Genomic DNA, 232099 nt, shown 5'->3' on the forward strand with positions numbered 1-232099 from the left:
TTTGACGATTAAATTAAAAAAAGAATTGGTCTGGTCACCGTACTAATAATGACAGGACCGAATGAAAAATGCTAATAACTTTTTTGTTTCTCAAAGGATTAATCTCAAATTCGAAATATCCGTAAAATATAGATAAGATTTCATCATTTGATATATAGATTTAAGAAAAAAAATGTTTAAGAAGCTTTAGAAAACGTGAGATGACCAACTCAGATAATGACAGGACCAATATTGACAATGACAGGACCAAATGAAAATGCTAATAACGCTTTTATTTGTCAAAGGAATTTTCTCAGATTTGAAATATGAAATAAGATGTCATCTTTAAATATATATTTTTTTTACAAAATACAGATTTTTTTCAAAAACTTTCGAAAACTTGACATGACCATCACTGACTGACAGGACCAACCTCGACAATGACAGGACAAGATGAAATTGCTAATTACTCTTTATTTTTTCAGAATATTTCTCTGAAATTTGAAATATAATAAGATTAGACCATTTTATTCATACATATAGGTATAATATAGAAAAAAAATATTAAAAGCTTGCGATAATATGACCTGAACAACACTGAAGAACCCTCAGGCTGGATCAGCAAATTCAGAAAACTTTTGTTCTATCTAAAATTTGATTATTCATTTTATATGCCTAGTTCATCTAATCAGTTTAGTTTAAATAAACAAATTTATTTAAAGTGGATTAGGAAAAATCCCTCAGAATAAATTAATTTATAGCAATAGTTAAAAGTTCTCTAAAAACTGTATTTATGAAATGGCTCTTTTGATGATAATACAAAGCATTCAAAAATTTGGAACACGTTATTAAAGAACATACGTAAATTTAAATACATTTTAAATTAGAAAAATATATAAGTTGTGGTAATAAAAATGAAAGAAGGTTCTTAACTAAATTTAGAGTAAGTTCACATACCATAAACATTGAAAAGGGAAGATATTTCAACTTGGATATTGGTGAAAGAAAGTAAAACTTATGTCAAAATTCTGTTGACGATTAAAAAAACTAATTTAACTGTCAAGCAACGAAGATGCATATTATTCATCGTTTATAAAAATTAATACACTTAAATTTACTGAAAACAACTATCAAAACAAAGAAATCGGTACTACAATTGAACAATTCATATACGAGCTGACCATCTTACTTTATTATATATCTAGTATATATTGACGTGTGAAATTTTTATGTTATAGGTGGAATCTATATTGCTGGTTTTTATTTATCAGTTTAAAGTGTTTAATGCATTTCCTTAATAAATGTATATATGTTAAATGTTTTAATCAACTTAATCAGTCTATTTAAATCATGTTAAGTATAAAATTGAGAAAGGAAATGGGGAATATGTCAAAGAGACAACAACCCGACCAAAGAGCACACAACAGCCGAAGTCCACCAATGGGTCTTCTATGCAGTGAGAAACTCCCGTATCCGGAGGTGTGCTTCAGCTTGTCCCTTAACAAAAATGTATACTAGTTCAGTGATAATGGACGCCATATTTAACTCCGTACGTACACAAGAAACTAAAATTAGAAATAATACAAGACTTACAAAGACCAGAGGCTCCCGACTATAGGGACAGGTGGACAAAATGTGTCGGGATTAAACCTGTTTTTTGATATCTCTGTTTTGTCTTGTAATCATAATTAGAATGTAATTATTCTGCCATGGCTTCTAGTACGGGCACTGTGAATAAAATTATTTGCATAATTTGTATTTGTAGTTGTAGTTGATTTACTGACTGTGCAAGACGCTCATGGTAGTTGATGTCTTTAACTAAAATCTTCGTCGTGAAGGGCAAATCGACCATGCATGATAGGCAATCGGTAATTTAGAAATTCTTTTCTCTTTCTTTCTAGATTTGCAAATTGAAACAATTCATAAGTTTTTATTTACGGAACACAGCTAGCTGAGAACGCCCCATTTTTTTTGGTGGGGTTCGTGTTGCTTTGTCTTTTAATTAGTTTTCTGTGTTGTGTTGTACAATTGTTTGTTTATTTAACTTTTCCTTTTTTTAGCCATGGCGTTGTCAGTTTGTTTTCGATCTATGAGTTTGAAAGTCCCTCTTGTATCTTTCGCCCCTGTTAAGATGTTTGGCGGGAAAATCAATGGTTGGGACCAAGGGTATGGGGGTGTTTGAGAGGGCTTCTTGTGTTCGGTATCGGGAACATTTAGAGAACACTCCTTTCCAGTATAAGTGTATTTGCCCTGGAGTATATACGTGGGGGAGGAATACAATCCGGGTTCTGTCAATATTCCTATAAAAAAAGACCATATCTTACAAGAGTGAGTACGTTAATACATAAATGGGGAAGTATGAACGAGTAGACTGTCTCACTCGGAGGAAAGATTGCACCAATCCGCACTGTTTGTTGGTGACAGTCTGTCCCACTGTATCCATCCCACACTGTCTTGTAGTAACAGACTGTACCAACCAACACTGTCTGGAAGTAACAGAATGTACCAGCCCACACTGTCTGGAAGTAAAAGACAATCAGCCCACACAGTTACGTAGTAACATACTGTACCAGTTCACATTTTCTGGTAGTAACATACTGTACCAGCACACACTGTCTGGAAGTAACAAACTGTTCCAGCTCACATTGTCTGGTAGTAACAGACTACCATCTCACATTATCTGGAAGTAACAGACTGCAATGTACCAACCCACACTGTCTGGTAGTAACATACTGTACCAGCTCGCATTGTCTGGTAGTAACAGACTGTACCAGCCCACAGAGACTGTCTGGAAGTAACCGACTGTATCAGCCCACACTGTCTGGTAGTAACAGACTGTACCAACCAACACTGTCTGGAAGTAACAGAATGTAACAGCTCACATTTTCTGGTAGTAACATACTGCACCAGCACACACTGTCTGGAAGTAACAAACTGTATCAGTTCACCCTGTCTGGTAGTAAGATACTGTTCCAGCTCACATTGTCTGGTAGTAACAGACTGTACCAGCTGATATTGTCTGGTAGTAACAGACTGTACCAGCTGATATTGTCTGGTAGTAACAGACTGTACCAGCTGACATTGTCTGGTAGTAACATACTGTACCAGCTCACATTGTCTGGTAGTAACAGACTGTACCAGCTCACATTGTCTGGTAGTAACATACTGTACCAGCTCACATTGTCTGGTAGTAACAGACTGTACCAGCTGACATTGTCTGGTAGTAACATACTGTACCAGCTCACATTGTCTGGTAGTAACATACTGTACCAGCTCACATTGTCTGGTAGTAACATACTGTACCAGCTCACATTGTCTGGTAGTAACATACTGTACCAGCTCACATTGTCTGGTAGTAACAAACTGTACCAGCTCACATTGTCTGGTAGTAACATACTGTACCAGCTCACATTGTCTTGTAGTAACAAACTGTACCAGCTCACATTGTCTGGTAGTAACATACTGTACCAGCTCACATTGTCTGGTAGTAACAAACTGTACCAGCTTACACTGTCTGGTAGTAACATACTGTACCAGCTCACATTGTCTGGTAGTAACAGACTACCAGCACATAATGTCTAGTAGTAACAGACTGTACCAGCACACACTGTCTGGAAGTAACATACTGTACCAGCACACACTGTTTGGTAGTAACACACTGTACCCGCATGCACTGTCTTAAAGTGACAGATGGTTCCATTAGGGGGAATAATTATATATTGTGTACATAGAATTGTTTAATTGTTCATTATTTCTTTGTATCGGCAATGAGCTAATGGATATATTTTGGTTCATTGTGTATATCATAGATAGTGATTGTTTTTAGTATTGACGTATGGTATGTGGACAACTTGGATCCAAGTATTTACAGGAATGTTCGTTTTAGATATAAACGCCGGGTTACTCGTTACAATTGCAGGACAGCAGCACATGATAAAATGAAATTGTAATCTAAACTCCGTCCAAATGGATTAAATACCTAGAACTTGTTTTTCTTTTTTCTTTTTTTGTTGTTTTTTTTTTAGGGGGAGGGGAGGCCTTAGGCTCGATGTCCGAGCTGTCAAAATGGTTAAACTAACTCGCCTGTCAACACTGGGGTTTTGAGTTGGAATCCCGCACTATGCTGAAGGTGTATTCGACTCAAATCTTAATTGACTAGAATTGTCAGTTTGTTAAGCTTTCCCTAAATCAAATTGTGTTTGTCTTTTTTCCCAAATTTGTCAGATTTGAAATATTAGTGTCGGTCTATTTGATTCTTATATGGTATATGTATATATAAAATTGAGAATGGAAATGGGGAATAAGTCAAAGAGACAACAACTCGACCAAAGAGCAGACAACAGCCGAATGCCACCAATGGATCTTCAACGCAGCGGAGGTGGGCCTCAGCTGGCTCTTAAATAAAAAAATGTGTACTAGTTCAGTGAAAATGGACGCCATACTGAACTTCAAAACATTTAAATGAAATATATTTTTTTTAAAACCGCACAAGACTAACAAAGGTCAGAGGGTCCTAACATGAGACATGCGCCAAAATGTGGTGGGGTTAAACACGCTTTGGAAAATCTCAGCCCTCCCCCTATACCTCTGCTCAATATAGAATAAAGAAACACACATCAATATGCACAGTAAAACTCAATTTAAAAGAAGTCCGAGTCCGATGTATTTCGTCGGGTTGTTGTCTCTTAAGACATATTCCCCATTTCCATGAACTGAACGCAAAAAACAAATTGATAAATCATTTACCAAAATAAATGGAAATTGGGAATGTGTCAAAGAGACAACAACCCAACCATAGAGCAGACAACAGCAGAAGGCCACCAATGGGTTTTCAATGCAGCGAGAAACTACCGCACCCGGAGGCGTTCTTCAGCTGGCCCCTAAAAAAATTGTATACTAGTTCATGAATAATGGGCGTCATACTAAACTCCGAAATATACACGAGAAACTAAAATTAAAAATGATACAAAAAGTTTGGATGTAATTGATTCAGTAGTTTCGTAGAAAGTTTTCTTTTTTTAAAGTTTAACGACCACGACGGACGCCAGGTCATTACAATAGCTCAAATGATCAGTTGGCACGATGAGCTTAAAGGGGACCGAGGTCGTTTGAATACTTTATGATACTTTCATTCACCTAGCTCTTGTACTTGAAGTATGCTTCGGTTTAGTCATTTTGCGATTTGTAGGAGTTAAAATCTCAGTGTTGTTATGAGGGTTTTTGCATACCCCATTATTCATTATTGTGGCCACGTGAAAAACAAAATCAAAACGCCATACACATTTTATTACAAAAATAGATAAAATATAGTAATCAGTTTCAGTCCTAAAGACCAAATCTACAGTGCAACCGTATGTCTAGACCAAATCTACAGTGCAACCGTATGTCTAGATCTTTATCTACAGTGCAACCGTATGTCTAGATCTTTATCTACAGTGCAACCGTATGTCTAGATCTTTATCTAAAGTAATACAAACATCAATCAGTATCAATTAAATGTAAACACAAATTTAAATATGCGAAACCTATTTTAAAATAAATCCTTCAAAAACTGCATCTCTAATCTAAATTTATGTATCATGATACTTGAATCAAGCATAACTATAACAAAAGTAAAATGACATTTGAAACCAGAGGCGGATTTAGGGGGGGGGGGGGCAGGGGGCCCGGCCCCCCCCCTTTTTGGGAAAAAAAATGGTTGCTTATATAGGGAATCATTGAAGCGTGACTGGAGCGGGCCCCCTCTTAGGTCAGTCAGTGGGCCCCCATTTATGAAAATTTCTGGATCCGCCACTGGAAACGCGTACATGTCTGCTTCTATCAGGAAGTACGACTTATAGAGGTTTCATTGTAAAAATACAACCAGGTAAAGGTCTAGTGAAACTTAAAATGTTGCGTGGCAGATGAGCGGCAAGTTGTAGCAATAGCGAAGAATTCATTTTTTTTTAAACATCCCGTTTTGTTTCTTAGTATATAATTAAATCTGCATCAGTTCTATCAGTCTTGCATTATGGAACGACCATTTAACTTTATTAAAGGTGGAGGGATGCTATGGTTTTTGCTAAAACAATATTCTGATCCTCAATTCGACGAACAAATTATTGTGGTCAAGCTGATGACAAAAAAAAAAAAAAGATTCCAGATTTTTTCCTTACCTGACACATGTTATAGTATTATTTTTTTTTTATTGATATAAAAAAGAAGATGTGGTATGATTTCCAATGAGACAACTATCCACACTATGATAGCTAAGTAAAACTTAAAAAAAAATATTCATATACTCAGACAAAATTCAATAACCCTCCCTGAAGTTAAATGGTTGCGCCCTTACTGTAGCATACGATGAAGTGAAATTTTATTATACTAAAACTCAAATGTTCAAATGAATTAAATACATACTACTCGTTTTTAATTGGGGGGGGGGGGGGGGGGGGGAGGAGGCTCATTGACCTAGTGATCTAAGTAGTCGACACTGGGATTGTGAGTTGAAATCCCACTAGTGGCAGGTGACTCTAATTGACTAGCATTGCTAGTTTTACTACCGAAGGTCAGTGATTTTCTCCTAGCACTCCAGCCTCCTCTATTAATGATAATTACCGCCACAAAAGAGGTTTAAAAATAGAGTAAATTTAAAACACAAATCAATTAATTAATAGTGAAACTATTTAAGTTGATGTATGAAATATACTAGGTTCTGGTAGAAATCTATCATGGTCTACAATATGTATTAATGAGAAAAAATCAGAATAAGGTGACGCGCTTGAAGCCAATTAAAGGAAATATTAATAAATTATGAAAATAATTTAAGAATAATCAACTATTTTTTTGAAATTTTACCAAGAATGCACGATTAGATTATGATACGGCGAGTTCTAGACGCTTTATGTCATTTCTTCGTGTTTCTGTTTGAACCTATGATGTTGCCATTTTGTTTTAAGTTGTTCTGAACCTTCATCCGCTATGTCCGTCGTGTGATTTCACCACTGGAGAATATACACCTGATTTCCCGTAATGTTTATAATCATCACAACAGAAAATAAACTACGATACCGAAATTAAGGTTTTGCAAACGTATTTGAGTAGAATAGTCAAAGTTTGAGTAAAACATGTAAGTTCTGTAACGGCACGTTCACGCAGTATATTGGAAAAGAAATGCATTTATAACAATCTCTGATGCATATTAAACTTAATTATATAGAGTATTATATAGCGAACAAATATAAATCTATCCATGTTTTATAAAAATAAAAACTTTGGAACATACAAGGAATAGAATTTAGTCCACTAATTAAAAATGAAAATACTTTATGAAGACGTCATGGTTAAACAAGAAAAAATTATCAAAAATGGATATGTCTTGAAGACGTCATGGTTAAACAAGAACAAAATTATCAAAAATGGATATGTCTTACATGATTTATTTTGAAAGATCAGTTTGCAATTATTAGTCCAACATCATTTATATATAATTACGAGGCATAGCTCTGACAACCCTCAAATTGATTACTAAAAATACATGAATGAAAAAATGATAAACAAATATAATTTCAGGAATAAACAATATTAATGTAGTACAAATATTTTTTTCCAACTCTATATAGACCTACAATTAGATATACTAGTATTCATGTTCAGTCGAACACTTGTTTAGCATGTTTATATTTAGATAAAAGAGACTCTTTACAGAACAACAATAATAATTAGGACCCTTAAATACCAATAAAATAGATGTTATTGTTGTATTTGCCTTTAAAAAAAGAAATTCAACACAATTTGTGATTCTTAATTTAAATACATTGTATGTTCAATACTAGTACGCCATACTACTGTGAATAAATAATTTAAAAAAAATGAACTATCTACACTGTTTCTGCTTTAAACACGTCTATAAGTATAAATAACGGTATTGTAACAATGGAGATTTTAAAACAAAACGTCTGCATCAGCTAAACTGTTTCTCGAACTACCATCTGAATTTACTCGGAAACTTCCCCTAACCGGACGTCCACTCGGATCATCGCTGTCATTTGAGGAATCATCTTTATCGTCATCGTTGTTATCTGAATCACTGTCCGATGCACTTTCTCTTTCATCTTTTTCATTGACAGAAGGAAGCTGCTTACGTCGGTTTTCTGTTCTTGAAGTTTCCGTATTTGGTACCGTTTCCTCATCGAGATCCGGTTTCATATTTTCGATTTCACTATCGAGTTTATCTAGTCTTTCTTTGTGCTTTGCTTGGGAGACAATATTAGCAAAGTTCAGTTTCGATACGCCACCTAGCTTAGGTAATACTGATCTGAGTTTTTCTCTCGCTCTTTCCTTACGTAAATGTTTAAGTTTATTCAAATGCTCTGTTTTTCTTCTTACTTGTTCTTTGATGTCGTCATTTTTCATCATGGTGACGACCGTGCGAATGGAACTATGGGTAAGTCGTTTCGGACCAAACTGTTGCAGAACAAAGTTCGTCCTATTTATCTCGGGTTTTCTCTCCATTTCTTCCATATTGATGGGCGAAGTACTCATTGTTTCCTCCGCGTCTACAGCCTTCTGAAGTTTTGAATAGTTCCTCATGAAGTTACGACTTAAAGTGCTACGCGCCATTTCCGTCTTCCGTTTTGCAAGTTTCTTCCACAAGGTTTTCCCTTTACGTTGCCCAATCGAATCGTCCCCATATTCAGATTCGTTGTCTGTTATGTCTGTTGCAAATGACTTCACAGAAGAGGTGTCAGAATCTGTTTCTTGCTTATTACTTTGAAATTCTCTCACTAATTTCAAGCCCTCAATTACTTTTATTTCTTTATCGGTTCCTTCCTCAGCAGACTCAAAGATACTACCTAAGATTTTCTTTTTGAAATTAATTTCAGCTGAAGGCGAGGCAACGACGTGTAGAAGGGTAGAATAACGATGAAAGAGCATGCAAATGAATTGTACTAATAACATTATTCCGAAAACAGCAGTGAAAGCGAACGAAATAGGCTCAATATAACCCTGACCATACCCTTTTTCATTCTTTTCCTTCCCATTGTCACAGTTCAATGAAATAGATAATGACCCCAACTCTTGTTTGTTTACTTCTGTCAACGTGTAAACTATGGTCACGAATAGTGCATTCATCAGCAGAAATGCCAAACAAACTTTGTTCCTAAGTTCACGCAGATCTTGTTTGATTTTATTTTTAACTTCGTTGGACATATCCAGTGGTTTCAAATACTTTTCAATGAATTTTTCCCAAAAATGTATTTCATTTGGAAGCATATACTCAATTTCACCATATCGAACGTCAGGATCTTCAATCCAGAATGGACAAACCAGTTCATTTCTAGGCTTGTTTCGAAGGTCTTTGAGAATTTCTCTAGAGTTTTCACGTTGCTCCTGCTTTGCAAACAAAGGGTTATCTGCAATGAAAAGGCTAACGTAAAAAAAGATACAACAATGTGGATTTTTAAGATGATGATTGTTTTGAGAACACTATTATGTCAATAATGGGTTTCGTTAAATCGAACACAACTGAGAATATAATGTAGAAAATGGTGAATATAGTCAAATGTATAGCTAGCTAAAACAAATCTGGTTTTATAACTAGCTAAACCCCTCACTTATATGACAGTCGCGTAAAATAACATTAACTTGACAACGACGTGTGGACAAAACATAGAGACATTATCAGTAAAAATGTCAAAAATAGTGGTACAGCACTCAACAATGTGTTATTATTTTAATCACTATAAAGAAAAACAAATAGTAAGCCAAGATACACAAATAGACAAAGCACATTTAATTTAGTAAAAATTGAAGATTAGAATATAAAAATTTACCATAGCACAATAACACACAGACGGGATTTATAAGTACAGAGCCACTTCAAATGGATATCCCAAAAAACTAAACAGTAAAAGTAATACTCATGAAGACAAATAAAAGAATACTTTACCACGTTATTGAGATGATAAACAAAGTTTCTTTGATATTCTTGTTTTTGACAAGTGTCGTCTGAAGGAACCCTGGCGTGTATGAAAGTTAGAAGAGGTTGACAATGAGAGACGCACAGATATTTTCATCAGAATGCCGACAATTTGTCGAAAAGGTCTGTCTCAAATTTCAACAAATATGTTGTCGAAAATAAACTCCAGCATGCTGATCACTTGTTTTCTATGTTAAATGATTTACCTTTTGTTCACTATTAACAACATATGCATTATGGTACATGTATATCCCAAAGTAATAAATTAATAAGGTATGGTACTATTGCAGTCCTGTCAAGATTGGTTTATACATGTCGAGTGGTTTTTACTATTTTCTACCTAATGAAATGCCTGTACCAAGTATAACAGTTGTTATCCAATCGTTTGAAGTGTTTGAGTTTTTGATTTTGTCATTTTATAAAGGATTTTCCCTTTATAATTTCAATTTGAGTTCAGTATTTTTGTAATTTTACAATTTTCATAGAAGTGTTAGAACATGTGCCAAAAATAAAATCACAAATATATTAAACTCCGAGGAAAATTGAAAACGGAAAGTCCCTAATCAAACGAAAAAGCAAATCAAATGAAAGGACAACAACTGTCATATTCCTGACTTGGTACAGGCATTTTCAAATTAAGAAAATTGTGGATTGAAAGATTATTGTTGACTCATAACATTCTAACTTACTGATCATTTCCCCTGCTCTTTCAAAGGCTTCTGGTTGGCGAGCAAAGGGAGTTATATCTTCTTTCGTGTCATTTTGTTTGTATGATGCCACGCTGCGTTGACTGAATGATGTTATTCTGGTATCCATGTCATCAAGTTTTTCGATAATTGCTCGAAGTCTTGTATCTTCTGTTTCTGTTCCAGACTGAGGACAGCACATGCATCTGTTTAATAAAAATGAGAATTAAACTCATTACTAGGTTTGTAATAACTTGACCAACATGAGGATATCACATGTGGAGCAGATTCTGCTTATCTTGTCTGAGTCCTTAGATTATACCCAGTCTTAGATGGGGTTCGTGTTACTCAGTTTTCAGTTTTTCATGTTGCCTTTTGTGTACTATTGTTTGCCTATTTTTTTAAGCTATGGCGTTGTTAGTGTATTGTCGAACTATGAGTTTGAAATTCCCTTTGGTACCGTTCACTTCTCTTTTTCAACAATAAAATTACCTGAATAAGTTTCCAAACGAGAACTGGTAATCGGATGTCTTTTTATCAGTAGTTCCAGGGCCCATAACCCAGCTGCGAATGTCATCCAATCTTGTCCGATTTTGCGGTAAGCTCGCAGGCGTTCCAGCTGCCGTCCCAGTATCTCTTGTTCCCCATGAAATATCATCTAGGTTTCCCAAGGCATATATCATCATTAGCATTGACATGGACGGGATTGCCAAGAAATACAGAAGACCATGTGATAAACACCATACTTCCTGAAAAACATCGATAAATATTTAATTAAATTGGAAAACATCTACCCTTCTGTCCGAGGCACCTGTCATCAGCCCCAGTATTTGCGAGGTTCGTGTTGCTCAGTCCTTGGTTGTCTATGTTGTGTTTTGTGTTCTGTGTGTATGCTTGTTTTTTTTCTTTTTTTAGCCATGATGTTGTCTTTTATTTTCAACATGTGAGTTTTAATGATACAGTCGTATTCTTTGCCTCTTTCTTTTTTCAATAACACCAATTGTTTTCATAGGCCTCTATTGTTTAAATTGCAATGAGCTCGCTAATAGTGCAAATCTAATGGTTCAATTTCCAATCTGATCACACCATTACAAAAAGATTTATTTCTATTTTCCCGCTTTCTATTCTTTCAGCATATGCCATTTAGTAGTGGACGACTCAAAGTCAAAGTGATAGTTTCATTTTGATATGATCTGTCTGATTGCGGACTGTACATGTAACTTTGTCAGCAAGGTTGGAATTGTAATACATAACCCTATTTCATATTCATAATATTCAATTAAACAAATTCATTTGACAGTTTATAAATTAATAAATTATTATGAAACTAAGGTTCAACTCCCTTAGGCAAAAGTGATCTTGATTTGGCTATAATGGTTTGTATGCCGTTTGGTCTGATTTTTAATAAACGTGTTTGCTACTAATAAAAATATTTGGGTTTGATCTTTCATGACAATTAAAATTGAAATCAAACTCACCTTGCCATGAGATGAGGGGGAGGACAGGGGTAAGGGAGACAGGGAGAAAGTGGGTAGGAGAAAGGAGAAAGGGGGTAGGAGAAAGGAGAGGAAGGCTGGGAGAAAGGAGAAAAAGTTGGAGAAAGGAGAAAAAATAAAATATCTCTCCTTTTAAAAAAAATTCTAATATTTCAAGAAAAAATATCTCAAAAGGAGATGTTTTATTCTAATGGGAGAAAGAAGAACGGGGGTAGGAGAAAGGAGAAGAGGGGTGGGAAAAGGGAGAAGGGTACCCCCCTGTCCTCCCCCTCATGAGATGGACCTAACATATCAGGATAGTGATCACGGCACATGAATTATCTACACCATCAGATCACTGAAGCATCTTTTTATCTAATACGAAGAACACTCTACATGCTATTAAGTATTTTAAACCTTCTACACGTGTACATACATTTAGAAATCAAATTGACACAAACCTGTGGATGCAATAACGCTGAAATCACAAACGCCGAGGCAACAAACACCAAGAAAAACGTTGTAACAGAACACCATTTAGCTTCTACCGTTTCTTTAAGTAGACCAACTATCACAATCATCATCAATAGAGCATAAACTGTAGACAATATGGCGGCATAACTAAGCTGAAATATGAAATTATCATCATGTGAACTATTACAATGTATTACAGTACACAATATGGCGGCATAACTAAGCTGAAATATGAAATTATCATCATGTGAACTATTACAATGTATTAGAGTAGACAATACGCATCATACCTCAACTAACATATGATATTTTCATCTTGAGAACTGTTACTGTAGACAATAATAGGCATTATCTTACCTCCTATACATTTCTATGGATGTGACTGGTTAAACAGAGGGACGAAAGATACCAAAGGGACAGTCAAACTCAGAAATCTAAAATAAACTGACAACGCCATGGCTAAAAATGAAAAAGACAAACAGACAAACAATACTTCACATGACACAACATAGAAAACTAAAGAATAAACAACATGACCCCCCACAAAAAAAAAAAAAAAAAAAAACTAGGGGTGATCTCATGTGATCTCTCTTGAATTTTAATTGTCAATACGAACACTGTTTACAATAATTGAGAAAAAAGGGTGTATATAAAGAAAAAGTCCCTATTTTATATTATTTCTGAATAACACCTAACACAAATATCATCTGTAAATCAACTAATGGTTTATATATGAAAAGTTCAAGGAAAGTTAAAGAAGCATGAATTGCGAAATTGAAATTTTACAAAGTATTGATAGTTCACGAATTTTAACCGTAAGTTGTCAAATAAATCTTTAATATTGAATAATATTTACAGCTAGGTTATGGGTCATATAAAGGGTTTAGCTATGGATCAAAACAGGTTCAATCCACCTAATTTTCTACATAAGAAAATGCTTGTACTAAGTCAGCAGTATAACAGTTGTTATCCATTCGTTTGATGTGTTTGAGCTTTTGATTTTACCATTTGATAAGGGACTTTCTGTTTTGATTTTTCCTGGGAGTTTAGTATTTTTGTGATTTTACTTTTTTGGGTCATATAACATGTACCATCACTAAGTAAAATTTTCAAAATATCTTTTTCAGCATGTTTAATACATACAAACTATTTATTGGAGTATTATTACTATGTTACGGAGTTAGAATAGCTTGAATTTTTGAAATTCAAGGTCTATAGTAGGGGGTTCAATATACCGCAGGGGGGTCAAAATACCATGGCTAAGTAAAATTTCCAAAATATAACTAATAATTACCTGAACTTCTTTCTTGGAAACAAAACAAAGAGCTACCATGATAACAACGGGAATAAGATTGATGAGAAATGCTGTCCACGGTTGAACAGAAGGAAAAGCTGTATACAACGCACCTGCAAACAAACAGAACAAATGGAATCTTACATAAAAAAACATGCTTATTGACGCTTCGGACCAGACGAATGTAATTTATTAGATGCGTTTTTTTCCCATTTACAAGCACTGGGCGATTCCAGTGCTTATACACTGTAAATACGTTGGGTATTCGTCAGTGCTTCAATACGGACATGATAATTGATGTATTTGTTATTATTTAAAAAGACAAAGGTTCAATATCCCTCAGGGAAATAACGGAATTATGGAGAAAAAAAGTACGAACTCTATTGTTTCGTTGTTTTCCTCTTATAGTTGATGTATATTCATCGGGATTTGTTTTCTCTCCATCGATTTTTTAACTTTTGAACAGTTGCATTTATTTAGACAATGGTATCAGGTGAATTATGATATTATTAAGAAACAAAGGTACAATCTCCATAGGCAATATCTACTTTAGATTATTATTATTATTATGTATTTGTCCTTTTTGGGCACATAGCTGCTATCGTGTTTACGTATTTGTACATTTCTAGCCTTTAAATGTCGACCTTAGATGGAGTTGGCTGTTTTAGTAATACAACTTTTCCGTGTTTCGGTATATAAATTCTTAGCTTTCAAATATTCGGCTTTGAGCCTTCCTTATAAAAGTAAATTCAGGAAAGTGCGTTTGACTCATACAGTTAATAAAGAATGTAGTTCCTTTATTTTATTATTAAGTAATAATAATGATTACCTAAAACCATAAGCAATATAGTTCCAGGTGTGAGAAGAGATGAGGCAAGCAAAAGCATTTGATATCCCACACACAGAAGTGAGATGTCGTCATTCTTTTCTGTGACATTCTTCCAATCCATCAGTAGATCTATAATATTCGCCATTGTTGACGGAGACCAACGTCGACGTTGATTGTAAAACTCGTAAAACCCTTCCGGTGCAAAGGTCAAAGCGTCAGACGCAGCTACATATTCAACTTTATATCCCTGCTGGAGCAAAAGTGTACACAGCCATCTGTCTTCACCTGAAATTTTAAATTTACAATGTATTCTATGTCATAGGTAATGGAATAATAAAGTCTTTACAATTTTTCAGGTTGCACATGTAATGACCATAAAATGTCCTTTTTCCTTTTCCTTTGATCTCGATATAAGATTTCCAGGATTTGGCAGTTGTTGTCCATTCGTTTGATGTGATTGAGCTTTTAATTTTGCCATTTGATCATGTTGATTAGGGACTTTGACAAGTTTGCCTATTCCGAAGACATATCGAATATTTTACAGAAGAAACCATTGATTAAGTTAGATACAAATAGTCGTAGCATTGTATCGAACAACAATTCTAACATAAAACGACAACCAATACTGTGATTACATATACTAGCATAAAAATAGTAACACAAATTTCTTTTCAGTTTTGAAAGATTAATGATTTGATAATGTGTGAGCATAACTGTCATAATGTTTTTAAAAAGAAATGTACTTGACCAAATTTAATTGCATCACATACTAAAAAGACACAGAAATCCTATATAGCTATCAAAGTGACTATTCTAGTGAGCTGCCATTCGCCGAGGAAAACATACTATGTCGAAACTTATATAACTATGTACGAGAATGGCAATTGATACCAAAAGATAAATAAACTGACAACGTCGTGGCTAAAAAAAAAGAGAGACATGTTTTAAATAATTTCATACCCCAAAATTCCATGCATTACGATCACAATGGCTGTTTGCTATGTATTTACCTTGATCATACTGAACATGCTGATATGCTTCGGTTGGTACTGTTGTATACTTGGCCATGACATTGTCATCCATCAATGAAAAGCCTCTAAACAAACTGAAACATCCGGGACTGCACAACACACATCCAATCATATTCTCCGCTGCTTTCTGTAGCCAATGACTTACAGCGTACTCAAACTTTTGATACCAAATCATCGGACCTTTTAAATGAAATACAATATGAGGGGACATGTGTGAGGTAATCAGTATGAGTGCTACACCTTAATGTAATTGAATCGTGAATTTATGATAAAATTCTATTCATATTTTTTAAACAGCGAACGTCATACGCCACAATAGAACGCTCGAAAGAAGAGTATACAGTTGTACTCTTTCCTTTAATCAAATCTAATAAAAAATCTACTAATTTTAAGCTTTGATAATGGTACAGATATACATATCTTAATTCCAATTTTCCTTCCCAAAGAGAAGATGTAAGCAATGCTCGGTTATAGAAAACCTTTAAACTTTATATAAAAAAGTAAATAGACTGTGTGATCGAAAGAACTATTTGATTAACCTTGTCTTGCACATATCAGTAAAATGTCTTTACAAATTACCTCACACATGTCCCCTGTGAAGATCTCTGTTAATTTGTTTTTCATTTGATGATTGAAAGACTTTCAGTTTTGATTTTTTTCTTGGAGTTTGGTATATGTGCTATTTTGCATTTTACCTGCAGATATTTATACGAAAAGGCTGCTGAATAATAAAGACAACAGTATTCTACCGCTGTTAAATAGTCATAAATCGATCTAACTGAAACAAATCCCGGTCAAAAACTAGAACCGAGGGAAACTCTCCAAAGCTACCCATTTGTTAAGTTATCTAATTTGAAACTTTAAAAGCTTCAAAAGCTTCGTTAAAGATTTTTGTAAAGTTTTCAATTACCTGCCCCTATCGGATGAATCCTTCCACATGCTGCTCCTACGTTGAGATTTTTCTTCATTCGATCAACAAGAAGCTGTACTGCAGACGGTTGAAAGTCTACGTCGCCATCCAGAGCTAGGATAAATGTGTTTTGTGCAATTGTTTCTTTGGCTTTTTTGCTTTTCTTTAAGTTCATTAGTTTGTGTCCAAGGAAATAGTACATGTACATGACCTATACAATAAAGAAACAACTATGTCTAATTCATTTATATTATGTACCAAGCTCGAGTACATCAGCTGAAATATAAATATTATATTAAAGAGCACATGTAGCACTATGTCTTGCTTTCGTGTCGATTTATTTCATTTATTTACAATTAAGTATCAAAAACATGTTTGTCACCGAGGATGTTATTTCTGTTGTTCTTATTGCTAGACTTGTGTTCTACTAGTTTATTAAAGGGTATAGACACACTTATTTTACACATTGTTTTACACATACTAGTAATCAATAAATTTATAATTTTTAGGTACATAATACGCTTGATTCCGATCGTAATCTTTTCATCTGATTTTAGGTGACGTTATTTGACGTCGTGTGTGCGTTAATTGTGCTAAATATGCACGTTAACTATTACTAGCTGCATTGTGGAGCTTATGTATTAATATTCTAATGTGGATAACTTCTTTATGACTGCTTCGATAACAATTTTAAAATGTTAACATTTATATATTTCTTGATGCAGGGTTGGATTTTGTAAATTAAAATAGATACGGGTGTTTGAAGAATGTCAAGCAGTCACAATTACTTTATCAGTAAAAATGCAGGGATCATGTTAAACGTTTAAATGACGTGAAAAATCGAAATATAGTAAAATAAAATTTAGAATGGAAATGGGGAATGTGTCAAAGAGACAACAACCCAACCATAGAAAAAAACAACAGCAGAAGGTCACCAACAGGTCTTCAATGTAGCGAAAAATTCCCGCACCCGGAGGCGTCCTTCAGCTGGCCCCTAAACAAATATATACTAGTTCAGTGATAATGAACGCCATACTAATTTCCAAATTGTACACAAGAAACTAAAATTAAAATAATACAAGACTAACAAAGGCCAGAGGCTCCTGACTTGGGACAGGCGCAAAAATGCGGCGGGGTTAAACATGTTTGTGAGATCTCAACCCTCCCCCTATACCTCTAGCCAATTTAGAAAAGTGAACGCATAACAATACGCAAATTAAAAATTCAGTTCAAGAGAAGTCCGAGTCTGATGTCAGAAGATGTAACCATAAAAGTATTTTTATGGTAATGGAAATGATATTGATCAAGCTTTGTGTTTTATTTTGAATTTTTTTTTTTTTTTTAATTTTATTGGTATGTTACCTGGCTCCACCTTTTCTTGTGTCGAATTTTCTGTTTGTCCTTCAAATGTGCGATGATTTTGTTTCCACCGGGCAATTTCCACTCCAGCTTACCACCATACGGTGTTGGTATCTTTGTTGGTGCTTTGATTTTGGTAATAACATTGTGAACAGCTCTAAATCAATAACATTGTAAACAGTTCTGAATTGATTAAGTTATTTTTTCAGATAATATCATATAAAAAACAAGAATGTGTCCATAGTACACGGATGCCCCACTCGCACTATCACTTTCTATGTTCAGTGGACCGTGAAAATTGGGATTAAACCTTTAATTTGGAATTAAAATTAGAAAAATCATATCATAGGGAACATGTGTACTAAGTTTCAAGTTGATGTTACTTTAACTTCATCAAAAACTACCTTGACCAAAAACTTTAACCTGAACTTCGCACTATCATTTTCTATGTTCAGTGGACCACGAAATTGGGGTCAAAACTATAATTTGGCATTAAAATTAGAAAGATCATATCATGGGGAACATGTGTACTAAGTTTCAAGTTGATTGGACTTCAACTTCTTCAAAAACTACCTTGACCAAAACTTTAACCTGAAGCGAACGGACGCACAGACGGACGGACGAACGAACGAACGGAGGCACAGACCAGAAAACATAATGCCCCTCCTCTATCGTAGGTGGGGCATAACAAACAGAACAGTTGTATTTTTTCTCCCAAATATACCATCTTACTACGAAATTATCTTGAAAACAATTTCATTGTTTACACTGTATAAAAATCTTAGCACAATATTACAAGAAGTTTACAAAATACCAAAAATGATTAAGCATTTTGATTTGCAAATCCAGGAGACTTTCGAAGGCTCAATGATACGGCACACTGTTAAAATGTAGTAACTATGTCACTTTATATATGTAAAAACTCAGTATCGCATGAATCGACTTTGTCAATCCCTTTTTTACATTGCTTATTGAAAAATTCCGAGAAGGTTTATAACATTCCTAATATAGACGAAGCAAGATCTTGATTCACAAAACAAATATGTATGTTCAAAGAAAAGAAAAAAATATGCAAATCAGAACCTAATTTGAACATTTAGTTCATGGGGTATGTACTGTTGTTTTTCTGTTTGTCTTTGTCTCTTTTAGCCATGGCGTTGTCATTTAATGTTCGACTTATGTGTTTGAATGTCCCTCTGTATATTTCGCCTTTTTTAATGTACAATGCAAGCTAACGTTTCATTACTTGACCACATGATTCCTATTTATTTCGCCTCTTTTAATGTACAATGCAAGCTAACGTTTCATTACTTGACCACATGATTTCTATTTATTTCGCCTCTTTTAATGTACAATGCAAGCTAACGTTTCATTACTTGACCACATGATTCCTATTTATTTCGCCTCTTTTAATGTACAATGCAAGCTAACGTTTCATTACTTGACCACATGATTCCTATTTATTTCGCCTCTTTTAATGTACAATGCAAGCTAACGTTTCATTACTTGACCACATGATTCCTATTTATTTCGCCTCTTTTAATGTACAATGCAAGGTAACGTTTCATTACTTGACCACATGATTCCTATTTAGGCCAAACGTTAAGTGAAGAGTTAAATGCACGAATCCGATTAACATCGTATTTCCTTAGCAAACTTCGGAAAAGCATAAATTAACGAATATCAAATTTCTGTAGACTTAAAAGAGGGACGAAAGATACCAAAGGGACAGTCAAACTCATAAATCTAAATCAAACTGACAACGGCATGGCTAAAAATGAAAAAGACAAACAGAAAAACAATAGTACACATGACACAACATAGAACACTAAAGAATAAACAAAACTTACGTTGCAGCGACGTCGATACATTCAACCAACATCTTCACATAACTGTTGACTGTATAATCATATTGCCCTTCACCATGCGGCTCAAAAGCATCATCAAAGAAGATATGTGCTGAAGGAAAAGTTTAAAAAAATATTGTAAAACTGTAAAAACAAGAATGTGTCCTCAGTACACGAATGCCCCACTCGCACTATCATTTTCTATGTTCAGTGGACCTTGAAATTGGGGTAAAATCTCTAATTTGGCATTAAAATTAGAAAGATCATATCATAGGGAATATGTGTACCAAGTTTGAAGTCGATTGGACTTCAACTTCATCAAAAACTACCTCGACCAAAAACTTTAACCTGAAGCGGGACAGACGGACGAACGAACGGACGGACGAACGGACGGACGGACGAACGGACGCACAGACCAGAAAACATAATGCCCCTCTACTATCGTAGGTGGGGCATAAAAATGTAAACATAAAAAGTTGTGAAGGGAAATACATTCAAATCTGGTTTCACACTTAGACACACCATTTTCTTTAGAAAACGCCTGTATAAAGTCGTCTATCATTTGATTCGTTGGTTGATAAAGTCCTCCGTTTGTTTATATCAGTGTTTGTAGACCTCTCTTTAATGAATTTGGTATTTTGTAAATGCATATTTGTATTGGGAAAGATACCATTGAAGATAATGAACTGATATTTTTTTTCGAAAAAACAGTAAATGCCACTCATGTTCCAAATCATCGATCTTTAGAAAATAAAAGGGTACCTATACCTTTTTAAAAAGATAAACAGCCTATGTTAAACTTTGTTAGCTGGTGTTATTAAATCAATTCCAGTGCCATGTTCAACACAGAGACCGAACATACTCGGGTTATTCTAGCGATAAAACGACTTCTCTAGTATCTTAAAACATAAGAACATTAATTGTTATCAAAGGTACCAGGATTATAATTTAGTACGCCAGACTCGCGTTTCGTCTACATCAGACTCATCAGTGACGCTCATATCAAAATATTTATAAAGCCAAACAAGAACAAAGTTGAAGAGCATTGAGGATCCAAAATTCCAAAAAGTGGTGCCTAATACGGCTAAGGTAATCTATGCATTAAAAATGTTGTTCTTTAATTGATACAGCCACATTCTTTGGTTTATTAGTTTACATTGTAGTGTTGTGTCGTTGTTCTCCTCTTATATTTATGCGTTTCCCTCAGTTTTAGTTTGTTACCCCGATTTTGTTTTTTGTCCATGGATTTATGAGTTTGAACAGCGGTATACTACTGTTGCCTTTATTTATTCCCTGTGTCTGATATCTTATTTTCATGTTGTCACAACATTTATCTAAAATTGTGAATGGAAATGGCAAATGTGTCAATAGAAAAACAACCTGACTAAAAAGCAAATAATCAGTTATCTGTATATTATTGCCTACCTTCAAATTCGTAATAATCTGGGTCTCGTATTCCAAAGTAAAGCTGAAGATTCCGTCTAGCACATTGATCCTCGTCCATTCTGTATAATAGTTGAATATGAAATACTGTAAATCAACTTATTTTCGCGAGCGATTTATTTTCGCGACTTTCGCGAGTAAAAAAATAACGCGAATTTAAATCGTCGTGAATATGTAAAGCTTGGATATTTCCTTTTTTAACTTCATCAAGTCAATCAGAAAATCGCGAAATTAAATAGCCGCGAAGTATCATGAAAGGGTAAAACGCGAAATAAAGTATCTGCGAAAATAAGTTGGTTTACAGTATGCATGATACATAGTGATCAAAATTATAACACAACGTTGACTGATGTACACCTATTTTTGAAATTTTTGCCTATTATGTCTGTTTCTTTTGTTCAAGTATCGTTGTCAATATAATGGAACTTTGTACATCTGTCATACAAGTGAGAGGTTTAGCTATCTATAAAACCAGGTTTATTCCTCTATTTCCTCCATACGAAATGCCTGTACATATTTTTTTGTTTTTATAGTGATTAAGATTATTACACAATGTTGAACCCCTCTTTTTGACACGTTTACCTAATATGTCTGTTTGTTTTGTTCATACATCATTGTCAATATAATGAAATTTTGCGAATGTCGTACAAAAGAGGGAGCTAGTTTTAAAACCAAGTTTAATTCATAATTTTCTACACAAGAAAATGCCGGTACTAAGTCAGGAATATGACAGTTGTTATTCTTTTGTTTGATGTGTTTGAGCTTCTGATTTTGCCATTTAGGGACTTTCCATTTATAATTTACCTCGTAGTTCGAAGTTTTTGTTATTTTCTTTAAGGTATTTATGATGAGTTTTTGTACTATCTACTACACCTCTTTTGTTGTGTGTTTTAAAAATTTATATGAATGATTGAAGTTTTTAGTCCTTGTGTGTTATAAATTGATGATACTGTCATTAAAGTGAGAGGGTTAGCGCTATAGAACCAGGTTTAATCCACCATTTTCTACATTTGAAAATGCCTGTACCAAGTCAGAAATATGACAGTTTTTGTCCATTCGTTTTTGATGCGTTTTGTTATTTAATTTTGCCATGTGATTATGGACTTTCTCAATTGATCTTTCTCTAAGTTCAGTATTTTTGTGATTTTACTTTTTAAATCTGAGATTGATGTTTACACAGTTGGTGCTGCTGAATCCAAATGATTGCCATACTGAACTGTAATGTTTTTTTGTTTTGGATGCGCACCCAATTTAATCAACTCACAGGAACTATAAACAATTGTCGTACATAACGTTTATATATAGATTTCATGCGTTTATTTTTCATACCTGCAAATAGACTTGAGAACCTGTGTCATTTCGTTTAGTGTTTCATGCCACATAGTGGCACACATGTATATCATAGGAGTGCTATCCTTACGTAGAACTGACCAATCATCATTAGGATTGTACTCGGGGTTCTCCGTCCAGTCAGGTATTGGAACCTTCGAAGGCTTATTCTATTTAATACAAAATATAATTTAATAAAATGGAATTTAATAAAACATAATATAATGTAATAAAATATAATATAATTTAATAAAATATAATATAATATAATATAATATAATTTAATTTAATCTAATATAATTTAATTTAATAAAATATAATATAATTTAGTAAAATAAAATATAATTAAATAAGATATAATTTAATAAAAAATGTCTTCGTGTAAACATCAATTAAACCATAACTCGTATTAATGGTCTTTTCTATTATGTTGTTACAATTTCTAGTTCATGCTTATTTTATTTTACTTTCATTGTGGTTAAGGTGTGTGATGCAAATCTCTCTGTGTATTTATATTTTTGATTGACAGTGTCTTAATTCCTCTGTGTCAAATTAAGGCACGTGTCTCTGAATCTCCCCTATATACCGTAATATTGCACAAGGTACTTAACTCACATGTTTGACAAAAGTGCGAGACCGGGTGACACTTCATTTAAGTAACTTGTGTTGTATAAAGAACATTTTTTCAGAGACATAGAAATGTATCGTTTTAGAAAAAAAGCTAAAATACTTATAACAAGAACTTGACTTAAATAATTCAACTCAACTTAATCTTTGACAACCGAATTTAAATTACCACCGGGTTCATACTAACAATATCAGCACGATGGGTGCCAAATGTAGAGCAGGATCTACTAATCTTCCGGAGCACATTAGATCACACTGGGTTTTTGGTGTTGTTTAGTTTTAAGTTGTATTTTGAGTAATTTTGGTTGTCTTTTGACTTGGCATGCGTTGTCAGTTCAGTTTCAAGTTTAAATGTCCCGTTGCCATAGTTCGTTTCTTTCTTTAATTGACTAAGTATAGCTATATTACCGATTCTATCGTGGTCTTAAATTCCTCGTCAGTTCGTCTTCTATTCAACATGAAAGATTGGTCCAATAAGACTCCGCAATACAATGGCTTAACAAATAGTCTGAAATTCATTCACATAGACAAGGTATTAACGATATGTTTAATGGAACACATGTTTTGTATCTGCGATCTTTTTATAAAAGTTATTTCAAGTAGTGCTGAGTTAGATATTATGTTAGTTTTGAAATATTTTATTCATCCAAAGTAATTCAGTATTATTTACCCTTATCTGTTTCCCTAGATTTTGTCTAGATTGACAATTCTAAGATTTACTATTAACATAACTTTTCTAAATGTTTGGTTAGTCGTGCTCAGTCGTAAGTGGTTTTTTTCTTGTATTTTGTGTACTGTTGTTTTGTTTTTTTGTTTTTTCATTTTTTACCATAGTTTTGTCAAATTATTTTCGAATTATGGGTTTAACTTCCCCATTAGTATCGTTCGATTTCTTTTTGGACTTGCAATTTAGGAATTTTCTAATTTTTTTTTCATCTAAAGGCTATCGTCGTGCAAATTGGGTCGCCGCTGAATCGCAAGCTTATTATCATTCAAAATGTATAATTCAGTTTAAGATTAACAAATAAAGGGAACAGTAGTATGCCGCTGTTTGAAATTCATAAATCGATAGAGAAAAAACAAATCCGGGTTACAAACTAAAACTGAGGGAAACACTCAATTCAACACATATTAAATAACTTCCGTAAACAAGTTTCCAATAATATAAAAAATATAAAAAAGTATTTATTTGACTTACTTGTCTGTTGACTGGAGTCGTTCTTTCTTTGGATTCCAAATATAATTTGTGATCAGTAAAAGAGATAAATAACTGATTATTCCCCCGGTAACTAGTGGCCAAATATCAGTAAATCTGTCCACTAAATTTAGTATTGGATTATGTTCATTATCTGTCCAGTGCGGAAATTGAATTTCACACTTCCCAAACCAGAATTTCCCGATATTGTCGTTGTAATCTCCGGTACCATTCGAAGACATAAGCACAAATAAAACGACCAGTGCTATTGGTGTTGCCATGGCTAGAGGTAACCCGAATGCCATTCTCTGCGCAACTACTTTGCAAGCTGCCTTCGCTATCTTATAACACACACCGTTCATTATAATATACACAAGAGCTATCATGAAGGGAAACAACTTTTTAAAAGTCGGACATTCATTTAAAATCGTACCATCCGTCAAGATGGTGTTCATGATTGACTTATGGCTGTCAGCTCGGAGATCATCTTCTGAATATTTAAAGTACAGCATATCTATACAGTCTTTTCCACATATAAGGCTACCATGTATAACTGGAAGAATACACGTAGACAAGATTATCTTCCAACAGATTGATACAAATAGAATTTTACTCTTACTTTGCATTAAATATCGTTTAATTTTTGGTAAACCATCTGAGTAGGATCTTCCTTTTGGCACAAAATTCTCCCACCAATACACAGATATAAAAATAGATGATAAGACTAATAAAATGGCAATAATTTGTCTCTGGTCTTGCGAGACGTTATTTCGAAATGACGCTGGAGGATTTAAAATGTAAAAACACGTAAGTCCAAGCCCTCCTATATGTATTAAAGCAATAACGATATTCATAATAACTGATGCAAATATTTTCCCAAATTTCATTTGATCCTCTGGCTCCCTTTCATGGCTAGGTAATCGGTTTCTGGATGGATAAATAATTTTCAAGAGTCCCGGAATCGTACCGACATTTAGAATAACAATGGCGGATATAACCGGATCTAGATTTGGCAAGACTACGAACATTAAGATATACAATCCAATGGTATGCATGGTTTCAACTAGGAGAGCCTAAAATAATATGAATACATTAAAACAAGTAATATTAAAATAATCAGGATAATAGGATAGAAAATAAGGATAATAATAATATTAAGGAACAATAATTTAAAAGCAAATTACAACCTGAGTGTCTTTTTAAAAGTTTTTTTTAATGTGTTTCGTGTCGATCAGTCAATCCGTTTCTTACTAAGTTTTAGCAATTCTTTATCAAATCTTCATCAACACCACCAGTCTATACTTATCAAAACAAAGGATAGCATTCCAGTCATTATAAGACACACACAGGCCAGGTATATTGTGCGTTAACGAGACCAATGTGGACAAAAGCTTTCAAAATCAATGAATTTTACCAACCGACCATTACGAAATAATCAAAGACTGTAAAGAGGGAGATAGAGGAGTGTTAATAGCAAGCAAAACAACACTTATATCCACAGAACAAACCAAATTAAGAACTGAATGCTAGATTACTTGGACTAAAATACAAATAGAAGGAATTAAAAACCTCTATATTGGATCCTTCTACAGAAATTCAAAAAGCACAATAGAATAGTTATCAAAAGTACCAGGATTATAATTTTATACGCCAGACGCGCGTTTCGTTTTCATAATACTCACCAATGACGCTCTGATCAAAATAGTTAAAAAGCCAAACAAATACAAAGTTGAAGAGAATTGGGGACTCAAATTCCAAAATGTTGTGACAAATACGGATAATCTACTCCTGGGGTAAGAAAATTCTTAGTCTTTCGAAAAATTCAGAGTTTTGTAAACAGAAAATGTATAAAAATGACCATATAATTGATATTCATGTCAACACCGAAGTGCTGACTACTGGGCTGGTGATACCCTAGAAGACCTTGAAAACCTTGATAGATCACTGAGTATGATTGATACAACATGAGCGACTTTAATCTTCCAAGCATAAACTGAAAAAAATGGAACAATCAAACCAGTAGCTAAGTATGGTACAAAAATCAACCAAAAGATGCTAGATATCATAAACGACCACAATATTGAACAGGTTGTATCAGAACCCAACAAGAGAAAACAACATTCTAGATTTATGTTTCACCAACAACCCTAATCTTATAAAGAAAGTAAAAGTAGGACTAGGAATAAGCGACCATAACCTTGTAAGGATCACTATAAATACGAAGGCAAAAATTCACAAAAAACCGCCTAGGAAAATATACATGTATAAAAAGGGGAACATGGAAGATATAAGCTAGATCAGACCTAAGATCAAAACTTGATAAGTTTAAAGAAGACAGAAATAAAGAAGGTGTAGAAACATCATGGACAAACTCCAAACACCTATTGTTACAGAATCAATTGAAAATAACATACCATCAAAGCATACTACCACGAGATGGAATCTTCCCTGGATAAGAACAGAACTAAACAAATGATGAGAAAGAAACAGAGACTTTACAACAAAGCCAAAAAATCAAACGATAAGAAACAATGAAAATATTTTAAACTTTATAGAAAAAAGTAAAAGAGCAACTTCAAAACAACCACGACCAATATGTCAAAGACATTCTGACACCAGCAGAACAAACAAAAGTACATACAAGCAGTTGCAGAGAAGAATAATGCTACAACCAAGAAAGTTTTGTCGTATATAAAAGGTATGAAGAAGGATAGTAGTAATATCAGCATGCTTAATAAGAATGGTAAGGACATCATAAATGCAGAAGAAAAAGCGAACATCCTTTATCAGCAGTACGAATCAGCATTTTCTAATATTGATTTTAAACAGTACTTAGACATACGATTCTATACAGATGTTGAATTTAGGCTACCAAAATTACCAATAACTATTGTACACATGAAACCAATAAATATGTCGTTACATGGAATTATCAAACAGCTGAAAAATATAAATCCTAATAAAGCAACATGACCCGATCTAATACCTTGCAAAGTCCTGAAAGAGACAACAGAACAAATAGCACCATACCTGAAGATAATATTTAACGAATCCAGCAAATTAGGAACAGTACCAACAGACTGGCTCATCGGTAATGTCATCCCGATTTTTAAAAAGGACGATAAAACAGATTCAGCAAATTATCGTCCTGTCTCTCTGCAAAATTATGGAGCACATCATCTTTAGTAGCATCATGAACTACCTGGATAACAACAAACTCCTGTCCTGGATTCAGGAAAACCCACTCATGCGAACAACAGCTTATAAACACCACAGAAGATCTAGCTAGAATAAGAAATAATAATGGCCATGCAGATATACTGATACTGGACTTCAGTAAAGCCTTCGATACCGTGCCACATCGCCATCATGTACACAAACTCAGGAACAAGGGTATTGACAAGTACACAGTAATTGGATAGATAACTGGCTCCAAAAAAGAAAACAGACAGTACTCCTAACCTGCAACCGTATGATCCGGAGTTCCACAAGGTACCGTCCTTGGTCCTCTTCTATTTCTTCTATACATCAATGACATTGGGGATAATTTAACAACTGGTACCAGCATTAGACGCTTTGCAGATGATTTATTTTTATATAGAGACATCAAAACCAATAATGATACAGAAATATTATTGAAATACTTAACTGAATTAGAAAAGTGGTTAAATGATTTGAAAATGTCATTTAAACCAAAGAAATGCTACGTTCTACAGACAACACATAACATCCGCAATAGAATTATGAGACCATACTTTCATTCTAGTATTCTACAAAGCTGGAACTAAAAGAACATAACCCATACCTAGGGTTGGAGCCGGACAGCAAGCTCAATTGGAACCATCACATTACCTCAACAATTAACAAAGCTTCACAACAACTGAACAACAGAAGAAATTTATAAAGATGCCCTCGAGATATTTAACAACATGCTTACATTGCTCTGGTAAAACCACATCTGGAATACAGTAGCTCAGTATGGGACCCCCATTGGAGGAAGAATATCAAACGGATAGAAATGGTACAGGGTGGCAAGATTTGTAACCAAGAACTACAACTACCAACCCGGCTCTATGACCGCAATTATACAATCTTTGAATTGGTCGACTCTTGAAACGAGAAGAACAACACATCGCTTGATATTATTTCAGAAAAAACTGTACTACCAAGTAGCATTAGAAATTCCGATTTACTACCTCGTCAACAATAGGAAAACACGTCATAGCCACACAGTCATCATCATGCAGCCACATTGCAACACCTCCGAGTACGAATTCAGTTTCTACCCGAGAACAATCCTAGACTGGAACCATCTACCAGGAAACATCGCGACTGACACAGACTCGAACACTTTCAAGGAAAACTGTGGTCACACTTCCATCCTGAGACCAGAGACCAGAGACACAGTGATGCTGTAAAGATCATCCTTATTTTTATCCTGCACCAACCACAATTTTAAACTTGTATATAGTTATATATTTTTTTCAGTTTTGTTGATAACAACTTGTACAGCACCTGCACTTGATGACACAGCATCAGCGTGATGGTATATTTTCCGTTGCTGATTAACGAAAGAAGAAGAGTTAAAAAAAAACCACAAGAACACTCAGCATAGACAAACACATAACGGTATGAGTTCTTTTGTAGGTTTTCTTTATTCTATTTTTTTTCTTTATCAAAATATCATACTTACTACAACCAAAGCAACTGGTTTGATCGAATTTGTCTTCTTGAAAAGTAACCTGTTCATACTTTTGATCAATGTAAACACGTAAGGCGCTAGCATGCAAACAAGCACAGCCCATATCCACGTCACTTCCGTTTTACTGGCACTTCCGGTAGGATAGATCACACTTCCGTTGAAAGTTTTTAGAGATGTTTCGTCCTGTTTTATTGGCACATTTATCTTAGATAACATGTATATAAGCGTTAATTTGGACATCACAGCTGTCAAACATACAATAAGAGCAAATACCGTCACAACGATAGTTCGCGTGATTTTGAAAACGACATTCCAGAAGTCTATGTTTGATTGGCTGTTCACATCTTTGGAACGTGACTCGAACACATCCCATCCTTCTTTTCTATTAGAAAAAAAGATACATTAAAGAAAGATAATTAGTATAGAAGAAAATTCCAAATATTATCAATTAGCTTTAGTGTAAGAAAAACTAATAACGAAAATATACAAATGTGACTAGAGCTCTTATTTTCACCAATTTCCTACCGACTGAAACTGCCAAAAAAAGTCAAGTTCCTTCTAATGTGTTTTTATAGTATTGATAATTTTCTCACTGTTGAAGGTTGTACTGTGGCCTTTAATTACTTACAACCACTCCATTTGAATTCTGATGGATAGTTTATTCATAGTCAATCATATCACTTCTGCCTAATTTTATATTTCTATATTTAAGGAATGACTGTAATATTTTTTCTGTCTATGAAGAAATAACATAAACAATTTGGTGCACTGAATAATGCGCGTAGCGGGTTATTTAACAGTGTGCACCACATTTTTTATGTTATTTCGAATAGACAGAAAAAATATTACAGTCATTTCTTACAATTTAATTCTAAATTCCATTTTAAACCGTAGAAAACCATGAAAAACCGTTGATGACGTCACGATCATATGACTAAATTATGTCTATGGGCTGATAAAAAAATAACATCAGCCAATCAGAAGACGCTTTACATCCAAAATTAAATTATGACAGATGTATGGTGAAAAACTGAAAAACTGCCTATACATTTGTGTGGTGTCATAACGTCAACAAAATGCCTTATAATGCTATCTAAGTTAGGACAACACATGTTGTGTGGAGATGTTAGATTGATGAGGCCCCTCATGGGGGTCCTAGTAATCACATAATCACCATTTTTTTGCCAATATAATCACATAATCATTAAATATTTGCTTATCTTTAGTAATCAAATAATCATAAACTAAAAATACAGTCCTAGGTAATCAAATAATCATGAAATATTTGGCTTAATAATCAAATAATCATTAAAAAACCGGCCAAGTAATCACATAATCAAGAACCCCATGAGGGCCCTCATTGATCTGCATCATGTTGAAGCGGAGCTGGAAGCTTAGAACAACAAAAAATGTTAAAAGTTAAAGAACAACCAATAGAGAGAACAGACAAACGCGTGAACGTTTACAACGTATGTTTTGGTACAGTATAAAAATAGTTTTATTAATTGAATAGTTTTAGTGGACAAAATGAAACATTGGTTATTTAGTTGATTGCCATATCGGCAAGATAAAGCTTCCATCAGAAACTGACCTTTTATATATTTTAAGTGCAATTTTATAAATGCAGCATTTTAGCAAAACTGATATTTACAAACTTATCAGTTTTTTAGTAGGCTGATATAAATATTAATGCCAAACTGTCAAAATCAGCTTTGTTTCTTCCAATGCAAGAATTGTGTTGACATTTTGCAACTGTTAAGGAATGTGTCTTGTTATTGTGCTTCAATGACACCAGACCAAAAAAAAAACAGGAAACAAAAGAAAAGACAGTTTGAAAAATAAACAAAATCAATTTTAATATTTCCAATTAAAAACCCTGATATTTACATTTTTGTACCAGTTTAATATATTGGTTGTTGAAATATAAAGAATCGAAAATATTGGACATAAGGTAAAAAGAACAGAGAAAAATAATCTAAAATTAAAGAAAACAGAAAAAAGGACCTAATATCATAAAACTTACTGTTTTACAGTTTTTTTTCCTTCATGTTCCCTGCCTCTAGACGCAAAGCAAACATCAATCAATTAATCTTATTATAGGTAAAAGAGGGTGTGGGTAGTGTTTTCCGAAAGTGCAGAATATAGCAAAGAATTAAAAAAGAAAAATAGTCAAAAATATATAAAAGAAAAAATATTGGGATACTGAAATAAAAAGAAAAGAACATAATGAGGTTTTAAAATATTAAGAATAAAGAATAATGAACATAATAAATAAAGAACAGAAGAAAAAAAAATCTAAAGTTAAAGAAAACAGAAAAAAGGACCAAATATCATAAAACTTACTGTTTGACGGATTTTTTTCTTGATGTTTCTTGCCTTTGTCTCATTTGTTCAGTTTCTGTCTGGAATGTCTGATTTGTATCTTCCATCTCACCATCACTCTGATCCGAGATACTGTGAGCTAATACGTCACTTCCTTCATCCTGGTCTTCGTCGTAACCATGATTCAGATACGAGTTATGTTGTGGTCTGGTTCTTCCGTATTCCATTTTTATATTTGCTTATCAGTGAATTTCAGAATTGAATTTTTCGTTTGCGTCAAATCGTGTTCACCTATAAAGATATATAACACGGCATTTAAACATGCTTTTCAATTCAAGATAAGATTTTATTTTATGTTTTACAAGTGTCAAAGTGTCATGATATGAAGATAAAAAAAAACGTACTGCAATACTGATCCATATATTTCCCTTTGGCTCAAAATCTGTAAAAATTATTGCAAGATGCTCTAAAATTACAGACATCTTCGAGACATCATTTAGCAGTAAATACGATAATATAAAAATAAGAAGATGTTGTATGATTGCCCATCCAATGAGACTATTCTCCATACAGACCAAATGACACAGTAATTATAAACTATAGCCTATATGAGGGGGAGAACAGGAGGGGTACCCTTCTCCCTTCTCCCACCCCTCTTCTCCTTTCTCCTACCCCCGTTCTCCTTTCTCCCACCCCCTTTCTCCTTTCTCCTATCCCCTTTCTCCCTGTCTCCCTTACCCCTGTCCTCCCCCTTCTATATGTCACCTTACACCCCAGCTCCTTTGTTCTAACAGTGGTGATCTGAGCCGGATCACCCCTACCAGATCACCACAGTTTGAGTTTCTATGTTATGCATGCTCTCTTTTGTTCTGTAACATTTTGGCCGGAATGTCAAATCCACTATACAACTTATAATTATTTATACGGAAAAGACTACCTATCAAAATTCACGTAGAAATAATCCCGTGTATTTACAATACCACTACACCAGGACGACTGGATACGAAATAATAGTTATTTGACATACTTAAAGGAAGCAAGATCTTTTTATAAGTGGGGCGAGTTGTCAGACCTTTATTCAGTGGGGTTTAAACCTTTTTCGATAATAAGTGAGTTTTCAGACTGATTGTTCAATTTGATTTTACACTTTTTCAAAAATGGGTCGAATCGGTAAACAAGAATGGGGCGATTTTTTTATAAGGTGGCGATATAGTGTGGGCCGATTGGCAAGTGGGGCGAGTTGATATTCTTTGATATCTACTCATCGTGTTTGGGGCCATAAAGGGTATACATTATATAGTAATATTTTAAGTATATAATAATGGTTGTGTGGCGTTCTAAACTAGATTTTATTTATTGTAAATGATTTTCGTCCAATCTTAAATAGCTGGGATGTAAAATAGTTATCCCACTCGGACTTGGTGTGTCAGTGTTAGATCATTCCCTGGCACGGCCATCGGGGTGATCTTACACTGACACACCGAGTCTTTGTGGGATAACTATTAAATAAGGACTTCAACAAAGAATAAAGTCCAAGCTGTATGCATAGTCAGTTTTAATTCTTGGGAGTCCAAGAAGTAATATCTGCATGCAGTTTTTCCACAGAAATACTCATAAGTCAATATAAAAATGATTTCTCTACGTTACAGAACTGACTGTTCTCCCCTTTTTGAAAAAGATGAGTATAAATTAAGGGTCTAGGCAATAAAAACCCTTGCCACTTTTATATTTGGATCCAAGCGATTTGAGTTCAAGATTCCACACATTTCAAACATACCAAAAGAATGTAATATAGAAAGACAGAGGTATGGTACGAAATGAGTAACAATGGCGGATCCAGCCATTTTAAAAAGGGGGGTTCCCAACCCAGAGTAAAGGGGGGGTTCCAACTATATGCTCCCATTCTAATGCATTGATCGGCCAAAACAAGGGGGTTCGAACCCCCGGAACCCCCCCCCCCCCCCTGGATCCGCCACTGAGTAAACCTTTGTATCAAAGGGGGAGACATGAAAGGTAAATTCAGTATTGTTGAGACAAATCTTTAGATGCTTGTTAGTAATTAAGATCTTGTGAATCTATTTTTGAAAAGTTCAGATAATGAGATGTATAAGCAATTCTTTTAACAGGCTGGGACGGTTTGATTTTTATTTTCAAATGACAGGATATAATGATAAATGTCATCTTTTTCCCATTTGATTTTGTTTTTTATTCTAACACATAATTACCCAGAAGTTATAGTGTGTGAATTATGTGTCATGAACTATTTGGGCCTTATATATTACCGCAATCGGTTTAGAAATACATATTTATAACTTCTTGTCAAAAAGTCTGTCTGCCGTCCCAGCAATGTGTGGGAAAATCCAAAAAGAAGGATAATCCCGGTTATATTGATAACAGCATGATTTAAGTTCACTTTCAAACAAAAACGTTTCAACAGAATACCACCTAGTACAATGGATATAGATATTCAAGTGGTCCTTATTAATTTACTTTGTTTTCATTTAAAAATACTCGGAAAAGCAATGAATAAGATTTCCAAAAATGTTATCAAGATTACTGTATGTGTATCGCCAGATTTAATGTTTGTATTTGGATAGATTAGCAACCCTTTTATGTATGTAAATAATCAATATTGATACGATTTGTACATTTCACGTTATATTATCAGTACCTTTATAATGACATTAACAATTAATAATATTGATAGGCAAGCCACTTCCTGATTCGATTTCGAGAAATTTATTTTGCATGCTTTAAAGATAAAAAGAAGAGTAAACTTATATTTGATTATTGATAATACGAATAAATGTATTTATTTTAACATAAAAATTAAAAAATAGTATGTCACCTCCTGTCCTCAAGTAATATTGGAAAAAATGGCGAATTCCAAAGTTTGGGGGTTGGGAATCCCCCAAATTCGCTCGGATCAAAACAACAAGTGCACAAAATGATATTTTGTAGAGTAATCTTTGCAAGATTTTGGAATTTCAAACAGCACGAATCCCACTGAAAAACGGGAGTGCTCCGGATATAATCAGATCCTTCTCCACATGAAACATATTTGTAGTGTTACTACTATAAGTTAAATTAAGGAGTTATGGTTACACAAAGTGTTGCGGTCAATGAAGGGAAAACGGTTATGTGTGATGTTAGTACTTTATTATTCTATTTTAAAAAATGAAACCAAATAGTATCATGACCAATTTCCAACGGAGCTTGTTTATGTTATTCATGCCCACCGTCATTTTACACCAAATTTATGAAACTTTGGAAGCCTTTTCGAATAATTCTCTAGAAAATATTTCAATAGATTTTGAAATTTATATTGTAAATATACACACTGCAGTTAACGTTATTTATAGATAATATTGTATCCTTACATCCAATCACAGCGCTCCTAATTTGACTTCCTCCACCTGCCTTGGGTACACAAAAGGCCGGCCAACCTACTGCTAGGAAAATGTAATAGTACCGTTTTCCCTGAAGGCACCCACGAAACAAGACGGTTGTTATTAACAAGTGGTCATTAGTGACAAGTTGTAAAGCTACATAGTATGTTTATATCCTTGCCTGATTCAAAAATGGATACAAAACTGCCTCGTTTTGGAAGTTGAGAATCTGAGATGGAGTTGATCTGCAGAAATTGACAGATAAATGTTTCAGACTTGCCACAGAGGCAGGCAAACAAGGCTCAGACATTGGGCCATTCCAGTTAATATCTGCTAAAGGGGGATGGATGGTCCTTTCTGAGGGGTGTAAAATTTATACATCTTAGGGGTGAAATTTTGGGTTTTTTCATCTGCCACGTAAACTTATACGCAGAAATTTCTGAGGGTCTTGCAGCAGTAAATATGAAAAAATAATTACATCTTACAAAAAATACCTATTTCAGATCTTAGGGGTGCTTTGGAATGAAGACAGTTGCGTATCATGCATTATCTGGTATTGTGTTTAAAATTCTGATGGGTACAATCCTTTCAGTAAAAAATTCTGATAGGTCAAATTTTCCCATGAAAGCCAATCCACCCAATATGAACAGAAACTCTACATCTGATAGGTCTTAATTTATAGATCTGATGGGTAGATTTTCATGATGTTTTTTCTGATAGGTATGAAAAAAAATCTCCCCATCCATCCCCACCTGTCAGAAATTAACTGGAATGGCCCATTGCACTTTTGTTTGCAGAAATATGATAGACTCTCGACTACAATTCTTTGTTGTTTAAAGATACTTGTTTACTGAATCACTGACATATATGTTGATACATGTACATACACTGACTATGCGGTATGGGCTTTGCTCATTGTTGAAGGCCGTACGGTGACCTATAGTTGTTAATGTATGTGTCATTTTGGTCTCTTGTGGACAGTTGTCTCATTGGCAATCATACCACATCTTCTTTTTTATATACACTGATTTATTCTGATGAAATTAGATTACTACTATGTGAATGCCAATGATACAACAATTCACCACAGTCCAAATGAAAATGATGTAAGCAACATATGGTCATCTTTAAGAATTACCACGAGCCATATAACCACCCATACATTTCTGGGTTTGTCAATAAAATAAAGGCAGAATAAACCAAAGAGAAATACAATAGTTATCAAAGGTATAATTGAGAATGGAAATGGGGAATATGCCAAAGAGACAACAACCCGACCATAGAAAAAAAACAACAGCAGAAGGTCACCAACAGGTCTTCAATGTAGCGAGAAATTCCAGCACCCGGAGGCGTCCTTCAGCTGGCTCCTAAACAAATATATGCTAGTTCAGTGATAATGAACGCCATACTAATTTCCAAATTGTACACAAGAAACTAAAATTAAAAATAATACAAGACTAACAAAGGCCAGAGGCTCCTGACTTGGGACAGGCGCAAAAATGCGGCGGGGTTAAACATGTTTGTGAGATCTCAACCCTCTCCCTATACCTCTAGCCAATGGAGAAAAGTAAACGCATAACAATACGCACATTAAAATTCAGTTCAAGAGAGCTCAAAGGTACCAGGATTATAATTTAGCACGCCAGACGCGCGTTTCGTCTATATAAGACTCATCAGTGACGCTCAAATCAAAAGATTGTAAAGCCAAACAAATACAAAGTTGAAGAGCATTGAGGACCCAAAATTCAAATCCGTTGTGCCAAATAAGGCTAAAGTAATCTATTCCATGGATAAGAAAATCTTTAGTTTTTCGAAAAATTCAAACTCATAAGTCGAAGACTATACCATGATCAGAAACGAGTACCGATATAAAGACAAATAGATATAGGAAGATGTGGTGTGAGTGCCAATGAGACAACTCTCCATACAAATAACAATTTAAAAAGTAAACCATTATAGGTTAAAGTACGGCCTTCAACACGGAGCCTTGGCTCACACCGAACAACAAGCTATAAAGGGCCCCAAAATTACTAGTGTAAAACCATTCAAACGGGAAAACCAACGGTCTAATAATTGTTTAAAATCACAACATATAAAACTAAAGACTTAGCAACACGAACCCAACAAAACCGGGAGTAATCTCGTTTTATCCTGAAGCAAATCCCGCTACAAATAATGGTCGATGTCAAAGTCTTAAGAAACTTAGTCAATTAATATAATCAACTTTTAATTATTCTTTTTAACAAGTGGAACACATACAAATTCTCTTTACATGTATTGTTTTACGATCACTTTCAGAATCTAATCTGTAATACATATTTAATATCCAGTTATAATTTTAAACTTGGTCTACTTTTGTATTTACACGCACCTTGCTAACATCAAAGTCACCATGCTTTAAAACTAAACAAATGCATATGTTGGTACTCCGAATCCATAATCAATATTATAACTAATGCATTATTTAAGTTCAGTCAATAACATTCTTTCATTTATTAATAATGTATGGTGCAAAGTTGTGCAGGTTATAACTTTTTATTCAAATATTACACGAGCTTGTCATAATTTGTAGAGTTAAAATTCCTACATTTAATTTGATACTATTTATATGATTTCGTGGAATTCACATTTTATCTGTAATTTCAATTATATTAACCTAAATAAATATGCAATTGGGGCGACTGCACGGCATGGGCTTTTCTCATTGTTGAAGGCCGTGTGGTTGTCTATAATGTATGCACTTCATTTGAACTCACTGTAGATTCTTGTGTACAATTTGGAAATTAGCATGACGTTCATTATCACTGGACTAGTATATATTTGTTTAGGGGCCAGCTGAAGGACGCCTCCGGATGCGGGAATTTCTCGCTACATTGAAGACCTGTCGGTGACCTTCTGCTGTTATCTTCTCTATGGTCGGATTGTTGTCTCTTTGGCACATTCCCCATTTCCATTCTCAATTTAATCTTATAGTGTACACCACATATTTTTTTTTTACTTAGAGTGCTTTTTGAAAGTTTGTTTGGCTTTTTCAAAAATTTTATATCTATATTTTTTTTTTAAACAAGTCATGATGAAAGTTTTTGAATTTAACAGTAACTTTAAACTTTGTTTAAGAGTTAAAATGCCCTTCTTCAAATTTAGAGAAAAGCTTGCTTTTTATAAATGACTATAGATATAGGAAGATGTGGTGTGAGTGCCAACGAGACAACTCTCCGTTCAAATAATATTTAAAAAAAAAAGTAAACCATTATAGGTCAATGCACGGTCTTCAACACGGAGCCTTTCACAATCTCACAAACTATAAAGGGCCCCAAAATTACTAGTGTAAAACCATTCAAACGGGAAAACCAACGGTCTTATCTATATAAAAAACGATGTCATTTTGAAGGCCTTGAGATGACCTATAGTTGTTAATTTCTGTGTCATCTGGTCTCTTGTGGAGAGTTGTTTCATTGGAAATCATATCACATCTTCTTATTTTCAAATTAATTTTCCGTTTCTCTTTCACAATCTCACAGCCCCAAGAGTAGTAAGTTTCACAGTAACCCTTAACCCATAACAATTAATTACATACATAGATCATGTGTATATCATTGGCGATGCTACTTACATTCGATTTTGTCTAACAAGTGCATAACTTTCACTGTGTAATACTGGGAAATAATGTAATACCGGGAAATACTGGCAGCAACATTTCAAAAACGTTCCTACATGTAACTGTACAATAAAATATACCAGTTGAAAACTTTTATGCGCAGTAAATAGTTACTCATTAACATTTATCACTGGACGTTAAGCAAGACACAATTGTCAACCATCGGAGAGCCTGCGATTTGGAAGATGTCTTCTTCTTTTTTTTTTTTTATATAGCTCACGTTGAGCATTGTCATGACTTTCATTACATGACACATCGAGCTATATTTCTTTAAATATTACAATAACAGCAGGGGCGGATGCAGGAATTTTCGAAAGGGGGGGGTGCTAACCCAGGGCAAAGGGGGGGTGCAGGGGGGTGCAAAACATATTTCCCGATACAAATGCATTGATCGGCAAAAATAAAGGGGGGGTGCGCACCCCCGGAACCCCCCCCCCCCCCGGATCCGCCACTGAACAGATAAGCTTAATATAAACTATTGGTTTTGAATTAAAAAAAAAAAACCCAACAACCTTTGTTTATTGCGTAACTTGAAAACCACTTAAAGGTATGAGCCAATGAAAAAAAAACCATGACACTGTAGGTCTGTCAATAACCTACAGAGTGCTAATAAACATGATTAATATTCGAATTTTAGCTTTCGCAAGACAATTTCGTTAGATTTTATTTTATAGATTAATCTCTAAAAGCGATTCGTTTCAATCCATATCTTGTGTTTCAACTATTTAATATATAACAGCGGGAAATAAAATGTAGGCGTGATGTGTGCTCCAAAATTTATTGTCTTATACTGATATAATGATAAAAGTTGTATGTTATAACACTTAATCTTTTGTAAAATTTACATACATGTACATATCTTTTCAAAAACAGTATACACTATAAACTTTAATATTATGAGACAGAGGTGTTACATGTACAATGCAACGTAAGGACAAACTGTACAAATCGGTTGAGAAAGGCTTACATGTTACTCATCAGATGGATGCAAATAAAAATACATCAAAACACAAACATAGAGTGGGTGTAGACAAGTACTTATACATCTCACACACTATGTGTGTGCAGAAAATAGTTAAACTGAATTATCATTGTCACTGAACGTTTTGTGTGCAAAAAATAGTTAAACTGAAATATTTGTCACTGAACGTTGTGTGTGCAAAAAATAGTTAAACTGAAATATTTGTCACTGAACGTTTTGTGTGCAAAAAAATAGTTAAACTGAAATATTTGTCACTGAACATTTTGCGTGCAAAAAATAGTTAAACTGAAATATTTGTTACTGAACGTTTAACAAGTTACACTTGTCAATCATATTAGCACGAATTTAGAAGGTGTCTGGGTTTTTTTTTTATATCGCACATCGAGCTTTCCTTCATGTTGATCTTTTTACCAATTTCGCAAACAACGGTAAATAAGGAACCTTTTTCACGGCTGCACGTGAAATAAAAATGGCAAAACCCGTTGCACGAAAATAACCCTTTACCACCCTCTTTATTGCATAACTTAAAAACCAATAAAAGGTATGAGACAATGATAAAAAAAATCCCCAAAAAACTTGACATTGTAGGTCTGTCAATATCCCACAGAGCGCTAATAATCATGACAAATATTCGATTTTAAGCTTACGCAAGACAATTATATTAGATATTTTTTTTATAATATAATCTCTAAGAAGTTTTTCATTTCAATCTATATCTTGCGTTTCAACTATATTTATACCAGCGGGACAAAAAGTGTAGGCGTGATTGAGTAATGATGAATCTCCAAAAATCAGTGTCTTATACTGATATTATGACATAGCAATTATTCTTTTGCAAAATTAGCAAATTGTATTTTTATCTTTGCTTTTTATACATTGTGACTTGGATAGAGAGTGTCTGATTGGCACTCGTACAACATCTTCTTATTTCTATATATATATACTGGGAATTTGTTTTTAAACTGTTTACAATACATTGAAGCATGAAACTGGGAATGTTTCAGAAATAAAAAAATATGAAATATAACAATAGAACAGGAATGTAAGAAAAACAACAGCCTGACCAAAGAGTATATAACACAGCTTTAGGCCTCCAATCAGAGTTCAGTGCAGCTATATAATCTATCAACCCCAGGCGAGCTTTGGATTCCCTCAAACAAGAATGTTTACTAGTCCAGCTATAATCCCCAATATGGACGCTACACTAAACTTCGAAACCGTCAATCCTTTTTGTTTTAATAAATATCTCATTTGTATCAATGTGTATTGGCTTAATGGTCACCCAAGTCAACTAAAGATAAATATGAATCTCCCTATTATAAAAAGTAGTAAACTAAAAAATAAATTGAAAAATAAATATTTTATGGTGTAAAAAAATGTTTTTAATTTCACGATTTTTTCAAATTATCACAAAAAGAACACAATATGCTGAATGTTATGTCTCAAGCTAACACGAATCATAACCTTGAATCAAATTAGATAGACCTTCAGTTTAACGACAGATTTGTATTATGTGATTTCAAATAGACAAACAGATTCGATGGCGTTGTGGTAGGCGCGTGCTCGCCTCGAGTTCACATCTGGCCTTGAAGGACGAGTGCAACAATTCAATTTAAAATTTACAATTTTGAGTTAAAAATGTTACTTCGTGTTTCAAGTACGCTATTTACACTGAGTCTTAATTTTCAAATTTCTATACAGGTTTTGATTGAGATCCAAAGAACAACAGTGAAATAGATCTATTAACCTACTCATTTTATTGAAGAAAAAACAGTATAGTCCTAGTACCCGTTAATGTAAAAAGATATCGTACAGTGACCAATAGTTGATAACTTCTATGGCATTTGGTCTATGGTGGATGGTTGTCTCATTGACACTTATACCACATATCATTTTATATACACAAAATCCATAGTCTGAAAGCTATATTACGTAAACGTTAAATGTATTGAAATAAAGCACATTAAAACAACATACAGATATGAAAAGACCATTTATCGATTACACAATCATTATCAATCAGCCTTTATCTCACGTGATGTGATTATTTTTTATTTTTTTTCTAATTTTGATAAATAGGGACATGAGGGTATGAAGGGGTTATACATACAGAAAAAGAGTTTGCCGTGGATTCACTATTATTCGTTGGATGGCAATTTCGCAGATTTCTAGGTTACAAGGCAACCACGAATCCAAATGTTCAATAAATTACAAATTTTTTATTCAAATGTATGCAGACTTTGACAAGAACACGAAATCGAGTATCCATGAAAATGCAAGTTTGCTGTAATCCACGAAAATTGGTTTCCATGAAAATAAATGAATCCACAGTATTGGACAAATCTACAGAAATATTTTTCCCAAAACATTGAGAGAACAGAGAAAAATAGGACAACAAAAAGAATAAATTGGTTCTTCACATAAAAAAAAGAGAATAATGGGTAAATTTATAAAGAATGGCAAATAATAACGCTACTAAAGGTGATACGTGGCTGAAAACGTAAAGTTCTATTATATTCATAACTACTCTAATTATCAGAACAACAACGTTAAATCTGCATATTTACGGTAGCAATTTTATGTTTTTCAATCCCTGGGATTGAAACTCATGCTATTAGGATATCGAGACAACCCCGCTTCAAATTTGCGGAAGCACAATCTTGTTTATCAATCCCTGGGATTGAAACTCACGCTATTGGGATATTAGGACAACACCGCTACAAATTTGAGGAAGCACAATCTTGTTTTTCAATTACTGGGATTGAAACTTATGCTATTAGAATATCGTGACAACCCCGCTTCAAATTTGCGGAAGCACAATTTATTTTTTTCAATCGCTGGGATTGAAACTCATGCTATTGGGATATTAAGACAACCCCGCTGTAAATTTGCGGAAGCACAATCTTGTTTTTCAATTACTGGGATTGAAACTTATGCTATTCGGATATCGTGACAACCCGGAAGCACAATTTTGTTTTTCAATCGCTGGAACTGAAACTCATGCTATTAGGATATCGAGACGATCCCGCTTTCAGTGCGTGCGACCACAAGGCCACCTACTTTGGAGTTTATTTTATTTTTGTTTCCCAATCCACTATAAATAAATATGTATAAACTAAGGCCACCTACATTGAACTAAACGAATAACCTCTATCCAGACCCCCGGACACCTGGCTGTCACTGCATATACATTGTATATTCATGTTCGTATCTTTTTCCCCCGAGGTTTTAGATCTGCGAAATATTTAAATTGATTGGTAACTAGTGAATGCTTTTGAATCTACGATCAATACCGATCTAATAATGGTTTAAAGATGTCAATAAAAATTATGAATTTTCTTGACACGTTTTTTAAAATTGATTTGACAGGCTTCTTCCTTGTTTATGATTGACCTTGGAGTGAACCTGGTTAATTTTAAGGTCAACTAGATTGGTCCGCTGTCCTGTGTCTGTTTAACCTGGTCTTATTTTAGCTATTAAAAAACCCCAGCAGTGGCGGATCCAGCCATTTTAAAAAGGGGGGGGGGGGGTTCCAACTATATGCTCCCATTCAAATGCATTGATCGGCCAAAACAAAGGGGGGTTCCAACCCCTGTAACAACCCCCCCCCCCCCCCCTGGATCTGCCACTGCTCAGTTGCTTTTCCTTTGTTTCTCCTTGCTGTGTCTGCCTTATTATGTCACTTACAACATAAAGAAATTGAAATATGATTTTGTAAATCTTCTGGAAAGATGCTTTTTGAGGGAACATTTGGACTTAACTGATACAATGTTTATCAAATGCTCTTAATCATAATGTGATTCAAAATATAAACATTACGTACTACGAACTGTGTATATATATAAAAAAAGAAGATGCGCATAATCGAATATAGTGCGCATGTAATTTATAAAAAAAAAGAAGATGCGCATGATCGAATATAGTGCGCATGTAATTTATCAAAAAAGTTACTTGGTTGGCTGAAAACTCCCGAAATATTCTAATATATGAGTATTTGAGTATAACGTATTTAATTGATGAATATATCCTGACAGTCGCGGCGTGTAAAAACTTTGTAAAGAAAACATTAACTAAAAAAGGGGGGAGTCTATATATTACCCCTAGATGAATGTTTGCTTTGCTCTGTCCTTTTAAATTGAAGCTAAGTAATCAAAAATTATCAAAAAAAATATTAATAATATAAAAAGTAATATATTTGAATCTGGGCAAAAAACAAATTTTCCACATTGTAAAAGAGGGACGAAAGATACCAAAGGGACAGTCAAACTCATAAATCTAAAACAAACTGACAACGCCATGGCTAAAAATGAAAAAGACAAACAGAGAAACAATAGTACACATGACACAACATAGAAAACTTAAGAATAAACAACACGAACCCCACCAAAAACTAGGGGTGATCTCAGGTGCTCCGGAAGGGTAAGCAGATCCTGCTCCACATGTGGCACCCGTCGTGTTGCTTATGTGATTACAAATCCGGTAAATAGTCTAATTCGGTAGGTCACATTCATGAAAGGGAAGGGGATTGTAGTTACGACGTAAAGAACATATCCGATATCATTTGTGAAACGGTTATTCCATAACGGTCAACCAACTCGTGATGGCGTCCGTAAAATTTACGAAAGGGATGATTTCAACTTCATCATTTGGAACTCTTGGTTTAATAGCTTCCTTGTAAGCAGTAACTCTCTATCAAGAAAATCATGATAGGAAATGCAAGCACGGGAATATCGTATCAATTGGGAGATATATACCCTATATATGTAAAACTTTTTTCTGTCCTAAACATAACATTGCAAACTAATCAGTAATATAAAAGTTAACATATTTGGATTTGGGCAAATAACAAATTTTCCACATTGTAAAACTTTTTCTATACTAAACGTATCATTTGTAAAGGTTATCGGTAGGTATCTAAGGTTAACGTTTAACAAAGTGTAGTATGTGCAGAGTTTTATCATGGGTTATATTTACAAATGATTACACGTACGAATTCGCGTCGTTTTGATAAAAGTCCAAAACATGTACCCCGGTGTGAATTTTATCTAAAGATGGTTCTTAAAACATATTTTATATTGCATTTTAAGTTCACTACACTTGTAGACTGATAAACGTATAAAGATATTATGGCTTAAGCAATGTATGAGACTTTAGTGTAATAAAGTTTATTTAAACGAATCTTTTCTTATTTGATAATTTATAAAAATGTTCAATCTTATTTAATACTCTGTTTTAAATTAGCTTCACAAATATTATTTTTGAAAAAAAAATAAAACAAAAGCAAAGAATACAAAAAAAAGTCATGTAAAATACTTGATTTAAACGAGTCTGTTTTTATTTGATATTTTATAAACTTAATGTTCAATTTTATATACAACTCTGTGTTTTTAAAAAGCAATGTATAAGTCTGTAGTGTAATAAAGTGGATTTAAACGAATCTATTCTTAATTTTAATTCTTTATAGAAGTACAATCTTACTTAATACTCTATATAGCTTTACAAATACAAATATCATTATTGAAAAAAACTTATAGCAAAGTAGGATGACAGGATTGAACATATATACATGTACATACATGTACATGTACTTGACAAGACTGATTGCGGTATTTCGGACATTTTTTAATGTGCACACTATTGTTATGAGAAACATGTAACTACAAATGTATATATACCAATGTAGATACTAGAACGCAAATAAATAAATGAATAGATAAATAGACAGATAGATAGATTATTAGATAAATGTATCATATCTCAATAAAATTTATACTACAGAGAATATGTTGAATAATCAAGTTACCATTTCAAATTTGTAAATTTAATGTATTCCATATTTCCATTTTTCATTAAAAACCTTATGTGAACCCTCAATCTTATATTGGGGAAATTGTAAAACAATTAGAATTCTGTAATCGTAGCCTTCCAGCAGTAAACTAATTATTTCAAGGCAGACTCCCTCCCCCTTTTCTATAGTTTAGAATGTTTTTGATCGATTTAAATAAGCGGTTAACAAAAATAGTTACATTGGAGGCTCCTATTTCCCTCGTTCACAACAACCCTTTTAAATTGGAGGAAAATGTGATTTAAACGGTGATTCTGTTAACTTTCTTCATCTCGATCTGTAATTTAAATGGACACAGTGAATAACTGAATTATAGTACAACCGTTTTTAAACGCCCGTCAATTGACGGGACGTATTATGGTATACAAATGTCCGTCTGCCCGTCCGTCCGTCCGTCCGTCTGTCTGTCCGTCTGTCCGTTTGTCTGTCCGGCGTAAACATGTCGCACCGTAACTTGAGAACGACTTATCCAACTTTCATGAAACTTTAAATAGTTGTTTCTTATGATGGTCAAATGATCTGTATACTTTTTGGTGAAAATAAGATCAAAACTTTTTGAGTTACGGCACTTTGTAACTAAAACAGGGTGTGTGTTTTTTTCACATGTCGCACCTTATCTCAAAACTGATTTTTGATTATTGCTTAAAACTTTACACACTTCTTAGTTATATTAATCTTAATATCTGTATATTTATTGGTGATTATTCAAAATTTCATTTTTGAGTTATTGAGTATTTGTAAAAAAAGGGGATGTTTTTTTACATGTCGCGCTGTATCTCAAAAACGATTAATGATTATTGCTTAAAACTTAACACACTCCTTTATTATATCAACCTTAAGATCTGTATACTTTTTGGTGATGCTTCAACATTTTATTTTTGAGTCATTGAGTATTTTGTAAAAAAAGGGGGAGGTTTTTTTTCTCGATCTATGAGTTTGAATACTTTTTGGTTTTGATTCAAAATTTTATTTTAGTAATATTTAGTTTTTTGTAAAAAAAAACCAGGAGGGGTTTCACATGTCCTGCCGTATCTAAAAAACAATATATGGTTATTGCTTAAAACTTTCTCAGAAACCATTTCTGATTTTGCATAAAACTTCTACACAAGATGACGGGCGTATCATGCGCTCATGGTGCAGCTGTTTATTTTTCAAACTGAAACACAAACTGGCAATAGGAATAAGAATGAAGGTAATAATTTCACGACTTTTTTAAAAAGCGTCCGACCTTCAATCATAGTAATTTACACCACATGTGGAGCAGGCTCTGTGTACCCTCCCGGAGCACCTGCATTCACCATTAGTTTATTTTTTTTTTGGGGGGGGGTTCGTGTTGCTAAGTCTTAATTTTTTTCATGTTGTGTTGTGATGACTAATACAAGTTTTTTGTCTGCTTATATAAAAAAGAAGATGTGGTATGATTGCCAATGAGACAACTGTCCACAAAAGACCAAAATGACACAGACATTAGCAACTATAGGTCACCGTACGGCTTTCAACAATGAGCAAAGCCCATACAGTATAGTCAGCTATAAAAGGCCCTGATAAGACAATGTAAAACAATTCAAACGAGAAAACTAACGGCCTTATTTATGTAAAAAAAAAAGATCGAAAAACAAATATGTAACACATTAACAAACGACAACCACTGAATTACAGGCTCCTGACTTGGGACAGGCACATACATAAATAATGTGGCGGGGTTAAACATGTATTTTTTTAACAGTGATGTTGTCAGTTTATTTTCGAATATGTGTTTGAAAGTACCTCTGGTATCTTTCGCCCCTCTTTTAAATTTTCTAAATTGTGCGGATGTCACATATCTTTATTTTTTTTTGTAAGCAAGTTGTATTTATTGCTAAGTTCGCGTATAGCGATATGAAGTTGATATTATAATATCATTTAGAATTTGACAAGTAAAAATAAATTTAACTGTTTTTTCGTTGCTACACCATAAGTTAAAATTGAGAATGGAAATGTGTAATGTGCCAAAGAGACAACAACCCGACCATAGAGCAGACAACAGCAGAAGGTCACCAACAGGTCTTCAATGCAACGAGAAATCCTCGCACCCGGAGGCGTCCTTCAACTGGCCTCTAAACAAATATATACTGGTTCAGTGATAATGAACACCATACTAAACTCCAAATTGTACACAAGAAACTAAAGTTAAAAAAATACAAGACTAACAAAGGCCAGAGGCTCCTGACTTGGGACAGGCGCAAAAATGCGGCGGGGTTAAACATGTTTGTGAGATCTCAACCCCCCCCCCCCTATACCTTTAGCCAATGCAGAAAAGTAAACGCATAACAATACGCACATTAAAATTCAGTTCAAGAGAAGTCCGAGTCTGATGTCAGAAGATGTAAGCAAAGAAAATAAACAAAATGACAATAATACAAAAATAACATCAGACTACAAGCAGTTAACTGAAATGCCAGCTCCGGACTTGAATTAAACTGATTGAAAAATTATGTCTTCATCATATGAATATCAGGCACAATCCTCCCCGTGAGGGGTTTAGTATCATACCATCATAACATACATGTATATGAGAAGAACATAACTCGTGTCATGCCAACAACTGGTTCATTATAATGAATGTGTTTAGTTCCGATGCAAAGACCCTATAAGTGAATCAGTATTAACGCCAAAATATGCAATCTTTAATGACCTGACAAGTTGAACAGTATCGTAACTATATCCCTTCTTAATAAGTCTATTAAAAGGTTTTGTTAGCTTCTGAGGTGAATACTGACATTTTTGTGCTTTATAAAGAATATTTCCATAAAATATTGGATGTGAAATACCTGAACGTATGAGAAGTCTGCATGCTATCTTTTATCATTTTAAGTTTATTTACCATAGTCTCAAGAAGAACAATTCAATACGGGGTTATCTTCTCTTTGTATACTTTTGAAGTGGAACGATTTAATACGGGGTTATTTGCGGACACTTTGAAAGCACCAGGCAAATTGATAAACAATATTTTTAAAAAATTGATAAAAGATTAAGGGGATTGTGTTTTTTGAAGAAAAAAAAATGCATGCAGGAAATTGTTATCTTTGTTCTTCAATCCATTTCCTGTTAATATTGTAAAAATGTAAAAATGACTCAATCTTTGATCTTAACAACATTAGATTATTAGTTAAGGATAAAGATTGTCGAACAACCTTGTCCGGCCTATAGTCTACAGGTGCATTGTTCATATAACAGAGAGAATATAAATTGTTTTTCATATAGTCAATGTCGCATTTCTATCTTCGACGACCTTAGGGACGACATCAAAAGTTCAGTGTAGGATACAAAACTTAATTCACATAGTTTTTTCACTGCCCCCCCCCCCCCACCCCTCTTAACTTAATTTGGGAAAAATTGATTTACCAATAGGGATATATGTAAAAATCGATTTTAGATAAACAAAACTTGCAGAATTTTAACCCCCACCCCAAACTATTTGATTTAAGTTTTTTTTTATCCTACATCGATCTTTTGATGTCGTCCCTTAATCTATTGTGTTAAAAAAAAACGTGTCGGGAAACTGTTGGTATCTAGAGGGATATTATAATACACTTGCAAATTGTCTTTTTACGGGAAAAAAATAATTGAAACTATTTTGATCAGCAAATTATTTGTTTCAGTACTAAATAGTTCATAACAAGTAAATAGTTTTGTATATAACTATTTAATAGTAGATATTTCTTTTCGGACAGTTTCGTAAAAGTAGCAAATGTATTCTTTTATGAGTCAATAAGGAAATACGTATATATAAATGCATGTATATATTGAGGTATAATAATAAAATAAAAGACTTACTGCACAGAGACTCATCCTACCAATAAGTACTGTAAAATTATGCATACAGATAAAGTCCCGTGTCCCTGCCGCTATGACTTAAGTTTCCTAACAACACTTTAAAACGAACCGATATCTCCCAAAAGATCACTGCATGTGCCGTTTGTCGAATTCACTAAAAATCAATGAAAAATCTATAAAAGTTTGAACGATTGTTATAAATGATCCAATGTCGTTGAATTCAAGATACGGGCTCTGTGTCATATCAGATTAGATAAAACCCTATCCTTTATAGTCATTGTAGTACTTCCTTGTTTTATCTATCATTGGTATCTTAACTGGCTATTAGTGAAATCGACTTCCCCTTAAAAACAAAGGTTCGTGTCACTCGCAGCATGACTCGGTTGTTTTAAACTAGAAGCAAGCGGAGTAGAGCTACTGTGGTTTTTCTTTAATGTTGTCAAAAATACATGGCCATTATGGCCAACGATAAATGGCGGACCCGTGTTCAGAAAGAGCAATATATCCTACACTTTAAAGACATCCTTGTAGACATCGAAAAAAGAGCAGGCTAATGCCGCTACAAGGCAACAAGCACTCGCACCCGCAAAGTGGAAAGGGATTAATATAAGTTGCAAAACTTGTTTCACAATCCACTATAAATAAATATGTTTAAACTAGACTAAGTATTTGCACTGAATTTAGGAATTCTTTTGAATATAAGGTGTATAGGAAAAATTTAAAAAAAGAGAAAGCAGGAAACGAGGTAAATGATTGTTAAAAATATAAGGAAAATAGACAAATATTAAAAAATAAATGAAAATACTTGCTTTCAAATACACTTTTTTTAAATTTAATTTTCAAAAATCAAGTTTTTATTTCTTGACATAATATTGTTAAGCCGAGAAAATTAATATTAAATAAGAGAATTCCAATATCTGTTGTACTACTTTTTCAGGAGACGATAATTTGATATTCTTTAACAAGGGATTATTGGGAGACGTAACATTTATTTTTGATATTGTACACAAATTACGCATGCATTTTGTGGGACAGAATTAAATTCTTCTTCGTGCCTCAAGCGGTATTTATTTTTTCAACTAGTATCAGTCCACAATATCAATATCGACCCTCCCCTTTTTCCTACCAAGAGAGAGGAAAAAGAATTGTCTTCCCTGATAGAAAGAATATAATTATGTATTTTCTTCAAATAAAACTAGTAGCAGTTAAGGACTTTTATCAATTTAGAATAGTTTAAAACTGTAAATTATAACTTTTAAAAATCCGGCAACGGTAAACTATAATAGTTATTAAAGTCTATATGATTTTGTCCCTGGTTGATAGTTAGCTCATTAGCAAAAAAATATAAAAAATAGAGAAAAATGGAGAGAAAAGGTATTAGGAATAGAGAGAAAAATGGAGAGAAAAAGTATTAGGAATAGAGAGAAAAATGGAGAGAAAAAGTATTAGGAATAGAGAGAAAAATGGAGAGAAAAAGTTTTAGGAATAGAGAGAAAAATGGAGAGAAAAAGTATTAGGAATAGAGAGAAAAATGGAGAGAAAAAGTATTAGGAATAGAGAGAAAAATGGAGAGAAAAAGTATTAGGAATAGAGAGAAATGGTAAAAGAAATTAATATAATACAAAAATGAGGAACCTTAAGCAAAACCCTAATGTATGACAAGATTAATCGTGTGTATATTTAAACGCAGAGAAACTGAGAGTAAATTTTTACATGATAAAAAATATTCGATATCTTTCAAATTTTATAAATTTTTGTGATATAGTTATATAATAATAATCTGTACAACTTATCGCATTGATAAAAACATTAAAAATAGTCTCATTTTTTCGGTCACCGGAAAGCCTACTTGTATTGAAAATCTATACTTTAAAAAACAATTTCAATAGCCTTGAAATGTGACATTTTTTGGTTTCTAATTTTTATCCAAATGCATGTGCATTAATGTGATTCAAATTGTAAAAGCATGCTACTTATATAAGAAACAAGACATAATCTATACATTACGTCAGGCGGTAATATTTAAGTACATAGATTTCGATTGAAAATGAAAGCACAGACTATTTATCTTAATATTAGTTCAAGTTATTTAGAAAATTCATAAGGGGAATTTTAAAAAGAATCATGTGTCAATATCAACGTTTTTAACTTTACGCGAGAGGGACAATGAAAACTGTTAACTTAGCATAACATATTAAACTGAATGTAAATATTTAGATGTACTGATTTATTTGATGTGCATATACATGCATTGCAATAGACATAATTGAGGGGCAAATTATACTCGAGGGATATTCAAACTCATAGATCGAAAATATACCAACAACGCCATGGCTAAGAAAGAAAAATACAAACAGACAATCAGAGTACAAAAGACACAACTTAGAAAACTAAAGAATATGCAGCACGAACACCACCAAAAACTTGTAATACATGTCAAAAAGACATTTCTGAAAGAAAAGAAAAAAACGAAAACAAAAAACGAAAACAAAATAAATTTGTGAGTCATGTTAAACTACAGATTGAACAACACACGGTCACAAAGCAGTGCAAGGGAGTGAACTCAGATATTTCGCAAATGAACAAGAAAGAAGTTCATGTTTCACAGATATCATTAGAATGTAGTAATCCGATGTCTTGCCTATTTTATCTTTCCATTTTCGGAGTATTCACTTTATGCAAAGCGGCTTAGCTGTTGCCATAACGAATTCATCACCTGATTGTATATATTTGTTCAAATGAGACTATTATACACACATCTATTAAGGGAGCTACCATTAGATTTTTATGGGGGGCTAGGATGAAATTTTTAAAAAATAGGCAGGACAGGAGTTTTGAGTAAAAAAAAAAGGCAGGATGAGACACTTGCAAAAAAAAAAAAGTCAGGACCACAATTTAGGTAATAAAAAGTCAGGATAAACTAAAAAAAAAGCAGGACCGAACAGAGTGAAAAATAAAAAGGCAGGACAGAGATTACAGCTAAAAATAAAATGCAGGACAAAATTTTTCATCCTAGCCCCCCCCCCCCCATAAAAATCAAATGGTAGCTCCCTAAACAATTATAAAACATCGGTATACTTTGAACAGATCAATATTATTCGAATTTCGGGTTGTCTTTACTTTTGACATGTAATCATGTACCAAACATATTAACATAAAGCACAAAAGAAAGTGAAACAATATTTACTTATAAAATTTACAATGGTAACGGAACAGTTACAAATGTATGTATACTTGTTCAGCAAAAATGGACGTCACACTGAACTCCGAAACATACAAATGAAAAAAAAGAAAAAAAAAAAAAAAAAGACTAACAAAGGCAAGAGGTTCCACACATGGGACAGCGGCGGGGTTTAACATGTTTTATGAGATCTCAACCTCCCTATACATGTACCTCAATTAAACAATATACTTCTAGCCAAGATGAAATCTACTACATACCTCTAGCCTCTATGGAATGAACAAACACGCAGCAATACGTACAGTAAAATAGCAATACGTACAGTAAAATAGCAACACATTATTTAGGCCTTTACTCAGCACTTTTTGTCTATTATTCTCTGGACCGTCTTATCATGTTGTAATGGTAAATTTAATACATAGTTTTACACAGTCATGTTAAACACAAGCGAAGTAATTTTTATCTCAAATAAGGCGTAAATGTACTGTGGAGAAACAGGTAAGTTGCGACAAAAGAGTAGTACTTGAGGTCTGGAGTTGGCATGTCAGTAACTGCTATAAGTCCTTTGTTAATTAATGGATCATTATCATTTTGCCTAGTTTCATTTGTTACCTATCCTGACATCGGTCTCGGACTTCTTTAAAACTGAGTTTTACTGTGGGCATTGCTATGTGCTTCTTTATCAAATATTGGCTACAGGTAAAGGGGAGGGTTGATCTTGCAATACATTTTTAACAACGCCGCAGTTTTGTGTCTGTCCCCAGTCAGGAGCATCTGGCCTTTGCTAGTCTCGTGTGTTTTTAATTTGAGTTCACTAATATATTTCGGAGTTTAGTATGACGCCCATTATCACTGAACTAGAATTAACAATTCAATTCAATTCAAAGTTTTATTGCCATATAAACTATACAGTTTGTGACATATTAAACAACAACAAAAACAAATAAAGACAATAACTAAGTAACTCAATATATATACACAAATTCAGGTAAATATTAAAGGGTCCCCTGTCTTCAGTTCCATTGACTTTTTTTTATAAAGGATCCTAGTTTATTCACTTGTGTTGGTGTTGATGGGTTAAGTATATATATAACTGTGTCATTGTCAGTGAGATTAGCAAATGAATTACTTTCTCTGTTAATGCAATTAAAATATGTTAATCTAATATTTGAATTATGAGAACAATTTATTAAGAAATGTTTCTCATCATCTAGTACTTTGCATTTTTTGCAAAGTCTCTCTTCGCGAGGAATTTTAAAATGCCTTCCTTTTTCAATTAATAATGAATGGTTACTGATTCTAAGTTTTTAAATTAATTTTCTAAATTCAAAGTTTGGGTTAGAGAGGTAAGGTTTGATCAATAGATTTGGCTCAAGTCCTTTATAAAAATTTAATTTACTTTTATCATCAATAGATTTCAACTTATCCATCAACAGGTTGTTGTAATATGAGTTTATTTGGGGTTTAATATAGCTTTTAATTATTTTTTAATTGTTTTAAATTATTACAGGTTTTTAGTCTATCTATATCAATGTTAGATTCAGAAAGAATATCTTTTGCAAAAGTGAACCATGAATAGGAGCCACTAGAATCCAAAGTTTTAGTTAATTGAAAAGATTCATGTAATAAGGGATTCAAATTTGAGGTGAAAAGCCTTGCTAAATATGTATACATAATAGTTTGGGTTTTTATATGACATTCAATAGGCAGTCTTCCTAATTCGTTCCTTGTACCAAAATTTGAGGCACTCTTGTTAGTGCCAAGGGTAAACTTGCAATAACTAAGATGCAATAAAATATAAAATTGAGAATGGAAATGGGGAATGTGTCAAAGAGACAACAACCCGACCAAATAAAAAACAACAGCAGAGGGTCACCAACAGGTCTTCAATGTAGCGAGAAATTCCCGCACCCGGAGGCGTCCTTCAGCTGGCCCCTAAACAAATATATACTAGTCCAGTGATAATGAACGCCATACTAATTTCCAAATTGTACACAAGAAACTAAAATTAAAATAATACAAGACTAACAAAGGCCAGAGGCTCCTGACTTGGGACAGGCGCAAAAATGCGGCGGAGTTAAACATGTTTGTGAGATCTCAACCCTCCCCCTATACCTCTAACCAATGTAGTAAAGTAAACGCATAACAATACGCACATTAAAATTCAGTTAAAGAGAAATCCGAGTCTGATGTCAGAAGATGTAACCAAAGAAAATAAACAAAATGACAATAATACATAAATAACAACAGACTACTAGCAGTTAACTGACATGCCAGCTCCAGACTTCAATTAAACTGACTGAAAGATTATGATTTCATCATATGAACATCAGGCACAATCCTTCCCGTTAGGGGTTTAGTATCATACCATCATAACATATATGAGAAGAACATAACCCGTGTCATGCCAACAACTGTTTTTAGAATAAATGTGTTTAGTTGCGATGCAAAGACCTTATCAGTGACTCAATATTAACGCCAAAATATGCAATCTTTAATGACTTGACAACAGTATCGTAATTATATCCCTTCTTAATAAGTCTATTCAAAGGTTTTGTAAGTTTCTGAGGTGAATACTGACACCTTTGTGCTTTATAAAGAATATTTCCATAAAAAATTGGATGTGAAATACCTGAACGTATTAGAAGTCTGCATGTTGAGCTATATTTACGAATGATGTCTTTATACCAATGATAAAATTTGAAGTTTTCTATTGGAGTCTTGTCAATAAAATTAAATGGGTCCACAATTTTTCCAGAAACCAAAGCTCTTTTTTTAGCTTTGAAATATGTTATATATGAGTCCAAATATGTTATCTCAGAATTATAAGTTAATATAGGTCTCACTAAGGTGTCTCTGATAGGAAGGCTGCCAAGAGAATTAGTATATGTTTTAATAGAAAACAAAACCTTTTTTGCCTTTTTTGTTAATTCAGCTGTACTATGACTGAGATTACCATTTAATTTAATTAGCAGAATCAAGTAAGGATATTCCATAACATTCTCTATTTTTTTGTTTTTATATACAAGTATAGATGTTTCAGGCTTTTGCTTTGTTGTTGAAAAGACCATACTTTTTGTTTTATTTATGTTTAGAGAAAGCTGCCAGTTTTAACAAAACATGGAAACTTTATTTAGACTATTTTGGAGACCCTCCTTAGATTCTGATAGTAAAAGCAAATCATCAGCAAACAGGAGGGAGCCTAGTTTACTATTTATGAGCTGCAATGGACTTGAGTTGTCATCTTCCAAACCTTTAGTGATATCATTTATAAAAATATTGAACAAAGTAGGACTTAATGAGTCCCCTTGTTTCACACCTCTAGTAATGTCAAAATAGTCAGAAATGTGATCTTTATATTTTAAAGAGGATTTTGTATTTAAATATTGTTGTTTTATTACCCTGTAAAAAGACTTTCCTACTCCCATTTTGCATAATTTATATAGAAGGGCTGTCCTCCATACAGAGTCAAATGCCTTTCTTAAGTCAATGAAGCATGCATATATTTTTTTGTTATTTTTGTGTATATATTTATTAATTAAAGATTTTAATATGAAAATACTGTCAGCAGTTCTGTGGTTTTCTCTGAAGCCAAACTGACAGTTATTCAGCTGTTTATCCACAACTGTGATTAGTCTATTATTGAGTACAGCATTGAATATTTTAGGAAGATTACTGATTAAAGATATACCTCAGTCTGTAATTATTGGGATCAGATTTGTCTCCCTTCTTATGAAGTGCTATTATATAAATTAACAGATATTTGTTTAGCGGCCAGCTGAAGAACTCCTCCAGATGTGGGATTTTCTAGCTGTGTTGAAGATCTATTGGTGGCTTTCGGCTGTTTTCATGCTTTTTGATCGTGTTTTTGTCTGTTTGACACATTCCCCATTTCCATTGTCAATTTACAGTGAAATTTGAGAATGTGATATTAACTGATAAAGGCGGCAGAATTTCAGCTCAGAGAATCACGCCTTAAAAGATGATTCAGAACCTGCTGAAAATATCCTATTTATCACGTTAAGTATGACCTTTAGAATATAAGCATGAGTTATACAACTCCTGTTTGTAATAGTTATTGGCCGACAAGATTTAACAGTACAACGAGTTTGGTACAGATATAGATTCTCTAATTCAGTGGCTGTGGTACATATATGTTTTTCGTTTATTTTCCCGTACATTAATTAGGCCGTTAGTTTTTCTCGTTGGAATTGTTTTACATTTGTCATTTCGATGCCGTTTACAGCTGACTATGCGATATTGACTTTGCTTATTGATAAAGGCTATACGGTGACCTAAGGTTGTTAATTACTGTGTCATTTGGTCTGTTGTGATAAGTTGAATCATTTGAATTCATACCACATCCTCTTTATTTGTATATAGAAAAATAGGTAAATTGCGTAGTACAGAGTAATTATATAGTGAAATTCAAGAATCTGATACTATTAATAAAGAATATTCAATTTCAGTTCAGAGTATCGCACCTTAAAAGTAGTCGGGAATTTAGAATCTGCCGAGAATATCCTATTTCTCACGTAAAGTATGACCTTTAGTCTAATCGTGTGGGTAAGTTATACAACCACTGGTTGAAACGGTTATTGCTTGACAAGATTTAACAATGCCATGAGTCGGATATCAAACAATACATCTCTCATATTATATATTAGAGGATGTGGTATGAGAGTACCAACGAGATAACTCTCTATACAAGTCACAATTCGTAAAAAGTAAACTATTATAGGTCAAAATAAGGACAACACGGAGCTTTGAGTCACACATAACAGCAAGCTATAAAGGGCTCTAAAAGGACCAATGTAAAACAATTCAAAAAGGAAAAGCAACGGCATGTTATTACTGCTGATGACATCGCCTGTCTGATATTTTGGCATCAAAGAGCAATATAGATATTATCTGTATTGGGCTTGTATAAATGGTCTCTTTAAAGTTATATTTAACAAGTTTGCAGAGTTTAACGAATTTATTGAACCAATACATGCGTACATGTACTAAACTAAGTCTCGTAAGTTCTTTTCGAATCTAAATCGTTTTATATACATGTATGTGTTTCCCTCGATTTTAGTTTTAATTTTGTGCTCAATGTGAAAGGCTGTATTGTGGTTAATTCATAGTCAAGTCGTCGTCATCACGTCACTGTTTGATTGTTGTTAATTTAAAATTGAATATTATACCAAGTTTCCTTATTATAATATTTAATGTATGCCTTCTCCGTAGGATCGAGGGTTATTTTGTTTTGGTTTTTTTTATTAATACGTTAATACAGTTCGCTATAACAATACAACATTTCATAAACAAAACATTACAGGGGCGGATCTAGCCATTTAAAAAAAGGGGGGGTTCCTAACCCAGGACAAAAAGGGGGGGGGGTTCCAATTACATGTCCCCATTCAAATGCATTGATCGTCCAAAAAAAAGGGGGGTTCCAACCCCCGGAACCCCCCCTCTGGATCCGCGCCTGCATTAGGAGTCATAACAGTCTTACTAAAACAGTTTGAATAATTTATTATGTAAACTTTAACTCATTCAGTAAAATATGTTGTAATGTACAATAGGTAGTCATGGTTTCAAGTATGAACGTTATTTAATATTTACAGACAAATTACATAAAACAATTTTATAAAACGTGGTTGGATCGTTTTGGTGTCATTGTTATTATATGATAGAACAAGAAAAGATTATGTAAGCGGTATTTTGCAAATCCTTTTAAAATATTGGGTTCCTTATGCTATTCAACTTTCTAACGTTACTGAGAGACGAAACAATTGTCTGGCATATATATTTCTATCCCGATTTCTATGATGTGTTTGTTTGTTCAGTCTTGAGTCGTGTACGTAGTGTTATTTTTTATTGCGTTGTTTGTTTTTGAAAATCTATTGTAATATGCGTTATGAATAGATATGACTTCTTTATGTTTTTTAAGTTTAAAACAATGGATGTCACATGCGGATGAGAAATAACTGACTTGTACGGGGAACATAAGTTCCTTCATTGTTTTCAGCATTGATCGTTAGATTTACCACTTCAGTGTTCCTGTTGTTCCTTTGTTTTCTTTTTATAGTTGATGTGTGACCCTCGGTTTTATTTCGTTACCCAGATTTGTTTTCTTTCAATTCAATCTGTTTATGAAAGAGGGACGAAAGATACCAAAGGGACAGTTAAACTCATAAATCTAAAACAAACTGACAACGCCATGGCTAAAAATGAAAAAGACAAACAAACAACAGCACAAACGACACAACATAGAAAACTAAAGAATAAACAACACGAACCCCACCAAAAAAACTAGGGGTGATCTCAGGTGCTCCGGAAGGGTAAGCAGATCCTGCTCCACATGCGGCACCCGTCGTGTTGCTCATGTGATAACAAATCCGGTAAATAGTCTAATTCGGTAGGTCACATTCATGAAAGGGAAGGGGATTGTAGTTATGACGTAAGGAACATAGTATAGGTATATAACTCTTGCCTTTATTTAACTTTAAATGTGTAGGTGCTGTTTAAGCTTGGTTCAATTCGTTGTTTATTTGTGTACACTGTCTGGAATGCTTTGCTACCCCTCTGTGCTTTTAATTGTTCTGTTACAGATTATCTGACAAGTTTTTTGAAGTTGTTATCATTCCTTTGCTATCATGAGTTGATTGCTCGGTACGGAATATCCATTTTCGAAGACAACGGATATATTTTTACAACTATCATTGTTTAGGTCATAATTATAAATTGATGATACTGTTGTAGAAGTGAGAGGTTTAGCGCTATAAAACCAGGTTTAATCCACAATTCTACATTTGAAAATGCCTGTCAGTCAGGAATATAACAGTTGTTGTCCATTCGTTTGATGTGTTTTTTCTTCAATATTTGCCATGTGATTAATGACTTTCCGATTGAATTTCCTCGGAGTTCAGTATTGTTGTGATTTACATTTGACTTTTGAATTGTTGAAATACTAAGGCTTTTCTACCTCAGGAATATATTACCTTAGCTGTATTTTGCAAAACTTTTAGGAATTTGTGGTTCTTCAACTTTGTACTTTATTTGAATTTTAACATTTTGTTAAAGCGTCACTGAATAAAATAATATCATGGTATCTATGATGAATTTATAACTACGGTTTCGTCACTTTTTCTCAAAATGAGACCTACAGATGTAAACCAAATCAGGCATATGACAGTTGTTGTCCATTCGTTAAATGTGTTTTTTGCCATTTGATTAGGGACTTTCCGTTTTGAATTTTCCTCGGATTTGAGTACTGTAAACCAACTTATTTTCGTGGATACTTTATTTCGCGTTTTACCAATTCTAGTCCATTTCGCGCCTTTAAAATTCGCGATTTTCTTATTTACTTGATGTAGATTAATAACGATTTACTTATTCGCGACGATTTATATTCGCGTTATTTTTCTCCTCGCGAAAGTCGCGAAAATAAATCGCTCGCGAAAATAAGTTGGTTTACAGTATTTTTGTGATTTTGCTTTTCATCCTCGGGTTTGTACTTAAATCGAGCAACACGACAGGCACTATATATGGAATATGATCCATAAAATCTGAGAAAACCCCGAGTTTGTATAGGGTTCTTGTTCCTCAGTCTTTAAATTTTAATCTTGTGTTTTTTATGTGTTCTGTTGTTATTTATTTTTTATTTTTGCTCTTCAACTTTGTACTTGTTTGGCTTTATAAATATTTTGATTTGAGCGTCACTGATGAGTCTTATGTAGACGAAACGCGCGTCTGGCGTACTCAATTATAATCCTGGTACCTTTAATAACTATTAGCCATGGAGTTGTCAGATTATTTTCGATTTTTGGGTTTGAATGTGTCTTTGGTATCTCTCGCCACTCTTTCACAACAGTGTAGCATTTACATGTCACTTGTTAAGTATTACATGTATCAGGACTCCAGTTTCTAAAACATACAGTTATTTTTACATGTGTTCTAATGATTAATGTAATACAATTAGGAGATAGGAAATGGTAGTAAAAACACAAGTCAAATTGAAAAGAATACCCCTCAAAAACACCAAAAAAAACCCAACATAAAACTTAGACGACTCTATAACCAACGAATCAGTCACAATAACATAGAAAATAACTAAAATAAATATTTTACTAAAATTAAATTTAAATCCCAAACAAAACATTAAGATTGTTCCAGTACTTGTAAGGCGACATCTCCTACTAAATTATATTCAAATCCCAAACAAAACATTAAGATTGTTTCAGTACATGTAACACGACATCTCCTCTATGTATGTTTACTCAATTCTCAATGTTATTACTTGAACAGAATAAATAACATTATAAGAAGGGCATTGCAGATACATTTTCTTGAAGTTTATTTCAGGGTTTGTGTTGTTCAACATTATTTCTCTCTGTTTTGTCCTATACTATTATGTAACGTGTACACAGGGTAAGCGTGTCTATTTCTATTTAGAATGTGTTCGTTACCAGTTTGATACTGGATCCAAAATTGTTCTATTTACAAAATATATAACAAACAATCTTTATTTATAAATTAACGTCAATGAACCAAAATATGTACAACTGCTCTCTGCAATCTTTAATAAACTAGCTATAAACAATTCTTCTTTAATATATATATATATATATACACACAACTGGTACAAATTTGTACTATTACAAATTTGTCCTAGGTCAGGAACAAACTTGTCCTTCTGGTACAATAATGTACCCTACAAGTTTACACACTTCGTCTTTGTTCCTCTGGTACAATTATGTACTTTACAAGGTGGTCACACAGACTCACACTTGTCCTATACGGTACAATACGGTTCCGCTTGTAAATGTACAAGTCCGTATTTATAACAGGCACCGACCTGTTCTTTATTACACTTAGTAATAATATATAATATATACGAGCGAGCGATCTCGAATATCAACGTACCGTGGTCTTCAGTCTACTAAGACTTCTAACAATCGACCCTGAGCTAGGATTCTCTCCTGCTTATATACCCCGATGGGAGCCGTACCATTATTATAGGAGGGGTGTTCTTCCAAAGTGTCTCATTACTCGTATTGGCAGTTTCCTTTGGAACACCCCTTCACGTTTGACCTGACCCAAAGTTTACCCGCGAAACATCCAATTCTTTACTATGTTTTATTAAGGTATATACAAACGCATTAAATAAGGCTTCTGCAGAACAGTCACTAATATAAACAATCTAGCCTTAGATACAAAATCATAACATAACCCACGCCTCAAAAACACATGCGTCCCGCATGTCTAAAACTAACTTTTGAAACGGATAAAACATAGAAGTACTATATACACATTTTTATTCATTTAAATATATAATAAAACTATTTAACAATGTAATCTGCCATCCAAGCTGGTTTTCGCCTTGTACGATGCCCTTCAACACTACTTTCCTCAGTTTCTTCAACAGGCAACGTTGACTCATGAACAGCAATGTCTTGAACATAAGGAGTTTCTATAGGGTCGTTTTCAGCTGTATCATTTCCAGTGTCTAAGGGAACAAAAGTGTTATTATCCGATTCTGTCCTTAATGTCTGTTTGTTCTTTTTCTTAAGTCTGTCGACATGGTTTCCCTCTGTATCCACAGTCAACTTTATATGTAAGGTCACCATATTTTTCGAGGATTTTATAAGGACCTTTCCAGAAACTAGTCAATTTTGAAGACATCCCAGGTTTCTTAACCGGGAAATAAACATACACCTCGTCATCTTTTCTAAAATTTTGGTATGACAATTTGAGGTCGTGATAGTGTTTCTGTCTTCGCATTTGGCCTTTTATTTTACCTCTGACAAAACCGTGGGAGATTTCTAACTTTTCCTTAAGCTCCCAAGCCAACTTGTGTGCAGGTATATCTTTAATAATCTCTTTTTGTAACATTTTGTCAAGGTTGTCATTTACTACCTTGTTCAAATGATATAGTGTACGACGAGGCGGTTCTTTAAACGGCATTGCGTTTCCCGTATTGATTTCATGTTTTACAAGATTGGTCCTTCCCAAGTCAACATCAGAAGAAGCAAACAAGTTCTGATTTTCTATCAACAAAGATTCTACTTTTTGTTTGTCTTTCGAAGTCAATTCATCTGATGTCCTGTCTAACAGATCTTGTAAATCTGGTCTAAGTCCGTCATGTTTCTGTTCATTTGAACTAATATTACTATCTAGTACTTGTTCAACACCAGACATTTGGGCTATAGTTGTACCAGGATAGATTGTCTTAGGATCTAGTTCTGTGTTCATTAATCTAACAGGGACTTTTTCGCCTGACCTTACCAACGTTCTAGCAGTTAAAATGTAGTCTTTCCCTGCATGCTCATTTGCTTCTAACAAAGCATTGTCAGCAGGTAATTTCTGACCTTCTGCTAAGCAAACCGTGCCATTAATGACAATTTCTGACCTTGGCGGTATAACAACCGCTTCTGAAGCAACCACTCGGTAACAGCCTATTGATCCCTGAAAACACAAATCTACCCTAAAATCACCAATACAAAAGTGCCCATTCTTAACATCAATTAAACAATTATGTCGTTTCATGAAGTCCAAACCAAGTATACCGTCAACTTGCAGATCAGTCACAACAGCTTCAGATTGCAACATATTTGGACCGAAATGCAGATTGAACCTCCCCTTTCCACGAAGCTCTAGCTTATTGCCACACACTGACCTAACAGTTGTCTTTACTTCACTTAGATATGATTTGTCTAATGGAGTCAACATATCGTATAACTTGGAAGATACCAATGTCAAAGTTGCTCCTGTATCAACCACAAACTTGGCTTCAATGTCTCCTACATTTAGTTTGACATACATACCAGCATCTTCCGATGCTGTTGTAATCGCACCTTCATTTTTCTTACGGTTATTTTGTTTCCTAGTTTTCATTAATGTTTTGACAGTCCCATCCCCCTTATTTCCATTATAATTGTTCTGATTTCTTCGGGGTAGGCGACAGTCCCTTGCTAAATGACCAAATTTGCCACAATTGTAACAACCCTTATTTGTCCTCTTACTTTGGGTATATCTCGTTTTATTATTTGTACCACTAGTTTTTAATTTTGCCATTTCAGTCGTAAGAGTACTTAGACTTTTCTCCATTGTTTGCATCCATGATGCAATGTCTTTCGTTGGTGAGTCACTACTTGTATTCTTTTCTTCCCTACCTAACTCGTCATCGTTCATAGTTTGCCGTAAATAACCTCGTCCCTCTCTTACTTTATTTTCGGCTTTATTGTACGCCTCTAGTTCAACAGCAAGTCTCATGGCATCATTTAAACCTTTCGGTCGCGATTGTTTTATTCTGAGTCGCATTTCCGAATCAACGAGCGCGTCAATAAACTGCTCTTTCCCGAGAGTTTCACGTACGTCCAATGGGGCAGTAGGATATGCCAAATTGGACAATCTCCGAATTGACTGGCCTAATTCGGGAAGAGATTCGCTGGCTTTTTGACGTCTTTCTTTAAACTGAACTCTATATAACTCAGTTTGACTAGAAGGCGCGAATCGCTCTTCAAGTGCGCTGACTAGATCGGAAAAGTTTTGTCTTTTCTCACTTGGTAAATCTCCAAGTACAGCCTGTGCTTGTCCCATTAACGATACCGCCAAATATAACCCTTTTTGGTTTTCCGACCAATTATTTACAAGTGCACACATTTCAAAATGGGACAAATAGTCCATCCATGATGTGCTACCGTCATATTTACACGGTTTAACTTTTACACCAAAATTATCTGTGTGATCAGTATGTCGATACTTTGATTTGTCAGTTTTGTCTCTTTCCCTATCATAACTATTATTTATGGGTAAAGGCAAAGTATCCCCTTCCTTTAAATCAATTTGGGAAAATTTTACAGTTTTGTGCGTATTCGGGTTGTTGAATGTTGGTAAATCAACTTTTTCTTTATCTCCCTTTCTTGACAATGAGGACCCTCTTGATTCCAGACCCGAATCATTTCTTTTTATAAAAGTATCTTTTGGACGAACACCCTGATCTTTAGGTGTAGACGAAACAAAACTGTTTCTGTACCTTGTTTCTTCCATATCTTCAATTTGTTTTGTCAATTCGTCATCAAAAGACATTTTTGTACTTTAATTTGCGATATAACTATGCATTCACAATATAATAATATCAACACAATGTCATAAATGTACAACGTAATAAATGTCAATCAAAATATTGCCTGAACCACTATCGATCGTTAATCCCTAATGTAAATAATAATCGTAACTCAACCGTGGGAAATTTAAAACGTTAACAGGACAATTTTGATCTGTGCAAAAGTGAACAGTATGAACAAAAACGATCTGTGCAAAAGTGAACAGTAAATTCTCACAAGACAGTTTGGATATAAGTTTATTAGATGATCAAATTTGGATATAATCTTTCACTGTGGATTTAAAAATGAACAATTCGGATACCACCGCTAGCCACCAAATTATGTAACGTGTACACAGGGTAAGCGTGTCTATTTCTATTTAGAATGTGTTCGTTACCAGTTTGATACTGGATCCAAAATTGTTCTATTTACAAAATATATAACAAACAATCTTTATTTATAAATTAACGTCAATGAACCAAAATATGTACAACTGCTCTCTGCAATCTTTAATAAACTAGCTATAAACAATTCTTCTTTAATATATATATATATATACACACAACTGGTACAAATTTGTACTATTACAAATTTGTCCTAGGTCAGGAACAAACTTGTCCTTCTGGTACAATAATGTACCCTACAAGTTTACACACTTCGTCTTTGTTCCTCTGGTACAATTATGTACTTTACAAGGTGGTCACACAGACTCACACTTGTCCTATACGGTACAATACGGTTCCGCTTGTAAATGTACAAGTCCGTATTTATAACAGGCACCGACCTGTTCTTTATTACACTTAGTAATAATATATAATATATACGAGCGAGCGATCTCGAATATCAACGTACCGTGGTCTTCAGTCTACTAAGACTTCTAACAATCGACCCTGAGCTAGGATTCTCTCCTGCTTATATACCCCGATGGGAGCCGTACCATTATTATAGGAGGGGTGTTCTTCCAAAGTGTCTCATTACTCGTATTGGCAGTTTCCTTTGGAACACCCCTTCACGTTTGACCTGACCCAAAGTTTACCCGCGAAACATCCAATTCTTTACTATGTTTTATTAAGGTATATACAAACGCATTAAATAAGGCTTCTGCAGAACAGTCACTAATATAAACAATCTAGCCTTAGATACAAAATCATCACACTATTGTTTTTCGTTTCGTTAATAAAATTAAGAATGGAAATGGGGAATGTATCAAAGAGAAAACAACCCGACCATAGAGAAGACAACAATGCATTTTTATTGTGTTGTCATCAGACTCGTGCTTTTATTGCGTCTTTGAACATCTTGTATCATCATTTTCTCTCGTATTTGAGCATTTTATTTTGTCAGTATCAACATGATCAAGTTTTACTCTGTGTGAATGCATGTAAACAACATGAACAAACAGTTTTTGATTTCTTTATTACGATTACGAAAATACATTTATTGTTAAACATGTTAAATTAAAGAATTAAATTATAAATATTCTTAGCAACACACATTGATTTGAAAAAAATGATCAACCAAAAGAGTCAATAAATAGCTCTTTCCACGCTAATGTCAAACTAATCTGCAGAACAATCATAGAAAAACGAGGATTGACATGAAAAAAAGAGTAAAATCTAAAAAATACTAAACTCCGAAGAAAATTCAAAACGGAAAGTTCCTCATCAAATGGCAAAATCAAAGGCTCAAACACATCAAACGACTGGATAACAATTGTCATATTCCTGACTTGGTACAGGCATATTCCTATGTAGAAAATGGTGGATTAAACCTGTTTATTTAGCGCCAAACCTCTCACTTGTATGACAGTTGGATCAAAGTCCATCATATTTACAACAATGCGTGAAACAAAACAGACATAATAGCTAAATTTGTCAAAATAGGGGTACAGCTGTCATATTCCTATCTTGGTACAGGAATTTCTTATGTAGAACATGATGGATTAAACCTGACTTTTAAACGCCAAACCTCTCACTTAGTCGAATCAAATTGATGGACACACTTGGATGTGCTATGGTACCACGGCTTGTGGAAACATATCTTTTTGCCATATTGATTGGTTCTAGTGTGTTACGCTTAAGGAAGTCATAGAAATCTCTTTATCTACACTCGTAATGACTGTGTCACGTGAATTATGTGCCCCTTGTCCAAATAATTTTACTTTGATGCGTGACCTTACGAAGCCATTACAACCAAACGAAAGGAAAATAAACAATCCTTGTGAAGCATTTAAAATAATAAAGACGTAGGATAGAGCATCAATAAGCGTCCATTGATGAAGAAATCCAAAGATCCAAGTAATTCCTGTCATACATGAAATTTTGGTATAAATAATCAACATTGGGCGGTCGTTTTTGGTTTCCGAACCTACTTGTGGAGCCGTTTCAATTCGGAAAATAACAAAACAAAACAAAATCATATTAAGGAGTACGAAAATACCTACAGGAATTGCAAACGTGTACAGTACCATTTCTGCCTTTGTAATGTAACAACTATCACCGCCATACCCTAAATAGCCTAACGTGGATTTGTCGCTAACGAAAAAGTAAACTACGTTAATTGTCAACATAAGACAGCAAACTGATACAGAATATAGAAGATAACGTTTAAAAAGCTTCATGCGATTTAAATTACACCGAGAGTTTGATTGATAATAGAATACCCTGAAAATATCAAGCGTGCAGATATGCATCCACATGACGGATCCGAACCAGAAATAATGAGTGAGTAGTCCAATAGCAACACACAGAGCTGTATTGTATGTTGCATTCATACCAAAAAGGTAGAGTGCGTGCGCAACTAACAAGTGGAAGGATAACATCAATTGTTGCAATCCTGGAAGAGTTCGAAGTTCCTTCAGTAACAGATATACTAACATCGTCAGTGTCAGCGAAGTTATTGATGCAATTGAACAAATCAAAGACAAAATTTTTTCAATGTCATTCTTTTGAGTTTGTGACTTTGATTCCCCACTTCGGTTGTTTGATATAATTCTGTCGTCTAAACAAACTAGGAAATCATTTTCTATTTGAATTACACTGTTTAGTTCAAAATCTATCTTAATATTCGACATTGTAAGGTAATTTTTGGACAGTTGGACTTCGTTGAATTGCAGTTTGATTCTTGGGCAAAAGTAGTGTGAAACAACTTTAATTGTTTTATGGTATGCAAAACATCGATCAATGTTGTCATCATACCAGTAATCGTCATAATCGTCATAATAATGATCTAATTCGGTAAAGTCCGGAATAAGCTCAAGCGTTTTCTGTGAAATTGGTTCAAATACTAGGCTGTTATCTTCAAATGTATATTGAATAGAAGAAGACAGAGCTTCAACGTACAATGTTTGGTTATGAATATCTGTAGCTAAAAAGTTTACACCAATTATGTATACGTGATCTGTCAAGTTCTTCATTTCATTCGGATAATGAAATTCCGAAATGTAACAACAATCGGCACCACCTATAATATCATTAACATATAAACTTATAGCCATATCTACTGTATAATAATCGTATAACACACAGTTCATTGAACAACCGGATATGACGTTGTTGACTTGTACTGTAACTTTGTAGTAAACTTGATAAAACACATCACTAATATATCTGAAAATGGCTTCACATTTGTTGTTCTGTCTGTTATAGTAGTGCATACTCGGACAAACTACTTCTCTGCATTTTCCCTTGGAATAATTGTAAAACAAGAGTTATAAAATTCTAATATTACAAAACATATTATTTTTTTGGCATTTTTCGTTGAAATAATCGTTTAAAAAAAATTGCGAAAATAACGAAATGCTTATATCACAAAACATACTAATTCTCAGCATTTTTCCTTAACATAAATGCTAATATCATCAAATAAATGCAAACTAATTATACTTATTGGTTAACTTTTCCATAAATAGTACAGGACAACTTAGAGAATGTAACTGAAAAGTGTGTATTACAATAATATGATGTCGTTGATTTCTAACTCAAATTGATGAAATCTGTTTTAAATTGCTATAGGAACATATTTATGTATAGATAATCATATTTTGGTTGAAGAAAGGGTTCAAAATTGACAAACATATTAAATCACGTCTAACAATCTAATTAAAAACCGATCTCTCATCGCTCCTGTTTCCGATATGTCGCGTGGGAGATCTAACGAAACCGGCTTTGAGGTCACATGTGAGTGAACTAAAAGTCATGAATTTATAAAGATATGCAAATGAGTTGACGACCTATTAATAAGCCAATCAAAAAAGTTTATGAATTATTATGACTGACGATTTCGTCGTAAATAAAATGAGTTACATCCCTTTGCCTTACGTTAAACTTCCAAGATCGTGGAAGACTCAATTTCATTGGTCGAAAAAGACACACCTACGAGGTCACTCACATGTGACCTCAAAGCGGGTTTCGTTAGATCTCCCACGCGACATATCAGAAACAGGAGCGATGAGAGATCGGTTTTTAATTAGATTGCACGTCTAATCTCTATGTGATCCTCCTAAGGATGTACTTACAGTTAGGTGAAAGGTGGATCGATAAGGTATGGGCTTTGCTCGTTGTTGAAGACCGTAAGGTGACCTATTGTTGTTAATGTCTGTGCCATTTTGAACTCTTGGGGAGAGTTGGTTCATTGTCAATCATACCACGTCTTCCTTTTTTTTTATATATATAGTATCTATCCTTTTGAAGATATTGACTCCGACTTTTACATTAATATTGCATTGTTATTATTTGTTCTCTAATCTAAAGAAAAGAAATCTTTAGTCTGCTTAAATTTTGGTTAATGACCTTTTATGAGCTATTGAAGTCCAATATAAATAGAAAAATATGGGACAAACTATTTTCTGCTGTATTGAAGGAATAAAACAAGGAGTCCGAATATCTGACAAATATTTGCAATACATTCCTAATAACAATACATAATAGCAAATTAGAAACTCGAAATGGCATGCACAGAGATTTGTATTGTAGTCCTGTATTATTGAGGCCCCTCATGGGGGGGGGGTCCTAGTAATCACATAATCACCATTTTTTTGCCAATATAATCACATAATCATTAAATATTTGCTTATCTTTAGTAATCAAATAATCATAAACTAAAAATACAGTCCTAGGTAATCAAATAATCATGAAATATTTGGCTTAATAATCAAATAATCATTAAAAAAACGGCCAAGTAATCACATAATCAAAAACCCCATGAGGGCCCTCATTATTATGTTGTCATTTTAATGTTATATTTAACAATGCCATCAAAATGCGAGGTTTGGCATGCCACAAAACCAGGTTCAACCCACCATTTTTTTCTTTAAAAATGTCCTGTACCAAGTCAGGAAAATGGCCATTGTTATATCATAGTTCGTTTCTGTGTGTGTAACATTTTTACGTCGTGTTTCCGTTGTGTCGTTTTCTCCTATTTTTGAGTGTGAATTCACATTACTATAAGACGTGTCACGGTACTTTTCTATCCCAAATTCATGTATTTGGTTTTGATGTTATATTGGTTATTCTCATCGGATGTTGTCTAATGCTTAGTCCGTTGCTGTGTGTGTTACATATTAATGTTGTGTCGTTGTTCTCCTCTAATATGTAATGCGTGTCCCTCAGTTTTAGTTTGTTACCCCAATTTTGTTTCTTGTCCATAGATTTATGAGTTTTGAACAGCGGTATACTACTGTTGCCTGTATTTGAAAGATTTTTTCTGCCAAAAAGAACATGGAATGAAGCGATTGGATGTATTGGCAAGAAGTACTCAATTTCACATTTATCATTTGTTTTATTCATCATAAAAATGAATACTTTTTTTTAATGTTAATGGAAAACAAACGATATATAGCAGTTTGACAAACACTTAATGTGTACAGTTGAACATAATGATTTCTCTTTACTAACATAATCGCGATTGGAATATCCATCTGAATTTAAAGGGCTTACTCCATTAGGTGTAACTAAAAAATCACCCTTTGATATAATAACATTCTGCTCCTCATTATAACAAAAATGACAGACAATCCTGAGTAGTCAACAGCAGACGCACTGAACCATTTAAATCTGAATACTAATTTATCGTAGGACCTGTAGTACAATCTGTGCGTTTGGAACAAATCTTAACCTAAGTAGTTTTATGCATATCAGCCGTGGGGTTTGTGTTGTTTATACTTTAGTTTTCTATGTTGTGTCATGTGTACTATTGTTTGTCTGTTTGTCTTTTTCATTTTTAGCCATAGCGTTGTCAGTTTATTTTCAATTTATGAATTTGACTGTCCCCTCGGTATCTTTCGTCCCTCTTTTACAATGTGGAAATTTCTTGACAAACATAAAAAAAAACCTTGAAAAGTAACTAATCAACAAAAGTCCAAAAAACATTGGACAGCACATATACACATATCGCCATATTTAAAATGACTCCTAAGGTTTAGTTCTCTTTTATGAAAACTGTCGTGTTGCTTATTACAGTAGGTTACCTATGACAATACTTATTTGATGTTATCTAAAAATAACTCTTTGAAAGTTTATAGATCACCTAAAACTTGAATATCTATAAACTCATAAACTAACAATTAACGATACACTCACATTTTAGCTTACCTATCTTAGTACTTTTTAAAAATACTCATTTTTGAATACAGATAATTAGGTCATAGAAATTATCCAACATTTTTTTCAGATTTTAAAAGCTTTGATTCAGATTGTTGCTTTTTTAGTTAATATTTGTGAGGGAAAAAACTTTGGACCAACACTTAAAGATGCGGGGCGGGATTTTTGTTTGCTTCATTGTAACCCCATTGGTGGCATTCGGCTGTTATCTGGTCTTTGGTCGGATTGTTTTCTTTCTGACATATTCCCCATTTCCATTCTTGATTTTATTTTACTTATCACTAGAAACTAGTTAGTTCACAGTTCATATTTGTGTAATAATCAACATCATAGGTTCCCCTAGGAGGGCACTTAACAACCTTAACAGTCCTTATTTGTTTTTGGCTTAGGAACACTAGTACTATTTTCCCCCTGTTTTCTTTTTTTTCTTTTTTAGATTTAGAAATTAGTCGACTTTCCGTACAGAATGTTCCTGGTATTTTTTTTTCTTTCTTATTTTACTTTTTACTCATTTTGATATAACGAAGTGCAAAATACTGTAGATTCATTATCATTTGTTGGATACCAATTTTCGTTGATTTCGTAGGATCGGGTAAACCACGAAATTAAATGTTTAATGAATGACAAATTTCCTATATGCTTGTAGGCAGACTTCAGCAAAACCACGAATTTATATATCCACGAACATGTAAGATTTCCTTAATCCACGAAAATTGGTACCCACGAACATGTAAGATTTCCTTAACCCACGAAAATTGGTACCCACGAACATGTTGATTTCCTTAATCCACGAAAATTGGTACCCACGGAAAGAAATGAGTCCACAGTAAGTAATGTTGTCTTACCTCATAACTATCAAATATTTCATTATCTGAACAATCCTGGTAAGTGTTTCTTTGGTCCTCCTCCCTAAAACTTATTAGACTAGCAAACGTCGCCGTTGGAATTTCTTTAATTCTTTCATATAAGTCCCAATAGTCACATCCCATATAAAGTGTTTCGTTGGAATTGCATAGGAAACAAAAAATATTTCTATACTTGGCCCTGTACACAGAGGTATACGAGTTACAAGCGTCTTCGATAAACTTGTCATACACTTTCCAGCTACCTGTTTGATTACAAACGGTATAACTACCCCAGTCACATGTTTCCGGTTCAGAGGTCATGTTCCAACTTTGAAATAATATATTACAATCATCTGACTGTGCGATCTCTTTCATTATGCTGCGTGAAAATGAAATTGTATCAACCGGTTTAAATATGCATGTGAGGTTTGCAGACCATGGAATCATTTCTTTAGTCGTATGGTGGTTACATATGGCACAATATTTGTTTTTGAAAAGAAGATTACTACTGTTTATTGAAACGGGTATATAAAGAGAAATATCAAACGAGTCAAGCTTCCTCTGGTCAGCTGTACATTTTTGAATTATTGAGACAGTATTAAAATTTGGTGCGCAAGTCGAAATCATATAGTAAGAATGCTTTGAAATAATCTTTGTTCTACCCTGTGTGAGATATTGTGGATATATGCAAGTCTTCCTATGTGCTGATAACATGACATCGGTATTTGGACATTGTTCGTTGTTCAATATTCCATTCTTCTGACATGAGCATGGAAAACAGCAACTTCCAACATCCGGGGACGTTCCGTTTGGGTATGAATCTTGTCTCGTCAAATTGTTGCAGAGAGGAACCATTGGACAGTACAATAATTGTTTTTCTAAAATTCGTTTTTGGTATCCATCTTGAAAGGGTTCAATTAAATTACTCACTTCTTTGAAGTCTACATCTGTTGGATAACGATATATAGTGCACTCGACATTAACCGTTTGCAAGACGGCCAAGAGAAAAAACGTTAATATCATTTTGGCTTGATGTCATCAACTAAAACATAAAAACGGTTATGATTTTTTTTAAAGCATTCAAAAACTACTTCTTAAGGATACTTCTTAGATTTAAGGCAGTAGTAGTATACCGTTGTTCAAAAGTCATAAATCGATTAAGAGAAGACAAATCCAGATTACAAACTAAAACCGACAGAAACGCATCAACTATAAGAGGAAACAACAGAACAAAAGAAACACGGAACTGAAGAAAAAAACCAAACAAACGCCAACATTCATACAAATGGACTATTTGATTACAACTGCCATATTCCTAACGCGCGTCTGGCATAAATACATAATTTAATCCTGGTATCTCTGATGATTTTATTTCGTAGAGGACGTTTTAAGAAAAAAAAGGAGGTTGAACCTGGTTTTATGGCCAATTAAATTCTGTTTACCAAACACGTTTCGTATGCATATGACGCGTAAATCCCGCTCGAAAAAAAAAAAAAAAATAAAAAAGCCATTTAAAGTACGAAATTGAAGAGCATCGACAAATGAAACGTAAATGTGTCATTCATTCTCCTAGATACATGTATAAAATATACGTTTTCTTGTATTCTACATCACATACACCACACTTACACAGTTTTCATAATTTCCAGCACCTTTCCATGATGTGGGTATGAACGTTGAAAGCTACATTTTCAGAATGTACCTATTATTAAATCGTTAGAATGACTTATTGACTGTGGAAGACGCATATCTAATCCCGCTTGGCTTTATCGATGCTGTCAGATTTTCTTGGATGGTTACGGCGGACATAGTACTACTGTTTCTTTTCTTTCATAATAGGAATTGCAAATAAAAACAGTAGCAGAGAAATTGTTAAAGATCATGTAATAACTTTAACTATACCAATATTATTACTGATCTCGTATCTAAGCCGTGATACGAGTATTACGGAGCGACTGAGCAGGGTGATATAGGCGTATGGAAGGACGTCAAAATATTAAAAAAAAAAAACCTGAAGAGTTGATAAAAGCAAAAGTGACCTAAGGGAGCAACCATTTGATTTTTATGGGGTTTGGGGGTGTGGGGGGGGGGGTCGGGGGGGGGGGGTAGTGGTGGTGGGGGGCTAGGATGAAATTTGAAAAAAATAGTCAGGACAGGATTTTTGAGTAAAAAAAATGTCAGGACGACAATTTAGGTAAAAAAAGTCAGGATAAACTAAAAAAAAAGGCAGGATCGAACAGAGTAAAAAATAAAAATTTATTTTTTAAGGACAGAGATTACAGCTAAAAAAAATGCAGGACAAAATTTTTCATCCTAGCCCCCCCCCCCTCCCATAAAAATCAAATGGTTGCTCCCTAATCTATAGTAAAGAAATCAGAGCGTAGAGAAGGAATGAAATAATCATTATCAAAATTCATTTTATAAATTTTACAACTATACTAAAATTAACGGTATCAATTTTCTTGCACCAGATGCGCATTTCGACAATACATGTCTCTTCAGTGATGCTCGTGGCCAAACTATTTGAAATCCAAAGCTTATGTAAAAGATGAAGAGCTATAATCCAAAAGGTCCAAAAAGTATAGCCAAATCCGTGAAAGGAATCAGAGCTTTGCATGAGGGAGATACATTTTGTACATTCCTTAATTTATAATAATTTCTATCATTTTGTAACAGCAAATTTTAATAACATAAAAAAATCCGTATTTTCATGCCAGTACCGAAGTACTGGCTACTGGACTAGTGATACCCTCGGGGACTAATATAAATGACAAGCCATATGCTATATTAAGGATGAACTAAGTTGAGGTTTAGGAATTAATTGTCAATTTTTGGACTGCTTGTTTTTTTTCTTCAATACACGGTAAAATATTTTGCTCCATAACACCCATTTTTCTTTTCATATACGAATTCAATGCTTATAAAAAACAAAATATAAGCAGATTTTTTATTTATTTCCTTTCGGTTTAGCATCCACATAATAGCAATGCAAATATAAGGAAAAAATACGAGTCAGAGTTTTTCCATTTTTTTTTTATTAAATGGAATATTTCGAAAAGGAGCTCTATCTCCTATCAATATATTCAGTCTTTTTTGTTTTTTAATTAATACTCTTCCAATTTCAGGCATTATTGTTTTTCAATTTTACCTAAGTACATCCTCAAATTTTTTTAATAAAAGTGAGAAAGGAAATGGGGAATGTGTCAAAGCGACAACGACCCGACCATAGAGCAGGCAACAGGCGAAGCCCACCAATGGGTCTTCAATGTAGCGAGAATTCCCTAAACCGTAGGTGTCCTTCAGCTGGTCCCTAAAAAATATGTAACTAGTACAGTGATAATTGACGTCATACTAAACTTCGAATTATACACAAGAAACTAAAATTAAAAATCATACAAGACTAGCAAAGGCCAGAGGCTCCTGACTTGGGACAGGCGCAAAATCGAGGCGGTATTAAACATGGTTATGAGATCTCAACCCTCCCCTATACCTCTAGCCAATGTAGAAAATTAAACGCATAATAATACGCACATTAAAATTCAGTTCAAGAGAAGTCCGAGTCTGATGTCAAAAGATGTAACAAAAGAAAATAAATAAAATGACAATAATACATAAATAACAACAGACTACTAGCAGTTAACTGACATGCCAGCTCCAGAACTCAATTAAACTGATTGAAAGATTATGTCTTCATCATACATGTATGAATATCAGGCACAATCCCTCCCGTTAGGGGTTAAGTATCATACTATCATAAAATATATGAGAAGAACATAACCCGTGTCATGCCAACAACTGTTTTTTTTTATATAAATGTGTTTAGATCCGATGCAAAGACCCTATAAGTAAATCAATATTAAAGCCAAAAACATACAATCTTTAATGACCTGACAACAGTATCGTAACTATATTCCTTTTTAATGAGTCTGTTGAAAGGTGTTGTAAGCTTTTGAGGTGAATACTGACATTTTTGCATGTTTTGTGCGTTGTAAAGAATATTACCATAAAAGATTGGATGTGAAATACGTGAACGTATAAGATGTCTGCATGTTGAGTTATATTTACGAATTATTTCCTTATACCGGTGATAAAATTTAGTAAATGTTTTGACCAGTTTGTGATATCGAAAACCCTGGTGTAATAATTTTTCAGTAAAACATAAATTTTTCTGGCTAAAATCTAATACGTTGTTATATACACGAGCGAATCGTACAAGTTGAGATATATAAACACCATACGATGGTGACAAGGGAACATCACCATCTAAAAATGGATAATTAACGATAGGAAATGAAAAATCATCTCTTTTATCATAAATTTGTGTATTAAGCTTCCCATTAATGATATAGATATCAAGATCGAGGAAAGGGCAGTAGTCATTGTTAGTATTAGCTTTATTTAAAGTAAGTTCAACAGGATAAATTTCTTTAGTATACATACTGAAGTCGTCATTATTGAGAGCCAATATATCATCCAAATATCTTAAAGTATTGTTAAATTTTTGTATCAAATGTTGTTTCGATGGGTCTTTGCTAATTTCAGTCATAAATTGTAACTCATAACAATACAAAAACAGGTCCGCAATAAGTGGTGCACAGTTAGTCCCCATTGAAATTTCAATAACTTGACGATATTTGGAATCTCCAAAGCGAACAAAAATGTTATCAAGTAAAAATTCAAGCGCATATATAGTATTAAAACATGTCCAATTGACATAGTTCTTTTGTTTATTGCTACTAAAAAATGACCTAAAAGAGTTTGAACATATGTACTCGCATTCTGACTTTAGGAATGTGATTTTTATCTTAAAATGATAAGAAACCTCAAATTAAAAAAAAATAATGCATATGTATTTTTATAACTCAATGGATAGTTTTCATTATAAAACTTATGTACATATACTTTTTATCTGACGAAAATTCTTTAATTTATTCATATTTAGAAGAAGTTTACTTTATTTTAATTGTTTCATTCCAGGAAGCAATTACCCCGACATATTTTCCGTATGCAAAGTGACCTCAGTGTGACCCATCTCGTAAAAATCCGGTGATCGCAATACGCCTGGATGTCCTTAAAATAATCTATTATCTGAATTTACATGTTAAACACGTACTCAATTTCCATGCTTTTTTGTTGATTTTTTGTTGATTGTTGACAAACAGGTGACAATCGTTAAACTTCGGCTTCAAAACACGAACTTTAATTACCTGCCATATTTTCACAACAACACTGACCGATTGAAAAAAAATGACGATTATACGAAATTTATGCGAAAAAAAATTGAAAAATTCTTGAACAGAAGACTAAGTTTATGATATTTGTATGCATTGGTGACATTGGTTCAAGAATTGAAATAACATTGTTTTTCACCGGTTACTCGTTTCTTATGACTTTAATAAGACGTATAGATTAAGGACAAATAACATACCTTACTGTTTGGTATTTGGTATCATCATCCGATTGACACGATTCAACATCTACAAGATATATTCGTCTAGATCAGTCCGGTGGATTTTATGTGTATATACGATTTGACTTTTCACAATCCGATTGACACGATTCAACATCTACAAGATATATTCGTCTAGATCAGTCCGGTGGATTTTATGTGTATATACGATTTGACTTTTCACAATAAATATCATATTTCTGGTCGTGATATCTACAAGTTTACGTGTCGCACGTTCACCCATTTTCATCCCGAAATATGGATTTGTAAAACAATATGTGAAGCACAAGCAATCTGTATGTAATTAAACGAATTGATGGAACACAATATGTGTTTAATTAGAATTTTTTTTTATGAAAAAAAAAAACCATGACAATACAATTACAAGTTATTGGATTACCGCGAAGGACACTGATCTTCACTGATACAGTATCAAGCGCAGGTAATAATGAAATCAAACTAAGCATGTGGAGCAAGTCTGCTTATCCTTCCGGAGCACGTGAGATCACCCCCAGTTTCAGGAGGAGTTCGTGTTGCTTAGTCATGATTCACAACGATGATAACAAGAAGCATCCGAAATTGTGTAAAAATCCACAACATGCAATACACCATTTTGAAAATCTTTACATTAGATGCTGCCATTAACTGTGTTTGCAGATAACACAGACAAGGTAGCTACTGTGTGTTTGGATTTAATTACGAAAAATAACCCCCTTTTCTATGTTCAAATATTGAAAACAAACATGTTTTCAATATTCAAATATTGAAGAAAATAAACAAGTTTCCATTAACAAACATTAAAAAATAAACCCTTTTACATGTTTAAACATTGAAAAAACAAATCCTATTTCATGTACACGTTTCCATGTAAAATCATGTAAACATAAACCTTTTTCCGTGTGCACATAAAAAAAAAACTTTTCCATGTACATCAATTTTTAAAACCTTTTCCATGTACAGTCATGTACATCTGCCAACATTGTAAATAAAAAGCCTTTCCCCTGTTCCAACAGTGAAACACCAAACCCTTTCCCGTGAACAAACATTGCAAAATACAAAAAAAAAAAAAAATAACAACACTATTTCGTGAACAAGCATTAACAAAAATCATTTGAAAAAAACAATCACTTTTACATAAACAGTATAGAAATTTTTTTTTTCCATGTACGAACATTGAATAAATAAACACTACTCAATGAAAAACATTGAAAAATACAAAACCCTTTTACATGTACAAACATTACAATGACAAGACCCCTTTTACATGTACAAACATTACAATGACAAGACCCCTTTTACATGTACAAACATTAAACTTTTTTTTCTCGTTCAAAGTATTGTCTTCAACAGAGAGCTTTGGCTCACACTGAAAAGCAAGCTATAAAGGGCGCCAAAAAAGACTAGTGTTAAACCATTTAAACAGGAAAACCAACGGTCTAATCTATATAAACCCCGAGAAACGAGAAACATTTATGAACCACACCAACAAACGACAAAAACTGAATACAAGTTCCCGAATTAGGACAGGTGCAAACAAATTCAGCAGGTTTTAACGTTTAAATAAGTACCAGTATTCACCCTTACCTGAAACAATTATAGTGTAACTTTACATTACAGAAAGACACACTGTAAAATATCAATTGAAATGGTTTAACTCAATCAAAAGATATATTAAAAAAACTCAAGTGAACATACCCTGAATAAATTTGATATATGACACAATGTAAGTACAAAACCAATAAAATAGGGGGTGAGATGTAAAACAATATCAGAAAGACAACCATAACCTCAACAAAATGCCGCCAAATACAATAAGGGGTGAGATGTTAAACAATACCAGAAAGAAATCCATAACCTTGAACAAAATACCGCCAAATACAATAAGGGTGAGATGTTAAACAATATCAGAAAGACAACCATAACCTCAACAAAATGCCGCCAAATACAATAAGGGGTGAGATGTTAAACAATATCAGAAAGACAACCATAACCTTCAACAAAATGCCGCCAAATACAACAAGGGGTGAGATGTTAAACAATATCAGAAAGAAAACCATAACCTTCAACAAAATGCCGCCAAATACAATAAGGGGTGAGATGTTAAACAATATCAGAAAGAAAACCATAACCTTGAATTAAATGCCGCCAAATACAATAGGGGGTGAGATGTTAAACAATATCAGAAAGAAAACCATAACCTTGAATTAAATGCCGCCAAATACAATAGGGGGTGAGATGTTAAACAACGTACACTGGTAAATACAAATAATTTTTTTGTAAAAAGTAAAATCACAAAAATACTGAACTTAGAGGAAAATCAATTCGGAAAGTCCATAATCACATGGCAAAATCAAAAAACAAAACGTATCAAAAACGAATGGACAAGAACTGTCATATTCCTGACTTGATACAGGCATTTTCAAATGTAGAAAATGGTGGTAAGGTATTCAGTCATGGAGTACAGACTTTGTTTGTAATAAAATAAATAACTTTGTTGTTCAAAGTACGAGAATAGAACAAATTTAAAGTCATATCAAACACTTATCAAAGCTGGTATATATCAAATAAAGTTAGACGAGATATAATAGTAAATAACAAAAATGCATTACAAATTGTATCACCATGTCTAATTAACAGCGTATAAACATGGAAAGATCAAACCCTTTTCAATGTACAAATTGAAAAAAAAACCAAACAGTTTGCCATGTACACACATTGAAAAGCAAACAAAAAAATCAAAAAATTTAGTAGCATTAGTTTGTTCAACGCCGGCTGTTTTTATTAGAATTACCATAATTGCAAATTTGATATGTAACATGTAAATTCAAGACTTTTTGCAGGTGATTGCAAAAAAAAGCCGAGTTACACATATTTCATTCATATCTAGAACGAAAACATATAAACACTCAATACATTAGGTAGATCTACCTCTTCCTGTACGAGGTTTCGGATTCAACACCCTAATTAAGACCGGATATGGCTTGGTAATTTAACATAAAAAAACAACCACATTGACGCCCATTTTTTGCAAGGATTTAATTGTCGGTTGGGAAAAGACCTAATTTATCGTGTTTCTATTCGCCGTTCACGCTTGAAGGTATACGTAGGACAGAAAAAAAAAGGAAAATTAAAAATATTATACGTCAATAGAAGAACCACCTACATTTGTTATGAACCAAAATTATAGATTTAAATTGATAGATATAAAAAGATGTTGTATAAGTGCCAACGAGACAACTCTCCATCCATTTCACCATTTGTAAAAGTAAACCATAATAGGTCAAAGTACGGTCTTCAACACGGATCCTTGGCTCACACCGAACAACAAGCTATATAGGGCTCCATTTGGCCTTTTTACTTTTTTTGGATTCGAGCGTCACTGATGAGTCTTTTGTAGACGAAACGCGCGTCTGGCGTATATACAAAATTTAGTCCAGGTATCTATGAGTTTGTTAAATCAAGTCAGTACCGAACTACTGACTTCTGAGCTGATGATACCCTCGGGGACCGATAAGCCACCAGCAGAGGTAACCACCCAGTGATGTGAAAAATTTAAAACAACACGTTTAATAATTTCATAAATTAAGTTGTAAATATTTTATTTATACCTTGTACATGCAATATGGAGAGAACTTTTAAAGGTTGTGCCTGTTGCTCAATCCTTTTCATATCTCAATGAATAAAATAGGTTTAAAATCAAAGACTTAGTAGTTTCTCCCACGTTGGTCAATGGTTCTAATAATATAATTTTTTACCAGCATCCTTTGTCGACTGTGTAAAATAAAGAATAACAAACATACTGAATTCCGAGGAAGACTCTAAACGGAAAGTCCCTGATCAAATGTCACAATCAAAAGCTCAAACACATCAAACGAATGGACAACTGTAACATTCCTGACTTGGAATCTTAAAATGCCCTGTACCAAGTGAGATAAATGGTTATGGTTATTTTATAGTTTGTTTCTGTGTGTTGCATTGTTGTTTGGTTTTTGTTGCACTTCAGTGTTTCTACTGTTTCGTTGTTTTCCTATTATCGTTGATGTGTTTCCCTCGGTTTTAGTTTGTAATCCGGATTGTTTTCTCTCAATCAATATATGACTTTCGAACAGCGGTATACTACTGTTCTGTTGCCTTCATTTGGTACAGGCATTTTCTTATGTAGAAAATGGTGCATTTATAGGTAGCCAAACCTCTCATTTATATACTGAATTCAGAGACATATTTTATTCCTCGGAATTCAGTATGTAAACAGGTATGTTACATTTAATTTTTGAGTACTGTCTATTCATTTCGAAAATAAAATATGTCATCTTAAAATTTAAAATATATCTCTGAATTCAATACATATTTATGTATGAATCGGAACGGCCAGATGTCGGTGTGTACTCGGTTTGTACGAATAAAACTATCAAAATGCATGTTTTGTATAGCTAAAAAGTGATGTGAAACAAAAAACTAATATAGTTTGGCATTGCATAAAATCGTGCTTCTCACAAAATATTTATCTTTGATGTGAGCTAATTATTAAATATGAAAAATATTTCTTTTGTGAGTAAGGCTTTGTACTGGCTTTTTCGAGCACCTCTAAGTTGTTGTTGTGGTTCGTATTGATCAGTCTTTAGTTTTGTATGTTGCGTTTTGTTTGTTAACCTTTTCCTTGGTTTTTTTTTGCAAAGGCGTTGTCAGTTGATTTACGACTTATAAGTCTGATGCCCCTCTGTCTTTAACCGTTATATTTACATTGTAGTATAATACATGCCTTTCGTTTTCTTGTTGGAATAATTGACCTTTTGCAGTTGCACTGTTTTTTGAAGGAGGTGGGATAATAATGACGCTAGAACAAGTAGGAACAGTTTAATAAATTTAAACACAAAAATTGTATAACATAAAGTAATTTACAGTCGTCGCTTATGACCATTACAGAAATCATATATTTAAAGACATATTAAATAAAAAAATCTATATATATGTAGGTATACATGTTGAAGAATCAAAACATATAACTGAGTACTGTATCATGTGTATGGACTTTGAAAATTATTTCAACATTGATATGATAGAAATCACACTTTTTTTACAACGGAAAAAAATAGAAAAAAATAGAAATCCCCCAAAACTATTAACATATACCGTACACTAAGCATTAACATGATATTTTTTTTATATGTGTAACGAGCGTAAATAAACCAGCCATATAATTCACACCGAGGCTGATAACCCGTTTCATCGTTTTGTTACGTCACGTGGATTGGCTGATAAGGAGTTATATATAACATATCTATAACAACAGAAGGTATAAAGAGGGTATTGAGATCTCATAAAACATATTTAACCACGTCGCATTTGTTGCTCCTTTCACAAGTCTGGAAAATCTGGCCTTAGTTAGACTTGTATTTACATGATTGGGAGTTTAATGTGACGTTCATCTTAGCTGAACTAGTACAACTTTTGTATATGGATCAGCTGAAATGCGCCTCCTGTTACACAAAGTCCTCCCCAGGGACAGTTTTTGTAGCATCGAATGTTTATTGACGAATCAGTTGAAAAAGTAATCAATCAGTGTTTGTCATATATTCAAAAATGTTACTTTCTATATTATCTCTTTTATTTTATAATAAATATTATTTGAGTACATACTTCTCAATATTCAGAAAATCATTGATAAATCTGAAATCATAAATATCTCTCAGGTTATACTAATAGATTCAATAAGGTTGATAACTATCAAAATTAAAAATAAACACTTGTAGGTCAAAATGGTAGTGTTAAGTGTAGCATCAATTGGGACAGTAATCAAGGGAGGTAAAGAAGCATTAGCAGGGGCAGCTACTGGTGCAGGATACGGAATAGTTTTGGTGTATGGTGCAGGTTCTCAAAACATTGCAGCAAAAATTGGTTCTTCCATTTTTGGAGGTACAATATCAGGAGCAATATCAACTGCAACTGTTCAAAATGATTAAGACACTTACAGTTATAGTTTAACCAAAAATGCATTTTTGACAGGTGCAGGCATTGGTGCTTTGAGTGGTGGATTAGCAGGGTGTGCAGTTTCAAGCGTTACAGATGGAGCTGGTAATACATTTTATCATAATAAATGAAATTATTGTACCTTTGGTGTCTGCATGTTCGATAATAGACTGTTAATTCTGTGAAAGACTTTGGATTTTTTTCGTTAGAATACATTGCAATTAAAAATACAGAACCTCAACGAGATAATTGTTTTTCATTGCTGTTTCTGAAATATTTATGAAAATTAAAATAAAATACATGAATTAACCTATCAAATTCATTTATCTGCCCTTGATTTTAAAATCATTTTACGGAAAATATTTAAGACGTTAAGTGTCACTCATTTTGGTAAAGTTTGATTTTTAAATATACCACTTAAATGCATAGATCAAAAATAAACTGACAACGCCATGGCTAAAAAAGAAAGGGATTAACATACATATTAGACCGCTGGTTTTCCCGTTTGAATGGTTTTACACTAGTAATTTTGGAGCCCTTTATAGCTTGTTGTTCGGTATGAACCAAGGCTCCGTGTTGAAGTCCGTACATTGACCTATAATGGTTTACTTTTTTAACACAATTATTAATGTTGTATAACGTAGAATAGCTTTTGTTATTCAGTTTGTCCATTTTGTATTGAATTCCACTATGATGCTATCTTTATACGAGTCATGTTTACTGTTGAATAATGATACTTTACCTTCATTTTCACTGTAGAGCGGTTCATTAGTACTGTATATGCGGTGCATTTTCACTGTATGAAATTTATTCATATCTATGCATTAAATTCCTAATTCAGCCGACTTGCTCAAACAATAATTAAAGTAAGAAAAGGATTTGATAGTGCTGACTTTGAGATGGAAAGTTTGATTGAACACTCCAATAAATTCAATATAATTAATATTTATTTAAAATATAACACATCGAAGTCATAATATAACAACATGTGGATCATTTAAGAGTTGAAAGTGTTTTAAATTTCATCATTGGATTTAGAGTGTATGGGTCTATTTACAAAGCAGAAGAATCATGTAATAGACATCAGCATCTTTATTTAAAGTGTAGTTATATTTATCCAATGCAATGACACTTCATCACTGAATACGTACATCTATGCATGTCTCTCGAAATAGAATGTAATAATATGGGATAAAAACAACAATACTTTTCTAATATTTTTTTTATAAATCACTTCTTGACCAATTTCAATGAGGTTTTGAAGTAAGATTTTTTGATTTTGGGTCTGGTTTTATATTGGCTCACAAGGTCCAAAATAAAAGTAGAGGTTATTTGATAGGCTAAATCCATACATGATTGTGTATATTATTTTTTATAAATTTTGGCCCATTTAACAAGTTTGTGGGGTCCAAACTATCAAAAAATAAATTCTTTTGGATTTCAACAATTAAATATTTGGGGTACTTTGGCATGCTGAATTTCATCGTGTTTTTAAATTTTGGATTTTGGTATTTTGGATTTTAAAGTTATCGAAATGGTCCAAATTGAGGTACAAATGGTCCGACATTTACCTTAACATTTTTTTTATTTCATTAAAAAAGAGTCTAGCTTGAATGTTGTGTACATACTTACCCCAAACTGTTCAGGGTTCGACCTCTGCGGTAGTGTCAAGGGTGCTCTACAACACGTACATCATGTACGGTACCAATGCAACTTTATCAGTTTACATTTTTGACAGAAAAAGTTTGCCCTACACAACTTGACTTGCATTTCACGCTTTGATGACTTTGGATTATTTATATGTCACATGTCGTTTCATTTTTGACAGTAAAGAACATGCAAGCAACAATCGAGCTAAAAACTATCTTTCCTTTAGAACATGGATATTGAAGCATTAGGGGAGGCAAGTGAAGATGAATCACAGAAAAAAGAACTAAGTTAAGAAGGAGGAGTCTTCATACCAATGTACTTATTGCCCTTTCAAGACAAAATGAGTAGCTAGTTTGCACAGGCATAAGAAGATCCACACTAATAAGTTACACAAATGTGACCAGTGTGCATTAAAATTTTAAGACTTCTCAATGAACATAAAAACTGATAGCATGGAGAAGGCCTCATTTGTACTCATTGCTCCAAACACTTCAAAAGCAGAACTGGGCAGTGGCAAATCCAGAACTTTTTGTAAGGCGGGCCCGATGGCTTACCTAAAGGGGGCGCCCCATCTCACGCTTCAGTGATTCCCTATGTAATCAACCAATTTTTTTCAGTCCCCCTGGATACGCCTTTGCTGGCCTGGCTTACAAGATGAAGAAAGCGATAGGAACTTTTAATCACATCTGCTCGTTTTGTAGTAAAATATTAAAATGCTTCGCTGACTGCAGAGGTCGAACCCTGAACAGTTGGGGCAAATTTGGAAACATTATTAAAGCTTGATACTATCTTAATTTGGGTTATGATCAAATTTAAGACGTTATATAGATTATTTGTTATCACATAAGCAACACGACGGGTGCCACATGTGGAGCAGGATCTGAAGCACCTGATATCACCCCTAGTTTTTGGTGGGGTTCGTGTTGTTTATTCTTTAGTTTTCTATGTTGTGTCATGTGTACTATTGATTGTCTGTTTGTCTTATTCATTCTTAGCCATGGCGTTGTCAGTTTATTTTAGATTTCTGAGTTTGACAGTCCCTTTGGTATCTTTCGTCCCCCTTTCTGACACAGGGTAAATGTGGTCGAAGATCTTACAAATCGTATGTGCAATACTTTCAAAAATTTGAAATATATAAAAATAAAAATAAAAGAGATATGAACCCGTTTAAACCATCAAACGAAATCCCAGTCTTTCCTTTGTGGTATTATAAATAAACCTTGGAATAAAATTTTAGAGAGATCCACACACTTCTTAAACACAAGATATTGTCTGGAAACTGGAAACATGTTTTTTTTTTGCCATTTCTGTTGTCCCTAATTCTTCATGTTTGGAACAATTATCCCCAAACCGAATCCCAGTCTCCCCTTTGTGATATTGTTCCTTGTGGTACAATGCCACAAAGATCCAAAAACTTACACACAAGTAATTTTCCGGAAACTACAAAGTAAACATGATTGTTTGTTGTCCCTTTTTGTTCCTTCATTCCTAAACTGTTAGTACCATAACCCCAAAAAGGAACCATAACCTTCTACTTGTGGTATTGAACACTGTGGTACAATATCAGAGCAATCGAAATTCCTATACAAAACTATATTTATAAGTAATTATCCTGAATTGAAAAAAAAATGCTTCTGTTATGCCCCTTTTTCGTAAATGGTTGGAACCATTCTTCCCAAATATATCCCAACATTCCTTTTGTGGTATTGAACCTTCATTAAGATTTATATAGATCCATTCACTTAAATTGAAGTTGTCCGGAAACCAAATTCGTCTTCGGACGACGCAGACGATGACGACATCATAGCAATATACGAACCGAAAAAAAAATGTGTTCGTATAAAAACAACACTTTGATGGCCATGTCAACAAGCGCCTAAACAACAAGACTATGAATTTAAGAAATGCGAGAGGTCATTTTTTTACAAACATAATTTGAAACAACATGCACCAAGAAAACAACAAAAAGTATCAGTGTGATTTGTGTAATCAGGAATTTGCAACTTCAAAAGACCTAGCGAATCACAAAGCAGGGAAACATGGCAATACAGTTCACACATGTCAATACTGTGGGAAAACGTATAAATGGCCAGCCAGTTTTTATAGACATATACGAGTGATAAAAAGAAATAAATATTAAAGTAATCAAATAAGTTTTTCATTGGTTACAAGTCTAATTATCACATTAATCTACAATGAAAATTCATCGCATCTTCGAAAATTCTACATCAGAAATGAATGCCATACAGTGATAATATATCGCATCTATAGTGAAAATGGATCGCTTTTAATAATTTGTATTCTATATTATGTTGCTTTTATAACACATATTTGAACTTTAATACTGTTATTTTACATTAAAAAGACACATCATAATAAAAATATGTTAAAATTTAGTTTCAAATCAATTATTTTGGTATTTTCACTTGCATACAACAGTGAAAATGAACTCACTGGATTCGCACTTTATATACACTGTGTAGTATATTTAATAGTTTGCGATCATTAGGCCAAGAATAATAACACTTTGGTAAAAATGAAAAGTTAAAAATTGGGAAGCAGAAATCATCTCTTATGTGGTAACGTGTGTTTTCAACTCTCATTGTCAATTTCTAGATGTAGGTCAAGATATGAGGCAGACTTAATTGTATCTTCTCTAATTTGATGGGATAGATGCTATCAACAAATTTTGAGGTATTTATTTAGAGAACATAATCTATATAGCGCAAAGTAAAGTACCACTGGGTCGATGCCTCTGCTGGTGGACTATTAGTCCCCGAGGGTATCACCAGCCCAGTAGCCAGTACTTTGGTACTGGCATGAAAATACGGATTGTTTGTGTTATTAAAATTTGCTGTTACAAAATGATAGAAATTATTATAAATTAAGGAATGTATCTCCCTCATGCAAAGCTCTGATTCCTCTTACGGATTTAGCTATGCTTTTTGGACCTTTTGGATTATAGCTCTTCATCTTTTATATAAGCTTTTGGATTTCAAATATGTTGGCTACGAGCATCACTGAAGAGACATGGATTGTCGAAATGCGCATCTGGTGCAAGAAAATTGGTACCGTTAATTTTATTAAAGATTACTGCTAACTTCCTTTTTTCTTCCTAAGAAGTTCTTGTATGAAGTCAGCCTCATAAGAATAAAGGAAGAAGTCGACAAGAAGAGGGACACAGTTTTTTCCCTTGGCAATGCAGATTTATTTTGTTAAAAAACACGTCTGCAAACGGAACAAATATGATGTCAATTAAGAAATGAAGCATATTGATAATATCAGTTTCAGAGACTTTTTTGTTTGAATAGACGTTTCTATTGAATGACACCCACTCTACCCTCTCACAACGTTTAAACTTTCCCTGTAAGCCGTTACTAATCAGTAATCAAAACTATGATTAACAATATATGAAGAAGTACTAAAGAAAGTTTTACAAAAAGGCAAAGTAACAAAAATACCAAGGAGAATTAAACATCAAAGTCCTTAATCAAAAAGCAAACTCATAAATATCTCAAACACACCAGACACATCATACGAATAAAAAGCACTGTCATATTCTTGACTTTGTACAGATATTGCGTTACAAAGACAATGGTGGAGTAATCCTGCTTTTAAAGCAGCTATCTAAACCACTCACTTGAATGACAACCTCCTTTAATTTTATTTTTCCTATTTTTTTCTCGGAGATCGGTATTTGTCAGATTTTACTTTTTATATTAACTATGATGTGTGAGCAAAACAAACTGAGATAACAGGTTAAAATGTCAAAAATTGGATATATTTTTTTTTTATCTCAATCACTGTAAAACAAATAACTATGTCAAAATAGAAAAACAAAATTGACGGAAGACAATGAAAAGACAAAGTACAGGAGCACATATGAAAGATGAGAATACAAAATATGAGCAACGCAGCCGCTAGTATGGGAAGTAAATGCAGCCCAGACATTTGTGATATTAGAACATTCGAAGTTATCAATGAAATTATTGAAAAATATAAGTATAAAAATAAGATCTTATTTTACGGAAGGTGTAGAAGATGATGCGTTTATAATAGATCATTCATCACGAGAAGAGGTTGAGGAGTTTTTTAAAATAGCAAATGATCATCACCCTTTATTAAAGTTTACTTATGAAATTTAGAACGAAGAAATTATTTTTTCTCGGTACAGTCGTACATAAAGGGTTGAGGTTCAGGAACTCCGGTATCTTTGATATAAAGAGCTACACCAAACCTACTAATACATTTCAATATTTAGATAGGACGTCTATGCATAACCCAACAGTCTTCTCCGGATTTGTAAAAGGGGACGCTATTCGCCACCACCGAAACAACAGCAACACGAAAAATTAAAAAAATACACTTTGTAAATTCAAAGGCCATCTTAAGCAAAGAAGATATAAGGACCATGAAATACTTTGTAACTGTGAATCGGCTCCCAATATCGAACGACCAGAGTTACTCCGCTTTAAACAAGAATCTGACAAGCAGATACCATTAGTATTTGTAACCAAATATCAATTTTCGTTAGGAAATATAAATAAAGCTTTACGAAAACATTATAAAAAACTACTTCGCAATGCGAAATATAGGAAGCTATTTCCAAAACCACCAATGGTGGCATATAGTAGACATCGGAACTTAAAAGAAATACTGACTAGATCGAAGGATTGGGTCAGGAACCCTGATGAAGCACCCATTATTCTGAAGGATCTCCCCTTGATGACCTTTGCATTGTTGTGATGTAAAAGTCCCTCACTGCTGTGCACTGGTCATGAGGAGAACTACTGCAGAATGAGATACTACATTCCTGGTTCTATGTTTACTTTTTGTTTCCGTATTAATAAACTTTATATCATATTCTTTTAATATTAAATCGACCTCATTGCACTCAATGCCTCTTACCTTAATTATATCCTACATTGCTCATATCATCAATTTATTATTTGTGTATTACTTATAATATTGTGTATTTCACTAATGTTTATATTTGTGTATTTCACTAATGTTTATATTTGTGTATTTCAATAATGTTTATATAATCATTGTATGATGTTTTTGTATCTTTCCCGACAAGGGCCCATGATTGGTTTAATAAAATAATGTCTAATGTCTAATGTCTATGAGCCACTATTATTTTTTTTACAAAGTCAGGGTCATAACAATATTCGTTTATGTAACAAAAAAAACCAAAAACAATATATCAAGGAACACTAAATGTCAGGACAGATAATTTGCGGATTTTGTTGCGATTTTCAAACATGTCTTTGAACGTAATAATTCTGAAGAGCATAAAGCTTATATGTCAAAAGAGCCAATATTGTATTTGTCATTGTCATTGTGCTTAACGTTTGAGGGAATTTGCACAAGCTGATATAGGACGTGCCGCTGAAAAAAATGTCACCTTTTCAAGCTGAAAATATGTGAATCGGTAGTAACCTTATTTGTGATGATATCGGAAAAAAGGTTGATAAAATTATTGTTTTAGAGTTTCTTAATTGTGTTTAATTAGGCATTAGTTTTTTTACAGAGTCAGATGGGTCATAACAAGATTCGATAATGTAATAAAAAAATTCGATAAATATATCAAAGAACATTAAATGTTAGGACGACCCGGACAATCTACAGATTTTGTTATGATTTTTAAACATTTCATTTAATGCGTTAACTCTGAAAAGCCTAAAGCTTATAATTCATAAGAGTGAACATTATATTTGCCACGGAGCTTTACGTTTGAGCGAATTTGTCATATGTTTACTGCGAAAACCAGTTAAACATGACGGGTCTTGCATGTGGAGCTGTATCATACCGTTACAGAGTATCTGCAATCACCACCGATCTGTTAGTGTGATTCGTGTTGCCTAGTCTTTAGTTTTCAATGCAGGAACCGGACCTACTACCGGCTTTATTTTCTCAGAGTTGCCTCGCTTAAAAAAACTTCAATTAATAATAGGCGACACACTAGTAACCTATTTGTTTGGTGATGATATCGGAAAAAAGGTTGATGAAATAATTGTTTCAGAGCTTCTTGACTGTGTTTAGTTAGGTTTTAGTTTTTTTCACAGAGTCAGCTGGGGTCATACCAATATTCGTGTATGTAATAAACTATATGTGTCGAAACGACACGAATGACCCCGTCTCAAATAGTTGACAGAAACATGATGGAAGTCTTACATACCAAAAATCAGCCAATTATCTAAATACGTTTATAGAAAAAAAGTCTGTACAACTGTGATTTTCAACAATTTATCAAAGTCAAAAACTCTTCATTTTGGCTAAAATCAGCAGAGCAGAACGACTTAAATTTGATCTGTAACTCATCATGGTTTCCTGACATACCTAAATTCAGCCCAATATCTGAAGGTGTTTACCAACAAATTATGGCACGTCAAATCCGGTTGTATACGAAAATAGGTCGAAACAAAATATTCCCATAAATTTGACAGTTGTATGTAATTAATCCTACATTTTGTTGCAGTATAACATTTTCTGTGTCATAAACATATGTCTTGGGTGTTTCATAGCACCATTATTTTTTTTATCTGAGGTTTCTATAGAATATTTTGGAAACTTGAGCTGACATGGTTACTAAATCTTGTACCTATGCAGGTTAAATAAGGGGAGACATTTGATTGGTTAACTTCCAGTGATGGTTTTTTTCTTATATGCAATGAAATGTCATGTGAAATTTTTTCTATAGTACTGGACAGGATAAAACTTTACTGATGCCAAGTATTTCTTTATTTGAAACAAAGATAAATTCTGCGCAATTTTATGAAAAGTGCAAATTCAACAAAAACAGGAGAAAATCATTGGTGGTATTACACCTGAAGGCGTTTCAAAAAAAAGTTTGTTTTAACTATGATTTTCAACAATTTATCAAAGTCAAAAGCCCATAATTTCGGCCAAAATTAGCGGAGCGAAACGAAACATAAACTTGATCTGTGTCTCATCATTCAGTGGTACATGTAATTTACATAGTACCAAAAATCAGGTCAATATCTAAAGTTGTTTAAAAAATACAATCCGTATAATGGTTTGTTGCGGAATAACGGAATAACAGAATGACGGAATGACGGACAAGGTGTCATATATTTAGATATATATGTTTTATATATCTGTAATTCAGATTGATATGTTTTACGGAATTGTACAAGTGATGTCCGGAAACGCCTTTTTGTTTTACTCTCTCTCTTTTATCTTTTATTGAGTGTCGTCATCGTAAGACGTGTTTTTATTGCTTGAGCTACTCCCAACCCAAAACTTATAATTGAGACGAGGCGATATCGTTACAAAGGGTAAAACTAAGCAACTCTGTTGCTGGGCCATAAAAAAAACCCCAATAAATATATCAAAGAACATCAAGTGTTAGGACGGACAATCTACGGATTTACTTATGATTTTCAAACATTTCGTTGAACGTAGTAATTCTGAAGAGCCTAAAGCGTATATGTCAAAAGAGCGAACATTGTATTTGTCATTGTGCTTTACGTTGAATAGAGCGAATTTGCACAAGCTGATATAGGACGTGCCGCTGGAAAATGTCACCTTTTCGAGCTAAAAATATGTGAATCGGTCGGGAAAACTAGAAGTATATGATCAGATAAGGTCAACACAACTTCTTTGTACATTATCTTTCTGGGTGTTCTAGTCTCTTATTTTATCAACCAATGTTCTATGTATTGACCCTTTGGTATTCAACTCTCACATTACAAACCGAATGAAATACAAACAATATGAGAAAAGATAACATTTGTAAAATCTAAATCATATGAAAAGGATTTGAGAACAGAATTAAGTATTGACGTTTTCCCCTCGCCGCCTTTGAAACGCACCCTATATCATTTTTAAACCGTGCATACAAAGAACAGACATGGTAGCATAACGTATACAGAATATATTATATTTTTATTAGCAATCACATGTTTTTATTTATACAAGTACAACATAAAAAACAAACAACCAAGTCATAATGACATTACTAATTGTTTTTTGATAATCCTACAAGTGTGGACATAGATCAGTATGGATAGTATGATTTTTGATAATCCCACAAGTGTGTACACAGATCAGTGTGGATAGTAAAGTGTTTGTGAATCCTAATATTATAGATATACCTTTAACTTTTATTTCTGATATACATTTTACATCAATTACTTTTTGATTCCAATGCACGCTTAAACATCATCTGTATTAGTGAGGAGTTCGGTTGGGACGGTCTTCGTTTTTTTTCTTTCTTTTTATCTAATATTTTATTGTTTTTATCTGTACTCATTATTATGGACTTAGTTATATAGTATATGTTTCTCATTTTTTTATTTGAACTTGACGGAAGCTTATAGTAACAGATGTCAAATCCGTTATTTCATTACGCATTATCAAGGGTAATAACTCATCATCATACAATAACATGGGCAATACTATTGTTTTTTTTTTTGGGAGACCTCTGTTTTAAATGGGTATTCAATTTGTGATATTACTTAATTTTTAGTATATGAGTTACAGTAGTGTTTTGTTTATTGTTTTTTCGTCTGACTATTTGTCCTTTTTAACTTGCGGTGGTATTATCTTCTCCTTGATTTTTTATGCTAATTGGTTGAAAATTCCCTTGCTTTTAGGAATTAAAATATATCCAAGAGAAGTGGTATTTTTAACTTCAACCAGAAATCAAATAATGTAGAAGTGAACATCTACATATGCAAATCACCATACGGCCTTCAACAATGAGCAAACCACATACCACGTACCGAATTATGGTACGCGCTTTAATTAAATAAAGCTTATTTTGAGAAATGTAATTAAAAGGCATTTAAAATGCAATGTGCTATAAACTATGTGTGAAGGGCAACCTTCAAATTACGTTTTGAAAATTCTTAAAAAGGTGTTATGGCATACTTTCATTTTGTACCTAAATATGTCATTCAGAAACATTTATTTAGAATTATCATATATTGCAATCACGGTTAATAACTTATATATCGTCAATACCAATTTAAAAATCATAAATTATAAATAAACAATCTACCTAAATATTTTAATCATATAGTTTTTTCTGGTGAAACTCGAATAAATCGGAAGTTTATAGCGATTGAAGACGTAGTTGTAATACATGGACTTCTGAGCATGACGCATACTGATCGATACCAGTGTGGTACATATTCCATAAGTACAAAAATGTCAAAACAATACATCTGAGTTATTAAGATCCTTGGTGTCCTTTGTGCTCTTTAAAGCATATTTACTTTCGCTTGGCCAAGACTTTGTGCTAGCATTGTCAATTGGTTCGACGTCCTCCTCACTTATAGATGCTATCGGAGGAGGGTCCATATTTTGCATTTGCTCATCCATTTCTTTTTCGATTTTATCAATTTTTTGCTGAGCTATATTCGCTTGTACAACACTCCCTAATGTTGACCTTGTTTTCTGTTCAGATCTAGCCAACAGAACTATTTTCCTTAGCTTTTCCCGCCGTCTCTGCTTCTTTAAATCATCAATCTTGTTAAGTTGTTCTGCTCGTTTTTTAATTTCGTCTTTAATGTTGTCGTTCTGGACTATATTTACGATAGTATGCAGAGACTTTCTAGAAAATCTTCTCTTTCCGAATTGTTTCTGGACATTACCGATTCGATCTTCAGTGAACCCGAAGTTATCCCCAGTTAATGGCGAGAGACTTGCTGTCTCGTCCGTCTCCACAACGAGTTTTAACTTTGTGAAATTTTTAATGAAATTTTTACTTAATGTGTTTGCATTCATTTGTTTTCTCCTCTTCTGAAGTTTGTTCCATAAATCTTTCCCTTTCGGTTCTCCTGGTAACTCGTCATCATCATGACGTGGTGTGTCGTCCCCGAGAAGATCAAACGAATCCACAGACACTGTATCACTGTCCGGTTCATTTGAAGATTGCATTTGACGAACGAGATCTAATCCATCTTCTATACCGATGTTTTGTACGTCTTGTTCTTGGTTATTTCCAATAACATTTCTTATATGCTCTTTGAGTTTGATCTCTGCACTAGCTATGATATGTAAAAGAGTGGAATAGCGATGGAATAACATGCAAACGAATTGTATAAACAGCATGAGTCCAAATACACCTGTGAAAGCGAAGGATATAGGCTCAATCTTCCCTTGACCTGTATTTCCTGTATTGGAATCAGACTTATCATTGCCTGTGCCACATGGAAGCGGAATTGACAGAGAACCGTCCGATTTGTTCACTTCCGTGAGTGTGTATACGATTGTAACAAATAGTGCGTTGATTAGAAGAAAAGCTAGGCAAACTTTGTTTCGGAGCTCAATCAGATCGCTAGCTACTTTCTTCTCGTGTTCCTTGTTACTTTCAATTGGGAACAGGTATCTCTTGATAAAAGTTTGCCAAAAGTCGACCTCCCCTTTATCCAGAACGTCAATCGCTCCTTTCCGTAACTGTTCATCGTGAACCCAGTAAGGGTCTTTCAGTTCGTCTCTTTTCTTTTGTTTTTCTTCTTTATAAATTGGGTTCACTGTAAAATATATATTATATTTAAGTTATATTATGATAAAAAAGACTAATTTTGTAGCGTCAGCATGGTTTTGTACATTTTTTTTATTTTATTGTTTCAATCTTATACATGTGTTCACTGTTACAGTATTAGATATATTTATTTAACTTTACAAAATAAAAATTATTTTATTGGTACAACGAATTAGTTACGGACTAGAGTCTGAGCAATATTGTTGTTAAAACTAAGTCATCCAAAACGAAACTGGCTCTAAAACTCACAAATATACATAACAGAATCATATTCATAGGTTAAGGACGAGTACTCTAAAAGTTTGAGCTTTAGTGCGATAGTAAACTATTAAATGAATGGTATTTTAAAACGTAGTGTATTTAAAACAAATAGACGTCAGGAATTGAGTAAACATAAAAATGGTCACAAAAATATTTTGTGTTCTCAGAACATTAATAACATTAACACGTTTTAACGTTGCTTGTGTTTATCGTTCAGTTGTACATGTAGGTTGTTAATTGATAAAATTGTTTTTATGGGGTAAGAGGAAACATTATAGGTTTTTATTTATATTCTCGAACACACTGTTAAGTTTATTTCTATTTTATTCTAAGCAGCATGTTTTTTTATATATTGTTAGCTTACGTCTTTCGCCACTGTCCATTAGCACATCCTGCTTTGAAAATGGTGACATTTCTTCTTCCTTCTTGTCAGGTTTTGATGATCCGGAAATGCTACCACGTTGTGAAAATGACGTCACTTCCGTCATTTTGTTATCCATGTCTTCCAGTCGCTCCAATATAGCTCGTAACCTGGCATCCTCGTTCTGAACATCAGATCGAGGACAACACATGCACCTAAAAAGGTAAACAGAGGTTAATTCGGAGTTTAGTATGACGTCCATTATCACTGTACTAGTATACATATTTTTAAGGGGCCAGCTGAAGGACGCCTCTGGGTGCGGGAGTTTCTCGCTACATTGAAAATTCATTGGTGGCCTTCGGCTGTTGTCTACTCTATGGTCGGGTTGTTGTCGCTTTGACACATTCTCCATTTCCTTTCTCAATTTTATTGTTAGTGGCTATATTTTAGTTATCCAGTATCACTTTTGACATCTTAAATATGCAAAACAAAATATATCAAATGTATGTACATACATGTACTATATATCAAGTTTTTGGTATGAGAAAGGGGAAAATATACATTAGAATGTGTGAAAAAAGCTAATAATGGCGAGAGACTTCGTGTTTATCTACTTATGCGCATAGTCACTTAGTCATTGATCGTTATAAAACTAAGGTTTTTTATCAGGCTTAGAGAAAATGAATTAACCCTTTTAATTTCAAGGTATCATATTCTATACTGTTAGAAAAGATCTAGATTATGCACATGACGTATATCTAATTTAAATATTTTATAATATATTGAGTACAACACGTTGAGCAACACACAATGTTTTAATGTTATAATATATGCCCTTATTGTTGTTAAATTCAGATAAGAGCTAGAACAAGACTAACCTAAATAAGTTTCCGAATGAAAACTGATATTCGGATGACGCCTGACTGTTGTCCGATAATCCAATTTTTTCCAACCAGTTCTGTACTGCATTCTGCCGAGGTTTTTCTTGCTGTGCTCCTTGTTGTGGTGTTGGTGCCTTCGTCTCACGTGTTCCCCAGGATACCACGTGCAGATTACCGAGAGAGTAGATCATCAACAGCATAGACATGGATGGGATCGCAAGAAAATATAATAAGCCATGGATAATGCACCAAAATTCCTAAAATAGAAAAAAACATAAATATGTTCAAATAATAAATGGGGTTTGGCACCCGCACACGTTTTTAACAATACAACATACAGGAGCCTGTAATTCAGTCAGTGTAATTTGTTTTTGTATATTGTTATTTTTTTCTCTGTTCTATATGTGTTGCTTCATATTATTCAGTAAACCCCATTCAAAGAAGTTTTGCTCATTTCCCAAATCCCTGTTTTTTTTTCTTAATTTCTTCCCCACTTCCCAATATGTATCACGTCTTTTTTTCTGATCCCACTTTATTATCCTCAATCTACATCCTACATCCCCACTCTATTCATCCTTTATCCGACAGCGCTTCATCCCCGTCCACCCAGTCCTTAACTTCTTCTTGACTACATGTACCATTAAATGAATAATCGGAGAGCATGAATTTCATTGCAAAATTGTTTGTCTCCACCAGGATTCGAACCCGGGGCCTCTGCATGTGTTACACGACTGAGCGTTCACCGACTGAATTGATGTACTTCCTTAATTCAACCGCTTATGGTTGACTAAGTATCTACCACATTTACTAAGGGAAACATTCACGTCACACTACTCCCACATCAAAAGTCATCATACCATTATGACTCTCACACACTTAACCTAGCTAAAATTATTCCCTAACCACCGTGTGTTTTTCAGTTCGGCGCCAGTGTACTGGGATAGCTTTAATTTTATTACAAAGTTGCTAATTTCCACCTGGATTCGAACCCGGAACCTCTGTGTGACAAGGCAGCGTTATAAGCGGTTGTGCTTAAGTGCTTCCTAAGCTCAACCGCTTACTACTGACTAAGTATCTACCACATTTACTAAGGGAAGAAATGCCTTCAAATAAGTTTACCTGTGGATGAAGCATAGCTGATAAAACAAATACACCAGCTACAAACACAAGGAAGAACGTTGTAACCGAACAAAATGCTGCCCCTACTGCCTCCTTCAACAACCCAACAATTACTATCATCATCAATAACGAGTACAAGGTCGACAAAATGGCCGCATAACTCAACTGAAAAATATTACAAATAATTTAGTCAAAAAAATAATGGAGGACAAAATGGCAGCGTACGTAACTCAAGTAAAAATAATAACAAGTAATTAAACAAAACGAACAAATAGTGGACACACTATATACATTTATATATGTAAGCTATAAACAATTGCCGGTCGTTAATGGTTAATTGTTAGTACATTTTGAAAGTTTAAAGTTATCAACATGGCGTCGTCTGCATAAATTGTCAATGTTTTCGGCAGTGTTACTCGTTATAGTTTAAATGGATGTCTACGAGAAAACCATGCAAAATCAAAAAAAAATTATGAAAGGGGTTGTGGAATTTTCAGCTGATTTTGGGTTCCTAGTAAAGTATTAAGTACATCTAATAGTTCTATGGTTAAAAAATGACACTTTATCTCAAATTATGTGAATCCAGGGCAATTCTAGTTTAGTACCAAATTTGCTGGAAAATGTTGTTGAAAATGGACATTTTTGGGTTTTTTTTATTGAATAGTTCAAAGTATTATATGACAAAAAAAATTGTTTGGCCTTAAAATTCAGACTTTCTACTAAAATAAACTGTAATTTGGATCTTATTTCAACCTTTATTTTTGTTTTTATTTTTATTGACATAATTGTGTTTTTCTTAAATTTGAAATCAGCCTGTACTGAAAATGTCCATAACACCTCAAAAGTCACTCAAATTGAAAAAATATTTTGTTAAATGTTATGGTTTACTACAAACTAGTATTCCTTAACGGGATTTTGGTTGCAAATTGATATAAGCTTATTTGAATAAAAGATGAAAAACTGAAAAATATAGCTAAAATTATCTCCCTTTGTAAAACTCTTCACAATAAAAGGTAGATTTAGTGTCAATAACAGAAGGAGGGAAATCAACAAATGTGCAGAAGGATAGGAAATAATGATATTTTTGATGAATATGGTGTAGCCAAAAACTGATTTTTATTGAAAGAGTGTAACAAAGACATAGCAAACCATGTGGCAAAGACATTCCCACTTCCACTGGAATAAGTCTGATCCTGATCAGATAGTCTAGACATGACTCATGAGTCTAGACTATCACTATCATGTCTAGGTTTCAGACTCACATTTTAAAATGCATATGCTGCAAACATGGACAGGAGTTGGATTGCAGTAGACAAGAAGACAAAATGAGTTGCTGCCATCCTTTCATGACCCTTCCAAATCTAGCAACGGAAATTTCAAAAGCAAAACTTTCAGTTTCAGTTTGTTCTGGTAAGTTTGTTATTTTTTTTTTGTGGTTAGAAAAAGCAATTTGACACCATAAAAAGACCTTCTGTAGAAACATCACATCTGATTCAAAACATAAATATCGGAAGAAGAGCATAGACCATTTCTCTTTGGGAAAAAAAAGGGGGGGTATTTACATAATTTTCTTGAAGCAAACACTGATTTAATTTTCATTGACATACATTTATAATGATTTAAAATTCTTCTAAAACTAAAAGATTTATGTGTTTGCCTTCTAAATTTTAATAGAAAAACTTTTTTCTCTCTCAGTCTCTCAAGAATCATGATAAAATACATGTATATATTCTATTATTCTATATATTCTATTACAAAGCCCTCCGGTATCGGGAGTTTGTTTGACAAATTGTCAATAGAGTCCATTGACTCCAAATTTAAAAATAATGGTTGCTTCATATCCCTTTTTTTTTTAAATACAACCCATTGAAATAGAAAACATTCAGTAGATAGATATAGGAAGATGTGGTATGAGTGCGAATGAGACAACTATCCATCCAAATAACAATTTATTAAAGTAAACCATTATAGGTCAATGTACGGCCTTCAACACAGAGCCTTGGCTCACACGGAACAACAAGCTATAAACATGATAAAGGACCCCTAAATTACTAGTGTAAAAACCTTCGAACAGGAAAATCAATGGTCTAATTTATATATAAAAAAAAGAGAAATGAGAAACACGTATAAATTACATAAACATACGAAAACTACTGTACATTTATGCCAACTAAAAAGTATGTGTGTTAACCGCACTACCCTTACCTACCTTTATTTTTATCCCTACCCTAAATATTTTTGTGACAGGTTTTGATTAAGCACTGTTAAAGTCACAATATAGCTCCCAAAGAGTTGTGGATTTCCTTTCTTTATTCATTTATTTACCAGTACTACATGTACATTGTACAATGCAGCTAAATTGATACAATATATATGGTTCTCAATCTCAAAAAAATGTTTTACAATTATGAGCTGTTTTTTTTTCTCTCTAAAAATTGGTTACTGTGAGACTTTTTCTTTACATTTCCTTCGTGCAGGTCATGTATCACAGTTATAAACATGGAAAGAGAACTTGTACATGTCTTTACTTCTATCGTTAATAAAATAGAATCTGAATAGAATATGCTTACAAATGTATTCCAAATTAAAGGGCCCAGAAGGGGCAACATGAGATTATAACATTACAGATTACTCAGATAAAACAAATTCAAAATAACAATACTGAAGAAATGAATTACTTGATGATGTGATTGATATCATAGCATTTATGACATTTACACAAATTAATTATCATATCTACAAAACTTTTTTTTTCAATGAACCAATGCATTATGTTAAGCCAACCCTAACTTAATGTACAATGTACATGTACAAACTGTAGATGTAACTCACTGTACTGATCATGCAAATGTACAAATATACAATATTTTATTTCTTATCAACAGGTTAATGTTGAAGATGGAAAAGCACAAAAATAATGTTAAAATGAAAGCAGATATGATAGGAGATCACATAGGTAAATATATGATATAATTGATAAAAAAATGAATCAAACAAGTCATAACAAGAGACTACTAAATAGACAGCAAATAAGACCTGTGTTGTGGCATTATTTGTGAAATATAATCATATATAGAAATTGGAAATTCACCAGTTACATTTATAATTGTAAAAACATGATAAATAATCAATAAATTAGATTAACCCTTCAATTTTAACAATCTGGTGAACAAAAAGTAAACATAACACACAGAACACTCAAATTATTTTTTTATGATCAATTAAGGGCCATATCAGTACAGTTTACACAACAAAATTTTCATTACTCATCGTTGGAATTGTTCTCTTTATAAGAATTAAACCTAGACAAAAATATGTTTTCTTGTCAGCTTGACACTGAGATCCTCATGTATAGTATACTTGCATTTATGGTAAACCTGAAGACTACATTTGTATTTTTCATTTTTGAAAAATACACTTTTTCATTATTACAGCTATTTTCCTAATGCGTGTAGAGTAAAACTTTGGTAGGTTCGCTTGCTCTGTTTGTATAAATATTGATTCAAACTTTGAAATTAAGGTTGATATCTTCAAACAATAAATATAGGCATATTTGAACCTTTATGGAGTACTTTAAAATTTGATTAGATGTTATGTCAATTGCAATTGTACAATATACAAACAAACCATGCAAGCTAACCGAAGTCTTAGATTTACATGCCTTAGGAAATTAGCTGTAAAATTAATTATATATTTGTTTCCAATGCTTATTGTTTTACCAATTTCAAATGTTTTGGCTTGTTTTTAAATTAGTCTATATCAGCTATAGGGTCAAAAGGGTCCAAAGTTAAACTTGATTTCATAAAACAATTGAATAATTGGTGTTCTTTGATATTATGCAAAATTAAATGGTGTATTGTACTTTTTTGGGTTAAATACTTCTTATATGTTTAGATTTTTAACATTCATTTTCAAATTGCAAAAAAGATCATGGGGGCAAAAAAACCTTTGTTAGTTTATTAAAATATTATTGAAGTTTTTTTTTCTATGCTAAATGTTATCATGCATTTAGCATGTTTAGATTTATGATTTGGGCTCAGTTTTCAAGTTGCTTCAAATTGGGGTCCAAACTTTAACTTTGTTTAAATTCATTAAAAATTGCATATATGGGGTTCTTTGATATGATAAATCTAATCATGTCTTTTAAACTTTAGATTTTGGATATTGGCACAAGTCCAATTTCAAAATCATCAGTTCTTTTACCACATTTATTCTGTGTCAGAAACCTACATGTATGATGTGTCTAATAATTCATCACAATCCAAATTCTGAACTGTATCATGTGAATCAAGTTTGAATGTAGTGTCTATATAGTGCCCCCCTCCCAACCTGATGAAGGTGCAATTTCTGCATTTGTAATAGAATGTACCCTTGAGCTGTTTTATTCTCATTGTTGAAGGTTGTACAGCGGCATTACATTCATTTCATTTGAACTTTTGTGGATATTTGTCTCATTTGCAATCAATACTCATCTCCCTATTTTTGTATTGTCATAACGTCATAAATACAAGATGAAATCTGCAAAATTAACTTCATTAAAATTAAGTTTGCTGCAGCTTGGAATAAGAAAAAAATCAAATTTAGGTCCATTTTTAGCTAGTAAACTTTATTTCTTATTCTATGTACTGGAATGTCAGAGTTGTGATTATCGAAACACATTTTACACTAAGACAAAGTTAATAAGTAATTTCTTTTTAGGAAATTTCAATCATTTAATGTATAACAATTGTTTTCTTATTATTTTTTACAGACATTTGGTGATCCAAAAATAACTGGAGTTCATGAAGGAAGACTGATTGCTGAGACACATTTTTGTTGATAAACATGTTTATGATGAAGAAAAACTTAGATAATAATACTGATACTTGAATAAGGCTCTGATCTGTCTTTGATTTTTCCTGTTGATGTTAAAAATTGCAAGCTCAAATAAAAATAAATTGAAATGGAACTCATATGCTTTGAAAAAAAGGAAAAAAACGGCAATGTGAATCTCGCTGAAGTCTTGAAAACCACCAAGTCAACACACAGTTGCAACACAAATGAGAAGAGAGAGATATTTGCTAGGAAATAGAATGTTCTCACTGTCTCACCATCATCAAGGCTTTCTCATCAGCGAATAAGAAGTCTAAAATTACTTCTGTATTAAAAGGTCATCAGTATTGAAGACAATCAAGAAGATTACAAATGGACTTGGCCATTTGATCAACATAATAATATTTTCATTTGTCAGAAATTGTTTCTTAGATTGACCATCTAGTTTTATTCATTGAATTATTAGTAAATTACCTTTCATAGTTCATGTAGTTACATGTATGTAAATTCTTATAAGATAGTATGGAAACAATTTAATACTTCCCTAAATTCTATACCTAATGCAACAATTGTCTTGTGCTGTTAAGTCGATTAGAATTAACTTTTATGTATGTTTATAATAATCTTATTCTTGCATGTAAGCACCATTTAGTGTTATTGTATCATCTTTATTGATTGTTAAATATAATACTAATGCTATAAAAAATAATAACATTTATGATCATTTATACAGATTGAGATATTTAAAAATGTATCAATGCTAAAAGAGAATTTATAAATTTAGACCTTTTTTTAGGAGAATTTTAGAAAGTACTACAACAAAAGCAAACCAAGAGTATATGCTCAAATGCACTATTAACTCTCTCTCCAGATAACCAAATAGAGATATGTTTATATTTTATTAAATTGATAAAGTGTATGTTAGTTTAAATTAATATGTACATGCAATTTTAAGGTTTTAAAAATCAGCATTTTTATTGGATTATCTCCCTTTGTACAATAGAAATTCAGATTTTATCCACACTGTCTCAGGTACTCATGATCAAAATGACTTATATGGTAACCAGCATGCAAGTAAAAGGTTGCAACCTGTCTTAATTTTGTCTACCTGTCAGACACAACTTCTGAATGTCAATACTTAAGATTTTTCAATATGATGAACTTGACATTGAATTTCATATCATTTTTCAGTAACCAGAATACAACTTTAGTAATTAGCAAGCTGCAATAACCAAAAATGGAATTACTAGGAAGAAATGAATGGATTTTACTCTTAAAGTAATAGGGACAAGTGTACTAAAGGAATTTGGAATAAAAAAAAATACCAAAAAAAAATTGTCTTTGGCAGCTCCCCCCTTTTTTAAGCCTTATGCTTACTATTGTTTGTGACACAAAAATCCATTTCACTTTGAATTTTCTATTTGATTTACCTATATTGCATGTTACAATCTGTATAATTCAAGTATTTCTTTTTGAATGCTTGGTTTCATTAAAATATGAGACTTTCCTCAATTTATTGCGAAAATACAAAAAAAAAGGGGGGGAGGCTATCTAAATGATCAATAAAATCTATGAAATTAATTTACAACCGAAATCCCTTCAAAATATTTTGAACCAAAGAAAATGCAAAGCATTTCTGAAATTTAGGGTAAATTAAAGCGACTTTTGGGCTGTAGTGTCTGTTTTAGTGTGATTAGATGAAAAGGCCATATTTTTTATCATTTTATGTGTTTTGCCACACCCTTATTTTCTATATATATCATTATGTTTAATAAAATTATGTGATTTATACTTCATACACATCCTATCTGTGCTATTAAAGTATTTAAACACTCAGAAGTATTATAGTATTTATTTCTATTTGAGAAATTTATGAAATCTATGCATTTCAGTAAATGCATCTATAAATAAACTCGAAAATACCCTAAATCCCTATCGTTGCCATGGTTACCAGCAGTGCAAGGGCTTCAAACTTGCATGACTTTCATATGAGGTCAACCTGAACATGTCAGCAAAGTTTCATCAAAATCAAACAACTTTGCATGGAGCACCATCTGCATGGTTTTCTCGTAGATGCCCATTTAACAATACAGCAGAACGAGAGAGAAGTCAAAATACTAGAAGCAAAGAAGTCGAAAATCGTTAATTTATTTAATTGTTTTTATCGGTGTTCTATTGGCTTTATTAGTTGATTTGCTTGAATGTGAAAAAGACGGAGATGCATAGGAAATCTTACTTCAAACGATTTCATTAGTTTTATTTATTTAAACCAATATAACGTACGGAACAGAAACCACTACCTTGGATCAGATGCAGATCCAGTATAGACGCACTAATAAAAAAATATCGGTTAAATACTGTCTATGTTTATGGATAAAATAATGGTTATATATCACCTAATTAAGAATGAGCGCCAACCCTCCCCGTAACATCTTATCCTGGATCCACGCCTGTAGTCCATTAATTAAGTAGTACCTGAACGTCCGTTTTAGCAACAAAACAAAGGACCACCATTATCACCACTGGAATTAGATTGACAACAAACGCTGTCCATGGTTCAATCGCCGGGAATGCTGTATACAACGATCCCAGAATCATCAGCAATATCGTGCCAGGGGTCAATATTGAGGACACCATCATAAACATTTGGTAGGCAATATACAGTTTTGAAATGTCCTCGTTTTTGGCCGTGACGTTTTTCCAGTCCATTAAAAGGTCCATAATGTTTGCCATTGTAGATGGCGACCATCTTCGACGCTGATTATAAAATTCATTAAATCCTTCCGGGGCATAGGTCAAGGCATCTGACGCAGCAACGTATTCTACTTTGTATCCTTGTTGTAGCAAAAGGGTACAGAGCCAACGATCCTCACCTAAAATTATGGAAAATAATCATAACATTCATACAATGTACATGTAACATCAATGTGTTAGATTCATTGTTTCTATTCCATACTTTGCATCATGATGTCAGAGAAGATACTAATTTCTGTCAACAATCACGCCATCACAGGCACTTGTTTCTATCCATAGAAAGGTCGACTATCCATATAAATAGAAGAAGGTGGCTAACAAAATTTATTTAGGTCACGACAGTCTCCGTTTCGGACGCTATTTGTACCTTTTAGATTAATGCAAAAATCACTACCTTATATGAATCGATTCAGTGAATATTTTCCTTTAACACTAAACTAATTTTATATCCTCACAGTGTTCCTCTTCACGGTAATCTTATCATAATTTACTAAACCATGGCGAAAATTTGAACTACCAACTTTTTAATGTATCTACTTCCGGTCTCAGTCAGAATGTTATCTTTTTAAAAAAGAAATTATTCTGTAAAATTACAGGGTTATAATTTTCGTTATCAATATATTTTTAAAGATGAAATATCACCGAATAAATACGTTTATCGTTGTAATTAAGATAATTAGAAAGTCAGAAACAAATTTGAATGAATTCGATAATACTAGAGAATGCCGAATGAATATGGTAACTCTAGAGAATTTCATCGATCTTTTATTTTGGAGATAAAAACACATTGAGATTGATAAGAAGTAGGGGAGAGAAACTCAGTCAATGGAAACAAAATTATTTTACTGCGATGTCAACCAGAAGTAAATACATTGAAAAGTTGTTAATTCAAATTTTCGCCATGGTTTAGTGAATTATGATTAGATTACCGTGAAGAGGAACACTGTGGGGATATAAAATTAATTTAGTGTTAAAGGCAAACATTCACTGAATCGATTCATATAAGGTAGGGATTTTTAGCATTAATTCAAAGGGTATAAAAAGCGCCCGAAACATATACTGTCGTGACCTAAAAAAAATCGTTAGCCACCTTCTTCTATTTATATGGATAGTCGACCTTCCTATGGATAGAAACAAGTGCCTGTGCACGCCATCTTGAAATAATACCTTACAAATACGGGTGTTTATTCATCCAGGAAATGCATGTAAGTTAGGAATAGTTAAGACAGTTGTTTTCCATTCGTTCTTGTTGTTGATATAGTCGAGCGTTTTGGTTTTTTCTTGTGTTTTTTTTCGTTTATTTTTCTGAGCTCCCGTAAATTTGAAATGAACTTACAGTTCGAAATGTTTATTAATACTTCTTCATGGTGTGGTTAAGTTTGAGAAATAGTATTGTGAGCATGTACCGGACATGACAAGATATTAAATACGTAAGATAAGGAATTAAATTACAGTACATGTATTTAAGACCAGATCAAAACGATTGCTTTATGCTGACATAATTAATGACATGCGAAGCTCTCCATAAATTTTGAGAAAAGGTTAAATCTGTACATAACTAATTTTAAGAATCAAACCTTGGTCATACTGTACGTAGTGACTAGCTTCGGTAGGTGGCGTTGTGTATCGTTTCATCACGTTATCGTCCATTAAAGCATAGCCTCTAAACAAACTGAAACATCCGGGACTGCACAGGACACACCCCATGACATTCTCTGCAGCTTTCTGTAGCCAATGGCTGATAGCGTACTCGAACTTCTGGTACCAAACCATAGGTCCTACAAAACAAATGATTTAATTATCGTGCGTCCTACATTCTTCTACTTCCGGTTTTTGATATGCCACAAATTATCTGCTCCTGGTTTCTTATATCTTAAAAACGAGCAATATCTCATGAAACAAGCAACATATCGTATGATACATGCTTAAAAACTTATTCATTTATTTAGAATAGTGTTGTAACCCCAAGTGTTATCAAATCATTTCTATAGAGAACGATATATTTCTACATGTACATTATTAAATAACGAGATGTGGTACAATGTATGAATACCAATGAGACAACTATCCACCAAAGTTCATATGAAGTGGATGTAAGAAAAACAGTCAGTTTAATATTTACTATTTAGTTATCTGTATTTACCTGAACCGATAGGATGTATACGACCACAAGCGGCACCCACATTCGGGTTTTTCTTCATTCTGTCAACCAGAAGCTGGACAGCTGATGGCTGGAAATCTACATCTCCGTCTAAGGCCAAGAGAAATGTGTTCTGAGCTATTTTCTCCTTCTGTTTCCTCGTCTTGTCTTTCAGATTCATTAGTTTGTGGCCCAGGAAATAGTACATGTACATAACCTGTTAATAATAAACAGGGTTTACACTGCGTTTAGATATACCTTTGAACTGAATTTTCAAATTGCATTCTGGTACTGATTTTTACGTTGTACTTATTCATGAAATAGGACAGAACAACGTCTTTTTATGTAATGAAGGAGGTGTTCGGTAACGTAATGTAAAAACAGACAAATACATCTTGCTTTAAATAACAACAAACAGTTTGATACAGTACACATCTATACTATTAAACGAGAAGACCTCATTTTGTGTGTCGCTTCTCTTCTTTCCACAATAAATCAATCATCATGCCTCTGTGTTCTATAGGTAACATGCATAGTTGTCATCCATTCATATTATTATTCAGATTGAGTTATTTTGGGAGAAAAACGACAAAAAAAGGAGTCCGGATATGATTCCGTCATCGGACTGACTTTTAGTCATAGATAAGACTTGAGAAAATTCTGGAATAATTCAATCATATGCAGTTCATTTCCTTTAATTTTTTTTTAATTATTACGAAATTTCGTTTTTAAAGCAATTGCTTTTATGCCGTCGCGTATGGCCATCTTTGTGACCCAGATCAGAGACTCCGCCCAGATCAAGCCATAGTATTTTGTTAAACAGGCTCCTTGTCAGTCATTCTTTAACACCTATGTATGTTTTCTAATGCAATACATAGCTTGAAACTTTAAAAAAAAGTTAATGGATTTAAGAAGTTTCAGAATATGTTCTTGTAGATGTATTTTTGTATTTAAAGGGTCAACCGTTTGACTATCAAATAACATAGAAGTCCGAGTGAAAAAAAGTACATTTTTATAAATGCGATTCCGTTTTCCGCCGTTCGTACGATGTTTCAACAAAATATGGATTCATTTCAGTTGTTGATTTAGTATTGAAAATTTAACTGAATTATCTCCTAATAATTACGGTTTTTATGTTTAATTTGTGTTTCTTTAAGAGGTCAGGTGCTCTTGTTCATTCATAAAATTATCGTTCATTCATACATTTATCGTAAAATCAAAATCACTACACAGGTTAATGCGTAGTGTCAAATTATTACCTGTAATCTAAAAATAGACAAACTTTATTTGCGCAAATAATTTAGCGGAACGAAACCCTTGTTGAAAACACATAACAATAAGTTCGTTTTCCTTTTCTGTCAAAACTCCGTAATATTTATCGACCACCTTACTAATGAAATGGACCCGTCCAAACGTAGTAGATGCCAAGTCGGTCCAGATGAAGAGATATTTACAATTTGGAATTTTCTAGTTTATTAATACATAGATTGAAAAAAAGTACGTCTTTTTAAATATCATGATCAAAACTGGGTTTGCATAACAAATGTCAGATGAAACCATTATCCTCGTCTTTTCAGTGAACAAGTCTACTACGTTTGTTGACACTCGACGGTCCACCGTGTTAGCTATTTTATTTCACATGTTTTCGAAATATTGAACATCATGTTTCGCAATGTTTCCTGAAAATTGATAAATATCAAAGCAACGTAGAGCTGTTTGTTCTTCTTCGTATAATAAAATTGAGAATGGAAATGGGGAATTTGTCAAAGAGACAACAACCCGACCATAGAAAAACATACAACAGCAGAATTAAGGTCACCAACAGGTCTTCAATGCAGCGAAAAATTCCCGCACCCGGAGGCGTCCTTCAGCTGGCCCCTATACAATATATATACTAGTTCAGTGATAACGATTTAATGTCATGTTTGTCTGTGATGACCCCCCTTTTCGGGATTGCATGAGAATTGTAGTTATCTCGTACCCACATGCACTTGTTTCTATCCATAGGAAGGTCGACTATCCATATAAAACTATTTATATGGATAATCGACCTTCCTATGGATAGAAACAAGTGCCGGTGCTCGTACCGCATCAGAAGGACACATACCAACTGAGCAATAATGTTTGGAACTTAGTTTTAAAAATGATGACAAAGTAACATTATGAAAATATTTTTATTAAGCTGAAATATACATTTATTCTTTACATGTTTATGTCTTGTAAGATATTTTATTTCTTTCCCGTTTTTTAACATTTGCGTCTGGAAAGTTGAAATGTTTTAACTTAATCATTTGTGTTAATGGTTAAATATAAATTAATAATGAAAATTGTTAAAATTAAATCAATAAAGGCAATTATTGCCAAGGAAGTTACAAACACTACCAGGGGATAATCCATGATGATTTCTTTTTGAGTTATATGTTTCAGCACATGTATATTTGACCCCAACTTTAGCCTGGTAAACGTGTTGTCTCCTTGTGAAATATAAAACATATTAAAAATGACTTTCTGCTAAAGTCTTTTATTTATATAAAGTTAAAACCTTCTTACTTTTAACTAGACAACACTCATGTCAGGTTTAATTCTTGTATATATGTGGATGAAAAATAAAAGTCTCCAAACATTAACATGGCAGCAATTGCTTTTACAGCCTTTAAGGCTTTGATTTATTTTGTGTCTAATCTTTTACATTTTGATAAATCAAAATTTGTATATACCTGACTCCATCTCTTCCTGTGCCTGATTTTAGCCTTATCCTTCAAATGGGCTATGATTTTGTTTCCTCCAGGCATGCGCCAAATAAGTCGTCCACCATATGGCGTTGGAACTTTAATCGGAGGCGGAATTTTCATCATTACACTATGAACAGCACTAAATTGAAAATGAAAAATATTGTAAAGTTATTAATTTATTATACAATTTTATTGTCACACCCATGCTCAAATTAGATATCGATTCAAGTTGAATATTTTAAAATCATTTACAGACAGCTTGATTAAAGTGGGATAACTCGTTACACAAAAAATGGTGTATTTAAATTCCGTGTATCTTACGTTGCTGCGAGGTCTATACAAACAAACATCATTTTAACAAAATGATTTCCCTGATCACTAAGTTTCAATGGTATATTAAAATTTAGTGTATCTTACCTTGTTACTATGTCTAAACAAGCAAAGATGATTTTAACAAAAATCTATTCCTGATCTCTAAGTTTCAACGGTATATTTAAATTCAGTGTATCTTACCTTGTTGCTATATGTATGTCTATACAAGCAAACCTTATTTTGTTATAATCATTTCCCTGATCTCTAAGTTTCAACAGTATATTTAAATTTAGTGTGTATTACCTTGTTGCTATGTCTATACAAGCAAACATCATATTGATATAATCATTTCCCTGATCACTAAATTTCAACGTAGTATTCAAATTCAGTGTATCTTACCTTGCAGCCGGGTCTATTCAACGAGATGCCTTACTTACTTTAAATGGTGTATTTAGATTCAGTGTATTTACCTTGCTGCTATATCTATACAAGCAAACATCATTTTAACATAATCGTTGGCTCTGTACTCATAGTCTTCTAAGCTATGATAGTCAAAAGCGTCATCAAAAAATATGTGTGCTGGAAAGGAAAAAATAACATGAATGGAAAGAAATATTGTGAATTTTTGTCTGTATACAGGTACTGTTTTTCAAGTCATTGAATGTGAGGTGACATTGTGTTTTAGCCACAAATCTTATTGGTTGATTTTATATGACAATAAAGTTTGAATTGAATTGAAATGAATAAAATATTGCTTTTGCTCTTCAACTACGTACTATGTTTGGCCTTTTTAACTTTTTTTTCGAGGAGAATAGAGAGAGAGAGACTGTGAAACCAATCGTTCGCTGCACTGTATATGTGCTTACAAGCAAACAGGAAGAATAGAATACCTTCAAACTCATAGTAATCTGGATCTTTAATACCAAGGAACATTTGGAGATGGCGGCGTGCACATTGGTCTTCGTCCATTCTGAAAAAAATCAACAAGATCGTGCTTGTAAATACGTCTTCGAAAGATATATAATTTGAAGGATATCACCAGCCTCCAAGTCACCAGCCCAGTAGTCAGCACTTCTGTTGACATGAGTTGTCATTGATATGTTCATAATTATAAATTGACTGATTACAAAACCTCAGCAATATATTTATATTGTATTTGGCAAAACTTTTAGGAATTTGTGCTCCTCAATGCTCTTCAACTTCGAACTTAGTTTGGCCTTTCAACTCGAGCGTCGATGATGAGATTTTGAAGACGAAACGCGCGTCTGACGCAAATACAAAATTTAAATCCTGGCACATGTAATTATGATAACGAAAAAGTAAAATCACAAAAATACTGAACTTCGAGGAAAATTCAAAACGGAAAGTCCCTAATCAAATGGCAAAAACAAAAGCTCAAACACATCAACCGAATGGATAACAACTGTCATATTCCTGACTTGGTACAGGCATTTCTAAAGTAGAAAATGGTGGATTGAACCTGGATTTTTTATAGCTACATGTAGCTAAATTTTATTGTTAAGATACACGAATAATAAATATTGCCCCACATCACCACCTTCCTACCCCGTCCCCGTCCCATGTTCGGTATTAAAAAAAAGTTTTACACCCTCGACTGAATCAATATTTATTGTGGCTATTGATCTAGAATGCTTGTGAAATAAATAAAACATAACATATTGAAAGTTTTATTAACTCTGGTGTCACAAAATGACAACTAGAGGTCTTAACAAATATTTACTGTACCTTAAAAAGCTTGTTATAATGAAATTTTATGATAGAGAAAATGAGTAATGATTTGAATGCTAACATAAATTACATAATTGTATGCCTCTTGTGTTATTACTGGACATATTACTTCCTTGTTTGATAAATATTACGTAACACAAGAAGAAACTAAACGAACTATGTCATTGCAAAAACAAAATAATTCCAAACTATACACGCTGTTGCCCGAGTCTTAATAAAAAGGTAAACCAAAATAAAAATGCGATCATTTATCAATTTCAAATCCATTGTTCCTGCAGGATAAATAGTTCAATATTAAATAGAATCGTTGGTATATTGTACATCTAAGATTGAGACGAAGAACATACAGAGCGTTCTTATACATAAAAGATTGAGACCACGATTGAGAATTGTCCCTGAGCTAATGGCACTTGCCGCAACAGTAGACTGATACTTAAGATTGAGACCACGATTGAGAAATGTCCCTGAGCTAATGGGACTTGCCGCAACAGTAGACTTATACTTAAGATTGAGACAACGATTGAGAAATGTCCCTGAGCTAATGGGACTTGCCGCAACAGTAGACTGATACTTAAGATTGAGACAACGATTGAGAAATGTCCCTGAGCTAATGGGACTTGTCGCAACAGTAGACTGATACTTAAGATTGAGACAACGATTGAGAAATGTCCCTGAGCTAATGGGACTTGCCGCAACAGTAGACTGATACTTAAGATTGAGACCACGATTGAGAATTGTCCCTGAGCTAATGGGACTTGCCGCAACAGTAGACTGAAACTTAAGATTGAGACCACGATTGAGAATTGTCCCTGAGCTAATGGCACTTGCCGCAACAGTAGACTGATACTTAAGATTGAGACCACGATTGAGAAATGTCCCTGAGCTAATGGGACTTGCCGCAACAGTAGACTGATACTTAAGATTGAGACAACGATTGAGAAATGTCCCTGAGCTAATGGGACTTGCCGCAACAGTAGACTGATACTTAAGATTGAGACAACGATTGAGAAATGTCCCTGAGCTAATGGGACTTGCCGCAACAGTAGACTGATACTTAAGATTGAGACCACGATTGAGAATTGTCCCTGAGCTAATGGGACTTGCCGCAACAGTAGACTGATACTTAAGATTGAGACCACGATTGAGAATTGTCCCTGAGCTAATGGGACTTGCCGCAACAGTAGACTGATACTTAAGATTGAGACCACGATTGAGAATTGTCCCTGAGCTAATGGCACTTGCCGCAACAATAGACTGATACTTAAGATTGAGACCACGATTGAGAAATGTCCCAGAGCTAATGGGACTTGCCGCAACAGTAGACTGATACTTAAGATTGAAACCACGATTGAGAAATGTCCCTGAGCTAATGGGACTTGCCGCAACAGTAGACTGATACTTAAGATTGAGACCACGATTGAGAATTGTCCCTGAGCTAATGGGACTTGCCGCAACAGTAGACTTATACTTAAGATTGAAACCACGATTGAGAAATGTCCCAGAGCTAATGGGACTTGCCGCAACAGTAGACTGATACTTAAGATTGAAACCACGATTGAGAAATGTCCCAGAGCTAATGGGACTTGCCGCAACAGTAGACTGATACTTAAGATTGAGACCACGATTGAGAAATGTCCCAGAGCTAATGGGACTTGCCGCAACAGTAGACTGATACTTAAGATTGAAACCACGATTGAGAAATGTCCCTGAGCTAATGGGACTTGCCGCAACAGTAGACTGATACTTAAGATTGAGACCACGATTGAGAAATGTCCCAGAGCTAATGGGACTTGCCGCAACAGTAGACTGATACTTAAGATTGAAACCACGATTGAGAAATGTCCCTGAGCTAATGGGACTTGCCGCAACAGTAGACTGATACTTAAGATTGAGACCACGATTGAGAATTGTCCCTGAGCTAATGGCACTTGCCGCAACAGTAGACTGATACTTAAGATTGAGACCACGATTGAGAAATGTCCCTGAGCTAATGGGACTTGCCGCAACAGTAGACTTATACTTAAGATTGAGACCACGATTGAGAATTGTCCCTGAGCTAATGGCACTTGCCGCAACAGTAGACTGATACTTAAGATTGAGACCACGATTGAGAAATGTCCCTGAGCTAATGGGACTTGCCGCAACAGTAGACTGATACTTAAGATTAAGACCACGATTGAGAATTGTCCCTGAGCAAATGGCACTTGCCGCAACAGTAGACTTATACTTAAGATTGAGACCACGATTGAGAATTGTCCCTGAGCTAATGGGACTTGCCGCAACAGTAGACTGATACTTAAGATTGAGACCACGATTGAGGATTGTCCCTGAGCTAATGGGACTTGCCGTAACACTAGACTTATACTTAAGATTAAGACCACGATTGAGAATTGTCCCTGAGCTAATGGCACTTGCCGCAACAGTAGACTGATACTTAAGATTGAGACCACGATTGAGAAATGTCCCTGAGCTAATGGCACTTGCCGCAACAGTAGACTTATACTTAAGATTGAGACCACGATTGAGAAATGTCCCAGAGCTAATGGCACTTGCCGCAACAGTAGACTGATACTTAAGATTGAGACCACGATTGAGAAATATCCCTGAGCTAATGGGACTTGCCGCAACAGTAGACTGATACTTAAGATTAAGACCACGATTGAGAATTGTCCCTGAGCTAATGGCACTTGCCGCAACAGTAGACTGATACTTAAGATTGAGACCACGATTGAGAAATGTCCCTGAGCTAATGGCACTTGCCGCAACAGTAGACTTATACTTAAGATTGAGACCACGATTGAGAAATGTCCCAGAGCTAATGGCACTTGCCGAAACAGAAGACTGATACTTAAGATTGAGACCACGATTGAGAAATGTCCCTGAGCTAATGGGACTTGCCGCAACAGTAGACTGATACTTAAGATTGAGACCACGATTGAGAATTGTCCCTGAGCTAATGGCACTTGCCGCAACAATAGACTGATACTTAAGATTGAGACCACGATTGAGAAATGTCCCAGAGCTAATGGGACTTGCCGCAACAGTAGACTGATACTTAAGATTGAAACCACGATTGAGAATTGTCCCTGAGCTAATGGGACTTGCCGCAACAGTAGACTGATACTTAAGATTAAGACCACGATTGAGAATTGTCCCTGAGCAAATGGCACTTGCCGCAACAGTAGACTTATACTTAAGATTGAGACCACGATTGAGAATTGTCCCTGAGCTAATGGGACTTGCCGCAACAGTAGACTGATACTTAAGATTAAGACCACGATTGAGAATTGTCCCTGAGCTAATGGCACTTGCCGCAACAGTAGACTGATACTTAAGATTGAGACCACGATTGAGAAATGTCCCAGAGCTAATGGGACTTGCCGCAACAGTAGACTTATACTTAAGATTAAGACCACGATTGAGAAATGTCCCTGAGCTAATGGCACTTGCCGCAACAATAGACTGATACTTAAGATTGAGACCACGATTGAGAAATGTCCCTGAGCTAATGGGACTTGCCGCAACAGTAGACTGATACTTAAGATTGAGACCACGATTGAGAAATGTCCCTGAGCTAATGGGACTTGCCGCAACAGTAGACTGATACTTAAGATTGAGACCACGATTGAGAATTGTCCCTGAGCTAATGGGACTTGCCGCAACAGTAGACTGATACTTAAGATTGAGACCACGATTGAGAAATGTCCCTGAGCTAATGGGACTTGCCGCAACAGTAGACTGATACTTAAGATTGAGACCACGATTGAGAATTGTCCCTGAGCTAATGGCACTTGCCGAAACAGAAGACTGATACTTCAGATTGAGACCACGATTGAGAATTGTCCCTGAGCTAATGACACTTGCCGCAACAGTAGACTGATACTTAAGATTGAGACCACGATTGAGAATTGTCCCTGAGATAATGGGACTTGCCGCAACAGTAGACTGATACTTAAGATTGAGACCACGATTGAGAATTGTCCCTGAGCTAATGGGACTTGTCGCAACAGTAGACTGATACTTAAGATTGAGACCACGATTGAGAAATGTCCCTGAGCTAATGGAACTTGCCGCAACAGTAGACTGATCTGGTACTTTAGATTGAGACCACGATTGAGGATTGTCCCTGAGCTAATGGGACTTGCCGCAACAGTAGACTGATACTTAAGATTGAGACCACGATTGAGAATTGTCCCTGAGCTAATGGGACTTGCCGCAACAGTAGACTGTTACTTAAGATTGAGACCACGATTGAGAATTGTCCCTGAGCTAATGGGACCTGCCGCAACAGTAGACTGATACTTAAGATTGAGACCACGATTGAGAAACGTCCCTGAGCTAATGGGACTTGCCGCAACAGTAGACTGATACTTAAGATTGAGACCACGATTGAGAAATGTCCCTGAGCTAATGGGACTTGCCGCAACAGTAGACTGATACTTAAGATTGAGACCACGATTGAGAATTGTCCCTGAGCTAATGGCACTTGCCGCAACAGTAGACTGATACTTAAGATTGAGACCACGATTGAGAAATGTCCCTGAGCTAATGGGACTTGCCGCAACAGTAGACTGATACTTAAGATTGAGACCACGATTGAGAATTGTCCCTGAGCTAATGGGACTTGCCGCAACAGTAGACTGATACTTAAGATTGAGACCACGATTGAGAATTGTCCCTGAGCTAATGGGACTTGCCGCAACAGTAGACTGATACTTAAGATTGAGACCACGATTGAGAATTGTCCCTGAGCTAATGGGACTTGCCGCAACAGTAGACTGATACTTAAGATTGAGACCACGATTGAGAATTGTCCCTGAGCTAATGGGACTTGCCGCATTAGTAGACTGATACTTAAGATTGAGACCACGATTGAGAAATGTCCCTGAGCTAATGGGACTTGCCGCAACAGTAGACTGATACTTAAGATTGAGACCACGATTGAGAATTGTCCCTGAGCTAATGGGACTTGCCGCAACAGTAGACTGACGAATATTGAATAAATATAATCTGAATTCATAGCTTAGTTTGTTATTTACCAAGTTGGAACATTATGATAAGGGATTACCTATTTCCATTTTAAATTATTTCGACCATTATTATTTTTATTAAATGTTGATTCATTATTCAACCATTTCCATTATTCAGAAGTACATGTAACTTTTCCAGCTACCTTTAGCATAACACAGCTTTTTTCAAGTTTTTGACTTCGAAAAGACTGAAAGTGGTGTTTCATCGTACTAATGACGAAAAAACACTGTTCCGATTTGACAAATCTCAAAGTAATATAACGGCAATTTATACTGCTGGTTTTCGTGGGGTTCATGACTGTCCCATTTGAGCGGATTTCTTTGATGGATGTCGGATAAGTCTTATATCGTTGATATTTTTCACCCTCAGTACTTTTTATTTAAACGACATGAATAGTTATTATATCACCATGCTTAAAGTTGTAAGTATATACACTTAAAAACCACAAAGTATAGAATTATAAATATCGTTGTTCAATAAAAAAGAATGTGTGATTAAAAAAAAAAGGCAATAAATCATTACTTTGCTGAAATGTACACAACTGTATGCCTCTCTCGTAATTTTGATAATAAAATCCCAACTTCCGTATAATAAATCAAATATCTATACTATTAAACGAGAAGACCTCATTTTTGGTGTCGCTTCTCTTCTTTCCACAATAAATTAATCAACACGCCTCTGTGTCCTATAGGTACAGTGCATAGTCGCATTTGTCATCCATTCATATGATTATTCAGATTGAGTTATTATGGGAGAAAAACGAGAAAAAAGGCATCCGGATATTGTCCCGTCATTGGACGAAATTTTAAGTCAGATTAGACTTCCGGTTTGCATTTTTCTGTATACTGTGAACATACATGTATACTTCGAATAAAGTGTATTTTCAAGTTTACAATCCACGTAGGTCACAGAGTTTATTAAACAGAGAGGGTCTGTATACTGTATCAATGACCACCATGGATCGATTAGCAAACTAAGAACTGAAAGTAAATACACTATTTATATAGTAATGAATGCCGGTTCATAATATACAGATATTAAAGCGCTAAAATTATTCATGTGAACTTTTGAGATCTTTTCTGAAATTCTCCAGTCATTAAATCTTTTACAAAACAGTGGCGGATCCAGAACTCTTTGTAAAAGGGGGGAGATGACTGACCTTACTTAGGGGCCTTCTCCAGTCACGCTTCAGTGATTCCCTATATAATCAATACACTTTATTTATGTAGTAATGAATGTTCATAATATACAGATATTAAAGCGCTAAAATTATTCATGTGAACTTTTGATACCTTTTCTGAAATTCTCCAGTCATTAAATCTTTTACAAAACAGTGGCGGATCCAGAACTCTTTGTAAAAGGGGGGGGGGGGATGACTGACCTTAGGGGGCCTGCTCCAGTCACGCTTCAGTGATTCCCTACATATTCAATCATTTTTTCACACGAAAGGGGGGCGGGCTTTTACAAAACAGTCGCGGATCCAGAACTTTTTGTAACGGGGGGGCTGACTAACCTAAAAAGGGGGGGGGGGGGCTACTCCTGTCACGCTTCAGTGATTCCCTATATAATCAATCAATTTTGGCCACCAGTCCCCCCCCCCTGATTCCGCCTATGCAAAATTCATTGATTGCTTTAAAAAAGAAAATGTGGTATGATTGCCATGTTGAGACAACTCTTCACAAGAGACCAAAATGACACAGAAATTAACAACTATATGTCACCGTACGGCCTTCAACAACGAGCAAAAACCATATAGCATACTCGGTTTAAAAAGGCCCCGAAATGACAATGTAAAACAATTCAATCGAGAAAACTAGCAGCCTTATTTATGAACAAAAAATGAACGAAACACAAATCTGTCACACTTAAACAAACGACAACCACAGGCTCCTTTCTTAAATGTTCATAACATACTAAATGTATGTTCATATTGAAATTGATAGAAAACCAAAAATTGGGAATTTTAATTGGAAATAAAGGAGTAGGGATAAAAAAAAAAACACATTTTCCTGTCCCCAATAACCTTTGATACTTTTGCTGAAATTCTCTAGTCATTCAATATTTTACAATATTCTTCCAACAACACTTTACATACTTTAAACTACGCTCTGAATACCCGCGATTTCGCGGGTGTGTTCTAGTATACATTGAATAGGCAAAACAGACTATCCTACATGTATCACGACCGAACGAAAAAAATCGAAGGTTTGGAAAACTAAATTGCAACTGTATGCTCTTGACAGAGTTGAAGCACACGAGCGTATCTATAATGTAATAAACCTCGGGTGCTATACATAAACGCAGTGTATTGTTTTTAAAGCATACGAGGCTAATTTGTTACAAACTTACATTTTTTATTAAATTTTAACTTTTAATATAAAATTCTTTTCACGTGCGTCTCAAATACATGTTGCCTGTAAAAATTGTTACTTGTAACATTTATCTTATTTGAACAAAATATAAAAAAAAAATGTATTGATATCTTTATATTTCATTAAAACAATCCAACTTTATTGCAAGTGTCATGACTAGCAATAAAAAGTATAACAATTGAGACCTCGTAATGAAATTCTCTGTCACGTGATTTTACTTCCTGGTACTGTCAATGACTGATAATTACGTCACTGTTATTTTTAGAACAACTCATTTCATTGTTCTTTATGGGACACAACAGTAAAAGTATCATTTTTTCCTAAAACAAAACACTTATAGAAGTTAAAGGAACAACAAAATTTCTATTTGGAAATCTTGCAATCCATTTATGTAAACAAACCCAAAGCTACTGAGTAAGAGTTAAATTATTATCAAAATATCAATACACACCTGAAGAGTGATTTCATTATCTGGGTCATTTCATTCTCAGTTTCATGCCACATAGTGGCACACATGTACAACATGGGCGTATCATCCTTCCTCAGAACTGACCAGTCTGCTGTGGGGTTAAAGTTGCCGTCTTCAGGGAGGTCAGGTATTGGAATGGTGTCTTCGTCTTTTGTTTTTGTATACTGTCAAAAATGAATAAACGACACTGACGATTTTTGCTTTGAAATAAGTGAAATACATGTTATTCTTTAAATACATGCATTTATAATGTAACAAAGTAAGACATGCTAAAATATAAGAAATGGTAATCAATTGAGATTGAAATTAATTTCCTTTATGTGTTTGAATTCGATCTTCGATTGAAGAAAATTATAAAGACTTAAAGGCATGTCTTCCTGCGGACTCTGTCTAAGTGATTCGTTTGTTAAAATCTAGTTCGTCGCGTCTAATAAGAGCTCGTTACTTTAACATGTTTAACTGTTCAACATCTATCTCAAAACTTGATACGCATGTTATATTTGCCAATGGAGTTTAACACAAATACTTTCTTTCATTAATCATGTTAATCATCTTCCTACTAATTTCCTCAGAACAAATTCCTGTACTCCATGAGAATTTTACCGCGTCAATATTGTCTCCCCCTTGAACTTATTTATGTTTTAATCACGAAAACGGTACCAATGGTTTAAACTACACTTTTAACTTTGTTCAATCAAACTACAAAATGCAGTTCCCATAAGTAAAAAAGTAAAACTTCCAATCGTATTTTTAAACGTTGAGTATCCGATTGTTTGTGTTTATAATACAATGCATGTATATAAATGTTGTTGAACAAATTAATGGTTGCAAATCTCATTATACAAAACGCACCTTGAATTCTGATGCAGATAGAAATTCGTCATCGATTCGTCTCCTGTTTAGAAGGAGAGATTGGTCTAACAGCATCCCACAATACAATGGTTTGACGAACAACCTAGAAAGGAAAACAATGATGATGCTTTATGCAAGGCTTGTTGTGTTCATATTGTTTGGGTTTTAACAGAAGATACATTAATTTACTTTCAAAATGTAAAAAAAAAGATATTTCATTTGATACAATCGTTACACATGCACATATCCCGAACAATGAAAGTCATAGCTATTTTTTTTTACCAGCGATGTTTCCGTGGCTTTTTCCTAATTTTAAAATTGACTGTTTAATTTTAAAATGTCTTGCAAAAACCAATTTGTTTTGTATTGTATTTTTTTATTATTAAAACCGAAACCCAACAAGCAAGCGGAATAATACAGTTTAAACAAAGTCAAAATTTGCAAATTACACCTCTGTATAGAATTGATAAAAAAAAAACACATTTAATTCCTTATGTACAATGTATTATACTTAATATGCCATATGTATGAGTTTGTCTCATTTGGTTTTAATACTCGTTAAATTCGTACTTGGTTTTGACTTCCAAAAAGTAAAATCACAAAAATACTGAACTCCGAGGAAAATCATTCCGGAAGTCCATAATCACATGGCAAAATCAAATAACAAAACACATCAAAAACGAATGGACAAGAACTGTTATATTCCTGACTTGGTACAGGCATTTTCAAATGTAGAAAATGGTGGATTGAACCTGGTTTTATAGCTAGCTAAACCTCTCACTTGTATGACAGTAGGAACTGTAGGAACTAGGTACAGGCAACTGTCTATTAAGTCATGGTTTATGCTCAACTGATGAGGCTGGTGTAAAAAGACAAACGCGAACCTGCCGTGCCAATTTATAACGGTTATTAATATTATGATAGTACTTTAAGTTTGATGATTTTTATTTCTATGCCAAATCTTTTATTTGACTTACTTATCAGTGGGTTGCAGTCTTTCCTTGCGAGGGGTCCACACATGACTCGTGACCAGAAGTAAGGACAGATAACTCAAAATCCCTCCTACCAGTACAAACCAGTAATCATCTATATGGTCCTGAATAATAGTGACGTCACCATCCCACATCGGAAATTTCAGTTCACAACCATAAACAGACATTGTAGCCGTAGATTGCAATCCAAGCACAAACGACAAAGCTATTGGTGGCGTTAAAACAAGAGGTAGTCCGAATGCTAATCTTTGACCAATAATCTTGCAGGCAGCTTTTGCAAATTTGTAACATAGTCCATTCATAACGACATGAACTATTGCAATAAGAAATGGAACCCAGTTGAAGTTTATACAAAAGTTCCTGAAGTCTGTGAGTTCAGTATTCAATATATCGTTGTGTATTTCCGGTCCTTGTTTACTTGCAGTCCTAATGAATATGAAGTCCGTACAATTTTCTCCACAACTCGGACTGACTAAGACTACAGGCATAACGCAAAGTGTTAAAACCATTTTCCAGCATATAGATATACATAAAACTTTGGTTTTTCCTCTGCAGAATTGCCTTTTTAATTGTCGCATTCCGCTCGACTCGCTCTCGCCTTTCGGTATGAAATTTTCCCACCAGTAGATTGACGTAAAGATGGCCGCCAATATTGTTACAACTAGCAATGTTTCGTTTGATTGGTCAACACGGTAAATGTAATAGCCCGTCAAACCCAAACCTCCCAAATGACACAATACACTCACTGCGTTTATTATACGGACTGTAGTCAAGCTGGCATTCGGAACTATCTCGTCTTTTATCGTTCTTTGTGGGAAACATATTTTTAGAATGCCTGGTACTGTTGCTACGTTTAGAGCGATCAGAATCCCTGTCAAGGGGTCAAAGTTCGGTAAAACGATGAAAACTAGCAAGAACAACCCAGCTGAGTGTAGCGTTTCGACGCATAGCGACTGAAATGTAAAATGATCAAAATCACTAAAAACAAATTGTTTTTCAGAGCGTGTGAAAATTTGTGTCGGATGGTGTAAAAGAAGGCGTCATTTTGCTTAATATTTAGTTATCTTAGTATGACTTCCTTTGTTAACTTTGCAAATGGTGTGATCAACCAATAAATGTTGTGCATTTTTTCCATCCCAATCGTTGAATGAATTTGTTTTTGAAGGAAATCGACATTGATTATCATCATTTTAACACAGACTGCAACGAGGCCCCAAAAATTGAACTGTGACGTAGACTGTAATTTTGCATAACCATTTGCTCGCAACAGAACCAGGGTTGAGTCCAATATCGTAGCGGCTACATAAGTACACGTATGACTATTGAACGTGTAGCTAGCCTAGCTGCTACAATATTGGTTGAGTTCAATATCGTAGCAGCTATGTAGCTGCTACGTAGCTGCTATCAATATCTATGTAGCAACTAGTCATTAGCTACACATTTAATATTCAAAATCTACGTAGCGCTACCTAGCTTCTACGATATTGAACTCAACCCAGCTAGGCTAGCTATTTGTTCGGTAGACAAAAAGATACGTAGCACTACATAGCAGCTACGATATTGAACTCAACCCTGGATACTACATGTATGTACGTCTACGTCTAGTACATGTATACATACATTACTTCCGCATTTTTCTGTACACCTGTATTAGAATTGTAGAAAGATTAGTTGCACGATAAAGACGGTTACATTTTTTGTTAATTTTCACCATGATAACTTATTACCAAGAAAATCAATCTAGTTGTGTTAACCTTTCTAAATATTCAACATCCAATGGTAATCTTAAACGGGGTTTATTGTGTACTTGTATTTAATTATCATGCTATGTATGCATTTTTGTATATTGTTCATTCGATCTGACGTCCTTTTAGCCTATGGAAGCACATATGCAAATATACGACCTGTTCTTATTTCAGAACATTTTTTTTATCAGATTGTTTGTTTGTTTTTTATTTGATTTTTTGATATATTTTTTTTTTTGGGGGGGGGGGGGGGGTGTTCCTGGTTTCAAAATCCCCGGATCGCATAAGGTATCAATTCCGAAATCTTGAGCTTAAAAACAACCGATCCAGGCGTCCCGAAAGAGTTCTTGCCTCCTTTGTTTTAGTGGATGAAATGACTATATTCTATATATTCGGCGAAACCATCAATTATACTTACAATTATCAAAGGAACTACTCTCAGTGGACTGGTTCTTTTGAAACATAGTTTTCGTAAGCAGGAAAACATTGAAAAGAAGTAAGGCGCTACCATGGCAATTAGTAACGCCCATATCCACGTGACTTCTGTTGATTTAGCAGGGTAGTTCAATGTTTGGAAAAACGTTCTTAAATTTGTTCCATTATGGTTACTGGATGCCATGGGAACATTTATGTTTGATATCATGTAAGTAAGAGTAATTTTTGACACAACAGCAGTCGTAAGCACTATTAGTCCAAACAGTGATATCATTATTACTCGCGCAATTTTGAAAACGAGGTTCCAACAAGATAAGTCTGATGACGACACATTGTCTTCTGATGTAACACGAAAAACGTCCCAACGCTCTACTTTTTCTCTGCAAAGTGATATAAGATTTATGATTAGCATATTTAATATATATACATTGGTATTTGTACAATATTTATACATCTATAGGGTTAAAAATGGCATAACTGCTTGTAAATAATTCAAGAATAACATTACAACTAATATATATAGTAGGTGAAAACAAACACAAAACTACGTTGTTACATTTTCTATTCATTTTTATGTCCCACTTATGGGCATCATGTTTTTTCGGTCTGTGCTTCCCGTTTCAGATAAAAGATTTTGGTTACAGTTTTTGATCAGGGTACTAGTTTTTGATGAAGTTGAAGTCAAATCAACTTCAATCGAGAGTTGTCTTATTGGCCCTCATACCACATCTCCCTATATCTATTGAAACTTAGTTCATTTGTTCCCTATGATATGATATATCTAATTGTTAGGCCATATTAGAGTTTTGACCCAACTTTCACGGTCCACTGAACATAGAATATGGTAGTGCGAGTGGAGCATCCGTGTACTACGTCATCATTCTTGTTTTATACATTTTTGACTTACGACTTCTGTTCATAAGGGTCATCACTTTCGTGAACAGCATTACCATTCATCGGCTTCGTCGTATTCTTTCCTTCCTCTGAAGATTTGACCACAGGATCGTCACGTTCGGATTCTGTGTCACTATTATTCTTCCGAGAAGTCCCGAAATATAAATCATCATCCGGGACATCGTACGGCGGTTCGAAAGCCTCGTTGTCGTAACCAAAATGGTCGACTTTAGTTCTTCCGGGAGAAGCTTCCATGCTTATGATATCTATTTCTTCCTCATTTTTAGGTAAGGTTATATCCGAAAAGAAATTGACACTTCTCTCTTTCTGCAATGCAAAAGATTATATTATTAAGGAATTTTGTATAATAATGTTCATTACACCACCGGAATTATACAATTACACTTAGAATGCGTATAGAAAAAATATGTTATTCAAATTGAGCATTTAACGCCGAGTGCCACATGTGCAGAAGGTTATATCCGAAAAGATATTGAAACTTCTCTCTTTCTACAATGCAAAAGATTATTTTACTACCAAATTAGCAACGTAATAATTTATATCTGTGTTTTGATATTACAGTAAGGAAATATTTTAAGATATATATATAGCTGTGTTATACTGATATGAACATCACAATGTGTTTCACGTACATGTGCAAAAGGTTTTGCCTATCTTTCCGGAGCACCGGTTTTGTTTTGTGAAATTAGTGTTGATCATTCTTTAGTTTTCGATTTTTGTCATGACATTTTTTATTTTGTTTTCGACTTGTAAGTTCGAAAGACCCTTTGGTATCTTTCACCTCTCTTTTAGGGAGCTACCATTTGATTTTTTATGGGGGGGGGGGGGGGCTAGGAGGAAAAATTTTGTCCTGCATTTTTTTTTAGCTGTAATCTCTGTCCTGCCTTTTTATTTCTCACTCTGTTCGGTCCTGCCTTTTTTTTTGTTGGTTATCCTGACTTTTTTTTACCTAAATTGTCGTCCTGACTTTTTTTTTGCAAGTGTCTCATCCTGCCTTTTTTTTTTTACTCAAAACTCCTGTCCTGCCTATTTTTTTCAAATTTCACCCTAGCCCCCATAAAAATTAAATGGTAGTTCCCTTACATTGGTCTTCACAAAGAAAAACAGATTTTACCTTTGAGGGCTGGTGTTTATTATTTCTCCATGGACACATGGATGAAGATTCAAACATGTTTTATCAGCTTTCAATGTGTACCTACTACGTTCATATATGTCATATATATATAGCAGTTTGATAAATTGCTAATGCCCACCTTTCACGAATGTCTTACACATATCATAAATCGAAAATGACTACACCATGGCTAGAAAGGGAACAGACAAACCTTAAGTTAAACGTTTAAACCCGCTACATTTGTTTGTGTCTGTCCTAAGTCAGGAACCTGTTGTTAAGTGGTTGTCGTTTGATGATGTGGTTTATATATGTGATTCTCATTTCTCGTTTTTATATATAGATAATACCATTAGATTTCCGGTTTTATTGGTTTTACATTAGTGATTTTTTTTAGCCCTTTATACATTGTAGATGAATTTTAAGAATACTTGACAAAAAAAATCCTGTTAAAGCACAATTCCATTATGTGTACAATTACAAACAAACTATCTATACTATTAAACGAGAAGACCTCATTTTGGGTGTCGCTTCTCTTCCTTCCACAATAAATCAATCATCATGCCTCTGTGTCCTATAGGTAACATGCATAGTCGCATTTGTCATCCATTCTTATGATTATTCAGATTGAGTTATTTTTGGAGAAAAACGACAAAAAAGGAGTCCGGATATGATTCCGTCATCAGACTGACTTTTAGTCATAGATAAGACTTCCGGTTTGAAACATGCACAAACACAACCAATCGTATGATAGATAACAAACATGAAAAATAAATAAGCCTATCAAATTGTTCTCCATGTAATGGTGTTTAGATCGCAAGAACCACAACTATTATACCTCCTTATAGAGGACAATTATTTTTCGCGTTTATATCTACATGTAAACTACGATTATACTACTTTAATATATAGAGACTCTCTGTATTCTGTCAGGGACTTTCTATGTTAGTATAGAAAGTCCCTGATTCTGTCTACTGTTTTCTTTGAAATGTTTACTATTTAAGGGGTAATACCACTTGCATATATATTAAAATAAGTGAAACATGCTTAACTTCATCTTAAACTACCTCGACCAAAAACTTTAACCTGAAGCGGGACTGACGGACGACCGACCGAACGAACGCACGGATGCACAGACTAGATGGGGCATAACAATTTATTGTTGAAAGTGAAAATAGTGATTTGGCAAAAATGAAAGTAAGCCGTAGAGATTAGAGGAGACAGGGCCTTTTTTCGGGGCGTCGGGATCGGGTGTTTTGAAACTCGGGATTTGGGGATTGATCCTTTCGGGATCCGGGAATATATTTTTCGAATTCGGGATTTCGGGATATGAATTTCTTTAAATTCTGCATCTCGGGATTTCGGGATCAGGACCCCTCCGACCACCCGTCAAATTAGCCTTAGTCGGTCTTAGTCATTTATACAAGATTCATATCCTTCCTACCATTGGCATGTTAGTAAGACTCTCAAAAGAAAAAGCACTGATGGATTGTCCTTGAAGCATATTTTATTAGACTTATCATGGACTATATATAAGCAGTTACATTTATTTCATGTTTGAAACGGTGCACATTTTTAATTTGATTTGACTTTTACCAAAAGAAGCATTGTAGCAAAAGAGACGAATAATTGTGGTCTGAGGCCAGAAACACGAAAATAATTGAATTTAACAGAAAGGAAACAAATATCGGACTTTTGGAAAAAGGGAGAGGGCTTTTGATACCTTTTATGAAATTCTTCATACATAATATTTTTTTAAAAAATAATTCTACAACAGTTCACAAGCTGTATGTGCCCGCGATTTCGCGGGTGTGTTCTAGTGAAATATTAAAGTTGAAGCTTAAAAACTATAGGAGGAGACCACCGCACATATCTACTTACTTATGGATGGACGGACGGGGCTAAATTAATATGCGGGGCATAACAGTACAAGCAATAGGATGATTCAAGATAAAGAAATACAGATACTTCCAATGATAATGTGACAGTTTAACTCATGTGAAGCTTGTTCAATCAGGAAAATGGTCCAATTTAACGAAATATAACAAATATTCCATGAAATTAATAAACAATTCAAAATTGAGATCAATATGATCCCGAAAATTCAACAACTGCACAACACATTATTTCTTCTTAATTATAAAGTTTTGGAAATGTCAACTACAAAAATGTACATTGTAGTCATTATCAAAAAAGACGTCAGCTTTTTATATATTTTTCATTGTTAATACAATGTCAAGAACTTATAGCGAAGACAACAGTGGACACAAAGCAAAAATAACGGGCGCATTACGTTTGTAAGCAGGGCAAAACAATTATAGTTTTTTAAAGATATGTGTATAAACATTTAAAATATGTAAATTCGATTGCAGATTTGAACTGCAATTTTATTTCAGGAAATATGGGCAATTGTTCGTATATCGAAGATACTATAACCACAAATATGCAGTATTCATACAGGATTGAATATCGTTAAAAAAAAATAAAAAAAATTACACGTCGATTTTTCTTTTTATTCAACTACATATATTTTCACAGGGGAAATTTTATTAACATGCGTGAATTTAGGATTTGAGTTATATGTATTAAGGTGGCTTGTGGGTACAAAAATTTCAGCAAAAAATTAAACCTTTATTTTTTCATTACAAATTTTATTTATTACACTATTAGTTATTACTTTATGATATGGTAAAAAAATCAACCCAAAAAATCAATTCGGTTTGGCCCCAGATGACTTTTAAAATGTTTATATCATTGAAAAAGCTCCAAATTATCTTCCTTTGGTGCAAAAATGCCATTTTTTTGCATAAAATTTGAAATATCTTTTTTAACTCATCGGTGACCTATATTTTTTATTATTGTTTTCATATAAGCTGTACATAAAGTAAATAATAGTAAAATTTAAGCGATTTCTGTAATTAGGTTATTTTTTTATTTCGATATTACCTATATTTCTCCTATTAGTTCAACAGAAAAAAAGGACATTTAACAAAAATGTATGCTTCTTCTGGAGGCAGAATGTGAGCTTAAATGAACGGTGACCCCATTTTTTTATTTCATTTTTCTTTTAAGTATATGATAAAGTTCATTTATGAAAAAATATAGCGAAATCCTATATTAGAAAAAAAAATTGATTTATACCCAGGAGCCCCCTTAAGAAGCACAACCTTCAAAATATCGATTATTAAAGTGCTTTCTTGGGCAAACAATTAAAATATTTCGTATTTTTTGTCTGAAGCCTTTGTCAATAATAAACCCTCAAAAATAGGGTTGGTTTGGGTATCATTATTAACTATATTGTCAACTCGACTTCTCTCATACACCATTTTAATTTAAAGCAAAAGAGGGGCGTCCATTTGGCTATGCGAAGGTATGATTGTACAATTACGCAAAAATGTCCTGTCGGAATCTAAATCGGGACGCTAAATTCGATGCCTCGATTTGGAATTTTTTTTTACCATTCAAACACTTTTAATAATGATCGGAATAAACAACCCGATAAAACGAGTTCGTTTGGAATAAAAAAAAAAACATTTAGTAAAACGAAATAATAACGAAAGAAATAAATTAATAGTTCGTCGTTTCATAGTCTAAAAGTGTCCATGGAAGCCGCATGTATTTCAATTTATAGAAATATTTTCAAAGGAGAACATAGTTTTTATATCATTTCGAGCGGGCTAATTGGTGTTTTGAAAACGAATGAAATTGAGAGAGAAAAAATAATACTTATATATGTTGTTAGAATCGATGCTTATTGGGTTTAAGGTAGCACAATACAAAGATTTTTTTACTTCCAATCTCTAACCTTTGAAATGCTGTAACTTTCTTATGAATGCATAGAAAATAATAAAAGAGGTATATATAGATAGATTTTTTATTATATTTTTATTATGCAATCATTATGTAATCAATTATTATGTAATTAGTGGCAAAATCTGGGTAAGTTCACTTGAATGAATTTAGCTCTATCACCTCTTTAACTATACAGAAAATTTTAACGGAATCTTAATCAACACATCATGGGCTTCAAAAGAGTGTCTCAGATTGTCTCTATGGTGTTCCATTCTCTCATAAATCTCTAATTAGTGTAAACATCCTAACCACATAAAAGAAGATAATGTTCAATTAGGTGTAAAATTTGTTCTATACATTCTATCTGAAATCTGAGACACCCTTTTGTAGATAATGGCCATAGAAACAACATATAATAAAATCAACCCTCTAGGGATACCTATGCAGAAGCTAATTTCATTTGAAAGATGAAATTTTGTGAAAAATATTTTAGACACAAATAACATTATAATTGGTTACATAATTGTTGCATAATAATAACATTGCATTTATTTGAAAGCGTAATCTGTTAGCTATCCAAAACTACCAATTTTATAAATTTTCAAGCATTATTAAAAAAGTTACAGCATTTTAAAACTTGGGAGTTGGAGTTATAAAATCTTTGTATTGTGCTACCTTAAGTACAAATGTTTCACACATTTTCCGAAATATGGAGATGAAATTTCGGAAAAAAAGATTTGAAAAACAACAAAATACAAAATATAGTCATGCATAAAACAGAGAAAAAATAGTCATGAATAAAACAGAGAAAAAATAGTCATGAATAAAACAGAGAAAAAAAGGATATCAACACTTCGATAATAGATATTGAGAACACAACTAATACAATTAACGGTACCAATTTTCTTGCACCAGATGCGCATTTCGACAATACATGTCTCTTCAGTGATGCTCGTGTGATACGGTGCTTTTTGTCCGCAATTCGCTTTTTGTCCGCTTTTGCTTTTTGTCCGATAATTTTGCTTTTTGTCCGAAACTTTTGCTTTTTGTCCGTTGCTTTTTGTCCGTTTTGCCTTTTGTCCGATTATTTTGCTTTTTGTCCGAAACTTTTGCTTTTTGTCCGTTGCTTTTTGTCCGTTTTGCCGTTTGTCCGATTATTTTGCTTTTTGTCCGAAACTTTTGCTTTTTGTCCGTTGCTTTTTGTCCGTTTTGCCTTTTGTCCGATTATTTTGCTTTTTGTCCGAAACTTTTGCTTTTTGTCCGTTGCTTTTTGTCCGTTTTGCTTTTTGTCCGATAATTTTGCTTTATGTCCGATATGAAATGTGTATATTTTTGGCAGGTTTCATTTTGAACTTCAAAATACCATGTCCTTTTAGGAGTTAAATACAGACCATACTCACATTATAAATGATTTGTACATGAAATTTCATGTCTTTTACAATATATCGCATTACCTCTAAAATGACTCGAAGCACTAATATCCTAGACCCGTAGGTGTTGGTCAACAGAGGGCAAGGGGAATACTCTTGTATATCCCTAAGTCTAAAAAACAACTATTGAAAGCTGGCTAAACTAAGACATACTCCAGGTAGGCCATTATACCAGAAGAAGAGGTAGTCAAACCCTTATAAATGGCTTATAGCACTTATGTCCTGGATCTACACGAGTTTATCAGCAACGAATTAAAAGGGGCATGAGTTTCGCCGGTATATCACGAAGTAAAAATAAACCTCATTATTGCCAGCTCTTCAAACTAAGAGATTCTCCACGTTGGCCATTATACCAGAGGTATAGGTAGGCAGTGCCTCTTAAATGGTCCATGGGCCATGGCACTTATGTCCTCGACCCGTACGAGTTGGTCAGAAGAGGGTAAGGGGAATACTCTAGTATATCAAAAATAGTGACGGCTGCCCAAACTAAGACATTTTTAGGTGCGCCCTTATACTAGATGTTGGAGTAGTCATTCTCTTAAAAATGGCTCATAGCACTTATGCTAACGAGTTTGTCAACAATGAGTTAAAAGGGGGATGAATTAGCCCGGTATATAACGAAGTTGAAATAAACCGTTGCCCGCTGGCTAAACTAAGAAATTATCCACGCGGGCCATAATATGAGAGGTAGAGGAAGGGATTGCCTCTATAAAATGACCATGAGCACGTATGACCTAGACCCGTACGAGTTAGTCAGCAAAGTGTAAGGTTGGTACCCTAGTATATAATAAAGTCGAACTAAACTATTGCTGGATGGCTAAGAGATTCTCCGCGTGGGCCATGATACCAGAGGTAGAGGTTGTCATTGCCTCTAAAATGGCCTCAATCACTTATTCCCTAGAGAAGTACGCGGTATCATCAAAGGGTTTAAAAGGGAGTTGGAACCTCTGTTTACAAAGAAGTCGAAATAAATTATTGCCGGCTTGCTTAAGTACGAGATTCTCCAAGTTGGCCATTAATCCTAGGTTAAATGTGTGCATTGCCTTTTAAATGGCTGATAAAACTAACGCCCTAGACCTGTACGAGTTTGTCAGCAAAAGGTTAAAGGGGGGATGCGATGCCTCTTTTTACAACGAAAATATAAATTAAGCCGACTGGCCTAACTAAGAGATTCTATACGCGGGGTATTATATCAGAGGATGAGGTAGGCATTACCTCTAACATAGCCATAACACGTATGTCCCAGACCCGTGTAAGTTAATCAGCAAAGGGTAAGGGGGTACCTAAGTATATCACAAAGTCGAAATAAACTATTGCTGGCTGGCTAAACGAAGAGATTCTCCACATGGGCCATGATACCAGAGGTAGAAGTGGCCATAGCCTCAAAAATGGCCACTTATGCCGTAGACCCGTACCAGTGCTTCAGCAAAGTGTTAAAAGGGGGAGGTGGTATCTATGTTTACAACGAAGTCGAAATGAATTATTGCCGGCTGGCCAAACAAAGAAATTCTCCACATAGGCCATTATAACAAAGGTAGTGGTGGACATTGCATCTAAAATGGCCCATACTTCTTATTCCATTGATCTGTACGAGTTTGTCAGCAAAGGGTAAGGAGGGTACCCTGGTATATAACAAAGTCGAAATAAACTATTGCCGGATGGCCAAAAATAAAAGATGATCCACGTTTATCATGATACCAGAGGTAGAGGTGGGCCTTGCCTTTAAAATGGTTTATAGCACTTATGCCAGCAAAAGGAAAGGAGGGTATTCTAGTATATCGCAAAGTCGTTATGAAATATTGCCGGCTGTTCAAACTACGAGATTCACCACATGGGCCATGCTACCAGAGGTATAGGTGGTCATTGCCTTTAAAATAGCCTATAGCACTTATATGGCATATACCCGTACGAGTTTGTCAGTAAAGAGCTAAAATGAGGAGGTGGTACCTCTGTTCACATTAAAGTCAAAATAACTGTAGCCAGTAGGCCAAACTCCGGGATTCTCTACGTGGATCATTATACCAGAGGTAGAGGTTTATTTCGACTTCGTTGTAAACAAAGGTAACACCTTTTATTTTTAACCCCTTGCAGGCAAAATCGTACAGGTCTTTGGAATTAGTGTTATATGCCATTTTAAAGGCAATTATCATATCTATCTCTGGTAAAATGGCCTACGTGGAGAACCTCTTAGTTTGGCCAGCCGGCAATACTTTATTTCGACTTTGTTGTAAACAGAGGTACCATTTCCCCCTTTTGATTCATTATTGTCAAACTCGTACGGGTCTAGGGCATAAGTGCTATAAGAAATTTGTATGGCAATGCCCTCCTCTATCTCTGGTTAAATGGCCTACGTGGAGAATCTTTTAGTTTGGCCAGCCGGCAATTATTAAAGTGTATTTCGACTTCGTTGCAAACAGAGGTACCACCTTACCCTTTTAATTCATTGTTGTCAAACTCGTACGGGTCTCGGGCCTAAGTGATCTGTGCCTTTTTTTAAGGCAATGCCTACTTCTACCTCTGGCATCATACCCCACGTGGAGAATCTCTTGGCCAGCCGGCAATTGTTTATTTCGACTTTTTTATATACCAAGGTACTTCCCTAACCCTTTGCTGACTTACTCGCTGGCTTATCCCTTATTGTAAGTAAGTAAGTTCAATAAATATAAGACTATATGCCAGGCGTTTCTGACAACCAATTACAAACAAATTGGGGTTTATCTAATGAGGCTTTTCCCAGGATGCAATTGCTCGTAGACTGTATACAGTTGACCAAATAATCCACAAATTCCGCAAAAGGATCTTTTAATTATAGGCCATGTCCATTTAGACATTAAGCAAAAAAAGCCCAGCATGACCGATGCATTTGTCTTTAACATCTCCGATATTGATTCCGCGTGGCCTTCCAATTGACATGAGTGTCCATTGGTGTTCATTGTTAAACCTTTGGAGCTATATCAGTCTTTGTGTGGAAATTAAGAGCACGATGACCTTCCCTTGGTGATAACAACATGACCAACAACCATATCGTGTGTTACTAAAAGCCGTCAGCGATAGTCACACCGACAATTTGCTACCTTCGTGGACAAAAGCCTGGCTTTTCGCTGGATCCTAATTAACATCTAGTGTTGTCACTACCATTTGCTGTAGAGATTTAGTTGCACAACATAACAGAAACATTCTTTGTAAATACTCTATGTTGATATTTTGACATTTGGATGGTTCATATACCAATTGTAGCCGAAAAATGATAATGAAACATTTCTGTTTAATATCGATCTATTGTTGGAATTGTAAATTTTCATATTCAATTTTTGTTTGTTTAAAGATGACCATTTTTAATTAAAGATTTTAATTTTTTAAAAAGCAAGTGTTAGACTTGTGCTTTTATTGCCACTCAGTTCATATAACCTGTCATTTTAGTCGAGCCTGTAACTTTTGTTGCAGAAAGCTCGACATATGAATAGTGATCCGTTGGCGGCGGCGGCGGCGGCGGCGGCGTAAGTTAACTTCTGAAAAGCTTAATATTTTAGAAGGTGGAAGAATTGGATGCTTCATACTCTGTATATAGATGCCTCATGTTACGAAGTTTCTGTCAGTCACATGTCCAATGTCCTTGACCTCATTTTCATGGTTCAGTGATCACTTGAAAAAAAAGTTCAGAATTTTTGTAATGTTGGATTCTCTCTTATTATAAGTAATAGGATAACTATATTTGGTATGTGCGTACCTTGCAAGGTACTCATGCCCGTCAGACAGTTTTCACTTGACCTCGACTTCATTTCGTGGATCAGTGAACAAAGGTTAGAATAAGTTTTTGTGGTCAAGTCCACATCTCAGATACTATAAGCAACAGGGCTAGTATATTCGGTGTATGGAAGGACTGTAAGGTGTACATGTCCAACTGGCAGGTGTCATCTGACCTTGACCTCATTTTCACGGTTCAGTGGTTATAGTTAAATTTTTCTGTCTTGGTCTGTTTTTCTCATACTTTATGCAATGAGTCTACAATATTTGTTGTATGGAATGATTGTAAGGTGTACATGTCTAGCGGAAAGATATCATCTGACCTTGACCTCATTTTCATGGTTCAGTGGTCAAAGTTCAGTTTTTGAGTTTTGGTCTTTTTATCTAATATTATATGCCAAAGGTCACTATATTTGGTGCATGAAAATATCTTATGATCTATATATAAGTCTCCCAGGTTTTATTTGACCATGACCTCAATTTCACGGTTCATTGCACAGTGTTAAGTTTTTGTGTTTTGGTCTGTTTTTCTTAAACTATAAGTAATAGGTCAAGTATATTTGTTGTATCGAAGAATTGTTAGCTGTTCATGTCTGCCTGGTATGGTTCGTCTGACCTTTACCTCATTTTCATAATTCATTTGGTCTTTGTTTAGCTATCTTGGTTAATGTTAAGTTTATGTGGCAGTTGTAATAAATCTTTATACTTAGGGCTATCAACATAATATTAATGATGAGTAAAGTAGGCGAGACATTTCAGTGTGTGCACTCTTGTTTAAATGTGCTTATTTATCCGAGTCCTGGGCTGCATTCCAGTGGCTTTCATTCGTTTACTTTTGTGTAAATTTTATACAGATCAGTATTTTTTCAAATGTTTTACCAATATTTTAGCTGCATGTAACATCTTGAACACACAGAACAGCAAAACAAAATTTAGATTTCAGAAATAAATAGCCTTTAGTCATCGACGAATAGCCGATGATTTTAAGAGTTGTTTCCGTTAAAGGATGATTCCTTTTTTTTGTGCAATACTTGCTCTTTCGGAGGCTTGAGGGTAATTTCAGCAAAAATTTTATCATTTTTGTTTTCATTACAAATTTTATTTATTACACTATTAGTTATAACTTTATGAATTGGCTCAAAAATCAACCCAAAAAATCGAATGATTTTGGCCTCAGATTTATTTTTCAAATGTTTATATCACTGAAAAAGCTCCAAATTGTCTCCCTTTCGTGCAATAATGACATTTTGTTTTGGCATCAGAATTAAAATGTCTTTTTCAACTCATCGCTGACCTATAGATATTTTTCAAATATGCTTTACGTAAACTAAACAGTTGTATAATTAAATCGATTTCTGTAATTTAGTTCTTTTTTTATTTCGATATATATATATCTCTATTTCCCCTATTAGTTCAACTTAAAAAAAGTACCTTAACAAAAATGGTTGCTTCTTTCGAGGGCAGATTGTGAGCTTAAGTGAACGATAACCCCATGTTTTTATTTAATTTTTCTATTTAGTATATGATAAAAGTTCATCTATAGAAAAACAAGCAAAATCCTACATGTATATTTAAAAAATAATGGATTAATACCCTCCAGTCCCCTTAACGACAAAAAAAATAAATAGAACATTACGTTTAAGTATCAACTACAGTATTTTACAACCTCCATTGGTGATACATTATATGTATTTCTGCTGTTGTTTTATATAAGTTATTATCCTGAATAAACATCTTTTTGCGTTTTTGCGTTTTTGCGTTTCAGTTTTTATTGTGAAATTTCTTCAATCAGCCAAGACAAACTTTAAATTTCGCCTTAACGATGTTTTCGCGAGAAATCCATGTATTATTATCGAATTACTACATTTAATCATTGTCTAGTGCCCTAAAATGAGATTTTCCGAGACGCTGGGTTTGAAATGGGATACCCTATTTAATTTAAACAATATTTGCAATCTTTTCAAAAAGATGCAGATGGGAATTTTCGTTCCTTATGAAAGTGTTCGCAAGGAGTTAAATTATAAGCTCCTTATAGGATTATCAAAAAGCAACTATTAAGGACCCCCTTGGAATAAAGATCTTCCAAGACAACGTGTTCGAGAGTTTGAGTTTAATACATGACTTTTTAAAACTTAATGGACGGAGCAGGATTATCTTACTCTTCCAGTTAACCATACATCATCACAGTTGCATTGGTTCTTGTTGCTCAGATTTTAAATTTCAATGATTTCGTCCGAGACCACAATTGTCGTCCCTTGATTTTCGTTATTAGTCCCTAGTGATAACAGTGGGTTACTTGCCAATAATTTTTATACCCCTTCCAAATTTATTTCTCCTTGTTTAATGCCTCACATTGTAAGTAGGGTGGGGGGGGGGGGGGTGAAATTATACTGTAAAAAAAATTGGGTCCAGAATTTTACAGGAAAGTAGTGATTTGGTCCAGCTGAAAAAGGTTAAAAATTAGCACTTCGGAAGCTGTCAAAAGATTTCGAGACACCCTAAACACAAAATTGTCCATATTTTGAGTTAGACGCGATGAAGTTTTCTATAATTTTGATATAATTTGTCCCAAAATTAGTACAACACACTGTAAAAGTTTCATTGAGAAAGCGCAGGTGGGATTTTTTTAATTTTCATTTATGTTCTAAAAGAAATGCACTACGAATTAATTGTGTTCTCGGACCATTTGTTTTGTGGACTGTTGTGTATCTTGTTGTTTTTCATTCAGCTGCGGCTTTGTTGGTTTGTTTCAACCCTTTTTAGTGTGATTATCCTTTGGTACACTTTGCCTCTCTCTTATATATGATATCGCAATAATTATATATATGTAAGCGTTCATATACATTTATATGGATATAATATTGAATTAAAATAGATATAATAACTAGATGAGTGAAAAAAAGAAAATGAAGTAATAATTGTACGTGTGAGGAGTTGGCATTCTTATAAAAAAGAAGATGTGGTATTATTGCAAATGAGACAACTATCCACAAAAGACCAAAATGACACAGACATTAACAGCATTAGGTCACCGTACGGCCTTCAACAATGAGGAAAGCCCATACAGCATAGTCAGCTATAAAAGGCCCCGATAAGACAATGTAAAACAATTCAAACGAGAAAATTAACGGCCTTATTTATGTCAAAAAAATAAATGAAAAAACAAATATGTAACACATAAACAAACGACAACCACTGAATATACAGGCTCCTGACTTGGTACAGGCACATACATAAATAATGTGGCGAGGTTAAAGTCTTTTACACTAGAAATATTTTAGATCTTGTTATATAGACTAATTCTTATTCATTCTGGTCGTAAGTTAGTCTGTCATCCTCAAACGTGTGAGCAATGGTGTACGTACACCAATTTGTAGAATACATGGGATATTCAAAGACTTAAACGAACGTTAAGTCTCAGAGGCATGACTTTTTATTAGTTGTTAGTGGCTTTGAAATAGCTGTCAGATAACTGCGAGTACTCTCAGATCTGTTCATTGTGACTTTTTGTGTCGGGATGTATAAGTACCCGGCCACGTCCACTTGTATTTGTGTCTATCTGATGAGTTAAGCCTTTTTCAACTGATTTTTATAGTTCGTTCTTATGTTGTACTGTTATACCACTGTCCCAGGTTAGGGGGAGGGTTGGGATCCCGCTAATATGTTTAACTCCGGCACATTATTTAAATCTGTGCCTGTCCCAAGTCAGGAGCCTGTAATTCAGTGGTTGTCGTTTGTTTATGTGTTACATATTTGTTTTTCGTTCATTTTTTTACTTAAATAAGGCCGTTAGTTTTCTCGTTTGAATTGTTTTACATTGTCTTATCGGGGCCTTTATAGCTGACTATGCGGTATGGGCTTTGCTCATTGTTGAAGGTCGTACGGTGACCTATAGTTGTTAATGTTTGTGTCATTTTGGTCTTTTGTGGATAGTTGTCTCATTGGCAATCATACCACATCTTCTTTTTTATATGCTCGAAACTTTAGAATAGTTTAGAAATTTATCAAATCAAATAATCCTTGAGTGATGGTTTCGTTATTGAAATTCTAAATTGATGTTTAACCGCGCTAAATATTATATATGATAATCATACGAATAAGTCAGGAACGGAGTTTCAATCTGTAATTCAATAGTTGTTATTTGTTTCTGTATTTGTTTGTCGTATAGTGTTTTGTAAATCAATGGTTTTCTCGTTTGAATAGTTTTATCATTATGTTAAATGGTGTCGGCGTTTGCTACATGTGGAAGTGCACACATTTACGACATGTTATTGCTTAAATGCACAGTTTCTTCTTCCCGCTAATAATATATAGTCACCATTTGCACTTATATGCGAATGGCCGATTGACAGTCGCTCAAAAATATTTTACAACATTTCAGTTAAAAAAAAACTTTTTTAAGTCTGGTAATATTTTCGTCATATTTCCAACAACTTTATTTTTCTTAAACATTACAAATATTACAAATATAACAAACAAACAAACTTCATTTTTGGAACACTATCACAAAGTTTACGTAATACATGTGTAGCTATTTATTTAGATAAACTGTATTAATCCATACATTTCGGAATTATTTAGCAACTACAAATGTATATCCAAATGACGAGGAAGTTCGAGGTTATTCAAGTAATAAGATTAAGGAAACTTTGGTTAACACATCAGCATTTTCAACAAAGTAGTTTATTTTTGTTTGACAAACTCGAAAAGAGGGGGAAAAGTAATAAAATGGTTACTCAAGCATTTACTTAATTTCTATCACGAAATAAATGCGTTTAATATTTTAGATACAGATACAATATAGTGCATTCGTAAATGTAAAACACTTTTTAATAGAAAATTTAAAAGAGATACATCAACAGTGTTTATTTTAGAATTGCTCAAGTCTGTAGGGCTTATTCCCGATTGTCCCACTTTTTTTTAAATTAAGAGCTCATATTGTCCCACATGAAAAGTTCTGACTGGTCCACATTATTTTATGAGGCGAAATGTTCTTATCCCTTGTTAGATTGTCTCTATGGTTTTGTTTCAGATATATAAGCCAAAATCTACATTTTATGCGATGCTCTTCTTTTAGACATTGCGGCCATCTTAATTATTGGGCGGGGTCATCGGATACTTTTTTGAAACTAAATACCCTAAGGATGATTTTGACCATGTTTGCTTTAATTTTGCCAGTAGTTTCAGAAGAGAAGATTTTTGTAAAAATTAATGACGACGACGAATAGTGAGAAAATGAGAAAAGCTCACTTAGTCCTATGGTCCAGGTGAACTAAAAAGCAAAACGGACAAAAAGCAACGGACAAAAAGCAAAAGTGTCGGACAAAAAGCAAAATTATCGGACAAAAAGCAAAAGTATCGGACAAAAAGCAAAATTATCGGACAAAAAGCAAAACGGACAAAAAGCAACGGACAAAAAGCAAAAGTATCGGACAAAAAGCAAAATAATCGGACAAAAAGCAAAAGCGGACAAAAAGCAAATCGCGGACAAAAAGCACCGTATCACTCGTGGCCAAAATATTTGCAATCCAAAGCTATATAAAAGATGAAGAGCTATAATCCAAAAGGTCCAAAAAGTATAGCCAAATACGTGAAAGGAATCAGAGCTTTGCATGAGGTAGATACATTCCTTAATTTATAATAATTTCTAATATTTTGTAACAGCAAATTTTAATAACACAATAAATCCGTATTTTCATGCCAGTACCGAAGTACTGGCTACTGGGCTGGTGATACCCTCGGGGACTAATAGTCCACCAGTAGAGGCATCGACCCAGTGGTAGTAATACAATAAAGTAGTAGTCCGTAAAACAAAAATGAACCAAACTGGTCCGAGACCACCATTGTCGTCCTTTGAACAAATATAGTCCCTAGTGTTGACAGTGGGTTACTTGCCATTAATTTTTATACCCCTTCCAAATTTATTTCTCCATGTTTTATGCCTCAAATTGCAAGTAGGGGGGTGAAATTACACTGTAAAAAAGTTTGGGTCCAGAATTTTAAAGGAAAGTAGTGATTTGGTCCAGGTAAAAAAGGTTGAAAAATAGCACTTCGGAAGCTGTCAAAAGATTTCAAGACGCCTTAAAGATAAAATTGTCCATATTTTGAGTTGAGGCGATGAAGTTTTCTATAATTTTGATATAATTTGTCCCAAAAGTAGTAAAACACACTGTAAAAGTTTCTTTGAGAAAGCGCAGGTGGGATTTTTTTTATTTTCATTTATGTTCTAAAAGAAATGCACTACGAAATAATTGTGGTCTCGGACCAACTACATTTTAACATAAATATAGACAGCATAAAATCTCATGTTATACTAGAAGATTGCCAGTTCTTAATTTTTTAAGCGGATGTGTTAATTTTGTTTGACAGATTTGCTTACCTTGGTTCCTTTTCGCTTTTTGAGTTTGTATTCCGATTTCTTTGACATTTTCTCGCCAGGGGTTCCCTTACCTATAACCTATGAGACCTGTTAATGCAAACCTTAACCCACGGTGTCAGTTTTATGACCATGATATATATTATGGATATTTACTTAATAAAAGTACCTATAGTTTATGCTATATTGAAACGTAAGGGTACTCACATATAAGTAAATATTAATAAATTCTAATTTATGTCGTCATGTTGTAAAAGAAATTTGGAATATTATTTGATGACGTTAAAATGGAGTCTGTGTGAACTCCCCCGCTTTTTCATGTATATTGCCTTATACGCAATAGTTCAAAATAACTCAGTTTTGCAGAAATATTGTAAAATACAGAAGTAAAATTACGGGCATTGATTTTTTTCGGCTTATTAATATATTGTAAAAGAAATTGGAATATCTATTTTTTGTTTGAAATTGAGTGTGTTCGAGCTCCCCCGCATTTTACATTGATACGCAATGGTCAAAAATAACTTGAGGTTTACAGAAATATTGTAAAATACAGATGAAGTTAAATTACGGGCATTGATATTTTGTTCTACTTATGTTGTAAAAAAAAATATTTCTTTGTTGTTTGAAATTGAGTCTGTTTAACTCCCCCGCTTTTTAAATTGCTTTATACACCATGGTTAAATATAATAACTCAAGGTTTACAATAATATGAGGGGGGGGGAGGTGCAATACCTTTTTGTGTTAACCTGTTATGGCCCTTTTCAAGGTGTTGTTAACTGTTATCTGAGATCAATTAAAGCTGTAAACTGTTTTCAACCTACTTTGTTAACTGTAATTTATCAGCATTTTTGCATTTTTTGTTAACTGTTTTTGCCTAAATCGAGGTGTTGTTAACATGTTAACGGACCCCCTATTGCCCCCCTCTAATATTGCAAAAAAGACATTGATATTTTTGTCGGCTTATAAAAACTTTTTAATTTTCTTTTATTCTGAACACATAAGAAAAACATATACAAAACTGTATGTATCGTTCTTTATCGTGTTCATTCCGGTTTGTCGTTAATACGCTTCACCAAACGCACAATAGTAACGAACGATGGCGAAAATATCAATAAATGAAATACATTTTTTGTAGATAGATTTACATAATGGTTAAAATACCATTGTCAGGGTACTTTCTGCTTAAGAATCAAAGGACATTGTATACTGGATATCTGCGAGGACGAGTTCCGGAATTTGCAGGTAAAACGTAGTGAAATTCGTGTGTTTTCTTATTTTTTTGTGTTTTAATGCCACTTTTAAGCACTGCTTTTAGGCTAATTCGTGGCGGCCAGTCTTATTCCATGGACGAAGCCGGAGTGCCTGGAGAAAACCACCGACCTTCGATAGGACAACTGACAGTCCTAGTCAATGAAGATTGGAGTCGAGTGTACCTGCACGAGCGGGGTTCGAAATCAAAACCTCAGTGTCGACTGGCTAGTGATTATAGTAGTAACTACGTAGACCACTCGGCCAACGAGGCCCCACGAAATCACAACCTCAGTGTCGACTGGCTAGTGATTATTGTAGTAACTACGTAGAACACTCGGCCAACGAGGCCCCACGAAATCACAACCTCAGTGTCGACTGGCTAGTGATTATAGTAGTAACTACGTAGACCACTCGGCCAACGAGGCCCCACGAAATCACAACCTCAGTGTCGACTGGCTAGTGATTATTGTAGTAACTACGTAGAACACTCGGCCAACGAGGCCCCACGAAATCACAACCTCAGTGTCGACTGGCTAGTGATTATAGTAGTAACTACGTAGACCACTCGGCCACCGAGGCCCCATTTTCATTTTTATTTTCAAATTCATTTGGGCATCCGGTTATAGACACTTCTTTTTTGTAGTTTGAAAACTGAAGAATTAGTAACCTTAATTTGTATATATAAACGTATAAAAAAAGTTGACAAGATAAAACAAGTAATAATATCAACGGTTTATCTATAATCTACCAATAACACTTAAATTTGAGCAGACAAACGAAAAACGATAAGAATGCATGCGATCTAATAGGATGAAACGGCCATAAAATCAAATAATCAATGATACATGTAAAATGAAACATGTAGATAAACGAAATTTCTGTGTATTAAAAAGAAAACAGCATCTTATCTTCCAATTTTATTGCTATTTCATAATTCTATTTCTACAAAGTCTCTAATAAATGATAATAGAGATTATAGTATGTGAGATTAGGGAAAAGAATTTTATTACTTTCAAGTAGGCTCAACAATTCAAGTGGCCCTTGTCTTAAACATTGTACACCTAGACAGACAAACTTTGGTGTACTTAACTTTTTAAGGTATATATTAAGTATTATAAAATGTTTTTATTTTGTGTCATTCATTTTAGTTGAAGCAGTGAAGTAAACGAATCAGCAACCCGGTAACATAGGTAAACACATAGACACTTCAGTAACTAACTATGTTTATGAACACGAATATGATGCAGTGATTGGTCCCGTGTTAATTTCTCACTGTTTTGACTTTAAGACTTCCTGAATATTCTGAAGACTCTTGGACTTTTAACTATCTTACGTAATATACACTATCTTACGTAATATACATGTTCCTAATCAGGAAGAGAAACTACTCAATCTACATATTTATTAACCTATCTTACTTCTTCCTATGTCATGTATCACGACTAATCAGGAAGAGGGACTATTAAAAATACATAACCCCTCTGAATTTTTCCTCTGATATGCAGTACGACTAATCGGGAAGAAATTTCAAAAGAGACGACTTGAAATACATAACCACTCTGACGTTTTCCTTTATTATGCAGTATGACTTATCAGAAAGAGTAACTATTCAAACTTCACAACCCCTTTGCCCCATGTTATGCAGTACGACTAATCAGGAAGAGTGACTACCTCTCTGGCTTTTTCCAATGTTTTGCAGTAGTACTTATTAGGTCGAGTAACTACTCAAAATATAAAACCTCTCTGACTTCTTCCTATGTTATGCAATACAAATTTTAGGAAGAGGGGTCGACAACTGAAAATACATAACCCCTCTGACTTTTTCCCATGTTATGCAATATACCAAGTCAGGAAAGAAGATTATACTTAGAATACATAACCTTATTCTCTGATTTTTCCCCTATGTTCTGCTATACAACTAATCTTGAGGAGGGACAACTCAAGATACATAACCCCTCTGACTTTTTCCCATGTTATGCAATATACCAAGTCAGGAAAGAAGATTATACTTAGAATACATAACCTCATTCTCTGATTTTTTCTTATGTTCTGCTATACAACTAATATTGAGGAGGGTCAACTCAAGATACATAACCCCTCTGACTTTTTCCCATGCTATGCAATATACCAAGTCAGGAATGAAGATTATTATAATACTTAAAATACATAACCTTATTCTCTGATTTTTTCTTATGTTCTGCTATACAACTAATCTTGAGGAGGGTCAACTCAAGATACATAACCCCTCTGACTTTTTCCCATGCTATGCAATATACCAAGTCAGGAATGAAGATTATTATAATACTTAAAATACATAACCTCATTCTCTGATTTTTTCCTATGTTCTGCTATACAACTAATCTTGAGGAGGGACATGTATAACTATAATTTTTTGCTACGTTATGCATAACATTAAATCTGGAGGTAGGACTATTCAAAATATGAAATATGTGTTTAATAACGTGTATTTAGGCCTTGACAGGTGAAAATATTTTCGTTGCAAATTATTAAAAATTTAAGTAAGCATTAAATGCTTAAATTCTGTTTGATTGCAGGGGTCTGTCTCCCGTTTTTTTCAATATAAATATACCCTATATTTTCAGTTTAAAATAAAAACTTAGATATTTCTGTCTCTCACTATTATAATATCCCCTAATTTGGGGGTGGACATCCAAACCTACATTAATCAGATTGAAATGTAAATAAGTATTTATTTATGATGCATTATTTCATATAGATTAAGTCATAAATAAAGATAACGGCTTTTTATATTTGCAGACATCAATCCCTGGTATCGGTACATGTTGTACATTTTGTAGGTAGATCAATGAACGGATTCGTTGAAATATTGACAGTATGATTAACATAGATTTCCATGACGTAGACCTTTCACTGATGTCCTCCACGTTATGCATGCGTGTGCATAGAGATTCTAACCTTAAATATTACAACAGTTTAACCGATCAACTTCATTAGCGAGATAAAATAAATAAAATGTTTAAACTAAAACTTTATATATATTTTTTTTATTTTACAATTTTATGATCTCATATTTAGTGACTTTCTATATGATCTTTGTACTATCGGATATTTTATATACTCAGAATTGCATGTAACATTGTAATACGTTATTGCACTGTTGTAATATTTCTTTAATACATACTGTTTAAACAAAACAAGATCAAACATTTTATTTGAAATAAACTAATTTTGAAACTAGAAGCAAGCCGACCAAATAGTACAAAACAGCCGAAGGCCTCTAATGGGTCCCAAATACATGTATATTTTTCCTGTATATATATATATATATATATATATATATATATATCAGTTGCGCCACCAATATACATTTCATTTGCACCAAAAGAAATAGGCAAATTATCTGAGATAGCAGACTAATAAGTTTGAAGGTTTCTCATAGTTGAAGGCCTATTTGAAACAAGTGTAGTAGACTATAAACGATATGCTGGGTGTATCATTTGCAATCAAAACGCACCATATTCCGTTTATATTTATTACTTTGTTTGAACTTTATGATTTTTACTTAGCATGTTTTGTGTAAGTAAATCAACGAGTCGTCTCCATTCTTCAAAACATATAAATATATAATTTAATTTTGGATGTAACGCGTCTTCTGATTGGCTGACGTTATTTTGTTATGAGCCCATAGACATAATTTAGTCATGTGACCGTGACGTCATCAACGTTTTTTCATGGTTTTCTACGGTTTGAAATGGAATTTAGAATATAATTATAAGTAATGACTGTAATATTTTTTCTGTCTATTCGAAATAACATAAAAAATGTGGTGCACACTGTTGAATAACCCGCTACGCGCGTTATTCAGTGTGCATCAAAATTTTTATGTTATTTCTTCATAGACAGAAAAAATATTACAGTCATTCCTTAATTAAATGGATAAATGAATAGTAATTAAGAAATAACGAACTTATTTTATCTGTTGTCTCGGGTTGAATTTTGTCTCTTGTCATCTCAAAGATGACTTGTGATCACTTAGGATTCATTTTTTTTTCTACAAACCTTATGTAGTGGAAAGCAGAATCACAAAAATACTGAATTTAATACGGAAAGTACACCTAACATTGAAATAATAGTGATTTATGTTACTTAAAAATTTACGCAAAATAACTGATATTAATTCAAAAATAGGCCTACGTCTGTATAACCATAACCGAAACACCACTTTTAGTATTTGAAACCAAGATCAGATCTAATAATAATTTTACTACAAGCATTCATTATCACTGAACCAGTATATATTTGTTAAAGGGCCAGCTGAAGGACGCCTCCGGATGCGAAAATTTCTCGTTGCATTGAAGACCTGTTGGTGACCTTCTGCTGTTGTCTGCTCTATGGTCGGGTTGTTCTCTCTTTGGCACATTCCCCATTTCCATTCTCAATTTTATGCAAGAGTTAGTGTGAATTTCTTAAAAAATATTAAAAAGAAATACTGAAAAATGTATTCCTCAATAACAAAAGATTTGTCATTCACTGAATATACCAGCTCTGAACTACTCTAAATGTACATGCGCAAGTGACATGAAATTGATTAAGAAGGATTATAATAAGATATACTGGACTGGTCCTGGAACCGATTGATTTTATTATACCGGTATATATACAATGTCATAGACAGCCAATATTTCTTGAATTTCAGATTCTGCCTTTTGTATATATTGTACATTTGTTTTCGACCTGAAAATGTATGAAATATTTGCCACTGGACGCAAAACAATCAATAAATCTACTTGCTGAAAGAATTATGTCATAAGAAAAATCGAGCACATATTTATAAAAACTTACTAATTTAAAAACAAATATTATTGACGGCTGGAATTTCTTCAAAATGATTAAAATTTTGTTAAGGGGGTTCGCGGGTCTAAATCATTTATATAGGAATTCTCTATATTTTTCTATAAATGAACTTTATCTTATAGTTAACAGAAAAATAAAATAAAAAAGTGGGGTCACCGTCCATTTGCGCTCACAATCTGCCTTCGAAAGAAGCATACATTTTTGTAAAGTTGGTTTTTTTTTTGTTGAAGTAATAGGAGAAATAAAGGTAATATCGAAAAAAAAGAAAGACATTTATTACAGAAATCGCTCAAATTTTACAATAATTTAGTTTAAGTACAGCTTATATGGAAATTATATTAAAAAATATAGGTCACCGATGATTTAAAAAAGATATTTCAATTTTAAAGCCAAAAAATGGCATTTTTTTCACCAAAGGGAGATAATTTGGAACTTTTTCAATGATGTATACATTTTAAAAGTCATCTGGGGCCAACACGAATTGTTTGTTTTGAATGATTTTTGTACCATATGATAAGTAACAACTACAAAAGGTAACAAATAAAATTTAAAATGAAAAACAAATGTTTATTTTTTTTCTGAAATTTTTATACCCTCGAGCCTCCTTAAAATAAATTCAATAAATGTTGTATGATTGCCAATGAGACAACGATCTACACGTCGATTTTAAATGACGAAGATACACATGTACATGTATATCAAAAGCAATTATAGGTAATCGTACAGCTTCAACAACAAGAAAAACCAATACATTCAAAATGTATGCTGCTATAAAATGGCCTGAACAGAAAAACAGTGAAATAATTCTCAAGAAAAACTAACGGCCATTATAAAAATTACATAATTCATGAAAAATAAATAATGACGGACATAAATCGACGACGAATTCTTTTCAGCAAAGAACATTCAGAGGCGGATTAAGAGAGGGTTTCAGGGGTTTGGCCCCCTTTTTTCTAGGAAATAAACGGTAGATTATATCGGGAAATCACTGAAGCATGACTGGAGCGGGCCTCGACCTATGAAAACTTTGGATTCTAAACATTACCTAATTATACATAATTTAAGTAGCAGTTTTTATTCTTAACATATCTAGTCGATACATCAGACAAAAATGGTACATGCTAACTGTTTTTAAGATTGCTTTTATAGATGATGCATATGTTTTCCCATAGAACCATGTACATAATTATTTAAAAACGAAAGCAAAACTTTAAAAAAAAAGACTTAAATTACTTCAAATCCCTGCCTTTATTTTTTTTAATTTAAGAACATTTTTTTTTATTTTTTTAGTCTTACTTAAATTTGTTTCAAATTACTTGAATTACTATCCATGTATCGTTGTACAATGTAAGCTAAAACAAAGATTTCACAAATTTTAATCCATATTTTGAAAATGATATATTTGTGCCTACAGTACTTACCCCGATGTAGATATTAGGAAATGCCATATTCAATATTATTTACATGTTAAATATTGTCCAAGGCTTACATGTATCGCAAAGGGGAATTTCTTTTGAACCGTCTTAATATTTTTTTTTTATAATTTATTGCTTCTTTAGCTGATAAGACAACCGTAGTGAAATATGTGAAAATGGGGTCTATAGGAGAACCCTTCTTATTTGTCTGTCATGAATGAATAATGAATAAACTAGGTTCACCAAGTTTTTTTTGGTTAACGATTAATTGTAATATTCTAATTAGTGTTTTGGTTCTCATTTTCTTTGGCTTGATTATTATTATCGGCGCGGGACGTTTGCGCTTTTTCATAGGACATTTGCGCTTTTTATTTTGGACACTTGCGCTTTAAATCATAGGACATTTGCGCTTTTTAAAAATAGACATTTGCGCTTTTGCAATATTTGGTTTTTATGACTATCCTCCTCTTTTATCTGGTCTAAGAACCGTCAGGTTAGACCTTGAAGAGTTAAAACCATATTGTTCTTTATGATTAAAAATTGAAAATAGTTTCATAGCACATTTCATAGCACATTGATATATGTTTTAAAGTCTATATACGCCTACAAGTAAACATTACAAAGACATAAAACACGTAAAGTCATCACAGGTCAGTTTAGCTTGATAACTGAAACTATTATTTATGATTACATTTAATATATATATATTTTTTTAAATCATGTACCAGGGAATTGGAAACTACTTAATTAATTTTTATGTTAAAAAAAAAACAAATTTGTAGAGAGGTTAAAAAGAAAAAGAGTTTCGCTTATTTTTAAATTCTATATGTTTAATATTTAATTAAAACTATCTCGGGACAAATTCTTCTTTTTATTTGTATCTGATTTTACATATACTTAATTAAATGGGTTCATTGTCGAACAAAAAAACCACACACTTTCCGGAAATATTGGCTACTGAAAGTTAAACAAACAGTAACCAACTGTCAATCCTTTGAACCATATTCTAAAAAAAAAAAAAAAAATTACTTGCGCCAATATTTGGTTTCGAATGATACATGTGCGCTCGGAATGCCACATATGTTGTACGTGACACACATCTGCAAACTCCAAAACAGCGGTAACGTCCTCTTTGCTACCAAATTCCCCTGCAGTTCCAGCTCCGATCCGCATTACTACTTAAAACTAATTGATGGAGTAAAGAAAAAAAGTTTCGGAACGGAAAAGATCACTGAAAGCTATGTTACCACTGTTACGGAGTTCGACTAATTTGTCCATCTACACCAAAATAAAGACCCTCAAATCCAATTTTCTAATGACTTGATAGAAAACTGTGATATCGTTAGTAATGTAGTAACAGTTAATAGCTACTACGATACGAATTATTGTGAATTCTTTTTAAATTGTTTACTTAGGCTATAATTTATGATTTTGAAATTGAAACGGTATTGTATAATATATTATCTTGGATCATTATTAGACTAGACAAAATGAAGCTTTAAAGATATAAGGTTTAATATGGTTTTATCGTGTCAATAATTTTAAATAAGAAGGTACATGTATGGTGTGGAAAAGTGTATTTTAGATTTTGTCATGCTGGGGACCTTTTGTGCGGTATGGTATTTGGTCATTGTTAGGGACTATGAGCAGTGGTGCAGTATTGGACTAAAAAGTGTAGCAGGGTGGGGGGACTTCTGAAATTTTAAAAGTGTAGAAAGGGAATCCTCCCTCCCCGCTAAGACGCAAGTAGTGACCTATGTTTTTTTTTGCATCTGCGTCATATTTCTTGTGAAAAATTGTTTCAATGACAATTATGATTCATCTCCTTACTTTATAATGAACAATGTTATATCCAAAAATCTTCTCTGAAAGAAACATTTTTTTGTCGTACTTTGGATTCATTAATTTTCGTCAGTTACACATTTTCGTGGATATTGTAGTTACAGGTTTTCCACGAATTCAAAGTTATCATCGAAACTCAGATTTTTCCGTTGGTTTGTATGCAGACTTTGGCAAAAGCATGAAACTAAATATCTTCAAAATTGTAAGTTTTCCGCAATTCACGAAAATTGGTTATCACGAAAATAAATAAATCCACAGTATTACTTTTTGAAAAATGTGTCAAACGTGTTGGTCTAAGGGACGGTATCAAAAGATCGATGTAGGATAAAAAACTTAAATCAAATAGTTTGGGGGTGGGGGTCAACATTGCTGCAAGTTTTGTTAATCTAAAATCGATTTTACATATATCCCTATTGGTCAATCAATTTTTCCCAAATTAAGTTAAGAGTGTGGGGGGGGGGGGGGGGCAGTGAAAAAACTATGTGAATTAAGTTTTTTATCCTTCATTGAACTTTTGATGTCATCCCTAAGAACTACTCTTAGAATTGCAATTTGCGCCTGTCCCAAGTCAGAAGCCTCTGGCCTTTGTTAGCCTTGTATTATTTTTAATTTTAGTTTCTTGTGTATAAATTCGATTCAGTGTAGTATGGCGTTCATTATCACTGAACTAGTATATATATTTGTTTAGGGGCCAGCTGAAGGACGCCTCCATGTGCGGGAATTTCTCGCTACAATGAAGAACCTATTGTTGACCTTCGGCTGTTGACTGCTCTATGGTCGGGATGTTGTCTCTTTGACACATTCCCCATTTCTATTCTCAATTTTACCCATGTTTTGTGGTGTAGAATGTGTTCAATGACTGAACCATTGAACATGAGCTTCTTATAGTAATAAATGTTTACATTCAGTTAATTCATACCTATATATATACACCAAATCTCTCAAATGTAGGCACATTTAATACATTTGAGGTTGGCATATTTATTAGTATTGTGAAATAAAATTGAGAAAGGAAATGGGAAATGTGTCAAAGCGACAACAACCCGACCATAGAGCAGACAACAGCCGAAGGCCACCAATGGGTCTTCAATGTAGCGAAAATTCCCGCACCCGTAGGTGTCCTTCAGCTGGCCCCTAAAAATATGTATACTAGTACAGTGAAGCACGCACGATTTCATTTTTTCACAATAACTTAATTGTTTTGGTTCAATAAATCAAAAAGAAAACAAGCAAGATCCACCCATGTAATCATTCTTTAGTGTGGGGCTACTTCAGAAATTATTGCGATGTTTTATTGTTGCGAAAAATGCGATAGAATGGAAATAGGGAATATTACAAAAGAGACTAAAACACGACCAAAGTGCAGACAACAGCCGAAGGCGCCCAATGGGTCTTCAATGCACTACATTTTTGTTATTTAATATTAATTTTACTTATTTAGTGATATTTCTCTGCTCACTATTTTCAATATATACCACCTTTGATAAGTGTTTGGTACGACTATACATTTCCCTCCTGATCTCGTACTATGCAACATAAAATTATTTATTTTATAAAAAAACATTGATGTACTACATGTATACCTTACAACATTAATTTCAAGTGTACGCTATATTATTTGGCGGCAGTTTTTCCAATGTTATAGTTGACTTTTTGACATTATTTTACTTTTGTATTTGCATTGTGTCATAGATTAAATTTATTCATACAGTGTATGCTCTCTTTGTAAATATGTCTTTTGATTGAGTTATACTCTTTTAATTAATGTTTTATAGTGCGTCTTTCTATGTTGGGATATTACACTATTATTTCAGGTTAGGGTAAAGGTTGGTGCCTATTGAAACGTATAAACTCGCTGCATTTGTTTGCACCAGTCCCAAGTCAGGAACTTGCTGTTCAGTTGTTGTCCTTTGTTGATATGATTCATTAGTGTTTTTCGTTTTTGGTTTTTGGTTTTTAATATGGATTATACCGTTTGAATGGTTTTACACTAGTCATTTTATGGACCCTTTATAGCTTGCTGCTCGGTGTGAGCCAATAATCTGTGTTGAAGGTCGTACTTTGACCTTTATGGTTTACAAATTGTGACTTGAATAGAGAGTTGTCTCATTGGCACTCATATCATATCACATCTTCTAATAACAATGTTGAATTTCATTGCAAGCACAATCACCAGTTCTGTGCTGCAGTCGTTTCCACCAATAGGAAGTTATTTTAAATCATAGCTTTGTCATGGAAAATTTTAGATACAAATGTATTTGCCTAAACTCGGTAAACCGATTTTTGTCAGTTCGTAAATATATTGCATAGACGCTTGAACATCAATAGTAAATGGTATTTAATCAACTTTCAGATTTTAATATTGAAATGAAACAAAACAATCAAGGGGAAATAAGCGATGATATATGTTATAGTCAATACATATTGGTACTAAGATATAAAATAAATCATGCTATATAAAAGTATATAACACACATAGGGTCTGGGTTGGGTCTTTCGTTTCTATAGTTTTTTTTCTTAAAACCATTTTTCTGTATCCTTCATCTACATGTATTTTGCCTATTATACTCTATTGTTTATAATTTTAACACCCCATTATTCTCTTCTCTTTACTTTTTGTCTATTTGTCTCTATTGTTTGTTCGGCCTTTAATGATGCACTTTCTCCATACTTTTCTATTTAGTAAACACCTTCCAGACAATTATACAAAACATAGAGGGATCCATGGCGGGCCCTGGGTGGCCCGGGCCCCCCCTTTTGTAAGAAAAATTTGGGTTGATTATATAGGGAATCACTGAAGCATGACTGGAGCGGCCCCCCTTTTAGGTCAACCAGGGGGCCCCCCATTATGAAAAGTTCTGGATCCGCCACTGCAAAACATATAAAATCTCGTGCAAGTGTTTTCTACAGCAACTTCACAATTTTCAAAATGGCGTACTTGCAATCTTCCAAATTAGTTTTAGATACTGTTATCTGTGACCCATAAATCGTATGTGAACCTGGATCAATTTGTGAGAACGGGCATCCATTATGTAAGGAAAGAACTATGGTAGATTGGAAATCACAGCAATCAATCAGATATCTCATTTTAAACTTATTAATGTCCATGATTAAATCAAGAGATGATAACTCTGACGCAGTTTCAAAAATGTCCTGGCTTTTTATATAAACCTTAAGCAGGGAGGCGCTTACTTCGTTTCCTATCGCGGCAAAAGCGGCGGCTGCTTTCGTCCCGTAAAATGTCGCTCTGTTATTTATAAATAAATGCAATTTTGGAGGTGATATTCCATACTTTTCTGCCAGCCAAAAGTACTGCGATTCTTTCAAGCCTTCAAGTCTTTCACTGTCCTCGCTTGTAAAGCCGTAAACTGAATAAAGCATAGATTTTATTGCAGACACTGAGAAGTCGTCTTGCGTGAAAGGAACGACCATTCGACGCGCTCCAGTTATTGCCATCTCTGTGTAAATAGAAAAACTTGGATTTGTGTCAATGAAAAACATATGAAAAACTTGTTTGTTACTTGAACTGATGAATTCGATAAAATCCTTCATGAATAAGGTAACTCTTCTCCATGGATTATCGTATCGAGTCGGCACGAGTTGTCGTTCTTGTTCCAGTCTTTTTGAGAGAACCTCTAAATAAATGTCACCGCAAAGGAGACGTAAATTATCCGGGACGAATTTGTTGAAAACGCTAGCTTGTATCAAAAATTGGTTCCAGTTAATCGTTCCCTTCACGCTTTCGTCTCGATCGAGTCTTGATAAAAGATAGCCACATACATTTGGTTCAAAACTTTTCATCTTCTTTTTCGTGTCAATCTTTGATGCATCGGATACAACTTTCTCGCCTGGAAAGTTGGAGAATGTATTGACGAGCAGTGAACTAGAAACATTTGCCTGTGGACACATATCGATGACGATGACCTTCTGTGTAGGATTCTGTCTTGCGTATTCGGCTGAGAGTTGGAATACCAGAGACGTTTTCCCAGTTCCGCCTTTGTTGTTCCACACTGTAAAAGAAAAAAGGCTGCCATAAATCATGATTATAAATACTTCAAGAGAAATCTACTAAGGAGGGGGGGGGGTGTAGGAGGGGGTAGGAGGAAAATACAATAAGAATTTGGAGGAATTTGGAGGGGGTAGGAGGAAAATACAATAAGAATTTGGAGGGGGAAGGAGGAAAATACAATAAGAATTTGATTCTACGTTGTTTTTTTTGTCTTGGTTAATATAAGCAATAGATAGTCTATTTGACATATTTGTAAATGACCCTTCAATTATAATCCATGCGTACGAATTATTCCCATTAGGGCAGACATACAATTGCATTGACAATGAACTTTTCATTATTTATTTCAAGGTTGACAATTCATAAAACATAACAACAGCTTTCGTTATCGACCGTATTTTATGACAGATGTTCTCTCCGTCAATTAATCAAGGGAAAAAATACATTATTCTGACAGAAAATATTTCTCTCTGTGTTTTAAAACAAACAGAAAATATTGGTAATTTTTTAAATGAAAAAAAACCTACATAACCCCCTTCCCCGCATTGTTTCTCCCATACAGAAATGTTAGATATACTAACCTCACCATACTTAGTCTAGTTTTTCATGTGTTTACAATTTAGTTGCATTGACTTACCCATTTTAATTGATAGATTGTTTGTGCTTAGCGTCCACTTGCATATTTCATGTATGTGCAGGATGCGATCAAATTAAAAAGGGAATACAATATGAAGAGGCAGCCCGGTATTAAGGTTGTGTAGGTTTAAAGTACCACTACAATATATGGGTAAATTGGAAAGGAATAGCATATTTGGTATGGGACAGGCCGCTTTTGGACCCTTCAAAGAGTTTTTATGAGGGTTCTTATATTGTAGAGAGCGTTGAGTTATCTCTTCACGAGACAGTTTTTGGCTGCGTACTTGTACATTTCTATCTGCCAAAACGTGCGATTCACCTTTGCTAGGATTTTACCGTCGGTCGACAGAAGACCTGTAGTGACCCTATCTCTATCCCTTTTGGGTCACCCATCGAAAAAGAAAATCATTTAAATATAATCTTAAAAGTGAGTTTTGCCATCGTCAGAATTTGAAGTGACATTTTTTTTGTCGACCTTTTTGTCATTATTAGAACGTTTTAAATATTGTAATTATAGTAGCAATTGAACTTACCAACATAGCTTTTGTAGTTCATATTTCAGTGTTTCTGGAAGAAAAAAAACAGGTGTAGCATTTACAAAATGCATTTAATCAGAATGAGTCAAACACGATCGTTGATAGATTTCAAGATCTGTTGCATACACATTTAAATTAAGAATAAGAAATGGGGAAAAGGTCAGAGAGAAAACAACCCAACCAAAGAGCAGATAGCAATGGAAGGTCACCTATGGTTCTTCAACCCCGAGAAAAAAGGCTACACTCGGAGGTGAGCCCCAAGCTGCTACCACAAGAAAATTCATGGCGGTTAGGAATATAACAGAAAACGCATTCATTAGATACACCACATACATACTGGTATTTTCGCGGGTGTAAAATTTCGAGATTTTCATTGAATAATGGATACGAAATATTTTGGCGGTTATTATTTTTGGCAGATTCAAAACTTTTCTAATTACCTTTGCATGTACACTATTAAATTGGTGGAATTTATTTTGGTGATTTTGTTCTATCCGCGAATATAACTCGCTATACGGTATTAGGCTTGCAAAAGGAACAGAACAATTTATTACTCGTAGTTTTCAAGTACGGATCCAGGATTTTGAAGAAAAGAATAAAATCAGTCTGACAAGCCAACATTTAAAAGTTATAGTTGATACTTGCTAAACGTTACGGCAATTATTATATAATTATGTAGCTCCATAAGAGGTATTTGGCCCCCGCATAATTGACAAAGCAATAATGGTTAGCTACTTGGTATTCTTAACAATCATCTAAATTTATATACATTTGTAATAGATAATTTGATCAATTTCAAAACTGCAAATGACCAAGGTGTAGTAAGTTTTTTTCACATATAAGTTTGTTTGCTGTTTCATTTACAAAAATCTAATATTTCGTGTTATAATGTATGTACATACAAATGTATACGGTAGTACATAATATTGTGTAAATTTTCGAAAAAAATAAATAACCTTTTGTATGTTTGTAGAGAACATTTTTGTTAATGCTTGAAAATACATGATCATCAAAATGGTAACCATCAAGAGCACGTTGCAAGAAAACAACGCTTACACCTCATAGATTTATATATATAAACATTACTGCAAGACTATTTAAATGATACAACAATTGACCTATTATCTTAAACTTTTGTTTAAATGGCATTCGGCAACTATTCGGGTTTTTTTTCTACGTTTTTTGCTCACAATTTTATTTTAGGATTCTTTTTCTAAAAGCTCTTTGAATAGCAAAAGGGAGACAAATCGTATTGTTTTCAAACTTAGTACATCGTCTTGATCGAACTTTAACAGTAGAAATAACATGAAACTATTGTATGCAGTTCGGCATAAGTTATAAGAATATGACAACAGACGAACTTATTATCAATTCTTTTGGTCACTAACGCTAAATGAGAGCCCAAAGATACCAAATAGAAACCAGTATCATTCGTCGAGTTAAAACTGACACCGACATGGCGAAATCTAGAAAAAAAGACAAACTAACATCAATACATAATGATTGGTGCCGCGGAAGGATAAACAGATCTTGCACAAACAATTAGTTTGTAAAATGTTAAGATTTTACAAATAATATGTTCTGGTGCATCACTGAAGATACATTAATTGTCGAAATTCACATTAGTGCTGCAAATTTGCAATGTGCAAATATTGTACTGTTACCAATGCACCGTAGTATTCAATTTCTACTAAGGCATTTAATACTGCTTACCTGAGATACAAGTGGTCAAATATTCCGATTTAAAATTTACATAAATTCACAAATCGTCTGGTGCCATTAAAATATAAAATATTTATAATCCGATAGACATGGTAAGACTAATATAATGGACATGACAATAATAAACTCGACACGTTACTATAAAAATATAATATAACATATGTCACCAAGTCGATACGATTTAATGTAAACATATATATTGTATATATATAGAAAGATCATATTGATTGTGTTAACATAGCTGAAATATCTGTAAAATGACTAAATCGAAATGCATTCTTGCTATACTTATGTTAAAATGCATTCACTCTGCTGAATAAAATAAGTTAGTTGTCAGAATGCTAGGAATGTCAATGGCGGATCAAGGATTTTAAGAGAGGGGACCCGGAGGAAAAAGTCGGACACATTTGTATTTAAAAGGGAAAGGGAAAGGTGTCCGGTGTTCAATAAAACGAAAACAACATTTTTTTTTAACAGAAGGGTGGCCCTGAAAACTTTGCCCCATCTCTGATCGGAGCATTTACTTAATATAAACTGCTCACCTAGATTGAACATTAAAATGCTCTGTCATGTTGGCAAACTCTAATGAATCGTTTTCAGCAGCCAGTATGGTACATTTTTATCAAAATAAGCCAAGAAACATCGATGATAAATTATTCACATTCAAGATTGAATCCGTTTTCATGAATGCAAACTACTAGCTACTTTTGTTTTAAATATCTACAATTACCAAGTTATCCACCAATACTAAAAGAAGAAATGTGCCGAATTTCAGGAAAACGCTTTGTTCAACCTGAAAGATATATATCAAAATTTAAAGCAGACTAAATGCATGCTGATGTCGATTTTGTATTTTTGAATGGAACTACGATTTTTGAAATAACAAAAATTGCAAAAACAAAAATCGCCTATTTGCCTTACTTCAATGGTTTAGATAAGAAAATAACACTGTGCAAGAAAATAAGACAAGTTTGGGATATTGTTGACCTTGGTACAATGATTCCAATTTCAATATATATGGAAAATAAATTGCCTTGCATCATTTCTTTTGTTGGCTTGTATATAAACATCAGATGATGTCCTTTGAATGCCATTGAGACAACTTAAAGTATACAGTCTTCATTTATCAACAAAGGCCAACACAGCAACGTCAGCTATAAAAGGCTCCGAAATGACAATCCAACGAAAAAAACCCTGACTGATGTGTATACAACAAAATAAATGAAAATAAAAATAAAAAGTGATATGCAGCAGCAAACGGCAACATTTGCGATTATGCTTCATGAACATCATGATCGATAATGATTTTTTTCTGTGAAACACATATATAATACCCTGGGGTCATGGATGAACAGCGATTGATTCTTTCGATACCTTGTCGGACGCTTGTGCCACGATATCAATGGCGGATATTTATTATTAACAGAATACAGTTCAGTTTTATTGCAGGTATAATTGTTATGTAATTTTTTATATGTTTTATTTAAATTTTTGTTGATTAATTTTACAGTTTTTATTGTATGTAAAAATCAATTCAAAATTGATAATGATGTGGAACATGGCGAATCGTAGTGTGCTCAAGACATGGAGGCTCAAATCAACATGTGGCAAAAAAATTTTGAAGACCGTACCTTGACCTATAATGGTCTACTTTTATAAATTGTTACTTGGATGGAGAGTTGTCTCATTGGCACTCATACCAAATCTTCCTATATCTATTTTTTCGCATCTGATTATTTTTGTCTTCTCAATTTATGTTTATATATGATGGCTAACAAGGTATAAGACATTATATGCATGTTACTTCTTTGTTCTATTTTTAGTTATGGTGGCATACATGACCTACAGCAATATAACACTCAAACTAATTCATAGTGTTTCAAGAATCATTGTGAAAAGTTTTGCGCAAATTGAATTCAGTTGTTTCAGAGAAGATCTATGAAACTTTATGAACACTATTTCAGAATGGATTAAGGCAGTGAGTTCGTTGATACAAATCAGAATTTAGAAACTGAATGGGTCTATCAATGACCATGCTACGTCAATCTTTAAAGACCCAAATGTTGCAAAAGACTCATCCTACCTCCATGACACATAGGTTGTTGTCCCCGCAGATAAAGCCCCAAACAACATCGTTTTTGTGTGTAAAACTCATTACATTAACTGCTTGATAAACGAATTAGGTATTGAAAATTCACTTGGAAACTCAACTTATACCCTCACGACACTTACCAAAGAGAAAAACCTTGATAATCATAGGTCTGTTCTATGTTCCTTTGGAATTTCAACCAAAGATGAAGAACTGGATCTTCCATTACAGTAACTGTATTTGATACCTACACTACATAAGTGTCATTACAAACAACGGTATATTGCTGGGTCTTCAAAGTGCTCCATGAAAGCTCTTTCTAAATTATTAACATCTATGTTATCAAGACGGGCTTCAAAGTTATTGTGAAACTGCCTATTCTAGAGTTGGCGTGAATCAGATGTGGATACTTAAAAATTCCAAAGATCTTTTAGAGTGCATACAATCTATGAACATACACTCAATCTGAGCGGTATGGGCTTTTCTCATTGTTGAAGGCTGTACTTGACCTATAATTGTTAATATCTGTGTCAATTTGGTCTCTTGTGGACAGTTGTCTCATTGGCAATCATACCACATCTTCTTTTTTATAATTCTCTTTCATCGTGTAATAGTATTAAAACATTTGACTTTTCTACACTTTACACAAGTATTCCACATACTAAACTAAAAGACAAATTGAAAGAGTTGGTATTGCTTTGTTTCATAAAAAAGAATGGCCAACGTAGATACAAGTATCTTGTCTTAGGAAGGGATACATACTACTTTATAAAGGATCACTCTGATTCAAACAATTTTTTTTTTCTGAAACTGACTTTATCAAGATGCTTGATTTCTTGATTGACAACATATTTGTTACGTTCGGAGGACGTGTTTTTCAACAGACAGTCGGCATTTCAATGGGTAAACATTTTGCCACTTTTCTTGCCGACTTGCTTTTTTTATTATTATGAGGCTGACTTCATACAGGAATGAAAAGAATGTCATGTTGGTAACGTATCTATAGTATTACTTAATTTAGACATGCTACACACATATCTTTGTTTGATTTTATTTGATTTATTGTGTTTTAGCGCCACTTTCAGCATCGCATTTAGGCTATACCATGGCGCCCAGTTTTTATTGGTGGAGGAAGCCAGAATGTCCGGAGAAAACCACCGACCTTCGATAGGGAAATTGACAATCCTTGTCAATTACGATTGGAGTTGATCGAACTCACAACCTCAGTGTTGACTGGCTAGTGATTACAGTAGTAACTACCTAGACCACTCGGCCACCTAGGCCCTCAGATATGTTGACAATGTATATATGTATATATAACTTGTATATATTTAAAGCAAACAAATAAAAAGGAATGTTTATGGAAGAAATTATATCTTGTCACTAGTGAAATATCTGGTCTTAGCAACTGATTTCTCGCAATTTGATTATGACGTTTAATTTCCTTGAATTTTCTGAATTTCATATTCATTGTGACGTCAGGAAAAAAAAAGAGACCATGCCTGAAGCCGTCACTTGTAAAGAACACAGCTTTTTGCAAATGTTTGACAGGGAAGTATAAAAATCATTAGAGAAACAGATTCCACCACTTTAACTCGTGTATAAGAATATTTGTCTACTCTCGACAGTTAACAGTTATCAAAGGTACCAGGATTATAATTTAGTACACCAGACGCGCGTTTCGTTTTCATAAGACACACCAGTGACACTCATATCAAAATAGTTATAAAGCCAAACAAGTACAAAGTTTAAAATCTTTGGGGGTCCAAAATTCCAATTTAAATTTCAATTATTTAAAAAGCTTGGTATTGCTCACGCTTTACTTATCTAAATTAAACTGTCTCGAGTGGTTAAATTTCGTAACACCCTTGTGGCAGTTATGGAATTGGTTTTCACTTATCACACATACATATGAAACTAGTTATATGTATGGTAACAAGTCAGGAATTTGACAGTTGTTGTCCATTCGTTTGATGTGTTTTATCCTTTGATTTTGCCATTTGATTAGGGACCTTCCGTTTTGAATTTTCCTTATCTAAGTACATCATTAGTTTTAGGTGTTATAAGCGGAAAACCAGCTGAAATGTGGGTAAAGCAACGATTAATAAATATAATTATTTTCCATTTCCGTTTGACATTCTTATATATGATATATTGTCAAGCGGAGATGTGCAAAATAGAATTATAGAAAATAGTAAAATACTAAAAAATTAAAACTTTTATGATAACAACGATAATAACAAATGAGAACATTTAGAGCGATTTGAGTCTTGCATATTGTATTTTTCGAAAATGTGTACCCAGACTTTGTCGGAACTTTCAAGATGGCATCGGTACGTACTTAATTATTCAAATAATTACAAATTCCAGGGTATTATCTAAACAACAAATGTATACAAGTATTTTTTAAATGATGCATATGTGATTATTACAATTTTAGTTAAAATGTTCATTAAATGTAAAACACCTTTTAACATCCGCGCTTGAAAAAAAAAAATTTCTAAGAGTTAAAGAGTTGTATAATTTGTTTTGTTAAAATTTATAATCAAAGAATCAATGATACAATCAGAAACAAAATAACAGTTTACAATGTATAACTGGTGAGTATTCTGTATTATTATGTATTCGGTAAATCTCACCTCTTAGGCTGATATCGAACCTTGGGCTGATAATACATGTGATATGACAAATGCCATGTAATAATCTGATATTATTACTCTAGTAACGGTATTTACCTGTTGTCGAAAGGACGAGTAAGCTATTTATCACTGAAATGTCAGTAAACAGTACTTGTGATGTCGTTCCAGGATATTTAGAGAACTTGATGATTTTTTTGTAACTGGTGCAGTAAATGTTGTCACCCTTTATTACAAAGTCATACGAGGTTGCGCTTGAATCAAATATTTCTGCTACATCAGATCCATTTGGTCTTGCTGATTGTACTTTGCCAGTGTCAAAATCAAGCCAATATATTCTCTTCTGATCAGTATCTGACAATAGTTGGAAATTTATATTGCAATTAAGTTTTGGAATGCCGAACTGGTGTAGTAAATGTTATGCCATTTATTTTATTGGTAAATAACATTTTTATATATCATTTATTCTGGTATCACCTAAGTTGGACAAAGGTATACAGAAAAACACATTAGTTTACATTACATTACGTATAAGTACATTTTTAAAGTAGAATTTATTCGAAGGATGGTTTCAAGGAATATACGTCCTATGGTGCGGTTTTTGAACCAAAGATATGTTTTAACATGATAAATTTGTAAAGAACAATGTGTTAAAAAAAGTGGAAAAATAGAGATAAAATAGTGTTTTTTTAATACAATCTATCATGTCTATTGAATACATGTAATGGTGTGAATAAGAAATTCAAGAGAATGAAATTCATTAAAATAAAACTATAATACTACATCAGAATGTATAAGCTATCAAGAAGGTTTAGACGTATATACAGATATAAGAAGATGTGGTATGAGCGCCATTGAGACAATTCTCCATCCAAATCATTAAAGGTCGAAGTACTGTCTTCTACACAAAGCCTTGACTCACACCACACTTCAATCTATGAAGGGCCCAAACAATGGCTAGTATGGAACAATTCCAACAGTAAAACTATCATACTAATCTATATAAAAAAACGAGAAACACTTATGTACCACATCAATAAACGACACCCATTAACATCAGGTTCCTGACTTAGTGTATTTGAGATATTAATATTTATCAAATGTATTACGCCAGACAAATAAATTTAGTGATGAAGTGTTTTTCAAAGGTGAAAAAAGCAAAAACAACAAAAATCTAAGACATTTCCATGGCAAAATAAAATGATAACAATAAAATATCAAGACACTGAAGGTACATACAGAACACCGATCAACATGAAGGACATTTGTTATTAAAAGTTTAAGCGAATAACCAAAATGATTGCAAAATGATATGGAACAAAATGAATATGAATCAAATTTCTTCCTCAAATATCTGATCCAAACATTCTGAATTGATTACAAAATCATGTGTTTAAACATGCAGCCACATATGTCAGTTAGATAAAAAAAAACACTAAATATCACAGATGGGTTTGAGCTTTTGATTTTCCTTTTGATTTTAGAATTTTCCTCGAAGTTCGGTATTATTATTGTTTTTCAATATCATTGACTAAACATGTATTATGAATCACAATAACGAGTACTATGATGCAGGATATTCTTACGTTTCATTGATAAAATAAAACGTTATCAACCCAATTTTTTAGGACTTCATGTTGCCAAATCATCAATTTAAATTTTGGAGAAAGGTATTCTAGTATCCGATTTTTATATTCATCTCGTCGGCATATGACAATGATTTTCATTGTCACGTAGTATCTTTAACTTCGATTCTACATATGAAAATGCATGTGCCAATAGTTATCAAAGGTATCACACTTCAATTCAATACGCCAGACGCGCGTTTCGTCTGCATAAGACTCATCAATGACGCTCTGATCAAAATAGTTATAAATCCAAACAAAGTAAAAAGTTAAAAATTATTGCGTACCGAAAATTCAAAAAAATGGTACAAAGTCAGTAATTTAACATTTGTCATCTATTTGTTTGTGTTGTGTTTTAACTTTGATGTAGCCATTTAATTAGAGACTTTCCGTTTGAATTTTCTTCGTAGTTCTGTATTTTTATGAATTTACTTTTCACTATACTCATTTACATGAAAAGATAAGTTTTTATGATTTCACTTGCTGAATAATTTGTTGATAGTACACTTACCCATATCCAATCCTGAAATTTGATTAGGAAAAACAAAAACAGTCTGTTTGTCAGTTCCGTTCAACCTGTTTCGATTAATACTTCTATTATTTGGTTGAACGATACTGTAATAGAGCCACCTATAGTAAAAAATCAAATTATAATCGGTTTAAATATGTTTTTATTTTATCCTGGTATCTATGATGAGTTTATTGAGCAACATGGAGTATGCCACACGGGAAGCATCTAAGATGTTATCTTGTCTTTGGTTTTCTAAGTTGCATTTTGTGGTTCGATTCTGTTAATCGTTTATTTATCGTTTTCTTTTTTATCCATGGTGTTTTCGACGTTAGAGTTCGGATATCCGTTGGAATCATTCACCTTTCTTTCATACAGTAAAATCTGTTTAGTCCGAACCTCTTCGGGACTTAAGATTTTGTGCTGTTTTGGCCGATATTCGGTTTTATCAGGTTCACAACGCATATAATTTGATATGACGGTGCTTTAGAACATGGTTGGTTTATAAAGATTGACGGTTTATGGAGAATTCGGTTTAGCTAGGTTTCACTGAATTTATATATTGATAATAAATGCAATCGGCTGTAGTATTGCATAGCAATATAATATTTCCACAGAAAGTAACCAAAAGTTAGCGTGCAATAAATTCTAATATTGCATTAGTTCAATTCAATTCAATTCAAATATTTATTGTCATATAAACTCTGAACAATAAGTTTGTGACAAATAATATAAACATACACAAAATACATTTAACAAACAAAACCATGAAAACAAAAAAAGCAAAAAAGCAAAACAATCTATCTATATGATATATAAATATATTTTATAAATAAATCAAGAGTCCCCTGTCCTCAGTTCTAATGCCTGTTTAAAATAGGACCCTAAGCTTTCTGCTTCTTTTGAAGTTGATGGACAAAGAAGATATTTAATTTTTTTCATTTTCTTGCCAGGACATAAAATCTGGCATATGTTTAATTACATTTCCTATAAAGTTATCTCTTAGTTTAGCAATTTTTTTGCAGTATAAAATAAAATGGGCTTCATCCTCCATTGTATTACAGGATGTGCATAGTCTTTTTTCTCTAGGTATTTTTAAATGTCTTCCTTTTTCTATCATTAAATTATGATCGCTAATTCTCATTTTTGTTATGTTCCTTCTCTTTTCAAAAGATTTACAGTTTAAGTAGTTTTCCATTTCTAAATTTTGCTTTAAACTATTATATAAATACAATTTACTTTTTTTATCTATTTTTTCAAATTTTTGTTCAAATATATTTGTGTAGAAATTTAAGAATTGATGTTTTAAGGTTTTTTTTAACAACTTTGAGTAATTTTTTCTTTTGTTTTCCTCAAGAATGGATGCGTCCATATTTACCTCTTTCAAAATATTTTTAACATATGTAAACCAGGTATAGCAACCTGAATTATCTAAACTTTTAGAAAGTAAAAAGGATTCGTATAATAATGGATTAATTTCAGAATTTAGTAATCTTAATAAGTAAAGTATACTTTGAGTTTTTATATGCAACTCTAGTGGGTATCTCCCTAGCTCTGTTCTCACAGCTATGTTTGATGAAGATTTTCTTGTTCCGAGGATATATTTACAGAAAGACAAATGTAATTTTTCTAAACTTGATTTATCAGTAAAATTAAGGGGGTCTATATTTGTTTTGGAAATATTTGCACGTTTTTCTGCTCTAAATTTTGTAACATAAGTATCCATATAAGTTATTTCTGAATTATAAGTGGCTATTGGTTTAACTATAGAATCAAAAAGACTGCAAGCTACTTTAACTGGCAGATTATTTAAGGAACCAGTATAATGTTTTAATGGCAAACATCACTTTCCTTGCTTTATTTACAAGCTCTTCAGAGTTATGCAATAAGTTTCCATTTGATTTCACAAGAATTCCAAGAAATGAATACTCAGAGACATTTGACAAACTTTCATTTTTATATTTTGATAAAGATGTTTCCACTTTTTTATTATTTTGATGCAGAATCATTGTTTTAGTTTTATTAATATTTAAAGTTAATTGCCATTTTTCACAATACTTTTCTAAGTTGTTCAGACTATTTTGTAGGCCTTCTTTACTTTCAGATAATATTAAAAGGTCATCAGCAAATTGTAAAGATCCTACTTTAGTATCAATTAGTTGTAATGGACAGCTATTTTCATTTGAAAACTCTGCATCTAAATCATTAATAAATAAATTAAATAAAGTAGGACTCAATGAATCCCCTTGTTTAACCCCTTGTGTGATTTCAAAATATTCTGAATGCCACTCTTGATGCTTGAAGGCAGATTTTGTTTCCTCATACTGTCCTTTAATAATATTAAATATTTTTTTCCCTGCTCCTGCCTTATACAGTTTATAAAGTAAAGCTTTTCTCCAGCCAGAATCAAAAGCCTTTTTTAAATCTACAAAGCAGGCATATATTTTATTTTTATTTTTGTGTAAGTATTTGTTTATTAAAGACTTAAGCACAAATATACTATCAGAGGTTCTGTGATTTTTTCTAAAGCCAAATTGAGTATTACTTATAGTGTTTCCATCAGTTTAATCAATCTTTCATTTAATACAGCGCAATACATATTCAAAATTTATGACGTCATCAACGACAAAATCTTAGTTTAAACCAATCTTTACTTTCCAATATAATATATTGCTATACAATAAAAGGGTTATTGCATGAATATTGGTGAATGGTGTACCCCTTAGAACATATATTGCACTCGCAAGTTCGTGCAATATAAAACTCTACTCGGACAATATTCACAAATATTAATGCAAAAACCCTATACAATTATAAATATCGTTTAAACATGTTAAACATATAATAATCGTCACATGTAAATGTCACTACATATTGCAAAAGCATCACATAGAACAAGCAAATTAAAGTAACAGTAGTTTACCGATGTTCCTATCATACTTTCCGAGTAAGACGACAAAATAAGGCAACAAAAAAAAGAAAAAATAATCAGAGAATCACATAAACACAAAAGGAACAAATCCGAATACTTCGTTTTTTGTAATGTTTTGAATTTTAAAACATGTAAGCCTTTAAATCGATCAAACTTGCTTTTATAAAGTGATTTGCTTCTAACAGACGGTTATGGCGGGTTTCGCCACGATCATCAACTTGGTAGTAGGATGTAGAAGAGCAGTAATAAATAAACAAACCGATTTGTCAATTCGAGCATGATGGCCCAAGGTTGAATCAGACTCGTTATTATAGTCATATTAGATCCATCAAAGTTCCCTCTGAGTACCTCTCTGTCTAGTACAGGTGATCATACATGGGATCAATAACGACATTGGTCGGTGAAGCTGCTGCCGGGACAACTGTCACTAATGATTGATCTGACGTATATTGTAACCTGTAGTGCAAACATGTGTACTTTTCAGAAAATTGAGTAAATATAAAAAAGAATATGTGGTATGATTGTTAATGCAACTCTCCACAAGAGACCAAAATGACACAGACATTAACAACTATAGGTCACAGTACTATCTTTAACAATGAGCAAATTCATTTTTTAAATATTAGAAAGGTCAATTTTATAACCCCTCGACGCCCCCTGGCTATGGGTATGAATTGCATATGAGAATATGTGAAAAAAGTAGATTTTATATCTGAATGTTTTTTTAAAATATGATTTCAATATTTTCAATACATCATGCAACGAATAAACTGTAAAAGTAGACTGTTCCTTGTTTCCATGCTACAATAAAAAAAAACATGCCGCAAGAAGATTGATACCATCCATTATTTTAAGAATTGCTTCTTGTTGTAAATCTTTAGAGGAACTATGTTTGCCTCGTGATTTAAAAAAAAGTGATATCTGAAATTCATACCTCAGTATGTCTCCTAACTCATATCTGGGAAGAAAGATATATCCGTATTTGTAGTCATATGCCATCGAAAACACTCTAGATTGATTAACATTGACTAACATCTTTACGTTACCAGTGGAAAGATCCAGTTCTTTAACAAGTCCTTTTGTAGAAAAAATAATCTTCATTTGTTGACCTGTTAAAACAGTAATTTTTTATTTAACTACTTGTAAAAACAAAATGCTTCAGTTATTTACAAATAAACACATATTAGTACACAGATTAAAACTAAATTTGAATAAATTTGAAAAATTAATAACATATAATAGATTGTTTGCTGTAATTGTGTTGACACCCGTTTGCCTTTTGTTCTCTTGCACCTGTTATGTTTGGATACTTTTATTGCATAAGAACTAGACTTAAATAAATTAATGAAGACGTTTTAATGGTTCTTGTTAGTAGTCAACATTTAAAAAATATATAAAAACTCACGACTACGATCGTTTAAAAGAATTAAAAAAAGTAAAAAAAAAAAGAAATTGAATGATATCTGCTAAAATAATTCTTTCCTATGTCTGCCAAAATAATTCTTCATATTTTTCTGCCAAAATAATTCTCTCATATCTTTGTGAATTTTTGTATTGTTAATACAACAGTTTAATAATTCAGAAATATATCAAAGAAACATTTTGGCAGATATCATTCAATTCATTAATAATTATTGAAGCGATGGTAAATGTACAGATTGTACAAGTACTTACACAACAATGACGACAGCAAAGAAACTAATATAAGCATCCATTGCCATGATTTAAGCTCCATTATTTTCTTTCACCCTCTCTTTAGGTTTGATCTCGAACAATGCATTCTACAAACATGATAAGATAATCTTATAAATAAGTGTAGACATTCACATATGTTAATTACTTTATGTTACAAAACCCGTGCTAACACAGGTAACAGCCAATCAAAACAATTTTACGTCATAAAAATTAAATTAACAACAACATTAGAATAAAATGTAAGTAAAATTCAAAACTAAAGGTCCCAATGAATAAATCAAAAGTATAAACACATCAACAATTGTCACTCTGCCTTGAAATTCAAAATCAGCACAACAAGCAAGTTTTACAATCAACGTGTAAGATTTCTATGGTCGAAACATATAAAGTTTTCGTTTTCTTCAAATCTTCAAAAGCACGAACGTGAAAATATTCTTTTATAAATCATTGTTTTTATAGAATAACAACATGGGAATAGACTATCAGAGCCCAGGGAAGTATGATAATAAGTAAAAGACTTACAGTTGGTTCAATACTGTTGTTGTTTCGTTGTGTTTCCCAAATTCAAAATGGAGGCAAAATCAAAAGATCTTAAAGAGACTGACTTATACTTTAAAGGTATTCAATAAAAATGTTAAAGATTAAAAGGTTAGTGTGTCATTTATTCATTCCTTTGTAAACATATACACATTATTGTTTAACAAATTTAAATGTTTAACAAAATACATTTTAGTTTTTTAAATCATCGGAAAACGATAATAGCTAGTTAATACATTTGGGGATATTTCATTCGATATCAAGAGAATGTTAACATGCATTTATAATAGGACACGAATAGATTATTTTTCTAACATATTTCTTGAGAAGAACATTGTGACCTGATTAAATAAACTTAAGGGCAAAACTGATCTTTCAAAATGTATTTTAATATGTCAGATTCGTTAATAAAATAAAATAAAAGTTTACGTTAATATCTTGTATAAATCAGCAATTTCATGTTACATGTAGATAATCTCATTTAATGATTAATTGTAATGTTTTTACGTGATAAATTGAAGTTTTGTCATATTCCAGCATACATAACAAGGTCCTCAATTACATGCGTTAACCAGACGTCATTTTAAATTCCTTATCATACAGAGAGTTAATAACGTAAACGTGAATAAAGCGATGAATACAGCTCCCGCACGCATTTTGTGATTTACATTCATCCGAATACTGCATTTGAACATGCTTGTAATTTCAAAATAGCAAATAGATTAATTTCTTATCGATTGTTGAAAATGTACAACAACGCAAGGCTAATTGATACAATAACATTAATGGTGCCGATTTTCCTGCACCGAATGCGCATTTCTACAAAACATGTCTCTTCACTGATGCTCGTGGCCAAAATATTTGAAATCCAAAGCTTATTTTAAAGATGAAGAGCTATAATCCAAAAGGTCCAAAAAGTATAGCCAAATCCGTGAAAGGAATCAGAGCTTTGCATGAGGAAGATACATTCCGTAATTTATAATAATTTCTAACATTTTGTAACAGCAAATTTTAATAACACAAAAAATCCGTTTTTTCATGCCCTACCGAAGTACTGGCTACTGGGCTGGTGAAACCCTCGGGGACCAATACTCCACCAGCGGAGGCATTGACCCAGTGGTATTAATAACATTAACGGTACCAATTTTCCTGCACCAGATGCGTATTTCGACAATACATGTCTCTTCAGTGATGCTCGTGGCCAACATATTTTGATATTAATAGTTTTAGCTTTAGCAACAAAAACATATTGTCATATTTTATGGTCAATACGATATAATGCATACTTGAACTTAGCGCGTGTCTGGCGTATAAAAATATTTTTTAACCTGTTACCTTTTGATGGCTATTACTTGTTTGTTTCTCTGTGCTTTATTTTCTCCGATTTATTTATTGTAGCCATGTCGTATAATGTTGTCATTTTAATTTTACAATTAACCCTGCCATTAAAGCGGGAGGTTTGGCATGCCACAAACCCAGATTTAACCAACCATTTTTTCATAAAATGCCTGGACCAAGTCAGGAAAATGGCCATTGTTACATTATAGTTCGTTTCTGTGTGTTTTACATTTCGGAGTTGTGTCTCTCTTGTGTCGTAGGTCTCTAATATTTGATACGTTTCCTTCAGTTTTAGTTTGTAACCCAGATTTGTTTTTCTCTATCGATTTATGAATTTTGAACAGCGGTATACTCCTGTTGTCTTTATTTATGCATTTTTGTTGTAATTAATTTGATTCTTAAATGAAAAAAGAAAAAAAAAAACTTGATACTTGTAAATAAACGTACCACAGGTCAACAGGAAGGGTCGACATATTCGTTATCACTATCAATTTAATCAAATTTTTCATGCTATTGATGACCACTTTCAATTCACTTCCTATAAATTTAGAGTAATTGTGAATTATATTGATTATAAAAGGGATATTAATAACTTAGCTTTTTGAAAATATATAAATATGTAAGTTAGGTAAACGATATATTAGGAATTGATATTTTTTATCTGGTAGCTGTCTTTTTGACGTGTATTTCATATGAAATTTCAGCAAAGAAACAGTAAATGTCCTATTAATATTAACTATAAATCGAGTAAATTTTGTTAAAACCCCTACAAAACATGCGCTGAAACATCATCAATGATGCCTTAAAGATGAATAAGTACATAACATACCCATTTTGTTTTAATAAGAAATATTATATGTGTTCAAATAAGAATAGTTTTCATGGACCGGGGGTATATCCTTCTAAAAAAACTATTAATCGTACGTACCTGTCTCTACAGAAAACGAAAAATTACTTTATATGCATGTTATATAATTATTTTATGTTATATAAAGTTCAATCGTAGAAGTTGAAGAAATTTTACTTAGATCAGAATGGATCCGAGTTAATAAATAACATCCCTTATTTATAAACATTCATTTAAAAAAAACACATAAACAAAAGCATAGTTTTGATGTTCGTTACGTCTGTTCAGTATTTAATAAATACTTCTGATTCATGTGCATAATTATGTTGAACAGAAAGGTATATCATGTACTTGTGATGCTATGTAACAACTGAATATAGTCAATATCAAAATATATTACACAATGACTGCATTATTGAAATACATGTTAATATAACTCATGTACTAAATAAAACATTGAAAATATTGAAATTTAGTAAAATTTATAATTTTGAATACTATAAACATATGTGCTATGCCAAAATACATGCTGTTTTTTTCTCTTTAAAAAATAACAACTAATCTACAGCACTCAGACAAATATATAGATTAAACATGAATAAAAGAAAACGATAGGATGACGTCAATAGGTCAGCATCCCAACTACAAAATGTTCTAAATAATCCTTTCAGAGTGAGCATACAGTCACTAACTATACACTACTTTTGATGCAATATATCAAGACTGAAATCGTCCTAGTTAATAAATATTACATGTATGTATTGAGCTATTCCTCCTGTCTATATTATCCAAATTTTTAAAAACACACGCTATACAAATATACCCAATGCAAACACAAAGCTAAGCATAAGCAGTTATATTATACCATTGTGTGACATCACTGCAAGTGTATGAACATTGTTTTCCAGCAGAATTGATACGAATGAAATCTATTAACTCTTATCATGCTATGATAACGCATTATGATAGTAGTTCATGAAATTGCAAAGATTATAACAATAGTTACGACGACAGGAATTTTCAGTTTCAAATCATTATAGATCATATCAGTTGTGTTTACCATCACAAAAAGAGTATACTTTTCAGACATCATAAGAATATAGTTAATAAAATAATGGTTCTAGATATGATTTTTTTTTGTAGTGATGTACAGAAAAAATGGAAAGAACTGTGATATATACGTAGGACTCTAAAGTGCGATGGGGACGCTAAAGTGCGATGGTCACGCTAAAGTGCGATGGTATACGCTAAAGTGCGATGCCACGACACGCTAAAGTGCGTTTTTCCACGAATGCGTGTTTGTTCGCGAAAGTATGAACGTTTGCATTATGATGCTTCAAGCAGTCTGAAAATACAAAAATTGACATGCCGGTAAACGAGAATATTTGTGGCTCCCGATGACAGTTCTTGTCCATTCGTTTTTGATGCGTTTTGTTATTTGATTTTGCCATGTGATTATGGACTTTCCGAATTGATTTTCCTCTGAGTTCAGTATTTTTGTGATTTTACTTTGTACAAGACAAAATAAGAGATATAGATGAAACAAATCATTTTTAATAGGTGATATAGAAGACTGTATGCGGACGATTTTTTCCCAACAAAATCACTCACAGTACAAAACCTTTGAACTCGCTGTGTCGGCGCGGACAAACGTTTTTCTGTCAGGATAGTGGATAAAAGGTTTTCTCATCAACATAGAAAACTGGGACAGAAAGGGGAAGGTTCAAACCGTAAAAGAGAGAGAAAAAGTCAAAATACACCAAGTGTCAAAGTATTTCAATTCGTCCAAATTTAATTTAGAAACTCCTTCTATGTAGTGAAGTATCATCATATGATTGCCGATGACACAAGTCTCGATCTAAGAACGGAAGCGTATGGATAACCCAGCAGATAAATAGTAGTTTTATGACTTCAGATTATCAGAACGACCATTGCAAAACAATTGGTACGTGTTGCTGATGTGCGCACTTAATAACTTATGACCCAAGGCGTTGAGTATGGGCTAAAATTGAATGGCTGGTTATATAAAACACACAATAACTCGTGTACAACTATTCAAAAGAGAAAAACAACGGCATAATTTATAAACAATATACAAAAACTAATATTAACACAGCAAAAATCAAAAGACATTGCCTGAACACCATTCCCGTTAAACCATCGCACTTTGGCGTTTAAACCAACGTCCTTTAACGTGTCATAACCCATCGCACTTTAGCGTGGCATACCATCGCACTTTCGCGTATCATCTGATCGCATATAAAAAGCAAACAACCATCGCACGTTAGCGTCTGACACCATCGCACTTTAGCGTAGACCATCGCACTTTAGCGTGACCATCGTACTTTAGAGTACCATCGCACTTTAGAGTCCTACATATATATATATTGAAATTTGAAAAAAAATTATTTTAAAATCTATTGTAGTTAGACCTAATATGTACAAAAATATGCATAGTGTTGGGGGCTAATATCAGTAAGTTTTATAATTACAATAATTACCATCCTGCACAAAAATAAATAAACTTGTGATCCCTTGCGGTTCCGTGTGTATAATTTCTGTCGTTGATCCAGGATATTTTTTTAGCTTTATTATTTTTGTATAATCGGTACAATACATGTGATCACCATTTACCACCACTCCATAATTTTCACTTCTTGTGGCAGTGCTGAGTATATTTGTAAGATTGGACCCAGTTGTAGTTACAGACTTTATATCACCATTGGTATAATCCACAAAATACAGAAGATAGTCATAGTAATCTAAAAAATTGCAATGCATACACATTTTTTCATAAATTTTTCAAACTTTTATTAAGCTGAAACTAACTTTTCTGGCACATTAGTTGAAAATTCTGTTAAGTATAAGAATGACCCAATACCAGTACATATGTCTTTGTACACAATTTTTATATAAGCTCTATTTGGTAGCAGTTTTGGGTATCAATCAAACATATATGTAACAACATGCGGTTGTCACCTATTATCATATTTTATTCAAACATTATAAATTGAAAGTACTATATACAACTAGAATACTGTGGAGTCATGGTTGGTTTTATTTTTGGAAACAATGTGGTCAACAAAAAAAAATATAGTAAACAAACTTATCCTTTCCATAGCTCGCGTTAAAACCTTCTCTGACGTTTAACTGTCCCTACAATATGTTGGTTTCTTAAACAACACAACAAAAATGTACCGAACTCTAGTAAAAGTTCTACAACTGCTCTTTCAATTATCTTAACTTGTTAAATAATAATTTTCAAATAACTTTTTATTTACATTAACAATTGTAATAATACATATGAAAATAGTGGAATTAATAATTTTTTTAAAGTCAAAAATTATTAAGATGATGTAGATGAATTACGTGTTGTAGGTGGTCCTTTTAATTTGGTTGAGAGTTTTTACTTGGCAACTTTTTACTCTTCACTTCAACACAATTTTATCAAACTTAAAATGTCCTATTTAATTAGATTGTCGTTTGAAACCTTTAATTGTAAATTAACATGCTGCAACTTATATAACGCCTTCTTTTAATTTTAGAAACGGAAATTTACAAGATATGCAGACTGTGTTTGTAGTAGATAATCAAATATGGTAATGTTATTTGTGCTTTATTTCAGTCATGTTTTGTAGACACTGTAACATTTTCAACTTTGCAATATAAGCCGGAGGTTTGGCTAGCCATAAAACCAACAACCTTTTCCCCTAAAATATATTGTATCAAGTCTGGAAATGGCAGTTGTTATCAAATAGTTCTATTTAATACATGTTGCTGTTTGTTGTTGTAGCAGTTCACTGTTTATGTTTTTTTTCTTTTTCTCTATAGTTCATGTGTTTCCATTGGTTTTGCTTTTGTGATCCCGATTTGCTTTTGCTTTTGCTTTTTGCTTCCATTTATTACCAGCAGTATACTACTGTTGCCTGTATAAATACTTTAATCCATTTTTAAGCGGATACCTTATTTTTTCGGGTATAACCTGTTCCGAGTCCGCTTAATGTGTTTTTCTTTTCGCAAATATTAAGACTTAAGATAAGTTTCACAAATTCTCTACCAGATATATTCCTGTTATTCAGGAATGCCACAAAACCAGGTTCAACCCACCATTTTTTCCTTTAAAAATGTCCTGTACCAAGTCAGGAATATGGCCGTTGTTATATTATAGTTCGTTTCTGTGTGTGTTACAATTTAACGTTGCGTCGTTTGTTTTCTCTTATTTTTGAGTGTAAATTGACATTGCGATAAGACGTGTCACGGTACTTGTCTATCCCAAATTCATGTATTTGGTTTTGATGTTATATTTGTTATTCTCGTGGGATTTTGTCTGATGCTTGGTCCGTTTCTGTGTGTGTTAGTTACATTGTAGTGTTGTGTCGTTGTTCTCCTCTTATATTTATGCGTTTCCCTCAGTTTTAGTTTTTTACCCCGATTTTCTTTTTTGTCCATGGATTTATGAGTTTGAACAGCGGTATACTACTGTTGCCTTTATTCCTTCAATCCTTCTACTCACCAAATGATTGCCAAATTATTTGTTTTGCTTATTGATTTTGTTATCGCTAAATTAAAATCAAACTATCAGTTGTTGTTATAGACATATGTACATTCACGGTCGTACAATCTTTTGATATATTATGGCATGCTTTTCTATGACTGTAAATGATGTCTTTACATTAAATCCATTGTATATTGGATATGTTATGAGTGTACTTACTAATTCATATCTAAGACAATTATAAACCTATATAAAGTTATTTGTCCAATGAATGGAGTTGTTGGTATTGGTATTGATTATACCCAAATTCTTTTTATAATAAGAAAATTATGTCATACCTAAGTACAAACTGGTAATTTGATTGGAGTAAGCTATAACAGTCTGCATTTCCGTCCCATTAAATCTAACTCTGTAAATACCCCTCACACCATTTATGTTGCTATAGATGATCCACCTGATACAGAAAAGGTTAATAATCAAATGCATTTGCTACAAGATATATATATATATATCAGACGTACTTATGAATATAATTATTTTCTGTGACTGTATATTACATTAATTTGTAGGATCCTTTACTATAGATAATTTAGCTGATCTGTAACAATAACATCTTCATGCCTTATATATCATGTACTGTAGTACGCCGCTAGATTAAAACTGACGTGGAAAGGTAACACATGCCCACCGAAAGCTCTTTTTTTGAGAGCCCAGGTGGTCGTGTGGTCTAGCGGGACGGCTGCAGTGCAGGCGATTTGGTGTCACGATATCACAGTAGCATGGGTTCGAATCCCGGCGAGGGAAGAACCAAAAATTTGCGAAAGCAAATTTACAGATCTAACATTGTTGGGTTGATGTGTAGACGAGTTGTATATATATATATATATATATATATACAACTCGTCTAAACATCAACCCAACAATGTTAGACATCACAGTAGCATGGGTTCGAATCCCGGCGAGGGAAGAACCAAAAATTTGCGAAAGCAAATTTACAGATCTAACATTGTTGGGTTGATGTTTAGACGAGTTGTATATATATATATATATATATATATATACAACTCGTCTAAACATCAACCCAACAATGTTAGATCTGTAAATTTTTACAGATCTGTATTGCAAGCCCACAGACAAACATCAATATCTGTCTCCTTCAAGTTGTCACCCTAAACATTGCACCAAGAGCATTCCCTACAGCCAGGCCATACGAATAAAAAGGATTTGCTCCACCAACGATGTTGCCAAAAAACGACTACAAGAACTTCGCGGTCACCTAAAACATCGAGGCTACAAAAGGAAAATACATTGATAAAGGTTTTTCTCGTGCTAGCAACATCAGCCGAGATGAACTTTTACAATATAAAGTCAAAAAGGTCAACAGGAGGGTGCCTTTTGTGTTGACTTACCATCCAAAATTTGACAACTTGTCTCACCTTATCAGCGAAAGTTGGAAAGATATCGAAAAACATCCTAAACTATCCAAGATCTTTCCCGAGCCACCTGTACTGGCTTTCCGCAGGCCCAAAAGCCTTAAAGACTTGCTGGTGAGAGCTGAGTTATCCTCTCAAGCAGGCTTTTCGTCAGTGGTCTCTTGTAAGGGTTGTGGAAACAAACGATGTCTGACTTGCAAACAAATACTGGATACCCAGACTTTTAACAGTCACTCCACTGGTACAGAATACACCATATTTTGCACTGGCATGAAAATACTTGTAGGTGTCAGACCACCAATTAAAAATCCCTATCTGTTCAACCAAATTTTGCAATTTTCACAGCTTTCTAAATATTTTACCTTAAGTTTAACTTCAAGGAAACCAGGTATATCCTGAATTGTACATGTGTCACCTTTCTACATGCCAATTTTCAACCAATGTTTAAAGTCTTGTAACAAATTTCTGATCTTGAAAAGACAGGGACTACCAAAATAACTCCCGGTTTTCTGGAAATCTTAAATTAGTGTACTATGTAGCGCATTAATCCTGAATTTTTAATGCAAACTCATAGACAAGTGAATTTTGGCTCAAAATGGTCTAAATATATTTCCCTTTCACCAAAAGTTTCATTTCTGCAAATTTGTGGGTTAGTTTAGGTAAACAATGACATCAAAAGCACTATTTTGTGTCAGAGTAGGACTACTATTACATACGTTCTAAATTGGAGGGAGTAATTGGTGGTCTGACACCTAAAGAGCCAAAAAAGTTGCTCAGAATTCTTTGCTTTGCTTTATTCTTAATCCTTAGTCAATTTGAAGTCAGAAACATCCTATCTGAGCATAATGTGACTTATATTACAAATTTCACAGCTATATTTAAACTGACTGTAATGTATGACTTTGATAGAAAATACTTGAAAATTTCATTTTGGACTACAGGAACATACACTTTCAATATCAAGATCAGTTTTGTTGATTTTTTTCTTGTTTGTTCTACTTCTTAAAAGACTCTCCACAATTTTTACAATGGGTTAAGTAAAAAATCCAAGGTATTGAAGAGTCAAGGAATATTGACCCCCCTTTTTTACACCTGGTGTAAGTAATGGTACTATTAAATGATCAAAAGTGCAGTCATGGTCATTTAACTGTTTTTATTTACTATCAGTTGATACAACTTAAGGTATAAAACTTTCATTTGAGATTATAAATGGGATTTTTGTGAGTTTTTGCAATGTTTACATTAGGCTATGTTATCTGCCATATACATGCTATGGCGCAATGGTATAAGGGATAAAAATCGAATAATTTCATTAAATCTTGAAGACAACAACTTTTTTTGGTGGTAAAATAACCAAGTTTTAATGTTAATACCACGCAAACAACTTACTGTGCATTTATAACAATTTGGGACATTTTTTTAAGTGAAAGTATATTGTCAGGGTTGGAATAGCTAAAAATAGCACAAATTCAGGTCTAAGGCTCTAAATTTGCAATATGTGACTTTTTGCCCCCAAAAAGATTGAAATGTGACTACTATCATTTCATATGATCAGTTAAGTAAAAAAAATCAATTGTTTTCTTAATTTGGGGTTTCACTGCATTTCCCTTAAAGGTGTCAGACCACCAATTAAAAATCCCTATCTGTTCAACCAAATTTTGCAATTTTCACAGCTTTCTAAATATTTTACCTTAAGTTTAACTTCAAGGAAACCAGGTATATCCTGAATTGTACATGTGTCACCTTTCTACACGCCAATTTTCAACCAATGTTTAAAGTCTTGTAACAAATTTCTGATCTTGAAAAGACAGGGACTACCAAAATAACTCCCGGTTTTCTGGAAATCTTAAATTAGTGTACTATGTAGCGCATTAATCCTGAATTTTTAATGCAAACTCATAGACAAGTGAATTTTGGCTCAAAATGGTCTAAATATATTTCCCTTTCACCAAAAGTTTCATTTCTGCAAATTTGTGGGTTAGTTTAGGTAAACAATGACATCAAAGGCACTATTTTGTGTCAGAGTAGGACTACTTTTACGTTCTAAATTGGAGGGAGTAATTGGTGGTCTGACACCTTGTACTGGCATGAAAATACGGAATTTTTGTGTTATTAAAATTTACTGTTACAAAATGATAGAAATTATTATAAATTAAGAAATGTATCTCCCTCATGCAAAGCTCTGATTCTTTCACGGATTTGGCTATACTTTTTGGACCTTTTGGATTATAGCTCTTCATCTTTTATATAAGCTTTGGATTTCAAATATTTTGGCCACGAGCATCACTGAAGAGACATGTATTGTCGAAATGCGCATCTGGTGCAAGAAAATTGGTACCGTTAATTTTATTGCAATGTTAATTGCAAGACTACAAATGTTGTGTATCTCCTACAGTGTAAATGTAGTAAACAGTATGTAGGCGAGTCAGAACAGCCGTTTCACAAACGAATGAACAGTCATCGTAGCGACTACCAATGCAAGCCAGACCTCCCTCTTAGTCGACATTTGAGATCCCCTGGCCACACTAAGGCAGATCTCAATTGACTGACCATTACTATCATTGACCACAACTCTGCTTGGTCTAGGGAGGATAGACTTACTCGGGAAAGATTTTGGATACGAAAATTAACAACTTTGGCACCAAATGGGATAAATGAAAAGATGTAGTTCGACACCACGCAGTGCTTCACATCTGGGTTATATTACTTATTGTTACAGTTTCTGTTTCTATTTCTTTACCTTACTCATCTCTAAAATAAATCTGTTGAATATAACAATTTAAATTGCTTAATTTTTTGAGGGATGGATAAGTACCAAGCCACGTCCAACTATTTTACTTTAGTCAAAATTTGTTATTATATTTTAACGGCCGTTTGTTTTAAACATCGCAGACTCTAATGTAACTACACTACAGTTGTCAAATCTGAAATATTTAGAAATTTAGACCGTTCAGTGCTGTTTATTTTGAATTCTTATTGACGCAATCTTTCTTGTAACATCATAATATCGACACTGTTAAAGCTTTAAAATTGTGCTAGTTCACATCGCACATTATTATTTTTATTTAAAGCATATATTTAAACTCTCTGATGTAATTAGTCATATAACCTATGTCATATTCAACAAATTTTTAGAATGGTGCAAGCGTCTTAACTGATGTTCGGTTTGCCTTTTTTATTGTATAAATTTCAAGATTTAGTAAAAGTTTAATCTAAGAAGACTTAAAGATGATTCATTTAACATCAGAATCTGACTGACGAAGGATATCTGTTATCCGAAATATTTATAAATAATTACATTTATAGTTCCTTTTTATATCATTGGTGCTGTTATGTACACCTTTTAGGCGTTTATATATATATAAACGAGTCTAAATTGAAAACTACGTTCAAACCTATGATTGCGTTGGATAAAAACCGCAATTTTTATACGTGTGCATGTAAAAATAAATTCGTTGTAGAAGGGTCTAAATACAGCACAAACAACATTTTCCAAAAGACCAAAAAAGTGAATAAGTATATTCAAACAAATTGGCGATTGCCAAATAAAATTGATCAAAAGATGTAACAAAATTGATCTTAACATAAATATATTAATTAATATATATATATTAATTGCTTAAATCCGGATATGGTGTAAAACATTTAGCACATCATGTTGTGGTTTACCATCTTTGCCGCAAGTTTACTGTTTTCAACTTGGTATTAAATTAATATACAGATCCATCTTGTTACATATTGTGATCAATTTATTTAGCAATCGCCAATGGCAGTCATCAGGGTTTAAGAACATCAGTTGTTCGATCTGATAATCAAAAATGTTTTGTTAAAATATATTTTTTCACTCTTTTGGTCTTTTGGAAAATGTTGTTTGTGCTGTATCTAGACCCCTCTACAACGAAATTAGTTACATGCACACGTATAAAAATTGCGGTTTTTATCCAACGCAATCATAGGTTTGAACGTTGGTTTCAATTTAAACTTGGTTATATTTTTTTCGTTTGGGCTTGTATTATATTGTCCCTCCAGTTTATATAATTCGTTCATCCTATTTTGACTCTTTAAAATTTGAAAGTCTATCCTAAATTGAGGTTAATTGAATGGCCTTCCAAATAATTTTTGATCCCAAACATCAGTGAAGAGACATTAATTGTTGAAATCCGGATATGTTGTGAACATTTAGCACCTTATGTTGTGGTCTACCATTTCTGCCGCAAGTTTATTGTTTTCTACTTGGTATTAAGTTAATATAGAGATCCATTTTGTTACACCTTGTGATCAATTTATTAGGTACTCGTCAATGGTAGTCAGCAGGGTTTAAGTACATCAGTTGTATTTGTTTTAATATATTTGTTCACTCCTTTTGGTCATTTCTGAAAAAGTTGTTTGTGTTGTATTTAGACCCCAGTACACCGAAATTTGTTACATGCACACGTATAAAAAGTGTGGTTTTTATTCATCTCAATCATAGGTTTGATCGTTGCTTTCAATTTAGACTTGTAATGACCGATCTAAGCTTGCATACTGTTTCAAATTTGACAACAGTACAGTAAATCATATCAGGGGCTGCTTATTTAAACATCCCAAATAAATAGCAGATTGATAATGATTAAAAAAATATAAAAATTTTCGACTAAGGTTAAATAAATGAACATGACTCCCAAATGAACAGAACCCTCCAATTTAAAAGGTTTAACGAAATGCTGAATATCCTATTGCATAACAGTAACATTATGTATAATGAAATCAGTGTTCAAAATGGCAATGTTATGTCTCTTTAAAGGGCATGTTAAGCAGTATGCCTGCAAACACTTGTAATATCGGACAAACTATGAAAAATGTAATAGAAAAAACAACGCAAAACTAATATGGAAAAAAAAAATGAACAGTAGCAGAATCAATGAAAATGTTTCCATTTGAAAATATATATTGTCACATTTAATTATAATCTAAAAATTAGGGACGAAAGACACCAGAGGGACAATCAAACACATAAATCGAAAACAAACCGACAACACCACGGCTAAAAATGAAAAAGACAAACAGTCAAACAAAAGCACACATGACACAACATAGAAATCCAACGAATAAGCAACACAAACCCCACCAAAAACTAGGGGTGATCTCAGGTGCTCCAGAAGTGTAAGCAGATCCTGCTCCATATGTGGCACCCGTCGTGTTGCTCATATTGTAACCAATACGGTAAGTCACATTCATGAAAGGGAAGGAGATTTTAGTTACGACGTAATTAACATATCCGATGTCATTTGAGAAACGGTTATTCCATAACGGTCAACCAACTCGTGATGGCGCCCGTTGAATTTACGAAGGAATGATTTCAAGTTCACCATTTGGAACTCTTGGTTTAATAGCTTCCTTGTGAGCAGCAACCCTCTATCAAGATAATGATGATGCAAGCAAGGGAATATCGTATCAATTGGGAGATATGCACCCCGTATGCATGTGCTGCTGGAATGTTTGCTACTGAGAAATGGAAAGTGCACAATTGGAAAGCTGCAATCATCTCTTTTGTCGCAAAGTTTTGTTTTCAACCGACCATCATTGTTAATTTCTAGATGTAAGTCAAGATATAAGGCCGACTTAACTATATCTGTTGTATCCTTTATCTCTAGTTCGATGGGATAGATGCGTTCAACATAGTCACCAAATTTTGAATTATTTAGTGAAAGAACATCATCTATATAGCGGAAAGTAGATTGCAAGGATATTGCTAACTTCTTATCTTCCTTCCTAAGAAGTTCCTGTTTCCAGCCAGTCTCATTATAATAAAGAAGCAAGTCGGCAAGAAAAGGGGCACAATTGGTTTCAATTGGCATGCCGGCAGTCTGTTGAAAAACACATCCTACGAACGTAACATAATCAAGAAATCAAGCATCTTAATGATGTCAGTTTGAATCAGAGTGATCCTTAACAAAGTAGGATTTATCCTTCCCTGAGACAAGATACTATGATATTATTACGTAATTATTTCAGTATTGGACTTGTTATTGGTCCGAAGCTTGCTGTATTGGCCTGAGGCGAAGCCGTAGGCCAATACAGCTGGCCGAGGACCAATAACAAGGCCAATACAGAAATACATGTAATAATATCTTTATTAATTAACTACAGTGTTACAATATTTTTTTAATTTCATTTCAAAAGAGATAAATATTTTTTACCTTAAAGTGGAACAATCGAAATCTCAGTTTGTTTCTTTTTATTAGATGCTATACATAATGATCTGTGATATAATGTGTTAACTGGGCCAATACAGAATAACTCGGCCAATATAGATTTTTTTCTATATTGGCCGAGTTGACATAAGTGCAGGATTTCGGAACATCTCTAGATTTTACATCGAAAGTCACGATAGACACAAACTGAAAGTGTCTATGATAGTTTGGAATGTGAAATACTTGTGTAAAGTGTAGAGAGGTTAAATGTTTTAATACTATTGCAAGATAATTAGATTGTATGTACTCTAAAGATCTTTGCAATTTTTAAGTATCCACATCTGATTCACGCCACCTCTAGAATAGGCAGTTTTACAGTAACTTTGAAGCCCGTCTTTGATTGCTGATAAAATAGATGTTAATAATTTAGAAAGTGGTTTCGTGGCGCACTTGGAAGACCCAACAATATACCGTTGTTTGTAAGGACACTTATGTAGTTTAGGCATCCAATACAGTGATGGAAGATCCAGTTCTTCATCTTTGGTTGAAATTCCAAAGGAACATAGAACATATAACAGACCTATGATTATCCAGGATGTCCTCTTTGGTAAGTGTTTTGAGGGTATATGTTGAGTTTCCAAATGAATTGTCAATACCTAATTCGTTTATCGAGCATTAAATTTAATGTAATGAGTTTTACGCACAAAAACGATGTTCTTTGGTTAAAATGTTATTTAACCTCACATTCTATTTTATGCCTATACATGTGTTGCTCTCTGTTTAAATTTATTTCAATGTAGGCAATGGAAAACTTACCTGTTTGTAAGATCTATTACTAATCCCCATATGCCCTCTTCACGAAGTATAGTAACTTGGTTTGTTCCGTCAGTTTTACATCGTCTCATTCTTTCAGTATTTTCAGTCCAATACAAATGTTCATTTATTTGGTCAATATCTATAGTTATAGGACTAGTAACTGTAACAATTGTCTCTAACGTCGAAACGGTCTCTGATGGATAACGTAACCTGAGAAACAAGATAGTAAACATGACATTGTCGTAATTGTAATTTATTTTTCAATTCTAAATGGACAACGCTGCTGATTGGTTGTACTATTAGTAACTAGTAATATCTTTAATTCTGTAATCCGTAGAATTTCCTTTCTAAAATTGTATATTTCTTTTTACAAATCTGAGTATCATTTTTAATGCTGAATCAAAATTGTCAGATAACGGTAAAACAACCAAAATACTGAACTCCAAGGAAAATTCAAAACGGAAAGTCTTATATCAAACGGCAAAATCAAAAGCGCAAACACATGAAACGGAAGGATAACATATCAGATATGTAATACTAACGTTGTAAAATATATTAAAAAGGATATGAATAATACTTAATGTACAATTTTATCATATATATGTATTGTTTCGATAACATGACAAATGAATGTCCTGGTTCTGCTTCAGCTTACCTTATTATGTCATTCTTTATGAATCTAGGAAGGTAAAGATATTTTTTTTCGTAATCATAAGCCATTGCAAAAACTGAACTCGCAATATCAATCAAGGCTGTTACGTTACCAGTGTCCAGATCAAGCTCTTTAATAATATAGCCAACTGAAAACAACAGTTTTGTGGTATGACCTGAAAAATATGTGTTTATATGAGACTATGCTCCGTTTTTTACTTTAACTCATTGATAATAATATTTGTTTTAGGCAAAGTTTACTTCGACCCTAATTTAATTCTAAACACTGTGTTGTAAGGCAAGGTGGATTACATGTCGATTAGGCTATAAGTTCGTTTTTGCTAAAAAGTTCTTCATATGATCAGGAACTTTTTGATTTTTGCCATTCGAATTTGAGGTTTGAGCGTTTCAAACGGAGTTCAATCCAGAAATTTATGAAGTGTCCATTTCAGATTCCATCTTTAAAAAAATATCAAACTTGCATACTTGAACATCGCCAGTCAACACAAAAGATAAGTTTTAACAGTAACCGTAATACAACTTTATCTTGAAACATAATTCATCAACTGTTAGTTGCAAAAATCAATTAAAACATAAACAAAAACACATATTCAATATTGTCATTATTCATGTAATGCAGCTAAAACAAAATCAAGCGAAACCATTTTGAAACACATTGGAGTACAAAAGATCACCCTCAGATATGGTGACCAATACGAACCTAAAAATACTAGCCTAATCAACATATGGGAGATTTTGCATGCCCTAACTGGACCTGATTTTCATTGTTAATTCTGTTTCAGATCTATCGACACATAGTCCATGATATTTATGTTATAGATAGCATAAGTACCGAAGCACGAACTAATGAACGAATGATAACCTTGTAAAGTAACTGACAACCAATAGTGTTATTAACATAGAGCTAATAATACCTATTAATTGAATTCCCGAAGCGCTAGTCGAAATTTTGCTTTAAACATGATCGATCACACACAAAATCGTGAAAGCAAAGGATTAACAGGTACCAAACCATATGAAAGGCTAACATTTTTTTAGTCTTGTGTGTGATTTGTTTTTTAAATTTTAGTTAATTCATTTGTTTTGGAATTTGGTATGACATCCATTTCCACTGAACAAGTAAACAGCTTTGTAAAGGGGTCAGCTAAACACGAATGATAAAATATTTCATTGTTTTCTGCTCTTTGGTTGGGTTTTTGACACTTTCGACATTTCCATTATGTGTGTGTGTAACAGAAACAGGAATTGTTCAATCCCGAAATGTTAGTCATAGTTTGAAGCAGATAACCATATCAATGCAAACATCAACCATATCAATTTTTTCACCTCCATTTATTCCTTGTGAAATACAATAAAATAAAACATATTGAAATAACTATACTTGACATATTAAGAACTTTATTCATATGAACATGTTTAAATATTCTTTATTCGATTTAAATTGTATATACAAAATGCATGTGTAACACACCATCTTCACAATTTATCCCAAATAAAGAGTAACAACTTAATGAAAAAGGAAAACGTTCTTTCTGTGGTTGTACATCGTATTTTTAGTGGAAACTATATTACCGTGAAGGTATCATCAAATAACGATATCAATTATTACATGTTTAGAATTTAAAGCAAACACAATGGTGATAATTTCTGTATCGATTGATACACAAATTTAAGATACATCGACACGCATTTAGTTTTGTCTCTTTTATTACAAATTGAAAAAAAGTTCCAGTTTTGTGTTATAATTACAAGGCTAAACACTTGAAAAATCATGCAAGATAGGTATTCAAGACAAATAAAACAACACCGTGGGCTACCTTTGTAAGTATTCTCCTAAATTCGTAATCAGAACTGCCGCATCTTTGCAGCCATATGTTTGTTATTTTTTCCACAAAATTTACTGGAATGAGACAATTGTTATCCATTCGTTTTGATGTGTTTGAGCTTTTGATTTTTTAACTTAAGACTATATGTTTTGATTTCTACTTGAAGTTCAATATGAATAAGATAAAGGAAGATGTGGTATGAATGCAAACTCTTCATCCAAGTCACAATTGTAAATGTAAACCAGTATAGTTTAAGACCTGTTGGTGACCTTCTGCTGTTGTCTGTTCTATGGTCGGGTTGTTTTCTCTTTGACACATTCCCCATTTCCATTCTCAATTTTATTTAACACGAGTCTTGACTCACATCGAACAGCAAGCTATTAAGGGCCCAAAAAATACTAGTGAAAACGGTATAATCTTTATAAAAAACGAGAAGCACGTATGAACCACATAACCAAACGACAACTGCTAGACATCAGATTCCTGACTTAGGGCAGGTGCAAAAAATTGCAGCAGGATGAAATGTTTTAATGTAACCAAACCGTATCCTTTATCTAAAACAATAGTGTAACATCACAGCATAGAAAGACACACTTACAAATATAAATTTGAATGGCTAAACTCAATTAAAAAATGTTCGTTCACTTTTTTATCATATCAATTTTTTTGTATTTTTATGTTGCTGTTAGTAAACAGAAAAAAAAGCTACTATCATAGAGAGGGAAATATATATATATGTCATAAAAATGTAATCACTTAACATAAAACATAAATAATGAAAGATGTATTTGTACACAAAAAATACAAAACTACAAACAACACTTGCATATTGATCAATTAGCATTTGCCTTTACGTTTAACATAATATGAAATCTTGCCTTGTGTACTCTTGTATTTATGATCATATGCAATAACATAAAGGATTAGGTATCCAATTTCAGTTTCATCTGATGAAAGACTAATGGCACTTTTTAAACACTTAAGGATGTTCGCTTATCATGTTTTGGGATTTTTGTCAGATTTTCTGGATCCTCCGGTTTTATCCATTTGAATGCCTTAAAAAAATAGCCCGTTTACCCCCAGTTTTCTTTTTATAAATCTTTTACATGTTTAATGATATGCCACCTGTAAAATTTTATAAAATTAGGTCTTTCCCCCTTTCCATGTGGAAAGACCTATTGAATTTCTTCTGATTTTTTATGTCTTTCCACTTTTCGTGGAAAGACCTTTTGTTTTTCTTCTGATTATTTTTTTTTCTTCTGCCGTCTGAGATGCTTTTTTATTTTATAACATATCCAACGGATTTTTGGCCAATGATGTTGTACATTAATGGGGGTTTCTAAACTCACCCTGTGTGACCGAACACTTATTCATAGGAGTTATCTCCCTGCATCCCCCTTTTCTTGTTATCGCTATATCTCTAAAACCGTAAAAGATTTTAACAAACTGTTTTCACAAAATTGTTCGTCTACTCTTAAGAATGATTCGGTTAATTCAACTGGAGTGATCGGAAGACATCTGATGGGAGTTATTTCCCTTTGAAAATTTAAGAAAGGTGATATGTTGGATAAATTCATACCTTATAAGTCGTAGAGGCCTACAGTCTTTCTATATGAAGTCCTTGGTCTATTTGAAGGAAATTGAGTCAAGGTCAAAGGTCAAGGTCATGTTCTAAATTTTGAATTTTGTTTGTTGTTGTTATTCTAAAGAATCTGTAACAGTTAATAATATGAAGTGTTTGCCAAATAACTGTTTACAATAAGGCGCAACTTCAACCTATTCAAGTCGGAGTGTTTTGTTTAACCCTTATAGGAGTTTTCTCCCCTTATTTATTTGAAATCCGTATTTCTCAACAACACCTCAAGTGATTGACCTCGGGTCTTTCGATTTGAGTTTACTGACCTATGACCTTGAAATTGAGGTCAAGGTCATATTCTTAATTTTGAATTTTGCTTGTAATCTTTATTTTAAAGAAACTGTAAAGAAACTGTACCGGATAATGATATGATGTGTTTTCCAAATAACTGTTTACGATAAGGCACAACTTCAACCCATTTAAGTCGAAATGTTTTGGTCAACCCTTATAGGATTTTTCTCCCCTTTTGTTTTTAAAATCGGTATTTCTCCACAACCATGCAAGTGATTGACCTGGGACCTTTTGATTTGAGATCACCGACCTATGACCCTAAATTTGAGGTCAATGTCAAAGGTCAATTGACGTTCTAGATTTTGACCTTTTCTAAAAATTCTTTCTTGTTCATTATCAAACAATTAAGTCTTCTGCATATACCTTTTAATCTTATTGTTTTATATCAGTTTGAGGTACCAAATTACATCAACAAGGAGTGAAATTCTCTAACATCGTTTTTTAAATTTCATTCTTATTATCGAGAATGAAAGACCTTCAATTGTTCTCTGAAAATTGTTTTTTAATTTTTTAATTTTTTTTTTGGTTTTAAAAATGTTTCAAAACATGTCGCTTAGTTTTTTTGTATATGATATCATACAGTCTATATGCTTTTGAAACTGACCCTGTTTAATCGAACACTTTTCTTTGTAAAAGTTATCTCCCCAAACACTGTTTTTTCTTGTTATTAGATCTCCTCCGCAACCGTAAAAGAAAGCGACAATTTTGATTTTTCCAAATTGCTCGTTATATCCTCAGGATGATAGGTTTTATTTTGACCGAAGCTTTAAGCCTCGGTCACACCTTACCGGATAGCTCGAACGGACGCCTAACGGATAACTTGTTTTCAATCCGTTCATGTCCGTTAGACGTCCGTTGTTATCCGTTAGACGTCCGTCCATATCCGTTGCATGCCCGTTAAGCGTACGTTTTATCCGTCGACGTCCGTTCTGTCCGGTGGAAAATTTTGAACATGTTCAAAACTTTTAACGGACGTTCAACGGATAAAATGTCCGTTGAACGTCCGTTAGGCGTCCGTTTTGTATTGTACTCGTCCGTTTCGTTTCCGTTTTGTATCCGTTCCGTGTCCGTTGTACATCAGTTGGAGGTCTGGAACATAAACTCACCAACGGACTTCTACCGGACGTTTAAACGGATAAAACGGATGTTGAACGAATGAGAAACGGACATCTACCGGACGTATAACGGATAAAAATGATGAACGGAACTGAAACGGATAAATGCCAATTGAAAATTTCGCGTCAGTAATGCCAATTATTGGTATGTCAGATTTCTTAAGGTTCGTGAATTCTTATTATTCATAATCGACCTTAGAGTAAGGGCGATTCCTCACAATCAAGCAGCTCTTATTTAGGTCAGACACTGACCTTTTGCGGTATTTTGAAGAATAAACCAAAACCAGTTACACCTAAACATTTTGAATATTTATGCGATGTACATGTATTATTATTAAAATTGAGAATGGAAATGGGGAATGTGCCAAAGAGACAACAACCCGACCATAGAAAAAAACAACAGCAGAAGGTCACCAACAGGTCTTCAATGTAGCGAGAAATTCCAGCACCCGGAGGCGTCCGTCAGCTTGCCCCTAAACAAATATATACTAGTTCAGTGAAAATGAACGCCATACTAATTTCCAAATTGTACACAAGAAACTGAAATTAAAATAATACAAGACTAACAAAGGCCAGAGGATCCTGACTTGGGACAGGCGCAAAAATGCTTTTTTTTTATCGCTTAAAATTTTTCCGTATATATTGTTCATCAGTTTTATTCGGTACGCTTCCGTTAGGTGTCCGTTTTATGCGGTACTCATCTGTTGGATGTACGTTCGACATCAGTTCTGTCCGGTACGTTTCCGTTTCTCGTACGTTGCATATCCGGTGTTTGTCCGTTAGGCATCCGTTACACTGCCGTTTTATTCGGCCAGTAAATCGACGGACTCCCAACGGATAACAATTTTGTCAACGGACAACTTTTATTTTCATCCGGTAGGCGTCCGTTCGTGCTATCCGGTAAGGTGTGACCGAGGCTTTACGAAGAACCCATATGAGAGTTATTTCCCCTTTTGTATTTAAATAAGTGAAATTAATTTATAACTGAAAAACCATAAGTGATAGAGGCCTAGGGTCTTTGAGGTACTTGGTCCCAATAAATGAAAGTGACATCAAGGTCAAAGGTCAAGGTCATGTTCAAATTTTTGGTTTTGGCTTGTTATCTATTATTTTCAGAAATCATACAAGATATCGACAAAATATTTTCAGAGAATCGTTAGTTGCGACATGTCGTAACACGTAAATTTTACATAAACGGGTACGCAACATTTAATGCGAATTTTCCCCCTTTTATATCTTATATTAGTTGTATGGTAATATAACTCATTAACAATATAAAGTAGAGGCCTAGAGTCTTTTGATTTGAAGTCCGTGGTTGAAGACCTTGAAATTGAGCTCAATGTCATAGGTAAATTTAACGTTTTAGGTTTTGACCTTTGCTCTTTCCTCTTATGTATACATGATAAAGGCCATTGGACTTTTTGCAAAAGGTTGCAAGCAATATGACCTTGAAAAAGCCAACCGGAAGTGACCTTATGTAATCCATTTTTTGTACTTATTTAATGTAAAAGTATATAGAACCATCTATTTTTGGAATCAGTGTCAAGTAAACTATCAAAACATACCGTAAGTAACATATTTTAAACCGGAAGTAACAAAATATCTCCCTTATTTATATCTTTTTGTATATAAACCATATATTTTTGGAATCAGAGTTCAATAAGCTGTCATTTAACGCTAAAATTGACATTTAAAACCAAATTTTATTATTTTCATATCAAAAAGATCCTTACTGGTGGAAAGACCATCAATGGTTCTCTGAACAATTGGTTTTTAATTTTTATTATATTTTTTATTGTTTTTCAGATCTCAAACTTGTCAATGATAAAGCTATGAAAAGTCAAGAGAGAATATTTTCCTACCAAAATTTCAATGACATATCTTGAGATCAAGCACATTGACCTCTATATTTTTTTTTGCTCTTTTAATTCCTTTATTTATCTCCTATCAATATAAACTAGCGTTAAAAAAAGTTAATTATTTTGAAACTAAGAAGCGAACTCCCTTTTCAGATGTTAAATCAATGTAAAGGAGATTTTGTGTAATTGGCAATAGGACAACTATCGAATGAAGACTAAATGAAATAGATGTGAACAATTATAGGCTACCGTTAAAAAGAACAACCAAAACTGTATAGTTGGCTTTACAAATTGCAAGGCCTCGACATGTTTTTCGTTTGTAGGTTTTTTTAGCAGTCGTCAGTTATTTTTACTTTTTTCTGTATTACATTTAAAGAAGCTAACTGTTATCAGCTATTCGTAACATTGAAAAGTTGCCTTTCGAGGATATGGTAGAAATCAATAAAGTGGAAGCTGGTACATAACATTCACTTCCACTTGCCTTTTAACAAACCGACTAATAAATATACCTTCTTAACAAGTGTTCTACAGAATATATTGATAATTTTATTAAGAAAGCCCTTTTCAACTGACTTTTAATGGACTTTTATTCGTACCACGTTATGAAAGTCTTGTTCTAAATTGTAGCCCTTTATTTTCCAGTTACTGCTTGTTGCAGAAGTGTATATCATTATTGTTTTTGTTTAAATGATTTGTACCGAAATTAGGTCGATACCCTTTCTCGTTTGAATTGTTCTTGTTAATATATTCTATTTATTGACGACCAAAAATATTTACTGCAGGAGCAGAGTGTGTCACATGTAGACTATAACAAGCACAGAACTGTTCAAGTGTTAACTAGTTTTTTAATGCAAAAAGCATAACTCATAATTGTTGTTCGTACGTCATAAGGTAAATAATGCCAAGTTAATCTACAGTAGAATTAGGTACATGTCGTAAATCACGTATCATTTTATTGTCGTGTTTTACATTCCGTTCTTCTCCAGAGCTTATCATTGTGTGCTTGTACATGGTTTAGTCAGAATTTCTGACACAACAAGGTCTTTGTGTAACCCTATAAATTTTGTGTTTTTTTACCATTTTTATCTTTTAAAAATCAAGGTAAATCAAGGATGTATAACTAACATTTGATATGCGCCCTTGTAACATGTAAATGCAGACACATTGTGTACATGTGCATAATATGTCTTTCTTCTACTCAAACATCCGAAGTTGTTTAAAAGATATTAACAAAACTATAATGACAAATATAGTTTTACTTCTACCTGAATAAACATGATAAAAGGCATATAATTTAATTTTAATATGCATTCCTGTATTTAAAAAGAGGGACGAAAGATACCAAAGGGACAGTCAAACTCATAAATCTAAAACAAACTGACAACGCCATGGCTAAAAATGAAAAAGACAAACAGAAGAACAATAGTACACATGACACAACATAGAAAACTAAAGAATAAACAACACGAACCCCACCAAAAACTAGGGGTGATCTCAGGTGCTCAGGAAGGGTAAGCAGATCCTGCTCCATATGTGGCACCCGTCGTGTTGCTTATGTGATTACAAATCCGGTAAATAGTCTAATTCGGTAAGTCACATTCATGAAAGGGAAGGGGATTGTAGTTACGACGTAAGGAACATATCCGATATCATTTGTAATGTTTTCTAATATGCTTGGTATATATATTTTTTTGTTTTTAGTGATTAATGTTTTACCCAATGTTGACTGTTGTACCCTTATTTTTTACATTTTTACCTATTACGTCTGTTTGTTTTGTTCACGCATCGTAGTCAATATAATGGCATTTGATGCGACTGTCATACAAGTGAGAGATACAGCTAGCTTTAAAACCAGGTTTAATACACCTTTTCTACATAAGACAATGTCTGTACCAAGTCAGGAATATGATAGTTGCTATTTGATTTGAATTTGAATTGAATTAAAATGAGATATATCGTCCGTTAAATGTTAGACAATATGATATCAGCTCTACGATAAACTGATTTATTTCAAAACTCTCATTCTAAGCAGGCAACAACCATGTACTACTAAGACAAAGTATTTCAAAAATGTGTTTAAATTCTGAAACGTTTTTGATGAAAAAAACTCGTTTTGAAAATATTGAAATAGAATATTTAAAATGTTATGAAATTACTTACGTTACGTGGTCAGATTTTATCTATTAAATCGATTCTCTTTTGTTATCTTTTTTTCACAAATGCGTTTTGATTGGTTTCAAAATAATGTATTGATTAAATGTCATGCCTTATCATCACAAGTATTTACATTTTTGAGATAAATAGTAAAGTCGGTTATCATGTTGATATACACGAAGTGCTCTTATATAAAATGTCTGTAGATGTGAGAAACATAAATGATATGTTATTAATTTTTAAGGAATTTGTTGGGCCTCTCATTACACTTATACACTTAATTATGTTTTGAAACAACACCTCGTTATTTTATCTTATTTTACATGTTTAACTTCATTATATTATCACACACCCATCACTGAATATAATCCTTTTGCTTGTTTTTATATAGGTTTGCAATAAAAAAAAAATAATAGGGCATCACTCACAACTTGTGCCAGATAGGAATATATCTCAACAAGGCATGTTTTTGTCCGGATATGGCATGAGATTACCTTTTTGTTTACTATTAAATCGATTCTTGATATTTTAATATAATTAACACAAAACGACCTCTGTTGAAAATTCAAAATGGAGAGTCCCTTATCAAATGGCAAAATAAACAGCTCATAAACACTGAATGAGTCGATAACAACTGTCACATTCCTGAATTAGTACCGGCTTCATCTAGATATTCACATTGAAAACGGAAACAAACGTAACATATCAGAAAAAGAGATTGACTTAAAGGGAAACTTCGCAAAAAAATCAAAAATTGATATTATGTTCATTCTGTATAAAAATGCTCAAATTCATAGATATTAAAGTTTTATTCCGTTAGATAAGCGATCACCATCGATTTTAAATTTAAAGTATTAATTCTCTGCGTTCCGCCATTTTGTCCTTCTTTCCCGATTAATGAAACGATATGTCTATAAACCACAAAGAAACAAAACTACAGTAACCGATGTAGTCGTAATTGCGTGTCGATATCTTGTCAATCGTACGGTTGTTTTATCCGACTAACTAACCATGGTCTGTTGTTTTTAAACTTGATATTGGAATTAGGTGAAAAGTCAAAGTTGAAATCATAAATAAGTGTTCCGTGAAAATTGTTTTCGAAAATCTAATTTGTTCAGAATTCTTTAAAGTAATAAACCGTTTTCAAATAAATTTTTATCTTCCCTCTTCTGATCACCAGCATGGCTAAAGGTATTACTTCCAAAGGTATTGTGAGGGGTGTGAGGTGACACGTCCAGGTATTCAAGCGATTTCCTGTCGGGCTTGCAAGTTCACGCATCGTTTCACTTCTGCAGGTATTGATCAGTGTACACGGCTGATAACATTTAACTTTCCATTTTGAACTATCAGATGTATAATATACAACTCTGTCTTACTTGTCATTACCAAACTCATACGCTTGTTTATAAATAACATTTCTGGTGTAAAGAATATTATTCATAAAAATATAAATAATACCCAAAAAATAAGATTTGATGAAATTAAAATCTATTTAAATATTTTTTCCAAGGGTGAATTTGGGAAAATGTAATATATACTCATTGTCAAAAGTGAAGGACAGATTGAAACATACCAGAAATATTGATTTAAAAATATGTACGCACTTGCCGACGATTCGTTTATACGACTGGATAGAAAGTTACGGAACTATAGCGCAATTTAAAATATATACATGTATACATTGAACATAAGAAAAAAACATATATTTTGAATAAATAGGGGTAAAAGTGTTGTAAATAGACTAGTCCACGTATGCCAACAGTATGTAATCATCGAATGTCGATAGACTATTGTATACCAGAAGAAGAAGAAGAGAACCAATTTGATTTAAATACAGGTCGATGTATAACTTTTGCTTTGGTACATTGAAGTTGTGGACATAGTAAAATCACAGATTTATATTTCAATAAGATTTTTCTCGAACAAAGGAAGAAATTCGTCATCACAATTGTTATATATGCCACTGGACGAACACTAATTATCCCGAAGGGATGTGAATATTTTGCTGGGAAACTTTTGAGTATCAAAGTTTCAAATTAATTTCGGGATTTTTTTTTCTTTCTTGGTATTCAATAACAGAAAAAAGAATAAATTACTTGTCCGCTAAATAGGGGTATTCTTGTCAGATGAAAGACTTTTAGTTATATTTAAAAAAATAGGGAAATATGACATTAAATTGGTTCTGTCTTTTTTTTAAACATCGTTAAAAAGATGTGTGTCTAAGGTGAACGCCACAAGAACCCTGTAATACTAGTACGAGAGTATAGCATGTAAACATTCCCTCTCAATAATATGGTTGTATTGGAAATCTTTTCATACAGATTGACAACTCATTGTCCGATATGCATGTAATATTTGCCACATGACGCCCATAGTTCTTTCTACCATCATCATCTTATTCTTTGATATTGCTGTCAACATCGATGGTTCACACCCAAACAAAATGGGAGTAATGGACCTTCAGAGCTTCTCCGTGTTATACACTTGTGAAAAATATAGACGAAATTTCTGTATTGAAATGAATATACATCTCACAAACAGGATTTTCAAATAACGATTTTGAGTAATCACCTTACAAACCAATATAAACGTATGGCAAGATATAACCATGAAGGAATTTAGTTTTTGTCAGACACAAGAACTCATCACTATCATAAACGTATACGTATATATGCATACAATTTCAACTATCAAGAACAAGCGGTCGATGTCGATAGTCCGTTTTCTAACTGTTCGAGTTAGACATGTCACTTGTTCATTCTTGAAAGCCTTCATATTCCCCGTCTAACGATGGGAACTGTTTCTGATTGTGTTGACTATAAATGCTTGTATGGTAATTCTGTTGTTTATCTGTACAAGCGGTTGCATTTCCTCTCCTTTCCCAACAAACAAACGAACGAAACGCTACTAGTCTGCTTTCTCTGGAGCTCATCCTCAATGGCTCTTATACGTCAAGAAACTTACATGTATACTAATAATGATTGTTTCAAGAACAACGATGTATGGATGAACTATTCTAAATTCGTCAATATCAGTTATGCATGACTTAAAAATATAACTTTTATTACAACTACTGTATTACTTATTTGGATTAATGACGGCTATCATGTTCAACATTGCACAACTATTATCATAGAATTAAAAAAAAAATCCTCAAAAAACCTTTAAAAAAATAATGCCTTAGTTTAGATAATTGGTATTTTTTCACAAAAAGTTCGTGTAAATGATTGTCAAATGAATTTAATTATGTAAGAATAAAATGTTAAAAAGAAACTAAAAAAAAACCCATGTATGTTGTATTTTTTTGTCAATTAAAAACTTTAAAATTGCAATAGTTTCATTAGCATTTAAACACAGCCAGATTTGAATACAAGTTAAGAAATTCCGGTAAAGTCAATGATATCAAACAGATGTACAATGGTATATCAAATTGGGTAATATTGCATTTAGTTTTTATTAAAGATTAAAACTACTATTTTTTACTTCATATTTGAATCTTTACGCCAATTGCCGCTAAGAAAGTAATCAAAAATTGTTTCCTTTTATTTTTATACATTTTCGGATTTACGAATCTGAATTTTATTTTCAATTAATTTACACAATTTATAATTAATGAATCTTTATTCTCATCGTGTATTAAATCATAGTGTATTAACATCGTGACATCATACTCTTTCTAATCCTTTCTGTATATCCTTTCCAAATAACAACATTTATACCTGTGTACGCTTGAACTGACACCTGCGGCTAAATAGCTACAAGGTAAACGAATTGACCTCAAGCCGAGAAATATACAGTGACCTTTTCAAAATAATATACACACTCTGCTCACACATTAGTTGCATTGAAATGATTATCAAAACAATAACGGTAAATAGACAAGTAAATAGTAAAAATGTTCAATAAATATTTTATGAATAAAATCTCAACAATAATTAATTAAATTTATTCAAAAACATTTACTAGAGACAGAGACATATAATTTTATAGGAGTTTAATTCAATGAATACAAAACGGTATATGCATATTCATTTTCGTTCATTATTATATTGTGGTTAATAACTACGACCATTCGTCAGCTGTGCGCTTTTAATTACGTATATTGTCGATAAGCTATAAGAGTTAAACAGATGTTATTTTTTCCCAGAATTCAATAAATCGGGCTAATACGTCACGACCCACTCGAGAATTCAACCAAAAAAGTTACAAATACTTGATTTTCTCCGTTATTAGAAGGAATATAAATTTAAAACTTTGCAAATGTGTTTTTATGTTAAGATGAACATAATTAGATGATAAGTAAAAAATCGCGGAATTTCCCTTTAAACAATAACAGATTAAAGGTTGCTTACAAAAACTCATCATATATATCAAGAAATGAAATTTTGTACTCCAGAAGCGCCCTTTGTTTCCAAATAGTGCCGCTTGACGCTCGTATAAAAACGTTATAAAGGCCTTATAAAGTATGAAATTGAAGAACATAACGTCAGTGCTATTTGTGAAATATTGCCACTCGATCGGTATCCCTGCGAATAGAATGTAATCCCTCAGCGTATCAAACATATACGATGCATCTCAGTAATTGTGAATATCATAAAAATACTGTTATGTTTTATAAAAATGGAATATACATTTTGTTGCTATAATGGTCAAACTGACTTCTTTTGCACAGTTTGTTAAGATAAAGATTGAGCACCAGCAAATTTGCGAAATGTTTGCATTTAATTTAGCAAGAACGTAATTTCTTTTTGAGTCATACTATTGTGATCTTTATTGTCTTAGAATATTACAAATATGATAAGTAGATTGCTGTGTTATTTGGCCTTTTCCCCTGAATTATTATATAGAAGGATGACTGTTTACACTAATTTTCAAACCGGTAAAATAAAAATCGATGACCAACATTTTCTAATTGTTAGTATGTATCAATATTTCCGTGCTATTAGTAAAGTGTTTAACCGTTGAAACGGTATTAACAATTTGTGTTTTGACAAGGTTTACCTTGTTATGCATAAAAGCTTACAACAACGTTATCTAACGAAAGGTTCTGGATGCAAGTACGTTTCAAAAGTTTTTCGCTAGCTACAATATACATGATTGCAAGTTTGGGTATGTTTTTGTGTTCAAAATATATTGTGTTGTTGTTTAGACAATGTAAATATCCAAACATTCAACGTAAATGATTTCATCGATTTTGGAAGACAACTTAATATTGGGTGTGTTCTAATCTTATACATCTTGTATAGTGCTAAAGAACGGAACATGAAGTCAATATATACATGAATAAGATTCAACCATATATATCTTTATTAGATATTGAGGCACGTTCGTCTCCACTTCTTTGGCCGGACAATGAAGCAAAAAACATGCTTGAAGTATATTTGTATATATATTTTATTATAAAAATAAGGATAATTGCTAACAAGAAGACTGACTAACAAAGGTCATAAGACGATGTCAGCATATTTTTTATGGCCAACAACGAAGATTTAACTCCAATCACTAGATTATACAAAGACACTGTGAATTAATGCAACTCTTCACACTTCCAGTATTACAGTCTAATGTTGAACATTCATTGACACTAGTACACGCTAAAATCATACAATGAAAGTATATATATTATTTATGAATCATTAATAAAGATAATCGTAACGTATTTTGAACGAGCAATAATTGGTTAGTCCTGTTCCAAGTCAGGAAAATGGTAATTGTGATCTTAACCTTTTTATAGCTTGTTTTAGTGTGTGTTGCATTGTCGTTTTGGTTTGTGGCTGCACTTCAGTGTTTCTGTTGTTTCGTTGTTTTCCTCCTATGTTTGATGTGTTTACCTCAGTTTTAGTTTGTAACCCGGATTTGTTTTCTCTCAATCGATTAATGACTATCGAACAGCGGTATACTACTGTTGCCTTTATTAGTCCGAAATAATAGAAAAAAATAAATTGTCTGACATGGCCACTCGATATGTTTTTTTTTGTCACAGTAATTTTATGTTGTTATGTAAAAGTCATTCAACTTGATGAGACTGGTGCAGTTAAGATTAATTGATGTGTAGAAGTTAACATAGTCCGCCATTATTATATTATCTAACAACACCCCAGTATTTAATTTCTAACCATTTACAATCAATTGCAAGCTATGAAAACAATATTAACCTTGATTATGTACACAAATGCACTTTGAGTGAACACAAGTTCCAATTCCGCCATTGGTACAAATGTTTGCTACACAATCAAAAAGTCCGATACATGCTGAAATTATATAAAAATTAGATTCAAAATGATTGGAATCAACATACATCAACAATAATGTATTAAAGCATGGACAAATGTTATACCATCTGGCCTATTATGAAATGTGTTGATTTATTTACATGATGTATAGATTTATGCATTACAATTTTTCATATTTTCACAAAGCAAACTTAACAGACAGCAGATTTGACAAAAGAAAACTTCTCCAACAGTGTTGAAATTGACACAACTTCAGCATGTTTAGTTTTATGGTAAACATGCGGAATTGTTTAACCGATACAATATGACAATGTCGCAACTCACATGCAATATTGTTTCACGGTCTTCAATCTTTAGTTATTAGAAAACTAGCCGAACGGTAATTAACCGACATTGTGATTTCTTGGATTTGCTTTAGAACCAGAATTTGCATTTATTTATTTTTGGGGATTAAGGAAAACTTACATGTTAGTAGATATTTGATTTCGTGGTTTTGCCGAAGACTGCATATAAGCCTATCGAAAATGTGTTATTCGTTGAACAGTTAATGTCGTGGTTCACCTTTAACCACGAAATCCACGAAAATTGATATCCAACGAATAATAATGAATCCACAGTGGTTAAATCGATTATGAATACTGAACAGAGGTGTACTATTAGTCATTACAAAACATTAGCTGCATCTTTAATTTCAAAGAACTATCATTGGGGGGGGGGGACGTGAGAATATTGCAATTAGAAAAGAGGAGCGAAAGATACCAGAGGGACAGTCAAAGTCTTAGATCGAAAATAAACTGACAACGCCATGGCTAACAGAGAAAAGGGTCTCCTCATAGTGACAGAAAAGAAATTAATCAAACATTAACCAGTTGACCAATACATGTGATTTATTTTATTATTTTAACGAACCATGGGTAGTGTGTTCAACACAGCTACAGCTCCCGTACATACATTGTACAGTGATATTGTCTTTACATTTAGTTATATTACAGTCACCATCCATGCTGCAAAACTCTTTGCTTGTCACCATGCCTAAAAAATGATTTTGATTTACTTATTAAGTTGTTAAGTGTTTAACGCCGCTTCATATCCATTGAACTATTTCGTGACGGTTTTTTTTTGGTTAAGGGAGTCTCAATGGACAAATGGATATTTTGACATTTATTTAAAGTACATTCGCTGGATATAAACCCTTTTGCATCGCTTTAGTGTGGATAAAATACTTATCATTTTCAATACTTAGTATTTGGAACGTCAAGAACACATTAAAAAATGTGTATTAATGTTATGTTTGAAAATGTTTTAGATAGATTTAAACAAATGTGGCATGAGTGCTTGTGAGACATCTTTCATGCCAAGTCACAATGGGTAAAATATATACTCACTGATAATTAAAAACAAACTTGATGAATTGACAGAAAAACATTTGACACTGAAGTTATTTTCCTTTTGGAGAATCTATTCTATAAATGAAACAGTACTACACTGGTGTTCAAAAGTCACAAATTCATTAAGAGAAAATTAATCTAGATTAAAAACTATTATAAAACCCGAGGGAAACACATCAATTACAAGAGGAAAAGTTGAGTGCAGTATACACAGAAACGAACTTCTAGATAACAACTGCTATATTCCTGACTTGGTACATGACATATTTGACAAAATGGAGGGTTGAACCTGGTTTTATCGCTATAGGTTGCACTTTGTAAATACAGCTGTTTCTCAAAACACGCCTCTTTTGGGGAGTAATTGAATATTCATAGAAAATTAATTTTGTTTACATACTGGTTCCCAGTTATGCGCTCTGTGTTCCATATCGCAGAGACAGAACTTGGGAATGTTACCAGTAAATAAACACGTGCATATTGTTTACATTGAAATATGTGGTAACCTTTCATTCGAGGTAGGGGTAGTTAAGAAAATTAGTGTAAGTTTAAACCCTGAGAAGTTCAGGGCATATAAACGTTGAAAATATGCCGCACAGCCCTATATTTTGACCTTTGAAAAAAATTGTGGTGCATATGAACTTTCAATTCTAGGATAATATTTTTTTCAAAACGTCATAGTAAAAGTGGTACAGATTTAGCCGTAAAAGGAGTTCCTATGGGAAATTGCTTTGTCAACATTTACAGAAATGCAACCTATAACCTATCAATAACACATTACATACTAGGTGGTTCTGCAATCAGTTTTTGCATTGTGATGATGTGCTGTAAATTTAGAGTACTTCTGACACGGTAGGGTATATTTTATTTTACTTTGATGTAAGCTATAAAGTGTCAGTAGTTGTAAAGGTTCTTAAGAAAGTATCAAACACCTTGACTAAATTAAATTTGGCATGTTTAATTTTGATAGTTTGACAAAATATTTACTGTGACCCTTTGACAAAAATATAAAAATTTCAAAAACTACTTTTAAGTCTTAGGTGCATGATCAATTTTATTAGTTGTTAGTGGCTTTGAACTAACTGTCAGTAACTGCGCTTAGTCTTTGTTTATTGTTGGGATGTGCAAGTTCCCGACCACGTCCACTTGTATTTGTAGTATTTGTATTTTTATCCATCTGACGAGTTAAGCCTTTTTTAACTGATTTTTATAGTTCGGCAGGTTATCAATTACTCATTACATTCAATTACATGGAAAATTGTAATGCATAACACTTAATTTCCATTACATTTTTAATAACCCCATCCCTAGCCATTATTACCCAAACTTTGTTATTACTATCCAATAGTTTAGTTGACGCTTTCTCCTAAAGTAGGATAATATGTTCATGAATGAGTATTATAGTTAAACGTACAGTGAGTTGTCTTATTGGCAATCATACCACATCTTCTTATTTGTATATGAATTTGAAAAAAAACATTGAATGTTTTTTAATCTTTCAAAGGAGAATGATAAAACAGAGAACTTTCTTAATGTTGATTTATCAAAAAGTTTGATCATACTGAAACCAAAATATACATACCATATTCGTTGTTGAAACATCCTCAATTCATGTAGACCAAATATCATGTTCAGTAAAATGACATGAAAGGAAAAGACAAACCATCATTAAATATTGCAATTAAAATAATGATAAATATTTCAAGATGTAGCCCCAAAAGATTTTAGCTATTTTGTGTTATTTGTGTCACTCGGTTGTTGTCTCCTTGCTGTATACCAAATCATCTTAATTAATTCATATTTAATACTGAAGTTTATAAGTACTGCTATTGAACATATGGAGAGTGCATATTTTAAACAGTACCATTTCAGTGAAGTGTTTTGTACTTTTGAATCAAATATTATATTCCATATGACAAGGGCAAAACAAATAACATAATTGTGTCGTATTTTAGAAACGAAAATTATTTTTTGAAATTCCTATTATTTATATATACATTTGTAAACACTCGTCTCCAAAAATATATCATTACACATCCAATATATATGCAAAAACGAAAACTAATAGTTTCCTTAATCTTGAAATGAAACAATCATCAACGTAGCAAATTAATCGGTAGCATCAGATATTACCAAGCAAAATGAAGTAAGTACAAACGATCAAATCAATAAGTTGTTCGAATGAAATGTGAACTAGCATCTGATGAAACAATAAATTGACCTTTTAAGATCACAAACTTATTGAACAAATAGCTATCTGCATCAAGTTAATTACGGCACAGCACGCTGACCTCAAATGAATATAAAATAAATCAGATTATTAAAAATACTTTGTTTCATTGGTTTCTTTATTTTATGCTGGAAAAATCTTTTTCAAGAAATTGCAATAAACTATAATCAGCAATTACCTAAACATTGTACAAAGTGAGGTGGTATTGAAGGATAACGATGTTTCCGTAATTTTGTTATTTGCATATTTTTGCCGTGTATATACAATCACAATTTTCGTAAGAGCATACTTATGTACTAGAATGCTTACTGGAGTATACAAGCAAAGCAAATTACTACATGTATAAGCGTATGTAAAGCAATTACTACATGCAAATGAAACAAGTTTGCTGAATTTAAAAATAAATGTCTTCAGCAGAAATGTTACACTACACGTGTTGTAAACGGATTATTCACAATAAAGCTTTATCTAAGAATACAATACAATATGCAAAACGTTTACAAAAGTAATAACACAACTTAGTATAATCATATTATTGGTATTAGTAAATGGTTAAATGTTCTCATAAACACACATATATTTATATAAATATATACATACACTGTAGTAATAGTTATTAATCAAATGGTAACAGACTGTTTAATCATTTTCCCAAAATGAAATATATAAGAGATAAGAAACACTACATTATTGTATTATGTTTTTAAAATTTAAGATAAAATGTTCGTATACGGTACCATATGTTTAATAATCTCGATAAGTGTCTTTAAATAACATGTATTAAATTATTTACCATTTCCCAAACACACGAACAGGCTGGTTATCTGAGTTGTTTCTGTGTGTATTGTTTGTGACTTTGTTCCAGGATGTTTTTGAAGCCTGATAATTCGAAAATCTGCAGTACAATATATGTCGTCACCATTTATTTCTATATCATACGCTTGTGAGCCAGCTCTTGTTATAATTGTTACATTAGAACTATCTGTTGCTGAGGACATTATCTCACCAGTATCAAAATTCATATAATAAAGTCGATGTCCTTGTTCATCACTATCTAAAATATATATGTAAGTGAACGAAATGTAACTTAGAAAAAATATAATAACATTTCCCATATTATGTTTACATATAAATCAAGGAGATTGCTGTTTAATCGTCACCAAAGTTAACCATGATATGGAACATGTCAAAGGGAAATGGATGTACATGTGTAAGCAAAATAGGCCATCGATTGGCCTTCACCGGGGAACAAAATAATAAACTTGATAAGAATTTACATTACTTAAACCTTAACAATTAACGAAAACTAAATGGTTCCTATGCAATCATTGACAACCACTTAATAGCAGTCTGCTGATTTTGGACAAGCATGAAGCGACGTGTTTGTCGTCGGTTGATATCTTTTGTGTTTTACTTTTGTTTTAATAAAATATCTCGACTCATTAGTTTTTGTCGTTCGAATGACAGGGCTCTTGATAGGTTAATATATTGTACAGGTTTTTGCTTATTGATCAATTCAACAAAGTTGCATATAATGGCTTTTTTTTTTTACTTCAGGTAAATACGAGTGGATATTTGTCTCATTGTCAATCATACCATATCACCTTATTGTTTTATATTTTGCAGGGTTTAAGATGTTTTAAATAAAGGCAACAGTAGTATACCGCTGTTCAAACTCATAAATCCATGGACAAAAAACAAAATCGGGGTAACAAACTAAAACTGAGGGAAACACATTAAATATAAGAGGAGAACAACGACACAACACTACAATGTAACACTGAGGAACGGACCAAGCATCAGACAAAATCCCACGAGAAAAACAAATATAACATCAAAACCAAATACATGAATTTGGGATAGACAGGTACCGTGACACGTCTTATCGCAATGTGAATTTACACTCAAAATTAAGAGAAAACATACCAAACGTTACCGCAACAATTTGATGTTTCTTTAGTTGAATAATCTCTCTGTCAGATCCGTTCAAACTGGCACGTTTAATACCAATTCCAATTCTATTATAATATATCCAGCTTAAATAAAAATGAAGTTTAAAATTGGTACACAGCTGTTGGAAAAGGCTTAACTTTTTTATGTAGAGAGAACTTTGAATCTCAATAATGTAAAATTAACTTGACATACCAATAAATCTACTGCAATTAATCATAAATACTGTTAAAGTTGTTCATATGAAATAATAAGATGTGGGATGCTGCCAAAGAGACAACTCTGATCCTTGATCAAAATAATAAACGAAAATCAAATATAGTAAACAGGAACAAACGAAAACCACTTATTTACAAGTTCCTGACATGGGACAGGCACATACATTTAGTGGAATTGAAATAGTGTGAAGTTGCACCTACCCTCCCCTAACCTGAGACAGTGGTGTGACAGCACAATATAAGAACAAAGTATGAAAATCAATAAAAAAAATGGCTAAACTCATCATATGTCTTTTTAGGTTTTTTTTAGTTCGCTATCAGGCTTACTTTATTAATGAATTTTAACTTTGAATGTCCCTTAAATAACTCTCTTGTTGAAATGTTGTTTTTTTTCCATTCAGAAACGTATTGATTACACGACTGTTCATCAGGGATAATTAAATCAAATGTACAAACTCTTACATTATTGTTTTCTAATGTTCTAAGAAAATTCAAAAAACTCAGATCCGGCGATTTTAATGATTCTAAGCTAGCATTTTTATTGTTCACCGATTGCCACATGCATATTTAACTACATGTTTGTTTTTATGTTGGACAGATTACTATTTCAGAATATTCATTGTTGGGTCAAATATGTGCAGGTCTTAATCAAATTTCTTAATGGATCTTTCCTAGCATGCCTTTTTTTCTTCATTTTATTTACAGGTCGTCGCAAATGTCATTCAGGTTAATGAGTGTCTAAGTTAAATATATCAACGGGTTGTAAATCACTGTACACACAAATTATTTTTAATCAAGCGATTTACTAAGTTTGCGATGTTCTCCGAACATAAGAAACATTGGTAATGTAAACAAACCTATTTTCCAAGTCTAGTGTAACAGACCAAATATAATCTTCTTTTATTATTACAGTTATATTTGAACCATCATAATTGCATCGTCCAATTCCACCACCATGTATCCTCTCTGTCCAATAAAGATGCTCGTAAAGTGAATCAATAGCTACATCGGCAGGATTAGAAACTGATGGCACAATTGTCTCCATCGATTGTTCAAGTGAATAATGTAACCTATGGGACAAAAAACATGTTTGCCTCTTTTTATATAAAATAATTATGGACAAGCATAGTAAAGCTTGGTACTGATAAAACAGTTATTACCATTTTTTGTTGTCTTGTTTCACACTTTAATGCTATTTTTCAACTTTCTTAAAATAGTTTCATATATATTTGTTTATTCTTGATACAGAATTATATTTTTAGAAATATGGCAGATAAATAATTTCTTTTAATATGTATCTTTTAATAAAATTTATCTTTGTGACAAGAATATAAGCAATAGAAAAGGCATATCAAATAACAAAAGAAAATAAGAAAATACAATGTATACGATTATACACGATTGATGTGAGCATTTCACTATCCTTGTCAAAATATAAAATTCTCTAGACAAATTGTCAACCAAAACAAAAAGGTTTCTTTGTTCGGCTTTTGTTAAAAGGATTTGAAAAACAGATCCATTTCATGTTTTATCATACTCGATGTTATTGACTTCAATATCCCTTTCAACTGATACTTTATTTAGACTTTGAAAATGAATATTTGAGTAAATGGCACCCAAAATGATACTAAAATCTGTCCGATTTCCTATATCGTGTAATGAAACAAAGGTGACAATTTTTGTTTGAGCGATTCATCTTTTGGGATCTTTGTTCTATTTAAAAAGTAAAATCACAAATATACTAAACTCCGAGGAAAATTTAAAACGGAAAGCCCCTAATCAAATGAAAAAAACCGAAAGCTCAAACACATCAAACGAATTGATAACAACTGTCATGTTCCTGACTTGCAACTGGAATTATGAAGAAAATGATAGATTAAACCTGATTTTATAGGTAGCTGAAACATAAGGAAAATATGTAGTTTTATATGCATGAGGCCATCTGTAAACAATTAAAACGTTGACCTAGAATCATCAAAGTCGCCGGATCTGAATACAAGGTTTTCAGTACATTAAACGTAAATTTTATTATAGATATAGGAAGATGTGGTGTGAGTGCCAATGAGACAACTCTCCATCCAAATAACAATTTATAAAAGTTGACCATTATAGGTCAATGTAAGGCCTTCATTTCGGAGCCTTGACTCACACCGAACAACAAGCTATAAATTACTAGTGTAAAACCATTCAAACGGGAAAACCAACGGTATAAAAAACGAGAAACGAGAAACACGTATAAATTACATAAACAAACGACAACTACTGTACATCAGATTCCTGACTTAGGACAGGTGCAGTAATTTCCACTAAGCTGTTTTCCGTTCTTGTTCGAAAATTCTTGTGATAGCTGTCCAATCAATCAATTAGTAACATTTCGTTGATTGGTTGCATATCATATTTTTAAGAAGGAACCTTTCGAGGTTTAATTGAGATCTCAATCTGGCATGTCAGTAACTGCTAGCAGTTCTTTGTTAATTTATGTATCATTATCATTTTGCTAAGTTTCCTTTGTTACATATTCTGACATCGGATTCGAACCTCTTGTAGACAGAGTTTTACTTTGCATATTGCTATGTGTTTCTTTATTCTACATTTGGTAAAGGTTTAGAGGAGGGTTGAGATTTCAGAAAACATGTTTAACCCCGCCACATTTTTGCGCTTGTCCCAAGTCATGAGCCTTTGGCCTTTGTTAGTATTGTATGTTTTTAAATTTGAGTTCATTTTTATATGTTTTGGAGTTAAGTGTGACGTCCATTTTCACTAAACTAGTACACAATTTTATTTAGGGGCCAGCTGAGGACCACTTTTGGGTGCATGATTTTTATCGCTGCGTTGAAGACCATTCGGTGGACATCGGCTGTTGGCTGATCTTTGGTCTGGTTCTGGCTCTTTGACATAATCCCACTTTCCATTTTCAATTTTACCTTACGATGAAGGATACTTCATCAATTCAAAGGTATTTTTCGTATAATGATCTCGACATTAACACAGATCTAAAACCTCAACTGATAACCTATATCAACCGTGCGTTAACCTTCCCAATTGGTTCTTTTTTCTTTATTAGAAGTGAAAAAAATGTCTAGTCATATCGTGTTGAAAAGCTGATGAATACGTTACACTCTTGCATGTTTACACTATACACACTTTATTTAAATGATAAGAATTGAAAATTAAACAGTATTTTTGTCAAAGGATCGCCATCATGAACTGGTTGACCGAACTGATATGCTAAATTATGTACTCGTTAACGACATGTTTTGATGTCCAAAACAAGAATGTGTCCATAGTACACGGATGCCCCACTCGCACTATCATTGTCTATGTTTAGTGGACCGTGAAATTGTAATTAAATCTCTTATGAACTATTCATTGTGTATGGTGTATTCTTTAAAACAATATACCTCAATATATCTCCTAAATGGTACCTTGGAAGGAAGAGAAAACGATGTGTGTAGTCGTATGCCATGGAATACACATATCCAGAAACGTTGGCTAAAATTGTCACGTTACCCGTGTCAAGATCAAGTTCTTTAACATATCCATTTGTTGAAAATAAAATCTTCATATCTTGACCTGAAGAATAGCATTTTATATATAAAGTCATCTGACATGATGAAATCAAAGAAGAAACACATTTAGATATTGATATTTTTTTTATTTACAACCATTGGATTGATTCAAATGCTAGCGCAGGTCCCGTCTCTGGGTATATCACTAACTCAATGGCTAGCACTTCTGTGTTGACATGAAGTATAATTGATACTGTAATATTAATACATTCACTGTCTGAAAAAAAAATGTTCTACCCCAGAATACTTTTAGTGCTTTCGAAATATTTGGTCCTGAATGCTTTTCTGCTTTACAGTTTGTTGTAGATTTTTCTTGTTTTTATATTATTTTCAGTGATGAGTCTTTTGTAGACGAAATGAGTGTCTGTTAATGTCGTATGTTCACATTTATGACCGTGGTATATTTTATTATATAAAAGAAGATATGGTATGATTACTAATGGTGCAAGTTTCCACAAGAGACCAAATGACACAGAACTTAACAGCTATAAGTCACCGTTAGGGCTTTAACAATGAACAAGCCCATATCACATAGTCAGCTATAAAAGGTCTTGAAATATTTTATGAGCTTATTTTCTTAAGACATTTGACGTAACAGATTATTATACTTGATGCCAGATTTTATACTGAACCATACAACGGAGACATTTCATACACAATTCAGATGGAGACACTTCTTTTAGTGTAGATCTTTTGTGCAGAGCAAACAAAAGTCGATACTATGAAAGACAATAAATTGAATTTACACCGGTGATTTAAAAGAAAATTCTTACGTTGTTATGTTTAGCCTCATGTCGTTTACATAAATTAAAAACAAACTGTGTATCCCGCATCCCCGAATCGATATATACAATCTAATGCCAGTTTTTCTTCTCATCGGTTGAAAATGTTTATTCTGATGACCGGCAATATTTACCTCTCAGCTTTTTTTTTATTCATAATGACATATTAAATGTAATCTAACTGTTATCAAAATACATGTATGTCACTTGAAACTATTGGTTAATAAGAAAAATGCATAAAATGTCATCTAAATGAGGCTTTTTATCTTACACTCCGTCACCACAACACACAAGACTAAGCTAAATGACAGATAAGGTTTACATACCTAAAACTGAAGACTGTAAGGAACTCAACATAACCAACATCCATGCAACTAATTTCTTCTGCATCATATTTCTGTTCAGAGTTTGTATCTATGTTCTATAAACAAATAACTATCTTTACAATCTGTTAAGGAATACAGTAATTTGAAGAAATAAAATGTCATCAAACACAACGTGTCTAAATAGAACATCCTCACACCGTTTTACAAGGTGATAAAATCTGTTAAACATGCTACAATTTGCAGGTATTATTCTAAAAAAAGACGTCGTTTAAGTTGTCTTTAAAAATAATGTCGTTATGGCATAACATAGTTGTTGTTTTCAAGAAAATGAAAACTGGACCAAATTGTATATATTTTTTTTAAATTCCTTAGCTTGGTAATGACATCTAGACTTCATTTGTACAACAGGAATTCAATTTTACATATTTTAAACTAAAACATCAATAGAAAAACATTACTTGTCGAAATGTGCATCTGATGCATTCCTTTATATTGCTTAAATTGAATATTTTATGGTTTTTACTTCTTTTAAACCTCCTAAGTCTTTTCTTTTGATATTGTTTCAAAATGAAAAAAAGCTATCGCCTATTTATTCAAATTTATAATGTTTCTGTAATCAAATTTGGATATTCAATATGTTCATGTTTTCTAGGTCCTAGTTCACAGCTATCACATACCTTGTATTATAGTTAATTGTCGACGTCCTTGTTGATGCATTTCCGAACTGAGTTTAATTCAGTCAGTGTATTAAAAGAAATTCACCAAAATTGTTGGCAATACGTATGAAATTTTTATACAAAGTAAGTTGAATATATAGATCTTCGAAAAACTGGTTTACCACCTATTGAAAAGAATATCTAATAAAAGAAAAAAAATATTCTTTTATTAGTGTTGTTGTAATGTGTACACTTTTAAAAGTCCCCAATTAAAAGAATTTTACCCATGTTTAAACCAATTATAATCGTAAGTAAATATACTCTACGAATGAATTATATACACAAAAAACTTTGCACTGTTAATTGATTTTAAAAAAGTTTTGCATTCATGAATTATTTGTATTTTGATCATATTTTATTACTTTTCAACTAAACAAAGCGGTTTCGAGTACTCGCTAGTTATAGGTAACTATACTAGATAACATATATCAATATTACATTATCAATCCTTGTAATACTTCATCGGAAAAGCGTGCATACAAGTAAAAACAAAATATAATTGATTTCAAAATAAGTATTATTGTCTCTCTTGTTATTCATTTGAAGGGAAATAAATATATAAAAAATGGAAGTTATGGCATTCAAATAATTAATTGTTGTTTTGTCTCTTTTATTTTTAGATTTCACATTTAGAATGGAGATCAACCATGTCGTACGTCGTGATATATGCAGTACCAAATTATTCTTAAAACAAAGCAATACATTTTAATAAGTAATAAAATATATCAAAATAAGAAGACATAATGAGACTACGGAGATCACGTGACATAAATGCTAGCACATATATAAACCGCATGACCTTTAAAACGAGCAAATCAATGATCACAAATTCATCGATTAAATATTTCTACTTTAGCCAATATCAACCTATTTAATACAGACGTCAGTGTTCATTGCATCGATCAACAAAGAAACAAATTTAAAAAAAGAAGCTTTACTATACATATGTATTTTGAAAAAGTCTGTACAGAGTGTTCTACTGAACACATTATTATGGATTTATTATTATTTGATTGATTCCATTTTTGTGTGGATTTCGTGGTTGCAAGTTAACCATGAATTTAAATGATCAACGAAATACAAATTTTCTGTGTGTATGTATTCAAACTGTGGAACGAACATTGATATCCATAATAATAAATGAATCCACATTACATACCTAGATTATGTTTTTCTTCTTCAGGAGAAATATTTCTCCTATTACTCCAACAGAAAAAAACCAACCTTTACAAAAATGTATGCTTCTTTCGAAGGCAGATTGAGAGCGCAAATGAACGGTGACCCCACCTTTTTATTTTATTTTTCTATTAACTATAAGATAAAGTTTATGTATAGAAAAATATAGAGAAATCCTATATAAATGATTTAGACCCGCGAACCCCCTCAATTGTATCTTTTATATTCACCACATTCATAATGACTCTAACAAACCATTACGTTTGTGTAACAGGCTAACACGATTGAAGGTACACATTTCTTTAGTATATACATTTTTACACAATTAATGTTAACATAATCAAGGACCCTTACATTTGTGTACTTGACAAGTTTCCTGTAAAAGGAAACTAAAGAAATTTACATATCTCACATAGATACATAGTTCGCACTTAACACACAACAGGATAACAAAATGGAAGGTAATAATTTCTTTAGTTTATATATTTTCACACAATTAATGATATCATAATCAACGGCATCATTTGGTTTATCTATGCCTGATAATTTTGATCTTTGTTTTTTGAAAGTTATATAGAAAATGCGCGATATTGGCCGGTTTGGAATAATTTGTGAAAAATGTTGCTAAGCATTTTGTAGAAAATGTAGAATTTTCTCAAAGGCGTTTAGTATAATATATATATATATATATACAACTCGTCTAGACATCAACCCAACAATGTTAGATCTGTAGATTTGCTGTCGCAAATTTTGTGTTCGTCCCTCGCCGGGGTTCGAACCCATGCTACTGAGATATCGTGACACCGAATCGCCTGCAATGTAGCCGTCCTGCTAGACCACACGACCACCTAGGCTTCACAATATATATATATATATATATATATATATATATATATATATATATATATATATATATATATATGTTCCAGACCGTATGAGTATTTGGACCGTACGCGTACGGTCTGGACCGTATGCGTACTTTTTCAAAATACTCATACGGTCGGACCGTACGCGTACGGTCTGATTAATAAACTATATTAAGAGTTTGCAAAGTTAATTAGATGCCTATAACAGATTAATATAACTTAACTCTCACATTGATATAAAAAAAGTTTAATTGAAAATAAACCTTTATATTTTAATGATTTAAAAAATTCACGCTCATTAAATCTGTTACTCTCTTGTATTTAGAATGTCGATCACTCAGTAAAATAATAGAATTATGATCACTACAATTGAAAATATCAGAAGTAAATATAATGTGGGAGGACAATTGTTTTAGAATATTTAGAAACTTAACAAAAAAAAATGCAAATGCTAAGGAACATACACGAACTGCAAAAATGTTAATGTTAAAAATATTAGTACATTACTTGTGGTAGCAAGTGTAACATTGGTAAACATTTGATTGAGAGCACCAAAATAAGATCAAAATTTACAATTAAACAAATATTTAATTTCAATTGTTTACTTGTTAATTTTGTCCGTGTAATTGTAATAATATTAAGTAAAACTCAAAATAAAGATTGTGATAAATGTTTAATTTGTTTAAATCTAATAACATGTATGGTCAGCTCGTACCGGACCATACGCGTATACTCATACGGTCCGACCGTACGCGTATGGTCGGACCGTACGAGTATACGTATACGGTCCGGACCATACGCCTACGGTCCAAATACTCATACGGTCTGGAACATATATACAACTCGTCTAAACATCAACCTAACAATGTTAGATCTGTAAATTTGCTTTCGCAAATTTTTGGTTCTTCCCTCGCCGGGATTCGAACCCATGCTACTGTGATATCGTGACACCAAATCGCCTGCACTGCAGCCGTCCCGCTAGACCCCACGACAACCTGGGCTCTTAAAAAAGAGCTTTCGGTGGGCATGTGTTACCTTTCCAGGTGGTCGTGGGGTCTAGCGGGACGGCTGCAGTGCAGGCGATTTGGTGTCACGATATCACAGTAGCATGGGTTCGAATCCCGGCGAGGGAAGAACCAAAAATTTGCGAAAGCAAATTTACAGATCTAACATTGTTGGGTTGATGTTTAGACGAGTTGTATATATATTTGTAGGATCCTTTACGATAGATAATTTAGCTGATCTGTAACAATAACATCTTCATGCCTTATATATCATGTACTGTAGTACGCCGCTAGATTAAAACTGACGTGGAAAGGGAACACATGCCCACCGATGGCTCTTATTTTTGAGAGCCCAGGTGGTCGTGTGGTCTAGCGGGACGGCTGCAGTGCAGGCAATTTGGTGCCACGATATCACAGTAGCATGGGTTCGAATCCCGCCGAGGGAAGAACCAAAAATTTGCGAAAGCAAATTTACAGATCTAACATTGTTAGGTTGATGTTTAGACGAGTTGTATATATATATATAGTGGGACGGCTGCAGTGCAGGCGATTTGGTGTCACGATATCACAATAGCATATATATATATATATATGTTACAGTGAATTTGTATAATTAGCGATTATGTAGAATCCCTGAAATTTTCAGGGATTATGTAGAATCACTGGCCAGTTTAAGGATTATATATAATCACTAAAATTTTGAGGGTTTATGTATAATCACTAGAAAAAACATCAGGGATTATACATAATAACTGAAATGAAGAAATAGTTTTATTTATAAGGAAAATGAATAAAAGTCAAACAGTTTATGCTATAAAAGAGGGACCAAAGATACCAAAGGGACAGTCAAACTCGTAAATCTAAAACAAACTTACAACGCCATGGCTAAAAATGAAAAAGACAAACAGAAAAACAATAGTATACATGACACAACATAGAAAACTAAAGAATAAACAACACGAACCCCACCAAAAACTAGGGGTGATCTCAGGTGCTCCGGAAGGGTAAGCAGATCCTGCTCCACATGCGGCACCCGTCGTGTTGCTTATGTGATTACAAATCCGGTAAAAAGTCTAATTCGGTAGGTCAAATTCATGAAAGGGAAGGGGATTGTAGTTACGACGTAAGGAACATATCCGATATCATTGGTGAAACGGTTATTCCATAACGGTAAACCAACTCGTGATGGCGTCCGTAAAATTTACGAAGGGATGATTTCAACTTCACCATTTGGAACTCTTGGTTTAATAGCTTCCTTGTGAGCAGTAACCCTCTATCAAGAAAATCATGATAGGAAATGCAAGCACGGGAATATCGTATTAAAATCATATTAAAACAGCATTACACTGTATAAAACATAAATTGTAAAATGTTAGGCACAACATATCAAAATGATAACCCAATTTTTTAAAATGTTAGGCACAATATATATTTAAAAAATGTTAAACACAATATATCAATATGATATGCTTCACATCGGTTTTTACCACAATATCCATATTTTAGAAGACCTTTTCCGTCACATATTGAATCATACTTTATGACCAGCCTAAGAAAAATAAAGCGTTCAGTAAAAACATCTGTAGGTACCCCCCAAAAAAGGGAATTAGCAACCTTGAACTGGTTTGAGCAAGATACTATTTTTTAGGCCAGGCGATATCCTTTTTCAGACTTTTGGTGAACAATTACCATTATGTTTTTTGGGATTCTCTTTCCCTTTTTTACCATGTGGAATTGCTATGAGAATATTACACAGAAATGTCAGCTTCCTTTGATACTTTGTTCTAATTGTCAATTCCATAGTTTTTCGATACATTAGATGCATAAGTTCTCTCGGTTTGAATTTCTTGTTCATTTGAACAAAAAAAAACAAAAAAAAATCAGATGTTCCATAATCTTCTTCATTATTTGTTTTACATGTACATGTACCACAATAACATGCTCTGTAGATTTACAAATAGAACATGAATACCCATTTGACACTGGCTTTTAATAAACAAACAATACATGTAAAGTTTCAAATCTATCGCTTTAAGGTAATCTTGATACTATTAATTTTGTAGTCTTCAACTTTATCTCGAAACCCTGTGTTGGTTATATCTTTAAGATCATCATTTGAGTTTAAAAGCAAAATTATTTCATCTGGCAAGGAATATGAAAGTATAATATATACAAAGGATCCATAAATTATTCATAATCCCTGAAATTATATTAGGGAATTTGTAGAATAATTATTAAAATGTTCAGTGATTATGTAAAATCACTGGTCATTTTCAGGGATTATACATGTATATAATTACTAATGATTTAAGTGATTCTACATATTTCCTGAAAAATCAGGGATTCTACATAATCCCTGATTATACAAATTCACTGTAGCATATACATGCAGTAAATAGGTTCAACATTTGAAAATAAACAACGGTTAATTCAAGAGTCAAATGTCTCTGAATACAACTGAAGTAAAAAAAAATTAGAGATGCGGAAATAAAAGTGAACTCGGAAGAAACTAAATGTAATTGTGTTCAGTGAGAAAAGAATGCTAAATACAATATATTTTCATTAAACTAAAAATAAACTTTCCGATAATGAGTAAATAACAGATGTAGCAGTCCTTTGAGTATGTATTAGTATCTATATTTGTCAAATGTATTTCATATTCTGTTTCATTTATGTCCCACGTGATCAAATCCATCAATATCGAACGTAATCTTTTAACTTCTATTTGAGTTTCATAATAATAACTATGCCATATTTGCTATATCGCTTGTTATCATAAAATCTAGTTAAAAGACTAAACAAGGCGTTTATGTCATGAATAAACATGAAATCAAATGAATTTACATAAATTACAAAAAGAAAGGAGTTCAATACAATTTCACTCACTGTTCCTTCGCATTTTGTGTTCCAGCAATTTGTAGAAGTTTGATACAATTCCTCTCACTAGTCTTTAGCATTTAGTATTCTTGAAACCGGAAAGAGTTCGATACAATTCCTATCACTGTTCCTTTGTATTTGGCGTTCCTAAATCCAGAAGGAGTTCGATATAATTCCTCTCACTGTTATTTCGGATTTGGTATTCATAAAACAAGAAGGAGTTCGATATAATTCCTCTCACTGTTATTTCGGATTTGGTATTCATGAAACAAGAAGGAGTTCGATACAATTCCTATCACTGTTCCTTTGTATTTGGCGTTCCTAAATCCAGAAGGAGTTCGATATAATTCCTCTCACTGTTATTTCGGATTTGGTATTCATAAAACAAGAAGGAGTTCGATATAATTCCTCTCACTGTTATTTCGGATTTGGTATTCATGAAACAAGAAGGAGTTCGATACAAATCCTATCACTGTTCCTTTGTATTTGGCGTTCCTAAATCCAGAAGGAGTTCGATATAATTCCTCTCACTGTTATTTCGGATTTGGTATTCATAAAACAAGAAGGAGTTCGATATAATTCCTCTCACTGTTATTTCGGATTTGGTATTCATGAAACAAGAAGGAGTTCGATACAAATCCTATCACTGTTCCTTTGTATTTGGCGTTCCTAAATCCAGAAGGAGTTCGATATAATTCCTCTCACTGTTATTTCGGATTTGGTATTCATGAAACAAGAAGGAGTTCGATATAATTCCTCTCACTGTTATTTCGGATTTGGTATTCATAAAACAAGAAGGAGTTCGATATAATTCCTCTCACTGTTATTTCGGATTTGGTATTCATGAAACAAGAAGGAGTTCGATACAAATCCTATCACTGTTCCTTTGTATTTGGCGTTCCTAAATCCAGAAGGAGTTCGATATAATTCCTCTCACTGTTATTTCGGATTTGGTATTCATGAAACAAGAAGGAGTTCGATATAATTCCTCTCACTGTTATTTCGGATTTGGTATTCATGAAACAAGAAGGAGTTCGATACAAATCTTATCACTGTTCCTTTGTATTTGGCGTTCCTAAATCCAGAAGGAGTTCGATATAATTCCTCTCACTGTTATTTCGGATTTGGTATTCATGAAACAAGAAGGAGTTCGATACACTTCCTATCACTGTTCCTTTGTATTTGGCGTTCCTAAATCCAGAAGGAGTTCGATATAATTTCTCTCACTGTTATTTCGGATTTGGTATTCATGAAACAAGAAGGAGTTCGATACAAATCCTCTCACTGTTCCTCCGCATTTGGCGTTCCTGTCTTGTTAAAGTTAAAAAGCAATTTTTAAGTATCAAATTAAGACCATGAAATATGTGTCCTTATAATAAAATTGAGAATGGAAATGGGGCATGTGTCAAAGAGACAACAACCCGACCAATGAAAAAAACAACAGCAGAAGGTCACCAACAGGTCTTCAATGTAGCGGGAAATTCCCGCACCCGGAGGCGTCCTTCAGCTGGCCCCTAAACAAATATATACTAGTTCATTATAATGAACGCCATACTAATTTCCAAATTGTACACAAGAAACTAAAATTAAAATAATACAAGACTAGCAAAGGCCAGATAATCTCTAGATATAAAGGAGATGACGTTTCTTGTGTTAGTTCTAAACAGACCAATACACTGACTGAGTTTCTTATCAAAAGACCATTCATCAAATACATTACAATTAAAGTTCAAAGGGAAAGGAGCCCTCGAATAACACGAAGTACGCCCTTGAGTGTCAACCTTGTTATCAAAGTCAAGTTAAATCAATGTTTTTCATGAAACAGAGTTTAAATAATCTATGTTACCTACAAGCTTAGAATATATTTATAAAAATGGCTGACTCCAATAAGATGATAATTTTAAGAGTGTTTTCCTTAACCTAGATCTAACTCCTTATGTGCCTGTCCCAAAAAAATCCACGTACAGTCATCCCGAACCAAAATTAAACATAAAATCACAAAGATACACTGAAGCCCGGATGGACTTTGTCATTTTGCAAACGCTCACGGTGGAAAAACCAATGTAGTCCACGCTTTGTCCACATCCGTTGTCCACCTTGGACGTGCAGTCTGACTTATGCCGTGGACAGCCGTGGACGTAATGTCAACAATGAACCGAGGTGTCCAGCCTATTCCGAGAACAACCGTAAACATACACTGCCCGTGGCATACGGTAGAAAGGATTGCACAGTTCTGGATATAACTCGTAATTTTAGGGTACGTTAGACGCTTTTTAATAGGTTTATTCCAATACATTTTTTTATAATAGTTTCCCAATTCATGTATTTAGTTTTGATGTTATATTTGTTATTCTCATCGAATTTTGTCTAATGCTTAGTTCGTTGCTGTGTGTGTTACATTTTAATGTTGTGTCGTTGCTCTCCTCTTATATTTAGTGCGTTTTCCTCAGTTTTCTTTGTTTTTTTTCTATCGATTTATGAGTTTTAAACAGCGGTATACTACTGTTGCCTATATTTTGCAATATTTCCTGCACTTTTCATCTTTGTAAGAGGAATTTAAGGGTCATCACCTTTACAAGCTCACTGGATGAATCAAAATATGACAACAGGTGTAAATGAAAATTAAAGCTTTGTGGAATGTGGAAGGCACTCGAAGGGGATTTTCGGTTAATCATTATAGAAACAGATTTTCACATAGTTACTCATGAATTTTCAGATGTGATCGTGCCGAGTCTCGGACTTCAAAATTGATAATTGAACTATCGCAGACATTTGTACCTAAGTTACGTGCGTTTTTGACTGATAACTGAACATATTACGTATAATTACGCGGATATCATCGAGTGCAAAATAGGATTTCTTATCGCTTGTTATATATTAATTTCACCAATAAATATTAATGAAAATAATTTTTAAGACCATAGATAAATGATGTGAAAATGTTTTGTCGTGAGAAATATATTATCAATAACAAATCAAGAATACCGAACACTCGTGTTAACGCATGAGGAAGAATATCTCAAAAACGTTTTGCAACAAAGGCGAAAAAATATAAATGTCTACTTATTCGGTCTATTAGAAAAGTGAATTATTACGGAAGAGTGACCACCATGAACTTGCACTGCGCTTTCATTAGAATAGAATAATAGAATGTTTTACAAATTGATGGAAATGGTATGCAAAAATTAATAAAAAAAGATACCATCAAACCATAGTATCTGAGCTCGTCTTGTCAGCAACGTATTGTAGAATGATGTAAGCTCTTGATTATGTGCAATACTATTTTATCAAAAGATTTTGAATCATTATTTGGGATTTTGAAATTTTGAAATGTCGCTAAAATTAAAACTCGCATTTTGAATGTTGAGGCATTATGTGTATTCAGTATTGCCTGAAATCACTATAAACAATTTTTCATTTTTTAGCCATGGCGTTGTCAGTTTGTTTTAGATTTATGAGTTTGACTGTCCCTTTGGTATCTTTCGTCCCTCTTTTAAGACTAGTATTGTCATTTCAGCGATATGTTTTCAACATTGCCATATCACCGGAGGATGTTTTGTTAGCCATAAAACTAGGTTCATCCTATCATTTTTTTCTGCAAATTTTTTTAGCACCAAGTCAGGAATATATATGGCAGTCGTAAGCAAATAGTCCGTTTCTATGTACATGTATGTTCGCGTTAATTTTTGTTGCAGTTCAGTGTTTCTGTTGTTCCGTTGTTTTCCTCTTATAGTTGATGTGATTCCCTCGGTTTTTGTTTGTAACCCGGATTTTTTTAATCGATTTATGACTCTTGAACAACATTATACTACTGTTTCCTTTATTTGTGTGTTGATACCTGTACCAGCGTATAGTTTCATTAGCCTAGTATTCAATACTTAATCAAAAGCATAATTCAATTTTTGTTTTAATAGAAACTTCGATGGAATATTATATACAAACATGCAGGTTGATATAAGTAGAAATGATAGATATTGTGGCCGTTGGGGACGTTTGTGGGAAGACAGCGTTATTATATGCAATGCAACAAACTGATTTTAAATTGGAAAATGTACCAGAGTTGCTTTACAGTCCTCCGACGATAATTGATTGCTACAAAGTCAATTTTAAGTTACATGGAGTTGATGTTACGGTGAATTTACATGATACAACAGGACAGGTAATACAAATCAAATTTATATGTCAACACCTTATACGACTAGAACTAGGACTTCTTAATTTTGTTTTCATTTACTCCTTATTCGGGGAACAAATGCATTCCAGATGTAATATAAGTAGATATTGTATAATTGCCAATGAGACTATTCTTCAACAACATCCAAAGTTTTGTTACTTCATTTTGTACATTGTAGTTCGGAAAATATACACTAGCTAAAAATGATATGATATCATTAGAAATATTTCCAACAGTCATAAATAGCCTGGTTAAAATTGTTAATACAAAAAAAAGATGTGGTATGATTGCCAATGAGACAACTATCCACAAAAGACCAAAATAACACAAACATTAACAACTATAGGTCACCGTACAGCCTTCAACAATGAGCAAAGCCCATACCGCATAGAGCAGTCATTAAAACACTTCAACATGTATAAATATTTTGATTAGTTCCAACATATGAAAATAAGAAGATGTAGTATGATTGCCAATGGGACAACTCTCCACAAGAGACCAAATGACACACAAATTAACAACTATTGGTCGCCGCACGGCCTTCAACAATGAGATAAACACATACCGCATAGTCAGCTATAAAAGACCCCGAAATTACAAAATTTAATGTAAAACAATTCAAAAGAAAAAGCTAACAGCCTGATTTATGTACAAATTAATGAATTAAAAAAAATGAAATACAGCAACAAACGACAACCACTGGATTACAGACTCCTGGCTTTGACAGGAAAATACGGAATGTGGCGAGGTTAAACTTTTTCGAAGGCACGCCAACCCTTCTCTAACCCGGAACAGTGGTGTAACAGTGTTTGGTTTGCTTCAAAATGTGCCTGTCGTCTGTACTGCTAACTGAAATTTAAATATTGATATCAAAATCGTTATTTTCCTGTTAAAAAAAAATTCCAACACAGATGTCTTGGGCAAGATTATTGGGAATTCTTTTTGTAGCATTCTTCATTCCTTAAGTTGATAGAGTAACAGTATAAATTGCCCATATGTTGGCTGAAAATATGCAAGGGATAATGTGTTATGTGTTGATCAATTTTTTTTCAAGGGAGATTATGATCGGATAAGACCATTTTCATATTCAGGAATCGATGTGGTACTTTTGGTGTTCGCAGTAACTTCTCCTGTCTCTTTTGAAAACATTTATGCAAAATGGATTCCAGAAATTCATCAGCACATCAAAGGTGTACCAAGGATTCTAGTTGGTACAAGATCAGGTATAGATGTTTATTGTCCAAAAAAAAATAATCATAATTGAAACATAGGTGTGTGGTTGAAAACAAACACCGCCATGGAATGATTGGAGACATGACAATTGTTGTGTCATGTTTTTACTGTTTTCATTTGAAAATGTCTGTTCTAGAAATTGCAATGATGTACAAGGAGAGGAGTCAGTCTGTACTATAACTTTCACTCCGTGACGTAATACCGTAAAATTACTTCAATTTTTCGGACATGGCAAATTACAGTAAAAGGAGTTTCTGTTAACCCATTGTGATTCCCATTGAAAGAAAAACAATGACGGACAAATAGAAAAATGTGCCAAATCAGCTGCAGAATAAATCGATATTTTCAAAATTTAATTTATTAATTGTATATTCTATATACAAGTAAAGTTGGGCAAATTTTTAAACTTAAACTCTGTTTGCTTTTCAAAATGAAACTTTTCCTTTTGGTTGACGACGTCTTTAATGCTTTTTCTTTTAATGTATAAACTATTTTCACTGGACGTTAAAAAAAACATTCAATCAATCAGATCTTTCATTACGCTTAGGAGGCCCTCTCATTTCGAAGTTCTTCTAATCATATGGTTTATTGCGACACATAATTGATATGTACATGTATGTGCGAAGTTAAGTGTGATATTATGCTTTGGTGACGATATATGAAGGACAGAAAAAAATCAATGAACTTCAGTTTATCAAAGGGCATAGTTTTAACACATTTTTGTTGAAAGCATTGAGCGCATATAAGAACCAATAACATATTCTTAGTCGAGGTGTAGTTCATACAATCATATACTGTAGTGAATTATTTAGTTTGTTAACCCAAATGTGATTCCCATTGAAAGAAAAACAATGACGGACAAATAGAAAAATGTGCCATATCAGATGCAGAATAAATCTAAATTTTCTAAGTTTAATTCATTAAATGTATATTCTATATATAAGTAAAGTTGGGCAAATTTTAGACTTAAACTCTGTTTGCTTTTCAAAATGAAACTTTTACTTTTGGTTGACGGCGTCTTTACTGCTCGTTCTTTTACTGTATAAACTATTTTCACTGGACGTTAAAAAAAGCATTCAATCAATCAGATCTTTCAATACGCTTAGAAGGCCCTCACATTTTGAAGTTCTACTAATCATATGGTTTATTGCGACAAATAATTGATATGTACATGTATGTGCGAAGTAAAGTGTGCTATTATGCTTTTTCGACGATATATGAAGGACAAAAAAAGTCCATGAACTTCAGTTTATCAAAAGACATAGATTTAACACTTTTTTGTACAAAAATATACTGTGGTGAATTATTTAGTTTGTTCTGACATGCGATTTAATTTTCGGGTCCCACAACTATAAAAATAAATGAGAAGCGACCAAACAAATTTCTGTACGTTTTTTTTTAAACGCTTGTAAAAGGATTTTCTATGACATGAAATATTTGCGATATCATTTATTTAAAAAGAATAAACGATAAGGTGAGCTTGTATATACTTGTTTCGTAATTTTTATTACGTATTTCCAGTTTCCTATGGGTCACCCAAAACCAAAAGTATTGTCATCATTTAAATCTAGTTCAATTTAAGAAAAAATCTCTGTCTTTGTCATTCTGATTCAAAGTTGTAAACTATCATCAGTACTTGCAAGTCCGCTTATAATAATTTCCTGTATTTATTACACATAGATTTAAACATGTTAAATGTCTATTATTCTGAAAATCAAATAACATTGTTATTTGGCTTTATTCCTGACCATAAAAAATGCATGAGGCAACGTGTTAACATACACGCTTATGAAATGGCAAATTTTGCGAAAATTGTGAGACACATCAAATTTGTATCAAAACAAACCCATTAAGACAGGCCAAAGAAACCCAGAAAGTTTTGTTTAGTCTGACATCTTTTAATTATGGCGACATAAAGGATCACTTCCATCTGTATGTGTCGTCGTCATTTTCAAACTTTGTTAATCCGAAACGCATTGATTACGGCGCGCTTCTACATGATATGATTGTGCATTTGCTATTTAAATTTTCCATCTGTCATGAGTGGTTCTTGGTGTTCTCATAACAAAATGTGGACATAACCAATTTTGCTTAGATTATTTGGAGACATCGGACGACTTACGACTGTGATTCTCTAATTTTTTAACAATGTGTCAATTTATGGTGTTTGTCTTTTCTTTTTATGTTTTCGAAATGTTTTTGGTGGATATTTTATGGAGATTACATAATTATCGAAACCTTTGTTCCCTTAAAATATTTTTTGACGGACAATTCATTTACCCTTAATTATCCCTCACTAACCATGCGAACCTCATTCATATAATACTACCTTTATTGCAAAAGTAAACCTTGAAATACACAACCTAAAAACAAATATAAAGTACATTAATAACAACTAAACGCAAGGTACAACCAACACATCACTCAAGTTTAAGCAAGTAAAGTTAATAAGTATATATAGAGATAACTGACCAAATAAACTCATCATAGATACCAGGACTAAATTTTGTATATACGCCAGACGCGCGTTTCGTCTACAAAAGACTCATCAGTGACGCTCAAATCTAAAAAAGTTAAAAAGGCCAAATAAAGTACGAAGTTAAAGCAACGAGGACTAAAATTCCTAAATGTTTTGCAAATACAGCTAAGGTAAGTTATGCCTGAGGTAGAAAAGCTATAGTATTTCAAAAATTCAAAATTTTGTGAACAGTAAATTTATAAATATAACCATAAAAGTGCTGACTACTGGGCTGGTGATACCCTCGGGGAAATAAATCTACACCAGCAGTGGCATCAACCCAGTGGTAGTAAATAAACTCATCATAGATACCAGGACTAAATTTTGTATATACGCCAGACGCGCGTTTCGTCTACAAAAAACTCATCAGTGACGCTCGAATCCGAAATAGTTAAAAAGGCCAAATAAAGTATGAAGTTAAAGAGCAATGAGGACCATAATTCCTAAATGTTTCGCCAAATACAGCTAAGGTAATCTATGCCTGAGGTAAAAAGCTTTAGCATTTCAAAAATTCTAAATTTTGTGAACAGTAAATTTAAAAATATAACCATATCAATGATAATTCATGTCAGCACAAAAGTGCTGACTACTGGGCTGGTGATACCCTCGGGGAAATAAATCTCCACCAGCAGTGTCATCGACCCAGTGGTAGAAAATAAACTCATCATAGATACCAGGACTAAATTTTGTATATACGCCAGACGCGCGTTTCGTCTACAAAAGACTCATCGGTGACGCCCGAATCCAAAATAGTTAAAAAGGCCAAATAAAGTCCGAAGTTGAAGAGCAATGAGGACCGAAATTCCTAAAATAGTTATCAAAAGTACCGCCAAATACAGCTAAGTTAATATATGCCTAGGGTAGAAAAGCCTTAGTATTTCAAAAGTTCAAAATTTTGTGAACAGTAAATTTATAAATATAACCATATATCAATCATAATTCATGTCAGCACAAAAGTGCTGACTACTGGGCTGGTTATAACCTCGGGGAAATAAATCTCCACCAGCAGTGACATTGATCCAGTGGTAGTAAATAAACTTATCATAGATACCAGGACTAAATTTTGTATATACGCCAGACGCGCGTTTCGTCTACAAAAGACTCATCAGTGACGCTCGAATCCAAAATAGTTAAAAAGACCAATTTAAGTACGAAATTGAAGAGCAATGAGGACCAAATTCCTAAAAGTTTTGCCAAATACAGCTAATGTAATATATGCCTGAGGTAGAAAAGCCTTAGTATTTCAAAAATTCAAAATGTTGTGAATATGGACCTCAATTTCATGATAACATGGTTACGTTTGAGTGAAGCTGGTCAAAATCAGAATAATGGTTTTCAATCTCATTATCATATTTATAAGAGAATTTCGAATATTGTTAATAATTTGACAATGAAGGAAAATGGTTCCTCATCAATTAATAAATTTTACAAACCTAACAAACGTTTTATTCTCTTGGAATTTTCTGGTGATAACCTATTTCGATTTCCAAAGTTTATTCACTTTGACAGGTATATAGATGACAATTGTATTTCAATTATTAACATAGATGCTCAACGTAATCATAATACTGAGGATTCATTATAATTCGTTGGATACCAATTTTCGTGGATTTCGTGGGCACAGTCAAACCACGAAATTAAATATTCAACAAATGATAATTTTTCTATAGGTTTGTATGCAGCTTTCAGCAAAACCACGAAATTAAATATCCACCAATATGCAAGTTTTTCTTAATCCACGAAAATTGGTACCCACGAAAATAAATGAATCCACAGTATGTGTAATTAAAGAATTACACAAAACCCCAATTAGAGGAATCAGCTTATAAAACAACTTTGTTGAGATGGATATCAATATGATATTGATTTTTCTTGTTTTGTTTATCCTCTCAGTCCTTTTTTTTGTCAGACTCACGTTATGATGAAAACGTTTTGAGTTACCTGAAAAGAACAAATGAAATGCCAGTAAAGCAAGAAGATATAGAAGCATTTTGTAAAAATCAAAGTTTGGAATACTTTGAAACATCTGCTAAAACAGGAGATGGGATTGAAGCATGTTTGTACGCAGCTGTGAGTATTATAAAAGAAGATCACAAGTTATGTGTCAGTTGCAAAATTTGGTTTATTTGCTTTTTTACACGTCTTGTCAATCTGTACGTCATTTTTTTTGTCAGTACGATTTAAAGCTTTTGGTATATTGTAAGGACTTATGTCATTTGTTTTGAAGATTATATACACATTACCATCTATGAGTCTTTTTGTTATTTTTGTCATGTGGTTGCATTATTATGTGTGTCTTACTATAATCTCCCTTGAATCATAAAATGAGTACTATTCATGACATTTAGGTATGAAATGCTTCTTTTACAGATCTACTGAAGAGTAAAAGCGTTTACCGAAGCATAACTCATTTAAACCTGGAATTTTAGCATACAACACAAATAAACACTATCAACGTTTTAAACCGCTGTAGGAGTAAAACCAACAAAACAATGACGTATCTAGTGATTGTATGTCAAAAAGTACATAAGAAATGCTATACTTGCGGTGTACTTTAAAATTGATCCCACGTTTCATTGCAAAACAAATTGTTTTTTGTAAAAAGACTGAAACAGACATTATTCTTGTTATATTTATTTATTTGATTAAGAAAAGATATGACACTTGAAGTAGACCGACTGCTTTTCCCTCTTTACTCAAATAAAAAGTACAAAATTTCGTTCAAGCTACTGAGGAGTAAGTTAATTAGCTTATCAATAATAACATGTTATTTTATTGGGATACCAGTAGAGGTTGGATTCTATTCATAAAACGATTGATTCTTGGTTGCTATTTAGAAAACATTTAATAGTTTCCATTACATATCAATTCTAAAAAGGGAGGTGCAAGATAAATAAATATTTTTTTTGTTTTCTTTTAAATATTCCTATGCTTATGTCTAAGGTTGTTGTTTATAGAACGTGCATGTTTGGATATCGTGTTCTTTATTGGTAGAAAATATACGAGATTGCTGTCTACCAATCAAAAGCCAATCCTTATGAAAAAAGAGGGACGAAAAATACCAAAGGGACAGTCAAACTCATAAATCTAAAACAAACTGACAACGCCATGGCTAAAAATGAAAAAGACAAACAGAAAAACAATAGTACACATGACACAACATAGAAAACTGAAGAATAAACAACACGAACCCCACCAAAAATCAGGGGTGATCTCAGGTGCTCCGGAAGGGTAAGCAGATCCTGCTCCACATGTGGCACCCGTCGTGTTGCTTATGTGATTACAAATCCGGTAAATAGTCTAATTCGGTAGGTCACATCCATGAAAGGGAAGGGGATTGAAGTTACAACGTAAGGAACATATCCGATATCATTTGTGAAATATGCTCGTTATGTAGTTATCAGAACTGTATATGACTTATTGACAATAGCAGATTAAGAGTTACTCAATGTAAAATAAAGTGGTGTATTGCTTCTCTGCGTATTTGAGAATTATTAAGACACTAAAAAGTTTTCGTGATATGTATATGGTATTTGTTTGAAAGGAACGGAGTTCAGAATCCTAGGATTTGACAATTCTTCATTCAATATTATTGGACAGTTGTTATAATTCCAATTCCCTATATCCAGAAAACTAATAGACACGTAGTATGACATCCGATTTCACCGTGCTGTCCCATATGAATAATTACCTAACAATGAAAACATGAAAAATGAAATCAAACTTATGGCAAAATTACCCTACAGTACAACAAAACTGTTTTAAGTGATTTAGTCAAAATGTCTCATAAAATAAATTACATTCTATCAATAATTAGACTTTAAAATAATTGCAATTTTCTGTAACATGATTAAAGAATTAAAAAATTATATGTTCATAATAATACTCTAATGCATCAATTTTAATACTTCTTATATCAGGTAGCAGCTGGTGTGGCCTTCAAATATGATCAGAACAAGATTCCCTTCGTTTTAAAGATGAATGTACTTAAAAACGGTAAGACATGTTCAGAATGTGCTCAACATTTGCTATCTGAACAGTTACTATATATATTTTTATAAATATTCTTCTCTGCAAAATTTGATTATATTATTATTACATAAAAATGAAGATGTGGTATGAATGCAAAAGACCAAAATGACATAAACATTAACAATTATAGGTGTTTTTTTTTTTAGAATAAACAATTGTTGCTAATCTTACTAGAAGAACAAATTAACAAATTTGCAGATGCTACTTAAATATGGTTTTCCAATATTGAAACACACAACATATTGTATACAGTACTAAAGTATTTTCATTCTTTAAAACACCATAACATTGTATATAAACAGATAGTAGTTACTAGTGTTTCTATTTAGATAATGAAAATAGAAGGGAATTCGGCAAGGCCCAAGTCAGAGTTAATAACGTATATTGCAAAATACCCCAATTTATAAAACAAACAAGATAACACAAACGAAATTAGACACAACTACAACTGTATACCAATATTAAGCAGGGCTGAAAGTTATCACCACTGTTTCTTTAGTTTATATTTAAGTTATAATGCATTGTATAGATATGGCAAAGTCGTCCATGTCTTGCTATAAAAGAAAAACTAAACGATTTCGTACGGCCAAAATATTAATTATTGGTGGATGATATTTAACCGACAACGCCATGGCAAAAAAACAAAAGAACAAAAACCATAAGAAAACCTCCAGTTTTCAAAACACTAAAGTAAAACTGAGGACTGAGCAATATAAACCCAACCGACACCCGAAGGAGATCTAAATTGCTCCGGAAGGGTCGACAGATTCTCATCCATATAGGGCACTCGTCGTGTTGTACATGTGGTAGGTAACAAAGATTTTCTAAATGCAATATATATTTAACTTAAAGGCAGAATTACTGATGTACGGATTAAAAAATAAAGGCAACAGTAGTATACCGGTGTTCAAAAGTAGTAAATCGATTGAGAGAAAAAAAATCCGAGTTACAAACACTTCCTCATCTTTACATAGAGATATTGCAACGTTCGTGTTTCTCTAGCGGAAATAAGGCAAATATTCAAATTGAATATACAATAAAACGTAAACAATGGTTTTTTATATTAATCATTCAGTAAACAAGTAAATGTTTCATTGAGTTTAAGTCTTTGTGAAAAGTTTCAAGTTCATGGTTGGATGTATGAACGAGCAGACAATTATCAAACAATTATCAAAAATGGGGGTTCAAATATCTACGTTAAGGTGGTTTGGTTTGGTTTGTGATAAAAAAAAAAAAACCTGAGCATTATCCATATAAATAATGAAGTCTTAAGCTTTCGAAAGATCAGTATTATTATTATTATTATTATTATACAATATTTATATAGCGCATTATATAATTTGAAAAATTACCCTAAGCGCTTAACATGAATAAACAAAAAATAAGATACATAAGGCAAAAGCAAAATATACAATCACATAAATACAATTTCTGAGCAGTGGCGTGTAAAATGAAAACATTGATTGTCGGTTAAATAGAATAATATAAAAGAATGTACAACCCACTTAAAAAATATCAAAAAAATTAAAATTAATCAAAATGAAAGAAAAGTAAAAAGTTTCAAAAAAATAAAAATGAGTTAAGAAAAGTTTAAAATTTCCTCTGTATAAATTATGCAAGTGGATGGACTGATTATCTTTTTTCTATGAATTATACATTAGGAACCATTCTGTCATTGGAAAATCTACGTTTCTCAGTTTCCCAAATGTTTTGTATTTATCGTACCGTTTTCAATTACAGAGGGTTTTACAGGACTTGAAAACTACTTCAGAATAACGTACGATGGTTTTTGTGTTTTATTAATATGTCCATTTTGTGTATTTCTTACTATTTATTAAACATTATTAAATGTCGAATTATAAATAAAATCTAAGATTCCTCTACCTCAAAGAATGCCTGATCGGTAATGGTATTTTTTTCAACTTCGTATTTATTTGGCCGTCTATAAGTTTTGATTTGTTAACTACTGCTGAGTGTCCTGGCGTACATAATTATAAACCTGGCATCTGTAATGAGTTTTTCAACCACTTGGTCGATGCTCGTTCC

The 232099-nt window shown here is 33.3% G+C and overlaps 5 protein-coding genes and 2 long non-coding RNA genes across 11 annotated transcripts; 1 reads left to right on the forward strand and 6 right to left on the reverse strand.

Annotated features, from left to right (window-relative positions):
• Positions 1 to 2650: 2650 nt before the first annotated feature.
• Positions 2651 to 49392, reverse strand: LOC143058173 (chitin synthase chs-2-like). Its single transcript, XM_076231636.1, has 15 exons — positions 49154 to 49392; positions 31485 to 31754; positions 29133 to 29523; positions 24443 to 25512; positions 23653 to 23752; positions 22618 to 22787; positions 21271 to 21350; positions 19849 to 19957; positions 18002 to 18155; positions 16640 to 16850; positions 15709 to 15909; positions 14699 to 14983; positions 13870 to 13982; positions 12773 to 12799; positions 2651 to 2833 (listed from the first exon to the last, which is right to left on the reverse strand). Exons 2-15 carry the CDS (start codon positions 31688 to 31690, stop codon positions 2651 to 2653), a joined length of 3300 nt encoding a protein of 1099 aa, XP_076087751.1. The 5' UTR covers positions 31691 to 31754; positions 49154 to 49392.
• A 17245-nt stretch (positions 49393 to 66637) lies between these two features.
• LOC143058259 (uncharacterized) lies at positions 66638 to 77409 on the reverse strand. Its single transcript, XR_012972971.1, has 3 exons — positions 77302 to 77409; positions 71874 to 72915; positions 66638 to 68114 (listed from the first exon to the last, which is right to left on the reverse strand). It is a non-coding gene; the product is annotated as an uncharacterized LOC143058259 (long non-coding RNA).
• Positions 77410 to 92835: 15426 nt separating this feature from the next.
• LOC143058257 (chitin synthase chs-2-like) lies at positions 92836 to 149461 on the reverse strand. 2 transcript variants are annotated; one of them, XM_076231731.1, is made up of 16 exons: positions 149349 to 149461; positions 125380 to 125693; positions 124456 to 124852; positions 122278 to 123245; positions 121301 to 121403; positions 120431 to 120612; positions 111718 to 111797; positions 111298 to 111406; positions 110501 to 110654; positions 107787 to 108000; positions 107221 to 107421; positions 105365 to 105762; positions 98078 to 98242; positions 96956 to 97215; positions 96081 to 96292; positions 92836 to 95444 (listed from the first exon to the last, which is right to left on the reverse strand). In XM_076231731.1, exons 1-16 carry the CDS (start codon positions 149373 to 149375, stop codon positions 94120 to 94122), a joined length of 5109 nt encoding a protein of 1702 aa, XP_076087846.1. In that variant the 5' UTR covers positions 149376 to 149461; the 3' UTR covers positions 92836 to 94119. The 2 variants fall into 2 exon arrangements, with proteins under 2 accessions (XP_076087846.1, XP_076087845.1); XM_076231730.1 differs by lacking the exon at positions 149349 to 149461 and adding an exon at positions 141844 to 141970.
• On the forward strand, positions 98509 to 104728 carry LOC143058321 (uncharacterized). The gene is made up of 3 exons (XR_012973004.1): positions 98509 to 99487; positions 100963 to 101033; positions 102828 to 104728. It is a non-coding gene; the product is annotated as an uncharacterized LOC143058321 (long non-coding RNA).
• Positions 149462 to 153519: 4058 nt separating the features above from the next.
• Positions 153520 to 165065, reverse strand: LOC143058212 (uncharacterized). Of its 4 annotated transcripts, XM_076231671.1 has the most exons (4): positions 164949 to 165065; positions 162912 to 163166; positions 156363 to 156396; positions 153520 to 155194 (listed from the first exon to the last, which is right to left on the reverse strand). In XM_076231671.1, exons 1-4 carry the CDS (start codon positions 164950 to 164952, stop codon positions 155068 to 155070), a joined length of 420 nt encoding a protein of 139 aa, XP_076087786.1. In that variant the 5' UTR covers positions 164953 to 165065; the 3' UTR covers positions 153520 to 155067. The 4 variants fall into 4 exon arrangements, 1 of the variants encoding a protein (XP_076087786.1); XR_012972948.1 differs by lacking the exons at positions 162912 to 163166; positions 164949 to 165065 and adding an exon at positions 158818 to 162200 and having other exon boundaries at positions 153524 to 155194; XR_012972947.1 differs by lacking the exons at positions 162912 to 163166; positions 164949 to 165065 and adding an exon at positions 158630 to 158801 and having other exon boundaries at positions 153524 to 155194.
• A 3146-nt stretch (positions 165066 to 168211) lies between these two features.
• LOC143058740 (low-density lipoprotein receptor-related protein 2-like) lies at positions 168212 to 186033 on the reverse strand. The gene is made up of 8 exons (XM_076232190.1): positions 185867 to 186033; positions 185212 to 185421; positions 177128 to 177243; positions 174796 to 175056; positions 171895 to 171985; positions 169552 to 169658; positions 168812 to 168986; positions 168212 to 168333 (listed from the first exon to the last, which is right to left on the reverse strand). Coding segments are annotated over exons 1-6 (744 nt in total). The 5' UTR covers positions 185932 to 186033; the 3' UTR covers positions 168212 to 168333; positions 168812 to 168986; positions 169552 to 169657.
• Positions 186034 to 200140: 14107 nt separating this feature from the next.
• On the reverse strand, positions 200141 to 212235 carry LOC143058722 (uncharacterized). The gene is made up of 9 exons (XM_076232170.1): positions 212135 to 212235; positions 211458 to 211552; positions 210182 to 210353; positions 207638 to 207850; positions 206539 to 206648; positions 203965 to 205666; positions 201907 to 202029; positions 200920 to 201015; positions 200141 to 200358 (listed from the first exon to the last, which is right to left on the reverse strand). The coding sequence occupies exons 2-6, from the start codon at positions 211522 to 211524 to the stop codon at positions 205398 to 205400; spliced, it is 831 nt and encodes a 276-aa protein (XP_076088285.1). The 5' UTR covers positions 211525 to 211552; positions 212135 to 212235; the 3' UTR covers positions 200141 to 200358; positions 200920 to 201015; positions 201907 to 202029; positions 203965 to 205397.
• Positions 212236 to 232099: the final 19864 nt, after the last annotated feature.

The sequence above is a fragment of the Mytilus galloprovincialis genome, chromosome 14 (assembly GCF_965363235.1).
Source record: "Mytilus galloprovincialis chromosome 14, xbMytGall1.hap1.1, whole genome shotgun sequence".
Classification (NCBI taxonomy): Eukaryota; Metazoa; Mollusca; class Bivalvia; order Mytilida; family Mytilidae; genus Mytilus; species Mytilus galloprovincialis.

What these genes read in the sequence shown, in the direction of transcription:
- LOC143058257 (XM_076231730.1), bottom strand. Translation starts at nt 141,891, where the DNA reads ATGTCAAAGAAATCGGAATACAAACTCAAAAAGCGAAAAGGAACCAAG. An exon ending in ATAATGAAATCACTCTTCAG is followed by an intron (nt 111,798 to 120,430) that starts GTGTGTATTGAT and finishes GATTTTTTTCAG; the next exon opens with AATGGACGAAGACCAATGTG. An exon ending in TCATTCGGAAACTTATTTAG is followed by an intron (nt 96,293 to 96,955) that starts GTTAGTCTTGTT and finishes TTACCTTTTTAG; the next exon opens with GTGCATGTGTTGTCCTCGAT.
- LOC143058740 (XM_076232190.1), bottom strand. Translation starts at nt 185,931, where the DNA reads ATGGCTTATGATTACGAAAAAAAATATCTTTACCTTCCTAGATTCATA. An exon ending in ATAAAGAATGACATAATAAG is followed by an intron (nt 185,422 to 185,866) that starts GTAAGCTGAAGC and finishes CTTGTTTCTCAG; the next exon opens with GTTACGTTATCCATCAGAGA. An exon ending in GTAATAGATCTTACAAACAG is followed by an intron (nt 177,244 to 185,211) that starts GTAAGTTTTCCA and finishes TTTCTGTATCAG; the next exon opens with GTGGATCATCTATAGCAACA.
- LOC143058173 (XM_076231636.1), bottom strand. Translation starts at nt 31,690, where the DNA reads ATGGAATACGGAAGAACCAGACCACAACATAACTCGTATCTGAATCAT. An exon ending in AACCAGTTGCTTTGGTTGTA is followed by an intron (nt 25,513 to 29,132) that starts GTAAGTATGATA and finishes ATATTATTTTAG; the next exon opens with GCTCTCCTAGTTGAAACCAT. An exon ending in TTTCCAAGAAAGAAGTTCAG is followed by an intron (nt 12,800 to 13,869) that starts GTAATTATTAGT and finishes TTCATATTTCAG; the next exon opens with CTTAGTTATGCCGCCATATT.
- LOC143058212 (XM_076231671.1), bottom strand. An exon ending in ACTCGTCCTTTCGACAACAG is followed by an intron (nt 156,397 to 162,911) that starts GTAAATACCGTT and finishes TTTTTCTTCCAG; the next exon opens with AAACACTGAAATATGAACTA. An exon ending in GAACTACAAAAGCTATGTTG is followed by an intron (nt 155,195 to 156,362) that starts GTAAGTTCAATT and finishes TTTCTTTTACAG; the next exon opens with TGTGGAACAACAAAGGCGGA.
- LOC143058722 (XM_076232170.1), bottom strand. Translation starts at nt 211,524, where the DNA reads ATGATGCAGAAGAAATTAGTTGCATGGATGTTGGTTATGTTGAGTTCC. An exon ending in CATTTAGGAGATATATTGAG is followed by an intron (nt 207,851 to 210,181) that starts GTATATTGTTTT and finishes TTTGTCCCATAG; the next exon opens with GTTACATTATTCACTTGAAC. An exon ending in ACACTAGACTTGGAAAATAG is followed by an intron (nt 206,649 to 207,637) that starts GTTTGTTTACAT and finishes TTTTTATTTAAG; the next exon opens with CTGGATATATTATAATAGAA.